Here is a 288,358-nt window from a genome sequence, read left to right as displayed (position 1 = left end):
TTCAAGATGTCCCTTATACATGTAGTATATTCCACATAGCACTGTGACTACCAGGTATGTCAGTGGCAGAGCAGTGGGTGCCACTGACATACATAACAGTTGACACTGCAGTTATCTGCACATGGCCCTGTCAAAGACAGCATTGTACCTACGGCACTACAAGACAACTGCCAGAAGAACATGCTGGCCAGATCCTGACACTATTAACCACACATAGCTCATTGACCCCTGCATATTGTGGACAGGCAAGAAGTTTTCATGTGTATCGGACAGCCCTGCCAATGTTTGCTATGCTGCTATTTCCTTGCAAACATACATGTTACTGCATTTGTGTGGGTATATGGGAGGGGACACCTGTCAACTGTATACATTTGCACAGACTGTGCTGATATTTGCTTTACATTTTGGTTCCCTTTACCATACTATTATGCCCTGTCTTGGGGACTAGAGGCATATCAGTAAAGAGCACAGGTCAGACTGTAAAGGCATACATTTGAGTTTCAGACTTCTTAACCTTCATAGCCTTACTGCAACTGTGGGTCCTGCTGTGCTATCACTGTGTGAGTCTGTAGGGGGTAATTCAACATTGCCACCATTTGTGTGCCTTTATAAGACATTTCTCTGTGGTTTCTTACAGCTGACTTGCTGTGTGGATTTGAGGGGTGGGTATGGTACCCCCACACTGACATCCATGACTGTGACCTATGATCACACCAGTTAGTTGTCCACACACATGTACTGCAGTGGTATTTGCCACCTTGGGTACTACTGCATAGTGTGTGGAGGCCAGTTTTGGCCAGATATATTCTGGTGTTCCACATAGCTGCCAATTGTGTGGTGCTATTCCAGTAAGCCACCCCATTCCCTTGCATGCATGCAGCATTACCATAGATATGCTAGAAAAACATACTAATCCATTCTTTTTTTGTTAAGAAGACTGACTTACCTTGTGCTTGTGGCAGTTTTGAGGACGGTGCTTGAGGGCCACCTATATTGGATGCACACAGTACACTGCCTATACATGTTAAGTTACAGGTAATGTGATGTGTGTCATTCATTTTATTGTGTGTGCCAGTCAGAGAGGTGTCAGTGACAGTCCCTGGAGTCCCTACAGTGTCAGTGTGTGGGCTATGCATTTCCTCTTTTCCAAGGCCTAAGCATACTGGGCACACCTCCATCTGCCTACAGGATCAGGCTCAGGGGTCTCCTCCTCTGAGTCCCTCTTTGCCTGTGGGGACCTTGAGAGACAAGAGGAGAAGGTAAACACTTACACCACACCACACTCATCACATAGTCCCACTAAACCTACACCACCAAAATCCACACATAGAAACATAAAAAACATTCTCAGAGGCTCTTGATAATAATCTTCTCAAGCAACAGAGACCTCCAAAGCAGAAACACAAGCAACCTCTACCCCCCAACACAACCCAAATGACACATAGCCCACAGACTCAGTGTGCTAATAAACCACAGCCCATAAGGCAAACCAATGTACCCAATACACTAGTCATAGGTGACTCTATAGTCAGGCACACTGATGTCCCACTCACCAGGCTAAACAAGTAGAAGGTTACTGTCAGCTGCCTGTCTGGTGCCAGGATCCACCAAATAACCCACGCACTCAGGTCACTCCACAACAAGTACAAATATGACTCTGTCATTGTCCATGTTGGTGTGAATGACCTGAGATGTACCTCCCTGGGCTACATGAAAAGAGACATGGAAGAGCTCTCCAATCTTGTAGCCCAGACAGTTATGACCCTAGCCCTGAGTAGCATCCTGCCATCGCCCAGAATGATACTGCAGTACAAGGACAAAATGATTGACTTCAACAATTGGTTAAGCTTCTTATGTCATTCTAAGGGGATCCAGAATATGTCTGCCTGGAATGACATGGTTGACTGACCACGATGCTTTGCCAAAGATGGCCTGCACCTGTCACCCCTGGGATTCTGGATACTGGCTAAGGCTCTTGCTGCCCCTATAGTGCCTTTTTGTGCAAGGTTCAAATGACAACTTCACCACCGTAACAGCAACAGGCAAGCAAAAACTGAGGGTAATGCTACTCAATGCTAGAAGTCTAAATCTCAAAATGCACTCACTCGAGGCACTCCTTAAAATGGAGGACATCGATATCTGTGCAGTGACTGAGACCTGGTTCAAAGCTCTAGAGAGCCCACCTGCATTACCAGACTATAACTCATACCACACTTTTTGGCCATCTAACCTGGACTAGAACACCAAAGGCAGAGGTGTGTCCATATTCATTAAGAATACCCACACCTCCAGGCTAGTTATGCAGAATAATGCATTCAAGGTTATCCACATGCAACTAACTCTGGGCAAAACTGCAATCCAAATTGTAGCTTGCTACAGATCCCCCACCATGCCTCAGGATTCCCACTCCTCTTTTCTTGATATAATGGAAAATATTAGGGTTCAACCAAACACCCTAATAATGGGTGATTTCAATTACCCCACCATTAACTGGGAAAACTACTCATGTACCGACTCCTTCACTCACCTCTTTTTGGAATTCATAAATTCCAATGCCATGGATCAACTCATCCACTCCCCCACCAGGGGCAACAATATCCTAGACCTAGTCATTACCAACATGAGTTACCGGTGTTCCACACCTGAAATCAACTCCTCATTGGTCAAATCCGACCATAAGCTAATCAACCTAGATATCTTCATCCCGCCCCCACCCACCATTAAGGAAGCCACAGTAAAAAATTTCTCCAAAGCCAACTTCATGCTTCTTACGATAGAAGTGGTGAACTTCATAACACCCACGAGGATGGACAATACAGTTACAACTGCCAAATCCTACACAAATAAACTCTATAAGCACTTACACGAATGCATGGATCGTGCTATTCCAAACAGAACCAAGATGCTATCTTCCAAAAAAAGGAAGCCAATCTGGTGGTCCCCTGCCATAAACAAACTCTACAACAGAAGGAAGAAACTATTGCAAAACAGAGTCAAATTCCATGAGTGGAGGAGCTCCCTGGTCAGCCTCAGTAAGAAGCTGAGATCCCTTATAAGAGCCTCCAAAGCTAGCTATGAAAACAAAATTGCCACTGATTCTAAGGGCAGCCACAAAGCATTCTATAGCTATGTTAAGAATCTTAATGGCAACACCAAGATCTGCTCTGAGTTACAGCACAATGACATGAAAATTACAGAACCAACTGATATTGCCAACATCCAGGCAGATAGGTTCAGTGCTAACTTTAGCCCCCTCTCACCCCCTAAAGGCTCCATATCTATACAGGAAGAATGCAGAGTCCCATAATCACATCTATGCAGATAAAAGGTGCACTCTCTAAAACCAATAACACAGCATCCATGGGACCGGACAACATCCCAGGCTGCATTTTACATGAACTTCAGAATGAACTGGCTCCCCACCTAAGCACCATGTTGAATCATAGTCTCATGTCAGGCTTTGTGCCCATTGAATGGTGCACAGCAACAGTTATCCCACTCCACAAAGGGAAGCCACCATTGATCCTGCAAACTATTGCCCTATTAGCCTGATGAGCCTGGTCTGCATGGCCATGGTATGTATCATCATGGAACTCATAAGTAAAGACATTGGTAACCTCCAAACTCTGCACCTCACCCAGTTCGGGTTTGTGAAAGGCACATCATGCCTTCTGAACCTGATTGACTTCTTTGAGGCAGTCAACAAAGCCGTACATGAGAGTAAGTTAGTTCCCACAGCCTATCTGGACCTCGCCAAGGCTTTCAACACCATCCCCCATTATAGAATTATAGCTAAACTCACTAAACTAGGTATAAATTTCTATGTCACAAGATGGGTTGCCAACTGGCTCACTGTCAGAACCTACACTGTAAAAGTTGCAGACTCCAAATCTGACGTCAAACCAGTGACAAGTGGAGTACCATAGGGTTCAGTCCTGGGACCTCTCATGTTTGGTATCTACTTCTCTGAAGTACAGACTAACACAGAAGGCCTCTGGCTAATGAAGTTCGCAAATGACTGCAAACTAGGAGCCATAGTCGAGTACCCAAATGATCTGGACATCCTACTGAAGGGCCTCACTGAGACAGATGCCTGGTGTCAGAGGCATGGCCTCACGCTCAATGCCAAAAAGTGCATTGTCATCCTCTTTGGTAAAAACTCTGTACCCATGAACTACCACATAAACGACAGTCTACTTAATTCCAGGTGTGTGATAAGAGACCTTGCGGCACAGATGGACAGTAGTCTCTCCTTTGATAATCACATTGCCACAGTTGTCAGGAAATCCTTCAATGTGGCACACCTCATCGCAAAAGGGTTCTCATCCAGGAAAAAAGAGGTCATTTTTCCCCTCTATTCGGCACTCATTAGACCCATTATAAAGTACAACAGCCCTTTTGGAATGAACCTCACAAGACATCTGCAGCCGCTGGAAAGGCCACAGAAGGACCTCACAAAGAGGATTACTGGCCTCAAACAGATGCCCTACACTAACCATCTCAAAAAAATCCAGCTTTACTCTGTAGCATATTACCTATTCTGAGGAGAACTCTGCCTAACATGTGAAGCTATGTTAAACCCAGAGCTGTTGGACATGCTGCACCTAAAGAAATCCCAATCCCTCCATGCTACACACTCTAGGGACCTAAACCTTCTCACTACAATAAACAGGACATGCTGGAGGTATATATTCCTGTCCCAGAGACTTCCTATCCTCTGGAACAAGCTACCCATCTATATCAAGCAAAGTTCCTCATTAGCACTTTTCAAGAAAAATCTTGAAAAGTGGAAGGGAAATACACCCCCGGGATCACTTCTGTAGCTCTGCTCAACAGGGGCACAGAAAATTAACTTCTTTGGGTGGCATAAGACAGGGATCCTTGTTGGCTAGGCTTACCTAGGCTTTTTACCCAATAGCCTAGTACCTACCTATGAACCTATGAACCTATGAATGGTGGTGGGCTGTGTGGGCCTTCCCCATGCTGTTCCTGCTGCAGCTGTTTCCGCAGGATCATATTGCGTAGCATGGCACATACTATAAACATGTGTGCACATGTGGATGGAGAGTACTGCTAGGCTCCACCAGATATGTCAAGGCAGCAGAACTGTGACTCGAGCATCCCAAACACATGCTGATAATGATCCTGGTTTGTGCATGTGCCTCATTATGGTGTTCTGGTGTGGGTGTGTGTGCATTTCTGATGGGTGTCATCATCCACGGCTTCAGTGTGTAGCTAGCATCCCCTACCAGATGGCCATACAGGATGCTCCCACTGGCAAACACCTGGTACAGCTGTGACAAATGCCAGATGTGGGAGTTGTGATAGCTTCCAGGGCTGCCAGCACACACATTCATGATAATGCCCTGGTTATTGCACACAACCTGGCAGTTGATGAAGGAGAATCCCTTGTGGTTTATCTAGACCCTACCTGTTCATCAGGTGGTGCTTTGATGTGGATGTAAGAGCAATCTATTGCACCCAGTACCTCTGGGTATTCTGCTACATGGTGGAAGAGATGCATATTGCTGGTCCTCTCCTCATGGGTGTAGGGAAGTAAATGTGATTACCTGCATGTGGTAGCATGGCATCCAGGAACTAGTGGAGTACCCTGGATGCAGATGCCTGTGAGAACCCCTTGATATCCTCAGTATGTCTTTGGAAAGTACCTGTAGCTAAAATTCTTAAGGCCACACATACCTTGGTATCCACTGGGATGGGTTCCCCTCTGTTGGCTCTAGGTCTGAGTTGAGGCTGGCACAACTTGGTAATTTGTTGAAGTATGTCTCTGTCCACCCAGTAGCCCTCTACTATTCCAGATCATGTAGCCCCTGGTAAGTTACCCTGGGTCTGAACACTCTTCTCCTCCTCTGTATGTGGCGGTTGTCAGCATTATCCTCCTCTCCACCCTCAGCCTCTAGCACATACTGATAGATCAAAGAAATGGCAGTCCCTAACATTTTTTCTGATAAAATTCCCCTGCATGTGTACACCAATGGTGCAGAGCTTGTGGGAAAAAACAGACTGTAAGGTGTTTCCATAGTTTATATTGTTGTGCTACAGATGCTGCCTGTATGATTGGCTGACTATAAGGCATTCCACCTGCTAGCTATGTAATTTATTCTTGGTTGCTTTTATTTTGCTATTTTCCTTTTTTATTTTTTCCCTTCCCATTTCCTCACCTTTTAAGCCCAGAGGTGCACCACACAATCCCGGAGCCCAAATGTAAACAGTCCTGCTATTTCTGGGGTTTTTTTTGTTTTTGATTTAGACTTGGTGCACACCATGCATACATGTTTTGCTAATGTAAACATGAAGAAATGGCCCTCCTTGGACACGAACACACTCTTCATTTAATGAAATAAGTCAATACAGCCACAGACACACACCCTTACTTAGCTGTGCTTTGCTAAGCTTATCTATGTGCCATAGGGCTCCAGTGTGCTTACAGCATGCCTGACATCCCCACCCCCCCTTCATGTCTGTTGCTCCTCCTAGTTACACAATCATGTTATAGCCCCTATACAGTTAGGTGCAGTTTGGCACTTAGAAGATTTTTGTGATTCAGTAAATTTCCCCTCATTTACATACCCCACTGCCTTAGTCCATAGTTACTGCACTAACACAGAGCCTTTCTCCTTGACAACCACTGTTCCCTGGCATTGTCATGCTTCTGCATGCCATAGACTATAATGGTAAAATGCAGATTTCCCTTGAAATTGAATTTTCACATTTTTTATATTTTTGACTTGATTCCGTTTGCGCGCCGCTGCCCTATGCTTAAACGGCCAAGATCGGCCAAAAAAAAAACCTTTGATTTTTATAAAAATGAAGCACTTTTCCATACCAATGACCATATATTTGGCCATTGGCATGCCTAAATACTATAATACATGCTTTTCTTGGAGCTGTCATGTCTCCGTTTTGTTATTTGCAGAAATGAATTTGGTTAGTAACCAAATACATTTCTGCAACTAACACTGTTCTTGCACAGATACCTGCCTCCTTGCTGAATCCCTAATTCACCTCATTTGCATGGGTTTTACCAGCAAATGAGGTAATTAGCATATTGCACTGGTTTCCATGCAAGAACAGTGTAGGCAGGCTTGTGCACGTCAAAACAGTAGTTTATTGGATCACTCAGTGGCCATATTCTGTAGAAGAGTGGCTACACTGTTCCTGCATGGAACATTTACTTTATTGAATCAAGGGGATGGTATGAGAACCTATACAATGTCATGCACATGCCCTAGATAGAAGAGCAAGCATACAGTAGTAAGACTAGGTAGTGGTTTATAAGTGTGACTAATTACTGACACTTCATGACTAATTAAGTGTTAACATTCCTGCTACTTTGATGTACACTTACAGTGGGTATGTCAGGGAGAATAGATTTACAGCAAAGTTTGTGATTACTTTGGCTGATTTAGGAGATAGCCTGTATACCACATTTATGAAAATATGCTTATGTGGTAAATATGCCTCTGAATAAAAAGTGTCTGCAAGTTATATCATGTACATAAAACTTGATCATACAGACATAGATGCTAAAAATTAAGACAAATTATAATGCAGTCATGTTGAAAATGCATACAAAACTAATTGTCACAAAAAAGGAAGAACATACACTTACATTGCATACATTTATAAATAATATTACATACTTTAGTAGCTTAATGTCTGCAATTGTTCCATTTAGCCAGACTTTTACTGTGAGTGGACAAAGGACAGCATGAGAACAGGGCTCTCTTGTTACCTAAATGTCACATTTTAGGACTAGAAATCTGGGTATATTACTGCATACTTTCTCTACCTCATAATGTATATGTTAATGTGGCAAAAACTGTTAACCTTGTCAATATCTTATGATAATGCTATTGTTTCATGGTTCAGTTCTAGAGATAATGATCTCTAGGTGAAAGTGCAGATTTTTAATGTCCTCACTGTAATGGTATACGACAATAGAGTTGAGTAATCATCACAAAGAGATATGCGTATTTTTATTTTTTTTTTCTTCATCCTTTGCAAGATGCTTGGTATTGCTTGTTGGTGACAGTTGGCAGTCAATAATAGTGAATGGCATGCACTTCCCAAGGCATAATCTCAAAAATGTAATTTGGAATGCCATCAGTAGCACAAATAAGCGTGGCACCAGTGCTCTTCAGGGATGTTACAAATATGCTGTGGACTGAAGTGTGAGGACGTAGAATCAAAAATAGAACAAATTATGAAATACAGATCCATAATCAAAAACATTGTAAATATACAGTCTTGAAAGTAAGACTTTTCCTTGAAACAGGTATAAATGTTACTCGTATATGCTGTGTACAAAATGACCTTACATAAGCTTCTGTGCGGACCCTTCTTCAACAAATCGTTACATAAAGACATCATGAGGTGTAACAATAATGCAAGTTATCATGTGGCAAACACTATTAAAGTAATGCCCCAACTGCTGGGTTCAATGGCCTCCACTTCGATAAATAAGCAGTCTGCTTAACGTTGTTCCATTTTGTTTATTTTTGTTAATTTTTTTTAGTCTATTATTTTTTTTTTTTCCTCTGCCTTTGCATGACATTTGCCATTATGTACTGTTGACTGCTGTCAGTCACTAACAGTGAACAGCAATTAACTTCTGAAGGCAAAACCTCAACATTTTATTTGGCATGTGGAAAGGCATAGCTGGTAGCAGTGCAACTAAGAATGGCACCAGTGAGCTTCAGTCAGCACTCTTGACAGTCATGAGTGCAGAGAATATACCAGTTGAATGTGTTAATAGAGTAAGTTCTGAATAACAGCAGAAGTAATTCAGGGCTTGAATCCATAATACAGGTTGTTAAACAATGGGAGTTCAGAAAAACTATTGTCACTGTGTTTTTATTAATTCAACCTAAAGTGCAACTGTCAAGTTGCAAACTGAAAGTTACAACACACCTCTGTGAAATTAATGCTGAATACATTAAATATACTCTTTGTGAAGTGTGTTCATAGTTAATTTAAGCTACATTTGCAGATGTATACTGTTACCAATATTTATTGGAATAAAGTATGACTCATCAGAAGTATCATTATTAGGTACGCAGGACAGTCTGCCATGTAAAGTAGGTATAGCCACACCATCAACATGTTTTCCTGAGATCACACAAAATAATGCAAATGCAATTGTGTTACAGCAATAAACATCTGCCTCTAAATGTATGTCCAATAACATACCAACTCCAACATATACAGGCTTGTCAGATTTAGAACTTCATCCATGTTAAAATTATTACATCTCAGGTTACAAGCCAAACATATCTGTTCTCCAGTGGTGTTAACAGTTAATAAACAGAATATTACAGGTCAGACTTCTTTTTCGCCATGGGTTCAGTTCCCAGGTACTATCAGCTGCAGTTTCTAAAATGCATGTCCCACCAACTCATTATGTTACAGAGTATGCAAATGTATGTATATATAACCAACATTATTGAAAATCTCATGTTATATCTGTCTCAAGACTATACATATATACATGTATATCTAGTTTCTCTCTCCCTCTCTCTCTCTCTCTCTGTACATATATATATATATATATATATATATATATATATATATATATATATATATATATATATAAAATGTATTTATTTATTTATTTTGTTTGTTTTACGGGGTAATGTCTGACTGGGCATGAGGCCCATTCTCTGTGACCATCCAGCGAGAAAAGCTCCATACATACAAATAGACATTATTAAACAATCAAATTGAACACATTTTAATCAACAATGTACAAAGCAAGTCAATAAATGAAATTAGTTATATTACAATAATTAGCGAATTATTAACAAATAAATTAACAAATTTAAGAAAAAATGGCACAGTTAGTGATAAAAACTGGCCGCATGAGTTAATAGTGAGAACAGTATAATACCGTAATTGCAAGATAGAGAAATGCAGTCTACATAACAGTTAAAGACAAAGCAGCATATGTGTATACATTGCTAACTGAAACTGAGTGTAGAATCAAGATAGCTTTCAGAAGTTAAAAGTTGTAGCTGTGAGAAGTTTAGAGTAATGTAAGGGAGTCATAGGTAGCTTAACCAGGAGTATGGCAGGTGCAGAGCCAGTGTTTTGCTAGATGTTTCTTAAGGAGGTTTTTAAACTCATGAATGCTGGGGTTTTTAGCCATAGATTGAGGAAGAGTGTTCCACAGTTTGGCAATTTTATGGGAAAAAAGGTCATTGCCCTGTGTGTTGTGGGCTTGGGTAATCTTTAACAATAGTTGGTTTGAGGATCTCAGAACTCTAGGATTGCTGTTGGGTTGGAGTAGATTGGTGAGTGCTGGGCAGTTGTTAGGTTTGTGAATTATATTGTGGGCTATGGACAGTTGGTTAAATGTTAGGATGGTTAGTAGTTCTAACCATTTAAGTTGGGAGAGTACAGAGCAGTGGTGGATTCTGTAGGGGTGGCCCGTGGCAAACTTGTTGATTTTGTTGTAGCATAATTCCAGATTATTTAGGTCAGATTTACGAATATTTGTAAATACTAGGGAGCCGTAGAGGAGGGTGGAGAGTAGATGTGTGTGGGCAGTGGTTAGTCTGGCATTGTCTGTAAGGTAAGGTTTAATTCTATAAATGGTGCCAAGTTTGGAGTGGACATTTTTGATGGTGAGGGAGATGTGGGTGTCAAACCATATCTTATCATTGACTGTGACACCTAGAAGTTTGGCTTAGCTGGTGGGATCTATTTTGGTTCCATTTGTGGAAAGGATAGAAAGTGGAGTCAGACATGTTTTGGGCTTATTGTAATTGAAGACAATTAACTTGGTTTTGTTGGGGTTAAGTATGAGTTGATGGCTAGTGAGGTAGTTTTTTCTGTCCTGGAAAGATTTTTGCATTTTTGTTTGTAGGTCCTGGGGGGTGGGGGCTGTGCAGATTAATGTAGAGTTGTTGATGTATTGGACTATGGGGGCTAGTTGGGTTGAAGTGCTGAGGTTGTTAGTTAAAATTGTAAAGAGAAGGGGGCCAAGTATGGATTCTTGGGGGTATAGATAGCCAGATAGATAGATAGATAGATGGATAGATAGATATTATATATATATATATATATATATATATATATATATATATATATATATATAAATATAACTACCCTCCACCATACCTGGGAGCATGGTGCAGCTGTCAGTATATAATTTCAAGTGCAAATAAGATATCATCAGCAAAAAGCATTTGATTATTTCTCAGTAGAACATGTGTAAATACTTTAAGCATAACACATGGACACATCTCACTGCCATGTTTCACACCTGCAGCATACATTGAAGCAATCATGCCCAATTTCTTGACAGACCATTTGCCCCATTCTGTTGCACAAGTGCAGTTGGCAAGATTGTCTGTTGTTGTGCACAGGCTAGTACATGTGATATCTCAAATGGGATATTTCCAGATATCTTTGAGTAAACATGGCAGGCGATGGGGAGGGTAATGATCCATTTAGAACAGAAAGGTGGTGTCTAGAGCAGTCCAGGATCTTTGTTGCACTCCTCATAAAGTGCTAAAGTTGTAGGCTTCTACAGGAGGAATCTACTGGGTCTCGTTCAAGGCTAATGTTTGGAAAAGCTTGGCCAAGGCTATCACCAGTGCAATTGACATTCCATGTACTGCAGAACAATATTGCCACTTTTATAGTGACATGAAATGGTGAAAACAGGACCTCCTAAATCAATGGGAGGGAGAATTTACAACTGCTAACACCCCTGAGTTGCGTAAGTGAAGTGACCCATCACCAACAAATAAAGTATGATGGATTATCAAGATATGCAGTATTTCATTATAATTTTTTTATATGTTCTGTACAGCTTCTGAAGAGACAGCCCAGAATACGGAATCACATCAGGAACAATTTGGATGCCTCAGGGAGACACTGGATGAGTATGGCTCAGACATGAATGACTGAAAACCATACATCAGAAATGTTTTTAAATTTACTGCATTTCAGGGCATCAGTCCATATGAACTTGAGACACACACAACTGAGTAGGCTTACATATATATATATATATATATTACATATATATCTAGCATACATGCCTGCTGCAGTAGTTCTTGCTTATTGCATTAGGCAATGCAGAAATCAGTTTATCTGTGCCAGTTCAATTCCAATCAGAAATTAACTATTATTACAGAATAATACATATAATCTATTTTCTGCAATCATTAAGTACCATTAACATTTCCATCATTGTGAACTTCCAAGATGGCTGCACACTGACCAGCTGCTTAACTTCTACATGCACGAAAAAAGAAAGCAAGAGATGGGTGCTAGTAATTCTGCCAGTTTTAGCAAAGTTCTGTTACTGTCTGATAAGTACATGGCCTGGATGCAGTAATGAAGAAACTTAGAGAGTCTGAAAGAAAATCAACTACAAAAGTGAAAGGAAAACACTGACTGTGAAGAATCCTGCAACTGTCTAGCAAAAAAAAAAAAAAAAAACAGCTAAAGCTCCAGCTTTGCTGCAAGAGATAACTTCCAGTACTTTAGAGTAAAAAAATAAATCAAATGTGCTCAGAACTGAGTAAAATAAATGAAACACTGAAGCAGTCTATAAACTGAAACAACAAAAGATTGGAAAAATGGATGAAGTTTTATATGGTTATTCAGATGAACAGATAAAAATTGGTAACAATCAGATGTCAAAATGAAGAAAAGGCCAGCTGAATATGAGACTGCTCAGAACAGCTGTTTTCAAAAAATATACAGTTAGAGGACAGAGCACATGGAGAAGACCTGAGATTTTCCACTGCACTTGAAGTAAGAAAATGTATTAATTTTATTAACACTCAGATTATCAACTGGACTGGTACTCCACAGCAGGATTTCGTAATGGAAAAGGCACAGCATGTGTATGCTCCAAATCTGACCATGAGAAACCATTCAAGTCCTATATTAGTAATGATGCAATCATACCAGCAGAACAAGTTAATCCTAGCAAAACTGTGACAGAAGAGCAAAGTATTAAACAGTGGAGACAGTAGACTATTTGTGGAAAATTATTATTCACTATATACCTGGCAAAGAGAAGGAAATTTATCCCAGGAAGTAGGCAATGTTGAGAAGTGGTATGATATTCAAGCTGCTGTATCCAGATGTCTTCCGAATATTTTTTCCTAGAGGATCAAAGTCATTAATTGATGCAGAATAGGCAAACAAAATGAGGAAATACACAAGTTTGAACAACCAAAATTGAGCCATCAAACAGAAGGGGGCACTGTTTCTCATTCTTCTTATAAAAAAGCTCATAGAGAGACATTGCCAGTGAATGCTTTTCCAATGTTACAAAGAAAAATCATTGAGAGACAGGAAAAAGCCCATAAGTTGACTAGAAAAATCTGGAGTACCTTACACTTGAATGAGTGTCAGGTGTTGGGAGATGGAGATGAAAAGGAAGAACACCAGCAACATGGAAATTTATGAATAAATGTAAGACTATAAAGCATCAATCATATTTGTTAAGTATTGATTTACAAGAAAGTGTCTGAGAAAGAATGGACTTTTATTGACTATGTTATCTTGTGGGCCAACTGAAAAGCATATACCCCACTTAATGTCATTAATGTTTGTAAAGAAACTAAAAAGGAAAAAAGAGGGAAGTAACTGAAAATAAAACAATTTCTGTTCTTAACAATATTTGTATAAAGCATTTAGTAATATAAATAGCATTGTGTATAGTAAAGCATTTTTAGTGATTGTTGCATATGATAACCTTACTAAAGTTAATAAGTACTTTTTTTCTTTTTTAATTTTAAGAAATGCAGGCATTACAATGTAAAAAAAGAGAATAAAGGCCAAACAAAAGCATGTTTAAGTTAATATGATGTAATCTTCGGCTATCTGAATGGGGGTTTGGGTGTAAAAGTGCACTGATATATTTATTTATTTGTCTTTTGTTAACTAGGCTAGTCCAACTGAGCCACATGACTCATTTTCAGTGAAGACCCGAAGAGAAAAGCTCCACAAAACAAATACAATATGATTAACTATACAAAAAATATTAACAAGATATAATAATGGACATACATGCAATATACAAATTAACAAATACAGTAGATAACATAGGGCATGAAGAGTTGTATATAACAGAATCAAACAAATAGTCCATTTTTTTATATTAACATAACAAGTAAACAAGAGATATACCAGTTTAAAAGAGAAAAAAAAAGAAGAAAAATCATTAATAATAGAAATGAGACAAATTTATATATATATATATATATATGTGTGTGTGTGTGTGTATATATATATATATATATATATATATATATATATATATATAAATATATATATATATATATATATATATATAAATATAAATAAATAAATATATATATATATATATATATATATATATATATATATATATATATCGGTCACCTTCATTTCATCGACAGTTCATTTCACTGACAACCAAGTCAGCAGGCCCAATTCACTGAAAGTTCATTTCACTGACAATTCATTTCACTGGCACTCATTTTGTCGACAATGAAATATGGTCTATTCCCCACTGTTGAGTGACTCTGGAGTTGGAATAGATAATAAGTGGGGTGTGGGGGGCAAAGCCCCACACATATCATAAACATTTCACAGTATACAGATGTATTCTTACAAGTGCAATGAATAATTGTTTCCAAAATAAATGATAGAACCTCAGTATGTGGGGGCCAAAGCCCCCCACACCCTCCATTGTGGGAGGCTGTGCCCCCCACCCCCCTGCTTACTATGTATTCTAACTCCAGGGTCAGTCAACAGTGGGGAATAGGCCATATATAATTGTTGACGAAATGAGTGTCAGTGAAATGAACTTTCAGTGAATTGGGCCTGCTGATTGAGTGTCATTGAAATGAACTGTTGACAAAATGAAGGTGATCCATACATACATGTATATATATATATATATATATATATATATATATATATATATATATATATATATATATATATCAAGAGAGAGTTAAGATGTGTTGTCTTACTTTTAGATAGGTGAATGTTTGGACTAGTGTACTTGGCTTAATCTAGTAAGTTTTTTTGTATGTGTATGTAAGCAAGTTTGCTTTAAAAATAAGAAAATGCTGTGAATGTAATGAAAAGTTGTATTTTAGTAAATAAATGTTCCGTGTGAGTTGAGAAGTCTGGGGGCAGCTGTTCATTATGTTCTTATGTTTCCATTGAGATAAGCTGAGTACAGCTGCTGGAAACACATCTTGAGTGTTCTAGGCATCATTTGTTGAGGGGAATCATAAAAATAAAAGGTACAAATGCAGGCAGCTTATCAAAAATAAAGTTTGAAATTATTGGAACTGAAAAAGAAATAGCATCTTTCCTGGTACCTAAATACTTCAGTGTATTTAGAACAACAGTATAAAATGTAGTTTTATTTAAACAAAGCCAAGAGTACTTTTTCTTATGGCTAAAATGTAATGTTTTCTGAAAGCATTCAAACTGTTTTTCACACCTGAGAAAAGAATAATGATAAGACAAGAGCAGACAGCAATCAGTGTAAGTAGGAGCATAGAATGCATGTATCATGCACATTTGCAAGAATAACCTTAATTTTAGATTAGGTAATGTATCTGGATGCAGCTGTTGATTTGGGAGAATTTTTACTATCAGGAGGGTTAAACTTAATTACGTCAAGATGTGCATACTTTTGTGTGTATGTTTTAAATTAATAGGTTATGGGGTGTTCTGGAGTGTTTTAGTTTTTTGAGGATTTTTAGTAAAGCAAAAAGTCTTGTAAAATGTGACATAGGTTTTAATATTGATAATAAGAAAAAGCTGCATAAAAGCTCAACATATCAAACATTAGTTGCTGCATGTAACACAAAAGCTGGAAATAGACATTTGAAAAAGCTGTCAGCTATAACAGGTGGGAATAATAACTTCTTATCATAATGACTACAGTGTCCATATTATTTTGGAACATAAATTGTGTTACAAGTATAGACAGAAAGGTAGAGTACTGATTTATGTAATAAATGCAGAGTGCTACTTGGAATGCTGCAGGAGGCACACTTAGAAGCAATCATGTGAATTTAATACAAAAGTAATTTCATGATGGATACTCAGGAGAATATCAGGGAAAAATGAAACAGGGAGAACTTATATTAATTAGTACAGACAGAAGCTCCAATAGTGACAGAAGAGGGAAAAAAGATTACAATGGTATAATTGTGGTAGTAAGGAGCTACTAGTAAGGAAGGAGTATTACACTGGCATTTATTTATATTCCAACTAAAACTGCTATAATGGAGTTTAAGGAATTTTTTGGGAAAACTAACCAGCCTTCAGCAGGGGAATATTATTTATAGGTGGGGACTGGATCTTGATTTGCAACAGTGGGAATATGTCTGGGGGACCTAGAAGGAAAATATAATAAAAAAGGATAGATTTCTGAAGAAATTTATGAAAGTATTTGGTATGGAGGAAGGGAATTTAGTAGTAGCAACTCAGATAGAATTTCCATACTATTCCCCAAGGTACAATAACCGGGTTAGACTAGACAGAATTATATTTCAGAGGAACATGAGCATTTAAAAAATTGCTTAACACCAGTCCTTCCAAATGCATGCATATTATCCAGATACTCCCTTATTTCTCTTTAAAACTCTGCTATTGTGCCTCTTCTTGTTCTGTGAGATTTCTCCTACTCTGCAATACTTTAACCTTTGTCAGTCACTCATAATAATTCCTAATACTTCTTAACCATATCTATTTTTCTTTTACTTCCAAACCTGTTTTTAAACTCACTTTCATGTTATTCCACTCACTAGATATAACTTCCAATAACTACTTCAGATCATGCACCAATAATTACTAAGATAAAATGCAGGGTAATTAAGTAAATATTGTGTGAGACATTGGCACTTCCCCACCTACTTGTTAAAAATAGAATAATTTAAGTCATGGGTAGTGGAAGTTATTCAAGAGTTATTAAGAAAGATATGCATTTCTTCAGAAGTTATATCTAGTGATATATTTTCTTAACTGATATATGATGTTCATATATTCTACAAGACAGTTTCCTCATAGTTTGACCTACATAGAACTGTCATCAAAGCCTAATTTAAGGATTATGAAAGCAGATAAAGTTAATGGTATTGTTATAATAGATGCATATGCCTATTAAAAAAAAAACTAAAATGTACGTTAAGTTTCACTTAATGTACTTTTTAATTTTCTTTGAGAGTTTTATACATTAAAACAATACCATTATTTAAGCAAATTTACAGATTCTACTAATGAATTGATCAACACACTGAATTTATTATTTCAATTCATAGGTTCATAGATTAGTACTAAGCTAACTGCCCTTGCAAGACTCAAACTCTGCACTTTATGATTGCAAGGCAAACACGTTAACCATTAAGCCACCCTCCCAATTAGTGTCAGATGATATATTTTTTGAATTTGATAATGTCATGTATAAAAAAACATTTATTTATTTTGCATTTGTTCACCAGAAATGTCTGATTGGGGCAGAGCCTACTTTCAGCTGAGGCCTGGGGAGAAACACTCCAGATGCATGTCATTATGCATAGATTCATTCCTAAGATACTATTTGATAACAATCAATACCACTTAACATAATTTGTATTTTCTTTAATAGTCATATGCATCCATTATAAATATCATTGCTCTTATCTGCTTTCATAACCTTTAAATTAGGGTTTGATGGCAGTTCTTTGTAGAATATCCGAACATCATAAAGCTATTTAAAAAAAATGAGTATAGCAACACATTACCTAAATACCTGAATGACTGTACTTCATTTAAAACGTTTTTTTTTTTGTGTCTGTGTGTGTGTGTGTGTGTGTGTGTGTGTGTGTGTGTGTGTGTGTGTGTGTGTGTGTGTTAGATCATGTTGCATTTATAGCTTTTGCAGGTAATTTTTACAATGAATTGGAATGCAAAGAAGTTAGATGGCAAATTATTTTAGCTGCAGATAAAAAGCCAGGCTTGAGTGAAACAATGTTAAATGATTATTGAATTCACAGAGGATTTAAGCAAGTAACTGATATTATGTGTTGAAAGGTTTAAATGCTGTTTTTATGTGTGTTTTTCCTGTTTATTTGTATGTGTTTTAAATTCTTTATGGAAACATAAAAATTATCCCTCTAAATGATTAATTAATTAAATAATTAATTGATTTTCTTTATTGCACTGATATTAAAAAATCAGAGGAATGTATTGTAGATTGTTTCTGATGTAGTTATTAAAGGTTCATAGGTTCATAGGTTGGTACTAGGCTATCGGTTCTAGAGCCTATACAAGCCTAGCCATAACAATTCTCTGGCTATTTCTTCCCACACTATTTACTTCCCTGGACCCCTGTCTAGCAGGTCGACTGACGTGATCCCCGGGGTGACTTTCCTTTCTCCCATCCAGTCATCAAGGTTCCTTTTTAAGATTGCCAAAGAGGCACTCTGCTTGACATGCATGGGCAATCTATTCCAGAGTCTGGGGAGTCTCTGGGTCAGGAACCTATCCCTCCAGCATGTTTTGTTTATTGTGATGACAAGGTTTAGATCCCTGGAGCGTGTGGCTCTGAGAGATTGGGATTTCTTTAAGTGTAGCATGTCCAACAGCTCTGAGTTTGACATGGACCTGTATGTTAAGCAGAGATCGCCTCTGAATAGACGATATGCGACAGAGTATAGCTGGAGTTTTTTAAGGTGGTCAGCATAGGGCATCTGCTTTAGGCCTGTGATTCTTTTAGTGAGGTATTTCTGTGACCTTTCCAGTTGTTGCAGATGTCTTGAGAGGTACATACCAAATGGGGCATTGTATTCTATAATAGGTTTAATGAGGGATGAGTACAGTGGGACAATGAACTCCTTTTTCTGGATTAAAACCCCTTAGTGATGAGGTGTGCCACATAGAAGGATTTCCTGACTGTTGTGGTGATGGGGTTATCGAAGGTGAGACCACTGTCCACCTGTGCCCCTAAGTCTCTTATCACACTTTTGGTGTTTAGTGTACTGCCACCTATATGGTAATTCAAGGGTACATGTTTTTCCCAAAGGGGATAACTATACATTTCTTGGCATTGAGCTTGAGCCCATGGCTCTGGCACCAAGCATCTGTTTCTGTAAGGCCCTTTTGTAGAGTATCCACATAATTTAGGGATTCAATAATGGCTCCCAGTTTGCAGTCATCTGCGAACTTTGTTAGCCAGAGTCCCTTAGTGTTGGCCTGTACTTCAGAGAAGTAGATGCCAAACAAGAGTGGTCCCAGGACTGAACCCTGAGGTACTCCACTTGTCACTTGTCTGGAGCTGGATTTGGAGTCGGCTACTTTTACAGTGTGGGTTCTATCAGTAAGCCAGTTAGCAACCCATTGGGTGATATAGGGATTAATGCCCTGCTTAGTAAGTTTATCTATGATTCCAGAGTGGGGGATGGTTTCAAAGGCCTTGGCAAGGTCTAGATAGGCTGTGTGGACCACCTTACCCTTATCCATGGCTCTGGAGACTGATTTGAAGAAGTCAATCAGGTTCAGGAGACAAGATCGGCCCTTCAAAAACCCAAACTGGGTGGGGTCCAGTGTTTGAAGGCTGCCAACGTCTTTGTTTATAAGCTCCATGATAATACGTTCCATGGCCTTTCAGATAAGGCTCGTCAGACTGATGGGACGGTAGTTTCCAGGATCCAAGGTGGATCCCCCTTGTGGAGTGGGATAACTGTAGCTCTGTACCACTCAGTGGCCATGAAATCTGAGGTGAGGCTATGATTAAACATGACACTTAGGTGAGGTACCAGTTCATATAGTAGTTCATGTAGTACACAGCCTTTGATGCCATCTGGTCCAATGGATGCTGTATTCTTAGCTTTGGAGAGTGCATTTTTTACCTGTGTGGCCATTATTACTGGAATTTGGCAATCTTCCGGTATTGAGATGGGCCATTTAGGGGGTGAGAGGGGAGTGAAGTTGGCTCTAAATCGATCTGCCAAGATATTGGCAATATCCTTGGGATCAGTATATTTAATGCCATTCTGTTTTAGCTCAGAGCAGATCTGATCATTGCCATTTAGATTCTTGACATAGTTATAGAATGCCTTGTTGTTGTCTTTGGAATCTTTGGCAATTTTATTTTCGTAACTAGGTTTGGAGGATTTTATGAGGGATCTCAGTTTCTTACTGAGGCTGGTAAAGGAATTTTTTGCATCCTGGGATTTTTCTCTTTTCTGGAACAGTTTTTTCCTTTTGTTGTAAAGTTTGTTTATGGCAGGGGCCCACCAGATCGGGTTCCTTTTTTTTGGATGAGAGCATCTTGGTTCTATTTGGGATGGCACGATTCATGCATGAGTGGATGTGGTCGTACAGTGCCTTAGTGTAGGATTCACCAGTTGAACCTTCAGTTCCCGTCTGCATGGGTGTCATGAAGTTTGTCACTTCTGACTTGAGTAGCATGAAGTTGGCTTTGGAGAAGTTTTTTTATGAAGGTTTCCTTACTGGGGGGGGGGTGGGGGTGGGATGTGGATGTTAAAGGTGATTAGCTTATGGTCAGACCTGACTAATGAGGGGGTGACCATAGGTGTGGAGCATCGATTTCCCAGGTAATGACCAGATCTAGGATATTGGAGCCCCTGGTGGGACTATGGATTTATTGATCCAGGGCGTTGGAATTTATGAATTCCAAGAACCGTTGGGCAAAGGTGTTGGTACATGAGTAGTTTTCCCAGTTAATGGCAGGGTAGTTAAAATCACCCAGTATTAGGGTGTTTGGTTCTATCTTAATATTCTCCAGTATGTTTAGAAAGGTGTAGCGAGAATCTTGGGGTATGGTGGGGGACCTGTAGCAAGCTACAATTTGGATTGCAGTCTTACCTAGTGTTAGTTGCACCTGGATAATTTCAGACGCATTGTGTTGGGTAACTACCCTGGTGGTGTGAATATCCTTGGTAAATATTGACACTCCTCCACCTTTAGTGCTTCAGTCCTGGTTTGGTGGACGAAAAGTGTGGTAAGAGTTGTAGCCTGGTATTGCAGGGGTACTCTCTAATGGACTTAGACTCTCTAATGGACTTGAACCAGGTTTCAGTTACTGCACAGATATTGATGTTCTCCATTTTTAGGCATGCCTCGAGAGAGTGCATTTTGAGGTTTAGACTTCTAGCACTGAGTAGCATTACCTTCAGATTTTGCATGCTTGTACCTGTTACTGTGGTGGTTTTGTCCTTTGAACTTTGCCTAAAAAAGGCACTATAGCGAGTAACCTGAATCCCAGGGGCGACAGATGCAGACCATCTCTGGCAAAGCATCGTGGTCTGCCGATCATGTCATCCCAGGCAGAGAGATACTGGATCCCCTTTGAATGACACCAGAAGCTTAGCTAATTGTTGAAGTCAATCATTTTGTCCTTATATTGTGGTATCATTCTGGGCGAAGGCAGGATGCTACTCAGGGCTAGGGACATACCTGCCTGGGCCACATGATCCGAGAGCTCTTCCATGTCTCTTTTCATGTAGTCCAGGGAGGTACGTCTCAAGTCATTCACTCCAACATGGACAATGACAGAGTCATATTTGTACTTGTTGTGGAGTGTCTTGAGTGCATGCGTTATGTAGTGGATCCTGGCACCCGATAGGCAGCTGACTGTAATTTTCTCCTTGTTCAACCTAGTGAGTGGGACATCAGTGTGCCGGACTATAGAGTCACCTATGACTAAAGTGTTAGGTACATTGCCTTGCCTTAGGCACTGTTGCTGGGTGGCACACTAGTGTTGTGAACTATGTGACACTTTGGTTGTGATTGGTGTTTGTTGGCTTTTCAGCTTCAGAGGTCCTTGTTGCTTGGGCAGGTTGCAGTTAAGGGCCTCTGCATATGTGGAGTTAGTGTTGCTATATGTGGGTGTTGGTGGTGTGGGTTTAGAAAGGCTATGTGTTGCTTGAGGTGTAGTGTGGGTGTTAACCTTCTCCTCTTGACTGTCTAGCACCATCTTGGGTGGAGAGAGCTTTGCTTCCATTTTGGCTATGTAAGTGCATCTCTCACAGGTTGTAGTGTTGGGTGGTAGGAGGAGAGGGTTGTCTGTGTACATGAGGCAATTGCTGCATTGAGCCAGTATGCCCAGATTCACCAGGTGGACAGGAGAAATCACCGGAAGCTGACCCTTGGACATGCCTGGTTTGGTGCTTTTTTTTTTGTTTGTTTTGGTAAAGTACAGGAGCTGTTTTCCCTTACCTTAGCAAGGTACTTTGCAATTATATGCTGTTTAGTGCCTACTATTAATTTCTCTTTATCAACAAGGAGAGTTGAGTGCTTGTATTAGTTTAAGGCTTCCTAGTGTTTTCCAGCAGGTATTAGAGCAAGTGCTAGTCACATGGATGCTTAAAGGTAAGATGAAAAAAATGCACACTGCAGTGTGCACTAGAGAAGTTAGATGTGAAAGTAAGTAAATTTCTTGATAATTAAAGGTAATGAAAGTGTTAAGCTAAAAAAAAATTCTGAGTGGGACTTTTTGCTTTTCAATGTGTTGAGATTTTTAATTCATCCAAGTCATGCTTAGATGTCTTACTCTTTCTCTGTAGTAATACTTCATCTAACATCTCATAATGAACAATTTTATCACTGCATTTTGAATAAAGAATACATGCCTGGTAATCTGTTTTTTTATCTATCTGCTTAGATCCCTAATCTATGTGCTATTGTATCTCATCAGAATATCAAAACACTGACAAATTAAGTAAGAAATAAATTATCCCACATAATGTTCAGTACCTTTTTAAATGTTTTTATTTAATTCACTTAATGAGGCTGACATCTTCATTAGGGCCATCTGTTCTTTCTTCCTACCATAATTGACCAGATTCTGATTGAGAGCCAGTTTGATATTCATCAAGTTAAATCTAAATTAACATTTAGCTGGGAGAGTTTATCAATAATACTGGAGTGTGGTGTGGTGAAGTGTCAGTTGCCTTTGTGAGGTCTAGATATGCCAAGTGCACTGTTTCCCCTCATACTTTGCATCTGTAACTATTTCAAAGAAGTTGGCTAGGTTAAGCAGGCAGGATCTTCCCTTGACAAAACTGAACTTGCTTGGGTCAAGATTTTAAGTTACTATACATGGCTGTCACAAAGTGATAACATGTAAGATAGCTTAGCAAGGCCGGGTATAATAATCTAGTCTATAGTGTAAGATTTGTACTCCTGCAGCACCATCATAATTAGCTTTCCAGATGAACAGACTTGTTCATTATTATGCAGGATTGGTGAGCCATCACTGACTCTCTAATGGTCAATTATCAGCTATTACAGTGGCAGGCTGTTAATCAAAAGTAGGTTATCTGGGCCTTTTTTTGTACTCAGGGAAAATATTAATTTCCTGAGGATTTATTGTTAAGTTCTAATCAGCTGGAAATCCCCTTTTATAGATTCTAGGAATTGTTGGAATACTCAACAGGTGTGAGCTAAGCACAAAACCAAATAATCTGCAAACCATGATGGCAGAAGCTGCATATCATCTCCAAGATGTTGATCATGGAATACTGAACGTAATGAAAATACCAGTAAGAAAAATAACACAGGAGATCAGGTGTGTCTAGAAAGCTTTATCTGTGTGAATAAAACAGTGTTACACAGATTTGAATAGACAAGATAGTATATAAAAATATATTTTCCAGTAAATGCCAAGGAGAAACCTTATACTTTAAGGAAGGCCCTTTTGCACTTCTACTCAGCAGATTCAAAGGCTTTTGCAAATCAGACAATACTTCTAAGTGGATATTTCATTTATGTTCTTGCCTTTGAATATTAAGTTATAGTCAGAGTAAGTCCACTCCCCCCCATCCTACCTTTAACAAAAATAAATTGCTGGCAAAGGCACATCCAAAATCTTAGATCTCTCATTATCAAATGTAATGCAACTTCCTCAGCACTAATATAACAACCTCTGATGGTTCAAGTAAATTAAGCTTCAGAGGATAGTTTCTATCCAAATAGCAAAAACTTTGCAAATGTTTTATCTTTTAATTGTTAACAGTGAAATCAGCCTGCAATTTCAGGTAGTGTTGAATTCTTCCAAGGCTTCAGAAGAAAAAAAATCACCTTGACTCTATCTGACTTTTATGTAAAAATGTCTGCTCTTTCTACTGCATGAAAAGTGCTGCAAAGGCTTCAAGCATTACTTCTTTATAATCTTTGTAAAATTTCATGTAAAGATTGTCCATTTAACTAAATATAGCAGCATAAGTCTCCATTGAGGAAATTGACTTATCTTATCCCCTTTTTGATAGTCATACAAAGAGGGCAATATACTTTTATTTATATAAACAAAACAGTATTTTAAATTAGGTAATATCTTGTCTCAAATTAATTTACTTGAATATTATTAATCATAGCGGAAACTGTAGTAACACTGCACTGCTTATCTTTACAATGTATTTATTTATTTATTTTACATGTTTTAACCGGGATAGTCCAACTGGATACATGTCCATTTTCAGTGGAGGCCCGAGGAGAAAAGCTCCAAGGAGACACATTTACAAGACATAAAGGCAATTAGTAGATACTAACATGGCATAAAGACAATTATTAGATACGTATTTCAACTAGGTCCACTAAGGGTAACTAGTTGAGAACACATATAAGACTTAAGCCATAGACAGATACAGTTATCAATAGGTTTATAAACAACAATAAATTGTGCAAACTAGCACAAAATTACCATCATTCTTTTGTTGTGGTGTACAATTTTCTGCAGATGAAACAAGAGACCATTGTTTAAGCCAAGAGTTGCATTAGTATAGGAGTGGTACTGGGGTTAGGCTGGTTTGGAGCAGGGATATAGCCATTTGTTGCTTAGGTGACTTTTGATAGATTCTTTAAATTTAGGTAGGGAGGTTTCCAGGGTTATAGATGCAGGCAGGGAGTTCCAGATTTTGGTGACATAAGAAGAGTAAAGGGAGTCACCAGCATGGTTGTGTGTTCTAGTAACTGTTAACAGTAGCTTGTCTGTGGAGCGGAGTTGTCCAGGGCAGGAGTATTGTTGGATTATGTTACTTAAGGAAGGTGATATATTTGGTTGGGAGAGTAGCTTGTGAGTGATGATCAGCTGATTATAGATTAGTAGATTTGGCAGTTCAAGCCAGCCCAATTGCTTTAGGTTATGACAGTGATGTGTTCTGAAGGAGCTGTTATTAGCAAATTTGGCTATCTGATTATAGTAGGTGATTGTTGATTTCTGTTTTGGATAGATAGGTCAAGACTGGCGATGTATACAGTAGTGTTGAGAGAAGGTGGGTACGAGCAATTGTGGATCTAACATTTTGGGTCAGGAAGGACTTGTGTTTGTAGAGACTACCTAGCTTTTTGTTTGCATTTTTAATAGCCAGATTTATGTGTATATCAAATTTTAGCTTGTTATCAATGGTAATACCTAGACGTTTTGTATGGGATTCAAGTAAGATAGGGGTACCATTATGAGAGTAAATAGTGAAGGAGGAGGTAGGAGCAGTATTTAGTGAGGGATGAAATATTAGGAGTTTGTTTTTTTGGGGGTTAAGTATCAAGCTATTGTCAGTAAGCCAGTTTTCGAGTGAGTGAAAATTATCCTGGGTTTTTTTGTGTAGATCTGCTAGGGTAGGGACACTGCATATTATAGTTGAATCATCTGCATATTGGATAAGGGTTGAACTATTTGCAGCTGAGTAGAGATTATTTGTAAAAATTGAGAACAGCAAGGGGCCCAGTATATCTATGTCTAAACCTAGGTTGACAAGTTGGTAGATGAGACAACCACAAATAACCAATTCTTGTGTTCTCTCTTGAAATCTGTAAGCTCATAGCTTAGTACTAAGCTAACTGCTCTTGTGAGCCATTTTAAGCTTAGCCAATTATCCCTTGTGAGACTCAAACCCTGCAGCTTGTGTTTGTAAGGCAAGCACCTTAACCATTAGGCCACCCTCCTAAGCAATCACTTTTATCATTTTAAGATCCTTAGCCCCACCAACCCAGCAAAAAAATACATAAATAAATAACATGCTACACTGCACTCACATCTCTTGAATATGAGTTATCTCCATCATTCAGTATCTTTTTTAATTGTTAAGCAATTGACTCAATGCAATCTTACCATAGCAGCTGGACCCTTTATTTAATCTTCTCAAGCTGTCTTCACTATACCCCAGACATGGTTGTGTATCCAGTGGTGCTTCAAACAACTATATATATATATATATATATATATATATATATATATATATATATATATAGGTCTAGGACTAGTGCGCGAAACTGCAATAGCCGAACCCAGCATCACCGAACACATTTTAACGAAAGCGCTTTTACCGAAAAAGCACTTTCGTTAAAATGTGTAAAAAAAAAAAAGTAAAAAGTGTGCCCCCCTACTTTAATTTTCTCACTCCGAGACTGCACTACAGTGGGGAAAAGGAAATCTTCCATTATCCGCACTGTAGTACAGCCTCCACAACAGCATACTTACGCAAAAATGCTGCTTCAGTGAACAGCATTTTTGAGTAAGTATGTTTGGCCATGAGTGCTTCAGGAAAAACTGCGTCGGGGCTTAGTACAGAACCTATATATCTATATCTATATATATATATATATATATATATATATATATATATATATATATATATATCTATATATATATATATTTTTTTTTCTTTTCTTTTTTTAATTAATTTTAAACTGCAGCCAAAACCAAAAATATCCTTAGAAGCAGGGTTATTTTGTTTTTAAAACTTCTTTAACTAACTATAAACAGATTAGGTCCTAGTCTGGTTCAGCAACAATAAGGGGCCAAATTTCCTCTAAAATATTGCAAGACATAAAAGAACCACCCATAATGATAATACAAAAAGATATTCAAAATATCCACAAGGATAAATCTGAACATCTGACACATTAGATAAGGATTTGTGGATTAGCCACATATTAATTCTAATAGCTAACCCCCCCTATAATTAAGGTAAACATAATCACATGTGTCAGGATTAAATTAACATCACTTCACCAATCCCATTTTTGGATGTCTGACAAAACCTGCTGGCTTATGATCCAGTTGTTTATCCAGAACCATATTATAATCTTCTGTCTCTAATCGCAAAATGTAAGCTTTACATTTAACTAACTCAGCTGCCAGACAATTTCACAATATTATTTATTTATTTATTTATTTATTCCAGTTTAATGACCAGGGAGGTCCACTGGGCTCGGGGAGCCCATTTTCAGTGGAGGCCCAGGGAGAAAAGCTCCACAATACATAGTTTAGTTACAAGAATAATTACAAAGAAACTTTGCATTACAAAAAAACAGTTAGCATTCAAAAAGAAAAGAGAACAACAATTGCAATTTTGTTTAGGTATGAAAGGCAGGCATATTGCCTGGTGGCTAGATTTTACAGTTCAGTTATTTATACAATGTACATATGTGAAATAAGTTAGCTAGGTGAGAAGGTTAGCCAGGTGTAAAAGAGGAGGAAAGCATAAGAGGTATGGGGTGAAGAGTACAGTTGTATTTTCTGTTTAAATAAAGGTAGGAATGAAGAAGAGTTTTAAAGTTTTCAAGGTTGTCACAGGTCCTTAGTGAGGGGGGGAGCACATTCCATTTTTTAGCTAAGGAGAAGGATAGCAGAAGCTGACCAGCTGGGTGCTTGGGTACTTGAATGATGATTAGGTATTGTTGGGTAGATCTAAGGGTTCTGTGTGGGATATATAGTTGTAGGATATTGGATAGTGCAGGACACTTAGTAGGTTGGAACAGTAATCTGTGGCTGGTGGTGATTTGGAAAAAGTCCAGTTGGTTGGGGAGTTCACGTCAATTTAATGAGTGAAGGGAGGAACAGGGATAAGAGGAGGAGTTGGCTTTGGTAACAAATCTGGAGATGTTATTGTAATATACATCCAGTTTGGAGGAGAGTGTGGTGGATAAATTAGTAAGCAGAGGGGTGCCATACAGTAGAGAGGGAAGGAGATAGGTTGTGGTGAGAGTTAGTCTGTTAGCAGGAGAGAGGAAGTAGTTGTTTCTATAAAGTAGGCCGAGTTTTATGTGGGTTTTTTTTATGTTCAGCTCGACATGAGTATTAAATTTTAGGTGTTCATCTATGATGATTCCAAGAAGTTTGGCAGAGGGAACGACCTCTATAATGGAGTTGGTAAGGCTGGTTATTTGGAATGAATTTTTATCAATAGGGGAGGATTTTGAATGAGAGAACAGAAGGATTTTAGTTTTATTAGCCTTTAGTGAGAGGCAATTTTGGAGCATCCAGTTTTTGGTGGTAGAGAAGGCTGTTTGTGTCAGTAATTGGAGATCTGTTAGGTTAAAGGCACAGCAGATCAAAGTAGAATCATCAGCATATTGCACAATATTGGTGTTAGGTATGGCTTTGTGAAAGTTGTTAATAAAGATATTGAATAGTACTGGGCCAAGTATCGAATCTTGGGGTACTCCAGTGGGGGTAGAAAGGAAGGTGGAGGTGCCCTGGCCCCATTTTACAGCCTGTGATCTATCTGAAAGATAGCTGGAGAACCAGGAAAGTGTTTTGTGGGAGAGACTGAGATTAGACAGATGATTTAGTAGATGGATATGGGAGGTGATATTGAAAGCTTTAGATAAGTCCAGCAGAACTGCGGATACTATTTTACCAGAGTCACGGGCTAAACTGACCATATGTAAGAAGGAGAGAAGGGAGGTGTTGGTACTGTGTCCTGGGTGGAAGCCATGTTTGGTAGGACAGAGTAGCTGTTGTTTGGTAAGGAATGGCAGGAGCTGAAGGTGGATGCATTTCTCAAGAAATTTGGAGATCGGGGAGAGGATGGCTATGGGGCAGAAATTAGAAACATTACAGTTTTTGCCACCCTTGTGAAGTGGAAGAATATAAGCAGCTTGCCATAGTTTGGGAAAATAGGATTCAAGTAGGGATCTATTGATCAGGATGCTAATAGGAAGAGCAATACAATCGGAGGCTATTTTTAACAAGGAGGAAGGAATGTTGTCAGGGGCATTGGAGCAAGGCTTTAGTTTAGAGAGAAGTTTCTTTATTAGGTAGGTGGAGACCGGTTTGAGTTTGAAAGTAAGGGGGGAGAGGAAGAGGAAGATTGAGTGGGGAGGGGTATAGGGTTATTGTTGGTAAAGGTCTTGGTTAGCTCAGCAATAGAAGTGGTAAAGAAGGTATTGAATAGAGAGGCAATTTCGAGGTCAGATCTGCTGGTGTTGGGGCAGAGGTTGTTTTTAGTCCCTGGCCTAAGGAGGGAATTTATTGAATTCCAAAATTGTTTGGGGTTTTTTGCATGGTTTATTTGGATTTTGATGTAGTAAGACATTTTATCTTTAATAACTTGTTTTTTTTTGGCTAGGTTTCTCAGCTGTTTATATTTAAGTAAGGTTTCTGGCTGTTTATATTGGTGGTATGTTTTCTAGGATTTATCTCTTTGTAGCATAATCTTTTTGGTGTCTTTGGTAAGCCATGGGGCAGTCTTAGTTTTTACTCTTATTGTCCTTATTGGAGCTAGGGAGTTAAGGACATTTAAGAATGTTATGCTGAAAAAGTCAACGACTGAGTCTAATGGGAGAGTTTTAAGGGGTTCCAGTTAGTATGCTTAAAGGAATCTGAGAAGGCAGTAGGATTAAAGTTAAGAGAGGTTACGAGTGTGAATGAAGTGGTGAGAGTGAGGGGAAGTGAGGGTAGCTCTATGGGTGAAGGCAGGGAGGTGGTCTCCTAATGGGGAAGGAATTACACCAGATTTTATGACTTTATTGGGATGAGATACTAAGATCCAGTCTAGTATGGAGCCTGTGGGGTTGGTTTTGTTAGGCCTAGTAATGGATTTCTTAAGTTGAGTGTAGTTTAATAGATTGATAGACATGGTGGGATTAGGGTTATTGATTTTGTTCCGGTCTATATTTACATCTCCCAATATGCAGGTCTCTAGCTTAATATTTGAGGAGGCCCAGGAGAGGATGTCTTCCAAGGTATTGGTGTTGTTTCCTGGATGAATATATAGTGAAATGAAGCAGATGCTTTTGTGGTTGTTTATTTTTAGTAGGCCAGTTACAAGTTCAGCATTATTGAAAGAAGGGATGGAATTAGGATACGGAGTAATGGACAGCTGGTTGGAGTAGATTAATGCTACACTTCCACCTCTTCTACTTAAGCGGTCGGATTGAAGTGATTGAAATCCAGGGGGAAGGAATTCAGAGTCACTTATATGAGGTTTTAGCCATGTTTCAGAGATGGCTACAATGTCAGGTGAGTTGTGGTTGAGCCAGGCATGAAAGAGTGTTCATTTGTTTCTTAAGCTTTGGGCATTGATAGTGAGGAATTTGAGGTATTTACCCGTGGATTTATTGTAAGGGCTAGGGTGGTTTGTTGGAGAGAAGTTTGGTCCTGGAATAGGGTGAATGTCACTGGCTAAGCAAAGGAAAGTGAGAAGAGGAATAAGTTGTTTTGGTTTGGACTTGGATAAAAGTGTCTGGTAGAGAATAGGTTTAGGTTTGTGGCATTTAGTAGAGATTGGGAAAAGTTTTACTTTTAAGAGGAGGATAGGGTGGGAGTGGACTAAAGAGGCAGAGATGTTATGGAAGTGTGTTGTGTGGGAGAGGTGGGGAGGAAGAGAAGAAGGGTGTAGATGTAAGTGGGTATAGGAGGTGGCATGACATAAAGGAAGTAGGAAAAGGATGTGGAGAGATGTGGTATTGAAGGTTTTTGGAGTAAGAGAGAGCATGATAGGTGGAACCAGTAAGATGTAATAGAGAGGAGGGTAATTGGACTTAGGAGGGAGGTGGGTCTGGTAGTGACAGTCAGGTGGACTGGAGGATGGGGCGGGGGAAAAGTGTTTGTGGATTGGTTGGTGGTGAGAGGGAGGGATATCAGGAGGAGAATGAATGTAGGAGCATTGGGGTTGGATGGAATTTGGGGGTAGGGTGGGGAGCGGAGTGAGCCTACAGGGTGAACGGAGCGGAATAGAGCAGCAGGACGAGAGAGACTAGCTGAAAAAAGTATCAGCCACTGTTGTTCCAGGTTGAGGTAAGTAGGATATTCTATGAAAGACTGTAGGGAAGACTAGAGTTACAGTTTGTAAGAAATGTTAGGGGGAGTTTTGTTCCTTAGATAGTTTAATGTAGGGGGGTAGTTATTATCAGGATTTGAAGAGTGTGGAGTGGGATTTGGGAAAGTTTGTTAGTTTGCAAGCATGTAGAGATAATATTGGGCAAAGGGGATTTAATATTATACAGGCTTTAGGCTGATAGGTGCTGCCACCTAGTAGAAATAGGAAGAATAGCAGGTAGAAAAAATGGCCAGATCAATTATAGGTTATACTAGATAGTGTTCAGGGACTAGAAATCAAGCCAAACAGGGCAGGGGGGGGGGGGGTTTAATGGTCTGCGGTAGGCTGCTGATTCACACATGGAAGGGCAGTCTAACAATTAAATGTAGTCTTAGGTAATTAAATCTAGTATAAGGCTTACATACATTCACAGAAGTTTAGTTTTGGGAGTCCACACAGAAGTTCTTTTCTTATTTGGCCCAGGCTAGCAGGCAGAAATATCCAGGAATAAAAAATGTCAGAGGTTTTGCAGACAGAATTCCTTATATTCTAGAGGCTGGGAGGGACCTTCAGGAGAGGAGTACTGTAAAGAGAGAGGACAAACATATTGGTTTAGGTATTTAATAGGAAAAGATACAGGTAGAGAGGAAGGAAATAGAGGAAGTAAAGGAGTAATAGTCAGTAGGAGAGAATTAAGTAAGTAAAACATAAGAAGTAGAAAGATGTAGGAAGTGGTCTTGAAAGGGGGTATATAATGAGGGAGAGGTGGAGTAAGAGGTAGAATGGAGAAGACATCAAGGTACAGCTATAGGAGAAAGCAGGAGTAGGCAACATATGCTACAGTTTCCAAGTGTCAAGTCACTCTACAATCATATCACACTAGACCACAGTAAATGCAGTAACCCAGCTCATTTGTTGAGTAGGGGGAATTAGACATTAGTAGAAACAAGTGAACAGCACTAAATCAGGCAGACATTACAAATAAAATGCATACAAAATTATATAGATTTAACCAAGTAGAGCCATAGACATAGCTTTCAATTATCAGGACATGTGGAAGTAATCAAGATGAGCCATAAGCACAGCTTTCAGGTAAAAACTGTGCAGAGATTTAAAAAACAGTAAACAGAAATACCAGGTAGTTATCCGACGCACTTTAGTTGGCGTTCTCACACTAGCCGCAGTATAAAACCCATTAGTGAGTCTAGTGCAAAACACTGAGTCCAAATCTATCTCACTATGTGGGTCAAAGAAAAAGCAGATTCTTGATTTATTACTATCAGCACCTGATGAATGGCATTCTCAGTAAGTCGAGTGCTGAACCTGCGTTAAGCACACAGAAGTGGATATCACTCAGCACTCATCGCAATGACTGACCCCACGGAAAAAAAATAAAATAAAGCTTGTTTTGGTTTAGTTTCTATCAATGCCTATTGCATGGCGCTCATAGCAAAGAATAAAAACTAAAGCAGGCTATGGTTTCATGTCAAGCAACACCTATTGGATGGCGTTCTTAATGAGGCGAGACATGAAACTGCGATAAGCACAGAGATGTAAAAGCCACTCAGCACTCACATTCTAAGTAAAAATACAAATAAAAATAAAAGCTGTCTGAGGTATAGTTTCTGACAATGCTTGTTGGATGGCGTTCTAAGTGAGGTGGGCATTGTAACTGCATTAAGCACAGAGATGTGAAAGCACTCAGCACTCACATTCTTAGTGAAAAAAATATATATAGCTGGCTTAGGATTAGTTTCTAACAACGCCTGTTGCATGGCATTCCTAGTAAGGCGAGTGAAGAAACTGCATTAAATGCAGGGATGTAGGAATCCTTCAGCACTCACCAAACAGATTGACCCCATGTGGCACATAATAGGAGCAGGTTGGTAAAGAATACAGCCACTGTTAAGGCGCCAAAAGAGTATTGGAAACCCAGAGCTGAAGCGAGGTTATGCAAGCCAGGAAACAGCCCTTTATCACAGTACGATATTGGAAAGACGTGAAGGCATTCTAAGTCACTCTAATACACATACAAAAGATGGGAAACTATCCTAAAACACATACATCATGAGTTTAGCAGAAGTAGCAGTTAGTACATATGTCTGTTCCAACAGCAGCTGTTATACAATAATTCACTGTTCAGAAACCTACCAGGAGGTGAGTCAAGCAGCACTAGCGCGTACCTGGCTCAGGGAAGAGAACGAAGTGGTCACTCCTAATCTGGGAAGGTTGAAAATGGTACCAAATAGATCTTGGCATCTAGAAGTAAACTCAGGGGAGGGGATTTGCTGAGGGGGAGGGGATAAAAATACAGAGGGGCGAGAATGGGATTTTAGAGGGGAGAAGTGGGAGGCAGGGGAGAATCCAGGAAGGGAAGAACAGCAGGACGAGAGAGACTAGCTGAAAAAAGTATCAGCCACTGTTGTTCAAGGTTGAGGTAAGTAGGTTATTCTATGAAAGACTGTAGGGAAGAATAGATTTACAGTTTGTAAGAAATGTTATTTGGAGTTTTGTTCCTTAGATAGTTTAATGTAGGGGGTGGTGGTTATTATCAGGATTTGGAGAGTGTGGCGTGGGATTTGGGAAAGTTTGTTAGTTTGCAAGCATGAAGAGATAATATTTGACAAAGGGGATTTAATATTATATAGGCTTTAGGCTGATAGGTGCTGCCACCTAGTGAAAATAGGAAGAATAGCAGGCCAAATAAAATGGCCAGGTCTCTTATAGGTTATACTAGATAGTGTTCAGGGACTAGAAATCAAGCCAAACAGGGCGGGGGAGGGTGTTTGATGCTCTGCGGTAGGCTGCTGATTCACACACATTGAAGGGCAGTCTAACAATTAAATGTAGTCTTAGGTAATTAAATCTAGTATAAGGCTACATACATTCACAGAAGTTTAGTTTGGGGAGTCCACACACAAGTTCTTTTCTTATTTGGCCCACGCTAGCAGACAGAAATATCTAGGAATAAAAAATGTCAGAGGTTTTGCAGTTAGAAATCCTTATATTTTAGAGGCTGGGAGGGACCTTCAGGAGAGGAGTAATTCACAGAAGTGTAGTTTTGAGAGTCCACACAAAAGTTCTTTTCTTATTTGTCCCAGGCTAGCAGGCAGAAATATCCAGGAATAAAAACCGTCAGAAGTTTTGCAGGTAGAAATCCTTACATTCTAGAGGCTGGGAGGGACCTTCAGGAGAGAAGTAATTCACAGAAGTTTAGTTTTGGGAGTCCACACAGAAGTTCTTTTCTTATTTGGCCCAGGCTAGCAGGCAGAAATATCGAGAATGAAAAATGTCAGAGGTTTTGCAGGTAGAAGTCCTTATATTCTAGAGGCTGGGAGGGACCTTCAAGAGTAGAATAATTCACAGAAGTTTAGTTTTGGGAGTCCACACAGAAGTTCATTTCTTATTTGGCCTAGGCTATCAGGCAGAAATATCCAGAAATAAAAAAAATCAGAGGTTTTGCAAGTAGAAGTCTTTATATTCTAGAGGGTGGGAGGGACCTTCAGGAGAGGAGTAATTCACAGAAGTTTAGTTTTGGGAGTCCACACAGAAGCTCTTTTCTTATTTGGCCTAGGCTATCAGGCAGAAATATCCAGAAATAAAAAAAACATCAGAGGTTTTGCAAGTAGAAGTCTTTATATTCTAGAGGGTGGGAGGGACCTTCAGGAGAGGAGTAATTCACAGAAGTTTAGATTTGGGAGTCCACACAGAAGCTCTTTTCTTATTTGGCCCAGACTAGCAGGCAGAAATATCCAGGAATAAAAAACATCAGAGGTTTTGCAGGTAGAAGTCCTTATATTCTATAGGCTGGGAGGGACCTTCAGGAGAGGAGTACAGGAGGCGAGTCGAGCAGCACTACCTCATAACCGGCTCAGGGAAGAGAATGAAGTGGTCACTCCTAATCTGGGAAGGTTGAAAAAATACAATACAATACACCAACATATTTTGCAAGACTGTAATAGCAGTAAAAATATTCAAGCCATTGGAGTACTCAGAAAATCCGTACTCCTCTCCTTGTCATTATGTGTGCATAACACCATTCAGCTAAGAGACTTACATAGCAAAACAGCTATTTTTCTCCTGGCTGATGAAGCATAACTGCAAATATCCCTCCACCAGTTATTGAAATATCTATTTGAAGTTTCATCAAGCTTAGTTTCCAGCATCCTAACTACCTGAACACTTTATTCTTCTTAATGGAAGCTGACACAGCTTTGGCTTTCACTGGGTCACTTATTAATTCTACATTTAAATATATCATAACAACAGGCCCAACTTGCCCATGAGGTTTTAACTTTCCCTTTCAAAGTTACCACATCACATCTACCTGATAAATAATGAATTATCTTCATTGTCCCAAAATTGCAATTCTGATTTCACTATATAAACTTCTACTCTTGTAGAATGCCACATAACCAAATATATATAACTGTTTATTAAACAATTACTAAATCTTTGTCAAAGTAAATATGCCAGGCATTGTGTGGTAATTACTACCCGGTGTAGTGCCTTGTGAAACCTGGATAGCAATAATTATCACCACAGAAACAAGGATTCAAAACCCAACATCCCATTGGATAGTATCCACCTCCCCTTTCCCAGTGGTCAACCAATACAAACCAGAATAGCATGCAGTGCAGATGTCCAGGGTAAGGTTTGATAACCACATTGGCTGACCTATTATACATAACCAACCCATTTTATTAAAAGTCTGATACATATTGTCAATTGCAGGAGGTGTAAGGGAAAGGGGAAAGCAAATAAGTCATAATAATTTCACATACACAAATCTACTATCCACTCTAATTCCTCTAAACACAGATAAGCAAAAGTAAAATATTATCTAGTTGTGTGGATATGAAGTGGATGGACAGCTGTATGAAAAAAAACAGATAAGAAGCATTAGGTTCTACTAGCAAGCCATTTATTACACTTTTATTACATTTCAGATTGTGAACAAACACATAAAAGACAATCCATATAATTTGCTATACCAGTAATATATGGGCTTGCGTGCACGCGCACACACACACACACACACACACTGGAAAAAGAAAATATATAGACCATGCTTTCACCAGATAACCTTCACCCTATCCAAGTATGATCATTATCCCTAATGACTTATGATACTTAATAACACCTATACGCTAAAGACAACCACTAGTCTAAATAATTCCAAAGAAAATAATATTAAGGTTCTAGAATGACTTCAAAGTTAATTAGTCATAGCAGAGCTTAATTACATGTCTCGGTGTTGAAGACAGCTGTCTTCAATTTCTTGTTAAGTCTTCCAGCATGATTAAAATTTCTAATACTCCTGGTTGAGATAACAGATGGCCAGCACATTGTGGGCAAGGGAAAAATAAAGAAAACTAAGCCTCCCCTTTGGTTCACTGGTTAATACAATTTTGTTTTTTCTCATTGGAGACTTAGACAGTGAAGATGAAAGAGGTTTATCCTTTTCTTGTCCACTGAAGGTGATATATGTTGTCTTTGTAACCTCAGCATATTACTTCTTAAAATTTTCCAAGTCTTTTAGAAAATATTCCACAACATGAGGAAATTGAAAGGAAAAGTTGGAAATGTTATGTGTGCACTTTTTAAGAACTAGTTTGGCAGGATTTCATAACATCATAATAAATGTCATCTCTCAGCCTAGACATAAGTAATGAGAAAGAGCTTTCCTCGTATTAGAAAAGGCAGCACTGTATCCAGGTACAGTTTTAATACACAGACAAGTCACTAATTTCAAGTTATATGTCAAGTCCCAGGTAGCGGCGGTGGTGGTGCTGTGGTAGCATTGTTGCCTCACAGTAAGACACTGTCTGGTTCGTTTCTCAGCTAGTGCGTCTTCTGCGTGGAGACATGCATGAATGGGCGCACCTTCGTTGAAGGTTGTGCATCAGGCCTGGCAAGCCAGTACGTAAAAATCAACTGCCAATCATTAGCGGACCGGAGTTCCGCTGTGGCGACCCCTAACCGCAAAAAGCCGAAAGACACAAACAAAATGTCAAGTCCCAGGTAGTCATTAAAAATGATGTTTTTTTCATTGTAATCTAGTTATCATAAAGTGAAATGACAAGGATAAAAATTATAATATTGTAAAACTAATATTTGCAACTGTACAATAACTGAGGAGGGGGTTAGTCAAATGCAATAGCATATAAAGTTGTTTTCTAATAAAACTTAATGGATATATGCATTCTACCTTCTACAGACATCCAAAATAACATATTTTTCCTAGCACAACTCTCAATATCCTGATATGTAAGGGCATGGTGATGGCTGCACTTTGCTCTTTCAGCTCCACCTGCTGATTGTTCAAAGTGGATTGTAGCTGCTCTAGATGATGCTTAAGCTTAGCTATAACAGTGTTAATCTGCCCCATATCAGCTACGTTGGACAGCAGAAGAATAATAAGTAGAAAGGGATTCCACAGATAATTTAATTGTTTTTATTACTTCTGACAGAGATTTAGGCACAGAAACCACATTGTTTATGTCAAGATCAAGAGAAAATGTAGACCTGACTGCGCTTTTTCACTTACTACAAAATCAGTAAGCAGCATGCAACCTACTAATAGGTAAAACAATTGAGCACTTTACAAGTCCACTCTTACCATAGTGTATGCACAGTTACATAAATATATTTCAAAAAGATTAATTCATGATCTATGTTTTGGGAGCTTAGATTCTAGCCTTGTGATTATGTGCATTTGCCATATGGTGTCTCCTCTATTTTCATATTATTGACCAGTGTATAAAAGCTGTAAAGATAGAAATATGAAATATAGTAGTAATAACCAAATAATATGATACCCTTCAATGGCTGAGGAATGGAACTGAAAAACTGGGTGAGACTTTTCTTATGTTTTTGTATGCATTCAGTATGGCGCAGGACTTATTTGAATCTTAGTAGGCAGGATGTGCTCATGGTTACTGAAAGGTTATCTGTCAATACTGGAAAAGAGATGGAACTCTTCAGTCTGATTGATGTTATATAACAATGTATTAGTATTTTACTTAAACTATTGTTCTTTTACATAGTGCTATTTAAATTCTTTTACTAGCTGGTAGACTATTTTCATACTATAATACTGCATTTTCTATATTTATTTGGTTTAATTTTCCATTGTACTCAGATTACAAGAAGTGCTTAGGAAGCAAAAAGTGTGATAAATTTGAATCTAAGCTTGGAAAATTTCATAAAAGAAAGTTTAATGGTCAGAAAATTCTGTTTTGTCATCATCAGGCAAAGCTAAAACACCTAAGAATTTATAGCCATAGGACAAAGTATCAATAATCAACACAGAAGGCATTTTTTTCTTTCTCCCAGCAGCTAATCATCAGTTCATTTTCTCTGTCTCTGAATCTACAGACCCACATTAGCCTCCACTGGTGTAAGCATGACCCCTATCCTTGGGTGGTAAGAGGAATGAGGAAGCTTGCACAGCATCATACTGGTACTGGAGAGTGTGCCTTAATTCCCCCTACTTCAAAACAGCTTTTTCAGCTCCGCAATCACTACCCTTGGGAATTGCATGCATGCTTTCTCACATCTACAACCTCCTACACACATTCCCTATATCTATCTGCTAAGTGGCTGAATATTTATGTAGCAAGGAGCTCGCTAGTCTCATATGCTTCGTATTGCAGAGAGCCTAAGCTGCCTCTGCTCTCAGGATGGACAAGCCAAAATTGGCCACTCACTCCTATTCTCCCTCTGTGCTCTCCCAATGCCCATGCTGCATTTTGAACATGGGTCATCTGGAGTGCAGTACTTGGTTTATTTCTCTTTTTCACAAGGAATGATCAGAAAGCATTATTTTCATGCAATGCACTTGGCATTGTAACAGCATTTATTTCCCCATATATTTTGTGACTTTATTCCTAGTTTCCTTAAGGCCAGTGTCATAGATCACTAGGAAGTGTGATTATAAATTTGATATTGGACATCATCCCAGTCCCATTGCTTCAGCTCATTCTATTGTGTACAGTGTGATCAGTTGTAAAGGCCCATCACGTTAGCTTCCTAACCTTGAATTATCTTCTGTCTCCTCACTTTCTACTTAAACAAAAAAAGAAAAAAATATTGTGCCTCTTCCTACTTCATTTTGCTGCTTGTGCTTAGGTGTTCAACTGCATTTAGTTTGCACATTTGATACTGCTTGTTGGTAGCCTGATTAAATTTGTAACAGTATTCTACTGAATTGCTGCTTTACTTGAGCTGTTTTTCCTGTTGTGATTGTGAGCTAATTTATCACATTTGCACTGTTTTAAAGAAATGTACTGATTAACCACATTATATTACTGTTTAGCTGTATTTCATTGCTATTTACTGCAATTCATTACTGCTTAACTGCATTTTACTGCAATCCATTACCAAAGAGGGTGGCTTAATGACTAAGGTGTTTGCCTTACAAACACAAGGTGCAGGGTTTGAGCCTTACAAGGGATAATTGGCTTGGCTTAAAATGGCTTGCAAGAATAGTTAGCATAGTACTTAATTATGAACCTATTTAACTGTATTTTTTAATACTGTCAGTTCTGTTTTGTCTGTGATTATTTGTGTATTTTGTGAGTTTTCAGTTTTCCATTAATTAATTTTTTTTTAATTACTTAATGTCTGTTGAACACACACTGGAGCTTCCAGTATTAAGAATTTCATTTAAACAGTTATTTTTTTTTATTTTTTATTATTTTCCAAATAAAATGATAGCTAGAATTACATTCATCTGTCTAGATAAGATATTATAACATTCTATATACAATATTTACAAAATGGCCTGAGCGAGAAAAAAAAAAGAGAATAGAGAGAAAAAAAACAATCTGTGAAGACATTTAGGTTACACATTAACTCTCTCAATAAGGGAAATAATTTTCTCCCAAGGATTGTTAATTCATGTTTTAGAAGTGATTCTCAGCTCTTTGACTTTAATTTCCAATAGCATTGCTTCTTCCATCAATTTCAGGAATTCTTCGATAGTGGGTTCATGTGATTACTTCTATTTTCTTGTTATACACTTTCTTGCTACTGCAAGTATAGTCCAAAGAAAATATAAATCTTTTTTTTTTCATTTCTGTGCTATCATTAACATTAAAAAATAGAGATCTAGTTAGTACAAAGGAATCTGTAAAAATAGCTTGAAGAAATTTAGTGATTTGTTACCATTTTTGTATGTTAATACATTCATACAGAATATGTATCCAGTCTGCTTTGCATCTTAATGAAAATCTCCAACAAATAACATCATTGGATGAATTGATTTTGGCTAATTTGTCAGGAGTAATAAATGCTCTATGCATAAATATCTTCCATACTTGTAATTTAGATGTTAATTTAATAGAATACAACAGATTGGTTTTACTTTCAGTTGATACATTTGTTGAATGTCCTTTTGTAATGACTTTCCAAATTTGTTGATTGGGTTTTGTTTTGTAATTCATTAAGATTTTATATATTTTTAATGTTTGATTTGTCCAATTGTAATTATTAGACATAATTTATAAGTTTAGGACTAGTTTTAAAGGAAGAACTATTAATTATTTTGCATAGATCTTATGCATGTGATATTTTGCTTTGGAACACTAACCAATCTGTGTTTAAGATATTATATATATTTTGTATCTGTTGGCTGTCTAGTACTCTTTGGTTCTCTATACAATGTTGTCAACAAGTGAAGTTTTTTGTTTCCCAATTAGTAAGAGTATTTTTATGAATCTTATTAAAGAAATCTTTTGTAGCTCTAAAAGGCACTAATAGTTTTATCCATAATTGCATGTCTGTGTTAGTGTGAATAAATCTTAATAGATTGTAAAAGTAATTTATATAGATAGATTAGTACTAAGCTAACTGCCCTTGTGAGCCATTTTAAGCCTAGCCAATTATCACTTGTGAGACTCAAACTCTGCAAGGCAAACATCTTAACCATTATGCCACCCTCCCAACCCTCAATAGGTTCATACTAAGCTAACTGCCCTTGCAAGCCATTTTAGGCCTAGCCAATTATCCCTTGTGAGGCTCAAACCCTGCACCTTGTGCTTGTAAGGCAAGCACCATAGCCATTAGGCCACCTTCCATTATTTAGTTTAAATTAGTTGGTTTAGTTACATTATATTGAAATTTGACACTTAATATATGCCAAAGCTTGTTATTTTGTTCATTTAACATGAGATTTTTTTTAGTTTATTTTCATTTAAAAAATAGCATGAAAAGTTTTCTAGGAAGAAGAATAATTGTGGTCTATCCAATTTATGAATGTTCTAAAAATTGAAGCTTTTATGTATGTCTCTATATCTGGAAAGTTAATTCCTCCCATTTCTCAAGGCCTAATGTGATGTGTGTAAGCTATCTTATTTCTTTTTGGAAACCAAAGACATTTTAAAAAGTTTTTATTTATTTCTTTTAGAATTTTTTTATTTGGTATCATAGGAATAGCCTGTGCTATGTAATTTATTTTTAGAAGAAGGATCATTTTTTTTATTAATTGCAGTTGATCTTCAAATTTCAGATATATTTTGTTCCATTTTACTGTTTGTGCTTTTATGCTATTTACAATATTATTATAATTTATGGTTAAAGTTGAATCCATATTTTCACATAGGATTATTCTTAGATATTTTATAGTGAGAACCTGTTTACCAATTATATGGTTTGTATTTGACAGAAAGTCTACCTTTCTGTCCAAGAACATGAAATTGGACTTTCTTTTGTTAAAACGAAGGTCAGAAATAAAATAGAACGTATCCACTAGCTCATGTATTTCTTGTAAAGGTTCTTCTGAAACAGATAGGGTGAGTACAACGTCATCAATGAATAACATATTTTTTTAATTAAATTGGCCATATATATATCAATACCTTTTATTTTAGAATCACAACGTATTAATGAAGCAAATAATTCCATCTCTAACGCAAACAAAATGGGAGACATTGGGCAACCTTGTTTTGCACCTTTAGTTATCTCAATGGCTTCTGAAGTAAATGACCCAAGTTTTACGTAAGCAAGTTTGTCTTTATATATTTTTTTATCAGTGTAATGAAGTAATGGGGAAATTCATATAGTTCTAATGCTTTGAAAAGATAATCCCATCTAAGTGCATTGAAAGCTTTTTCTACATCTAATTTAACTATAAGAGCTCCCTGATTATCTCTGTTTAAGAAGGCTATAAGAGATAAAATTCTTTGAATATTGTTCTGGGTATGTCTATTGTATATGAAACCTTTTTGATCTTCATTTATGATAAGTATCGAGGATTTTTTAATTCTGTTGACTTATATGGACATAAAGATTTTATAATCATTGTTAAGTAATGAAATTGGCCTATAGGAATTACATTGTTTAGGGTCCTTATTTTCCTTTACGATGGGTGTGATTAGAGAATAGATCCATGAGGGTGGTATTATGCTTTGTGATTGTATTTCATTCAATGTTCTATGAAATAATGATATTGCTGAATTTGGGAATATTTTATATATTTCATTTATTATTCCATCAATTCCTGGTGCCTTATTGCTTTTACTTTCCTTAATTTTTTCAATAACTTCATTTTGTGATATTTGTCTTTGAATATCTAATTTTATTTTTTCGGTATTGTTTTTATTTTGGCAAAATTTAAGTCCATATCTAAGAGATTAAATTGGGACTTATCATCTCTATACTGTTCAGTGTAATTACATTTAAAAGCATCAAGAATGTCACTTATGTCTGATACTTTTTGTTTTTTAATTTCCCTTCATGTATGATATTTGTGATATTGTTTTCAGTAGCTGGTCTTTTAATTCTTATTGCTAAATTATGCCTATGTTTAGATGATGTAGCATAAAATTAAGTTTTAATTTCTCTATTGCTAAGTTAGTTTTATGTGTTAGAATTTCATTATATTTTTTGTTTAGTTCCCCAATTGTTTTTTTTTTTTTTTTTTTTTTTTTTTTTTTTTTTGGTAGTTGAGATTCTAGATTCATTGCTATTAAGTTCTGTGATTTGTTTTTGGATGTTATGTAGTTCTGATTCCCATTCTTTTGTTTTAGTTTTAAACCATAAAAGGACTTTCCCATTCAAGTATGCTTTTAAAGTATCCCATAAGATTAATATGTTTGATTCCTCAATGTGATTTGTATCTAAAAAGAATTGTATTTCTGAATCTAGCCAAGGTTTGAATTGTTTTATTTTTGTGATATACGCAGATATTCTTCTCGTAAAGAGTAATTTCTTATAATCAATTTGTAATTTAAGAATTAATGAGTTGTGATCTGAAATAGGGCATGGAATTATGGAAAAATCTATTATTTTATATTTAGCTCCTGAGATATAAATATTTTGCCTATTCTTGTTTGAGTACCATATATATTGTCTTGATGAGAGAATAATAAAGAATTACTCTCTTTGAATTTGTATGAATCATTAGCAGACCAGAGTTCCGCTGTGGTGACCCCTAACCGGGAAAAGCCGAAAGAAGAAGAAGTTAGATTTAGATGTTCAGTCATTTCATAAGAGCTTTCCCTATAGGGCTAATACAAAGATTTATTTTATTTGTAGTCTCTGAATTATCCAAGATGCAATTGAAATCCCCACCTACTATTAGGTTTCCCTTATATACTTTGGTGATTAGATCTATAAGTTTTTTAACTGTCCCAACCCCTATTCCTGGAAACCAGTACACATTTGCTAGTGTCTAGATTCTATTGTTAAATTTCACTATTACAATTGCTATAAGTCCTTTCTTGTCTTCATAGTTGTATAAGGTTTGAGGGTTAGTAACATTTTTTCTCCATACGATTAATGCTCCTTTTATCTTTTTTTTTTTTTTTGTATGAATGTGATCATTTTATGCATTCATTAGGGTTCCATATATAATTATTGTTTGTTTTAAAGTTTCTTGAAGAAATACTACTTGTGCTTTATTTAATTTAAGGTATCTTAATAAAGTTGATCTTATCCTTGGGTTATTTAATCCATTGGTATTTAGAGAAAGTATGGTTAAGGCCATTCCTTTTGACTGTATTTATAAGGAGTTTATGATTTAATATGCGTTTCATGTTGTTTCTTGACATGGAAATTGTGTAACATCCCTGTTGATTGTATTTGTTGCAGAGAGACTGTCTTTTTCATTTAAAAAACATAGTTTATGTCAAAGATCAGGCCAATAAAAGAAAGAAAAAATAAACGATTCAAGATTAAATACATAAAACAACCAAGTAATCAAACATTTTGATAATCCCAACTGTAAACATGAAGTGATATACACTTCTAATCTGATAGACAAAAAATATTCTATCAGATTATCTTCATATCTACCAAGAAAAAAGAGAATTTGCCATTACCCGAGATCCAATTAAAATTTTCTGGAGATATGTTGGCTTCAAGTGAAAGTAGCAATGTTTAGTTTAGAGTAAAGTCACAAATGATCTAATGTTAAATATAACCAAAGTATGGAGTTTGCACATCTTCTCAAATGTAGTTATTAACTCTTTACAAGTTATGTACTTTTTTGTAATGTACCTTAAACATGGTTAAAACCAAGTTTTATCACGCATACAATCATTCTGTGAACAGATGATAATCCCTTAAGATACAATTACTAAAATGCATATTTGATAAAAGAATTGTGCAACAGTGTAATAACTCTATGAATTTATTTGAAATTTATTTTTTGCACTAATGTTTCTTATATACCTTATGCTTGAAACATCATCAGTCTTACTAATGATTGATATCATTTATATACAATATCATTTATATACAAGTATGATAATGCATTCCACTTATTTCTGTTTATAATACATGTGTGATGGTTGAGTTTTGTTTATAATATGGTAATAAACCATTTTTTTTTCAGTACAGCTTTAATGAAGTATACTTTAAGATATGGGTTTTCTTTTCCTTTTTTTGTCTGTTTTTCCCCTTTTCTCCTCTTACCAAGTGTGAGATCATAGCAACTGTTGTTCATTTTTGAGTATTGTTTTACTCAGTATGAATTCATATTATTAAAACATTTATTTGAGTAGTACCATTTTCTAGAATTATTTCTTCAATAGCAGAATTCACCAACATAAAGATTTATTAATTTACAGTGCTTACATCCATCTGGGGAATCTGTTCTCACTGCAGTTCTTTTGTCTAAGACCTTTTCCTACTATAGGCTATGTGTGCTGTTAAAAAATTATTATAACATCAATTTTATATTAGCGTGCTTTGACAAAGCATATATTGCGTTTTTATTAATATCATATGAGTGATATTCCTGGTCATTCATAATGTCTGGCTGCTGTTCTGAGTTCCAACTACTGAGTGTTAACATGTTCTGTACATAATTCTTGTTTACAGAAGTAACGTCTGACTTTCCCTCTTAATTAAAATATCCATTAAGATTTGTGCATTTTACAAGTCATGAAAGGCTCATTACTATTGTTGTAGATTAAAATTAAATACTTTACGGACTTGCACTATGTAACTTCCTTCGTATATCATCCTTATTTCCCAATTCACTTGATTATTGATCAATGTGTCTCCCTAGGTCATTCACAATGTATGTTTCTGTTATATGATTTCTTTATTTTTTATTTTGTGACATCCTGTATTTGTTGTTGCTATTTGCTTACAATCAATTCATGTTTAATGCAAGTAATTATTGTTTCCTCATCTGGTTTGTTAATGTATGTGTTTAATTACTTTTACGTATAGGGGTTTATGAAATAGTAAGCTTCCTGTACATCTGATTTTATTTAATAGTGATATATGCCACCTTAAAAAAACCTCCTCTATTGAAAAATTGAGGCCAAAGAGGGATTGCATGAGTGTGTAAGTACATGTTTCTTGCACTTGAGTGTAATTGTCTTTACTTTCCTTACAGTGATTTCATATTTGTTTGCTCTTATTTTATGAAGTTTTTAATAAATAAGCACAGTGCTATTTTCATTCATATCCCCTTTAAGCTGTCTGCTAGTAGTCTTCCATATGCCAGAACAACTAATGTCAAAGTATGGGATATTCATAGCTCATGCTTCCATCTCCTGACTCACTTCACTCCTTCTGGTAAGCAATCCACTCCATACCAGGCTAACCTGCGGGATTGCATGAGTGTGTAAGTACATGTTTCTTGCACTTGAGTGTAATTGTCTTTACTTTCCTTACAGTGATTTCATATTTGTTTGCTCTTATTTTATGAAGTTTTTAATAAATAAGCACATTGCTATTTTCATTCATATCCCCTTTAAGCTGTCTGCTAGTAGTCTTCCATATGCCAGAACAACTAATGTCAAAGTATGGGATATTCATAGCTCATGCTTCCATCTCCTGACTCACTTCACTCCTTCTGGTAAGCAATCCACTCCATACCAGGCTAACCTGCGGGATTGCATGAGTGTGTAAGTACATGTTTCTTGCACTTGAGTGTAATTGTCTTTACTTTCCTTACAGTGATTTCATATTTGTTTGCTCTTATTTTATGAAGTTTTTAATAAATAAGCACATTGCTATTTTCATTCATATCCCCTTTAAGCTGTCTGCTAGTAGTCTCCCATATGCCAGAACAACTAATGTCAAAGTATGGGATATTCATACCTCATGCTTCCATCTCCAGACTCACTTCACTCCTTCTGGTAAGCAATCCACTCCATACTAGGCGAACCTGCAAGAATATCAGTGGGAGTGCCCCTTCCTTCCTAGCTACAAGTGAGTCAGTGTCCACATAAACATGCATACACTCCCTTTCAAAAGTCATCAAAGCATGGATTTAACAAACCTCACAGTATCTACCATTTAAAACATTTTTTGAGCAGATAAGCCATGGGTCTCTATTGACTCAGGAATCTGTGTAATAATCCACTGTTACCAAGTAAAACTGTTTCTATAGGGTACCTTTTTGTAATGCTGTTCTTACTTCATATTAAAACTTTAAACATACAGACTCACCAAGTGAATGCAGTCAAGTATAAGTGTCTCTCGCATATTGTGAGAAAGAGAATTTTACAGTAGCTACTGACTTTCTGTAGTATGACTAATAATGATTCGCTGTTACTTTTACTATCTGTTCATCTAATTGTATTTGGAAGTGGTGTGTACCATCTTAAAAGCCCCTTCAAATACTGAGAAAGTGAGAAAAAGGAAGGGAGAAATATGTGAGTGTGCTAATACGTATTTCTTATGTTTATCTGCACTCTACCGGCTGGTGTCTTATTTGCTGTCTTTGCTTGATTAGAAAGACATAAACAGGTAGAGTTTTATAACAGAATATGTTTCAGTAGTATCGTGAGTTTAACAGTTTTCTATTTAATAAGATAGTTCAAGTGTTACATAGGTTATTCGTGACTTTCGCCTCTTATCCCAATATGAGCACTGCACTTCCTGAAATGCTATTTAATCAGCAGTGGAATATTTTGAATGAATGTGTGTGTGAAGTGATCTCTTCTTTTTAACTGCTGAGTAAGTAATGTTCGTGCAGGCTCGCAAATATTCACAGTAGAAAAGTTGTCAATTTACGGCTTCTCCGAACCCTTTAATGTTTAACTGTACACACATTTTTTTTTAATGGAGAAGCCATTACTTTTAACCAATTCAAATGCATTTAGTATGTCAATATTCCAAGTTAAGCCACATTCAAAGGAATCCTTACTACATTATACTATTCTGTTTGGTCAGGCATACTGATCAACCAGGGTTATTATATAAATGAATGCTGTTTCTAATTTATGTTTTATAGATATTACTAGATGATTTGCATTATAGCAGATAATGCTTTCTGTATTCTGCTTGTTATTAGTTTAATGTTATGTTAATTAACTAACATTTTACTTAAAGTAGCATGACCGTATTTCATTTAGCATAAATAGAATTGTCCTCTATTAAATGTTCATTTAAAAGAATCCGTGGAAAGAAAAAAATAATTCTGTGGTATGTTATAGACAATAAAAATAAGTTAATAATGCATACTTTTTGTTTGCCTGGATATGAAGATTATATCTTAGTTGAATCTTTGAGAGTTTTGAAGGTTTCTGTGGTTTTTAAGTTCAGTTCTTAGTTTCTTTTTCCTCAAATCAGTACAAGTATTTGTTTCAGAAAATGTTTTCAAAGTGGTGGTTGTTGACCAGTCCATTTCTTCTGGAATTGTAATTATATTGTTGTTTTTAATGAATGAAGATGCTTCCTCATAGTTGTTGAATGTCCCCATGACATTTGAGTAGAAAATTCTGATTTTTGCAGGATAGATAAGTTGGGCTTTTATTTTGTTTTGTTTGAGAAGTTTCACTAATGGCCAGGTTTTTTCCCCTTAATTCTAATACTCTTGCATTGTACTCATTGTCAAATCTTATTTGATTTTGTTTATATCAATGTGCGGACAAGGTGATCCGCTCTGGCAACCCCTAACCGGGAAAAGCCGAAAGAAGAAGAAGAAGATAAGGGACTTTTTCTCCAAGCTGATTTTAAAATAAGTTTGACCAGATATGACAAAAATGCTACCACAATTGGTCTTGGAAGAACTTTGGGCGAAGAAGGTATAGGTTTTCCTATAGCTCTGTGTGCTCTCTCTATACCATTTGATAGTCCCTCCTTTAGGTCTAGTACTTCAGGTAATCAGGAATTTAAGAAAGGTATAATGTCCTCACCTTCAGATTTCTCTGGGAGACCAAAAATTCTCATGTTTGTTCTTCTTTCCCTGTTCTCCAGATCATCCATTTTGTTGATTAAACAGTTATTTTAGTGTAGTAGAAATTCAGTCTGATTTTCTTTTTCCTTGAGTCTCCCATCTATATCATTCAATGCAGTTTCCATGTCCAGTATTTTAGTTTGCTGTTGCTGCAAAATTTCCTTGATAACATCAGTTTGTTTTTGACAGTTTTCTTTGAGGTTTTCTAAATTGTCTGTAAATCAATCCATTTTCAAAGATAGTTCCTGTAGTGTGGATGACATAAGTTGAATTTCCTTTTTCAGTGTAGTTTCAGAGTGAGAATTCTTTAAACTGGCCATTTCCAAACAGTTGAAATAATCTCCAGATTATTTTGACAGAAAAATCTCTTCAGAATTTCTACAACTTTGGTGAGATTGTAGTTTGGAAGTTCCTTTATAAAGTTCTATTTCTATTTGATAAAGCTGATTTTTTTCTGTCTTGTAGTACAATTTTGTGGAGCTGAAAAAAGATGCTGTTATCAGTTGTCCATCTAGGCTCCACCCCCATTTTTGTGAGTTGTACTGTGTTCTTACCCTTAAATTGAGTAGCATAGTCTGGATGCAAGGTTTACTGCATCCAGAGTTGTTTGTTTTTGCCTTCTGTGTTTCTGGCAACCATCTTGTGTTTGTGAGAGACGGAATTACATTAAGAACCTAGAATCTATGCTGTCTCTCTCACAATCCAGTGTATCCGGTATTGAGAAGGTTGTCAACACAAACACCACACCACAAATACCACCCTCACCTACACAACACACACCCACATATGTGGAGGTCCTTAACAAAAACATACTCAAACAAAAGAGATCTCCGAGGCAAAAACACACATGTACTCCACTGCCCACCATAACACACACCATGCATAAAAAAACTTCTCCAAAGCTGATTACAACCTCCTGAGGGAAGATATAAGCAGCTTCACAGCCCCCTCTTCCTCCATAGGAACTGGCACATATGTTAAAACCTACACCAAAGTACTATACAAGCATGTATATTGCTGTATGGAATCAGGAATACCAGACAGGACAAAATCATCCTCTGCAAGGAAGAGTAAACCTGTCTGGTGGACATCTGCAATAAATAAACTCTGTAATAAAAGGAAATAAATTGCTGTCCAGGATCAAGAAGGAGCAGGTGCCTAATTGTAAGCAATCTCTCCTTAGCCTGATCAAGTGAATAAGAACACTAGTGAAATCCTCCAAAGCAAATTTGAGTCCAAACTGGCCTCATCTACTAAAGACAATTATAAGGCCTTCGTCACATATGTCTGCAATCTCAAAGGAAGCACTCAGATCTGTTCAGAACTGGTGGTCAAGGACACCACATACACAAATGCCGTATATATAGCCAACCTGCTGGCAGACAGATTCAGTGAAAACTTCACCTCTCTGTGCCCCCATCAGTAAATCAGGACATCCCCAACACTTGCCCCCCCTCCCATTATCTCTAGGGAGCAAGTCATCACTTCCATCTCAAAGGAAAAAATACAGTCTCCATGGGACCCGATAACATCTCAGGCTGCATCCTACATTAACTCAGGCATGAACTTGAAGCACCATTAGGCACCCTGTTCAACCAAAGCTTGAGTACTGGATTCATCCCAGCCAAGTGGAGGACAACTACTGTCATTCCTTTGCACAAAGGTGGCACATCCATCGATCCAGAAAATTATAGACCCATCAGCCTAACTAGTCTGATCTGCAACATCATGGAATTATCATGGACCTCATTAACAAGGACACTGGCAACCTCCAAACACTCGATCCCACACAGTTTGGTTTCATCAGTGGGAGGTAATGCCTGTTAAATTCGATTGACTTCTTTGAGACAGTCACCAAAGCCATGGGTGAGGGGAAGACAGTGCACAATGCCTACCTTGACCTGGTCAAAGCCTTCAATACTATTCCCCACTTGGGTATAATAGATAAACTCTTTCAATTAGGCATCAATCCATATATTACCAGATCAGTAGTAAACTGGCTCACTGATAGAACCCACCTAGTCAAAATAGGGGAAGCCACCTCAAGCAGTACACCCGTAATGAGTAGTGTACCCCAGGGATCAGTCTTGGGGTCTCTGCTGTTTGGGATGTACTTTTCTGAGGTGCAGCAAAAACCAGTGGGCTATGGCTGACCACCTTTACAGATGACTGCAAGCTGAGCACAGTCACCAATTCCCCTAGTGATTTGGACATTCTCTAAGAGGGTCTCACCCAAACAAATGACTGGTGCCAGAAACATGGCCTCAAACTGAATGCCAAAAATGTGCCATCATCCCCTTTGGGGAGAGTGATGTCCCCACAAATTATCATATTAATAACAAGGTCCTAAGTGCACAATCATTTGTGATTGACTTGGGCACCCTGGTTGATAGCAAACTGACTTTTGACTACTATATTGCCTCCATTATATGTAAAGTTTTCTACATGGCCCACATCATTAGTAAGGGTATCTCATCCAGGAACAAGGAGGTCATAAAATCCCTTGTATTCTTCCCTTATAAGACTCTTTATTGAGTACAATGCCCCTTTTGGCATGTACCTTACAAATCACATGCAGCAGCTGGAGAGACCATAGAGGTTCCTCACTAGGAAAATCCAGGGCCTCAAACATCTACCCTACACAGATAGGCTAAAAGCCCTGTCCCTCTACTCAGTCTCATGCATACACCTCAGAGGTGACCTCTGTCTGGCATACAAATCAATCTCAGACCCAGCCTTGATGGCACTGCTGCATATCCGCAAGTCAAGCTACACTTGAGTAACCCGTACATGTGACCTCAACCTGGTCTGTGACATCAATAGGAACTGTTGGCAGGACAAATTTGCGTCACAGAGACTCCTCCTTCTGTGGAATAGAATTCCTCTTCATGTGAGGTAGAGTACCTCATTAACCCTTTCTAAGTGCAGCCTGGATAATTGGATGGGGAACAAAAAATACACCCCTGGGATTCCACCTGTGTCCCTCCTGGACATCCGGTGCTGACATATCGGAACATGAGCTAAATTCTTGGCTAGACTTGTAAGTGCCTCAGGGCCAATAGCCGAGTAAATTCCTATGATCATATGATCCTGTTATGTATGTACAGCAAGAATAGCTGCAGTACTTCTTAATAAGAATTTGAATTTAAAAAGTTTGCATTACATCAGCTGTATATGGAATTAAGACATCATACATTTAAAACTTTTGAGTGGACACAAAATGTCATTCAACACTGAGGGTCTTGGATAGTGCCCATCTGGAAAAAAATAACAAAACCTTAGGAATAATGATGCATTTTGGGAATTTTAGCATATCAGATGATGCCTCTCTTGCTCCCTGGTCTGTAGATCCAAGGAGTGAGAAAATTAACTGTAGTTGTAAGATTGGTTGCCAGCTGGCTCACAAACCAGAGGCACACTATCAAAGTGGGGCACTCCACATCGACAAGCAGACCTGTCACCAGTGGGGTGCCATAGTGGTCAGTGCTAGGCCCCCCACAATTTGGTATATACTTCTCAGAAGTTTAAGTCAAAACTAAGGGGTTGTGACTAACCAATTTTGCAGACGACTGCAAACTGGGTGCAATTACTGAATCCCCAAATGATGTTGGTATACTCTAGGAGGGTCTTACGTAGACCAACGACTGGTGTTTTAGTCACAGTCTCAAAATGAATGCAAAAAAAATCCATCATTATTCCCTTCAGCACAATGTCACTTCACACTGTCAAATCAACAACAATAACCTAAGTACCCACAAAATGGTAAGAGATCTGGGATCACAAGTTGATTGCGACCTTAACTTAGATCACCATGTGTCTACAGTAGTAAGGAAGGTTTTATATGTAGCACACGTAATTAGTAAAAGCATCATCTCGAGACCAAAGGAGGTTCTAACACCTCTATAATTGGCACTAATCCAGCCCATAATTGAGTATAACGCCGCATTTGGCATGTACTGTACAAAGCATCTGCAGTAACTGGAGGGACCTCAGAGGTTTTTAACAAAGAAGATCAAGGGACTCCAGCACGTGCCTTACACAGACCAAATAAAGTCCCTGTCACTATGCTCTGTATCGTATAGACTTCTTAGGGGTGACTTATGCCTGGCTTACAGAGCAGTCTCAGACCCAACCCTAATCAACTTTCTGCATATCTGTAAAGAAAATGGGACTAGAGATACCCCGTTCCAGGGACCTAAATATGGCCTGCAACTTAAATAAAATATGCTGGAGGGACAGATTTGTCTTCCGGCAAATGCTGCATCTTTAGAATAGGATACCAATTCATGAGAAACAGAGCACCTCTATGACACTGTTCAAAAAGAACATGGATGAGCGGATGGGGCTCCATAAATTCTAACCAGGATAGTGCTCACAACCCTCCTGAACATGGGCAGTCATTACTAAATTCATTCTTGGGTAATAACTAGTATTTCTGTGATATTAATTAAGATGAAATGGATAGGGTTGAAATGATCTCCGGGTCCATAGCCTAGTAATCTCCTATAATCCTATGCATTACCTAATTAAGTGAAAGAGTAAAGATGGTATTTTTGAGAAGATTGCCATCTGGTTCAAAATTGGAGTTGCCTCTCCATAGCTCAATCAACTGCATATATGAAGGTGGTTGCTTGCCAGTTTAACTCAGAGGTTTGAGTCTACAGGCTGTTAATGACTGTCTTTCTATGGTCTTAAGTTTGATTCCATCAATTCTCATGAACAAATTGCATGAGCCTGAGTCAGTCATTTAAACAAACAATGCTCCAGTATTATGCAGGAAAATGGACACATATATTCATTAGGCTTAGCAAATAAAAAATACATTAAAAAAGTTCTGTTCGTATATACTTTTACGTGCAGATGTAAGAAATGCAATCAAGTGTATGGTGACAGAGATATTTATCTTTGTAGTCAGCATGCTTTAAATGGACGTACTTAGTAAGAGTGTAGCACAAAAAGGAGAACCCCTGTTTCATTGACTCAGTAATCGTATAATGCCACCATTTTCAATAGATTTTGATATGAGTGTATCTAAGGACTGACAGCATGATTATAAGCAGGATCTGAATTTTACACATTCTAATGTAACAGAAAAACCTTAATGCTCAAGAAGGTGATTGGATTTGAGGAAATCAGAAGAGGAATGAAGGACAGCAGGACTAAGACAGAATATATGTGTGTGAGAATGAGAGGGAGGATAGAGGAATGGTGAGGATGCAAGGAGTAGAGGTGGCGAAGGTGGATGAGTTTAAATACTTGGGATCAACAGTTCAGAGTAATGGTGAGTGTGGAAGAGAGGTGAAGAAGAGAGTACAGGCAGGATGGAGTGGGTGAAGAAGAGTGTCAGGAGTGATTTGTGACAGATGGGTACCAGTAAGAGTGAAAGGGAATGTCCACAAGAGGGTAGTGAGACGAGCTATGTTATATGAGTTGGAGACAGTGGCATTGACAAAAAGGCAGGAGTTAGAGCTGGATGTGGCAGAGATGCTAAGATGCTAAGATTTGCACTCTGTGTGACGAAGGTGGACAGGATTAGGAATAAATATATTAGAGGGTCAGCCCAGGTTGGAAGGTTTGGAGATAAAGCCAGAGAGGCAAGATTACATAGGTTTGGACATGTGCTGAGGAGGGATGCAGAGTATATTGGGAAAAAGATGCTAAGGATGAAGCTACCAGGTAACAGGAAAAGAGGAAGGCCTAAGATAAGGTTTATGGATGCGGTGTGAGAGGGCATGCAGGTGGCTGGTGTGACAGAGCAAGATGCAGAGGACAGGAAGAAATGGAAATAGATGATCCACTATGGCGACCCCTAACGGGAACAGCCGAAAGAAGATGATGATGATAAGTCAGTGCAAAAACATGTCTCTGTGATATCTTGTCTGAGACTGCACCTGAAATTCTACCAGCACCAGTGTGCCTTAACATGCCTCTCTGTTAGCATAAAGAAAGGCATGCATGATATATATTTTCCTTCTTCTTTTTCACCACACCAGATCTAGCAGGTCAACAATTCTTCCAGTAGTCAAACCATTCACAACAGACAATTATCTCTGAAACTGGCAGCTAACATCATGAACTGATTACCAAGTCATGAACTGTAGAGACCAAATGCCTGAAAGCCTATCTTACAAATCTCAGATATATATATATATATATATATATATATATATATATATATATATATATATATATATATATATGTGTGTGTGTGTGTGTGTGTGTGTGTGTGTGTGTGTATATATATATATATATATATATATATATATATATATATATAGATATATATATGTTTGAGGGGGTATGGGCAGCTTGCCCTCACAATGGAAAGGGTGTAAAAGGCCTTGTTCTCTTGCAAAAAGAAGTTTAAAAAGAAGAGTGATGCCCAATATTGACATTCCCCCTGTAGCTGTTTTTTTTCTTTTACTATTTTGTGGCTCAGAAATCCAAGTCTCAATATTTCAATAGGGATCCTTTTGAAATACTGTTCCAATTCAGTGTAACAGGGTAAACATGTTGAATGCATGTTTGGGGAGATCCTTGAATTACAGAAGTAGAAATCACATAGTGCACCAGAGTACAGGTAAAAAAAAAATCAGCCTGATTTACAAATTGCAATTACCCCTTGGTGACTAGAGTTACTGACAATTGAATCTAGTTCAGAAGACTGTAAGAATAAGTCTTTCATGAGACACAGTAGCTTGTACAGGTAATCAATGCAGCACACATTACTGCTATGTATAAATATGATAATTCCAAGTTTGTGATTGGTCCAGTGCCCTGGTAAGGTTTGTTGTGAACAGCAGTTAAAGACGTGCCCATGACCCAGGTGACTTCAGTTTGAGTAGTGGCTCAGCCACTTGCTGGAGCTGGTGTGAGGAAGGAGAAGAATACAGCTTCTTTTCCTGCAAACCTCTCTTTCTGGGAGGGAGATGGTATGCTCACAAGGCATACTGCTGCTGGTAGAATTTCAGGTAGATTATATTATTTATGAGCCTACAGTTGCTACCTGTGGTGGTGGTGCTGCAGTAGCGTTGTCGCCTCACAGTAAGATGCTGTTCGGTTCGATTCTCAGCTAGAGCGTCTTCTGCGTGGAGACATGCGTGAATGGGTTTACCTTCGTTCAAGGTTGTGCGTCAGGCCTGCCAAGCCGGTACGTAAAAATCAACTGCCAATCATTAGCTGACTGGAGTTCCACTGTGGCAACTCCTAACCAGGAAAAGCTGACAAACATAAACAAGTTGCTACCAAATATCATCATATATGGCAAAGCTGTATTAACTTCATATGATAACTTAACATTAGTGCTACTGTCGCACAACAATTTAACATAAGACACAGCTATATATACATCTCTATTACTGATAATCACAGAGCATAAAGTCATTAAAAATCTGTTTCAGTAGTAGTCAACCATGAAAGCCTACATAACTGCTCCTTCAAATTAATGTTATACATATAGAGCAGAATTATCCATTCTAAAGACTGAAACCTTGCCTGTAATATAAAAAGGACCTGCTGGAGAGACAGATCCGTATCTCAGAGACTACCCAATCTCTGGAACAGGTTCCACCATCCATGTGAAGCAGAGTTTCTACCTATCCCAGTTCAAGTGTAACTTAGACAACTGGATGCGGAACAGGAAATTCATCCCTGGTTTGGCATCTATGTCTCTAATGGACACAGCAGTCTGTAAATGGTTAATCTCCCAGGCCCCTGCTTATAAATGTTTCAACTACTAAGCCCCTGTTTACACTTAGCAAGGGTACCAGAACTTGTCAGAGATTTAGGATGTATGGCTAGGATTAAAAAGGTCTTTGTGGTCTTAGTCTAGTAAACACCTATGAAAATATGAACCTATGATGACTGTTGATGAAGGTATTCATTTTTGATTAAAAGTATTTGGCATTACTTGCAACATGTTCATTGGTTCATAGGTAAGTACTAGGCTATCTGCCCAAGGGCATTTATAAGCCTAGCCCGAATGTGTTGGCTTTCGCCACCCCCTTAGATTAGTTCTCTGTGCCTCTGTCCAGCAGAGCCATTAGTTCCCTGCACCACTATCCAGCAGAGCCACTGCAGTGATCCTTGGGGTAAATTTTCTGTTTCCTATCCACCCATCAAGGTTCCTGTTGAAGAGTGTTAGTGAGGGGCTCTGCCTGATGTATATTGGAATCCTGTTCCAAAGCATGGGGAGTCGCTGGGACAGGAATCTATTCCTCCAGCATGTCCTATTTATCGTTGTGGTGAGGTTTATATCTGTAGAGTGTGTGGCTCTGCGGGATTTGTTTTTTTATAGATGGAGCATGTCCATCAATTCTTGGTTGGACATGGCCTTGTATGTCAGGCAGAGATCACCTCTGAGTAAGCGGTATGCAAGCGAGTACAGCTGGAGTTTCTTGAGTCAGGCTGCATAGGACATCTGTTTAAGACCAGTAATCCTCTTGGTGAGGTACTTCTGTGGTCTTTCCAGCTGTTGCAGGTGTCTTGTAAGGTACATCCCAAATGGGGCATTGTATTCTACAATGGGTCTAATGAGTGATGAGTAGAGAGGCACACTGGCACAATAACCTCTTTTGTTCTAGATGCAAACCCGTTTGTGATTAGGTGGGCCACATAGAAGGATTTTCTAACCACCTTGGCAATATGATTATCAAAGGAGAGATTATTATCTACTTGGGTCCCCAGATCCCTTATTACATCTTCTGTATTTAGGAGACTACTACCTTTGTGGTAGTTCATGGGTACTTTATTTTTTCCAAATGGGATGACTATGCGCTTTTTGGCATTTAGCTTGAGGCCATGATTTTGACACCAGGTATCCGTCTCAGTGAGACCCTTCTGGAGGGTGTCTGTATCAGCCGGAGAATTAGTTATGGCCCCTAGTTTGCAGTCATCTGCGAACTTAGTCAGCCATAGTCCTCCTATGCTTGCCTGTACCTCTGAGAAGTATATACCGAACAGGAGGGGTCCTAGGATTGAACCCTGGGGGACGCCACTTGTAACCGGTTTAGAGTTGGATGTAGAGCCTGCAACACTCACCATGTGGGTTCTATCCATGAGCCAGTTGGCATCCCATCTCGTGACATAGGGGTTTATGTTCAAGCTGGTGAGTGTGTCTATAATTCTAGAATGGGGAATGGTGTCAAAAGCCTTTGCGAGGTCTAGGTAGGCTGTGTGGACCTCCTTTCCCTCATCTAATTCCTTGGTAACTGTCTCAAAGAAGTCCACCAGGTTTAGGAGGCATGATCTGCCCTTAACAAAGCCATACTGGGTAGGGTCCAAGGTTTGGAGGTTCCCAATGTCTATGTTAATGAGTTCCATGATGATACGCTCCATAGCCTTGCAGACCAGGCTAGTCAGGCTTAAAGGGTGATAGTTCCCGGGGTCTGTTGTAGCTCCACCTTTGTGGAGTGGGATAACTGTTGCTGTGCGCCACTCTGTGGGTATGTAGCCTGTAGAGAGGCTGAGTTTGAACAGTGTATTTAGGTGAGGGGTTAGTTCATTTTGGAGCTCTTGTAAGACACAGCCTGGGACACCATCCGATCCCATTGAAGTTGTGTTTTTGGCTTTGGATAGGGCTGTTTTAGCCTGTGTGTTGATGATTGATGGGGTCCTACATTCTTCTGGTATGGTTATGGGCCCTTTAGGGGGTGAGAGGGGGGTGAAGTTTGCATTAAACCTGTCTGCCAGAATGTTGGCAATATCAGTCGGTTCAGTGTATTTTGTGCCATTCTGCGCTAACTCAGAGAGAGTAGATCTGAGAGTTTCCACTTAGGTTCTTGACATAGCTAAAGAACGCTTTGTGATCATCTTTGGAGTCATTGGCAATTTTTCTTTCAAAACTAACCTTGGATGATTTAATGAGGGATCATAGTTTCTTGCTGATACTGATCAGGAATGTCTTTCCTTCTTGGGATTTTACTCTTTTCTGTACTAGTTTCCTCCATCTGTTGTATAGCTTGATTATGGCAGGGGTCCATCAGTCTGGTTTCCTTTTCTTGGAGGAGTGAGTCTTGGTTTTACTTGGGATAGTATGATCCATGCATTCTTGCAGATGCCTTTGTAAAGGTTTCAGCAGCTTGGACAGCATTGTCCTTTAGCATGGGGTCTGTGAACCTTTCCACCTCTGTCTTAAGTAATGTGAAGTTTGCTTTTGAAAAGTTTTTCACGGTGGTTTCCTTGACTGGGCATGAGGGTGGAATGTGGATATTCAGAGTAATTAGTCTGTGGTCTGATCTAAACAGCAAGGGGTTGACCTCCGGTGTGGAACACCGGTCTCCCATGTTGGTGATGACCAGCTCCAATATGTTGTTCCCTCTGGGGGGGCGTGTTGACCAGTTGATCCAGGGCGTTGGGCAAGGGAGTTAGTACTTGAGTAGTTCTCCCAGTTTATGTTTGGGTAATTGAAATCACCCAGTATTAGGGTGTTTGGTAGGACTTTCATATTTCCCAGTGTCTCCAGAAATGCAGAATAGGGTTCTGGGTCATGGTGGGTGATCTGTAGCAAGCTACAATTTGGATTGCAGTTTTGCCCATTGTTAGTTGCACATGGATGATTTCTAATGCATTGTGCTGCGCCACTAACCTGGAGGTGTGGGTATCCTTGATGAATATGGATACACCCCCACCTTTTGTGTTTAGGTCCTGGTTCTGTGGCCAAAAGGTATGGTATGAGTTATAGCCTAGTAGTGCTGGGTGCTCTCAGGAGCCTTAAACCAGGTTTCTGTTACTGCACAGATGTCAATGTTCTCCATAGTGAGGAGTGCCTCTAGTGCATGCATTTTGAGGTTTAGACTTCTGGCGTTGAGCAGCATTACCCTCAGTTTTTGGTTACTTGTGCTATTTATGGTGGTAGATTTGTCTTTTGAGCCTTGCCTAAAAAAAGGCACTATGGGGGCGGCAAGAGCCTTGGCCAGTATTCAAAAGCCTAAGGGTGATAGGTGCAAGCCATCTCTTGCGAAGCAACGTGGCTTGTCGAGCATGTCATCCCAGGTGGACAGATACTGGATTCCCTTTGAATGACACCAGAAACTTAGCCAATTGTTGAAATTGATCATTTTTTCTTTATACTGTGGCATCATTCTTGGTGAGGGCAGGATGCTACTCAGGGTCAGGGTCATACCGGCCAGGGCTACATGATCAGAGAGCTCTTCCATGTCTCTTTTCATGTAGTTCAGGGAGGTACGTCTGAGGTCATCCACACCAACATGGACAATGACAGAGTCATATTTGTACTTGTTCTGGAGTGACCTGAGTACTTGTGTGGCAGATCCTGGCACACGACAGGCAGCTAACTGTAACCTTCTCCTTGTCCAGCCTAGTTAGTGGGACATCAGTGTGCCTGACTATAGAGTTGCCTATTACTAGTGTGTTGGGTATGTTATTTTGCCTTAAGGACTGTGATTGCGTGGCACACTGATTATGTGAAGTATGTGTTTCATGGTTGCTTGGATGTCTGCTCTGGAGGTCTCTGCTGCTTTTGCAGATTTTTATTTAGAGCCTTCGAGTCTGTTTCCATGTATCCATGTGTGTTATTTGCCGGTATTGGTTTATTAGGTCTATGTGAGACTGGTAGTGTGTCGCATGTATTACCCTTCTCCTTTTGACTGTCAATTCCAGTCTTGGGTTTAGAGAGCTTTGTCTCCAGTTTGGCTGTATAATTGCATCTCTCGCATATATTACTATTTGGTGGTAGGAGGAGGGGGTTGTCTGTGTATATGAGGCAGTTGTAACATTGCTTCAAAATGCCCAGATTCACCAGTTGGACTGGAGAGTACACTGGAAACTGCCCTTTGAACATACCTGAATAGGTAGAGTAAGCTGTTTTTCTGATTGGCTGGTGGGGACGAATAGAGAGCCTTGTCCTTCTGGTCAGTATAGGGGAGGTCTAGTGCTAGGGTTAATTAGTGCTTGCTATGATTTTTAAGAAAGTGCTTGACTGTAAAATGAATGGTTTGAGTGCTAAAGTTGAGGGTTTGTCTAGTTCCAAGGGAAAAATGGAAGAGTAGACTTCATGGAGCCGAGAATAGTTTAACTCTAGCAAATTGGCATTGCCCGGTGTGCAAAACCGCACACATGCGGTTTTTATAGCAGGGAAGTGAAAGAGATAGAAATTAGCCACAAATGGCCAATAAACTACTAACGTCTGGGCTGAAACCACTCCTCCAAGGACAGATAGGCTGCTCAAAGCTCTCTTCTTTCACAGGTGAACAGAGAAGCTTCCTTCTATTCAAGTAAGGTATGGGCAACACAGAAACTTGTAACACAGCCCTGGATTCAGCAATAACCTGAAAACTGGACTATACTAGTTCGGAAATGTGGGAAAATGTATATATGTTTTGTTTTTTTCTTTATTTTCAGAAAATAGAGCAGATACAATCAAAATTAGCCCAAAATGGTCAATAAACTACTAACTTCCGGGTTGAAACCATTCCTCCAGGGACAGATAGGTTGCTCAAAACTCCCCGCTCTCACAGGTGAACAGAGAAACTTCCTTCTATCCAAGTAAGGTATGGGCAACACAGAAACTTGTAACACAGCCTGGATTCAGCAATAACCTGAAAACTGGACTATACTAGTTCAGAAAGGCGGGAAACAATTATATTTTTTTTATAAAAAATAGAGCAGATACAATCAAAACAACACTTTAAATGCACAGAAAAGCTATCACACTTTAGTGGGTAACCTACAACAGTTAAACAGATTATTTCAACACAAAAATGACTTAATTCAAGTGCAGGCAGCAAATAAACACAATATGTAGCAATAACAAACTTTTTAAATCGCAGATTCGCTAAAAAAATCTGGCATTTTAGGTGGAATTAGTTAAGACAGCAAGAAAAGCAGATAAATGATACTTAATCACTCCAAAGTCTCTCTTTTGTCTCTCTGCTGCTGTAGACCATGCAGAAGACCTGGAAGGCACTTGCTGAGAGGAATACAAGCGCAAAAACTGCGCAAATGCGGTTTTTATAGCAGGGAAGTGAAAGAGATAAAAATTAGCCCAAAATGGCCAATAAACGACTAACTTCTGGGCTGAAACCACTCCTCCAGGGACAGATAGGCTGTTAAAGCTCCTCTCTCTCACAGGTGAACAGAGAAACTTCCTTATATCCAAGTAAGATATGGGCAACACAGAAACTTGTAACATACCCCTGGATTCAGCAATAACCTGAAAACTGGACTATACTAGTTCAGAAAGGTGGGAAACAAGTATATTTTTTTGTTTGTTTTTTTTTTGTTTTTTTTTCCGAAAATAGAGCAGATGCAATCAAAATTAGCCCAAAATGTCTAATAAACTAGTAACTTCTGGGCTGAAACCACTCCTTCAGGGACAGATAGGCTGCTCAAAGCTCCCCTCTCTCACAGGTGAACAGAGAAACTTCCTTCTATCCAAGTAAGGTATGGGCAACACAGAAACTTGCAACACAGCCCTGGATTCAGCAATAACCTGAAAACTGGACTATACTAGTTCAGAAAGATGGGAAACAAGTATTTTTTTTTTCAGAAATTGGAGCAGATACAATCAAAACAACACTTTAAATGCACAGAAAAGGCTATCACACTTTAGTGTGTAGCCTACAACAATTAAACAGATTATTTAAATATAAAAAATTACTTAATTCAAGTGCAGGCAGCAAATAAGTACACTATGTAGCAATAACAATCTTTTTAAATCACAGATTCGCTAAAAAATGGCGTTTTAGGTGGAATTAGTTAAGACAGCAAGAAAATCAGAAAAATGATACTTAATCACTCCAAAGTCTCTCTTTTGTCTATCTACTCCTGTAGACTCTGCAGAACACGTGAAGGCATTTGCTGAGTGGAATACAAGCGCACAAACTGTGCAAATGCAGTTTTTTATAGCAGGGAAGTGAAAGAGATAGAAATTAGCCCAAAATGGCCAATAAACTACTAACTTCTGGGCTGAAACCACTCCTCCAGGGACAGATAGGCTGCTCAAAGCTCCCCTCTCTCACAGGTGAACAGAGAAACTTCCTTCTATCCAAGTAAGGTATGGGCAACACAGAAACTTGTAACACAGCCCTGGATTCAGCAATAACCTGAAAACTGGACTATACTAGTTCAGAATGGTGGGAAACAAGTATATATATATATATATATATATATATATATATATATATATATATATATATATATATATATTGCAGAAAATAGAGCAGATACAATCAAAACAACACTTTACCCAATTAACCAGTTAAAAAGCTCAAAACTGAGCCCTGTTCCAGCAGTCTTCAATCAGACAAGTTCTAACTGCAGACTCCTGCCACTAGGGTACAAAGAAACCTTCTCCAAAAAAGATGGCCTGGATCAGTGCACAAGTTATACAAACAAAGCTAGTTCCAGCAGGCCTGACTCTAGTCCATGCTACAGCAAACAAGGTGTACCAATTTCATAAAGAAGCAGTTCAAGTAAGCATGCGCAATAAGCCTTTAATCAGAAATTCCCAGCTCAGAAGGGCAGAATCTAGCCTCTCCTCCCACAAGAGTCCAGACCACAAACCTTCTTAATATAAAATAACTGGCCTGAAGCCCAAGTGCTTAACCCAGAACTAATACACTTTTAGAATAACAGACACTGAGCATTCAATCAGCAGTTCCCAACTTAGAAGGATGTACACTACCTGTCCTGCCATAACAGTGCAAACCACAAACCTTTTTAATGTAAAACAATTGTTTGAAGCCCAAGTGCTTAAACCAAAGGCCTTAGAATAACAGTTACAATTTAATCAGGCTACTAACGAGCAATAATAAAGGCAGCAGAATAAATTAAATTGAGTACTTTTAAGAAGAGGCAAAGCAAAATAAGGTAATAAAGTAGGAAGAAACACAAATACAGTAAAGCAGATGAAGTGGATTTTTTTTTTTGTAGAGGGCGGAGATTAAGATACTATAGATGAATGTCCTTCCCAAGTGCTCTCTCTGTACACAGCAGAGGGGATGGGACTGGTAGGAGTATCTGAAATCAAAATATGATCTCACTGTACTCAGTTGAATGAGCAAATGAGATGGGTCAGGGTGAAATCTGCAAAAACAGATTTACAGCAGGGGTGGGCTATTCCAAAGCCATCAAGATTAACACCACAACAGGAAACAGGGAGGGGTAGTGGTGAAATAACTGCAGATAGACAGAGACACACAATATTTACTGAATCAAAGACACACAATATTTACTGAATCAAATCTTAAATAAGTGCAGAGAAAAGTATACTTAAATCAGCTTGTGCCCAGTTGTTATATGCAGACAAGTCTCAGTAGCCAGCAACTCCAATTAAAATGATTACTAGAAATGTAACCAACACAGATTTTAATGCAAGCAGAACCCCCCCTAGGCTAAGACTAACACAGGAATTTCAAAGCAGTCTAACAACTTTCAATGAGCCCAGATGGCTACACTTTTTCACATTTCAGGCAGCTAACTGCAGATAGACAGAGACACACAATATTTACTGAATCAAAGACATGCAATATTTACTGAATCAAATCTTAAATAAGTGCAGGGAAAAGTATACTTAAATCATCTTGCATCCAGTTGATATATGCAGACAAGTCTCAGTGGCAAGTAACTCTGATTAAAATGATGTAACTGTGGACACACATGACATGCAGTCTGCTTTCTAAGTTCATGATAATAGACAATTAGGGATGCTGTAGGTGGCAGTGTGTGTATTGCTAACAACTGGATGACCCTTTGGAAAGTCACTTCTATGAAACTCTGGAAGTGGCTCCACAAATGTCAGATGCAAGAATCATGGGAATTGCCTGGACTGCATACATATGAATTTCATATAATACTCTGCTCATTGCACATCACCTGTCAAAGTGTAGGGCTGAAGGCCTTCTGCATGATGTACCAGATGTCGAGTAGTAGGTGGAAGTTTGAAGATGCGGGTGTAATCAATGGCTTTAGGATCTCAGGGAAACTCAGTTATGTTATAGAAGGCCACATTGTGTTTTTCTCCCTTCTGCTCTTTTTTGCAGCAAAATATGCATTGTTGCAGCATCATATCAAGGAACATGTGTTAGGGATTCTTGCGGCTGTCATCCACAACTCTCTAAACATGCATCTTGTCAGATGGTGAGAGGCCCCAATAGCAAGGATGATCAACATTACACAGACCTTTGTATCCAATGTGATAGGTAATACTATCATCTTCCTTAATTCCATGTGACAGCAACACATGTCATTTTCAATGTCCTATTCATGAAGATGATGGTGTGTCAGCTGCCACACTTTCGGCACTGTGGAAGGTGAAGTACAGAGCAATAACGAGAATGGAGTGAATGAGAAGTCTCTTACAGAAGCAAGTTTTTGGGTGGCATAAGTAGGAGTTGGTGTGAATTTAATGCAGGCATTCATTTAAGGAGCCATTGATGATTTTCTCATAGAATATGTGCAGAAGTTTATTGTTTTGTAACTACAGCATGCAGTCCTTGTAAGAGTTCATTGGTAACACAAATAACACTAATCCAAACAAGAATTAGTGAAATAAATGAACTAGTAAAAAATGAAACACAGGCTCTACTGCTCTTAACTGTTAAAAAATCATAGACAATGAGTTGATAAAAGAAAACATTTATTAGTCCATATCATCCTACTTATAAGGACTTCTTTAGAAATAATGACTTGTAACAAGGAACTTGAATAAGCACTTTGCTACAGATCATCAGCAGCTGTAGCATGGGGCTTCCATAAATGTTTTGTCATTTAATTTTTAGGCAAAAATCACATTTCATTTAATTGTTTGTTGACTTTTCTAGGTCTCTTTGTCTCCAAATCACCTTGCAGAAGGGTGAATTAGCTAGTGACATAGTTATTTTTCAGTTATTTGTTGTTTAGTCTACCTTTGAGAGCTACTTTTGCTGTGCATTTAAATTATGTAGTTCCAGGATCATCCATCTTGTGGCAGAAGGTGTTTACCTAGTCTGTCTGAGTTGAGAAGCACTCCAGTGTGGTGGTTCACTGCCTAGAGGGTACAGGCGTCAGTTTTCAAGCTTTTTTCTGTGCTATAAATCAACCAAGTTCATTCAGTGCCATCCATCATGGGTTAGCAGTCCCCTGCATAGAGCACATACCTTTCAACCTGGAAACTTCAAAAATCTGGTCTTTACAATTGGCCAAAAATCTGGACAATGATTAACATAAAATGTATATACATAATGGTATAACCCCACCCACTCTGATGGATTTCTAGGATACCAACATTCAAATGCAAACTGAAAAACAGGCAAAGTAACACAAAATATAACCAGAATAATGGCATTTTATTTATATGATGCTAACAACCAGACCCCTTTTTTTCTTTACCTGGCTGTCAATCCCCTCCCTCCCCACAACGTCCTGTGTGAGTTGATTTAAACTACCTGGACAGAGGGTGCCATTTTTAAATCTCTTCCCTTGCTGTCCAGATCCATGGCATAAGTGTTTTCTTTGTCATTTAATTTTTATGTGATACATCTCTTAGCCAGAAAGTCCTGCACCCATCTATGTAGCCTAGGTTAAGGTTTGCTCAGATATTTCAGTTAGCTAAGAAGTTATTGTGGCCCATGTAATCAGCTATGTGTGAACATTCTTTGTTCACATTCTGTTATGTTAAGCTCATTACTTAAGATTCATTACCCTAAGAAGCAGGCATTGAGAAATTATACAGCTGTAATTAAATTTCACTAATATCTGTGGCAAACACTCCCCAATTGGATGTTAAGGGCAAAATGTGGAATAATTATTAGCAGCTTACTATTTCAGCTAGGAAACTCACAAGATAGTTAAAATGTGTCACTTTTTACTTACAAAAACATCTTTTGATGAATTAATATGCTTTATTAATATTTCCCATGGAGATTAGTTAAATAATCTTAACACTCTGTATGACACGCTTTCAATGAGGGGACAATGAGCAACATCATGCAGTTTTTATGACTCAAACTGAGGAACTTTCCTAGTAACCAGGTGCACTTGAGAGGTATGCATAGATCATAATGCATATTGATCTAACTAACATCATAAAAGCGTTGTTTTCTCACCAGCCAGGACATGGTCAAAATTTTTGTGCAAAGCCAAACATAATGTAAGGTAAAAACACAAACTCGGGGAACATTTTTTTTGAACTAATACTCTGACTTATTTAAAAATGGTAATAGAATTGGTTTTGCATCAGTATGTTACCTGAACAAGAGTTATAGCATGATTATTAACTGTAATTCCCAATGATTTACAAAAAAACGCAACATTATGTGTAACAGTGGTGTAGTGGTTCGCAGTCTGGCTTTGGACAAGTAAAATTTATGAAGGCAAAAATCATCAACACTGCAATATCATAGACTTGTCATGTATAATGCACTTTTACATTTGTTTTTTTTTTCTGAATTCCTGACACTGTGTAATTTCTTTTCTGAATTCCTGACACTGCTTACAAACAATAATTAATGTGCAAAAAAGAAAACAAATGCAAGTATTCTAAAAGTATTTGCTGTACTTAAAGGCTGCAATATATAATTTATGGTGGTGCCTGGGCAATAAAGCACTTGCCACTTGCAAACCTACCCTTACTGCTAACAATGTGTGTTACTGTCATTAGCAGGAGTGTATGGCATTAAAGAAGCAAGTTTCAAGTCCTGGAGCAGAACATGGAGCTGCTATAGCATAGCATAAAGTATGCTGAAGCTACCAACTATAACACACCAGAAATAAATATATCACCATCACAAAACATGACCATAGCACTGGTGTGTGCTTATTATATACTACACCACCAAATACTATTCCTTCACAGTTATTCACACAGTAATGAAATGACCACTGAAGTAATATTTGCACTCTTGTCTTAATGACTGATGCCTCAAAACATATGAAATAAAATAATGTAGAACAAAAGAGAAAAATTTTATAGCCCATTCAATTTCAATAACTGACTGCTTGGCTTTTTGTCAAATCTCTAAAAAAGCAGCAGAACACTGGATTGTCATGGCTCTGACATCATCATGTCCAGCACTGCATATTCATAATACTGCGAAGCATGATGGTGCTGCATGATGATGTCATCAAGCACATGGGAAACACAAGAAATGTAAAAAATGAAATTGGGATTTAAAGGAGACACTCAGGAATTTGTTTTGCACCCCAAAATGGTACTTTCCAAGGAATTTGATACAGTTGAGAGGTATGATAGAGCAAACACCTGGACAGTAACATTTACCTATAAAGTTAGGTTTAGGTCCAACACTTATGAAACAGCACGGTACTGCAAAGAATTAAGATTACCGCAGCTAGCTAGCTCATCAAATAACACTAACATATCCTAGCACTATATAACATTGTGCCCTTAAACTCAGAAACTACTCTAGGAGACCCCTGTTAAAACCCAATCCTTAATCCTAAACAGCACACACTATTACAGGACCAGGCAACTTGGGTATGCAATTTAATAATATCGCTGTGGATAGCTTGGTAGATTTGTGCATCTTAAGGCAATGTAGCAGCTATCTCATGTTCTCAGACAAGTTAATCATTAATGAAAACAATGCATTATGGGAGATATGTAAATACAAAACTTTCTTGGAGGCAAAACTCTTGATTACAAACAAAGTTGTCAAGAATATCCATGGTACATCCCTCACACACACCTCAACACATATAGATTGTCTTATGCTGATGTAGTTAAAAAACCCTCCCAAATCTGAAAGACCTCCAAAACCACCTAATGGCAATACTGCTCTTTGGCATTCACTAAAATACACACCAAGAGCAACATCAAGCATCTCAAATAAGCATACACCCAATGGTTCCCTATGAGAAAACAAATAAGGCAACATATACTTTACCTAATATTCATTGGGGATTGCATTGTGTGACACAGAGATGTCCTACCTATGAGGTTAGACATTCCAACCAAACACTATATTCATGGATGACTTTAACTACCCCTCTATAAACTGGGAAACATATACTGCCTACACTGCACTGCCTCAAACTCAAAGGAACAATGCTTCCTGGACATATTAACATAAACACCGTGGAATAGATAGTGCATGCTTCAATCAGGGGATCAAATATACTGGATCTTATCTGTACTCACCAACATGGAAGAGCATTGTACCCCCCCCCCCACCTTCCAAGTTATTTCATCACTATTGTGGTCAGATCACAAAGCTTTCTCCTTTGAAATAAAAATTAACCTAGAAAACCCAGCTAAACCAGACAGAACTATTCTATAGCAAACTACATCCTATTAAGTGACAGTTTTTTTCAAAATACAAGGCTCATCCCAACCCTAAGATTAAAGCTTCCTATGTGGAATTATTCACAGAGTCCTCGTAAAAATGGGACAATGTCTGCAAAGTTGCTGCCTTACCTACCAGAGGTGAACCCAAAGCCAATTCTAAAAAGAAACCACACGTGGACATGTGGAATCCTTATCTAAATACAGTATATAATAAAAAAAAAACTCATGGCCCAAAACAGGAAGGGCACCTCCCATAAAGACAAGCACACTCTTTTACAACTAAACAAGAAACCAAGACATCTAATTAACTCCAACAAAGCCAACTACAAGTTCAGGATAGCCTTGCAAGTTAAAAACTATCATAAGCCCTTCCTCAGCTATGTCTAGAACCTTAAAGGTAACACACAGCAGTGTGCTGAACTGGTGGTGAACAGTAACACCATTACCAGTGAAGGTGACACAGCAAATCTACTGGTTGATATATTCAGCTCAAACTTCACCCTCCCCCTCCCCAACAGCTGCTTCAGGTGAAATCCCCTTGAACATATTCCCCAACTACTAGCAGAGACCAGGTGCTGGTAGCACTTTCTAAAGCCAAGAACACCACGTCTATGGGTCCTGACAACATCGTTGGTTACCCCTTGAGCATCTAAAACATGACCTAACACGACCACTTGAGGCACTCTTCAATTACATCCTCATAAAAGACTATGTTCCAAGTGAATGGAGGACTGCAGCAGGCATTCTACTCCACAAGAGGGACCATCATCGACCCAGGGAACTATAGACCCATCACTCTAACAAGCCAAATAAGTAAACTCATGGAATTAATTATTATGGAAATGATAAATAAGGAAATTGGCAACTTACAGACACTAGACTCATCCCAATTTGGCTTTGTTAAGAGAAGTTTGTGCCTACTTAACCTGGTAGACTTCTTTGAGAGAGGCACCAGGGCAATGGATGAGGATAAAAGAGTGCATACTAAGTATACTAACCTGGTTAAGGCAATCAGTACAATACCCCATTCAGGCATTGTTGACAAGCTCTTTGAGGTATTCATAAATTACTATATAACTCACTGGATTGTGAACTAGCTCACACATCACACTCAAGAAGTCAGGATAGGTGCGACCACCTCCGCCAAGAGATCAGTCAAAAGTGGAGTACCCCAGGGCTCTGTGTTGGGCTTGCTCCTGTTTGTCATCTACTTCTCAGAAGACAAGGCTAACATTCAAGGCCTGTGGCTCACCAAGTTCACAGATGACTGTAAAGTGGGAACAATTATAGATTTTCCCCAAGATACCATTATCTTGCAAGAGGGTTTAACACAGACAATTGACTGGTGCCAAAGCCATGGCTTAAAGTTCAATGCCAAAAAATGTATTAAAGAGCCCTTTGAGAAACTGGTAACCCAAGCTAATTACTCTATTGATAAAAACCACTGAGAGTCAACCCAGTAGTAAGGGCTCTGGGAGCACATGTAGCAGAAAACTGGCCTTTGACCAACATATAACTAAGATAGGAAGAAAATTATTCTATGTTGCCCAGGATATAAGTAAGGATATGGCATCCAGGTCTAAGAAAGTTATAGTACCACTCTACTCAGTCCTTATTAGACCTGTCATTGAGTACAGTGCCCCCATTGGCATGTAAATAAACAGACTCTTGCAATAGTGATAACACCCACAAAGGTTTCTCAGCAGGAGAATTCAGGGCATGAATACCCTGTCCTACACTGGTTATCTAAAGGCTCTATCTCTGTATTCAGTCTCCTACAGGCTGCTAAGCATGGCTCTTTGATTGTCTTACAGGGCTTCCTCAGACTCAGTGCTGATGGATCTATTGCACATGTTTAAACAAAAAAAAAAAAAAAAACAGCACCAGAAACATTAGATCCAGGGATCTGAACTTTGTGTATGATATAATTAGAACATGCCAGAGAGACAGATATGTGTCCAAAAGGGTCCCTCTGCTATAGAGTAGGGCTACCATCCATGTAAAACAGAGTTAATCCTTGACCTTATTTAAGCAAAACCTTGACAACTGGATGGAAAATTGTAAATTTACCCTTGGTCTGGCCCCTACTTCCTTTATGGACAGTGGCTGTCAATAATAAAAGTATTATACTAACATCCTTTGCAAATCCCCTGTGCCCCTTCACCCTATAGATGCCCATAATACTTGGGATCCAAATGGGTTTAAGGTGCTCTGCTTGACTTGTAAGGGTCCTAGTGTTTGTTAGCCTAGTAACCACCTATATACCTATGCAGATATGTTCCACTCAGGGTATGCTCTATGTGCATCCGTTTCCCAACTTACATTGAACTTGGAGATCACATTTTTGCAATGAGAATAACATTTTTTGAAGACTTGAGGATGCATTGTGTAAAGACCTTTTTTATAATATGTTTGGGAAGGGGTTTATGGTCAGACAACAAAATAATTCTTTTGCCATAGATAGAGTCATAAGACTTTTATCAACCAGTAACTATGGCTAAATTTCTTGCTCTATTTTAGCATAAGATGGTTGTGCATTAGTGAAACATCTAGGCACATAATACAAGGGCACATAATACAAGAATATTGATTAAAAGCTTATTTTGACAAGTAGTAGACTGGCCACTTTTGTAAAAAAAGGCATTTATGATAGCAGCTTTCAATGAGGGGGGCTCAATCTTATTTACAAGTTTGTCAAATGGATAAGGTATTAAATTATGCAAATTCTCATTATACTAGTATAACCAAAACAAAAATTAGAATATTAAGAGAAAGACGGACTTTAACATTTGTATCCCAGTGTTATGATTTCAGTAAAAGATAATTGATGAATAATGGCATATATTTGAATTTTCAGACTTTGTATCCTTCAGAAAATGCATGCCAATGCAAAACCTCTTGTTTTATCAACTTTTTAAGTTTGTAAGAACAATATTTAAAAAGTGCCTCTATTTCTGGGCCTTTGACCCCTTCCCCCACCAATTTATTTGCGGCTTTTTCCAGATTTCTTGCTCTAAGAGAATGTGAGGTATGATGATGACACTTGATAATTCTTTCTTGTATAATAACAGATCTAATTTATTTTCCTCAAACAAGACCGGTTATTATTGATACAGTAGTATCCACTTGTTTCAAATATTCTTTGATCACTGTTTATGACATTTCTCCATGCCTCAGAGAACTTACACTGTGAAAGTGTCATACAAATAACTGAATGGTGAATATGATAAATTGTATTAATGGTATTAGTTTTAAGTGTGGGACCAATATACATGTGGATTTGTTGCTGTTATTTACATTACTATTTGTTTATACAATAAAGCATTTATATGCAAAATTAAGAGAAGCATGGGGATTCAATGTACTCCATGTAGGTTTAGCACGAAGTCTACATAGAATTTATGTTTTTGCAGGATAAATAGTAGTGCTAATTGTGTATGCATGAAAGTCATCATGGTTTCATGGATACAAGTGCAGTTTCATGCCCAGTGTTGCTGGCCAGGAAACAGTGTAAAGCAGCGTGAACTCCTTCAGACATGCAGACATGTTTACATATGGGCAAATTAGTTCTGCCAGATTGGGAGGACAGCCACAATGACTTACCCAGGTTCAATTTAAGGAAATTAATATAGTTCTAACACATTATAGGATAGTGTAGTTAGTGCAGAGTAGAGTACAAATCTGTTTTAGGCATAATGAAATAAAGGTTTGGTGCTGATTATCAAGGGTACATAGACGCATTATAACTACAACTATTCTGGGAAGTTTGTGTATTGAAAAGCACCACACACATGAACATGGGCATGAAGAACCGGGAATAAGACAAGTGAAACATGATAAAGTACACCAGATGTGGGCATGTTAATGGACGCACACCACAAAGACAAAAACAAGATAGTTGTTGCATGAGCAGCAGTCACACTTGTATATAATACAGTATGTGCTGCTATTTACACCGTCTGTGCAGGTATAGTCATATCATCACATAGTTATTTATGTGACTGTCACGCAAGGTCACATAACAATGGAGATGACTGGTTGTGATATAAGCACCATGACATGATCACTGGAGAGGACATTTATCAAGGATGGTATATACAGTAGGGGTATATACCATAGGGATTACATGTATATTGTGAAGATGTCCAAAATGAGTTGCTGGAATATGACTGTAATCTCAGCATGGGTCTCAACCAACTGGGGACACATAGCAATTGGCTCATAGACAACAGTAAACAGAAGCATGCATAATCATGGACAGTGTCATAATAATAATAATACCACGATTAATCTGTGGCATTGACTTAAAATATGTAATTTTGGGTTATTATACATGTTCCTCATAAAAACACACGTAGAACTGTCATGATTATACAGTTATCTATAACTGTAATCAAACACACCTCCCTCACAAATTTCTACTGTCTGGAGATATTAAGAGTGACAGTGTTACAGCTGTCGTTTACATTACGAACAATCCAGGTTAGTTGAAAGGTTTGCATGACACGTATATATATATATAAGCACTTTATATGCTCGAAATCCTGAAATCTCAAATTTCAAAATCTCTAGCCCATAAAGTGGAAAGATCAGAACATCGCAACCCCAGAAGCACGAAATTCAAAATCTTGAATGTGGGAGATTTTGAATTAGCAGTTCTGGGGTTATGCTGTGTTCATGGATTCAGCTAAGTGTTTATGTTTAAGGGTGTTGGGTAGGGGTTTTACTGTGTGTTAGTGTGTGTTGTTACTGTGATGTGTGTGTGTGCAAGAGGAATATAGTTTGATAGTTTGTGTGGTGGTGTTTTGTGTGTGTGTGTGTGTGTGTGTGTGTGTGTGTGTGTGTGTGTGTGTGTGTGTGTGTGTGTGTATGTAGTGTGACCTGGGGTGCTTGACCACCTGCATATAATAAGGATAAATGTGTGTGCTTGTTTAGTTGTGTGTGTATGTTGTATTGGTTTTGAACAGTGTCAGGAGATGTGTGTGTCTGTGTTTGTATGTGTTGTGTAATGTGTGCTGTGTGTTTTCGAGGTTTTGTGGTTTTGGGATTTAGGGTTTTGCGGTTTTGTGGTTTCGGGTATTTGGACTTTCCACTTTATGATTGATATATATATATATATATATATATATATATATATATATATATATATATATATATATATGCCACAAACCAAACTTGCAAGACAGTAACCCATGCCATCCAATGTTGTCAATGAGCTATGTATGTACTGGGTGCATCACAGGAACATGTATCATACATTCACCCTGTACAATACCTTGAACGGAGATCTGCAGTATCAACTTCTAATGGTTATGTATCACAACAGCTACTTAGGTATGGCCATTAGGATGCGTGGGAACTCACTGTGGCAAACGTGATACACACTTGAGTAAATCATCTCTGGAACATGTGTGGTGAGGTACATGCTGAAGTGTGCATGGTTCTCAATTATTGGTCTGACGAGGGATGAGAACAATGGGACTATAATATTCTTTGATGTCGATGTTCTGCCCATACTCAGGAGCTGTGCTGCATGCAAGGCATTTGTCACAACTGTGAGCACATGCTGATGGAAGTTCTATTTACTATCTACCTGAGTACCCAGGTCACGTACCACTTGGTTTGCTCAGAGGAGTGTGCTGTTTATATTGTAATTTGCTTGTATATTTCCTTTCATAAAGGAACTAATCATGGTTGTTGCTCATCTACTATGGCTCCATGGCTCTGCCAGCAATCCTTTGTGTGTATTAATGGTTTCTGTATTATACCAGTGCCATTCTTGGATTCAATGATTGTCCATAATTTGCAGTCATCCACAAACCTGGTTAGACAAAGGATGTGTAAGGTTGTCTTGACTTCTGAGTCTTAAGTACTGAACAAGAAAGGGGCAAGTACAGAATCCGGAGTTATGGACCTGGTCACTGGACACTACCTAGAGGTGACTTCACACACTTTGACATTATGTGCCCTGTATATGATCAATTTGTCTACCCACTTGGTGATGTAGTTCTTTATTCTCACTTGAGACAGTTTCTCCGTAATACCCAAGTGTGGATTTGTGTCAAATACCTTGGTCAGGTCAAGCAACACAGGACAATAGTCTTTTCCTCATGCATGCTCTTGATGACTGTTAAGAAAATAAATAACTGCAATGTGCAAGCTTAGATGCATTTAGGGTTAAAAAGAAATTAATACGTTTATTCTGCTTATTCTGTGTGAAATATGTGCAGCTGCAGGAGACCTTGATAAGAGAACAATTGATGCCTGAAAGTCTACCATAGTCAGCAGAATTTGTATTGAGGCCAGGGTTGTATCTTGACCCTAGGCAAATGTATCATATCAAGAACTGGACAGCTGAAGGAGTGTGAGAAACAAGGGAGGGCTGAAATAAGCCCAAGGCCAGGTTGTTTTTCTCAAACATGTTTATGCAAGACAGCAATTTTATGACCATGTCAGCAGTAAATCTAACAATGCCTTCTTGTGCACATGCAAAAAACTGTATAAGAACAGCATGCTGAACTATGGAAAATCAGACAAACCTTGTACTTACATGCTTTGTCTCCTTGCTGCAAGTAATAAAGGGTGCCTTACTTGAACCTTGCATGCTTTGATCTTTGTGTTTTCCTTTACAGATTGGTCCTTCAGACCAGAAATCCTCACTTCACCTCGGATCAGATGTCCAGGTGGCTAAAACCGTACGGGGAAGAAACCAAATTGGTTCTTCTTATGTAAAATTTTCTCCGACTGAATTGTCATCAAAAGAGGCCAGCCACTTTCTGATCTGCGACTGAAGGACGGGTTTTCCGCGAATCAGCGATCAATCATGTGGGCTCAGGTAAGGTGAATCTACTTTTTCCGTTTCAAGATCAGGGACTGGATGTGTATTGTTTCTATCAAATTGTGTTTTCTTACAGTCAGGGATAAAAAAGGTACAATCTTGTCATAGATCAGGTGAAACAGATCAGTAGGCTTTAGACAGTCATTCTGAAGAGACTTTAACAAAATCCGTGGTACACGTAAAAATCTGAAGGCATCAGGTAATATTTTTCTGAATAGTCTACATAGCAAACAAAATAGGGAAAAATGGGTAATAATTGTGCAAAGACACCCAGAAATCCACCGTTAACGGAAGATGCAAAATATATGCAGTCACAGCGCGCAGACAATTTTAAATACTTTTCAAAATGGGTTATTAAGTATGAATTTGACGGGAAATTAGAAAAATCCTCACTTATCAAACTTATCAAGCAACTCAAAACTGATTCTAAGGGTCAAGTTAAAAAACAACGACGGTTAGGAATTCCCCAGCCACACAGGTGGCTGAAGGAAACAAACAAAAGAGACCAAAAGAACAAAGATTCAAAGACAATGTTTTTAGATAAGAAAGACAATAACTTGGTAGTGACATCGGCACCTCCGCCTCCCCCTTCTTTACCAAAGTACAGAGCAAGTGGACAGATTGACCCACCCCCATTATATCCTATGCTCACTAGAGACAGGGACATTATAAAATTGAAACTAGCTAAAGTCAGAGATCCCATCGAAACTAGGTCCCGAACAAAGGGAAATAATCAAGAAGAAGGCCCTGAATTATGACAGGTAGTTAAGAATAAACAACCTGTAGAAGAAGAAATATGCCCACTCATAGAAGTTCCAAACCCTCAGGCAGGACAGGAAGATCAAAGTCCAACTATCTTACTGTATAAACCCTGGACTCCGGAAAATATCTGGAAAGCTACAGAAGGGATTCCCCATCCAAAACTTAATTTCAGAAAATTTTCAAAAGATTTACAAGGAATAAGGCTAAGTTATAACTTAAATGGGGAAGAAATAAAAAAAGTAGTTCGACAGATTGTAGGACCAAATTGGTAAATGATTTGTGGCAACTGGAATCCTTGTGACGCTGCACAAAAATCTCTTCTGCACAACAGTGCAAAATTAGACACTAAAGTGAAGGGACTTACAGACCGCATCTCTGAAAAATGGAAACCTAAGGCAAACTGGACTTGCATTAATCAATGTGTACAGCAGGAGGGTAAATCAGTTGACCAATACTTTGCTAGACTGTTAAAATGTTTTAACAACCACTGTGGAATGCAGGTTCCTGAAGATCAAAAACAAGATTCCCCATATAAACAGCAGTTAAAAAATGCATTTCTAAAAGGTAGTAGTACACCTATAAGCAGTTTCATTACAAAACACATGGTTGACCATCGAACGAGTAAATTACATTCACTACTCGAATATGTTAAACATGCTGAAAGACATTTTAATAGCAAAAAGAAGAAAAAGGGCTGAAATAAGCCCAAGGCCAGGTTGTTTTTCTCAAACATGTTTTTGCAAGACAGCAATTTTATGACCATGTCAGCAGCAAATCTAACAATGCCTTCTTATGCACATGCAAAAAACTGTATAAGAACAGCATGCTGAACTATGGAAAATCAGACAAACCTTGTACTTACATGCTTTGTCTCCTTGCTGCAAGCAATAAAGGGTGCCTTACTTGAACCTTACATGCTTTGATCTTTGTGTTTTCCTTTACAGATTGGTCCTTCGGACCGGAAATCCTCACTTCACCTCGGATCAGATGTCCAGGTGGCTAAAACCGTACGGGGAAGAAACCAAACTGGTTCTTCTTATGTAAAAAGTCCTCCGACTGAATTGTCATCAAAAGAGGCCAGCCAATTTCTGATCTGCGACTGAAGGACGGGTTTTCTGCGAATCAGCGATCAATCATGTGGGCTCAGGTAAGGTGAATCTACTTTTTCTGTTTCAAGATCAGGGACTGGATGTGTATTGTTTCTGTCAAATTGTGTTTTCTTACAGTCAGGGATAAAAAAGGTACAATCTTGTCATAGATCAGGTGAAACAGATCAGTAGGCTTTAGACAGTCATTCTGAAGAGACTTTAACAAAATCCGTGGTACACGTAAAAATCTGAAGGCATCAGGTAATATTTTTCTGAATAGTCTACATAGCAAACAAAATAGGGAAAAATGGGTAATAATTGTGCAAAGACACCGTTAACGGAAGATGCAAAATATATGCAGTCACAGCGCGCAGACAATATTAAATACTTTTCAAAATGGGTTATTAAGTATGAATTTGACGGAAAATTAGAAAAATCCTCACTTATCAAACTTATCAAGCAACTCAAAACTGATTCTAAGGGTCAAGTTAAAAAACAACGACGGTTAGGAATTCCCCAGCCACACAGTTGGCTGAAGGAAACAAACCACAGAGACCAAAAGAACAAAGATTCAAAGACAATGTTTTTAGATAAGAAAGACAATAACTTGGTAGTGGCATCGGCACCTCCGCCTCCCCCTTCTTTACCAAAGTATGGAGCAAGTGGACAGATTGACCCACCCCCATTATATCCTATGCTCACTAGAGACAGGGACATTATAAAATTGAAACTAGCTAAAGTCAGAGATCCCATCGAAACTAGGTCCCGAACAAAGGGAAATAATCAAGAAGAAGGCCCTGAATTTTGGCAGGTAGTTAAGAATACACAACCTGTAGAAGAAGAAATATGCCCACTCATAGAAGTTCCAAACCCTCAGGCAGGACAGGAAGATCCAAGTCCAACTATCTTAGTGTATAAACCCTGGACTCCTGAAAATATCTGGAAAGCTACAGAAGGGATTCCCCATCCGAAACTTAATTTCAGAAAATTTTCAAAAGATTTACAAGGAATAAGGCTAAATTATAACTTGAATGGGGAAGAAATAAAAAAAGTAGTTCGACAGATTGTAGGACCAAATTGGTACGTGATTTGTGGCAACTGGAATCCTCATGCCGCTGCACAAAAAACTCTTCTGCACAACAGCGCAAAATTAGACACTAAAGTGAAGGGACTTACAGACCGCATCTCTGAAAAATGGAAACCTAAGGCAAACTGGACTTGCATTAATCAATGTGTACAGCAGGAGGGTAAATCAGTTGACCAATACTTTGCTAGACTGTTAAAATGTTTTAACAACCACTGTGGAATGCAGGTTCCTGAAGATCAAAAACAAGATTCCCCATATAAACAGCAGTTAAAAAATGCATTTATAAAAGGTAGTAGTACACCTATAAGCAGTTTCATTACAAAACACATGGTTGACCATCGAATGAGTAAATTACATTCACTACTCGAATATACTAAACATGCTGAAAGACATTTTAATAGCAAAAAGAAGAAAAAGGCTCAAGTATTTTCTGTAAAAGACAGAGCAAAAGTTTATGTAGTGCACCCCGGGAAAAAGGGCAGGAAAAATGCACAGGGAGGTAGACAATCTGATCAGCGATCAGAAGACTTTGAAGGACGCAAGAAAAGGGGAGAATGTTTTAAATGTGGTAAAAAGGGACATTTAGCAAGGGACTGCAGGAAAAATAAGAAGACAACAACGAAAGATAAAGAAGGTGAGGACTGACTATATGATAGTCAAAAATCACAAGAAGAGACCAGTAGAAAAGGGACAAATGAGGATGTGAAAAGGGAAGTAAAGAAAGTACAGAAAATCAATGACGGTGCAGAAGAAGATGAAGTACTAGATTTAGCTTTATTGAGCCTGGAGCTCTATTTAGCAGATACAAAACCGGAAGTTACACTTTTAGTGAAAGGCAGTGAGGTTAAATTTTTGTGTAATTCAGGGGCATCATGAACCTTGATACACCCCTCCAAATTACCAGACAATTCGGAGTCACCTAATTACATATTGGTCAAAGCAGCAAATGGGCAGCTATACCGGGAGCTCCTCTCCCACAATATCACCATAAAAGATCCTGTTTCAGGATTGACACAAAGAAGTAAGATTGTAGTTTCTGCGAAATGCCCAGTAAATCTCTTGGGCAGGAATCTTATGCAGTTATTTGGTATAGCGGTGGTTCCAACTATGCAGGGCATGGAAGCGCAGCGATGAACCGGCACCTTTATGGTTCAATCGGGAGGTAAAATGTTTTATTGGTACAGTCAGGACCTGGTTACGACTGGTCTAGGGACTGTGACCAAAGAACTAATGAACATAGCCATTAATAAGTTTGCCTCCCTGGACATTGATAAACAGCACCTGCTGCATTGCACCCTGTATTTCTGTAGCACACCAGGGCCTGATAATGAGTATGAAAAATAATTATTTAAGCATCGTACAAACAGATTGGTACTGAAAAACTTATACAGGGACGCAGAAGGGAATAGTGTAGCCAGCTGTTCGTTGCCCCAGGAGTTTTTGACACTTTATAAGTCCAATCGACTACCACATGTAAGCCTGACCAAGAATAAAAACATACAGTGGGCAGACCTAGGGGAGAAAGTTACAAGATGGGAAAAACAAACAGAACTGGAGTTGTCAAGACAGTGAATACAAGTGCAAAAATTGAATTGGGTGGCTCAAGCTAACCCAGCTGTACATCTGCAGTCTCGTGGAGACAGCTGATGGATACTCCTGTTGACGGAAAAAGAAAATGCCTTGCAAGATATACCAGAGACCCTCTGGTCAGCAGGAAAATCAGATGTAGGACTTATCTGTACTGCAGGTCCAGTTAGTATTACGCCAAAATCAGCGTTTAGACCACAGAAGAGACAGTATCCCTTAAAAAAGGATGCAGAGGCAGGAATAAAACCTATCATAGCAGCATTACTTAAGGGAGGGGTGCTAGTAGAATCCCCTGATTCTCCATGTAATACACCTTTATTTCCAGTTAAAAAAGCCAATGGAGAATGGCGTATGGTTCAGGATTTGCAAGCTGTAAATGACGCAGTAATACCAAGGGCACCTATAGTGCCGGATCCACACAACTTGTTGAATGACTTAAAACCGCAACAAAAATATTTCTCTGTGGTGGACATTAATAATGCATTCTTTTCAACACCAATACACCCAGACAGCCAGTATTGGTTTGCATTCACATTTCAGGGAAAAAGATACACATATACGCGATTACCACAGGGATATTGTGAGAGCCCTACTATATTTTCAGAAGAAATGTCAAGTAACCTGGCAGGATTTAACCCTCCAAAGGGTAGTCAGGTCTTACTTTATGTCGATGACATTCTATTAGCAGCCCCCACCCTGCAGGATTTCAGAGAAGATACAGTAGCACTTCTACAATTTCTAGCTGCTGAGGGACACAAAGTGAATAAGAACAAACTGCAACTTTGGAAAAAAACAGGTAAAGTACTTGGGATATGTAATATCCAAGGGAGGTAGAACTTTAGATGAGGACAAAAAAGTGGCAATTTTGCAGGCACCGAAGCCCACCACCAAGAAGGAAATGATGTCCTTTTTGGGAACGACTAATTTTTGTCGGAGCTGGATTCCAAACTATGCCTTGGAATCTGCACCTTTAACTGACCTTATTTACAAGACACCTATGGCAGCGCAGGACTTGTTACAATGGACAAAGGAGGCAGAATCTGCTTTCTGTAAACTGAAACAGTTAATAGCCTCCTCTCTAGTTCTGGGTTTGCCTAATTACCATAAGCGTTTTTTCCAGACTGTAGATTGCAAGCAGGGTTATATGACATCAGTACTAACACAACAACATGGGGATAAGCAACGTCCCATTGCTTACTATTCATCACAATCAGACCCAGTGGCATGATCTTTGCCACACTGTGTGCAGGCAGTAGTCGCGGCAGCAATGGCAGTGCAGGCTTCGGCTTCAGTAGTCTTGTTTCACCCACTCACTCTAAGGGTACCTCATGCAGTCGAGATTATTTTATTGCAAGAAAAAGTAGCATACCTCTCTCCTGCTAGGCATCTCTCCTGCATGACCATGTTGTTGATCCAACCTCATATGACAATTGAATGATGTATGACCTTAAACCCTTCTACTCTGCTCCCAACTCCTGCAGACGGCACACCACATTGCTGCCTACAAATAATCGAGCAGAAGACATTACCTAGGAAAAACCTCACAGATGTCCCCTTGGATAATGCCGAGGTGACATACTACGTGAATGGCTCTTGCAAAAGGGGCCCTGCAGGACAGAACATAGTAGGATATGCAGTAGTCTCTAATACTGAGGTTATAAAAGCAAAATCTTTATCGCATCATTTATCTGCACAGGCAGCAGAATTGATTGCTCTAACACGAGCATGTACCTTAGCAAAGGATAAATGTGTAAACATCTTCACTGATAGCCAATACGCTTTTTCCACTGTACATGTGTTTGCACAACAGTGGAAAAACTGAGAAATAATGACATCTACTGGCAAACCTATAAATCATGCACAACTTATTTTAAATCTTTTAGAATCTATTCAATTGCCTCGAAGGGTAGCTATTTGCAAATGCACAGCTCATACTAAACAACAGGACATAATTTCAAAAGGTAATGCGAGAGCTGATGCAGCTGCAAAACAGGCAGCTACAGAGGTATTCCTTCTAGATAAGGAATTACAACCCTCTGAAACCTTGAATTTAGATATGTTAAAAATAATGCAGACACTCACTACGCAAGCAGAAAAACAGCAATGGATGAAACAAGGAGCAATACTCGATAAAGGGCTTTACATCTCTAAGAAGGGAAAACCAATACTACCCTCTAACTTGTTCCGCTATGCGGCATTGTTGAGCTATGGGCAATGCCATGTCTCAACAGGGGGGGTGGTACAGCTGGTGAACCAGGTGGTCACAACGTATGGATTTACAAACTATTATAAAAAATTTTGTTTAATGTGTCAAATCTGTAACAACCACCATGCACAGGGGGTGATAAAGCCTAAACAAGGGAGTTTTCCCACACCACCATAACCGTTTCACACTATTTGTATGAATTTTATAGAACTAAACAAATGTGAAAACAAGAATTACTGCCTTGTCATTATAGATATGTTCTCCAGGTGGGTGGAAGCTTTTCCAACCAAAAATCCAGATGCAGCTACAGTAGCAAAGGTACTTGTTAAGGACATTATTCCTAGGTTTGGTATTCCGGAAAGAATCTATAGTGACAACGGTACACACTTTGTAAATCAAACCATACAGCAGCTAAGTAAGTTTTTTGGTATTTCTCTTAAAAATCATTGTGCATATCATCTGCAGTCTGCAGGGCTGGTTGAAAGGCATAATGGCATACTAAAAAGCAAACTAAGGAAATTGATAGGTGAAGCAGGAAAAACCTGGCTGCACTGTTTACCTCTGGCACTGTTAAGCATGACAACTGTCCCTACAGCAAAAGGACTAACTCCTTTTGAAAAGCTGTATGGAAGGGCTTATTACACACCCCAGTGGAAACCTCTCATGTCATCAGACCAGGAAGCTGATTTTACACTAGCTGAATATATGAAAAAGTTGTTGAGTTCTAAACATCTGTTGCAGTTTAATTCTGTTTCAGGTCAGAAGCAAGTCGAAACATCGGAAGTGACAGTGACGCCAGGAGACTAGGTGTGAATTAAAATCGTGAAGCGAAAGAACTGGGCATCGCCAAAGTGGGAAGATCCCTACCAGGTGCTTCTTTCAACACCTACTGCAGTCAAGATAGCAGAACGGGCTTCATGGATACACCTGACGCACTGCAAGTTAATGAGAAACTTCGAACTGGACAAAGACCTTACCTCTCCATCGGGACCCTAAGCACAAAAATCTGGCTACAAAGGGGGGTCAGATCAATAGGAACTAATCCGTCTCAAACCCAGAGAAGCAGTCATTGGTGCTAAGGTCCTATAAGACAGAGAGTAAGATCACGTGTAAAAATAAAATGACTGAATCAAGAAAATATCTTTATGAAAGAACCGGAAAAGACAGAGACAATACGGAACAATCATTTCCACAGAAATATTGCATGACCATCCTACTGATCATCATGGTAACAATAATCTTTTTGTTATGGCCATTTCTCTTCTCTGTTACACAAGTAGAATTTAGTAAGCGTGAGTGGCACCCGAATTTCAATACTTACCAGGCAATCAAATATGTGTATGCTGAAACCTTCAATGTTTCAAATTGCTGGGGGATTACTGCTAACTTCAGTTCCCCTAGGGGCTAATAAGACCTGGGAAAACCTAATTCATGACATATCGAATGTCACATCAGAAGATAAAGTAGCATTACACTTGTCTATTCGTCAAAAGGGAACTGTGTGTTTTCATAAGAATAACACAGTCAGGGTAGGATGGAGCCATTGCAATGCAACAGTTCCCTATAGATGCTACACTAAACCTAATAACACCGGATCTTATTGCAATACAAACTATGATTCATTTTTTGAATTGATACATAGAACAATTGAGGTAGTAAAACGTGATTCTGTTCTCTACAAACAACTGTCCATAACTGACAAAAAAATGTTTCATGCAGGACAAGGGTATGTTTATAGTAAAGTTACCACTGAAGAAGAAGATTGTTACTTTATATGCAAAAAAAAGCATATAAATGGCTACCTGAAAACTGGTCCGGTAGCTGTTTTTTGGGATACCTGGTTCCGGCCATACGACACACGACAGTCTTACCTCAAGGGAAAATTCGGAATGTCTGAGAAATCAAGAAGCCTGCTAATTCAGTGGGACAAATCAATGCACCCTGCAAATACCATCATGTCTTAGGCCCTGGGAATAGCAAAGGACTGCCGCACATGGATCTGGGTGATGACGTCATATCGTGGGCAGGCATAATACCAGCATATGGAGCAACGAAATCGATCTGGGAGCTGAAAAAACTATCTAAACTTCTTGAAATAATGAGTAATGCAACCTTTTCTGCCCTATAATTGGTAACCAATAAACTAACTGCCATGAGAACAGTGGTACTTCAAAATCGCATGGCTCTTGACTTCACCCTAGCGGCAAAAGAAGGTATGTGCGCTTTAATCCAGGAGGAGTGCTGTTCATTTATTCCTGACAACAAACACGAAATAGACAACCATCTTGAAGTAATTCAGCAGGTGTCGGCCATGACCAAACAAGGACCAAATCCATTGATGGACATTTTCCAGAAATGGTTCAGGGGTTGGGGCAGCATCCTGATGAACATTCTGATTGCCATCTGTGTAGGAATAGCCTTACTAATGGTGTGTGGATGCTGCCTCATCTCCTGTATGAAAGGACTAGTTAAGAATATCATAAATGCTTCAGTTTCAGAAACTTCATATCAGGATGCTGAATTCAAAGAATTACTCAGAACTGAAAAAATGCCTTCACAGGCTTAAACTGAAAGACTCTCTAACTGCAAATCCTAAGTAGAAAATGGTTATGAAAAGAAAAACTGTTTATGCTTGGTTTGACGGTAAAATAAAGTATTAAAAGGGGGGAAATGTTAAGAAAATGTATAACTGCAATGTGCAAGCTTAGATGCATTTAGGGTTAAAAGGAAATTAATACATTTATTCTGCTTATTCTGTGTGAAATATGTGCAGCTGCAGAAGACCTTAATAAGAGAACAATTGATGCCTGAAAGTTTACCATAGTCAGCAGAATGTGTATTGAGGCCAGGGTTGTATCTTGACCCTAGGCAAATGTATCATATCAAGAACTGGACAGCTGAAGGAGTGTGAGAAACAAGGGAGGGCTAAAATAAGCCCAAGGCCAGGTTGTTTTTCTCAAACATGTTTTTGCAAGACAGCAATTTTCTGACCATTTCAGCAGTAAATCTAACAATACCTTCTTGTGCACATGCAGAAAACTGTATAAGAACAGCATGCTGAACTATGGAAAATCAGACAAACCTTGTACTTACATGCTTTGTCTCCTTGCTGCAAGTAATAAAGGGTGCCTTACTTGAACCTTACATGCATTGATCTTTGTGTTTTCCTTTACAATGACCTTCTTGAAGATGTCAAACAGATTTAACAGACATGATGTAGTCTTAACAAATCAAAACTGGGTTTGGTACACATTTGCAACATTACCTGTGTCCTTTTTGATAAGGTCCATAATGAGTTGTTGGTCTGCCTCACAGATAAGGAGAGCCAGAAGTATGAGTCTATAGTTCTCTGCATCAGGTGATGGTTTCCCCCCTGTTCAGACAGATAACTGCTGGTGTACACCATTCCGCAAGGACATAGGGTCTCTGGAAGCTGTGTTTGGGTAGGGATCCGCTCTGTGTCTGCTAGGTCATGTTTGAAGTCACTGTAAGGGCAACCTTGGATGTTGTCAGGGCCCACTGATTCTATGTTTTTAGCCTTAGAAAACACACATATGGCTGCTATCCTGAGTAATGTTTGCATGTATACTTTGGTTGATGGCCAGTGGCTACAGGGGGGTGAAGTGTGAGACAAACTGTCAGCTAGCAGATTGTCTATTTTCTCCAGTTGAATATAGCTGGTGGCATCCACAGACAACCCTGTGATTAGTTGTGTATTCTCTTTAACATTTCACACTTATTTAGTTAAATGATTTGTGACAACACTTCGAAATACAACCTTGGTTATGCATCACATGCCACACAATTGTACTGTTCACACAGTCATATAACTGTATCAGTGTCATGTAATTGCATCAATTAGACAACATACGTCTATATGTGTTTCATGTGAAAACTATGTTTGAATAGCCTGATGCCATATAAGGACACATTACAAATGAGCTGGTTGTGACTCCTGCAAAACATTTTCTAACATAAATGCTGGTAATAACACAATAGTGCTTCTGACCTCCTCAGTAATCCTTCAGAATAGCAGAACAATTGCACATACAATGAATTCCACAAGGTTACAATTGAATCATAACATGCTATTTTGGTGTATATTACAGCATTACAACATGTGGATGAAACAAGACTTATGTGTCCATGTAATCAGTATGAATTTATAGTGATGTATGTCATAGACCATTTAATTATGGTAGGTATACACATGCACATCTGTGCTGTACTGCAAGTGTCAATGTGATAATTGCATATGAACTGCATAGAATGTTGATCTGCACCACTACAAAAACACATGCCTTAATAAGCCAACAATATAAATAGTACCATCCCATGTCAACAGCTCTCAGGAGGCATAATATCAAATGAAATGGCAACAGTGGCCATTAATACATTTCCTCATATCATAGATTGTAATACACTCTTGTAGGCTTACTGTACATATGCACCTCAACATAGCACATGTTGATTATAGCGACATTGACATGTGAAATATTCATAGGGTCATATCTCATTACTATGCTAATGGCCAATATCACATAAAACCCTAGACATTATTATAACATTTAAAGCAGACTCCATATATATATATATGATAGAAGATAGTGAGGCTATGTGTGTATGTGTGTATTTGTTTGATTGCATTACATAGTGCTTCTCTCCATATTTGACATGTGCACCACCCCATGACAGAATTAACATTCACAAATCCAGTGGTCTGGAAATGGCTTTCAGAGGCATGTGAAAGGACTCTGCTTCATGATGTGTGTATGCAACTTTGTCATGAGGTCATCTTCCATTCCTCTGCACGAAGGATGTCATGTGGGCAGAGCAGAAAAGGGGATGTGGGATGCATGGGGCTACATTAAAGGAACTCGTAAGTGGTAGTGAAATAATATGTGATTCAAAAGATCATAGAATGACCATACTATACTGCCAAACACACACACACACACACACACACACACACACACACACACACACACACACACACACACACACACAGACACATGCACACAACAGTAGACTGGGTCTAATTTGAACATTACACCAGTGTAGTTATAGAAACTGAATTCCATGCAGTATAACAGCAGCACCACCATATATGTCTGACTTTAACACTGTCACATTGTACTTTATGGAGCATGATAGAATTATTGTATGCTGAGAAGTAAGTGTTGGGATGAGTGCCTGAAATGGATGTGGAGTCACATCTCGGTGTAAAATTGTTTCAAGATTATTTGGATGGATACACACTCAAGTTGCCTGTTGTTAGATTAGAACTTCTAAACATCTAGTTACAGAAACTGGAAAGCACAGTACTTTATGCAAGTGCCACAGCACAAGTCTGGCTGTTATAATGTCAGACAATACTTAGTTGAAGACATCAGCAGTGTATGTTTGTGAGGAAAAGATGGCAGTATCAGTGTCATACATGCTGTTCTAAAATGATCTATCCACTGTGAAGTAGATAATCACAAACACATACATGCAAGTTGACCTGAGTGAGACTAGAACCCCTACCTATCAACAGAATGCAACACTTAAACCAAGCACCATAGAACAAGTCTAACTTTTATAATGTCAAACATGCTTTATAGCTGATGATATTAGCAGGGTATGCAGGAGTGTCACATGTACTGTTCTAAAATGGCCTCCTTATTGTCAAGTAACTGAATGCAAGCACACACACTCACGAATTGACTGCAGTGAGACTAGAACCCCTACCTGACTATCTACAGAACACATTACTTAACACAAGCATCACAGCACAAGCCTGGATTTTAAAGTGTCAGCCAACACTTTATAGTTGATGACATCACAATGTATGCTTGTGAGAAAAAGTTGGGAGGCTTTTTTGAAATGGATGTGCAGGCATGTATGACTGTCAACATGGAACTGAACTGCTGACAATAGGTTACAGATTCATGCTCTTTTGACTATAAACACATTAGGTGACTGCAGTAAGATTAGAACCCCTACCTAGGCAGATACACAAGCTAGAGAACTCAGTACTTAACACAAGCACCACAGCACAAGTCTTACTTTTTTAAATGCTGCCGGTCAAGTTATAGTGGATGACATCATCACTGGATGTTTGAGAGAAGATTTTGGAAGGTTCAAGAAATGGATGTGTAGGCATGTACGACTATCAAAATACCTGTTCTCCATGGTACTGGATTGCTGCCAGTAGGACACAGACTTTGCTATTCTGACCACACACACACACACACACACACACACACACACACACACACACACACACGCGCGCACACGCGCACACACACACACACACACACACACACACACTGAATGCAGTCAATGCAAGCACAACACAGATTTGTGCACTGCTGCTGGACAACTTATAGTGAACAACATCATCACTGGATGCTTGTGAGAAGATGTTAGAAGGTCTGTATGAAATGGCTGGGTAGGCATGCATGACTGTCAAGATAGTTCGGGATGGGACTAGATTGATGATAATAGGATATAGACTGATGTCCATCTGACTATGCACGCACACTTACATATACATAGAGATGCACACATAATGTGTGCAATTTAACACACGTAAGTATTTTGTTCCCATCTGCAGAAACTGTAGTTAATGATTGCACCATCTCTGAAGTATGGTTTTGCCTTGTCATGATGGTCTTTATAGTTGATGCGATCATTATTATATGATGTGGCTAACATGTCCTCTTATAAGAGTGGTGTGCAAAGTCTGGATTTTGCATTTCCTATTGTGTTTCTTTTGTACAGGTATACTTTGAAAGACAGCTTCCTAAACTAGATGCAAAAAGTTGTCAGGAATGCATATAGCAGAACTGAGACATATGTAGCTGTTTCTCGGTACATTGTGTACACTACACACTTATTGTCACATAAAGACACACACATGTTTAGTGATCAGAATGAATGCAATTGTGTATGTATGTGTGCTCATATTTGTAAAGACTTGATGCCCACATTAATATGTGTATAAGACAACCTGAATGGCTATTGGTTATATAATGATTTAGATGATGAACAATGCAGTTGTGCTATTTATTTCTGTAGTGTAGTTGACATTTGGGAACTAGTACTGACATACACATTTTAAAGTGCATGCATGCAGGGCATGCAACTCTGTAAATACTTGTGCCTTCCCTTTGGTTGTGTTTTTACATGGACTTTAATGGGATGAAGACTAACTAGGTAATAAACATACTAATACATGCTAATCAACACTTTCCATAACACACCACCAAGCAGCTGGCTTGTAGGATTGATAGCAAAGTGTTTGGGCATGTGAGATACATATATAATGACTACTACTTGAAATTGAGAAGTACTTATCCATACAGGCTATGGTATAAATAGATATTAGGTACTATGGTATTTATAATGTAGTTTATATCGCACAGCTGTGTCATATATTTTATGGCATTAACAACTATTAGTTCTGTTTTCCCCATTTGCATGTAGTTAAGCAGTGAGCAAACACAGGTCTCTGCTTCACTGAGAAAATTATAATAGTTGTATTTGTTTGCCTTCCTCTGTGTAAACACGCTAAGTGGAGAGACGAGGGAATCAGCACTTTGGACAGTACAGAGTAGAAGAAAAACACCTGCTGCCAAGGTATCTCTGTGGCAGCAGATGTTACAGCAATGTGCTCTTAGTTTGAGCTTAATCTAATTCATTTACATATGCATTAATGACGTCATTACATAATTACATGTGATATTTTTTGCAAATGTGAGAGGTAATGACTACAGTGAAGTACTGTATAAAACAAATACTACTCGATTTATGTTAACAGTACACATATGGATTTGCATATTTATACATTCATTAGTCTAAATAAATGTTACAGGAAATATTTAAAATGAGTGCCTTTATTCTGTTTTAACTGTGTGTTTCCTTAGTGCAGCAAGTTTAAGCAGCATTGAATGGAGGTAGCCACACCATGCCATAAGATGTTAAGAGGCATTCACCCTCACTCAGCATTAGTGCGCAATGCCAAACTCCATGCAAACACAAAGGCCAAAACATGAATGGCTTCATTAGGGATTTACTATTTATGTGTGTGGTGTGTGATTCTGTTTTTTGACCAGATTAAAGGTGTGAAAATGGGGTAGATTGGAAAGTGGTGAAAAGGGGGGCAAACATGGAGAAGAACAAAGGGAAAGAAATATAGGAATATGCAGGAGGGAATTAGGAAAGAACCATAGCTATCCACTTCTTCAACAATGTAATATGATCATAGATAGAATATTGGATGAATTTGGACTGTCGCCTTCAAGAAAATGGGTGACAACACAGTCATGTTGTATAGCCAATTGGACCAAAAGTGTGTAAAGAAAACATGTGCAAAGTGGAGAGCTATGGATGGGATGATTTTTTTGTAAAAAATACCAATTTTTGTGATTTAATTTCAGTAAGAGAGGAATGTTGGGTAAGGGACGTAGGTATGTCAGAGTCAGATAAGTAGGGTAGGTAAGGAGGGTCTGCAGACAAACAGGACAAACAAGACAGAGACAGAGACAGGGATGTTGAGGGATACAAAAGATTGATGGACACCATAATTGAGGATAGGGAATGGAGATCAGATACCCATGCCTCTCAAGCATGGGGACAGTGAGAATCAAGTCCTCATCCTTAGAACTGTCATCCCCGTTCCCTTCCTGAGCTTGCTGTTGGAGAGCTTCATGTTTTCTTTTGCCTAACATTCTAGCAAGCATCTTCTTCATCCAGCTGAGGAATGCACCAATGGTGCTTTCCACAACCTCATGCTCCATGCCTGGCATCTCCTGGTGGGTGTCAAAATCACCACCTCTACCAATACTCCCAGGGGGTACCACTGCATCAGCTGCCAGAGCAATGCTACCTGATACTCAGGGATTATGTAGTGCAGGAGCTGTAGAGGCAGTACTGACAGGTGGGTTCAAGATGTGCTGGCCATCAGTGTGGCATCTGTGGGAGTGGTGGCAGGCTGAACCACACTGGTTGGCTTACCTCCCTGTGCTAGAAATGATTTTATGACTTGTCAGAAATTGATGATATCAGGATGTTGTGACAATACATATAAAAATAAAAGAGAGAGATAAGGGGTGGGGTAAGAGAGAAAAAAAGAAATAATTAGAACCATCATATTTCTCATACAATAGATCAGTATGATATAAATATAATTTTACTTTCACATTAATTATACTTTTTAACTATTGCAAATTATGACTGATAATTGTTCCAAGTAATCCTTACATATGCATTTTTCAGATAATAAAGATTAAGTTAACAGCATGGCATTTGTGCCAGTTTTGTTGAAATTATTATGTAATATTTTTAAACTATTTTATGATATGTTTGTTACCTGTGGGATATTAGCCCACAACATCTGAATGCACTATTACAACTGAATTGTACAATGGTCTTGTGCTACAGAATGAAGCATGCATGCTTGATTTTACTGTTAAGATATGCATGCTTAATTTGTTATGAATGTATAGTAGAAGAATACTTTTGATTAAATAATAATTATTTTGTGCTGCATACACACTTACCCCCAGATTCTGCAAGCACTGCACGGCATGCAGGATTAGTTCAGGAGCTCCAGCAGGCAAAATGTCTGCCATGCGATCCAGGAATAACCTGTAAGGGCGTGCAAGAGCGTCCCTGCACTAGTCCTGCATGGATTCAGCCCCTGTATGCAAATTACCCCATTTGCAGGAGAAATCCATTCAAATTTTTCTTGATCCAGGAAGCTGGAAACTGGCTGTGCAGGACTATTGTAAGCTGCAGAAATGTACTCCACCAGTAACGGAGTACATTTCTGCAATTTACAAAATGGAGCCATGACAGCTTCAAATAAAGGGTGGATATCATGTATAAAGCATGCCAATGACCAACTATAAGGCCATTTGGTATGGAAAACACTTGCAAAAAAAATCACCTTTTATTTTTTTTTGCCAATCTCAGCTGTTTAAGCGTAGGGCAGCGACGTGCAAATGGGATTTGGAGAAAATAAGAAAAAATTCTAACCAAAATCACGATTCTGCCATTATACTCAATGGCAGGCAGAAGACAACATGGCCAGTGAATAGTGGTTGCTATGGGGGGAGGCTCAGTGTGGGACATGTAACTATGCATTATCAGGCAATCCTATGCAAATGAGTGAAATGATAGTGAATCCCAGATTTCCCCTGACTGCTAGGCAGCTCCTAACAGTGTAAGATCAGGGAAACCTTGGTGCAAGCCTAGGAATTAGCTGACATCATAGGGGGTGTGTCAGGCATACTGTAAGCGGATTGGAGCCCCATGGCTCGGGTTTGCTCCTAGCTTAAAACAGCTAAGCAAGTGGGTGTGTCTAAGGCTGCCTAGCACTCTTTACATTGCCTAAGCGTGTGTGGTTTTAAAGGAAAACAATAAAAGCAAACCAGGAAATAGCAGCTATGTGCACATTTGAGCACTGTGTTTGCGTGGCGCACCCCTGGCTTAAACAGGAAGGCAATGGGAAGGGAAAACAGCAGTAGGAAGGTAATCTAGGAGAACTAGCATAGCTGGCAGGTGAAATGTATCAGAATCAGCCAATTACACAGGCAGCAGATCAGCCCAGCCCAGAACACTATTATAAATAATGCAAACACCTTTCCCTCTGGTTTTTCCTATACTCTACACCACCGATGTATACATGCGGGGAAGTTATAACAAACAAAACAACAAAATGATAGGAGCTGCAATAGCTATCATACAACATGTGGAAGAGGCTGAGGGTGGTGAGGATGTGAATGCTTGTCAACCAACCCACAGTGAGGAGACAGAGAAGAGTGTACAGACCCAGGGTAACCTACCAGGGGCTACATGAGCTGGAGATAGTGGAGTGCTATAGGGTGGACAGGGACCTTTTATAGCAAATTGTTGAGATGTGCTGGCCACACCTGACACACAGAACTAACAGTGGATACCAAGGTATGTGTAGGCCTAAGAATACTAGCTACAGGTACCTTCCAAAGGCCAACTGGCGATATGATGGGGATCTTACAGGCATCAGCATCCAGTGTACTCCACCAGTTCCTGGATGCCATGTCAGCACATGCCGGTGAGCACGTATATTTCCCCAACACCCATGAGGCATTGGCCAGCAATATACAACTCTTCCACCAAATAGCAGAATACCCTGAGGTAGTGGGTTTCTATAGACGGCATGCACATATGCATCAAAGTATCACCTGGTGAGTGGGGTAGGCTCTACATCAACCACAAGGGCTTTCCCTCCATCAACTACCAAGTTGCGAGCGATGCCCAGGATATAATAATGAATGTGTGTGCTGGCTGCCCTGGAAGCTATCATGATTCCCACATCTGGCATCTGATGCAGCTGTACCAAAGATTTGCCAATGGGGACATCCCTTACAGTCACCTAGTGGGGGATGTTGGTTAGCACTGGAGCCATGGCTGATGACACCCATCAGAAATGCACACACACCCGAGCAAAAACTCCATAATGAGGCACATGCACAGATCAGAATTATAATAGAGCATGTGTTTGGGATGGTCAAGTCACGGTTCTGGTGCCTGGATACATCCTGTGGAGTCTTGCAATACTCACCAGCTACATGTACCCAAATTGTCTTCACCATATGTCTTGAACATGGAGTGGAGCCCTACCTTAGCCTCAATAGTCCCAGCCTCTTAGTGCAAGGGAATGTCAGGTATGTACTTCAGGTATATTTGTAGACTATTGCTACTGTAATAGGGATTGTCTTCACAGACATAGTGTGTGTGGGAGGTCACATCTGGCTTTTAACATGTGCACTATTGGCTACTGACAGACATCCTAAGGGCATCATAGTACAGTACCACTGCTAGCACAGTAATGCTGCTGTGGACTACAGCAGAGATATGGCTAAGTGGACAGTCTGACACACTCTGGACAGTCCAGAGGTATACACAGAACCCCTTAATGCAAGACATGTGGACCAAGCCTGACAATGTGGATGTTAACAGCCATGTAGATGGGTATATCATATATCTACTGGTATACATTTGCCTCCATATGTTATGCATTCACACACCCCTGTCTGTTCTGACACATAATAACTGCTGGTACAGAGATGCTATGGCCACATACTACCCACTAGTTAGTGACATACATCTGTACAGCTTCCCACTGCTTTGCCTGACATACATTACTGTTATGGTGGCCTGGCAGCAGTACATCTTGCAATATCTGGACATGCCATCTCATTGGGTAAGTACACTAAGCTGCTAGGCATGTAACAAAGAACTGTGCAGGCTACAGGCAGACGGGTTCAACACTGGCCTACATTTCCTAAAGGGGAATACACATGTACCTGCATATATAGCAGGCTCTACAGGCATGTCACAGCACAGAGTAACAGACACCTGTGTGAAAGTGCATAACCACAACCAATTTGAACATAGCCACAGCCACATATGGCAAGCTAGCATAATATTACAGTATATGGACTATCTGTTCAACACCATCCTCATATGTGCCACTCACACACTAACCCTACTTATTCTGGACCGCTACACAGTGTGGTCAGATGCCTGTCTGTGGTATGGGACACGTGTGTGTTTGGCCCTACAAACATGTAAGCCAATAGGGTAACATACAGTGGAGCAGCATTTAACATCAGATAGAACAGTACCAAGAACAATGACATCTACCACAGTCTGTACACAGGCCAAGGTACATATTAACCATGCACACATTGTCAACAATCACCATAAGTACACAGACCTCAATACTGTACACACAGCCACAGAATGTTCAGGTTATGTCATCAAATATAACTCCTACTATACATAACATCTGTAGCAATCTGATATCTCACTGGCTTTTTATCAGATATGTCAATAAATATGGTGTACAGCACATATGCACCTCTTACTGCATGACATAGGTACAAAGGTTGACAGAGTTGTGGCTGGAGGCACAAACAAAGGGCCACTATTGACATGTTGCTGTGATAAACTCATACATTTACTGTTGTAACCGGGTTTGTTGCAACATATGTTCTATGAGGGATATGAAGTCAGTAACACTCACGGCTGTCACTATCTACTGACTGCAATCATCACACTACCTTCTGCAGTTCACAGATAGGTCTTCTGTGGGTAACACAAGAAACAAAATGCACCCCGCACTGCCCAGTCTGCAGATGACCATACAAATGGGGGTTTCCTCATAAACATAGCACTGACATGACAGGTATTAAAACATGTAGGACAGCCATATCCATACACACCCTGTTAAACCAATATTACTCCAAATGCAGTATAACAGCACTTACAGTCTGTAGTCAAGTCAGGCACATCCCCCTCCTGCATGTTGGCCTGTTTCCACAGTGTATGTTGTTAGAGATAAATCCCAAATCCATCTGTGATGCTCTTTGCCAAACAACAGATCTAGTTCCTGCTCACAGTGAATGAAAAGGCTCAACACCAATATGATGTTCCTAGATATTGGAGTTCAAGGCTCCAGAAAGCACCCCTGCAATACCAGGCTACAACTCTTACCACACTTTTCTGCCACCAAACCAGGATCAAAACACTAAAGGTGGAGGAGTGTCTATATTCACCAAGGATAGTCACACCACCAGGTTAGTTGCCCAACACAATGCGTCTGAAATTCTCCAGGTGCAACTAACACTAGGTAAGACTGCAATCTAAATTGTAGCTTGCTACAGACCTCCCACCATGCCCCAAGATTCTCACTACACCTTTCTAAACATACTGGAAAATATTAATATACAACCAAACACCCTAATACTGGGTGATTTCAACTACCCTGCAATTAACTGGGAAAACTACTCGTGTACCAACACCTTTGCCCAATGGTTCTTGGAATTCATAAATTCCAATACACTGGATAAACTAATCCATAGTCCCACCAGGGGCTCCAATATCCTAGACCTGGTCATTACCAACATGGGAAATCAATGCTCCGCACCTATGGTCACCCACTCGTTGGTCAGGTCTGACTATAAGCTAATCACCCTTAGCATCCACATCCCAACCCCATACCCCAATAAGGAAACCTCAATAGAAAACTTCTCCAAACCCAACTTCATGCTACTCAAGTCAGAAGTGACAAACTTCATGACACCCATGCAGACGGGAATTGAAAGTTCGACTGCTAAATCCTACACTAAGGCACTATACAAGCACATCCACTCATGCATGAATCGTGCCACCCCAAATAGAACCAAGATGCTCTCCTCCGAAAAATGGAAGCTGATCTGGTGGTCCCCTGCCATAAACAAATTTTACAACAAAAGGAAGAAACTGTTGCAGAAAAGAGGAAAATCCCAGGATGCAAAAAACTCCCTTACCAGCCTCATTAAGAAGCTAAGATCCCTCATAAAATCCTCCAAAGCTAGTTACAAAAAAAAAATTGCCAAAAATTCTAAAGACAACCACAAGGCATTCTATAACTATGTCAAGAATCTAAATGGCAATGCTCAGATCTGCTCTGAGCTACAACAGAATGGCATTAAATATACTGATCCCAAGGATATTGCCAATATCCTGGCAGATCAATTCGGTGCCAACTTCACCCCCCTTCCACCCCCTAAACGGCCCAGCTCAATATCGGAAGATTGCCAAATTGCGGTATTAATGGCCACACATGTAAAAATGCACTCTCCAAAGCTAAGAATACAGCATCCATCGGACCAGATGACATCCCGGGCTATGTACTACATGAACTACAAAATGAAATGGCACCTCAACTAAGTGTCATGTTTAATCATAGCCTCACCTCAGGCTTCATGCTCACTAAGTGGTGCACAGCTACAGTTATCCCACTCCACAAGGGGGTATCCATCTTGGATCCCGGGAACTACTGCCCCATCAGTCTGACGAGCCTGATCTGCAAGGCCATGGAACATATTATCATGGAACTTATAAACAAAGACATTGGCAAACTTAAAACACTGGACCCCACCCAGTTTGGGTTCGTGAAGGGCCAATCTTGTCTCCTGAACCTGAATGACTTCTTTGAATCAGTCTCCACAGCTGTGGACGAGGGTAAGGCAGTCCACACAGCCAATCTGGACCTCGCCAAGGCCTTTGACACCATCTCCCACTCTGGACTCATAGATAAACTTACTAAGCTGGGCATTAATCCCAACATCACTCGATGGGTTGCCAACTGGCTTACTGACAGAACCCACACTGTAAAAGTAGCTGACTCCAAATCCAGCTCCAGACAAGTGACAAGTGGAGTACCTCAGTGTTCAGTCCTGGGACCGCTCTTGTTTGGCATCTACTTCTCTGAAGTACAGGCCAGCACTAAGGGACTCTGGCTCATAAAGTTTGCAGATGACTGCAAACTGGGAGCCATTATTGAATCCTCAGATGATGTTGATACTCTACAAAAGGGCCTTACAGAAACAGATGCTTGGTGCCAGAGCAATGGGCTCAAGCTCAATGCCAAGAAATGTATAGTTATCCCCTTTGGAAAAAAAAAAAAACATGTACCTGTGAATTACCATATAGGTGGCAGTACACTAAACACTGAAAGTGTGATAAGAGACTTAGGGACACAGGTAGACAGTGGTCTCACCTTCAATAACCACATCACCACAACAGTCAGGAAATCCTTCTACGTGGCACACCTCATCACTAAGGGCTTTTCATCCAGAAAAAAGGAGGTCATTGTCCCACTGTACTCATCACTCATTAGACCCATTATAGAATACAATGCCCCATTTGGTATATACCTCTCAAGACATCTGCAACAACTGGAAAAGCTGCAGAAATACCTCGCTAAAAGAGTCACAGGCCTAAAGCAGATGCCCTATGCTGACTGCCTTAAAAAACTCCATCTATACTCTGTTGCATATTGTCTACTCCGTGGTGATCTCTGCTTAACATACAAGACCATGTCAAACCCAGAGCTTTTGGACATGCTACACTTAAATAAATCCCAATCCCTCAGAACCACACGCTCCAGGGATCTAAACCTTGTTATCACAATAAACAAAACATGCTGGAGGGATAAGTTCCTGACCCAGAGACTCCCCAGACTCTGGAATAGACTGCCCATACATGTCAAGCAGAGTACCTCTTTGGCCCTCTTCAAAAGGAACCTTGATGATTGGATGGGAGAAGAAAATTCACCCCAGGGATAACGTCAGTCACCCTGCTAGACAGGTGTCCAGGGAAGTAAATAGTTTGGGAAGAAATAGCCAGGGAGTTATTATGGCTACATTTCTATAGGCCCTAGGGCCGATAGCTTAGTACCAACCTATGAACCTATGTGTTTCTATGCAATTGGCTATAGGAATGTTACCACAGCTGTTCTACATGCAATCAGCTAGAGGAGGGTTGTAATTCATGCAGAGGGCATCAGCTGATCATGAGCATCAATTACAATACATATGCTGCTGCTAAGAAAAGCAAGTATAAGTCTTCACATCCACCAGAGAGGGAGTGAGAGAGGCAGACAGAGGCAAAGATAAGTCAGGGAGGGGTGAGAGAGTAAAAATTAAGTATGTTTGTGTCACACACCTTCTAGTACAGGGTATCAAACCCTGGACTGACTGTGCATTGTGACTGCATGTCTATGCAGTTATTGGATCTGCCACATAGGTTACATGTTGAGGAGCCCTCCAAACGTATATGTGATAGTGAGTGACATCTGCAACAGTGATATGGTAGCTATATGGTAGGTGTAGTACATGTGCCTGTCCGCATGAACAGCTGTCAGCGTCAACACAGCCACAATCTCACAAGAACTCACACACATTGACACACTTGGCAGGGTCAAGAATACAACTCATCACTAGTTAGATTGCCACAACACAGTACTGTGCAGGTATCACATGCACCACATGAGTTATACGGAAGGTATATGGGCAAAAGTTATGTGGAGGTATCTGACATCAGACAGCATGCTTCAGTATGCCAATGGGGGTTGTAGTGAGTGTGAATGTGGTCATAGGCATCATACACCACACATGCAGACACAGGGTGCCAGTACTGACATGCATGGGTGCATTGCTTCATGGGTGTGTAGTGGTCGACTGTGCCAGACGTCTATACAAGGCTAGGTGATGGGTATAACTTGGCATCAGGCCACATGACAATTGTCTGCAGTGTGGCTCAGGGGTGTAGTGTCTGGATTTGCCTACACAGGTGGGTATTTTATTCACCATCCAGTCACATGTGTAACTATTGCGTGTGGCCATTGCTATGCATTGCTTGCCATGTATGTGTTAATTAGTCCATGACATGGATGGTGTCTGGGATATGCACACCTCCCACATGCATGTGCAGTGACATGTGGAACTGTACCTGAGGTGTCTGGCCCGTGTTGTGTGCACAGATTGTTATCATCAGATGTGCTAGTCCTGGCCTCATGTGGTGGTAATTGTTAATGGACAGCAGTTTGACCCTGCACCTACATTGATAGCATAATACAGGTATTCCCTGGTGTCAGTGGCATCTGTACATACAGGGCATGTGTTTCAGGCATGGTATGTCCTTTGTGGGTCACATTTGATGGCACCACAGGTGTTACAGTTGTCCAGTGGGGAACATAGGGAAGGTGCACTGTCTGTATGTACATGCCTATTGGACTGATGGACAGGGTCCCATGCCCTCTGTAGCCCACTGCAATGACACCATGGTTGCTATCAGTTGGCAATTTGCAGGGCACTACCAACATAGCGGTTGTTGCCTAGGCAAGTGTGTGTGTGTGTGTGTGTGTGTGTGTGTGTGTGTGTGTGTGTGTGTGTGTGTGCGTGTGTGTGTGTATGAAACATGGGTTGAGAGTGTTCTCTGGGTAATACATGGATTGCTAATGTTTTTTGCCTGGCCTTTGATGTCACATGTAGTGGTATGGATTTGCACCCCAGCCTCTCAGCTATTTCACATCTGTTATCGCTGTACGGTGGACATTGTGACATATACTAGGGCCACCATATAAGAAATTTGCAAAACCTGATCCACAATGAGTCCAGTTGGTACACACTCACAGCCACCTCCACACAGGATACGAATGACAAACACAGACACACACAGAAACACACATCTGCCATGTCAGAGGTTAGAGCTCCTACTTAACTAGTTTATTACACTACAGCACTACGCATATAGGACGTTATAGGATGCACCATGGAGATTATTGGAGTACTCCTTCCCCAAAGTTGTATTTCACAGTGAATGACATCAGCAGGATTGCCAAAGTATGGTATTTGAATTGTAGTGCGTGTAACTAGCCTAAAAAGCATTGCTCCCTACACAGACATAGAAACACGCATAAATACATCCAAAACTGCCATGTGTGAGAATAGAACTCCTACCAGAGTTCTATATCACACTATAGCATTATGCTGTTATAGGACATGCCATGGAGATTACTGGAGTACTCCATCCCCAAAGGTGTATTTCACAGTGAATGACATCAGCAGGATTGCCAAGGTAGGGCATTTGAATTGTAGTGAGTGTGACTAGCCTAAAAAGCATTGCTCCCTACACAGACATAGAAACACACACAAATGCATCCAAAACTGCCATGTGTGGGAAAAGAACCCTTACCAAAGTTCTATATCACACTACAGCATTACACTCTTATAGGACACACCACAGCGATTACTGGAGTACTCCTTCCCAAAAGGTGTATTTCACAGTGAATGACATCAGCAAGATTGCCAAGGTAGGGCATTTGAATTGTAGTGAGTGTGACTAGCCTAAAAAGCATTGCTTCCTACACAGACATAGAAACATACACAAATACATCCAAAACTGCCATGTGGGGGAATAGAACCCCTAACAGAGTTCTATATCACACTACAGCATTACACTGTTATAGGACACACCACAGAGATTACGGGAGTACTTTTGCCCAAAGGTGTATTTCACAGTGAATGACATCAGCAGGATTGCCAAAGTAGGGCATTTGAATTGTAGTGAGCGTGAGTAGCCTAAAATGCATTGCTCTCTACACAGACACACACACACACACACACACACACACACACACACACACACACACACACACACACACACACACACACACACACACACACACACACACACACACACACACACACACACACACACACACACACACACACTCACTCACATGCACACACACATTTGCCATGTCTGGGAATACAACTCCTAACTAACTAGTTTATTACACTACAGCAGTACGCAGTTCTATGATGTGCCATGGAGATTTTTGGGGTATACCTTTTCCAAATGTGTATTTCACAGTGAATGACATCAGCAACCTTGCCAAAGTAGGGCATTTGAATTGTAGTGAGCGTGAGTAGCCTAAAATGCATTGCTCTCTACACAGACACACACACACACACACACACACACACACACACACACACACACACACACACACACACACACACACACACACACACACACACACACACACACACACACACACACACACACTCACATGCACACACACATTTGCCATGTCTGGGATTACAACTCCTAACTAACTAGTTTATTACACTACAGCAGTATGCAGTTCTATGATGTGCCATGGAGATTTTTGGGGTATACCTTTTCCAAATGTGTATTTCACAGTGAATGACATCAGCAACCTTGCCAAAGTAGGGCATTTGAATTGTAGTGAGTGTGACTAGCCTAAAAAGCACTGCTCTCTACACAGACAGAGACACACACAGCTGCCATGTTTGGGATTAGAACTCTTACCTATCTAGTTTATTACACTACAGCAGTACGCAGTTATCAGATGCACCGCAGAGATTACTGGGCTACAACTTTCCCAAAGGTGAAATTCAAAGTGGATGACCTCAGCAGGCTTGTCATAGTAGGGCTATGGGGAGGGCAGTGTGTGTGTGTGTGTGTGTGTGTGTGCATGGGCCATAACCCATTCATCTAGAGGTTGACACACCACATGCAGAACATGCAGGGTTATATTCCACAGGTATGTGTATACAGCCGCTAGATGACTACTTCCTTGTACAGTCATGTTGCACAGCTAGCACTTGCACCACATAGTCTGTAATGCTGATGGATACTGGTGGCTAATGTCTACAGTGAGTGAAATTAACCCCTCATGTGGTTGTAGCCATTTGGCTGTGTACTGGGTGGGAAAGGCCTCATAATGGATGGCTCCTTGTCACAATCAATCTCTTCCACATATCTATGTATGTCTAATTGTGGCTTATTATAGTGTGTTGTCCTTGGATATATGTCTGTGTTCCTATCCACTGTGTGTGCAAAGCATGACTGGTGCATACTGAGGAGTGTATGCACTAAGATCTGCAACTCCCAGATATGTATGGTCCACTGTTGTTTGCAGACACGGGCTTCATTTGTTTGTTTGCAGACATGGGCTTCATTTGTTTAAGTGTGTGAGCATGCCCAGTATGACCTTTCAGTGTGTTATTGTATGACATTACCTGTGTGAACATGCCCAGTATGACCTTTCAGTATGTTATTGTATGACATTGCCTTCATTTCTCTAAGTGTGTGAGCATGCCCAGTATGCCCTTCTGTATTGGATTTGTGGATCAATTCCAGGTAGTTTCTACTCCAGTGCAGACCTTTGTGTTGTACACCTACAGGTAACAAACTCTTTCTGCAGGGTATCCATCGATCATTTGACAATATGGGGACAAACTGTGCAAGGGATAGTGTGTACTGTAGGTGATTGTGTCTGTGCTGCTTCAGCTGCATAGTGCTACTTTTAGCAGAGATATTCAAACATTTGTACTGTTATACACTGTGAAGTTTTCTGTCCTCATGTAGTGCCAAGTGGGCATTCTTACTCACAGTGATGTATTGGGGACAAGGGTGACTGCAGCTGTCTCTGGTATTGTGGGAAGATGCCTACATATTCATGGTAAGTTATGCCATTCTGGAGGGGAAGCTGCAGACACTTACTGCTGGATCTGTGTATCCGGTTCAGCACCTTGGTACAATGCTGGCAGAGGATCCCATATGTGTGCATCCATCGACATGACAGTATGGCCTTATCTTGCTGTGGCAATACCTCACAGCTGTACAAATCTGCACAGGTTACCCGTTAGGCAGGGGTCAGGACTCAGGACATTACCCCTATTGTGGTGTATGGGCAGGTGTGTATCCACCCATTTATGTGTTTGCAGCCAGGGATTTTGCATGCACACAGCTTTGTGTCGGACCTTGCACATTCCATGCTGCCCATGCTCCCACCCCCCTCTGTTATTCTATCCTCTTCCATACATTATTCATACATTCTCTGATACTTTCCCTAAGGTTATCACCTCATCACAGCTGTGTGTTAGTGTTGGTCCACAGTTCATGCAGTGGGACATGGTGCACATGTTACTGTGGTTTGTCCACATGGCCTTGCATATGGCTTATGTGGAGTGTGTTATGTTGTTATTTGGGTGCTCATGACATAACATGCATTGGCAGTACATGTGAGACACAGGCCTTTGGTAGAGGCCTGTGGACCATTACTTGTTGCTGCAGCCAGATGTGGCAGGCCGTTGCATTCTGTCAGTCCTACAGTCTCAAACCACCATACAGTATATTCCCCAGGGGTGACAGGGTAGGTGTGCTAGGTGTTCGTGCCAATACCTTCTATCAGTCTTGAAAATGTGATGTGGATGCTGAAAGGGTGCTACCTATGGTTAGGGACACGCCTGCATGGGACACCTGCACTGCATGCTGCATTCCTTTGCTATTGCCATATACAGGTGGGGTCATGTTGTACCCATTCCCCACATCAGGGAAATTACCAGAGTGGTACCTGTGGGTGGTGTTTGCGTGAGCTGGGTGCATGTGTGCTATGGACACTACTTACATCTGACACACAGATATGCATGGGGCATTCCAGCTATGCTGGCATGTTCAGGTACATCAGCTGTTTCTCAATACATCAGTCCTACCTCCTTTGTGATCTGCACGTGTTCGGGCAGACAACACTAGTATCCCCTACTACAGGACCAGATAATGTGATGCATACTTGTATGTACAATTCCAAGGGTGTCTCCATTTCACAGTGAAACAATATATACTGTATGTCTGGGGTCCTTTCCCTTGTGTACTGCTTGTATATCTAGCCTAACAGCCATGCCATGTCAGTCTTTCAGATGGTGACACATATTACCACCATACATTTACAATGGCTTACTGCTAGCATGTGTTATACTGGTGAGAATTGTCTTTGGCACTGCAGTTGTGAGGACTTGTCCCTGTCATCAGCAGTAGTGGGCAATGGCCACCAGGTCTTACCTCGACATGCATACATACTGATCACTCTCACACAATATGAAACACATACCAACCCAACACACACATACCTGCATATTGTGCAAGTGCTACAACCTATCCTGCTATCTTGGCCACCTCTGGGCATCTGTGCTCCACTGTTATTATACCTACATATACACGTTACTACATTGCTACATAGGGTTGTAGGGGGCACACCTGACTGTTAAAATGTGTGTACATCGGATTGGGGGGGCACAATAGACTGTTACTACATTTCTAAATAGGTTTGGGGGGGCACACCTGACTGTTCTTTACATTCCTACACAGGATTGGGGGAGGAGGGCACACCTGAGTGTTACTATATTTCTATGCAGGACTGGGGGAGGGGGCACACCTGTCTGCTTCTACATTTCTACAGAGTGGTTGGGAAAGGCCACACCTGACTGTTACTACATTTTAACACAGGATTAGGGGGCACACCTGACTATTTTGACATTTCATCACAGGATTGAGTAGGCACTCCTGACTGTTTCTACATTTCTACACAGGATTGGGGGCACACTTGACTGTTTCTACATTTCTACATAGGATGGGGGGGGCACTTGACAGTTGTACACATTTGCTATGACTATACTGGTATGTCAGGTACTCCATTTAATTCTGTGTTTTAACCTATCATGATGACTAGAGACATATCAGTGCACTACAGGTCTTAGCTTTGCTTGACCTACATTTTAGTTTCTGACTTCCTACCCTTCAGAACTAACATCCCACTGCCTGACCTGCTGTTGTCTGTCTGTGTAGGCCTGGGGGGAGGTTACCCAAAGGGATCATTCAGAGGCCATAGCACAGCCTTTGTTTGTGTTTGTCTACACCTGTCCTGCTAGCTGAGACTGTTGTACAGTAGTGAATCTCCCTGACTGGCATGTGTGAGTCATATGGACACACATGTGGCCCAGCACATTTCCTGTAGTGGGTTTTGTCACCCTGTGCAGTACTGGCTACTATGGTGACACCAGTATTTGTTACAGATCTCATGGTGCCACTATAGGTGTCTACTATCAGCTGGCATACAATTCAGCATGCAAGATTCCCTTGCATGCTCACATCCATACCATAGATGCAGGTAACAACACATTCTACTCCATTCGGCAATTGGTAAGTTGAGTCACTTACCTTGTGGGTGGCCCAGTATTGAGGGTGGTGCTGCAGTGCTGCCTATGTCAGATGAACATAGTTCACTCCCTACACATGGCTGAGCATAGTTAGTGTCATGTTTGGCATCCCTTTTACTGTATGCCTGAAGCAGAGAGAGGTGTCATTTCCTGAGTCCCTCCTGTGTCAGTGTATGTGCTATGTGTTGCCTCTTTGCCAAGGCCAGGGCATACTGGGCATGCCTCCTTCTGCCTACTGGGGCAGGCTCAGGTTGTTCCTGTTCCACGTCAATCTGTTCCTGTGCAGGCCTTGGCAATGGTGGGGGGCTGTGTGGCCCTGCCCCATGCTGTTCCTGCCGCAGCTGTTTCTGCAGGATCATATTGTGTATATATCTATATAGCTATAGACACTTATCGACATATATAGATGGATATGTATATGTACAAACACACACACACACACACACACACACACACATATATATATATATATATATCTATATAAAGATATAGATATAAACACTCAGATATATACATATACAGAGCAATATATGTCTACACAGATTCACTTTATATCCTCGAAATACTGAAATATTGAAATTCAGTATTTCGAGGCTATAAAGTCGAAACCTTAAAACAACAAAAACTCAGAAGCTCGAAATTCAAAATCTTGCACACTGGAGATTTTGAATTAGCGCTTCTACTCCACACACACACACCTTCCTCCCCACACACAAACACAAGCTTTCTACTACATAAAAGCTGCACCCCCCCCCACTTTAATATTCTAACTCCAAGGTCGCACTACATACAAACACACACAAAACACCACCACACAAGCTACATTCTCTTTGCACACACACATCACAGCAACAAAATGCACAAACACACACCACAGCCCCTACCCAAAACCCTTAACAAATAAACGTTTACCTGAATCCACAACCACAGCAAAACACCAGAAGTGCTAATTCAAAATCGCTAGTGTGTGAGATTTTGAATTTCACTCTTCTGAGGTTTCGTTCTTTTCAGGATTCCTCTTTATGGGCTCAAAATACTGAATTCTGATAATTCAGTATTTCAAGCTTCTAAAGTGAATCCATCTACATATGTACAGATAGAGATACATATGCACATATATGTATGGATATCTGCATATATATTGACTGTAGTAGGTATATCAGAATAGATATATTATGTTATAGATATCTACATATATACCAGCATAACTAGGCATATCTGTACACACAGGAAGTGCATACATATATAGCTATATATACATATAGCTATATATACATATATGTGTGTGTATATATATATATATATATATATATATATATATATATATATATATATATATATATATATACACACACATAGGAAGAGATGTACACATAGCCATATATATGTTGCACTATACAGATGTGTATACAGACATATGTATGAGTATACATGTGTATGTACATGTAGAAGTATATCAATCTATTATACGTATATAACCATATTCCTGTCATGTGTAAACCTCATGGTTGTGTATGCCCTCACAGATGTATCTCACTGTATGTATCTGCTATGTGTACATTATGATAAAACAGCATATTAATAACAAGGACTACACAACTTGGGAAGTAAAGGCAATTCTTCAATACTACTCAATATGTGTATTGACAGCTATATTGGTAAAACAACATCTGTCTTCACAGTGGTCATGGCATAGTGGTTAGGTGTTGTGACTGTAGTGTATAGGGTCTTGGGTTCAAGTCCTGCAAGGGCTGCTCATTTTGTTGCTGGGCAGAACAAGGGCTGTTGTATACAGAGTGGTTAAGGCAGTTTTGAGCAGCTTTAATGGGGTTTGTGTAGTAACCTGTGACATGTGTTCAACTGTACCCCAGATATGTCACAGCCATGGTGTCACCACAGGGCCATACCCCATTGTGGAACATGACTGCAGACCATTGTCATGCTGACACATGTACACCTACAACACAAATGGATAACATTATAGCTAGTGCAATCAACCAGTGTTACTAACAGCTATAATGCATCATTGCTGGATGGCTACACTTCCTGACATATATGCATTACACTTCACTCCTTATAGCATGTTACACTGCAGTACTGTGGTACACTGAAGTACAGTCACAGTGTGCATCAGCACCATATTAGCCTGTCCCTACATTGATGGTATGGATGATAGTGATGTGGCACAGGTATCATCATATGCACAGGGCATCCTTGTTCTGACATATGTACACCTACAACACAAATGGATAACATTATACAGACCACAATCAACCAGTGTTACTAACAGCTATAATGCATCATTGCTGGATGGCAACACTATCTGACATATATGCATTACATTTTACTCCTTACAATGTGTTTCACTGCAGTACTATGGTACACTGTAGTACAGTCACTGTGTGTATCAGAACCATATTAGCCTGTCCCTGCATTAATGGTATGGATGACAGGGATGTGCCACAGGTATCATCATATGCACATGGCATGATGGTTTGTCAGAGGCCGAGGGTGGGCCATACATTTGACGCCATGTGTGAGTGAGGGGTGTACTCCGCTGAGCTGGGCATGGTGATGTTGTCTGTGTAGGTATGGTGTTGCCCTAGGTGTGTTTGTATAGTGTGTGGGTATGCATGCACACAGTTCTGCAATGTGGCTGCCCTACACAGGTATTCATGGACAGCTGCAGACCATACCTGGCAGGGTGTGCAGTTCACTGCTTCTGGCCATGGATACATGGACTGTGCTTGCCAGGGGCTCCATGGGCATGTCTAGGTACAGGCCTCAATGTGCTACTCTCACCTGATGATGACAAATGTCTGCTGGTACCAGGCCCCTCCTGGGACTGGCCAGGACCATGTGCACATGGCCTGCTGAGGTGTGGTGTGGACAGCACCCCCCCTCGCACTGCCAGGGCTGGTACTGCCACTGTGGGAGCATCTTGGTATCCTAGCACATCCATGTTGACTGCCAGCTGTTGGTGCTGCTGGCCTACATCCACGCGGTCATCGTCACACCCCCACCACATGTTCAAGCATGGACACACTATGGCCAATGAGGGCCATCATCTCACCATTCCGTCTATCCATCAGCTCGGTATAAGCATGGATGGCACCATACAGTTCACGGATGTTGTCACTTACAGATGTGGCAGCAGCCCTCTGCAGCCTCAGGCCCTGTCTGGTGTAACATTCCATATGTGCCTGCACCACCATGACAGCCTGAAAAATGCATCTGTTGGTACCAGCTATGTTGCCTCTGCCACAAGCACCCTGAGACATCTGCCTATGTGGTGCCCTGCCGGACATCCGGCTATGCCTGCTGCGACGGGACACAGTAGGCATGGTTAACACACTTTCCTGTGCACTGCCATCAAACGCCATCTGTCCCTCTGCTATGGCCACCAGTGATGGGGTATGTTTAGGCACTGAAACTGTGTGTGGGGTTGGGGTGGCTAAAAGGGGGATGTCAAATGATGGTGCAGTGTCGGCCCCTGACAACCCCACCTGTGCCTCAACAGTACTATCATCATCTTTGGTGTCTGTATGGACACCAACATCAGATTGCATGCAGGAGGGACCCTGACCCACCTCGCCACCTGTGGGGGAAAACAATAAACGCACTTTAAAACCTGTACAGCATTGCCTAACAGTACACACACACACACACACACACACACACACACACACACACACACATACACACCTCCATAATACCTACCTGTCCATGACTTTACAGACAGTCCCACGTATATGTCCATGTGGTACACCATCCTGCATCACACTTGTTAACATACACACATTGATACCACTCATTAACATATCAGTCCTCTAAATGCCTACACAAGCAGTTACAACACAAGACCTGTTACTACATTACCTGCCTGACCTGTGTGTAGTGGTTTTAGATGGCCTCATTGCTGTCATTCGGTATTCACCCTGTGTATGTCCACATATCATGAGCATGGCCCCTGTATGTGTGGGCTGCTATATTCTATCCATAATATCATGCACTGGTGTGTCATGTGTATGCAATGCTCAGTACATGCCAGATATGCTGCTCATTCAGCCTATCATGTGACAACTGTAATATTTGGATACACACCCTGGTGTTGACTAGTACTTCCCCAATGCATCTGTAATGCTGCATGTGTGGGTTGTAGGTGACCTCTCTACTGAATGCAATATTAAGGGTGTATCTGGTGTCTACCTTCCCTCTCAATACCTGTTCCATGCTACTGACCATATTACACTATCAGCTGTCCTGTGATTACACACATGACAAGTATTTCTGGTGTGTAATGTGGCAGTCCATGTACATGTACTGCATGATCCAAGAGGGAGGTACTGCTGTATGAACACCCCACAATCACACATGTGCATACATGGCCAGCCACACAAACACACACATATGCAAGCAAGCATCCTACATGCATCAACCACCCTCCACTTCACCAGAGTGACCCTGCAAAATAACTACCTACCAGAATGTACACACACACACTCACACACACACACACACACACACACACACACACACACACACACACACACACACACACACACACACATACAGGTGAGGTTGCACAATGATAGTACACACAGTCGTCCTATTAACCCTCTGTCAACATGCATAACATATAGTACCCGACAGCATGCAGTGGAGCTATAGTCAATCCATGCTAGCATACGTGTGTGTGATGCATGTGCTATGTCACTAGGTGAAGCCCCTTCTCCTGGTTACCACTGCACCCATGAACATGGTATTTCTGTGCACCTGTTCTTCACCCTGCCATGTACTGTGCACCACACATCACAGATGTACAGCCCATTGCTGAATGTGTACTACTGTGTCAGTTATGCCAGCTTTAATGCTCAAAGCTCCTAATTTTTCCTGCAACACATACCTGGTATGATATGTGGACATATGTAATTTGTGAATGCCTGATGTCTGATGCACAGCTCTCAACATCAGCAGACCATGTATGACCAATCCAATACTCTTACACTGACAACCATCAGAGCATACTGTGGCTATGGGGGGTCTACACACCCTCATTGATATGATGCACCCATCCTTGATCTGCCATGGGACCACATCACCGCATATCTTAGCAGTACATGAGCCCAATATGTGACAAATGTCCTGTACTTTCACATGCAGTGTCTACGGAATGTGTTAGGTGAGCGGATGCAGACCACAATGCATACACCGTGTGGGCATATGTGTGCACACCCTTTTCTTGACGGTTCTTCACACCTCTTGTGTGTACTACAGCAGTCACTACTCCTGGCAGGGGTATACCAGCATGTGTCATCTGGATTTGCCAGTGTATGCTCAGACTGACCTACACATGACCCCCTATTCTGCATGATTGCAATGTCTACTCATGTGCACATCCCTTGGTGTTCACACACTGCTGTCACTATTGATGTGGGGGTAGGGTTACAGCTGCCACAGGTCCTGAACCTGACTATGTGCAAATACAGTCATTCCTAGCATCCTTAGGATCCCTGCTGCAGTGCACTGGTGTGTCATGCTGACACCTCTCCCCCCCTCCTTCAGCCTATTTGCAGATGCATGACAAATAAGCCCTACACATGTGTGTCACTTTGCAGTGTCCCATACACTGAACACCACATGTTACAGCCTAGTCCCAGCTGATAATGTGGACCACTGTAATGCCTTATGCCATAGTGTATCTCTGCAGCAGTTGCCATTGTCCTACAGGTATATACACTGGTGTTGCACTGTATATGGGTGTTGTTCCAAACATGTCCCTACTGTAGACCATGTCTCCCACCATTATGTTACTTACTGTGGACACATTCCCCAATGACAGGATGTTAGTTATCATGCAGGTGTCTGACATACCCTTCCAATACCCCATCATGGTCACCCCTGTGATGCCGTGCATTTCACAGCAACAATACGTGCACATGTACAGCATGCATTCTGGATAGGTGTGTTAGATGTGTGCATGACATATACCATAGCCATTACATGCCCAATTTACTAGCAAGCATCTACATGAACCATACTCACCAGCTACAGGCTTCTGCCTTGGTGGTATCCCAGAGGGACCTACATAAGAGGGTGAGAAATGCAAAGTCAGTGGCCACAACTGTGGTAGTGCTACAGGGTGGTGCAGTATTACAATACATCAACAGTAGATTTCCACAATACTACCACATATGGACATCTGTTTATCACTACTATGCAGCAACAAAATATATCTATGACATGTCAGATATGCATGCTCTACCTGTAACCGATGTGGATGTATGTGCAACAGTGGTCTACAGATGTGCTCTGTGGCCTTACCTGCACGCACCTCGGCTGGTGTGTAGGTGGCACCCACCTGCACAAAGGTGTCTTGCGGTTGGTGTGTGGCCGGATGGACAGGTGCCATGAGGCTGGCCAGGAGCTCCTCCACATGTGTCAAGGGCGGATGGATGGCATGCCTCCCCCCATGGCAAGGTGATCCCCTGGACTGCAGCAGCATGCTGACGGGCATTGCGAAGCAGGTGAGAACAATGATGCCAAACCTGCTCATAACTGCAGTTGTGCAGTCCATCATTGACCCTATGGACTAGGTCTTTCTACAGGGTAGTCTACTCTTGCTGACCATGGGCAGCCCGGCCAAACAAGGTTGCATAGTGATGAATTAGTCCATCCAGCAGTATGTCATTTTCTGCTGCTGAGTAGGCTGGCAGCCATGCATGAGCCATCATGCCTGAAAGATATAAAGATGGACACAGGTGTGAGCAGGTCATGCTGCAAGGTTACCACAGTTCTTAATACACATCTCTGTCACTCCCACCATATCAGTGACAACAAACAGCACACACATCTCAATAGGTATGGCTACAGCATACCTACCAGTGGGGTAGATATTGTACTGTATCACGCTTTGTGCAATGTGTTTGTAGCCATGTTCCCTGTGTGGACACTGTCATTGCTGGCCTGTTACAGACTATTCACCTGAATGCCATTGACAGGGCCACAATGGTTCCATATATGCCTGTGGTATGCCTGCTATGTGTGTGCTGCACATCTGGCATACTGTGTTATTGCAGTTATATATGCATGCTGTTGGACATGTTCTGGGATTGTGTAGACTATTACTATCAACATATGTTCTATAACAGTGACACAATAGCATGTATATAGGTTCATAGATTCATAGGTTGGTACTAGGCTATCAGCCCTAGGGCCTATACAAGCCTAGCCATAATAATTCCCTGGATATTTCTTCCCACAGTATTTACTTCCCTGGACCCCTGTCTAGCAGGGTGACAGACGTGATCCCTGGGGTGAATTTCCTATCTTCCATCCAATCATCAAGGTTCCTTTTGAAGAGGGCCAAGGAGGCACTCTGCTTGACATGTATGGACAGTATATTCCAGAGTATGGGGAGTCTCTGGGTCAGGAACCTATCCCTCCAGTATGTTTTGTTCATTGTGATGATAAGGTTTAGATCCCTGGAGCATGTGGCTCTGAGGGATTGGGATTTCTTTAAGTGTAGCATGTCCAACAGCTCAGGGTTTGACATGACCTTGTATGTTAAGCAGAGATTGCCTCTGAATAGACAATATTCCACAGAGTACAGCTGCATATATGTACTATTGGCCAGCAGAACTACCTCGCCAAACTCATCTGCCCATGTTACCCGGCCACATCACATGTGTGTGTCCCACCCTGGGGCCTCCTTATGTACTGGTCCAGCAATACCATCAGGTGAAACCATCCCAGGGGATGTTGCCCCCCCCCCTGGGGGCACACACAGACATGTTCCTGTCCCCTGTGGTCAGGTCCAGGGTCTGTTCCATAACAGCCTCCACAGACACATGTGGGATGTGCTACGTCACTCTGAGGCACCCAGTACACATTCACAGGGCCAACATGCTCCTCCTGCTCAGCCTCTAGGCAGACACCTTCAGGACATGGACAGCTGTTGAGAGTATATTTTAGTGCATTTATTAAAACTGTATTTGCCTTAATATTGCTACAACTCGAGTGTTCTAGGCTGCACTGCATATGAATTGTTTTAGTGTGTTTTAGCTGCTTTTCTGTATATATAGACTTTTCTGTATATGTAGACTAGCTACTTATTCTACTGTATTACTGCCTCTTAAATCATTTTTCAGTTGTGCACTTGCCTTGCTTCATTCAAAAAGTTTTAAATTGCTAATTTTGTAGAGTTGTAATTGCATTTACTGTTTAGGGCTACACACTCAAGTGTGTTAGCCCTTTTCTGTGATTATTTACTGTATTATTGCATTGTTTAGCCTGTTTTAAACAAAAAAAAAAATATTAGCTTGTTTGCTTGTTTCCCACCTTTCCTAGTTGTATAGTCCAGATCCCAAGTTTGCTGATTTCAGGACTTTATTTTCTGTGTTCAGAGCTTTCCAGACCTTGCTGTGGTAAAAGGAAGTCCTACTGCTTACCAGTGGGAGTGGTGAGCATTGTACTGCCTATCTAAAACTAATGGAGTGGTTTCCAGCTCTGAAAATGTAATTTTATTAGCCATTTTGGGCTGATTTCTATCCCCTTCAACTTTCTGGCTTAAAAATGTGTGTGTTGGTGCATTTTTTGCATCGTGCAGCACTGCAGGGCTACGGTTAAACAATTCCAGGTGCCAGAAAGTCTGCTCTTCAAATTTTCTCTTAGAACTAGCTGGTTTCTCAGTAGTAGCACTAAAATCTGAACACCTGTGACTAGCACTTGCTCTAGAACCTGCTGGAAAGCACTAGGAAGCCTTAAACTGATACAATAACTAAACTCTCCTTGTTAATAAGGAGAAATTAATTGTAGGCACTAAACAGCCTATAATTGCAAATTACCTTTCAAAGGTAAGGGAAAACAGCCCTTGTACTTTACAAAAAAAGCACCTAAGCAGGCATGTCCAAGGGTCAGCTTCCAGTGATTTCTCCTGTCCACCTGGTGAACCAGGGCATACTGGGGCAATGCAGCAACTGCCTCATGTACACAGACAAACCTCTCCTCCTCCCACCTAACACTACAACCTGTGAGAGATGCACTTACATAGCCAAACTGGAAGCAAAGCTCTCTCCAGCCAAGATTGTGCTAGACAGTCAAGAGGAGAAGGTTAACACATGCACTACACCTCAAGTAACACATAGCCCTTCAAAACCCACACCATCAACACCCACACATAGCAACACTAATCCCACATATGCGGAGGCCTATAACATTAACCTGCCCAAGCAACAAAGACCTCCGAAGCTGAAACGCAAACAAACACTAGTCACAACCAAAGTGACACATAGCTCACAACACCAGTGTGCCACCCAACAACAGCCTCTTAGGCAATACAACATACCCTACACTTTAGTCATAGGAGACTCTATAGTCAGGTGCACTGATGTCCCACTCACCAGGCTGAGCAAAGAGAAAATTACAGTCAGCTGCCTGTCGGGTGCACTCAAGTCACTCCACAACAAGTACAAATACAACTCTGACATTGTCCATGTTGGAGTGAATGACTTGAGACATACCTCCCTGGACTAAATGAAAAGAGACATGGAAGATCTCTCAGATCATGTGGCCCAAGCAGGTATGACCTTAGCCCTGAGTAGCATCCTGCCTTTGCCTAGCATGATACCACAGTATAAGGACAAAATGATTGACTTCAATAATTGGCTAAGCTTCTGGTGTTATTCAAAGAGGATTCAGTATCTGTTGGCCTGGGACGACATGATCAACAAACCACGATGCTTTGCCAGAGATGGTCTGCACCTGTCACCCCTGGGATTCAGGTTACTGGCTAAAGCTCTTGCCACCCCTATAGTGCCTTTTTTAGGCAAGGTTCAAAAGACAAAACCACCACTGTAACAGATGCAAGCATGCAAAATTTAAAGGTAATGCTACTCAATGCTAGAAGTCTAAACCTCAAAATGCACTCTCTCAAGTCACTCCTATAATGGAGAGCATCAATATCTGTGCAAAAATGGAGACCTGGGTCAAGACTCCAGAGAGCACTCCTACAATACCAGGCTACAACTCTTACCACACTTTTCGGCCACCAAACCAATACAGAAACACTAAAGGTGGAGGAGTGTCCATATTCACCAAGAATATTCACACCTCCAGGAGAGTTGCCCAACACAATGCATCTGAAATTCGCCAGGTGCAACTAACACTAGGTAGGACTGCAATCCAAATTGTAGCTTGCTACAGATCCCCTACATGCCCCAAGATTCTCACTACACCTTTCTAAACATACTGGAAAATATTAAGATACCACCAAACACCCTACTACTGGGTGACTTCAACTACCCTGCCATTAACTGGGAAAACTACTTGGGTACCAACACCTTTCCCAACGGTTCTTGGAATTCATAAACTCCAATGCCCTGGATCATCTACTCCATTGTCCCACCAGGGGCTCCAATATCCATGACCTGGTCATTACCAACATGGGAGATAGATGCTCCACACCAGTGGTCAGCTCCTCATTGGTCAGGTCTGACCATAAGCAAATCACCCTTGACATCCACATCCCACCTCCACCTCCCAGTAAGGAAACCTCTGTAAAAAGCTTCTCCAAAGCCAACTTCATGCTACTTAAGTCAGAAGTGACAAACTTCATGGCACCCATGCAGACAGGAGCTGAAAGTTTGACTGCTGAATCCTACACTAAGGCACTGTATGAGCTCATCCACTCATGCATGAATCATGCCATCCCAAATTATTTATTTATTTATTTCCAGTTTGATTACTGGGGAGGTCCACTGGGCTCAGAGAGCTCATTTTCAGTGGAGGCCCGGGGGGGGGGGGGGGGCTCCATGTTATATATAAATAAACAAAAATAAAATTATACAAAGTAATGTGAAAAAGTACAAATGCATAATGGCAAGACAATTCTTAAACATATTTACAAAGGTGTTTAGAGAATCATTTGTACAATATTTAAGTTGGTAAAGGAAAAAGAATAGTGTTTACTTAGTTATAAGAGTTCACAATTGTAGAGAAACAGTTAATAGTTGTAGACTAAATATTTGAAGGTTGTAGTAAATATAAGTTTAGAAGAAATGTGAGATATAAAGGTGGAAAGTACACTGTTAGTTGAGCATACATTATTGTTTTTGGAGTATTCATAGAGAGATAGTTGAACAAGTAGTAAAAGTATAGTTTGAACATGGCAGGTGTGATTGCCGTAATTAAACAGCATCAGCTAATAAAGGTAATCAGTAAATATTATTGTTCTCAGTTAGAGGGGATGAGATCTAGGACTATACACAGTATTTACATTATATGCATTTAAAGTATAAATGCAATAATAATAGTGTAATATTACATTAGAATCAGAGGGAGGCAGTTGTTTAGGAGGTCATTAGATTTAGAGTGAGGCAGATGTTTAGGAGAACAGCCTAGACTGGGGGACTATGTAGAGAAGTTCCATGAGGAAGTCTATATAGAAGTGTCTTAGCAGGCTAAGTAGGGAGAATACAGTTACATTTCCAATGCTGGGAGAGGTAGGAATGAAGCTGGGTTTTAAAGTATTCATAGTTTTCTGCGAGTCAAAGGGAAGAAGGGAGGGAGTTCCATTTTTTGGCTAAGGAAGAAGATAGGAGAAGGTGACCAGCAGGATGTTTAGGTTTGTATACAGAGAGGAGATTCTGGTGGGCAGATCTTAGGGCTCTGTGAGAGGTGTAAAAATGTAAGATATTTGCTAAAGCAGGGCATGACGTTGGTTTGAAAATTAATTTGTGGGCAGTAATGAGTTGAAGGTAGTCAAGGTGATTGTTCTAGCCACTTTAGCAGATGGAGAGATATACAGTGGTGGGAGGAGTAGTTAGCTTTAGTTGCGAATTTATAGATTTTGTTGTAACATGTTTCTACTTTTGAAGAGATGGAAGAGGATATGTTGGTAAGTAGGGGAGCACTATAGAGAAGAGAAGGTAGTAAGTAGGTAGTGGCAAGAGTTTGTCTGGTAGATGAAGAGAGAAAATGGGATTGTCAATATAGCATGCCAAGTTTCTGATGTGTTTTTTTAATGTTTACCTGAATATGTGTATCAAATGTTAGGTGTTCATCTATAGTTACCCCAAGAAGTTTAGCAGAAGAGACAATTTCTATAGAGGAGTTAGCATGGCTGATGATACTGAAAGAATGTTTGTCAAGGTGGAGAGTTTTTGCGAGAGAGAAAAGTAGAATCTTGAATTTCTCTGCATTTAGGGAGAGATGATTTTGAAGCATCCAGTTTTCAGTAGTTGAAAAGGCCAATTGAGTTTTTGCTTGGAGGTCGGGAAGATTAGGAGCAGAGCATACTAATGTTGAGTCGTCTGCGTATTGCACTGTTTTAGTGTTAGGAATGGTAGCATGGAAATCATTAATAAATACATTGAAGAGCATTGGGCCAAGTATAGATCGCTGGGGTACTCCAGTAGGGGTGGATAGAAAGGTTGAGGTGCCAGTCTGCCATTTCACAGCTTGAGTTCTATTAGAAAGGTAGCTGTTGAACTATATTAGGGTGTTCTTAGAGAGATTAAGATTAGAAAGATGATTTAGAAAGTGGGTATGGGAAACAGTGTTGAATGCTTTGTAAAGATCTGGAAGGATTGTGGATACAATTTCTCCAGATTCTCGGGCATGATTTATTAAGTCTAATAAAGAGAGAAGAGCAGTTATTGTACTATGTCCAGGACAAAAAGGTGATTATTGGTAAAGTAAGGCATGAGCTGGAGGTGGATGCATTTCTCAAGTATTTTTGAGATTGGGGAGAAAATAGCTATTGGATGGAAGTTTGAGACAGTATTATTTTTACCTCCTTTATGGAGGGGAAGGAGAAAGGCTGCATGCCACAATTTGGGAACAAAAGACTCCTGTATGGATCTATTCATGAGAATGCTGATGGGGATGGCAATGCCATCTGTGGCAAGTTTTAGATAGAGAGAGGGGATATTATCTGGGGCGGGGGAGCATGGCTTAAGTCTAAAGAGAAGTTTTTTTTTTTATGTAGGATGTGGAGATGGGCTTTAGCTGAAATGTGGGGGGGTGTTGGGACTGGGAGGTTGGGAAGAGGTGGGGGATGTGGGTTTGAGGAGAGAGGAGGAGTTGTGATTGGGGAAGGTCTTGGTGAGTTCAGCTATGGCGTTGGTAAAGAAGGATTTGAATAGGGTGACTAATTTTGTATCAGTTTTACTGGTGTCAGGACAAGGGTTACTTTTTGTTCCAGGATTCAGTAGAGATTTGATAGAGGTCCAGAATTGTTTAGGGTTTTTGGAGTGATTGGTCTGGAGTTTAGTGTAGTAACACTTTTTATCTCTTATGATATGTTTTTTGGTTAGGTTACGGAGTTGCTTATATTTAAGAAGCATTTCAGGGTGTTTATATTGGTGATATAGTTTCCAGGTCTTGTCTCTTTGTTGGATAAGAGTTTTAGTATCTTTAGATAGCCAGGGGACAGGGTTAGATTTTATTCATTTAGTTCTGGATGGGGCATGGGGGTTAAGCATATCTAAGAAGGTTGTATTGAAGAAGTCTACAGCGTTATCTAGGGAAAGGGTTTTTAGATTATCCCATTTTGTTAGTTTGAGTGTGTTAGAGAAACTTGAAGGGTTAAAGTTTCTGAGGTTGTGAGTATGGATATATTGGTGAGGGTGAGGTATGGAGTGGGTTGCTCGATGGATAAAGGCAAGGTATTGGTCACTCATGGTGTCTGGTAATGTACCTGAGTGTAAGATCTTATTTGGGTGGGAGGCTAGAATCCAGTCCAGAGTGGAACCTGGGGGTTGTTTTTATTGGATCTAGTAATGCTATTAGTTATTTGGGTGAAATTAAATAGATTAATAGATATAGATGGACTGATGCCATTGATTTTTTTGAGTCGATGTTCACATCACCTAATATATATGTCTCGAGCTTAATATTAGTTGAGGCCCATAGAAGAATGTCTTCTAGGGTGGTAGTGTTGCTACCAGGGGAGATATAAAGGGCCATAAGACAGATGCCTTTATAGTTATTCATTTTGAGTATCCCTATGACTAATTCTGCATTATTGAATTGAGGAATGGGGCTTTGGTAGGGAGTGATGGAGTGTAGGTTTGAGTAAGTTAAGGCTACTCCTCCCCCTTTTTTATTTGGGCAGTCACATCTAAGACCCTGAAAGTCTGGGAGTAGGATATCTGAGTTGGTAATCTGGGGTTTTAGCCATGTTTCAGAGACTGCTACTATGTCTGGCAGGGTATGGTATAGCCAAGAATGGAAGAGGGCTGTTTTGTTTTTTAGACTCTGGGCGTTTATGGTAAGTAGTTTGAGGAATTTATGGTTAGTAATATTGGTTGAGATAGGGGTAGTGGGATTGGTAGTATTGGTTGTGATAGGGGGAGAGGGACTGGTACTAGTGTTAGGTCCAGGGTTAGGGTGAATATTTTCTGCTAGGGAAAGGCAGTAAAAGGAGGTAAATAGTACCTGTAATTTGGGCTTAGTTGATTGTGGGAGGTACGATAGTGATTTGGATGAGTGACACTTGAATGAAGAGGATATAAGTTTTAGTTTGATGTAGTGGAGAGAGTTTGGTTGAACTAGAGAGGATGATATATAGTGAAAGTGAGATATGAATGGGTGTAGATAGAGATGAGAGGTGGAATGGCGGGATAGGAAGGAGGATGGGAGTTTGCAGAATTAATATGTGGTAGCATGGAATAAAGGAATTAGGAACAATATAGTTAAACAGGGGGTGAGAAGGATTTGTGATAGATGTGGGGACATAGTTGATTGGTGTAAGCTAGGTGAGTGGGAAAAAGCAGGAAATGAGAGAGTGGGAGAGTGAGAGAGGGAGGGATATATCTGGAAGAACAGGATGCTATGGGATAGGTTAAGGAGGAGTTAGTAAATTGGTGGAAGGGATGTGTTGTGATTGGATTAGGTGAGATAGAAGGGTAGTAAATGTAGGAGTAGTGGGATGAGTGAGATTTGGGGGCAGGGCATGGGAGCGGAGTGAGCCCACAGTGTGAACAGAGCAGGTAGAACCAAGAAAGCAAAAGGCACAGCCTCCAGAACAAATCACTGACACAGTAGCTCACTTTCCCTCTGAGTTACTGGGATAGCAGGTGAAGTTCAGCTAGGTGAGTGGTAGCAAACTGAACATTTATAACAATCATTAATGGAGGCTTAATTAGTATGTAGGAAACCAAGGACTAGCTTTACCAGAGCTCAAAAGCTGTTTGGGAGAAATATGGGGAGATACGTGGGAAAATATGAGCTTATACCACCACCTAGTGGGGTTCCTGAGGAAAAGCAGTTACTTGGTAAAGTAGATGGCAGGGAACGGGGTTTAAAAGTAAGGTGGGAAGGGCCAGCTGGTGTGCACACTGTGAGAAAATGCTATAATACTGTTTAGCTCTAACAATTCTGTTCAAGGAACACAACAATTGAAAAAATCACTTACACTCTGATAGAAGCAGCTGTACACTAGCAGGTTTAGGGGTCTGTCCAGGTAATTTCTCTACAAGGGACAGTGAATGCTGAACCAGCAAATACTGTCTCCACAAGGTTGGGGGGAGCACCCAAGAGTGATGGGGCTTAGTAGGACACTGATAGAAGCAGCTGTACACTAGTAGGTTTAGGGATCCGTCCAGGCGATTCCTCTACAAGGGACTGTGAATGCTGAACCAGCAAATACAGTCTCCATGAGGTTGGGGGGGAGCACCCGACAGTGATGGGGCTTAGTAGGACACTGATAGAAGCAGCTGTACACTAGTAGGTTCAGGGGTCCATCCAGGCGATTCCTCTACAAGGGACAGTGAACGCTGAACCAGCAAATGCAGTCTCCACGAGGTTGGGGGGAGCACACGAGAGTGATGGGGCTTAGTAGTACACTGATAGAAGCAGCTGTACACTAGGTGGTTTAGGGGTTCATCTAGGTGATTCCTCTACAAGGGACAGTGAATGCTGAACCAGCAAATACAGTCTCCATGAGGTTGGGGGAACAGCCGAGAGTGATGGAGCTTAGTAGGACACTGACAGAATCAGCTGTACACTAGTAGGTTTAGGGGTCTAAATAGAACCAAAACACTCTCCTCCAAAAAAAGGAAGCCAATCTGGTGGTCCCCTGCCATAAACAAATTATACAACAGAAGGAAGAAAGTGTTGCAGAAAAGAGGAAAATCCCAAAATGCAAAAAACTCCCTTACCAGCCTCAGTAAAATGCTGAGATCCCTCATAAAATGCTCCAAAGCTAGTTACGAAAATAAAATTGCCAAAGATTCCAAAGACAACCACAAGGTATTCTATAGTTATGTAAAGACTCTAAATGGCAATGCTCAGATCTGCTCTGAGCTACAACAGAATGGCATTAAATATACTGATCCCAAGGATATTGCCAATATCCAGGCAGATCAATTTAGTGCCAACTTCACCCCCCTCTCACCCCCTAAAGGGCTCATCTCAATACCAAAAGATTGCCAAATTCCGCTAATCATGGCCACACAGGTAAAAAATGCACTCTCTAAAGCTAAGAATACAGCATCCATGTGACCAGATGACCTCCCAGGCTGTATACTACATGAACTATAAAATGAAATGGCACCTCACCTAATTCTCATGTTTAATCATAGCCTCACCTCAGGCTTTGTGTCCACTGAATGGCACACAGCTACAGTTATCCCACTCCAAAAGGGGGGATACACTTTGGATCCCAGGAACTACCATCACATCAGTCTGACGAGCCTGATCTGCAAGAGCATGGAACGCATTATCATGGAACTTATAAACAAAGACATTGGCAACCTTCAAACACAGGACCCCACCCAGTTCGGGTTCGTGAAGGGCCGATCTTGTCTCCTGAACTTGATTGACTTCTTTGAATCAGTCCCCAGAGCTGTGGATGAGGGTAAGGATGTCCACACAGCCTATCTGGACCTTGGTAAGGCCTTCAACACCATCCCCCACTCTGGAATCATAGATAAACTTACTAAGCTTGGCATAAATCCCTATACCACTCGATGGGTTGCCAACTGGCTTACTGACAGAACCCAGACTGTAAAAGTAGCAGACTCCAAATCCATCTCCAGACAAGTGACAAGTGGAGTACCTCAGGGTTTAGTCCTGGGACTGCTCTTGTTTGGCTATATATGTATTGCTATGTGTGCTGTTTCCTCACACATAGAATGCAGCACTGTGGTAGTAATATAGGGGACATGTATTTACATACATATATGTTTGTGTGTTTGTATATATGTAGACGTGTATAAAAGTATATATCTATATATGTGTAGATATATGTGATGTATATTTGTGCTCATATATATGTCTACACATGGGTATCTGTATATTTGTGGCCATACATGTATGTATATATATATATATATATATATATATATATATATATATATATATACATACATACATACTTTTTTTATATTATATATGTGTACATATGTACACATATGCACACCTATATGTGGGGTACATTCAGACATCAGGTCCACAATCTCAAAACACCTTCCCGCACAGCTGCACTGTTCTGCCTTGCTACAACATAGACAGGAGCCACATATGGACACAGCCTGACATTAGGGGGGGTATATATATATATATATATATATATATATATATATATATATATATATATATATATATATATATACATATATGGCCAGATTGCAGGTAACTCTATTACACACCTATGGCATTCTTGCATGCTACAACACAGATTAACCTGAGTATCCTGCAAGGGGTGGGTTGTGGATCCTACGTGTCCATCATAATGGCATTACTTCCACCAGCAGCTATTGGCCACGTAATATACATGCTTCCCATTACACAACACACACTATGATGGCTTACATCTTATCAGTCAGTGCTGCTCTACACGGTTGTGGGGTATGGCCCACTACCCACAGGGACGGACTCTATTGTCCTTAGCAGTTGTTCAGCTGAACATCATTACAATAACAACACCTGAAGGTACATATAAAGCATTCCACATCATCTATCTCATTATTATGGACCAAGTACTATGGTCAGTTACATACATATATACTTCACATACCTGTTCTGGGACTGCAGAGTCTTCCAGAGTGTTTGGTATTTTTCTTTTTTTTTTTCCTTATACGCACTCTCTCTCTCTCACACTCTCAGTCTTTCTCCAATAGATGGAATGAGATGCTTTGCATAGATTGCAGCATGGAATTTGTAGGTGATGCACATAATCAGGTGATGGCCGCTCCACCAATCAGTGTCCTCCACAGCTACCTGCATGCAGCATGCTGTGTAGTATTTCCAATTACTACTGTCATGGCAACCAATTACTATAAATCCTTACATCATGTGGGCTTGGTCCCTTTACCTTTTCTGTAGGATGGACATCCTTCCTGTGTGTGTGGGCATCAGTGTTGCAGACAAAAGGTAGCAATACCTCTTACAGGAGAACCTGCACACTCAGGCCAGCTACATATTTGTAGGAGGTTCCAGAACTACAGACAGAGTGTGAGTAGTGTTGTTGTATGCATTGTATAGCACTGGTGTTACAGGGTTTGTGTATACATACTAGTTTAACTTGGAATGCAGTCTGTCTGCATAGCTCTCAACTGTGGGCCTATCCTCTTGATGGCCAGAGGTGTGCCTATTATGTTTTGTCTGTCCACCACATAGGTCTTGTGTCAGATATATAACTGGCAGTGTGTGTGTTGAGTGCTGTCAGTACATGGCTACATTCATTTCTGTTTCTAACTTCATATTCCTGACTAATGGTATTTTGCAGACTATCCTGTAACACCAGCAACTTGCTTAGTGTATGACAACAGTTTTCCACATATGGACCTGTGTTCCAGCCTCTGTCCTCCACCTATATACCAGGCTTTGCACATATGACATGCTGTCAGGGGTTGTTCTGTAGTGGGCTGTGAGTATGTCATGCTGCCATTCCTGCCATCAGTCCACTGCTGTTGTGTCCCCCACACACACTGTTGGGTTGGGGGCATATATGTGTGGGCTTCACCTACACAATACATGTGTACCATTATGAACTCCAGAAGCTAGTCTATGTAACAGTGGTATATGGCCCTGTATTATTCAGTTTAGGGGGGTACACCATAACTAACCTAGCCTGTTACAACATGTGGGGGAATCAGGGATAAGCTGCCTTAAGGTATCTGGATGTACATTACCATACAATCCACCTTGGATAAATGCAAACCTACTGCCTCCTGCCATACAGACTGTTCTGTTTGTCAGTGTGATTGTGATGGTGTCAGTTATGCCTTGTTATGTAAAAGATACATCCCATTGTGTCATCTGAGGTCTTTACCCCCTAGGGATTGTGTACAGAGTGTAGATAGAGGCTGCTGGACTATACATCTGCATTACTTAATGTTGATTGTTTGGTATCCTGTGGCTGTCTGTCTTTACTATTGTACTACTTGAAGGACTCGGCCTGGACAGCAACATATGTAAACTTTTCCAGAATACTGTATTAGTATAACCGTTTCACAGTTACATTACTCTGTTTATATGGATGTCAGTGTCTAAACAGCTATATGACATGGCATATGCAACTGTAAATAAAGCTTTCCATGTATGCAAACCTGTGTGTGGTGTTATATCCTTTGACCTCTCTGTGGGTATATGTTGCAGGCAATGATTGTCATTTGTATGGGTGGCTCATATGGTGTCCATTTGGTAAGGTGGTAACTTTAGGCATAGTGGCTGTCCCATATTGTGTGCACCTTCTACATATGTATCTTCCTATACATATCTCTGTGTGTGTATGTGTAGTTTTATATACATATATATATATATATATATATATATATATATATATATATATATGTATATATATTCTCTCTCTCTCTATATATATATATATATATATATATATATATATATATATATATATATATGTATATATATATATATATATATATATATATATATATATATATATATATATATATATATCTGTAAATATGTGTCTGTGTATATGTATCCTAGGGATGTTGATTGCTTCCACATTGTGCATTCCCTATGGGAGCCAGACTGTACTATATGATATGTTACTGATACCAGCCTGACATCATACAGGTGGGATTGAGTACTGTTAACATCTTGTGCCCATGTCATGTCAGGTCCTGGTTATGGGATCTGCAACAGTTGCTAGTGTATTGCAGGGCAGATGTGTTTGGCTGTGGGGGGGGGGGTACCTATTCGTACAAGGCGTATGTTGTTTGTTGCCTCTCAACCCCATTAACAGTGCATGTAGACATATATATTTTTGTTATCTTCACATTTTTATCTACAGATGTATGTCTGTATATACCTATATCTATCTATCTATATTTCTATATATATATATATATATATATATATATATATATATATATATATATATATATGTATATATGTGTATATATATATATGGATCTATCTTACAACGTCGACAAGTCAAAACGCCGAAAACGAAATCACCGACACCACATAACCGACATTTCACAAACACGAAACCTCACATGCCCGACACACCATAATCCCGACAAGCAACAAACAAAACAAATCCCCAGTCCAACAAGCACACACACAACACAAGCACACCAAAATCCTTACAAACCAACACTAAACCTCACATACACAACTACCTACAACCTTAACCCAAACCCTAACCCTAAGGTCCGCCACTATCGCACACTCACCTAACCCGCCTCTAACCCTAACTCACTTAACCGCCCTAACCCACAAACTATCACAGTCGACACTTACCTAGCCACGCCCTAACCCTAACTCACTTAACCGCCCTAACCCACAAACTATCACAGTCGCACTTACCTAGCCAGCCTAACCCTAACTCACTTAACCCGCCCTAACCCACAAACTATCACAGTCGCACACTTACCTAGCCGCCTAACCCTAACTCACTTAACCCGCCCTAACCCACAAACTATCACAGTCGCACACTTACCTTACCGCACCCTAACGTCCGTCACTACCGCATACATACACAGCCTTTTCCCATGTCGATGTTCTCAGCGTCGGGGTTTTGATCCGTCGGTCTTCTCCGTTTTCGATCTTCTGGCGTCGGTGTTCTCGCTGTCGGCGTTCTGACTTGTCGACGTAGTCAGATAGACCCATATATATATATATATATATATATGTGTATATATATATATATATATATATATATATATATATATATACATATATATAGATATTTATATATCTATTTAGATAGGAATATATGCACACACACACACATACATCTACATGTTTAACTACATTTCTTGTACTGCTGAATGACTGGGATGGATGATATGTTTGTGAAAACGTCAGGGTTATGTATGTCTGACATGGCTTAGTGGTAAATAACTTTGGGTATGGTGTGCAGGTTCCTGGGTTCAAACCTTGCAGAGGCTGGTTATTTTGTTGCTGGGCAGAAGGGCCATTGAATACAGAGTGATTAAGACACTTTTAAGCAGTTGTAAGTAGGTTTGCACGGGTTTGCTTGGAGGTAAGCACTGCTAACTTCCAGTTACAGTTTCTTACACTTAGTTAGCTTCTAAATTGCATAACCTGTGTAGGCATTGCTTACCCCCATGCAAACAAGCTTAAACGCACTTACTGCTGCTTAAAAGTGCTTACTCCCACTTACCCCCAATGCTAATTTGTTTAAAAGAAAAGGAAACAGGGTTGATAGGAAAGTGGTGAAAAAGGGGCACAAACAGGGAAAGACAGTAGGGTAAATAGCTAAGGATGTGCAGGAGGGTGTAGGGAAGGTCCATACCTGCCCATTTCTTCAACAACAACAGCTATGCATATACACTGACTTTGGAGATAGATTTGGACACTCAAACCCATGAGAGAGGTATAAGGACAACATCAATATGCTGTGATGCCAAATAGACCAGATTACATGTGTCCAGTGGACACGTGCAAAATGGACTTCAATGTATGGGGCGATATTTGTTTTTGGGAACAGATTGCCCTTTTTTTTCAGGTGAGAGTGGGATGTTGGGGATGGATAGTAGGTATATTTGGGGAGGTAGGTCGGGCCGGTTAACAGACAAGACAAACAAGATGCATACAGGGGAGTTATATGACACGTGGGGGGTAAACACCTTGCTTTGGAGGGGTGTTGGGAAATCGGAAGCCCATGAGCCCCCTAGTGGAAACAGTGGGACTGAGATCCACACCCGTGGGCAGTCAGCACTGCACCTTCACAGCCCCAAAGGTGGCTGTGCTGGGGGCTGAGTCGGAGAGCCAGGCCAACCCTCTAATCATGAAACACAGCCCTCAAGCTGGCGTAGAAGATCTCCGAACTGCTGTTGGAGCTCTCTACGCACCACGATCTGGACCTGGCGATGGGTGACAGGTTCTTGTCCGCACCCACACCCGGGGGGGGTGAGCCCCATCCTCTGAGGTGGTTCCACCAGAAGGTGGTGCAGGACCAACAGACGAGAAGGTCCCTAGTTGGGCCCCAGACGTTCTGGTGCCTGGTGCCACAGCCAGCTAAGGTGGGACAGGTGGGTCCGCTGTGACCCACATTTCCATACATGCTATGGAGTTTATGGTGTATCAACATATGTGGGTTAGTGATAGTCAACACATTCCAGGGTTAGGTATAACAGCATGCATAGCTACACCAGATATGGAACACTTGCATAGCAAATGGAACACATGCATATATGGGACCACAGTGGTAATAACAACAGCATGCAGGTACATTGATGGGACCATACCACCATTGTTGGAGTATTTCAATATAGCACATGCATGGAAGCAGATTTAAATAATTATCAACCAATAGGACTTATGTTCCAACAGAACAGTGAAGTCATTACATACCAGTTGAGGTGGGTATGTAGTTTTTTGTTGAAGATATGGTGGGGGGGGGAAGATGTCAATTAACAACTAGTATATTCCTGTAGTCCACATTACTTTCCTAGTCAGTGCTGTTATCTGTACCTTACAAGTATTACTACACTATCCTATAGCCTTAGTTTGGACAGTGATATGGCTGTCATCTTTATACATGAACTGGTTTTACCTGCAGTATACACCTCTTACCTGGTATACCTGTGGGGGAAATGTTTGCTAATACTAACTGTTTCTACACATACTCCCAGATTCCAGGTTGATGTTGTGCACATAGCTATCCATCTCTTTCTGCGCAGACTCTGGCCATGTCTTGACCACATGCAGCTGAACAGGGACATATCTAGACTATTGCCCAATTCAACCTTTAGTGAATTACCACACTCTTATACAAGCTTTCCTACACAGTTATATTATGTAGCACAGTGTGGGTGACAGTGATCAGTGATATCGTATTATTCAGAGCAACTGCAACACTCACAATTCCATACAATACCAGAGTAAACAGTACCAATACAGTGTATCAAGCTTTTTATTTCTTGGCGCAGTGTTCATCTCCGACGTACCTGTGGGATCAATGTTTGTTAGCACTACTTGAATGTTACCACACAAAGTACCAGATTACACATTAGTATTATGCACATACATCTCACACTGTTACTGCACATAGTCTGGTCACAGCTTGACAACATGGGGGTGTAGATAGGACATACTTGGCTTATTACTCTCATAACAGTTTCTGTAGTTGCTAGAGTGACAGGTTTGTCCTCACAGATGTGTGACAATCAGTTGCATTCCCTGTTTGCTGCCTAAACATCTGTGATTATCCCAAAGAATTCCCAGGGGGACAGGCAACAGATATGGGCCCATATACTGGACATTCTGGTCTTATCTGTACAGTTGTGGGATATGATACTGTATGCAGAATACTTCCACTCCCAGGATTCAGGCCATGGCTGTGTCTGCTTAACTTAAACATTGTCCAGAGTTGTGCGTGCTATATAGATATTGCTGTATATCTCCTATCTGCTTTCTGTCTTATAATTCTCCTGTGGTTTTGCATTCTGACCTTGTATTACAACACTCTTATACAGGATTTCCTAGACAGTTATATTTTGTAGGACAGTGTGGGAAACAGTGATGAGTAATACCTTATTATTCAGAGCAACTGCATCAGTCACAATGCCATACAATACCAAAGTAAACAGTACCAGTGCAGAGTATCATTCTTGTATTCTGGCACAGTGTTGGTATCTGACAGGCATGTGGGAGAAATGTCTGTTAGCACTACCTGAATGTTGCCACACACAGTACCAGATTTCACATTACTGTTATGCACATACATCTCACTCTGTTACTTTACACACTCTAGCCACAGCTTGACAACATGGGGATATAAATGGGAGATATGTGGCTTCTTGCTCTCATAAGGTTTTGAGGAGTTGCTAGTGTGCCACCTTTGTTCTCATAGATGTGTGACAATCAGTTGTATTTCCTGTTTGCTGCCTATATGTCTGGAATCATCCCACTGATTTCCCAGGGGGACAGGTTGACAGGCAACAGATATGAGCCACTTTAATGGATATTCTGGACATATCTGTACAGTTGTGGGGTATGATTCTGTATGCAGACTACTAGCACTAACAGGATTCGAACTATGGCTGTGTGTGCTAAAGATACAACAGTTGACGTCTCAGTTGCATGTGCTATTCAGATTTTGTTGTTTGCCTTTTCACGTTCTTTGTCTATGTGTCTCTCAGTTATACTAAATGGCCTCTGGGGATTACACCAGTCATATAAAAGGCATTCCTACACACTATATTTATGCTGCACAGTGTGGGTAACAGTGCTTAATACAACAGTACTATTACGTGATTGCAAATCTACATTACCATATGATACCAGAGTATACACATGCAGTCCAGCAGTTAGACCTTCATTGTCAGGCTATTACGCTTTTATTTACATACAAACTATATGAGACTCTTTCTGCCATATTTTCTGGTGTATGCAGTACTTGCCTTAAACAATACAGGTTTTATACAGGCAATTAATTTTCTAATACTTTTAGATTTATTTCCTGTGACAGTACATGCAAGAGTATTACTGACCTGCCTCACATCACAACCTCTCCAGGTGACTTCCATGGGCCTCCTGGTTCACAGCCCACTCATTTGCAGCTGTGGAGGATGTAAGAGGAATATTTAGCCATACCTATCCATGATATACATGAGCTGGCAATTATTACACACATAGTGGAGTGATACTTACACACAGCTGGGACAGCCCCTGCCGTTCTAGCCTCTTGAATCCACTGCTCCCAGAGGTCCCCCTTACACTGCTTTAGGATGGCATAATGATGCCTGACCTGCTCACCAGTCCGTGGTATGCCAGTGGCACTGGTGAGGTCATGGGCGAGATGGTCCCAGGCTTCTGCCTTATATTGGGAACCCTGGTATGGCCCAGAAGCAGTCTCTGCTCATTGTCTTTGACAAGGAGTCCTGCCATGACTATGGACTCCTGGATGCACCAGCACTGCTCCCAGGAGTGCACACCTTCTCCCCTTTCTTCCATAGTGCCTGCAAGGGAAAGCTACAACCAGTTATGAGATATATTCCCACCTGCTGGGTTTAAGTAGAGCTGATTTCCCACACTTTTCTGTGATTGGCTAGGTTTGAAAAGGCTAAGCTATAGGCAAACCTGCTTTCCTAAGGTTGGCATTGTCTAAAGGGGTATACCACTGGGCACATTGAGTTAGCTGGTCTACACATTGCTTTAACCGCCTAAGCTGGCATCTGCAATGCTTAGCATTGCTTACCTTAGACTTTGCATTATATTTTCTTTTTGGCATTGATTTGTTATTCATTGCATCTTATATATATGCCTGGTATCCATGTTTCATGTGTATGTACACTGTATGGGGTCCTTGTGTTTCATTGGGGACTTCAACACTCTATTACAATTACACCTCACATCTGGGCTTACTGCTGTTCTCCAGTTCACATATTTATGTTATGTAGCGGGTTATAGAACATATGACTGTATACTGATTCCTTTCACAGGTTCAGTTTGATTTTACTATAGTGAGGACTTGTTTGCTGATACCTCATTCATTTGTATTGCTGTGATGGCTTGGTGGTTAACTACTGTGACTATAGGGTCCCGGGTTCAAGACCTGCAGCAATGTTTATTTTGTTGCTGGGTAGAACATGGGCTGTTGGATATAGAGTGATTAAGGCACTTTTGAACAGTTGTAAGCGGGTTTGCATGGGTTTGCATGAGGGTAAGCAATGCTAATCTCCGGTTAAATATGCTTACAGAGAGTTAGCTTCAATATTGCTTAACCTGTGTGCGCATTGCTTACACCTGTGCAAATGGGCTTAAACTTGCTTACCAGTGCTTAAATATGCTTACTACTGCTTATTGGTGCTTACACTTGCTTACTAGTGCTTACTTCTGCTTACAATTGCACTGATTTAGACAGTAATATCTAATGGTTCTTGGGAAGGTGGGGGATTTGGAAGCTGTATGGAGTTGTCTTTCATTACATATTTTACCTTCCATTTGTATCCATGATTCCTGTGTACATATACTGTATGGGGCACATGTGCTTATCTGTGGACTTTGCAACATTATGGCACTGACACCTCACATCTGCATTTAATGCAGTACTCCAGTTCTCAAATATATGTTATTTTGTAGGTTATGAAACTAAAATATTGGTCATAATGTGATTTGCCTTGGAAAAAGGAATACATTGCAGTGGGACTCGAATGGGGAATGCCTGCTTATAAGGCGCATGCTCTGCCCACTACACTATTGCTATACTGCTTCATTTGCATATATCTTCCTTGTTATCCTCTTCAGCCATTTAAGCTGCATTAACAGTAGCTTAGCGATGGGCAAACCCACACACCTACAGTTAGCTTTAATCGGATTCATAATTAACAAAAAGGTTTGTTTATTTGATTTGTATTTACTATTGCTGTTGTACACATGGGGGATGTTGTTGGGGATATGCGGACACCTACGAGTGGTCTCACTCATTCCTTTTGCCTTTCTGCTGTTCTTCATTGTGGGGGGTGTATATTCTGAAAGCTCTGCTCTCAGGCATGCCCCCTGCACTCTTAAATGATCTGTGTAAGATTAGGAGCTCAGGCAGTGCACCTTTATTAATATGCATGGCGCGCTGCCGTCCTGCCCCTGAACGGAAGATTATTAAATCCTGGAGATAGTCTTTCCAAATGTGGCATCCATGTTCAAAACAATATCCTGAGTAGCTGTAAGAGAAAAAGGGGTGAAAAAGAGAAGAGCATTATGCTTACCAGTCTTGGCTATATCCAGCTTTCAATATAATTTAAACTATCTTTAACTGTATGCTTACACAACTGTGGGATGTCAGTAGTCCTAATCTTTTCCAGCCACTGGTTGAGTTGTTCCTGCTTGCATCTTTTCAGGTCTTTGTAGTGGTGCCTGCATTTCTCTCCTGTGTGTGGAATGCCAGTTGCACTGAAGACAGCCTTGGCAAGACTACTCCAAGCCTCTGATTCATACTGACACTCGATATAGTCCCCTTGAAATAGTTCACAGCTGTGGCACTTTCCAAGGAGCCCAGTGAATATTCTGGACTCTTCTACACCCCATCTTTGAACCTTAAATTGAGCACTGTACCATCTTGCTCTTGCCATGTCCACACAAGTCAAACATCAACAGTTAAAGTGTTTTCCTGCCAATTTGTGTTATCACATTTTACAGCTAGTGTGCATACCCAAGCAACCATACCAACCATGCTTGAACAATGTTAACCAGAGATCAACAGTGTCAAACAGAGATGAAGGCAGTTTATGAAATAGGAAGGGTAATGGGGCAGCTGCCATTAGTTTATGGGGTGGTTGCTGCTGTGCCTGCTAGTTAATTTAACTTTGCATACATGTCTTGGGGCATAAAATTTATGACCTGGCACATTGTTTTTGTGTGGGTTTACACACTGACAAAAGTAATTTGTGCTATGTGGGATTCAAACCTACGTAAAATAGACAAAACATATTTTTCCTCATAGATTTTTTTTATTCTTGCCACAGAAGTGCTTGTCAGGAATGATCATTAATTATATAGACACATGAAAGAGTGAGTGGTTAATCATGTATGTGTGTGACCTGAGAAGGCCCTATTTTATACATTAATATATGGGTATCATTGAAATATGAATTCCATCCCAGGGCAGAAAAGGCACTTTTAAGTACAGAAACATAATGGTCACTATACCCTCTGTCACATGTAATTTATAGACTCTCCATTGCTATACATAGTTATTGTTATTTATAATCATCTTTAGATTGTCTTTTTAATTTTTAAAATTGAGTGCACAAGCACTAATAAAATTGAAAACATGCTAGATTTGAACCCTGGGTCTCCTGTATTAGGGGAATGAACTTATATCAGTTGCCAAAGGGAAAACTATGCAACAAGTGTATTTTTATACAGTCATTACTGTGCAGAGTGCTCATTGCAAATGGCAACTTGTTTGTCAGACATGTTTATTAACTGCATATATACATTAAAGGGTTGAGTGGTTAACTATGTATATGTGTGTCATGAAAGTTCAGAAATAAATGTTTAATTGTAGAACCATAATTTTACTTATACCCACTGTTTTATATTTACTATATATGATATCATGCATATGCTCATTGCACCTGCAATACATAGTTATTTTTATGTTTAATTATTTTTATATTGTGATTTTTTATATAAATTAAAGTGGAAGAACTTTAATAACACTTGAGTTTGCTGGATTAGAACTCTAGCTCACCCATATTGTAGTCCTTAACTTACACCTGCTGCCACAGGAAGAGCTAGTAAGCAGCTGTCTATTTTCACATTCTTTACTGTCTGTGTTTGCTGACAGCTAAGCAATGCGACTTAGCATGTTTGCACAGTGGAAAACCACACATCACAATGTTTCTTTTTAAGAAATTGACAAGTCTGTAGGTGTTGTGGAAGCTTGCTGGCCACCTCTCAATGCTGCTTAGTGTGTTTGTGTGATGGAAAGCAGAAGAAGCAACAATGTATCATCATCATCTTCTTTCGGCTGATCCCGTTAGAGGTCACCACAGCAGATCATCTGTTTCCATTTCTTCCTGTCCTCTGCATCATGCTATTTCACACCAACCACCTGCATGTCCTCTCTCACCACATCCATAAACCTCATCTTAGGCCTTCCTCTTTTCCTCTTACCTGGCAGCTCCCTCCTTAGCATCCTTTTCCCAATATACCCAGCATCCCTCCTGAGCACATGTCCAAACCAACACAATCTCGCCTCTCTTGCTTTGTCTCCAAACTGTCCAACCTGAGCTGACCCTCTAATATACTGATTCCTAACCCTGTCCATACTAGTCACACCCAGTGCAAATCTTAACATCTTTAACTCTGCCACATCCAGCTCTGACTCCTGCCTTTTCAAAAATGCTACCGTCTCCAACCCATATAACATAGCTGGTCTCACTACCCTCTTGTAGACCTTCCCTTTCACTCTTATTGGTACCCGTCTGTCACAAACCACTCGACACTTTTCTCCACCCATTCCACCCTGCCTTTACTCTCTTCTTCACCTCTCTTCCACACTCACCATTACTCTGAACTGTTGATCCCAAGTACTTAAACTCATCCACCTTTACCAACTTTCTCCCTGCATCCTCACCATTCCTCTACCCTCCCTCTCATTTACATGCATATATTCTTTTTTAGCCCTGCTGACCTTCATTCCTCTCCTCTCTAAAGCATATCTCCATCTCTCCAGGGTCTCCTCAACCTGGTCCCTACTCTCACTACATATCACAATGTCATCTGCAAACATCATAGTCCACGGGGCCTCCTGTCTAATCTCATCTGTCAATCTGTCCATCACCACTGCAAATAAGAAAGGGCTCAGAGCTGATCCTTGATGTAATCCCACCTCCAACTTAAACGTATCTGTCACTCCCACCACAGTCCTCACCAATGTCACACTACCCTTGTACATATCCTGTACCACTCTTACATACTTCTCTGCCACTCCCGACTTCCTCATACAATACCACAACTCCTGTCTAGGCACCCTGTCATATGCTTTCTCTAAATCCACAAAGACACAATGCAAATCCTTCTGACCTTCTCTGTATTTCTCCAACAACACTCTCAGAGCAAATATCGCATCTGTAGTGCTCTTTCCTGGCATGAAACCATACTGCTGATCACTAATCATCACCTCCCTTCTTAACCTAGCTTCCACTACTCTTTCCCATAACTTCAAGATGTGACTGATCAGTTTTATCCCTCTGTAGTTACTGTAGCTCTGCACATCACCCTTATTCTTAAAGATAGGTACCAAAACACTTTTTCTCCACTCCTCAGGCATCCTCTGACTTTCCAAAATTTCATTAAACAATCTGGTTAAAAATTCCACTGCCATTTCTTCTAAGCACCTCCATGCTTCCACTGGTATGTCATCTGGGCCAACAGTCTTTCCATTCTTCATCCTCTTCATAGCTGCCCTTACTTCCTCCTTGCTAATTTGCTTCACTTCCTGATTCTTTAGTGTCCAATCTCTCATACAGCTCTCTATATGCCTTATCCTTAGCCTTCGCCACCTCTCTCTTTGCCATGCGTCTCATCTCCTTATACTCATGTCTACTTTCTTCATCTCTTTGACAATCCCACTTCTTCTTCGCCAGCCTCTTCCTCTGTATACTCTCCTGTACTTTCTCATTCCACCACCATGTCTCCTTGTCCTCCTTCCTCTGTCCAGATGTCTCACCAAGCACCTTCCTAGCAGTCTCCCTTACTAGCTCTGCTGTAGTTACCCAGCTATTCGGTAACTTTTCATTGCCTCCCAGTGTCTGTCTTAACTCTACCCTGAACTCCACCTCACAATCACCCTTTTTTAACTTCCGCCATTTAATCCTTGGCGCTGCTTTCACACTCCTCCTCTGCTTCTTGATCACCAACATCATCCTGCAGACCACCATTCTATGCTGCTTAACTACACTTTCCCCAGTCACCACTTTACAGTCTCCAATCTCCTTCAGACTGGCCCTCCTACATAGGATATAATCCACCTGTGTGCATCTTCCTCCACTCTTGTATGTCACCCTATGCTCCTCCCTCTTCTTAAAATACATATTCACCACAGCCATGTCCATCCTTTTTGCAAAATCCATGATCATCTGACCTTCTGCATTCTTCTCCTTAACACCATACCTACCCATCACTTCCTCATCCCCTCTGTTCACTTCACCAACATGCCCATTGAAGTCCGCTCCAATCACTAGTCTCTCACCCTTGGGTACACTCACCACTTCATCCAACTCACTCCAAACATTTTCTTTCTCATCCATTGCATACCCAACTTGTGGAGCATATGCACTAACAACATTCATCATTACACCATCAATTTCAAGCTTCATAAATATCACTCTATCAGACACTCTCTTCACCTCCAAAATACTCTTGGCATACTGTTCTGTTAGGATAACCCCTACCCCATTTCTTCTGCCATCCACACCATGATAGAACAATTTGAACCCGCCTAATATACACTTGGCCTTACTTCCCTTCCATCTGGTCTCTTGCATGCACAATATGTCAACCTTCCTTCTCTCCATCATATCAGCTAGCTCTCTCCCTATACCAGTCATACTGCCAACAAAGTTCCTACCCTCAGTACTACACTCCTAACCTTCCTCCTCTCTTCCTGCCTTCGGGCATGCCTTCCCCCTCCTCTTGTTGTATCTTTTGTGAAATTGACAATGCCTGCTTATTGCCTGCAGGTGTTCTGGACCTGCAAGAGTTGTGGAAGCTGGCTGACCACCACACAATGCTGCTTAGCTTTTTTGCACAATGGAAGGCAGAAGCTGTAACAATGTATCTTTGATGAAAGGCAGACGCTGTAACAATGTATCCTTTATGAAACTGACAATGTCTGCTTGTTGTCTGGGTCATTACACCATGTTTATGCAGAGGTGAGCAACATGCAAATGAAATTAACAAAGCTCAACGTGTATTATTATTGTTAAAAGTGCTTATTAGTTTTCATCACTAAAAGATAAATGTTGGACTTGAAACTTGATCTACATATACTATGTGTTGTGTGACTCATCATGTGTAACAGCTGTACTATCCACACACACTTTATTCACAGCTTTAATTTATACTGTCTTTATCATAGAAGCATCTTCCATCAAGTTTAACTTAACTTATTTCGCTTTTTCACCACATTTGCACTAAGCCCCACAGCACAAATATTAATATTTAAATAAAAAAAAAGGAAACATGAACAACATTATGAAATACATTTTAACACACCTTACAGATTTTAAACAGCTCAGGATTTGAACTATCAGACTAATGAACCTACAAAACACACTAGGGGTGTCTTATCTCTCTTTGCCATATAACTAACTTTGAGCAGGAATGCAAATCATTGTGCATACAAGCAAGTCTCATTTCCTTCACAGTATTAACAATACATACACACTTGTACACTCTCAGTTGTTTGTACATGTGTTGCATTTCATGCAATGAGTGATCACACAACCATTTACAACTATTATTTGCAACAATGCAGCTCTTTCTTCTCTTTGCATTGTGTTCATTCCTCTCTTATCTGTGCTGTACTCTGAGAGATGCAGTCTATAGGGCATATTGTCTCATTGTCCTTAAAATTACATGAGAGTATAAAACAGTTTTCAGCAAAGGCAGGAGAGTTTTTTCTATTAGTGAACAAAAATGAGGAATGTGTGCTGTTCACTTCCATTTAAAAACTTGCTACAATTACTTCTACATTTCATAAGTATATCCTTGGTGACACACCCACTGCAGGTAAACTAGTCTAAATTAATCATTCACAGTTGCAATCCATTAGCACAAACACAGAGGTAATGCCTACACTATGTTTGCACCTGCTACACAAATTCAAAAGTTTAGGATTCATCAATTCTAATGAGTTCATACCTCATTTATATCGTCACCATGCTCAGAGGCCTGAATCTATACCATAAAAAGATAACCGTGTAGCAAGGGATCTTTAAAGTGAGGAGACTTGTGTATTGGGAGAACACAGAAGATTTCTATTCATTTTGATTTATCTGCACAGAAGGATTCTGATCTTGTTAAGGTATGATTGTATTTTTCAAGTACATGCTAGCAGGCTAGATGTTTAACATGTTACAAAGGAAAAAAAAAATAAATAAATATATATATATATATATATATATATATATATATATATATAAATGGAACTTTTATCTGTATGCACGTCTTATAGTTCACTGTTGGCATAAGCATTTTTGGCAAGCATTTATTTTCTCAGACAGCCTTTATTATCATTCATCACAAGTGTTATTGTTAAAACTGGTTATCTTATACTCTTGTGTTATTATTTCACAGAAATGTAATATGCTGGGTCCACTATGTAATCCTGGAATACTGAAATCCCAAATTGCAGTATTTTGAAATTACATAGCCGAAAACACCAAATACTGAAACCCGCAGAAGCACAAAATTCTAAATCCCGAAGATTGGAGATGTTTAATTAGTGCTTCTGGTGGTGTGGTGTGTGAACGGATGGGTGGAAGTTTAGATAAGTATGTATGTGCAAGTGTGTTGGTTAGGGGCTTTAGTGTGTGTCATTGTGTGTTGTGACTGTGACGTGTGTGTGTGAGGAACTGTAAAATGTGTGGGTGTGAGTTTCCTTTGTGTGTCTGCTTGTGTGATCTCGGAGTTAGAATATTTAAGTAGGGGGGGTGTGGGGGGTGCAGCCCCCTACATGGGGGGTGCATGCGGGCTTGCCCCCTGCTTATCTGTAGTGTAGGATTATATATTTGATTGTGGGAGGAAGTTGTGTGTATGTGTGCGCTGTATGTGTAGTGTACGTTCGGGATTTTAAATTTCGCAGTTATGGGTTTTCGGGATTTAGTGCTTTTGTAGTATTTTCGGCTATATAATTTTGAAATACTGCAATTTGGGATTTCAGTATTTTAGGATTACACAGTGGACCCAATGTGCTATATTGTCAATGACACAGGGGTGCTATTCTTGTATGATGGCCCATAAACACCTCCAGGGGAGTTCTGAGCACATTGATAGGTGAGCAGCAATCATATGAAATTAAATTCTCTGCTGTAAATGTGTAAACATTTTGTGAGAATAGTGTTGAAAGCATTTATAACAATTGAATTATGTGATATTCTTGGCTTGTACAAACTGTTATTTGCCTATTGCTTTGGGGTGGGGGAGCCAAGTACCATTTTTGTGTTGCCACAACAGAAGTTGTGATTTGAGGGTTTGCTCTTGAAATTGTATAGTCATCCTGTTATATGTGTTTGTGATGTTCATTTTAAAATTGTACTGCTTTCTTACAGGTTTCTGTTATGTGTGTATATTTGATGCATGAGGCTTGTTACTTGATAGAGGAAATATCTATTGACATAAGTCAATGTTGTCACATATTGATTTAATTGCTGTAAAAATCGCTAGCCTTCTACTTAGTTACATTAGCAAGTAACAGAATGCAAGGATCTGCAATTCATTTGTATTCTTAGACATTTATTTTCCTATTCCAAGTTCAACACCTGCTTTGATAATCTGACCATTACAAGAGTTTTAATTCAGGGCTGACTCTGTGTGATGCTAGCAGTACACAACCATTACATGGGTAAGTAAAGGGTTGTAAGCGTTGCCTAGTGTCAGTGTTACTGTATGTATATATATCCATAGGATGAAGGTTTTACCCCCTTAGGTGGTGAACATGTGTGCTATCCATTGCATCTCAACCAGGGCAAGGTCATATTGTGCATGTTTACATCTACTTATACCCACAGTGGCTGGAGGTTACCCTTCTGACTCCTCACTTGCATGCAACTGTGGTGACCTTGCCAGTCATGGTGAAACGTGTAGCCCTTCCCCCTGGTGTTCCTGCTGAAGCTGTTTTCTCAGTATAATATTGTGCAGGATAGCACAGACATTGAAAATTTTAGCACAAGTACGGGGATTGTACTGCAGGGCTCCCTCTGATGTATTTAGGCACCGGAACTGTAACTTCACTAGCCTAAACACACAATCTATGATATTTTTTGTTTGAGAGTGTGCCACATTATAGCATTCTTCAGTGGGTGAGTGTGTATTTTTGATGGGCATCATTAGCCATGACTTGAGTGAATAACCTGCATCCTCCAGTAAATGACCCTGTGGGATATCCCCCATAGAAAACTTCTGCTAGAGTTGAGAATTGTGCCAGATATAGAAATGAACCACAAAAATGTGCAAGGTGTAGCAAAAAAAAAAATGATAAAAAACAAAAAAAACCAAGGCCACAAACTGAGATACCACTAGAAATGCAAAAAGTTAGCGTAATCCTCCTTTAATCACTGCTTTCTTCCACAAGACTTCTTCAGAACAACATAAAACCACTGGAATACAAATTCATTTAAATATCACAGTTGAAATCAATTACTAATTCAATTGATTAATTAACTAGCTAAATTAACAATTAAAATGCACAGCTACATTTAAAAAAACAAGCAAAGAAAAACAAAAAAATGAGAAAAAAACATATAATAGCCATGAAATGTTATAATAAACCATTTTTCTTTATGCATAGCCTAAGATTTTTAAAAAAAAACATTTGATGTTAATCACATCATTGAGGCCAGGTTTGCTATCTAGCTGTAACTTAATCTGCGATCTGGCGTCTCTCTGTTCCAAATAATTTTTAAATTTCCCCCCTCTAATATAAAATTTACCCTGCTCCAAAATAGAAAATAAAAACTTGTTAAAACTGGAGCAGTCAAGGCAATCCCCCAGATTCTCAAAAGCTTGCACGGTGTGCATGATTAGTGTAGGATTAAATGTTTCCAATATGGTGGCCGAGCGATCCACGTAAGTGCACGTCTGATGGGCACGAGCGCTGTAGCCCTAGTGCTGCACGTCCCCAGCCCCAGTATGCAAATCACCCCATTTGCAGGTGAAAATCATGCAAATGAGGTAAATCTGCAATCCAGGAAGCAGGAATCAAGGCATGCAGGACTAGTGTAATATGCAGAAATGTACTCGGTTAGTAACCGAGTACGGTACTGCAAACTCCAAAATGAAGCTATGACAGCTCCAAATAAAGGTTGCATATCATGGAGGAAGAATGCCAATGGCCAAGTAGAAGGCCATTGGGAATGCAAACAATGCCAAATGTACAAAATACAACTTTTATGATATGTCCTCTGATCACGGCCATTGAAGCATAGTGCAGCGGCGCGCAAATGGGACCAACGGGGAAATAAAATAAACTTAAAACAAACAGTCTAACTAAAATAATTATTCCACCATGCAAGTCAATAGCAGGCAAAAGACAACCTGGCTAGTGAGTAGTGGTTCCTAAGGGGGGAAGCACAGTGTGACACATGTAAAAAAAAAAAAAAAAAAAAAACTATGAACAATGAACTATGCATTAGCAGGCAATTCTATGCAAATGAGGGAAAGGGTAGTGAATCCCGGTTTTCCCCAGCATGTGAGGCAGGTCCCAAAAGAGTAAAACTGTCTTTCGGCTTTTCCCGGTTAGGGGTCGCCACAGCAGAACTCCGGTCCGCTAATGATTGGCAGTAAATTTCTACGTGCTGGCTTGCCGGGCCTAACGCACAACCTTCAATGAAGGAATGCCCATTCATGCATGTCGACACACAGAAGACGCTCTAACTGAGAATCTAATGTGCAACGTCTAACTGAGGCAACAACACTACCGCAGCACAACCACCGCAGTAGGTCCCAAAAGTGTATGAGTATGAATAGCTGAGTGCAAGACTAGGAGGTTAGTGACATCATGTGTGGGAATGTCAGGCATACTGTCAGTGGATTGGAGCCCTGTGACTCGGGGGTGCATCCAGTGTAGCACAGCAAAGCCAGGAGGTGTGTATAAACCTACCCAGCATGTACGACAAAGTGTAAGCGGATGTGCGCACCACGCAACAGGATCTACAGGAAGATAAAGGAAGTGAACCCAGGAAATAGTAGCAGTGTGCACATTGCAGTACACCGATTGCGCGGCATGCCCCCGGGATGAATCAGAAAGGCAATGGGAAGGGAAAGCAGCAGTAGGAAGTTAATAGAGGGGTACTAGGTTTGCTGCAAGGTGAAATGGATCAGAACCAGCCAATTACACAGGCAGCAGAACAGCCCAGCCTAAAATGCCACTATAAACTATGCAAACACCTACCCCTCCGGTGTTTCCCACAACCTACACCACCGGTGTAAACAAGCAGGGAACTTTTAACACTCACAATAGCATATTGTTAGGGGCTGCAATAGCTATCATACAACTTGTGGAAGAGGCTGAGGGTGGCAAGGATGGGAATGCTGCCGACCAACCTACAGTGAGGAGACAGCAAAGAGTGTAAAGACTCAGTGTGACCTAGCAAGAGCTTCATGAGCTGGAGATAGTGGAGCACTATAGGGTGAACATGGACCTCCTACAGCAGATTGCTGAGCTGTGCCGGCCACACCTGACACACAGAACTAACAGTGGGGAACCCATCCCAGTGAAAATGAAGGTATGTGTAGGCCTAAGAATACTAGCTACAGGTACCTTCCAAAGGCCAACTGAGGATATGATGGTGATCTCACAGTTATCAGTATCCAGGGTACTCCACCAGTTCCTGGATGCCATGACAGCACATGTCGGTGAGCATGTATATTTCCCCCTCACCTGTGAGGTGTTGGCCAGCAGTATGCATCTCTTCCACCAAATAGCAGAATACCCTGAGATAGTGGGTGCAATAGACTGCATGTACATATGCACCAAAGCACCACCCAGTGAGCAGGTAGGGTCTACATCAACCGTAAGAGCTTCCCCACTATCAACTGCCAGGTCATGTGCAATGCCCAGGGCATAACACTGAACATGTGTGCTGGCTGTCTTGGAAGTTATCACGATTCCCACATCTGGCATCTGACATGGCTGTACCAGAAATTTGCCAATGGGGACATCCCACATGGTCACCTAGTGGGGGATGCTGGATATGCACTGGAGCCATGGCTGATGGCACCCATCAGAAATGCACACACACCCGAACAAGAACTCCATAATGAGGCACACACACCAACAAGAATCATAATAGAGCGTGTGCTTGGGATGCTCAAGTCATGGTTCTGGTGCCTGGACACATCTGGCGGAGCCTTGCAATACTCACCAACTACATGTACCCAAATTGACCTTGTATGTGCCATGTTACACAATATGATCCTGAGGAAACAGCTACAGTGGGAGCAGCAAGGGGCAGGGCCATATTGCCCTCCACCAATGCCAAGGCCAGCACAGGCACAGAGTGATTCAGAGGAGGAACAAGCTGAGCCTGCCCCAGTAGGCAGAAGGAGGTATGTCCAGTATGCTCTGGCCCTGACAAAGAGGCAACGCATAGCACATACACTGACATGGAGGGACCCAGGGAAGAGCACCTCTATCTGATTCTCACATACAGTAAAAGGGATGCCAAACATTACACTACCTGTGCCTAACCATGCGTAGGCAGTGTACTATGTGCATCCAACATAGGCAGCCCTGCAGCACCACCCACAATACTGGGACACCCACAGGATAAGTGACTCACACATGCCAGTCAGGAGGGGGTCACATACCCAAAAACAGTCACAGCCAGCAGGACAGGTGTAGACAAACACAAACAAATGCCGTACTATGGCCTCTGAATGATGAGAATGGATGACCCCAGCCAGGCCTACACGGACAGACCACAGCAGGCCAAGTAGTGGGATGTCAGTTGTGACAGCTAGGAAGTCAGAAACGAATGTGTATGCAATCAAAAGATAAGAACAGAAGTACACCAGTATGGCGTAGCCAGCATGATGGGTAAGACTACTGACAGAATCTGACTACAGGACATAGCAGTACAGTCATAGCAAATGTGTACCACTGTCAGGTGTGCCCCCCACCTCACTTAGAAATACAGTAACAGTCAGGTGCGCCCCCCCAATCCTGTGTAGAAACATAGAAATAGTCAGGTGTACCCCCCCGTTATGCAGACATGTTGCAACGGTCAATGCCAAATGATCGGTTGATACTCTGCAGACACAGTATGCTACCTGTCGGTGTACAACACAAAGGTCAGCTGTGCAGTACAATCCACCGGACATGCTCCACACATACATAACAGATGGCCTTACTAGGCATGCTCACACACTTAGAGAAATGAAGGCAATGTCAGTCATCAATATAGTGAAAGGTCATACTGGGCATGCTAACACACTTAAACACATGAAGGCCATGTATGCAAACACCAGTGGACCAGACATCCAACAGTTTCAATAGTTACTGCAGACACATGTCAGTATGCACCACTCATGCCTTGCACACACAGTGGATAGGAATACAGACATATATGTAAGGACAACACACCATAATACTCCATAGGTAGATGGATATAGATGTGTGGAAGAGGGTGACCATGACAAGGAGCCATCTATGCCTGTCCTACCAAGCACACAGCCAAAGGGCCCCAAACACATCAGTTGCAGATGTCACACACTGCAGTTACTAGCAACCAGTACCTGTCAGCACCACAGACTATATGGTACAAGTACCAGTTGTGCAACATGGCTGTACAAGGACATAGTCAGCTAGTTGCCCTAGATACGCACCTGTGACATATGACCCCATGTGTGGCCACCTGTGACGTGTCACCCCCACATGAACGGTGTATGGGCCATGCACACACTGGCCACCCCATAGTGATACCCTGACAAGCCTGCTGAGGTTATCCAATGTGAAATACACCTTTGGGAGAGTTGTAGGCCAGTAATCTCTGTGGCGCGTCCCATAACTGCGTACTGCTGTAGTGTGATAGACTAGTTAGGTAGGAGTTATAACCCCAGACATGGCAACTGTGTGTGTGAGTGTGTGTCACTGTTCATGTGCGTGTGTCTGTCTCTCACTGACTGTGTAGAGAGCAATGCTTTTAGGTTATTCACACCCTGTACACTTCACATACCCAACTTTGACAAGGCTGCTGATGTCACCCACCTAGAAATACTCCCTTGGGAAAGCTGTAGCCCAGTAATCTCCGTAGCGCATAATGTAATTGCATACTGCTGTATTGTGAATTAGACGCGTGGTCGGGTTCCTTCCCCACACATGGAAGTTCCGGATGTATTGCATGTGCCACTGTCTGTGTAGGGAGGAATGCAGTTTAGGCTAGTCTCTTGCAGTAATTTCAAAGCCCTACTTTTGCAATCCTGATGATGTCAGTCAGTGTGAAATACACTTTTGGGCAAGTACTACTCCAGTCACATCCGTGGCGCGTACTCTAACTGCGTAGTGCTGTAGTGTCATACACTAGTTAAGTAGGGGTTCTACTCCTAAACAAGACAGGTGTGTGTATGTAGGTGTGTGTGTGTAAGTGTGTGAGTGTGTGTTTGTAACCCGTATCCTGTGTAGAGGTGGTTGTGACTGTGTGACACCTGTGCCCAATGTGGAGCAGGTTTTGCATTTTTCTTATATGGTGGCCATACTATATATCACAATGTCCACTGTACAGGGATAACACATGTGATATGACTGAGAGGCCAGGGTGCAGAGCCATACCCAGCCATGTGACATCAAGGCCAGGCAATCACAGTTAGCAACCCCAGTATTACCCAGAACACACTCTCACCCCATGTGTCATACACACACACATGCCTAGGTAACAGCCAATATGTGAGTAGTACTCTGCACATTGGCCACTGATAGTAACTATGGAGTGACAGCGGTGGGCCACAGAGGGCATGAAACCCAGTCCAGCTGTCCAATATGCACATATGTGCAGACAGTGCACCTCCCCCTTGTTCACTAATGGACAACTGCACCACCTGTGGTGCCATCTCATGTGACCCACAATGGACATACCATGCCTGACAACATGCCTGTATGGACAGATGCCACTGACACCAAAGAATGCTGATAGCATGCACACCATGTAGGTTCAAGGCAAAGCTGCTGGCCATTACCAGCTCCTGCCACAGGTGGGCAGGGCTGGCACATCTGATGGTAATCTGTGTTCACAACATGGGCTGAACATCCTGGTACAGTTCCACATGTCACTGTACATGCATGTGGGAGGTGTGCACATCCCAGATGCAGTCCATGTCATGGATGAGGGAAGAAACACATGGCAAGTGGTGCACAGCATTGCCCACACACAGTAGTCACCCAGGTGACCGGATGGGGGATACAATACCTACCTGTGTGGGCAAATGCAGACACTACATCTCTGAGCCACAATGCAGACCATCATGACGTGGCCTGATGCCAAGGTACACCCATTGCCTAGCCATGGACAGCTGTCTGGCGCAGTCGAACACCACACACCTGTGCAGACAGGCACACATGCATGTCAATAGTGGCACCCTATGTGTTTGTGTGTGTGTTGCATGCTGCAGATGTTCACATCCACACTCCCTACAACCCCCATGGGCATACTGCAGCATGCTGTCTGATGACAGACACCTTCCCATACCCTTCACCCGTATAACCCCGTATGACCTGTGTGGTGCATGGGATACCTGCACAGTAATGTGATAAGGCAATCCCACAACTGATGAATTGTACACCTGGCCCTGCCATGTGTGTCATTGTGTGTGTGTCCTTGTGAGAGTGTGGCTGTGTTGACACTGGCACCTGTTCATGCCGACAGGCACGTGTATGTCACCTACTATACAGCTACTGTATCACTGTTGCAGATGTCACTCACCATCACATATATGTTCTGAGTGCTCCACAGCAGGTAACCCCATGTGGCGCATCCAATAATTGCTGTGCTAACACTACATAGTCATCAGGGGTTTGATACCCTGTGCTGCTAGGTGTGTGACACAACCATGCCTCAGTTTTACCCTCCCACTCCTTCCTGACATGTATTAGCCTCTGTCTGCATCCCTCACACCCTCTCAGGTGGAAGTGAAGACCAATACCTGCTTTGCTTAGGCAGCAGCAAGTGTAATGTAAGTAATGCTCATGATCAGCTGATGGCCTCTGCACGAATCACAGCTGTCCCCTAGCTGACTGCATGTGAAACAGCTGTGGTAACATCCCTATCGCCAATTTTATGGAAACACACTCCAATAGCCAGGAACATCATGGTGGTGTTTGCCCTTGTCACCCACTATGAGCAGGAACTAGATCTGTTATGTGCCAAACAGCATCCCAGATGGATTGCGGTGTACCTCTAACAACATACACTACGGAAGCAGTGCAACAAATGGGAGGGGGGTGTGCCTAATCTGACTACAGCCTAAAAGTGCCGCTATACTGCATTTGGAGTAATGTTGCTTTCACAGTGTTTGTGTGGATATGGCTGATGTACATGTCTCAATACCTCCCATGTCAGTTCCACGTTGATGAGGAATCTCCATTTGCAGGGTCATCTGCGGCCTGGGCAGTGTTGTGTCCATGGTTGCATGTGTCACCCATGGAGCATATAGCTGTCGACTGCTGAAGTAGTGTGAGGATTGCAGTCAATAGATGGAGAAAGCTGTGGTAGTCACAGACGCCATATCCCTCAAAGGACATATGTTGCAACAACCCTGTAACAACAGTTAATGTATATGGTCATCACAGCAACATGTCAGTATTGGCACTGTGTATGGTTCCCAGCCACACATCTGTCAATCTTTGTACATATGTCGTGCATGAAGTGGTACATATGTGCTGTACACCATACTTTGTGGCATCATATCTGAGAACAGGCCACTGATATATCTGACTGCTACACATGTTATGTACAGTAGGGGTTACATTACATTACATTACCTGCACATTCCGAGGATGTTCATAGAGTACTGAGGTCTGTGTATCTATGGTGAATGTTGACAGTGTGTGTAGTGTTTATATGTACCTTAGCCTGTGTACAGACTGTGGTAGATGAAATTGTTTTAGTTCCCCTACTTTCAGATGTTGCATGCTGCCACACTGTATGGTACTGTAGTGGCATACATGTTTGTAGGGCCATAAACACACATGTCTCATACCACAGACAGCCACCAGACCAAACTGTGTAGCAGGCCAGTATATGTAGGGTAGTCCATGAGTGGCATATATGAGGATGGTGTCAAACATATAGTCCATATACTGTCATACCATAGCTAACCATATGTGGCTGTGGCTGTGTTCACATTGGTTGTGGATATGCACTGTCACACAGGTGTATCCTACCCTGTGCTGTGACATGCCTGTAGAGACTGCTGTATATGCAGGTACATGTGCATTCCCCCTTGGGAGGTGTAGGCCAGTGTTGAGGCAGTCTGCCTGCATTGTGACATGCCTAGCAACTACCCAGTTGGATGTCATGTCCAGATACTAGCCAGATGTCCCACTGCCAGACCTCCCCTAGCAGTCATGTATGGCAGACAAGGCAGTGCAGATGTATGTCATTACCTATTGTGTAGTATTTGGCCATGGCACCCCTGTACCAGTTGTCATACCATTACAGGCCAGGCATGGGTGTGTGAATGCATGACCTATGGTGGACATTATATACCTGTCGTCATGTGTTATAGCCATCTGCATGGCCATCCACATCCATATTGTCAGGCATGATACACATGTGTAGCACTAAGGGCATATGTGTATACCTCTGGAATGTACAGACTGTGTCAGACTCCCACATATATTGGCCATTGTCATGTTGTTGATCTATAGTGGGCTGGGCGTATAACACACTACCATGTCTGCCATCAGTCCACTGCTGTTGTAACCCCCACACATATGGTGGGGCTGGGGCCATATATGTGTGGGCGCCACCTGCACAATACATGTGTGCCCTCATGCACTGCAGAGCCCAGTGTATGTAACAGTGGTATATGGCCCTGTATAACTGAGTCTAGGGTGGAGCACCAGAAAAGACCTAGGCTGCTACAAAATGTGGGGTTATTAGGGCTGAGCTGCCATAAGGTATCTGGATGTACAGTACCATATACCTCACCTGTATACACATTACTGTCATGGATCTGGGTACTGTAGGATTACTGCCCCCTGCCATACAAACTGTTCTGTGTGTTGGTGCACACGTGATGGTGTCAGTTATGCCAAGTTATGCAGCAGTTACAACCCATGTGGTCATAAGACATCTATACCACCTACAATGTTTGTACAGTGTGTAGATTAAGGCTGCTGAACTACACACCTGGAGTACATACTGTCGATTGTTAGGTATCATGTGGCCCAGTATGTCTTTCCTATTGTACAATGTGAATAGCTTGGCCTGGACAGCAACAGCTGTGAATCTTTCCAGCCTGCTGCATGAGTGTAATTGGTCCACTGTAGCATCACTCCATTGATATAGTTGCCAGTGTCTGAACAGCTATATGGCATGGCATGTAAAACTGTAATAGTACACAATGACAGGTTACCATGCCAGCAAACCTGTGGGTGTTGTTTTGCCTATGACCTCTCTGAGGGTGTATGTTACAGGCAACGATTGCCATTTGTATGGCTGGCACATACAGTGTCCAGTCATTCAGGGGTCAACTGTAGGCATAGTGGCTGTTCCATATTGTGTGCACCTACCACTTATGTTTCGTACTGTACATATAACTGCAAGTGTATGTGTAGTCACATGTATATGCATATATATATCTATATATATATATATATATATATATATATATATATATATATATATATATGTATGTATGTATATGTATACCTGTATCTGCATATCTGTGTCTGTGTATTTGAAGCCTGGTAATGTTGATGGCATCTATATAATACATTATCCATGGGAGACAGAACATACTGCATGATACGTTACCAATAACAGCCTGACATCATACATGTGGGATGAAGTACAGGTAACATTGTGTACCCATGTTGCCACTGGCCCTGGTTATGGGTTCACCAACACTTGGTAGTGTATTGCAGGGCGGACATGTTTGGCTGGGTGGATGCCTATACGTATGACTCGTATAGTGTGTGGTGCCTCTCAACCCCATTAACGTAACATGTAGCCTGTTGCACTCCACTCCCTAACAGCTAAATGTGCCTTGCAGTGCCAGCACAACAGTGTTGCACCAATGGGTTGGTAGGCATGGGAATCCCATTGAGGTCTGCCATGTGTGTGTATATGTGCATGTGTGCATATCTGAAGGGTACACCAGTCCAAGTCCACATGCTCCTATTACAATACACATTGCCACACAGTAGTACAGATATTGTTGTTGTTGCCCATAGGTGTGGTATCACAATGCAACACCCTACTATGCCTGTGGTGTGTGCATCACATGCATAACCCTGTTGTACCACTGTTGTGATATGCAATGGGTTGTTTATGCGTCGTGGCCACTGTGTGATAGTGGGTATGTCAGAGTATCTAGATGGGTTCTAGTGTGCACAATATCCAGTGTGGGATGTGGATGCTGTGTACACTGTCTTTACACCATGGTACACCTGGTATATGGCCCACGTACCACTCTCAGGTGGCCAATGTCACCATCACCCATACAGATAACAGGATACAGCTCAGTTGCACATGTGCTGTGTGCAGCCTACCTGTAACACATTGGACACATGGACTAGTCAGTTAGCAACTATACAACCAGGTCTCTAAGATGTGTGTCTACTCGTTATGTGTCTGTCAATGTGTATATGATGGTATGACACACTATGTATTCACCATATACAAACATTACATCCCCCTTTACCATATTGTACATGTCTGTGGATGGTCTGCATGTAGCACGTGACCTGGTACACACCTCACCCTACAGATGGTGTTGTGTGTGCAATAACAGCCACACAGTTCAGTAGCACTACATACCCAGGTTGGGGTCTAGATACAGTGTCACCAAGTCAGGATGTGTATGTATATAGATGGGTTGACATAAGGGTGCAGATTATACTTGTACCAGCAGGCCACCAGTCACGTTTGCACAGCCAATAACTGTTATACATACCTGTGGCATGTGTGCAACAGTACACCACATATGTCACAGCCATGGTGTCACCACACTGACATACCCCTGTGAAATATGACTGCAGACAATCCTCCTGCTGACACATGCATGCCTACAGCACAAATGGATGACAGTATGGGAATATCAATTGGTGTTACCAACAGCTGAGATGCATCCTAGCTGCATGGCTACACTACCTGACATGTATGCAATACACATTACCCCTGACTACAATCTACACTGCAGTACATTGCAGCATTCTACCACAGTCACCGTGTGCATCAGAACCACGTTAGCCTGTCCCTGCATCGATGTTATAGATGGCAGGGATGTGGCACAGGTATCATCATATGCACAGGGTGTGTGAATGACATCCTAGCTGCATGGCTACACTACCTGAAATGTATGCCGTATACATTAACCCTGACTACATTCTACACTGGTACATTGCGGCACCCCTTTACAGTCACCGTGTGCATCAGAACCATGTTAGCATGTCCATGCATTGATGTTATGGATGACAGGGATGTGGCACAGGTATCATCATATGCACAGAGTGTGTTGCAGGTGTGCCAGAGGCCGAGGGTGGTCCAAACATGTGTCACCATGTGTGTGAGTGAGGGGTTGGTTCCTTGATTGGGGTGTGGTGATATGGTGTGTGCCGGTATGGGGTCATCCTAGGTGTGGTTGCATAGTGTGTGGGTATGTATGCACACAGTTCTGCCATGTGGCTGCCCCACACAGGTATTGTTGGACAGCTGTAGACCATACCTGGCAGGGTGTGCAGTTCAGTGCCTCCGGCCACTGACACGCTGACTGTGCCTGCCAGGGGTTCCATGGGCACATGCAGGTATAGACCTTGTGGTGCCACTCTCCCCTGAGGATAACATATGTCCGCTGGAACAATGTCCCACCTGGGCCTGGCCATGGCATTGTGCATGTGGTCTGCTGTGGTGTGGAGAGCAGCCCCTGTGGTGTGCTGTGGCTGGTACTGCCACTACAGGAGAGGCTGTGTATCCTGGCACGTCCAAGGTGACTGCCAGCTGCTGGTGTCTCTGGCCTACATCCACGTGGACGTCGCACCCCTCCCACCACATGTTCTAGCACCAACATACCACGGTCAAGGAGGCCAACCATCTCACCCCACCATGTATCCATGACCTCAAGGCAACAGCGAGTTCATGGAGGTTGCCACTTACAGATGTGAAAGCAGACCTCTGCAGCCTAAGGACCTGTCTGGAGTGCATTTCTATACGTACCTGTGCCTCCATTACACCCTGAAACATGCTCCTGGTTATACCAGTTGTGGCACCTCTGCCAGGGGCAGAATGACCTGCGGTCCTCCCAAGAGCACCAATGTACATCTGCCGATGTGATGGCCTTCCAGACATCTGGCTATGCTGACTGTGACCCAATACATTTGGCATGGACACCACACTTTCCTGGCCATTGCCACCAAGCGTCAACTGTCCCTCTGCTATGACCACATGTGATGGGGTTTGTAGGGGCAATGTAACTGTGTGTGGGCTTGGGGTGGCTAGGATGGTGATGACACATGTTGGTTCAGTGTCTGCCTCTGACAACCCCACCTGTGCCTCACCTGTACCTTCATCATCATCAGTAACTGTAGGGACACCTACCTCACTATGCATGCAGGAGGGACTTTGACCCACCTAGCCACCTGTGGGGGAAACAAATACACACACTAAGACCTGTACAGCAGTGCATAACAGTACACACACTCACAAACACTCACACTGACAGCCACCTTACTACCTCACCTTCCCTGGGTTTGCAGACAGTCCCACAGTCAGTTACATATGTTCCCCTTCCTGTATGGCACTTGCTAATATACACACATCACTACAGCCCATTAACACATCATACTTCTCCATGCCTACACGTGTGATACCACACCTGACCTGTTACTCCATTGCCTCCCTGACCTAGGTGGAGTAGGTTGTACATGGCCTCACTGCTGGCACCCTGTATTACCCTGTGTATGGGCAGTAATGGTGTACACGGCCCTATATGGTTGGGGCTGCACTACATATGTCACACACCAGAGCCTCATACTACAGTCTTGTTCAGTCCATGCCACATCTGCTGCACAAGTGACCCATCATGCGGACAACAGTACTACCTGGATACACTCACTGATGTGCTGTGGTGATTCCCCATTGCATTTGTAGTGCTGCATATGTGGGTAGTTGGTTACCTATCTGCTGCTGGCAATATGATGTGTATACCTGGTATGTACTGCACCTCCCAATGCATACTCCATGCTCCATACCTTGTTATGCTATCAGCTGTCCTATGTTCACATACCTTACAGGTTGTCCTGGTGTCCCATGTCTCACTCCATGTATAGCAGAATCCCAAGAGGAAGTACCACCATGTGGTCAATCCCACTGTCGCTTGTGCATACATGGATACACAGGCACACACATCTGACATGCATCGTCCACACTCCACTAGATTGCACTTATGAACACAACCGAGTCACACACACACACACACACACACACACACACACACACACACACACACACACACACACACACACACACACACACCCTACAATTCTACATGTTGAGTTGCACAACATTTTTTTTTTTTTTTAATTCCTTTTTATTGGGGTTATATCAAAACCAAATGAAGACAAGAAAATGATATAACAGAGAATAAAACAATAACATACAATATACAGACCTACAAACATAAAACCTATATACATTAGATAACCTATATACAGTTCTCATCTATATCAAGCTATGCAGCATACAGAAATATGCATTACAATCATGTCAGAATGAGTTCAAATATCATTTTCCAAGTATCCTTCTGGGTCCTTTTTTTCCTCATGGAATACCATAAATATTTATGAGCCAGGAGTTGTTTACTAGCTGTTTGCTTGAATCCATCCCATGTTATTTTGGACCTGTCTTTCCAATTTAATGTGATATAGTATTTTATTAGAATAAATGTTGTAACTAGAATGTGCGTGTGATTATTCTTCATTCCTATAGGAATGCGTGTAAGAGGGCAAATTTCCAGGATAAGGTTGATTTTTCATAGCCCATTTTCTCTAATTTGACTCTTAAGGCACACCAAAGTTTGTATGTACATTTACAACTCCAAAATATATGAATAATATCAGCTTCTTTGGAGGGGCAGAATTGGCAAAAAGGTGGGAGTTCTTTGTACATTTTATTTAATATTGTGGGCGTAAAATATGCGTTGTTTAGGATCATAAGTTGAGTATATCTGAACTTCTGAAGGAGAATGTCTTTGGAAAATTTCTGAATTGCCTGTGCAATTATATTGGAGGTAATTGTAGGGTCTTGTTTTGTCCAGTAATTGGAGTGGATAGCTTCTTTCGTGTGTCTAAGTGAGATAATGAATTTATAGGTATTTGAGATCATTTTTTTTCCGTGTCATCATATCCCAAAGTGTTCTGCATGTATTTATATGTTGGTCTGGGATGTCAGTATCCTTCCAAAATCTGTAACATACTTCTTTCAGTTGTCTTATCATAATTGTATATTTAAACGGGAGATTAAGTTTGCTTCTAATATTAGTTATAGATTCCTGCCTAAGTAGATAAATGTCTAAAACTGTCTTTTCTTTCAGTAGTGGGTATGAATTCAGGTCAATCATCTTTTCATTTAGTTGAATATTGGGGTTAAGGTGTAATGGTTGGAAAGTATAAAAAGCAGTTAACAGATTTAGCGATTGGAAGAGGTTTTGTGTTATTTTAATTTGTTCCCATATGTCTTTTTGTATTTTGTATCTTCTTCTGGATATTCCCTTTAGAAATGGGAGGGCCTTGGGATTAAATTGTAATGTTTTAACATAGTTATGATATAATTTCAACCAGGTTGGGCACCATCTATTGATTTGTTCCCTGTAATTTGCAATATTAATTAGTCTACTACCTTTGGTAATTTTGTAATACAGTTTAAAGTAAGGCAAGCCCACCCCACCTTTGTCCTTTGGATATATAAGTTTTTGATAACTTATCCTGCTGGGTCTTGGATGCCAAACGAATTTTGAGAGGGTTGATTGGATGTTATTGAATACTTTATTGTGGATCAGTGTATTGGTTGCGTTAAATATAAAAAGTATTCTGGGACGGATATTCATTTTAATGATGGCTACTCTAGAGAGAAGGGGGAGTTTCAATTGTGTCCATCTTACCAAGTCTTTTTGTATGGTGTTCCATGTTTTAATCACATTGTCCTGATAGTAATTATGTGCATCGGTATAGAATGCTATTCCTAGGTATTGTATGTGGTCACTGACTTTAATATTAGGTATAGTACCTGCAGTTGGGAATTGAGCGTAGTTATTAATCGGGAATATTGTTGTCTTATCCAAGTTTACCTTATAGTTCGTGAACTTTGAAAATAATTCTATTGAATTATTGATTTTGTAAAGATCCGTGCTGGGAAGAGAATAATATATATTTAAGTCATCTGCGTATGCTGATAGAGAAATTTCAGTGTTAAAAAGGAGGGGTATACTATGAAATGTTCTTTGTTTTATTAGTAAGAATAAGGGCTCAATATATAGGTTGAATAGGAAAGGTGATAGGGGGCATCCTTGTCTAATCCCATTGTTAATATTTATTTTTTTGGAGCTAAGTTTATTAATTTGTAAAGTGGTATATGCTCTGTTGTGTAAAGTGTTTATATAGTGAATAAACTGTTTAGGAAAGTTAAATTTTTGTAGAATCAGGAAATGACTTATTGATTCTATCAAATGCTTTGGAAGCGTCTATAGCTAAGGTGTAGATAGGTGTTTGTTTCTTTAGGGATAAAGATATCATTGCTTCAAGAGTTAGAGTTTGATCAACTGTTTGTCTCTGATTGATAAACCCGGATTGTTCTGTGGAAATAATTTTTGTAATTATAGTCTTAGTTCTATTAGCCAAAATTGCTGCCATAATTCTCATATCCAAATTAATAATAGAAATGGGCCTGTAATTATTAGGGTTGGTCATGTCCTTGTTTGGTTAAGGTATTAATATGGTTCTGGATGCATTTAGGTGTGGGTCAGAGATACCCTCTTGTATTATGTGATTATATAGGTGGTGTAGTATGATCGACATCTTAGAACTAAAGCATTTGTAGAACTCGGCTGAGAAACCATCAGGACCCGGCGCCTTATTATTTTTGAGGTTATTAATTATAGTTTTGATGTCCACTTGTGTAAGTTCAGCTGATAGAGAAGTTTGTTGCTGTACCTCTAGCCTGGGGAAGTTTAGTTCATTAATAAATAAAAGTAGTTCCTGTTCATTGAATGTTTTGGGGGTAGGGTTGTACACATCTTCATATATTCTCTCAAAGACCTTAACTATATCTTGTGAGTTAGAGTAACTGTTTTGCTGAAAAATAAGTTCCAAGATATGTGGATTAGGTTACACAACATTTTTACACACAGTCCTCCCATTAGCCTTCTGTCAACATGCATTACACATGGAGCTCAACAGCATGCAGTGCAAGTATAGTGACATCATGCTAGTGGCAGTATACATGTGTGTGAGGCATGGTCTTTGTTGGCAGGTGATGGCCTCTCCCTGTGTTAACACTACACCCATGTACAAAGTGTTACTGTGGTCTGTTCCGCATCCTGCCTTGTACTGTGCACCATACTTCGCAGGTGTAGAAACCACTGATGCATCTGTAGTACTGTGTCGGTTATGTCAGCTCCATGCTCACAGCCCCTGTGTGTTGTAGCAGCACATACCTGGGATGATATGTAAACAGCTATCAGTTGTGGATGCCTGATGTCTGCGTTACAGATCACAACATCAGCAGTGCATGTATGACCAGTACATAACTATTACACTGACAACCAGAGGACCTTACCATGGCTGTGAGTGGTGCCGTACACATGTCCCAGACCTCAGCATGGTTGCAAGGTCTACTCATGTGCACATCCCTTGGAGTGCACACACTGCTGTCACGAGTGCTGTAGGGTCAGGGTTACATCTGCAATGTTTACTTAACCTGCTTGTGTGCAGGTACAGCTCCGGTGGTGTTAAGCCACACATGTCCTTACTGTAGGCCATGTGTCCTGCCACATGTCACATCCCTGTGGACGCATTGCACATTGACGGGATGTTAGTTATCTTGCATATGTCTGTTGTACCCTTCCGATGCCCCAGCATGGTCTCTACTGTGATGCAGTGCATTTCTCAGCAACAAAATGTGAATGTGTAGAGCATGCAGTATGGGTAGGTGTGTTAGACGTGTGCATGGGAGATAGCCCATAGCTATTACATACCCAGTTTATCATCATGTATGAACACAAACCATACTCAACGGCTATGGGCTGCTGCCCTGGTTGTATCCTGGTTGTATCCTGGAGGGACCTACATAGGAGTGCGAGAAAGCTGATGTCGGTGGCCACAGCTGTGGCATTCATAACAGGTGAGTGCAGAATTACGTTACGTCAACAGTAGAATTACACAATATTACAGCTTATACACAACAGTTTATTACTAATACACAGCAGCAGACAAAATATATGACATCTCAGTTTTGCATGATGTACCTGTACAGAGGCAGATGCATACACACAAGTGGTGTACCAATGTGCCTTGGGGGCTTATCTGCATGCTCCTTAGCTGGTGTGTCATTGGCACCCACCTCCAATATGTTCCCTACCAGGTGTTGATGCTGCCGACAGACATGTGCCACTAGGCTGCTGAGAAGCTCCTCCACACAGTTGAGGGGTGGATGGGCGGGTTGCCCCCCCCTGTTGCGAGGTGGTCCCCCCTTACGGCAGCTGCACACCGACGTACATGGCGAAGCAGGTCAGTGCAATGATGCTGGACCTGCTCATAGCTGCGGTTATGCAGTTCGACATCATTGACCCTGTGGACTAGCTCGTTCCACAGGTTGGTCCTCTCCTGCTGGTCGTGGACTGTCCAGCCAAAAAGAAGTATGTAGTGCTGTACCAGGTGGTCGATGATGATAGCCATTTCAGCAGCACTGTAAGCAGGAAGGCAACTATGCGACATGATTCCTGGAAGACATAAGGATAGAAACAGGTCTCAGCCACCCATACAGCAGGGTTACCATAGTTCTTAATGCACATATATGTCTCCCTCCACCATATCAGCTACAACAACACATTCACAGACTGCAACTGGTATGTCAGCTGCTTACCTACCATTGGGAGATATGTTGTATTGTACCAAGCTTTGTGCTATGTGCATGTACCATGCTTTATGCTACATGTTTGTAGCCATGCTCCCCTGTGGGGAAACTTATCTTTGCTGGCCTGTTACAGACCATTTCACCTGCATGCCATTAATAGTGCCACTATATATATATATATATATATATATATATAATGTGTGTGTGTGTATAAATATACATCTATGTACATATATGTGTAGATATATGTTGTACGTTGTGGATATACCTATGTCTATATGAGTGTTTGTATCTGTACACATACATGTCACATTCCATATCACACAGATATGTGGAGTGTATGCAGACATCCGGTCCCCATTCTGTCACCATCTTTCATTCACAGCTACACTGTCCTGCCCTGCTGCAACACAGACGGGTGCCATATGTGAACACAGCCTAACATTAGGATGGCAGCTATGGTGTCAGAGTGCTGGTACACCTATTACACACCTATGACATTTATGCATGCTACATTACACATTCACATGCCTGTCTTGCAAGTGGTGTGCTCTGACACCCATGTGTCTATCATGACAGCAGTACATGATAGACACATGGGTGGGGTGGTAGGTTGGCCTAATGGTTAAGGTGTTTACCTTACAGACACAAGATGCAGGGTTTGATTCTCACATGCGGTAATTGGTTAGGCTTAAAATGGCCCACAAGGACTGTTAGCTTAGTACTAATCTATTAATCTATTACATCTACCAACAGCTATTGTCCACACTAACATAACATACACAGATATTCTGGCTGACATCTTTGTCATTCATTGTGATCTGCACAGTTGGCGAGTATGTCCCACTGCTTACAGGGATAGACAGTATTGTCCAGAGCAGTTGCTCAGTGGGACATCATTACAGGGACAACTACAGATGGCACATATCAAACACTTTACAGCATAAATCATATTAATTTATACCTCATACTACATTAAACTACATACAGTTATGTTTTACATATATTTTAGTGTTTTGATGGGTATGACACCTTCCCGGTTGTAACCTGTTGTAATTTGCTCCCCACTCCGTTTTATAGGTATGTTTTAGTTTTCCTTTTCTGTTTTTTCTCTCTCTCTCTCTCTCTCTCTCTCTCTCTCTCTCCCTCTCCAATGGAGCGAATGAGTTGGTTTGATTGGATTTCAGCATGGCTTTTGTAGATGATGCACATGATCAGGTGATGGGGTCTACACCAATCAGTGTGCAACAGTTGCTGACTGCGTGCAACCTGCTGTGTAGTGATTCTTTTAACCATCGTCATGGCAACCTAGTACTATAAATTGCTTACTCATGTGGGCATTGTCCCTTCACCTTCCCAGTATGGAGGACATCCTTCTTGTATGTGGGCAGCAGTGTTACAGATGGCAGGTTGCAGTACCTATTACAGTGGGGCTTGCAGACACAGGACAACTACACAATCTTAAGAAGTTCCAGACCTACAGACAGAGTTAGTAGTGTTGTTATGTGCTTTGTATATTGCTGGTCTTGCAGTGTTTGTGTGTACATAGTATTTTAGGATGGAATACAGTCTGTCTGCATAGCTCTCAACAGTGGGCCTATCCACATGATGGCCAGTGGACTGTCTCTTTGCTTTTGCCTGTGCAACACACAGGACTTGTCCTAGATATATCCCCGGCAATCTGTCTGTAGCATGCTCTCAGTACATGGCTACTTCCAGTTGTGTTTCTGATGTGTTATTGTTGCATAAGGGTATGTTGCAATGAATCCTGTAACACCAGCAATGTGCAGGGTGTGTAACAGCAATATTACTAGTATGGCCCTGTGTTCCCACCTCTGTCTTCTACATATATGGCTGACTTTGTTATGCTGTGATACAGTTAGGGGTTGTTTGGTATTGGCCTAGCATAATATACTGCTAGCATTCCTGCTATAATCCCAGTCATATCATGGACTCACATGGCATTTGTTGGTCAGGGTCCATACATGTGACAGATACATAGACAGGTAAAAAATGTCCCCCTAGGCCTTGACTATGGGTTGTGACTGGCGTCTGCTGAACTACATCTGTTATTGTTTATTCTTACCTATCTTGATGGCATATCCTTTGTCCACAGTTGTACAAATTGATGGGCCTGGCCTGGACAGCATTGTATGCTGTATATCTGCACTATCTGCATCTACTTCTCTGTGCAGGCCTTGCATTCCTCACTGATTAAATAAGTGCAGATCTATGTGCTGTCGGTAATGGCATACATTACTGTAAAATACACCATTAAAGGTTGTCTATGTATACATATCTGTGTGTCGTCTCATGTCTGTTAAATAGTGAGTGGGCTATGTGTAATTCCATACTCCTGTGCAAATTTAAATGTAATTTAGTAGATTATACAGCAAAACAATGATGCTGCGGTAGCGTTGTCGCCTCACAGTAAGACACTGTCCAGTTCGATTCTCAGCTAGAGCATCTTCTGCGTGGAGACATGCGTGAATGGGTGTACCCCCGTTGAAGGTTGTGTGTCAGGCCTGGCAAGCCAGTATGTAAAAATCAACTGCCAATCATTAGCGGACCGGAGTTCCGCTGTGGCGACCCCTAACCGGGAAAAGCCAAAAGACACAAACATACAGCAAAACAATGTTGTTATACTGATTTCACAAAGAAAATATAATGTGCTGCAGTGGGACTCGAACCGATAATGCATGCATGGTAGGCAGATGCTCTGACCACTACACTGTTGCAGTTCTGCATAATTTGCATATTTCTACCTTAATGTCATACCCAAGCTCCTTTTCCCAGGCCTCTAAGCTCCACGTACACAGCATCCATCCTTTCTGCAGTTGCTAGCCCTGCCACACCACACCTACACATATTTCCCTCTCTGCACATCTCAGTACTCCTCCATATTACTGTCTTGATGCTACCTTCTGCAGGCTCTTCATCTGTTTAGTCCACATATGTTCGAGCCCTCCCTTCATCCACCTCTGATACTGGTGGGAACATCATTGTGACCCATAAAGTCTGGTGCGTCCCGGCTGGGACGGACCTGTTGTTGTGTCACAAGTACTTTTTGCTAGTCTACACTGTTTCTCCCACTAGTAACATCCTGCCAGGGTTTTGAGAAGCAGCAGTTTGCGCACACACCAGACCAGCCTCATCTCCCACTTCCATGGATGAAACATGCCCCCATGCTGTGCTCCGTTTTCCATTTCTCTCTTCAGTATTATACGAGACTACTGTTCACACAGTATGCATGGACAGGCACTGTTCATTGATACTCATAGACTGCTCGGAATACTGTGACTGAGAACTGTGCACATGTTTGCAAGTATTAATGTACATACTTACATACATTTCCTATACTGTTGACTGACTGTGCCGGATGATATGTTTGTGATAACAGCAGCTGACTGTATATCTGCCATGCCTTCATGGTAACTCACTTGGACTAGAGTGTGCAGGGGGGGGGAACTGGGAATGCTGATTATGTTGTTACTGGCCACGATGAGGGCTATGGGCTGCGGCATGCCTAAGGCACTGCAGGGGTAGTGTGGGCGGGTATGCACTGGTGTGCGCTAGGCTCAGACTTACTGCACTCCATTTACGGTGTCGTACACTGGGTTGGCCTCCACATTGGTTAACCAGTGTGGCCATTGCTTACCACTGCCCAAACAGGCGTACTCCTGCTTGCTGCCGCATACCCCCGCGCTACTTCATGTACATGTCGGTATTATACATGCTTAAGTCAGGTGTACATGTCAGGTATGACTGTTCACGAAGGTCAGAGTAAGGTTATGTGGGATTCCAGTTTAGCATTTCTGGATAGGTTACACTCAGTTATTTGGGTTATGTTTAGTTATGCCATACCTGTGCTTTAGAGTAGATGTGAGTAGTGGAGGTGTAGGCGGGTAGGTGGAGGGGGGACATCTTAACTGTATAGTAGGCCATTCGACTGAATGGTGTGGGAGCAGTAGTGCAGGTTTCCAGGGTGTTGGGATATGTATGCGAGGCAGGAAAGGAGATGTCAGTAGTTGGTGTAGGGTTATGGAGTGTTAGGGGGTGGTGGACTTCACCAGGTGGTGAGCAGGTGGTGATCCATTTGTGTTTGGGTTTTTACTTCATGTGTTATTTACATGTGTAGTCTGGGACAGCTGTAGTAATACAGCTGGGTTGGGGGGTTCCAGATTCTGCCAATATAGTTGTGTGGAGGGTATCACCTACTTGTGACTGTGAACAGTACTATGAATGCACCAGGGGTTGATAGATAAGTGGTGTTATTGGGCCACACAGAGGGGCTGATAGAAGGGGACATGTCCAGGGATGTGCAGGATGGCTGACGGGAAGGTCCACAGCTGGCCATTTCTTCTACAGCGACAGCTGTGTATATACCCTGCATTTCGGAGTAGGTCTGGACACTCACACCCCTGGGTGGTGTGGGGACAGCAACAATACCTTGTGATGCCAATTAGTTTGGCTTACATGCCTACTCTGGGGTGTTGTGACCATGTGTTCTTTGGTGTCATTTAGTGGGTTTGCAATGGCACATCTGGTTATTCCGCCCATTGCCCTATAAGCTTGACATTGCTGCTGTGAGACTTGTACCGGGCATGGCTGCTCGTTAAGTGTTGGGTCTGCCCAATGTACACTATTGCTTACATCCCTGGGGTGGTCCACATAGAACCGCTCCAGGGAACACCTGCACATCTAGGCCCATACTTACATACCCATAGTTCTCCACCCGCACCTCCTCTTCGGCACTCTTCCTTACTCTGGGTGCAGGTCGGGTCTGCCGACACCAGTACACAATACCCACTCCCCACTTCTCGGGACCCATCACGTATGTTTGTCTCGCCCCATGGATCATCAGGCTTCCCCAACCTTGTAGTCCAAGAACATGCATGCCCTGTCATCCGATGTCCATTTAATGGCTGGAAACTCTAAAAGCTTTGAATTTTTGGGTTGTCCCACAAGGGACATTCTTGTCTTTGTTTCAAGATTAGACTTGGTGGGTCTCTCCCACTGTTTGTATCCTGCCTGTAGTCTGTGAAGCAGTGGTTTGTTTACTTTTATTGTGTGCTTGTATGTTTCACTTGTCTAGCGGGGGGGGGGGCAGTTGATGCTACATGTTACACATTTGTTGATTGGACCCTCACCCCCACTGGTACTGCCTGTGAACATATGTAATTCTTAACTTCCATATCATATCCTAGCTATATATATGTGTATATTTACACACACACACACACACACACACACACACACACACACACACACATATATATATATATATATATATATATATATATATATATATATATAGCAACATATGGATGTATGGGTGTCTGGATACGTATATATCTATATGTGGGTATTTGTATATATGTCTGTCTATGTATATATACATTTGTAGTACAGAGAGGGAGAGGTATATCTGCATGTAGTTATGGGTATATTTACACACACATACCTCTACATATTTACATCTACATCTTGTTATTACCGTACTTTGCCATATAAAATAGACTGTGCTGCAGTGGGACTCGTAGCATGCCCTGCCATTAGACATCTGTGTAATGGCAGGAAACCTGAATATGTATAGAATTTTTGGGTTGTCCCACAAGGGACTTTCTTGTCTTTGTTTCAAGGTTAGACTTGGCGGGTCACTCCCACTGGTTGTATCCTGCCTGTAGTCTGGGTACCAGTGGTTTGTATACTTTTATTGTGTGTTTGTATGTTTCATCTGTCTAGCTAGGGGGGTGTTGATGCTATGTGTTACACGTTTGTTGATTGGACCCTCACCCCCATTGGCACAGCCTGTGAACATACGTAATTCTTAATTGTTGTATCATATCCTAGCTATATATATATATATATATATATATATATATATATATATATATATATATATATATATATATATATGTGTGTATATTTACGCACACACACATAGATATATAAATATTTACACACATATATATATATATATATATATATATATATATATATATATATATATATCTGTATATGCATGTATACATATATATACATGTACTGCTGTATATATATATATATATACCACTACGCTCTGCCCAATGAACACTATTGCTTACATCCCTGGGGCAGTCTGAATAGACCCACTCCAGCAAACACCTGCATGCCTAGACCTATAATTACATATCCATAGTTCCCCCGCCCGCACCTCCTCTACAGCACTCATCCTTACTCTGGGTGCAGGTCGGGCCTAAACACACCACTACACACTGCCCACTCTCCACTTCACGGGACCCATCTTGTACATTGTCTCAACCCATGGGTCATCAGGCTTTCCCATCCTTTTTGTATGTACATGCCCTGCCTTGATAGGTCATTGCACGTGCTTCCTCCTATCACAAGACAATTTTTGGGGTGTCCCACACGGGACGCTCCTGTCTCTGTTCCAAGATTAGACTTCTCGGGTCTGCTGTGTCCCCCCCTCCCCCTGGTTGTATCCTGCCTGTGGTCTGGGGAATGGTGGATTGTTTACATTGTCTGTGGGTTCATTTGTATGTTTGCCCTGTCCGGGTGGGGGGGGTCATGCTACGTGTTACACGTTTGTTGCTTGGGTCCCTCACCTCCATGGCCTGTGAACATATGTCATTCTTACATGCTGTGTATCTTATCATAGCTATATATCTGTGTATATCTACACACACATATATATAATACATATATATATATATATATATATATATATATATATATATATATATATATATATATATATATATATATATATATATATATATATATATATATATATATATATATATATATATATATATCTGTATATATATCTAATGACATGTGGTTGTATGGGTGTCTGCATATGTATATATGAATATGTGTATATTTATTTATATGTCTATCTATGTATGTATACATTTGTACTACAGAGGTGGAGGTATATATCTATATAGTTATGGGCATTTATACAAACACATATAGCTCTAAATATGTAGCTACATATCCTGTAATGCTGACTGGTATTGCTGGATACTGTGTTTCGTGCGCATACCAGCCAACCTTGTGTGCCACGTATGCTTTGCGATACCTACAACTAAATCCGTTAGTGTAAACAGAGTCACACATGACATCTATTGTTAGTACCAGGAATACATTCATCCCATGCAGGACAACCCACACATTGGGTGTTCGACCTTCGTCTCCACCCAGGGTTACATAAGAACCCCTGGCTATGTGCATGGTCTACAGCGTGTGCTACACCTAGGATACTTGGGAAGGAACATCAAGCAAGATGAGTCCCTAGGGGGTTGGGGGGTAATGTGTGGTGGTGTGGTAGCTACAGGCCAGTAACCAGGGTAGGGATGGTGGCTGTGTGTGTGCTGTGGGTGAGTGGAAGCAGAACTGTCGGTTTTGCATGTATGGGCTGGAGATGGCCTGGTTTGCATGGACCTGTACTGCTCGGCCCACCTAGTGGGTGTGGGACAGGGGAATGTGATGTTGACATGTGACACATGACAGAGGGCTAATTTAATTCCCTAGTTCAATGACAGACATACAATATTATGGGCATGGTAGTGTCTTGCAGGGCGGATGTGTTTGGTTGGGTGGGGAGGTATGCAAATTCGTATGTAACGTATATTGTTTGGGGCCTCTGTGGCCCATTGATGGTGCATGTGAACTGTTCATCTACCATTGGTATCTACATATTTCTGGCCATATATACTTCTGTGAGCATATGTATTTGCTTACATATTTCTAACTATGTTGGAATATAACTATGGAGACATATATCTGCATACATATGTCACTTGATGTGTATATGGGGTCATATAGATTTTGACATATATATGTTTTGTTGTCAGCATTTGCATGTATATCTGTTCATATATTTGTGTGTGTATATATATATATATATATATATATATATATATATATATATATATATATATATATAAATAACAGGATATTTATATATGTATATATATATGTGACTACATCTATAGATATGTGGTACCCGTTTAGATAGTGATATATTTGCACACACATGCCCATCATGCTATTAGTATAAATTCTCTGTACTGTTGCATGACTAGGCTGGGGTTATGTTTCTGACAACATACAATTTCTGCATGTCTGGCATGGTTTAGTGGTAGATCGTTCCGTGTATGGTGTGCATGGTCCTGGGTTCCGGATTTGCAGAAGCTGTTTGTTTTGTTGCTGGGCAGAACACCGGCCATTGGATATGGTGTGCTTAAGGCACTTTCAAGCGGTTGTAAGCAGGTTTGCGCAGAGGTAAGCACTGCTGGCTTCTGGTCATAGTGTCTTACACCCAGTTAGCTTCACCTTTGCTTAATCTGTGTCGGCGGTGCTTCACCCCACGCAAACGCGCTTGCACATGTGTACTGGTGCTTACATATGCTTACTACTGCTCATCTGTGCTTATGCCTGCTTACTGCTGTCTTTTTCATTATGGTACTGACTCTTCAGATGTGCATTTAATGCAGTACTCCATTTCACATTTAAATCTTATTTAGTAGGTTGTACAGCAATAAAATGTAAATAAATGTTCGTATACAGGTTTCACATGGAAAATTGTGTGTGCTGCAGTGGGACTCAAACTGGGAATGTCTGCTCATTAGGCAGACCCCCTGACCACTACACTATTGCTGTGTTGCTTCATTTGCATATATCATCCTTTTTATCCTCTTCAGCCTTTTAAGCTGCTTTAACCCTTAGCTAAGCTATGGGCACACCCGCGCACCTATGGTTAACTGTACTCAAGGTTTTAAAAATGAATAAGGGGTTACTTCTTTTTATTTTTATGTCCTGTTGCTGTTGTACACATGAGAGACTGTTGGTGGGGATATGCAGACACCTATGAGCAGTCTCACTCATTTATGTACACTTTCTGCTGTCTTACTTTGCAGGGGCATGTTTATTGTGAGAGCTCTGCTCTCAGACATGCCCCCTGCACTCGTACACGCTCTGTGTAGGATTAGGGGTTCAGGCAGTGTGCCTTCATTAATATGCATGGTGCATTGCCGTCCTCCTCCTAAATGTCCGCTTCTGTGCAGGACTAGATTAGTCCTGCATGGAAGATTAGTAAATCTGGGAAAATGTTTATACAAAGCATGATTTCTGTCTTTCCTTTATGAATGTGCCATGTGCAGGTACATCTTGGAGGGTCCTTATATTGAACTTCCGCACATTGCTCATACAATTAGTGTGCCAGGTGTTTTTATTGTAAGAACAAGGGGGTAGTTTATGTGGCAATATGTGACAAATGCCAAGAATGTTACATAGGGATGACCACTAGGAATTTAAACAAGAGGATTAGGGAACACATGTGCAGTATGAGAAAGAAAGACAGAACTCATGCTTTATATTATCAGTTTTTTGCTACACCTTGCACGTTTTTTGTGGTTCATTGTTGGTTTGTTTGTGCTGCCATGTCTGAGACCCAGGTGGATCCATTGGTGGAATTAAGTGTTTACAGCATTCCTTGACACTGGAGCAGAGAGCAGAGTTCAACACATGTTTTGTTGAGAACTTTGGGTGATATACAAAAGTCTTTACAGCTTTTGGCAAAGGGGAATTCCAAAGAAGAACTTGTGTGCATTGGTTTGGATGATGATACAGAGACAGCTGTTGAGGTTAAAACCAGAGGACAAGAAATTACTATGTTGAAGAAGCCATTTACTAGTTATGCCAACATTGCAGCAGTTCTAAATGACTGTGTGGATCCTTTTACAAATACCAAACGGTTGGTTGACCCTGTTGAAATGTCTCTGTATAGGGAACAATGTGAAATTTTAAATAAATTACTCAAAAAGTAAAAGAGTTTGGACATTGAAAATAAGTACTTTCACAAGTGTATTGAACTTGGTATAGTACCTAAAGGTTTGCGTTTTTTTCAAATGCCCAAATGGAGTTATGGAGAAAGACCCATTTTTGCTAGATTACTGCAGTTTTTCAATTCAGCCTGCATTGACTTTCTTGGTCTTCTTATTGAACGTAACGGTAGTATCATGAAAGAATTAAAGGAAGAAATTGTAAAGGTAGAATGCGCCACTGAATTTAGATTTAAGTTTGTGTTTAGTGAAACAGCAGAAATTGCCATGTTGATGAATGACATCGAACAACATGAGAAACTTTTGATCCAAAGGAAAAACAAAAAATTGGATTGTGATGTGGTAGCATATAATATGGGTTCTGCTATACTGTATTTCTTGGCTATGATAAAATGAGTAATTCCATGTTTGGTAAGAAAAAAATGGTCTTTTGAGTCAATCCACCTTAAGCAAGGTAAGTGAAAGAGCCCTGATGAAAAACGGAAGTGACATATTCGACAGGAAGAGGTCCAAGAGGAATTAGTGATGGTGATTCCAGCAACGTCTCTGAGCCTGAGGACAGGAGCACTACTGAGATTGCATCCAACAGTGGATTGTCTAATTTCCATTCTAATAAATCTGATAAAGAGCTGGGAGCAAAACTGAAGGTTTTTTTTGGTTCCAGAGAAAGAACAGAGGCTCCCGAAATCAAAAGCCATAATGACCAGGAAAAAGGGAAGAGTGATTTCAGAGTCATTGATGGACAACAATTGAGATACAACAGGTTTGGTAGTGACATTATCAACTTGTCCAATGTTGAACTGACTGATGTTCATTTAAAAGTGTTGAGACTAGGTATTAATTTTGTCCCTACAAGAAGGGAAAATGTTACTGACTCGGTCTTGGACTTAAAAAATACAAGAGAAATCTTAATTTGAAATATATTTTAAAAGATTTCAAAAGCATTGATTCATTATTTTTTAAACCTTCCTGCTATAATCCCTTATAGTCATATACATTACAAGTGTTTGAAGCTTCTTGTAAGAAAGATTTGAGGCAATTGTTAGATTGTAAAAATAAGACCTATTTCAACAATTTAAGCACAGAAATGAGGTCGGCCATGAACGATTTGTCCAACAATAGGGACATAAGAGTAATGAAGAGTGACAAGGGTGGCATGTTAGTTGTCATGAATCAAAGTGTTTATATAAGTAAAATGGAAAGCATGTTAAATAATGAGCATGGATACTTGAAAGTTAAAGTTAATGACATTTTCAAATGCCATAAATAAGTTTCTATTTTTTTGTATGTGTGGGGATTTAGATTCAACAGCTTATATTTTTTGCAATGTGGAGAATCCAAAAATTGGCATTCTATTTGGTATTCCCAAAACTCATAAGAGTTTAATTGATCTGCCATTTTGCCCTATTATTTCAGCTCAAAATTATATTACTGAGGGAATATCATTGATTTAGATGCTCTGTTGAATCCTTTAGTGCAAAGAATAGATTCCTTTCTGAAAGATTCTTGGGACTTTTCAGACAGTATAAGATGGTTTTGTGAAACACGTTTTTTTGATCCGAAGCAACACATTATATTTACATTAGGTGTGGTCTCTTTATATACTTCCATCACAATACAGGTGCTGGTTATGTGAGAACTTATTTAACCAAATATACTGATATGGGCAGTACTGAATTCAACATCTGTTGTGATTTACTGGAAGTTCTTTTGGAAAATAATTATTTTGTGTTGAATCATCAGTATTACAAACAAATTAGAGGGGTGGCCATGGGTTCCCCAGTGACCCCCTCTTTTACCAACATTGTGATGGGGTGGTGGGAACATCAAGTATTAGAATTGTTTAAGAAAGACTTTCAGATATTATATTATAAACGGTTTATTGATTATTTGTTTTTTATATCTACTGGAGGGTACAATGATGTTAAATTGTTTGTAAACAAGTTAAATGAAGTCTTTGACTTTTTACAATTTGTCCTGGGAGACACAGGTACTTGCATTAACTATCTGGATGTCATCTTAATTTGGGATGACACTGGGAATATGTTTGCAAGTAAGATTTACAAGAAGAAGACATTCATGAACAGTTACTTACATTTTTCCAGTCAACATCCCAAATTTATCAATAACATACCGAAGGGACAATTGATTTGAGCCAGTAGGGTGACCAGTGAGGATCACCTACTGGCTAATGAATTTGAGCATATCATTCAATTATTCAGTGACAGCGACTATAAAGGGAGTTATTTAATAGAATTGGCCAAGAACATATGGGACAAAAGGGACACTTGGTACCCTCCTATTTTGAAGAAGGCTATAACCCCTAAATATAAAAGGAAAGAAGGGGAGGATAGTCATTTTTGTTTTAATATGGAAATTACTGTGGTTGGAATTAGTATTCATAATATAATTGAACAAAATTGGAAAATCATAGAAGGGAATCAGGATTTATTAAAAGCTGTAGGAGTAAAACCTAATTTCTGTATAGAAACAACTACAGTTTGAATGTATTGTTAGAAAAAGGAAGGGACATGGGGGCTTCAGATGTACCCATTACAAGTCACGTGGCATGCATAAGTGTTATGAATGTGCCATGTGCGGGTACATCTTGGAGGGTCCGTATATTGAACTTTCGCACATTGCTCATACAATTAGTGTGCCAGGTGTTTTTTGTTGTAAGACCAAGGGGGTAGTTTACGTGGCTGTATGTGACAAATGCCAAGGATTTTACATTGGGATGATCACTAGGAATTTAAACAAGAGGATTAGGGAACACATGTACAGTATGAGAAAGAAAGACAGAGATCATGCTTTATATAAACACAGTCTTGATTGCTCTGGTTTTAACAAGTTTTTATTTTCTAGTTTGGAGCAGGCTAAACGTGATATTAGAGGGGGAGATTTTAAAACTTATTTGGAACAGAGAGAGGCCAGATGGCAGATTAAGTTACAGGTGGCTAGAAAACCTGGCCTCAATGATGTGCTTAACATCAAATGTTTCTTTTTTTTAAATCATAGGCTATGCATAAAGAAAAATGGTTTATTATAATATTTTATGTCTATTATATATGTTTTTTTCATTTTTTTGTTTTTCTTTGTTTTTTAAATGTAGCTGTGCATTTTGTTAATTTAGCTAGTTAATTAATCAATTGAATTAATAATTGATTTCAACTGTGATATTTACATAGATTTGTATTCCAGTGGTTTTGTGTTGTTCTGATAAAGTCATGTGGATGAAAGTGGTGATTAAAGGAGGAGTACGCTAACTTTTTGCATTTCTTGTGGTATCTCAGTTCATGGCCCACATATAGAAATCATGATAACTGGCTGTGGGTGCCAGTACACACATTCCCTTAGCCTTACACACACCCTGGCAATTAATGGACTGGAAGCCCTTTCATAGGTTCATAGGTTCATACTAGGCTATCTGCCCTAGGGCATTTATAAGCCTAGCCAGAGTGTGTTTGGCTTTCGCCACCCATTTTAAATGAATTTTGCTATGCCCTTTTTTGCTGTTTACATACACCCTTCCCTGATCCACAGGTGGTGCTTTGATTTCAATATGTGTGCAGTCTATGTGAACTATGAATTTAGGGAAGTGTGCTACAGGGTAGAAATCCTTCATAGTTGTAGCTCTGTCCTCGGGTGTATAGAGAAACTGTATGTAGTAATTGGCATGTTAAAGCATAGCAATCAGGAATTTATGTAGGATTCTGAATGCTGTTGCATATCCGCTGCTGGTCTTGGGAAGGTTCATGTAGGTAAAATTCTAAGTGCTACACATACCTTAGTTTCCACAGGTACTGGTTCCCCTCAGTTTACCCTTGCTGTCAGTTGAGGATGTCAGAGGTTGCAGAGTTCCTGTAGTGTGTCTCTCTCCGCTATGTAGCACTCTACAATTTCCATGTCATGCAGACCATGGAAAGTTAAACAGGGTCTAAATACCCTTCTCCTTCTTGGCCAAGGTCTAATAGCAGCAGCAGCTGCAAAGACTTGGGCCTGTCACACATATACATGTATAAGAGCAGCAGCAGCTACTAACATTGCGTCTGTGTAGTTTCTGTGGCTGTTTTCCAATAGGTTTTGGAATTCACAGGGAAAATCTACACTGAATCTACATGATTGCTTTATAGCTTGTGGAATAGCTCTCCATACTGGATTGGTTGATTAACATATAATTCAGCTACTTATGCTATAATTAGCTAGCCATGATGTTTACAATGTTTGCGCAGTTTCATATACCATATAGAGCTGTTTAATGAATGCAAAATGGTGCACTACCATGCAGGCTTTATTGAATCCAGCCCAAGGTATAAAACAAGGATACATGAAACTTTTGGGGTATTCGGAGCAAATGCCATAGGAAGACTAAAGCTGAGCATGTTGACAAGATACATAATTATGATTTAAGAATAATTAAAACTTGTATTTTGGAACAAGTGATGATGGGAGGTGCAGGATGTAGATCGAGTGATAGTCTGTTACTAAGAAAAGAAGGGGAACTAATATTGAAATTTTATATATTTTGCCTGCTTTCTTTTGTTAGACTATATAATTGTTTTACTGTTTAGTTGTTTAGTTGATTTGTGAAATAAAGGTAATTATATTTTTGTTATTATATGTGATTTAAGTCCTTTGAAGACAATATTTTCCAAACTGCTAGACTTTAATTTATAAGACTGAAGGTACTAAACTTTTATGTAGTTGAATGAATGGTTATGCATTTATTTATTTTATTTGCATTTTGTTAACCGGGAAAGTCCATTGGGCTGAGATGAGCCCTTTTTCAATGGAGGCCCGGGGAGAAAAGCTCCGTGTACATAAATTCAAATAAAAAATTAACAGGAATTACAACAGAATTAATCCAAAAAATTATTAAAATAGCATAAAATCAGCAGGAGTTAATACAAAGTATTGTGCAATACAAATTATACACAGTTTAAGGAAATGATGAAGATATGTTGGTGAAGTGGTAGAAGTAGCAAAAAGGATTTGCATAGTATTTTTATTTATGTATGGTATACAGTCTTCTTCCATAGCACCAGCTATTGTATTTTCCCCTCCTGTGTTAAAATACAATTTCCTAAACATTTTTGCAATGTTCTTGCCTGTTTTGCCTCCACTCAACTCCACTGTAATATCTTCCTTCCTTTCTTTGACCATCTCTTTTATTTGTATCCATCTCAGGCCCTACAACTTCAAGCCAAACAGCTTCTGATGCATGTTAATTACTGTTGCTTACATTCTAAAATCAGTCATCCCTCATTCTCACATTTCTTATACGGCCATAACAAATTCTTCCCAGTCCTACTTCTCTTCTTCCCAAAAATAAAAAGTTTGTACACTTCAGAGGGCTTCACCTCTTAATGACACACTCAACTTAGGAACTGCGTTTACACTATTACCTGCAATGCAAGACTCTGGCTCCTAACGTCAAAGCCCTATGTGACCATCTATCTAACATGTTCTGATTTTTTCCCAAAGTCCCTTCCAATTTCCACCTTGATCTGCCTCCCATTGGCTAAGCCTGTGATAACAAATATTTATCTCCCCACCAAACTTTAACCCACATTCTGCCTGTCTCCTTCCCCACTCATCAACCATATGTAGAACTAATATCTTCAGGTGGTAAGAGAGCCTTGTCTCAGATGACAACAACCTCTCAAAGATCTCCAGACCATCCTGAAATATTAAATCAGCTTCCTCCAATAACAGCATGTAGTTGTGAGTAAAAACATGCATGCTACTTTGGATAGTCATGTCCATCTTTACTGTCAAGAAACTTCTAAGTCTCTCTGACTGTTTTTCAGTAACTAATAAGAACAGCACCTAGAAAAGATAACACTTCTACCATGCCCCTCTTTGGTGCTGGGCTTCCTCTTACTCATCATCACACAAAACTAACTTAAACATGGGCTTATAATAGAGTGCCTCCACCTTTCTCAGGAAAGTCCACTTCTCCTCTCTTTACCCCATCATATACAGCATAAGCCTACCCACCAAATGACCATGCCAAAGTGCTATCCTTGCTGTGCATCCCATGCTCTCCTTCCTAGTACACACCATACATGATGTTCCTCTAGTGGTTAGTGGAAAATCTTTGCTTAACAAATGTTGCATGATCCTTCCCCATTAATTTAGGCAACAGCCTCTCCAAATAAGTAGTTAATATCTTTACAAAGACTTTTCATCTGCATTATTCAGTGATTCTGAGCTAACATTTCTCAGACCTTTCTTGTTTTTGTTACATTTATAATGTATAACCATGGCCAGTTTCCAAATAGTGTTTGGCTTTGCATCCTATTCTTTAGTTTAATTGAACATCCCCACCAGCTTTTCTCCACCTCTGTTCCCATACCTAACAAATGTAATGGGAAAACCATTGATTCCCTATGCTTTCTATTTTAGCATGTGACTTACAGCTGAAGTCAATTCACTGTCCCCAGTTCTCTTTTTGGGATCCTTTATCTCCTCCATACCTCTCAACCTTTTTGAGCAAGAAATCTGGACAAAGCTATAAATAATGGGGGGACAAAGGCTCAAAAATGGGAACATGTTTTAAATATCGCTCTTACAAACATGGAAGGTTGATAGAAAAACAGGTTTTGTATTAGCACAGATTTTCCGAAGGATATGAAGTCTGAAACTCAAATGTCTGTCATTATTTTCTGACTTAAACCCTGAGTGATTTGCCAATGATTTGCTAGAAAACGACAATCATAACAAATGAGCCAAAAATATAAGGCAAAAATCTGGACATTCTGCAAAAATCTGTACAGTTGAGAGTTATGATCTCCTCCCTTGTTAACTTCATAGGTTCATAGGTTCATACTAGGCTATCTGCCCTGGGGCAATTATAAGCCTAGGCCGATTCTGTATGGCTTACGCCACCCCTTGATTTGAGTATACTGTGCCCTTTTTTAAGGTTTAGTTTACTGTGCCTCTGTCTAATAGTGACACGGGAGTAATCCCTGGGACAAACCTATGATCCCCCATCCACTTATCGAGATTCTTCTTGAAGAGATTCAGTGAGGTGCTCTGCCTCACATGAACTGGAATTCTATTCCAGAGCGAAGGGAGCCTCTGGGTTATGAACCTGTCCCTCCAGCAAGTTCTATTTATTTCTGTGCTGAGGTTCAAGTCCCTCGAGCGTGTGGCTCTAAGGGATTTAGATTTACTGAGGTGGAGCATGTCCATTAATTCTGGATTTGACATAGCTTTGTATGTCAGGCATAGATCGCCTCAAAGTAGGCGGTATGCAACTGAGTAGAGCTGGAGTTTTTTTAACCGAGCAGTATATGGCATCTGTTTGAGACCCTTGATCCTCTTGGTGATATACTTTTGGGGTCTTTCTAATTGCTGCAGGTGTCGGGTAAGGTACATCCCAAAAGGGGCATTGTATTCTATGATGGGCCTGATGAGGGATGAATAAAGGGGCACGATTACCTCTCTTGATCTAGATGTGAAACCCTTCGTGATGAGGTGGGCTATGTAGAAGGTCTTTCTAACCACTTTGGCAATGTGGTTTTCAAAGGAGAGATTGCTATCAACTTGGGTCCCCAGGTCCCTAATAACTTTCTCTGTACTTAATGGGTTTCCGCCTATGTGGTAATTTGTGGGCACATTGTTTTTGCCAAAGAGTATGACTATACATTTTTTGGCATTTAGCTTTAAACCATGGTGCTGGCACCAGTTATCTGTCTCTGTGAGACCTTTTTGAGGGATGTTTGTGTCAGCTGGAGAGTTGATTATGGCGCCCAGTTTGCAGTCATCTGCGAACTTGGTGAGCCATAGTCCTCCCACATTTGCCTGTACCTCGGAAAAGTATATACCGAACAAGAGTGGTCCCAGGACAGAACCCTGTGGGATGCCACTTGTGACCGGTTTCGAGTCTGACATGGCTCCAGCAACTCTCACTCTGTGGGTTCTGTCTTTGAGCCAGTTTGCGACCCATCTTGTGACATAGGGGTTTATATTTAAGCTGGATAGCTTATCTATGATGCCCGAGTGGGGTATTGTGTCAAATGCCTTTGCAAGGTCCAGATAGGCTGTGTGGACTAGCTTCCCTTCATCTATGGCTTTGGTGACTGTTTCAAAGAAGTCAACCAGGTTCAAAAGGCAGGATCTGCCCTTGACAAAGCCGAACTGGGTAGGATCTAGTGTCTGTAGGTCCCCAATGTCTTTGTTTATGAGCTCCATGATGATCCTCTCCATAGCCTTGCAGACTAAGCTAGTCAGGCTTATGGGGCGATAGTTTCCAGGGTCTGTAGATGCTCCACCTTTGTGGAGTGGGACCACTGTTGCTGTACGCCATTCTGTGGGCACATATCCTGTAGTGAGGCTGAGATTGTATAGCTGTTTTATTTGAGGGATTAGATCCTCTTGTAGTTCATGTAGGACGCAACCTGGGATGCCATCTGGTCCCATGGAAGCAGTGTTTTTTGCTTTGGAGAGGGCAGCCTTCACCTGAACATCTGAGATGTTTGGAAGGCAGCCCTCTGCTGGGATAGATATTTGCTCTTTTGGGGGGGAGGGGGTGGAGAAGTTTGCACTGAACCTGTCTGCCAGGATATTGGCGATGTCTGTGGGTTCAGTGTATTTTTTGTCATTTAGAATCAACTCAGAACAAGTCTGGGAGTTGCATCCCAGGTTTCTAACATAATTGAAAAAAGCCTTATGATTGTCTTTGGTGTCCTGTGCAATTTTTCTCTAGAAGCTGGCCTTGGAGGATTTTATGAGGGATCGTAATTTTTTGCTAGTACTGATCAGAGATGCCTTCCTATTAGGGATTTTGCTCTATCATGTAGTAGCTTCCTCCTTCTGTTGTACAGTTTATTTATGGCAGGGGTCCACCAGACTGGATGCCTGCCTTTGGATGATTGGGTCTTGGTTTTGTTTGGGATAGCATGATCCATGCATTCCTGGAGATGTCCGTAGAATGCATTTATATAGGATTCTGCAGTGTGGGCTGTAGTTTCCACTGGCCCTGGGGCCTTGAAGGATTCCACTTCGGTTTTGAGAAGTGAGAAGTTCGCTTTTGAGAAGTTTTTCACTGTGGTTTTCTGGGCTGGGGGTGGGGTCGGGATGTGGACATCCAGTGAAATTAATTTATAGTCTGATCTTACCAATGAGGGATATACTTATGGTGTGGAGCATAGAGTCCCCATGTTGATAATGATCAGGTCTAGTATGTTGTCCCCTCTTGTGGGAGTGGTGACTAGTTGTTCCATAGCATTTGAGTTTATAATTTCCAGGAATCTTTGGGCTAAGGTGCTGGGGCTTGAGTAGTGCTTCCAGTCAATGTTTGGGTAGTTGAAGTCGCCCAATATAATGGTGTTCGGAGAGATCTTCATGTTCTCCAATGTTTTCAGGAAAGCCGAATGGGATTCCTGACTTTGAGAGGGTGGTCTGTATGATGCTATAAACTGAAAAGCAGTCTTGCCCACTGTTAGTTGCACATGGATGGTCTCCGATACTTCATGCAATGCCACTAACCTGGAGGTGTGGATATCCTTGATAAATATGGAAACTCCCCCTCCTTTTGTGGTTCGGTCCGGGTTTTGGGGCCGAAAAGCATGATATGAGGTATAGCCTGGTAGTGCTGGGGTGCTCTCTGGAGCCTTGAATCAGGTTTCTGTCACTGCACAGATATCGATGGTCTCCATACTGAGGAGAGCTTCGAGTGCGTGCATCTTGAGGTTAAGACTTCTGGCGTTTAGCAGCATTACCCTTAGTTTCTTGTTCCTTGTGCTGTCTATGGGGGTGGGTTTGACTTTTGAGCCTTGTCTAAAAAAGGCACTATGGGGGTGGCAAGAGCCTTTGCCAATATCCGAAAGCCCAGTGGTGACAGGTGCAAGCCGTCCCTAGCGAAGCAACGTGGCTTGTCGAGCATGTCATCCCAGGCTGACAGACACTGGATCCCCTTTGAATGACACCAAAATTTTAGCCAATTGTTAAAATCGATCATTTTGTCTTTGTACTGTGGCATCATTCTAGGTGAGGGTAAGATGCTGCTCAAGGTAAGGGTCATACCAGCCTGGGCTACATGATCAGAGAGCTCCTCTATGTCTCTTTTCATGTAGTCCAGGGAGGTACGTCTCAGGTCATTCACACCAGCATGTACAATGACTGAGTCATATTTGTATTTGCTTTGGATGTGAAAACATTGTCTATATATATAATATAATATATATATATATATATATATATATATATATATATATATATATATATATATATACATATATATATATAAAGAGAGAGAGAGTATTTTCCTATAAACATTTCCTATAAGGATTGCTATATCTTCTATATTCCTAACAACATGTTTGGAACCTACATCCCTGATAATTCCCACATACCTATTAATACTCTTTAAACATTATAGTAACAATTTCACTTCTGCTTCCCTTTTAACCCATCAAAGCTCTTTACTTCTACCATGCTCACTCTTTACCTGTAATTCCTCTACTTATTCAAGTTCTCTATAATCTTCCTTATTCAAACCTCCATTTCTCCCACAGATTCTTCTGTTTACTGCTGAAACTGCAACAGCAATCTTTTCATGACCCAAACTGTCATTCGCTCTCATCTTATTTTTCTTCTCATCCTCAAAATTATCCTCCCCATCACACCACCTTTATTGTGCCCCATTATAGCCTTTCCCTCACCACAACTTGCCTGTATTATTTCCTTCCAAATGCATCACTATTCCATTTAACCAGCATGCTTAGACATTATCATTTTACTTTATGGGATTCTGCATCCTTTCCTCTTACCATTTCCAGTCTGAATCTAAAATCACAACAGTAGGTTCCAATAAGATTTTATTCTTAAATTTTGCCACCTGGATTTCATCCACTGTCTCCATGCCTACAAGAAACCAATGCAGCTGACTATTCTGTCTTTTTTTTTTTTTTGGCTCATGTGAAATTTCATACTGTTCTCATGTTCTCATAGTTATTTCTCCAGATACCCATTAGATTTTATTGTCCATCTCCTATCTCAGAACCTGCTGTAACGTAGAGTGTAACTCTACATTACACTGCAAGTTACTCTTGCTCTGACTATATTACAAAGATAAGTTAAGATTTGCACCAATCACCACTCCTCCTTTCTGTTTAGCCACACAAACACTTCTAACACCAACTCATTAGATCAATAATAGACTCCTAATACCAATCCCTGCTCTTCTATTTCACATCTCACCACTATCCATCTCACATTCCCACCAATAGCCCCTTTTACCCACTCATACTGCCTCTAGTGGAAATGATTGTCCTCCTTCCCTCACTCTTCATGCGCTCATATTTCAACCACTAAAATACCTGACTTTGCAGTGCTACAGTTTCCTACCTTCTTAACTTTAATTTCTGCAAAAAGACTAACAAGCAGATTCAATAAACCATATGTGATCTGCTAAGACCATGTGCACATTGTGGCAGCACACTGTTTTGTATTCAGTAAATGACTCTACATGGTGTGTAGAGACAAGCAACCACAGTAAACACTGTGGCATGCTAATTACAGCATATGCAACTGAATCGTATGCTAATCAATCAATCCAAGATGGAGGAGCTATTTTGCAAGCTATTCAACAACAGTGTAGGCCCAGTGCTGGTTTTCCTTGTGAATTACAAAACCTATTGGAATACAGCCACAGGAATGAGTCTACACAGAAAGAATGTTAGGGGATGTTGTTATTTAATTCATGTGTATGTGCAACAAGCTGAAGTCCATGTTGCTGCTGCTGCTGATAATAGAACGTGGCTAAGAAGGGGAAGACTTCTTAGACCCCGGTTAACTTAACAAAATCTGCATGAGGTGGAAAATGTAGAGTGCTACATTACAGAAATTCTGCACCCTCTATCGTCCTCAACTCAGACAGAGGGCAAACTAAGGGGAACCAATACCAGTGGAGATAAAGGTATGTGTAGCACTTGTAATTTTAGCTACAGGTACCTTTCAGAGACCAACAGAGGACATGGGGGTGTCACAGGTATCAGCATCCATTATCCACCATCAAGTCCTGAATGCTATGTTACACCATGACAGTGACCACATATATTGTCCCCATACTCCTCAGGAAAAGAGAACAGATGTGCAGGAGTTCTACCCTGTAGCACACTACCCTGAAGTATTGGGTGCCATAGATTGTACATATATATAAATCAAGACACCACCCAAGGAACAGGGAAGGGTCTACATAAATAGAAATGGCTTCCACTCCATTAACTGCCAAATCATGTGTAATGCTAAGGTAATCATCTTGTGTATGTGAGCTGGCAATCCAGGCAGTTACCATGACTCACATATCTGGCACACCTCCCAACTGTATCAGATGTTCACTAGGGTTGCTATCTCACGGGATCATTTACAGGGGGATATAGGTTATGCAGTGGAACTGTAGCTGATGCCCATCAGAAATGTACACACACCTGCTGAAGAATGCCATAATGAGGCACATGCTCAAACAAGAATATCACAGAGCATGCATTTGGGATGCTGAAGTCATGGTTCTGGTACCTAGATACAGCTGGGGGAGTCCTGCAAGTACAATCCACGTATATGTACTGAAATGGTCACCATCTTTGCCATGGTTCACAACATCATCCTGAGAAAACACTTTTAGCAGGATCAACAAGGGGAAGGGGCACACATCCCACCACTGATGGCACGGTCAATACAGCTACATGCAGGCGAGGAGACCAGGAGCTCCTGTGGATGTAGGCAGGCTCAATATGCCCTTGGTTTGGCTAAGAGGCAACACAAAGAACATTCACTTACCACCTAAGGGGCTAAAACCTTCATCTTGCACACATATAGTAACATTCAGTCTTTACCTACCCATGTAATGGCTGTGTACTGTTACCATCAGACACATTCAGCCCTGAACTAAAACTATAGCAACTGCTGATTTACAAGGTAAGTGCTGAACCTGGACTGTTAAAACAAAATTGTGAAATAATATAAATGAATGAGATATCTTTGCATGTTGTTCCTTGGTAAGTACGTAAAAGGCAGGTTATTTGTACATCAATGACTCTAACATGTAACAGCAGAGATGTATGTCAATACATGTGTCCTTTATCAAGTAATAGGCCTCAGGCATCAAAGATTCAAACATTCATACCTCTCAAAACTACTGATGTTCACCAAATGTCCTCAATTTGGCCTCATACTTTTGTATTAGAAAATCATTAAAAATAAAGGTTAGAAAGTAATGAGACACATTTCAGTTGCAGAATTCATAACCCTCAAAAGATTCATAGGTTCATAGGTTCATAGGTTGGTACTAGGCTATCAGCCCTAGGGCCTATACAAGCCTAGCCATAACAATTCCCTGGCTATTTCTTCCCACACTATTTACTTCCCTGGACCTATGTCTAGCAGGGCAACTGACGTGATCCCTGGGGTGAATTTCCTTTCTCCCATCCAATCATCAAGGTTCCTTTTGAAGAGTGCCAAAGAGGCACTCTGCTTGACATGTATGGGCAATGTATTCCAGAGTCTGGGGAGTCTCTGGGTCAGGAACCTATCCCTCCAGCATGTTTTATTTATTGTGATGACAAGGTTTAGATCCCTGGAGCATGTGGCTCTGAGGGATTGGGATTTCTTTAAGTGTAGCATGTCCAACAGCTTTGGGTTTGACATGGCCTTGTATGTTAAGCAGAGATCGCCTCTGAGTAGACGATATGCGACAGAGTATAGCTGGAGTTTTTTAAGGCGGTCAGCGTAGGGCATCTGCATTAAGCCTGTGATTCTTTTAGTGAGGTATTTCTGCAGCCTTTCCAGTTGTTGCAGATGTCTTGAGAGGTACATACCAAACGGGGCGTTGTATTTTACAATGGGTCTAATGAGGGATGAGTACAGTGGGACAATGACCTCCTTTTTTCTGGATGAAAAGCCCTTAGTGATGAGGTGTGCTACATAGAAGGATTTTCTGACTGTTGTGGCAATGTGGTTATCGAAGGTGAGACCACTGTCCACCTGTGTCCCTAAGTCTCTTATCACACTTTCGGTGTTTAGTGTACTGCCACCTATATGATAATTCACGGATACATGTTTTTTCTCAAAGGGGATAACTATACATTTCTTGGTATTGAGCTTGAGCCCATGGCTCTGGCACCAAGCATCTGTTTCTGTAAGGCCCTTTTGTAGAGTATCCACATCATTTGGGGATTCAATAATGGCTCCCAGTTTGCAGTCATCTGTGAACTTTGTTAGCCAGAGTCCCTTAGTGTTGGCCTATACTTAAGAGAAGCAGATGCCAAACAAGAGCGGTCCCAGGACTGAAACCTGAGGTACTCCACTTGTCACTTGTCTGGAGCTGGATTTGGAGTCGGTTACTTTTACAGTGTGGGTTCTATCAGTAAGCCAGTTAGCAACCCATTGGGTGATGTAGGGATTAATGCCCAGCTTAGTAAGTTTATCTATGATTCCAGAGTGGGGGATGGTGTCAAAGGCCTTGGCAAGGTCTAGATAGGCTATGTGGACCACCTTACCCTTGTCCATGGCTCTGGAGACTGATTCGAAGAAGTCAATCAGGTTCAGGAGACAAGATCGGCCCTTCACGAACCCAAACTGGGTGGAGTCCAGTGTTTGAAGGTTGCCAATGTCTTTGTTTATAAGTTCCAGGATAATACGCTCCATGGCCTTGCAGATAAGGCTTGTCAGACTGGTGGGATGGTAGTTTCTGCGATCCAAGGTGGATCCCCCTTGTGGATTGGGATAACTGTAGCTCTGCGCCACTCGGTGGGCACGAAACCTGAGGTGAGGCTATGATTAAACATGACACTTAGGTGAGGTGCCAGTTCATATTGTAGTTCATGTAGTACACAGCACAGGATGTCATCTGGTCCATTGGATGTTGTATTCTCAGCTTTGGAGAGTGCATTTTTTTACCTGTGTGGCCGTTATTACCAGAATTTGGCAATCTTCCGGTATTGAGATGGGCCATTTAGGGGGTGAGAGGGGGGGTGAAGTTGGCACTGAACTGATCTGCCAGAATATTGGCAATATCCTTGGGATCAGTATATTTAATGCCATTCTGTTTTAGCTCAGAGCAGTTCTGAGCATTGCCATTTAGATTCTTGACATAGTTTTTATTTTATTTATTTTATTTTTATTTTACATTTGTTGACCGGGCTAGTCCAACTGGATACATATCCATTTTCAGTGGAGGCCCGGGGAGAAAAGCTCCAAAGAACAGAGGTACATAAACAAATACAGTGACAAAACTAGAGTAGGTTAGTAAACTGGCATTTATATGCAAAATAAAACAATAAGTAATTATATATATAATTCAAAAGAGATACAAGTTAGAAAAGATGGATTGTCAGGGCTACATAGTGGACCCTTAAGGTTTTGGGTTGGGTGGAGGCTTGGGTAGGCCTGGTTGAGCCGGGGACATGAGCTGTTAGTCTGGATTAGAGCATGGGCATAGCCATTAGTTATAGAATGCCTTGTGGTTGTCTTTGGAATCTTTGGCAATTTTATTTTCATAACTAGCTTTGGAGGATTTTATGAGGGATCTCAGTTTCTTACTGAGACTGGTAAGGGAGTTTTTTGCATCCTGGGATTTTCCTCTTTTCTGCAACAGTTTCTTCCTTTTGTTGTAAAGTTTGTTTATGGCAGGGGACCACCAGATTGGCTTCCTTTTTTTGGATGAGAGCATCTTGGTTCTATTTGGGATGGCATGATTCATGCATGAGTGGATGTGCTCATACAGTGCCTTAGTGTAGGATAATAACAACTTCCAGGATTAGAACCCACAGCCATGTACACTATCCTCAGAGTAACCTACCACTAAGCTACCTGACATGCATTAGTATTCTGAAAATACTAATGCAAAAATTGTTTTGATTCTATCAACTAACTTTGTAAGACCAAAATATGTCAAAAATAAAATTAGCAAAGCAATATCAGAAACACAGATATACAATGTGATACAGTTATCATCACTTGCACAAGGGTGTTGCATATGTGTGTGATGTGTGTGTGTGTGTGTGTGTGTGTGTGTGTGTGCGTGTGGAGGGGGGGGGGCAGGAAGCCTAGGATGACACCAAAGGAATGTGAGTGCATGTGAGTATGAAAGAGAAACAGACAGTCATTTTGGATAAGTAACAAATGGAAACTGAGAGAGAATGAGCTTTAAGCCTTATGGTTGAACAATGTTACTTTTGTGTGTGTGTCTGCATGTGCCTTCCAGGTGAAATTGGTATGTAAGTGTCTGCATGAACACAGCCAAGCTCTGTGCTAGCTCTATGTCTTGGTATGTCAGACAAGTATGAGCCATGCATGGTAGGTGTGGCAGTTCATTGTTTTCATACCCAACCAGGAGAACTATCTCTGCCAGGAGTTTCACTAGGTCATCCAAGCCCATGGTCAGATGCAATACTGCTACCTGAATGTGACTGATGTCTTCTGAATGAGCTCTCCTCAAGAGAATGCCCAGGACCATGAGCTCATGGCCTGCCATGTCTGGGAGAGGAATCTTCAACCACTGATGGAGTGGAGGAAATACTGCCATTATGGGAGCATGATTGGGCATGACCACATTGGCTAACATCAGATGATGTGGCTGACCTACACCCACATGGATGCCATCCCACTTCCAGCAGACACTCCATCACAGACATCACCTTTTTCAATGTGTCATTCATCCAATCTATTGAATCAGCAACATGGTGGAAGCAATCACAAATGTCAGCCTATGCCACATCTGCAACCCTAAGCATTTCTGTGGAGGACCTATAGGAATGTGCATGTGCCTCCATGATGGCCCTAAACAAATGTTGAGTGGCACAGGAAGACACACCTGGATCAGGTGGAGGATGGACAGCAGGCCTCCTCCATGTACCCCTAATGACCCTCCTCTGTGCACCTTCACAATACTCTGACTGTGGCCAGAGTCAATAGGCACTAAAACTGCAGTAACCACATTACCCCGTTTGACTGTTTCAGCCTCCACCTGTCCAATATATGAGGGCTTACTGGAATGGGTTGACATAGGCCTACTGGTTCTATCAAATGGAATTACAGAGGATGACTGAATGTCAATCTCAGTGTCAGATTCAACCTCTACACCCCTCGACTGTGCCTCTGTTTGGCCACCGTCATCATCAGAGTCTGTTGATACTCTGACATCAGGTGGTAAGTGTCCTACAATTCCACTGTCAGGATCACCTTTGATAATAAGCAACAAACACAGGAAATAAATTAATACCTACTCTACTATAATCCAATGAATGCTAACAAACTAACAGTGATGCCACTACTACAGACAAAACAGCAATACACACAACAGTCCTGACACCACATGACATATGGATAAAATACATATTTCTTTGAATTGTTCATCAGTACTGACATAAAAATGTTTGGCTTACCATGTGCAGATGATTGTAGGGTCCCTTGGAGAATGGCTCTGGATGAAATTAAGCAAAAGGTAAGGAAACCATCATCACAATTAACAGTAACACAGGGTGTTAAAAGTCATTGCCCTTTATATGTCCATTAATGATACTTTTAACAAGAACTTGAATGATACATCCTCCCCAAGCCCATGTGTAATCAACCAAAATGTGTTATTAACTGTGTCAATCTGTAACTATCCCCTTCAAAAAATGTATGTTAAACAGAACTTAAGTATTGCTGTCAATATTTTACAATACGAGAATTATTTAACAATTGAGATAGGTAAGCCTACTCTGAAGCTTGTCCTCTGACATACTTGTCCTCACTGAAAGAGCAGCATCAATATTAATGATGTGCTGTTGTGCACTTTCCACTGAGCTGTCTGGATCCCTGACATTAGATAAGAATTCTTCATTTGGTGTCAGCGGTAGCTCTATAGCAGCCGCCCCCCTCCCAGGTAGCCATCCATTCATGAGTCACTGCATCTGCTCTCCTCTGGGCTGATGAAATCATGTCAGTGGCCCTATGGCACACCTGATCATATGTCCTGCTCTGGCCACCTACTGTATTTACATCAGCCACTATCTGCTGCCAAGTTTACATTCTGCCAGACATATCCCCATATCCCCTCTCAAGCATAAAATTACCATGTCATTTAAATGCTTCTAGAATGACTTCATTCTCAGGGTCACAGAGTTGGGTTGCAGGGATTTGGACACTTAGGTGACATAGTCCTAGGTGACATAAAATGCAAAAGATGGATATTATACATAAGTATCACATAAATTAAAGTCCTGCTTAGGAATAACAAATAAAATGTAGTATTTCAATATCACCCACTGGAGAAACAAACAAAAAAAAAATAACAGTCAAGATATTCAAATATAAAACAGAATTATGTGATTCTAACATATTACAATAACAAACAGAAAGGTTAGATCCAAAACAATAGCAAATTTTGAACAAAGAAATAGAACTTGGCTCCCCCTGCACCAAAACAGGCAAATGACATGAATTGCTAACAAGCTATCAGTGAACTTCTAAAAGTGCTATCAAATAAACTTACCCAAAAACATGTGTATACATTTACCACAGCATATAACATTTTATGCAATTGCCAGTCATGTCTACCAGTGGCCATCACTCCCCTAGATGTGTCTATGGTCCATCCTAGAAGGCTAACACCCCTGTGTCACTGACAATATAGGACATTTACATTTCACTGAAATAACAATAGAAGAGTGTAAAGAGAAAAACAGTTGTAACATTAGCACTTGTGATGACAGTTAATAAGGCTGTGCATCTGAGAAAGTGAAATACCCTGACAAACATGCCTATGCCATCAATAAACTTCTAAGAAGTACATACAGATAAAAGCAGCATTTGCTATATATACATACACACATACAGTGTATATATATATATATATATATATATATATATATATATATATATATATATATATATATATATATACATATACATATACATAAATATATGGGTCAACTTCACAAAACTGAAATCCCAAAACACTGAGATGAGACTCACGAAACTTAAAATGCAAACTCGCATAATTTTTCCCAGGGCAAGTAAACACTTGCCCAACCTGGGGAATCATGCCATCTTCCTCACTGTAGTGTGATGCTGGAGTTAGTATGTATATACATATATATATATATATATATATATATATATATATATATATATATATATATATATATACACACACACACACACACACACACACACACACACACACACACACACACACACACACACACACACACACACACACACACACATATATATATATAGAGAGAGAGAGAGAGATAGATAGATAGATAGATAGATAGATAGATAGATAGATAGATAGATAGATAGATAGATAGATAAAATATTTTTCTTAGTGACATTTGAGTATATCCAGTATATAACTGAAAAATGCAAGCATACTTTATCAATGTCAGTCATCTTATGTGCAGATAAATCCCAAAGTAATATCTTCTGTGTTATCCACATAAACAAGTCTCCTCACCTTCAGGTTCCCTGGCTACATGGCTCCCTTTTTATAGTGTAGATTATTGGCTGTGAGCACAGTGAAGATGCAAATGAGTTATGAGCTCATTGGAATTGCTGAATCCGAAATACTTGGCTCCATGTAAACATAGTGCAGGCACTACCTTGGTTTTTGTTGCTAATGGATTGCAACTGTGAATGATTACTGGTAGGGAGAAGGAAAACACAATAACAATTCAGACTCCCTTACATCCAGTGTCAGCCATGTTAGACTTACAAAGTATAAATGTAATTGTATCAGGGTTTTAAATGTAAGTAAACAGGACACATTTCACAGTTTCTGTTCAGTAGCATCCAACATTCCCTTCATTTCTTGGCAACTGTATGTTATTGACATTTAATATCCTTACACATTTTAAGAACAATGATGCAGAATGCCTTCCAGATTGCATGTCTCAGTTTACTGGTGAGGTAAGACAAGAATGAGCAAGAAAGACAGAGAGATAAGACAGAGCTGCATTTATGCAAGCAATACTCATATGTTTGCATAGTGTGTGGCTTAACACAAATGGGGGAAATGGAGAAATACAATAAATGTCATGTTTCAGGTTGCTTATCTCATTTGAGCAACCCTTAGCAGTGTGCAAACCTAGACTAATGGCCCACACAGATAGCAGACAGAACACCTGCAGACAGGGCATAGACATTGTAAATATCAAAAAGGATACATTGTTGCAGGTTTTGCTTTCTACCACACAACTCCGCTAAGCGGCATTGCATGCTGGTAAACACACAGAAATTAATAATGAATATGGAAATATCCAACTCTTATTTAACTATTTCTTTGGCAGCAGGTGTATGTGTAGAGCTGTAATGCAGATGGTCTTGGGTTCTAATAGAAGAAGTGCAAACAGTTCAGTTTATAGTAATTTTATGTATTTATTTTACATTTGTTTACTGAGAAAGTCTGGACAAAAGTCCATTTTCAGCAGAGACGCTGGAAGAAAAGCTCCACATATACAACAAGGAAGTACTGTACAGATACATAAATCTTACAACAGACATATATACATCGATGCAATTCAAGATATACAGAAGTGTTTTACATATTGGCACAAAGTTTCTATACCAATCAATAGCTAACAAAGCATGATTATATTTTTTATGTTTAATCAATAGATTTGTAATAATTTTTTTCTCTGGAGAATCATTGAGAAAATATAATTTATCTCCAAAAGTAGCATTATAGATCAATTTTTGTTTAAAAATTATGGAAGATGTGTCACAAATTACTGTGCAGATAGGGGTGTATAATGAAGAGGAAAATATCAAGTATTATATTAATGTTTCTGTGGCAACAGTTGTAAGTGTAGGGCTGCCATACACATGGTACTGGGTTCTAATACAGGGAATTCCGAACATTTTTACTTTCATTACATTTCACATTATATTAAATATCATCTATAACTGTTTATACATAATTATAAATAGTGGAGCTGATATGAATTATATGTATGTTGGATAAAACACCTATACTGTGTTTTGAAGGTTCAGATGTACGACTAAGGGTATACTGTTTACTATGTTTCTATAAGTATAATTCAGCTATCTGGACTTGGGTGGCATTCACATTTAAATAAGACACATACACAAATGAATGTAGTATATACAAGGACCTTGTCATATCACACACATACATGGTTAACACCACAATCTGGCATCTGTATTTATAAATGATTCATGACTATGTCTGAGAAGCACTTCTTCTGTGGTAAAGATGGGAAATCACTGCCATGGAAGAAAATGGTTTGTCCCTTAAACATAGGTTTGAATTCCACACTTTAAGTCAATTTTATCAATGCATAAAGCCAAATAAACATGTGTCAGGTCATTAAATTTATGTCCCCAGTACATGATCACCTAATAGTTACAGCAGCTGACACCCCTCAGACTAATGTCAAGTGTCAGATTAACCTTCCAATTTCAAAAATTGCTTTTCTTTCTGTTTAGCACTGTTGCTCTATGCTCAACATCACCCAAAAGCAGTTCGCATTGTTGCTCTGGTTTGCACACTGCCAGTAAACATGATAGCAATAATTGGCAGGAAATCATTATTTGCTATTGCACTGTTTTGGGATTAGACATGTCTGATGTTAGAGGCGAAGGTGCCCAATTCAGGGCACAGAAGTGGGGTGTTCCGCAGTCCAGAATATTTATTGGACTACTGGTAAAGTGCCACAGCCAAATGCTTCTGCAGGGGGGAATATTCTGGCTCCCAGTACAAGTCTGAGGCTTCAAATAGTATGGCTAAGGCTGTATTAAGTGCAACTGGCATCCTACACACTGGAGAGCAGTGTAGACACTACTTCAACAACTTAAAAAAGGCACAAGAGGGATCCACTCATCTAGTGGTTGGATGAGTTCTGAACTAGCAACATCCCACAGTTGTGTAAGTATGCTAATAAAGAGAATTTATAATACCTATAAAGCTAAATATAGGCAAGACTTGTATACATAATGATCTTCTTTCTTTTCTTTTCACAGCTAATTCTGAAATAGATGTGAACAGGCAGGCCCTTGCTGAGCATCTAGAGAGACTGAGGGAAGCAAGTGGTGTGTATGCAGCACTAGACAAGTGCTATTGTAGCTTTAACATTTAAAGGTATTTTTTTCTACACAGTAGTAGCAAAGTAACCATACATATCTAACAGTAAAAGCAAGTATGCATGTATCAGTCTGTAGCACAAACCAACTGTAGGAGTCAAGTGTAAGACTGTAGTCAGAGGTTGTAGGTTCAAAGACCATGAGTAGCAAGAATAAAATACTGCAATTCTTTAATAATGTCACAGAAATTTAATTCTACCTAAGTGACAAATACATTGCTGTTAACTTTAATCTGTATAATTGGACCAAGCATAAGTGCAATATCTTCACATTGCAAGGATTGTTTTGAGCAATCTGCAATTATAGTTTGTAGCTGTTAGGAAGTATAGTTACATATATAATTTTAGATCAGATAGTTATATTACTGTCATAAAAATGTACTGTATGTCACATATGGTGACACTAATTTTGCCTCTTTGTTTTCTCGCACCCTGACCCTTATCTCTTCTTTTTTATTTTCTATTGCATGTTATCAAAATGTTTCCATGTCATCCATCTGTAACTTATCACAAAATGCTTCACAACATGGGGAAGTAGGCCAACACAGTGGCTCAGTGTGCCCCTGCTCCACTGGCTCCAGCACATCTGGGACCCAAACTTGCAGTACTGCCCTACTGCTGCTACACTACCTGCACCCTCAGGTAGCTCTACCCCAGCAGTTGGTGCTGTGGAGTACTGGCAGAGGCAGGGATTTCTTCACCTGCCAGGATATGACAGGGTTGGTGCATAGAGTTGTGCACCTCACCATTGGTGTAATCCCACACCAGATGGAGAGACTGCTCTCCCTCGTGGTCTGTAGGAGGAGGTGATGGCAAACACTCCAGTAGTCAGCAGAGTAGAGGACAGTGATGACAGTCCTGCAGGTAAGAACTAGATTCTTACTGTCCCTATGTTTGATGGGCATGGGATTCTGTTGTATCGACTCCTCACCCCAGTCATGGTGTCCTCCAAACCTTTGTGCCTCTCACCATCCCTGTGTCTTGCCTTGTTTGCCCTGTTTGTTTGCTTTTGTTTCCTCATGTACCCAACTTACCTGACTCAAAAATGCCAGTGTCACTTACCCAGCATTCCACTCTTACTGATGTAAAAAAAGGGCAGCTGTTACACAAAAAATATCATCCCATACATAGCTCCCCATTTCAGACATGTGTTTTCTTCACACACTTGATTTGGTCCAATTGGCTATGCAACATGATTTTGTTCTTGTCAACCTTCTTTGTGGAGGTGACAGTCCAAATTCAGCTAATATTCTGTACATAATTTCATTTTTCACTGTTGAAGAAATAGATAGCTATGGTTCTTTCCTACCTCCACCCTGCACATTCCTTCCTATATTGCTTTCCCTTTGCTCTTACCCTGCTTGCCCCCCATTTCACCACTTTTCTATCTGCCCTATTCTAACTCCTATAATCTGATCAAAAAATAAAATCAGACACAAAACACATAAGTACAAAAAAAAAAAAAAAAAAAAACAGAGCCCTTCACTTTTTGGCCTATGTGTTTGAGTGGAATTTGGCATCATGGATCAATGCCAAGTGACAGTGATCGGCTCTTCTGTGGTGTGGTTACCTCTGTGTAATGTCACTTAATCACACTGTACTATGTCATCACACAGCAATACACGGTGAATGTAGTATAAAGAATAATTTCATTCCGTTATCACTACTTATTTAAAAGTATTACATACACTTGAATTCAAACTGTATATCATCTGGGCTCAAAATAAAATGTGTTAATACATTCACACCTGCCGACACAGAGTTATCTAAGCAGCAGGTGTGTTTCACACCTTCAACACTGAGAACTATCAGAATTTTAGCAGTGAGGATCACCTTTGTACACTGCGTAACTATGTGCAAACAGGAAAAGCGGTAGAAATGTGTATCTCACATGCACAAACACTTTTCCAACCATTTCGGAAACCAGCTGCTCAAAGGTGCACTATGCAATGTGGAGAATAGTGTGTATTATTATTGTTTACTGTCCATTTAGTATTTATGCCATGAAACCATATGTGGAAACACAAACAAAATGAAGTCACTATCTAAGAAAAAGAGACATATTTATAATGCAGTGATCTGTTACCTCCTTCATGCACTGCAACCTTGGTCTGTCAGTATTTGTTCATAAATATATCAACTACATTGCATACATAAAAAAACAATGTTGTATTTTATATACCATGCACATCTTTTTAATGACAATACACATTCAGATTTTCTAGTACTTGTAGTAATGTGTACAACTGTTTGCATTTAGTTTGTAGAACTGTCTCTTAAAGTATATCTGCACAATGGTAACATAACCACCAAAAATTATACATCAGTAACATGACAAACTTTAATATCTTGACAGTTGGACATGACTAACTATCCATTTCATGCTGGCCTTTCAACATCTTCACTCCAACATCCACTGCTGATGCCATCCACCCTAAGCTGCTCAGCAGCCTTGTAAAAGTCAGACTTGTGTTATGGCACTTGTGTATGTGTACTTAAATAGGTGGAGTTATACTCTCACTGCAATCAACTGGTGTGTGTGTGTGTGTGTGTGTGTGTGTGTGTGTGTGTGTGTGTGTGTGTGTGTGTGTACTTGCTTGACATTAAAGACAGCAATTTGCACCAACATGTGGGATTCTCCTCACTAGATTCTTGACATTAGAGAGAGCATTTTGCATGTGAGACACTTCTCACCAGACACTACTAATGTAATCACCTATAATGTGTTGTCTAGCACTCTCCAAGTTAGACTTGTGCTGTGGTGCTTGCATTAAATACAGAGTCTCTAGTCAGTGTAATTAGGTAGGGGGGTTATATTTCACTGCAGTCAGTTGGTGGGTGTGTGTATGTGTGTGTGTGTGTGTGTGTGTGTGTGTGTGTGTGTGTGTGTGTGTGTGTGTGTGTGTATGCACTTGCTTGACATTAGAGACAGTATTTCTCACCAGCATGTGGGACACTGCTATTACCATCCTCCTCTTGCCAGACCCTGCTGATATCATCAGCTATAGCTAATTTGTGGATGTGCAGTATTTACATCAGAGCAGGGTCAGAGGCTGGCCTGTATGCCAGGCACAAGTCACCTCATCTTAAACATTACAGGTTACTGTGACAGGGCTTTCAGTCTATCCACATATGTCATGTCTTTGCATGGTTTGTAGGCCCTTTATTTTCTTGGTGAAAAACCCTTGTCGTCTGTCCAGCTGCTGCAGGTATCTGGTGACATACATGCAAAAGGGAGCATTATACTCTATTAGTGTTGAGGATTGAGAACAGTGCTGTTTTTTAACATCCTCAGATCTGGATATAATAGCCTGACTTTTGAGGTGCATGATGTAGCTTTTCCATGCCATTGTAGGAAATCGGTGGTCGAAGTTCAGAATGTTACCTGCCTGTGTTCCTAGGTCTTGCACCACTGAGTTTGAGAACAGGGTGAATGCTATCAGAACTGTAATTAGTGGTGAATTCCACTATGCAGAAGGCACAAATAATGACACATCTCATCTTTCCATTTATTTGTAGACTGTGTGGCTTTGGCACCAATCATGTGTCTGTGTAGCCCCTCCTGTAATATGTTAACATTATTGGTATACTTAGTAATTGCACCCATATGCAATAATGATCAAACTTCATAAGCCAAAGGTCATATACTTTTGCCTGGACTGTCAAGAAATAGATTCCAAACACTAAAAAGCCCAGCACAGATCCTTGGGATATGCTAATGGTGAAAGCTCTACTGATGGAGGCTGATTCACCACTTTCACAGTATGCGTTCTGTCGGTGAGCCAATTGGTTAAACATTTAATGACATAAGGGTTAATCATCAGCTGGGAGAGTATCACAATGATACCTCAGTAGGGAATTGTGTTCAAACCCTAGGCCAGATCAAGATAGGCAGTTTGCACTGTCTAACCTTCATTCAGGCCTATCACACAGAATCCACGAGCTGTGACGACATTACAGATTGCCTATAGAGTGACTCAGAACATCCACCTACCTGACACGGTTGGATACATACAGTACGTCAATACACCCTCCAGATGGAATATGTTCCTATAAAAGGGTGTACATTATCAATCATCCATCTGAGTGGGGGGGCAGTATTCAGGGTCTACTTTATTCCCGCGAAAGCCAAATTGGTTGAATACAATTCGCGCAACACATAACGAGCGAAACTTGAGTACGTCAAATTCACTAAACTGCGAAAGTGGAAATATCGAATTTGCATAGTTGGCCTGTCTGCGGAATAGCGCCATAAGGTAAGTGAGCGATAGTTATGTACCTTAGGGTTAGGATGCAGGTAAAGGTAAGTGCATAGATAGGTAATGTATGTAAGGTTTAGTGTAAGGTTTTGTTAAGTGTATGTGTGTGGAATATTTAGTTTGTTTGGGTATAGCTCAGTAGGATAAGTGTGCGGTAGTTACAGACTATAGGGTTAGGGAGGGGTTAAAGATAGTGGATAGATAGTTGTGTATGTAAGGTTTAGTGTAGGGTTAGAAGTAGGGTTTTGGTGCTTTACTTCAAGGTTAGAAGTAGGGTTTTGGTTAGTGTGTGTATGTGTTGTTTTTTACTGTGTTTCAGTAGGTAGCATGTTGCAGGTGGTGGGGTTGGCCAACTATGAGAGATTAAGATTTCGAATTTCACGGTTTAGTGCGTTTGACGTATTCGCGTTTTGCTTGTTATGGTTTGTGCAGATTGTATTCGACTGATTCGGCTTTCGGAGGAATAAAGTAGACCCGTCCTTGATACATGCATGCATAGACACATCCTGATTCTCCTCATCTGTGAGGTAGACCAATGTGTAATGATGGGTCTTTTCTAAATGGACACTAATAATATCCTGGTAGTGTGCAGCAGACATATGTGAGTTGTTAATGCTATATCCATGTCTGTTACATCTGTTAGATGCCCTCATAGATGTTGTCAAGAGCATGTAGGATGACAGCACCATCATCTTGTGGAATTTGACCAAACCAAGACATTTGACACAAATCCACACAGATGTCTTCACACAACACTATCAGATGTGGTCATAAACACCTATATAACCAAGTGGGTAGACCACTGGATCACATACATGGCATTTAAATATGTTGAAATGTGTAAAGTGACCTATATCTTGAGTCCAGTGTTTAGGTCCATACATTAGGGCTATTTGCTAGGTACTTTCCTGTCCATTAAGTCACAGATGTCAAGAATGGCATGCACATCCTGTGTCCAAAGAGCTGTCTGGAGGACTACATATTGTGGGCAATCATTGACTCCAACTGTGACATTAGCATAATACAGACCATATCAACACACACCAAAGATTGTTGCCACAGACACGACAACATATGAGATGAAACAAAAACATGGGGGTTTGTTATGTTATGAAAACAAATGCAAAGCCCAGTCATAATTTAGGCATCACAACCTATAAGCAGACCATGTGTTATATGACCTGTGTCCTGGGGTACATGGTATCTGAAACATCCACCAGCATAATGCCCACAGTGTTGACTACTCCCTTGAATGTAGCACAACTACTGAGTATGCGAAGGACATCCACATCAAAGGCCATAATACTTCATTGTTCACAGCCTTCATCACACCAGTAACTGAGTACAATGCACACTCCTTCATGTACCTCACTACACATCGTCCAGTGAAGTTTAACTGAAGTGTACCACCTTTACCATAGTGAGCTCCCACACATCTTATTGGCCATACCTAGGTTTTCTTTTTGTTGCATAAACATTACTGCCTGATGGTCCAGAACCCCCATCAATATGTTATACCAGATGCATATGTGATATCTGTTCCAGTGATGCACACAGTACATACATAACTGTTTGACAACATTGATGGTATGGGTTACATTTGTGACAGTGTGGATTGTGCTATCTATATATATATATATATATATATATATATATATATATATATATATATATATATATATACACACACACATATATGTGTGTGTGTGTGTGTGTGTGTGTGTGTGTGTGTGTGTGTGTGCGCCATGCACACCAGTCAACTAGCCTGGATTGATCATAATGTCACATACAGGTATAGCAGTGTCCCTCTTAATACCTCCAGCAGATGTTACAGTATGCTTCATTACCCTCATAGATTGCTGACATGTGTGTTCATGCAGCTTCATCTATGATCACTCAGAGTTACATATGTTATGTCAGAGACATGGGATTACTGGTGGTATTATTCTGATATTGTCCGTGATTGTGCATGGTTCTCTTTAAAGTCATCCATGAGCCTGTAAATATGTCCCACTTGTTGGAGACGTCTGTTGGTATTACTGTTATATTCAGGGAAATCAGTTTACACAGCTTCACAATATGCACCCAACCCAATTGTATATAAAAGCCTAATAGATGTCATCTCCATTGTTCATGTCAGGGTGCTTATATCACAAAGACATCTTTCCATCGTTATGCCACCTTGTCTGACAGGCACATACTATACATTGTCACTGTGCAGTCCATACTGTACCATACTGATACAAGATTAGTGCTCTTGCTACAACTATCTTCCATTTACATGCCCTCATCTGCTGTACATTACGATGTTTCACCTGTCCTCTTTCCCTGTCTTCATTTCTACAATTCATCTGTGTGTCTCTATTCATTAAGCACACTACCCCTAACTATTTATTTTAAATGACAGTCCATGTATTGTAACAGATTATTTACACAACTTTTGTACAGAATGTCTGGAAAGGGATTCCACAATACTCTGCACTGTATGCACTGTCCTGTAATGTGTTTGGAAAACCCTGGTAATCATTGTGACATTATGCACAATCCCACTAAACTAGTTTATTCATAGGTAAACAGGTCTGCTATCTGTGTTGCTTTACACAGTTTCCTGGCTAGCAACACTGCTGCCAACCCCAAAACTGTGTTTATGTGTAAATGTGGTTTGTGGCATGAATGTGCAATTAGCACTGCTGCTCACTGTGCAAACATGTAAGCTCTCTGTAGGTATTGCATGAAGCCTACATGGAGTTTATTGAATCTTGCTGCAAATTTAGATTTTCTCTTCTCAGTTTTGCTAGTATCTTCTCCTGCTATATTTCCAAATGTATCCTCCTAAATGCTATTATAAGACACCCTTTCAGCTCTAACCCACTTCTTCACTTCAGGCCTCTGAAGTTGAACCATATCAATGTGTTGGTGCAACTGACAGGCCCATCTCTGATTTCTCCCATCATAAGGGACTACAAGGCTCTAGTGGTAAAATTTTTAGATGTGAAAAACAAAGCAAACTCCCCCCGGCTACCTTTGCAAACAAGACCCTCCCAAATATACTGTTCTCCTGTTCATTCTGGCTTACTGAACTCATTCTCTTACTCAGAAACTTAGCTTCCCAATACCAGCACCTGATTCCTTTTTTCTCTACAGAGCATGTTCTATCCTGTATGCCACAGCCAGTTTCCTCTTCCCTGTTAAGTCTGCCAAGCATACAGAAACCTTACAGACAGCCATTGCTACAATTCAAAGCTGACCTGCACAAAAAGTCTCATATCAGCCCCTACTCAAATATATCTGCTACTAAGGCAACCTCATAAAAGAGCAAAAACCCTTCCCAGATATGTAGAAAGTTCACAAATAGCACCTTATCCCTAGGGAATCACTTGCTAGGAGAATATTTAGTCCTTCATCCAACCTTAGTGGAATCACAAACAGCAGATTCTGCTTACAAATTTGTCTGCAACCTATGTGTATAATTATTAGGATCCTTCCCAAGTATGATCTTCTCAAATGAGTAAAAAATTCACTGCAACTCCAGTTATTAATGGAAATCATGTTAAATTTATGGAAATCCATATAGTCCCCAGAGACCATAATGAGCATCAGTAACTCCCTTCCAGTCCCTTCTAGCTTACACCCTTAAACGCATATCAGCTAGAGGGTAACATAATGTTCATTCTGTTATCAGTGCTCTACTCCTGTAAATAAGTGCAAATAAATAAACAGATAAATAAATAAACAAACAAATAAATACATTGCATGTTATGTATACTGAGCATCATACCATTCCATCTCAAATATGTGTCAGCAACATCTAACAAATAACTCAAAAAGTAAAGCAAACATTAATTTCATATAGTTATAGCAAAATGTTTCAATGTACATATTAATTCTGTACTTACCACATTTTCTCATCCCTTATAGAAGACAAAATGCTCTCAGAGTAATGGTAGTATTAGCACTGCAAGCTATTTGCATACAATGAAGCATGATTAACACGAGAAAAAAACATATATTATGAAAACTGCACACAGATGTGGAGCAGCTTATGTAACTTTCCAACACCACACCACCATAAGGCATTGCTTCATATAAGTTCAAAGATGAGTCATCCCTTGCAGAAAACACCCTTTACACTCCACAGAAGATAGCTGCCTCCGCTTTAACCCTTTTCTTCAACTACCAGGCATAGCTGCTTTCATCCCACTATGCATGTGATGCATTCTCAATCCTCAGATTCTTACCTGAGTAGCTGTTATAACCTGGGATTGCCGTCCTCTAGCTTTACATGCCATTCTAGTACTCCACAGCTCACATCATAGATTTATTTATTTATTTATTTATTTAGTTAGTTATTGATTGAGATTTGATTACTGGGAAAGTCTGACTGGGTAGAAGCCCATTTTCAGTAGAGGCTTGGGAAGAAAAGCTCCAAATTATTACAAAACATTTAAGAAGAATAATTTTACAATCTTCAAAAATAAAACAAAAACATAGATGATCATGGAAAGAGCCTTAGTCCTCTGTAAAAGTAACTTTTTATGATAAAATGGTGTGGAGTCCTACTATATTTACTGGGCCTTTCAATGGTTCTACCTGTTATTATCGAAAATCCACTTCATCGAATTTTTAAACACCGGGAGAACTTCAACAAACACTTACTTGCATGAACTCTCAGATCACTGGAGTTTTACTCTAGGAAAGTAAGCACTTGGCCACCATGACTAAATAACCAAACCAAAGCAAATCAAATCCACCCAAGTGGGTGGGGGGTTGCCTCCACACCCCCCTAACTAAATATACCAAGTCTGAAATTGCACTACAGTGAGGAAAAGGCAAAGTTCACCATGATGGCCAAGTGGTTACTTTCCCAGACTAAAATTCTGGTGATCAGAGAGTTTGTGCAAGTAAGTGTTCAATGAAGTTGTCCTGGTTTTTAGAAGTTCGGTGAAGTGGATTTTCAGTAATAACAGGTAGACTCTTTTCAACATGATGTGACAATCTAAATGAGGGCAAAGATCAAAATCTTTAAGTGAAAAAATAATTTTTCTGTGAACAGCTCTGTAGCAGCACCCTCTGTTCATACAAGTACCCTCACAGGAAAAATGTTTGACACTGCATCAATTTCAAATCATCTAGCTTTTCTGTCAAAATCAATACTTTTTTTTATAATATAGAAATACCCCATTTTTGGCAGATTAACTGCCTTTCAATATCCTTGCTATATGTATCCATGTGTGCTGTCATTGTTTTAATTTCTCCAAATATATCTATACCTGCTGCACCTGTAGCCACATGACCAGTATGAGGTCAGTGAAAATTTCCAGTCTGGCTAATATTTTACCAAATTTTCCATGCAGTATATAAAAAAACAGAAAACAAAGTCATAGGAAAGAAATATATACTCTTTATATACTTGTACATACCATGATCTTTCTTTCAGCTAAATAATTCCAACAATTAGGAGCACATAAAGGCTGACCCAGAGCAGAGCAAAACAATAATGATACATGGATACATGCTGCTCATGTTCACACTGTCCTCAGCCCATTTTATTCTATTTTTCATTACAGCCACCATAAATATCATCTATTTATATATTATGCATACGTTTTGTTAATTAAGCCCCAAAGATTTCTTGACTTTGCATATTCAAATTCCTGGAGCAGCTAGTCTGCTCTCCCACTAGGGAAACAGATATCCTAGCTCTAGTACTCACAAATATGGGAGGGTGCTGCATCCCCCCTAGTATAATGTCCTCACTGGTAAGATCATATCACAAAGCGTTCTCCCCTGAAATAAAGGTAAAAGTAGTCCCCCCCCCACAACTAACCCCAGAAAGGTAAAGAACTTCTCTAAGGTAAATTAACACGTACTAAGGGGTGGCATGGCTAGTTTCCAAGCTATCCTAAATCTAGAAAACACATAAACCTATGTGCCTGTTTACATAAAAGCCCTGTATGATCATATAAACAGCTCCCATAGAAATGGCAGCACCAGAATGATATAAACCCAGGTCAAACCACAAAAACAAGCCACCCTGGTTGACCCCTAGTATTAATAGGTTGCGCAACAAAAGAAAGAAAATCCTGTTAAGATTAAGAGGGAATGTGCACAACAGAACAAACAGTTCCTCATTAGTCTAAACAAGTGAATCAGAGAACTAGTCAAGTATCTGAAAGCTGACTTAGAGGTAAAAATAGCCTCCAAATCTGAGGATAACCGCAAGGCACTTTCACTTATGACCACAGTCTTAAGGGCAACACATAACAATGTGCAGAATTAATGGTAGATAGCATTACTTATACCGAGATGGAAGAAATAACGAATCTGCTGGCTGACAAATTCAGGTCAAATTTAACCTCCCCATCACCACAAGTTCTTCCCCAAGAAATACCCTCCAACACTGCATCGTCAATTATTATCAAAGAAGAGGTCACACTGTGCTGTCTAAAGCTAAATATATGACTGATGATATAGCAAGTGGCTTATCAGGCCCATTATGACCTCTGTTTAACCAAAGCCTCTGGACTGGCTTTTTCCCGATAGAGTGCAACACAGCAACAGCCATCCCTCTGCATAAAGGGGGACCATCTACTGACCCAGGAAATTACAGACCCATATGTTTGAGTAGTCTTATATGTAAGGCCATGTAAAGAATACTTCCAAACAGTGTACCAGACCCAATTCAGCTTTATTAAGGGCAGGTCATGCCTATCAAATCTGGTGGATTTTTTTGAGAAAGTCACTAAGGCCATGGATGAGAGTAAAACACTACATATTGCCTGCTTCAACCTGTCCAAGGCATTTGACACAATTCCCCACTCAGGTATTATAAATAAGCTCACAAAACCAGGCATAAATCCCTATATCAACAGATGGACAGCAAACTGGCTCATGGGCAGTATCCACATGGTTAAAGTGTATAAATCCGGATCCAGCAAGAGGATATTTATTAGTGGTGTGCCACAGGGCTCAGTGCTGAGACCACTCCTGTTCAGAAAATGCATCTCTGAAGTCAGGGCTAATGTGGAAGGCCTCTGGATGACAATGTTTGACAAAGACTGCAAGCTGTTGGCAATCAATGAATCCCCCAAGGATGGAGATATCCTTCAGGAGGGTCTAGATCAAACAAATGATTGGCGTTAGAATCATGGCCAAAAACTAAGTGTGAAAAAAATTCATTATCATACCCTTTGGGAAGTCAAATGCCCCTGCAAATTACAACATCAATGACACACCCGCTAAGAGTAGACTCAGTGGTTACAGATCTAGGTACACAGATAGATAGTAGCCTGAACGACTGCCATAAGTCCACAGTGGTGAGGAAGCCCTTCTATGTGGCACAACTTATAAGTAAAAGTATGGCATCCATATCCAAGAATTTATAGTCCTGCTGTACTCAGCCCTCATTAGACTAATAATCAAGTACAGTGCGCCTTTGCCATGTACTTGACTATACACATACAGCAGCTTGAGTGACCTCAGAAGTTCCTCACAAAGAAAATACAGGGCGTAAACAACACGTCCTTAGCAGATAGACTAAAAGCCCTAGCCCTTTACCATCCCCTACTGACTATTAAGTGGTGACCTGCTGACCTATAAGGCACACAAAAATCCAGTCCTGATGGAGCTGCTACCCATCCACAAGTCAAGCAGCATGAGGGTCACTTAGTCTAGGGATCTAAACTTAATCAGCGACTCAAACAAAACATGCTGGAGAGACAGATATGTGACTTACAGATTGTCCTTTCTTTGGAACAGGCTTTCTATTCACATTAAGTAGAGCCTTTTCCTGTTCCTCATCAAATGTAGTTTGGATCAATGGATTGGGAATCACAAATTCACACCTGAGTTAGTGCCTATTTCCCTTATGGACAGGGGCAGTCTGTAAAATACTCAAGACATATGCAAAAATTCATATCATCTTATTGCCCTGGGGCCATATATTGGGTAAAATTGGATTATATTGGCTAGTCTTGTAAGCCATTAGCCTAGCAATCTCCTATGAACCCATGAACCTACAAATAAATATTTTATTTCTCATTGGAGTCCTGTTCCTAGCCCACAACTTAGCCTCCCACTATCAAGCTTACCGTGTTCAGATTATTCTGCTACAACCTTACATTATTGAAGTGATTTTTTTTTAATTGTTCAGAATTTCTTTACTTTTGATGAAATATTCTCCATTTTCAGAAAACCTAATTGTTTGCTTATATGGTTGTTTATAACTGATGATAATCTGTCCATATAAGCTAGAATCTCATAAATTACTTCTCCTTGCTACCTGGAACATAATTTTTGCAAATATCTATATTGTTGTCTGGGTGTAAAAAAAAATAAAATATGCTATCATACATTTCTGCTTTATTCTATGTGATGTTTCAATGTTATTGGGAAGGTTTTCTCCCTGACCTCCACTAAAATTGTATCTCATCTCAGTTAGGCACCCCAATAATCAAAGTATAAATAACCAATGAGTAAAATAAATAAAACTAACACAAAGCACAATCACATCTTAAGAAAATGCATATAAGCGCTTACTGTATTATATTAACGCAGTGTAGTTCATATGCTCAATTAATCTTCTGCAAGCTCTTTTGCTAGTAAAAATGCATTGTTTCCTAAAATACTTCATTATATCCCACTGTTCTGAAAAGCTGACTATTAACTGCATTGTTTAATCAGCTCATATCCTGTGACTAATAAGATGAAAATAAAACTGAAAGGGCAGTGCTTCCAAAGCAAAACACTTTCTTTCAGCCCTTAAGAATTTTGTGCTTGTAAGGCGATATTAAATGCTGTTTTATTAACCACAACATGCTGCCTCAGAGATATTATTATTAAAAAGAGCAGACTATACATACATTCTGTTTGCATACCATGACTTTTAATTAATATAAAAACATATTTTTGAGAAGTTGTGTTATCTCATTTCATAAGCACAGGAACAAAAATGCATACCTTCAATAATGTGGAATTACTACCAAGATCCAAATAGCAAAATTAAACAGATGCACATATTAAATGAAATTAGAAGAATAACACATCTAACAAATTAAAATAATCTGAGCTAAAATGCCTAATGCAAAATGTTTACATCAAGGAAGAATGAAGGCAGCATTCCGCTCCGGTTACGCATGGATTTTAAACAGTTCTAACTACAAATATAAAAAAAAACATAAAAAATTAGGTATGCTTTACTGCCACAGTTACTTTATCTCTCCCACCACCAGGATTACATTAGCTAATACATAACTCATCCCATCCCTTTTATATGGTGCATCTATCCTAACCAGCCTACAATCTTCCCTCAAAACAAAACTCTCATCTTGTTATAACAAACTATCCAAATTTGTGGCTGGTCATAGAGCCTCTTCTCACCACTGTAATTCCCTTCACCAACTAACTTGGCTAGAATTACCAAACTTTCTCACATATACCCAGCTCATCCAAGCACACAAACTCATTCATAACCCGTCTCTCTGGCCCTCCCTAGCAAATATCTTTGAAATGCATAAACCAGACAGACTCCTAAGATCCAATTCCCAAAACCTAATTAAATTGCATAAACCAACACATCCTGCTGGGAATCAATTGATGTCCTTCTCTCCTGCATCCCTCTGGAACTCTCTCCCTTCTCCCATCCGCACCACCAGCAGTCTCTCCTTGTTTAAAACCTCACTGCACTTGAACCTTACTTCACAATGGAAATGCTCTTGCTCTCATCCAACCTAATACTACCACACTTTCTTCCTAACTTTCCAAACTTTGTTGCCTGTCACTACCTCCTACAGTTCTACATCCTTACCTCATTGTAATTCCCTAAAAAAAATGTAACCTGATGTAATTTTCCTAATGAAAATCTTTTATTTCTGTATTATGTAACATCTATTTGAATTGTGCAATATGGGTTTGTACTATACAAAATATGTATTTAACATTTAACTGAAATGTATATTATGGATTTGAGCTCTTTCTGTACTATGTATTTGTATTTCTCTGGACTTTTTCTCCCCAGGACTCCATTGAAAATGGGCTCCTTTTAGCCCAATGGACTATCCAGGAAAACAAACTGAAAATAAATAAATAAATAACTATTTCTGAAAAAATAAGGTGCAACATGTAATTATGAAAAAAGTCATGGAATAACACAGCAGGGAATCAAAGAAAATCTACTTTGTATCATCATAGTAGACTTAGCTTCAAGTTATGGAAGCTCTTTGGCTCTTGCTTTATGTAATTCATTCTTTAGGGTGTCCTTGTGCAGAAAATTCCAGAATTATATGTTATTATCACATTAAAATGTTGTGTTGATGAAGCAAAAATCTCATCCCCGAACTGTTGCTAACTAACCAATACAAAATTAATCAAGGGGATAGATAAGGGGAAATGGACATATATTTAGACAAAGGAAATGAGTTACTAATTCAAAGAAATTGGAGGAGAAAGACAGTAGACAGGATTTATTCCAAATAAAATGCCAGATCAAGAAAAAGTGTAAAATAAAGATGCAGAATAGATCAGATGTCAATAAAGATGCCCATGACTCTTCAAATTGGATGAGCAAATGAAGAGGAAACGTAGAGAAGCTCATTACAAATGGAAAGAAAAGGAGAAGGCAGGTATAATATTTAGGTCAGCAAGGTAAGGATGACAATATGATAGATAGACAATTGGTAAGTATGTAATGTTGGGATGCCATAGAGACTGCACACTAGGCCAGACTAATAACAGCAGAAGAAGAAGAAGAGGAAGTGAAAGAAGAAATATAGAGCAAACTAGGTCAGCAATTGTGGCAGTATGAAACAGAAGCTACATTAGATGATAGGAATATGCTGTCATCATTGTCAAATGGTAAGAGATGCTTTATTGACAGCATTTTTGTTGCTACTGTAACATCTGATTTCTGTGAGACTGACTGCAAAGCAACTTACCATAGCTTTTCTCTTGATTATAATAACAATGGCATAAAGACTAATAAAGTGCCAATTTCAGTTATACTATTAAGCCTTCAGTGGTATGCTTGGGAATTAAAATAAAGCTCTATTTGATTTTGGGGAAATAATGTACATCACTAAAAGATAGATTCAATGTTTTTACTTTACTTTTGAGAGGAGGAAGAGAGCTTCTTTTTTCATAAAAGTAGGAGTGACTGTTTTAACATAAAATATGTGGTAATCTTTCCTTTCTCCAGCAAGCCATAAAACAAATATGACTGAGTTTTTTTTTTTATTACAAAAAGAATGAATCGCCATACTGTTGTTAGAGTTGTGCACTGTTTGCCAGATTTTCACATCTACGAGATGCAAAATTTCACCTAAACCTATTCCAGGGTATAGAAAAGTGACTATCAAGAAGGAGTGGTAGATGCACATTTTGGTTCATGTGGGCAAGAAGGATCTCTCAGTGGAGATACATGCTGTGACACCAATTTGGAACAGAGTGATGGCTGACAGAGATGCTTGGACAAGTGATTGGAGATAGCTTTTTCAGAAGTGTTATGTATACTAATAGCCAGTACTCAAAGAGAAGAAAAGATTGCAAAATAGGATGCCAAACTATTGTAGAAAACCAAGGAGAGAAAGGCTTTGGAATGGTAGGATGAGGGCGGCACCTGACAGACAAACATAATATTTATATGCAAGGAACAGGTTGCATCTCTGCTCAGAAAGTACAGCAGTTCTTAGTGCTGTGTCGCAAATGCCTATTTTTATGATTGTTTAAACTATAATAGCAGGGGGCAAATGTGGTGAAGGCATTTAGTCAGGTTATGCAGAAAAACAGGTTCTCTAATATACTTAGATCTTTCCTATTGATTCATAACAGACTTCTTCAGAATTAAAAGTACTTGGCCTAATTGAGACATTTAAATGCTCTAATTCATCATTTTTTTTAATAATTTGGTATAAAAAATCAGTGATGCTGAATAAGTACAACATAAAACATGAACAAACGTTTAATAAATGCAAAACTATTAGATAATGTGGTAAAAGAAAACTGCACATTGGTATGACTTAATTTGTTTTAGTGCTCTCAGCAGAAGAACGTTTGATCATCCAAAGATGTTGGCCTGTGAACCCTCTGACAATAAAGTTCTAGGGCTTCTTTTAATACCTACATCAGGCTGTTCTATAACATACAACTGAATCTACATACCGTTTGAATAAATTAGTTGATCGCTGTACAATGCATTGGTACAAGCACCAGGTAATGTGTGAGCATAGCAAACACAATTAAGTTGTAGCTTGTATCTGCTTCCTTTTAGTGATAAAGATATTCCCCCGGATTTACTATTCTTCTGTGCAGGACTAGCTTAGTCCTGCACAGAGGCAGCCATCTAGGAACAGGACAGCAGTGCGCCATGCATAATAATGAGGCGCGCTGCCTGAGCTCCTAGGCTTACACGGAGCATGTAAGAGTGCAGGGGGTGTGTCTGAGAGCAGAGCTCTCAGAATATACATGCCCTTGCAATGAAGAACAGCAGAAAGGGGGTAAGAAATTAGCGAGACTGCTCATAGGTGTCTGCATAACCCCACCAACAGCCCCCCTTGTGTACAATAGCAACAGTATACATAAATAAAATTAACAAACCCTTTATTTTTTCTTAAATCCCATGAAAGCTAACTGTAGGTGCATGAGTGTGCCCATCGCTTAGCTATGGTTAATGCAGCTTAAATGGCTGAAGAGGATAACAAGGAAGATATATGCAACTGGAGCAGCATAGCAATAGTGTAGTGGGCAGAGCATGTGTCTTATGAGCAGGCATTACCGGTTCAAGTCCCACTGCAGCAAACTCTGTTTTCCATGGGAAAGCATGTTATGAGTAATATTTATATTGCATAACCCACTAAATAACATATTTTTATAAACTGGAGTACTGCAGTAAATGCACATGTAAGGTGTCAGTGTCATAATGAATAAGGCACCAGTAAGCAGGTTTAAGCATAAATAAGCAGTAGTAAGCATATTTAAGCACTAGTAAGTGGGCTTAAGCCCGTTTGCATGGCAGTAAGCAATGCCTACACTGGATAAGCAGTTCTAAAGCTAAATCTCTGTAAGCAGATGTAATGGCAGGTTAGCATTGCTTACCATCAAGCAAACCTGCTTACAAATGGTCAAAAGTGCCTTAATCACTCTATATCCAACAGTCCTTGTTCTTCCCATCAACAAAACAGCCATGCAGGTCTCAGTACCAGGAATCTATACGCCATAATACAATAGTTAACAACCAAGCCATCACAGATGTACAGAAGAATGAGGCATCAGCAAACAAGTCTTCACCATAGTAAAACCAAACTAAACCTGTGAAATCAGTTTGCAGTCATATGTTCCATAACCCACTACATAACATAAATATGTGAAATGGAGTACAGCAGTAAGCCCAGAAGTGAGGTGTAATTGTAAAAGAGTGTTGAAGTCCCCAATAAAACACAAAGACCCCATAGAGTGTACGTATACATTAATCATGGATACCAGGCAGATATATAAGATGTAATGAATAAGAAATCAATGCCAAAAAGGAAATATGATGCAAAGTGTAATGTAAGCAATGCTAAGCATTGCACAGGCCAGCATAAAAGGTGTGAGCAATGTGTGCACCAGCTAACTCATTGTGCCTAGTGGTATACCCCTTTAAACAAAGCCAACCTTAGGTAAGCAGGTTTACCCATAGCTTAGCCTTTTCAAAACCGGCCAATCATGGAAAAGTGCAGGAAATCAGCCCTACTTAAACCCAAGAAGCAGGAATACATCTCATAACTGGTTGTAGCTTCCCCTTGCAGGCACTATTGCAATAAGGGGAGAAGGTGTTCACTTTCGGGTGCGGCACTTGTGCATCCAGGAGTCCAAGGTCATGGCAGAACTCCTTGTCAAAGACCATGATCAGAGACTGCTGCAGGGCCAGTACCAGGGCTCCCAATATAAGGCAGAGGCCTGAGACCATCTCACTCATGACCTCACCAGTGCCACTGGCTACCCTGAACCAGTGAGCAGGTCAGGCACCACTATGCCAACTTGAAGCAGCATAAGGGGGACTTCTTGGAGGAGTGGCTCCAAGACGCTAGAGCGGCAGGGGATGTTCCAGTCATGTGTATCACCCCAGTATGTGTGTAATAATTGCCAGCTCAGGTATATCATGGATAGGTATGGCTAAATATTCCTCTTATGTCCCCCACAGCTGCAATGGAGCAGGCTGCGAACCAGGAGGCCAACATCAGTCACCTGGCGAGGTTGCAATGCGAGGCAGGTCAGTAATACTCATGCATTTATTGTCATAGGAAATAAAACTAAAAGTAGTAGTGAATTAATTGCCGGTATAAAACCTGTATTGTTCAAGGCAAGTACTGCATACACTAGAGAATATGGCAAGAACAGTCTAATATTGTTTGTATGTCAATAAAATTGTAATAGCCTGAAAAAACAGGTCTAACTGCTGGACTGCATGTGTATATTCTGGTATCTTATGGTAATGTAGATTTGCAATCATGTAATAGTACTGTTGTATTAAGCACTGTTACCCAAACCATGCACCATAAATCGAATGTGTAGGAATGGCTGTATATGACAGGTGTAATCCCCAGAGGCCATTTAGTACAACTGAGAGACACATAGACAGTAAAAAGGAAAAATGCAGATCACAAAAACCAAATAGCACATGCAACTGAGATGTGAACTGTTGTTTTTTTAGCACACACAGCCACGGTTTGAATCCTGCCAGTGGTAGTAGTCTGCATACAGAATCACACTCTGCAACTGTACAGATATGTCCAGAATGTCTATTAAAGTGGCCCATATCTGTTGCCTATCGACCTGTCCCCCTGGGAAATCAGTGGGATGATCCCAGACATATAGGCAGCAAACAAGAAATATAACTGATTGACACACATCTATGAGTGCAAAGTTGGCACACTAGCAACTCCCCAATACCTTATGTGACTAAGAAGCCACATATGTCTCATTTTCACCCCAACTAGTCAAGCTGTGGTCAGAGTGTGTACAGTAACAGAGTGAGATGTATATGCATAATAGTAATGTGGAATCTGGTACTGTGTGTGGGAACATTCAGGAAGTGCTAATAAACATTCCTCCCACAGTTCTGTCATATACCAACACTGTGCCCAGAAATACAAGAATGATACCCAGTACTGGTACTGTTCACTGTGGTATTGTATGGCATTGTGACTGATGTAGTTGGTCTGAAAAATGAGGTATTACACATCACTGTCACCCACACTGTCCTACAACATATAACTGTCTATGAAATCTGTATAAGAGTGTTGCAATACAAGGTCAGAATGCAAAAGCACAGGGGATTAATAAGACAGAAAGCAGATAGGAGATATACAGCAATATCTATATAGCAGACTCAACTGTGATGGACAGTGTTTAAGTTGTAGCAGACACAGCCATGGTCTGAATCCTGGGAGTAGAATTAAGCTGCATAGAGAATCATACCCCACAACTGTACAGATGAGGCCAGAATGTCCAATATATGTGGCCATACCTGCTGCCTATCCCCCTGTCCCCCTGGTAAGTCTGTGGGATGATCCCAGATGTTTAGCCAGCAAACAGGGAATACAAGTGATTGTCAAACATCTATGAGAACACACCTGTCACTGTAGCTCTCCCCGAAACTGTTAGGAGAGTAATATGTCAAGTATGTCCTATCTACACTTCCATGTTGTCAAGCTATGACCAGAGTGTGAACAGTAGCAGAGTGAGATATATGTGCATAATACGAATGTGTAATCCGGATCATTGTGTGGCAGCAGTCAGGTAGTGCTAACAAACATTGCTCCCACAGGTACGTCGGATACGAACACTGTGCTGAGAAATACAGACCATTATAACCTGTACTGGTACTGTTCACTCTGTTATTGTAGGGAATTGTGAGTTTTGCAGTTCCTCTGAATAATAAAGTATCACTGGTCAGTGTCACCCACACTGTGCTACATAGTATAACTGTGTAGGAAAGCATGTATATGTATGTGTCAGGTCACAAAAGGTGGAAGAGGACAATATTCTAGATATGTCCCGGCACACCAGCATGTGGTCAACACATGGCCAGAGTCTGTGCAGAAAGAGTTGAATAGCTATGTGTACAACATCAACCAGGAATGTGGAAGTATGTGTAGAAACAGTTAGTGTTAACAAACATTCCCACTACAGGTACACCAGGTAAGAGGTGTATACTGCAGGTAAAACTGGTTTATGCATAATGATGATGACAGCAATATCACTGTCCAAACTAAGGCTATAGGGCAGTGTAGTAAGACTTGTAAGGTACAGATAACAGCACTGGCTAGGAAAGTAATGCGACTACAGGAATATACTAGTTGTTAATTGACATCTTCACCCCCCCACCATATCTCCAACAATAATTAACATACCCACCCCAACTGGTATGTAATGACACCTATGTTCTGATAATGTCCAGTTGTTCGATAAATATTGTAATGGTTCCCATGCATGTGCTATATTGAATTATTCCAACATTGGTGGCATGGTACCATCAATGTGCCTGCATGCTGTTCTTATTACCACTGTGGTCCCATATATGCATGTGTTTTGTTTGCTATGCAACTGTTCCGTATCTGGTGTCTGGGTTAATGGGAATATCTATGCATGCTGTTATACCTAACTCTAGAATGTGTTGACTATGACTAACCCACATATGATTAAATCTAAACACTATAGCATGCTTGGAAAGGCCGGTCCCAGTGGACCCACCTGTCCCACCTCAGCTGGCAGTGGCACCGGGCACTAGCATGTCTGGGGCCCAACCTGGGACCTCCCTTTCCATTGGTCCTGCACCACCTTCAGGTGAAACTGCCTCAGGGGATGGGGCTCACCCCCCCAGGAGTGGGCGTGGACAGGCACCTGTCACCCGTCGCCAGGTCGTGGTCATGGTGCGTAGAGAGATCAACCAGAAGTTTGGTGATCTCCTATGCCAGCTTGAGGGCCACATGCTGCAATTAGAGAGTCAGCCTGGCTGTGCAACTCAGCCCCCAGCACAGCCACCTTCAGGGCTGTGAAGGTGCAGTGGTGACTGCCCATCGGTGGGGACCTCAGTCCCACTGTTACCACTAGGTGGCTTGTGGGCTTCCAATTTCCCAACACCCCTCCCAGTCAAGGTGTTTACCCCCACATGTGTCATATACTGCCCCTGTATGCATCTTGTTTGTCTTGCCTGTTAACCTACCACACCTACCTCCCCAAATATACCTACTACCCCTCCCCAACATCCCACTCTCACTTGAAAAAAAGGGCAATCTGTTCCCACAAAAAAATCTTGCCCCATTCATAGCTGTCCATTTAACACACATGTCCACTGGACACATGTAACCTAGTCTAATTGGCATCACAATGCATTATTGTTGTCCTCACTCCCTCCCAAGAGTCTGAGTGTCCAAATCTACCTCCAAATTCAGTGTATATGCATAGCTGTTGCTGTAGAAGAAATGGGCAGCTATGGTCCTTCTCTACACCCTTCCTGCACATCCCTGGCTATTTTCCCTACTGTCTTTCCCTATCTGTGTCCCTTTTTTCACCACTTTCCTATCAACCCTTTTTTCCTTTCTTTTAAAGAAATTAGTATGGATGTAAGTGGGAGTTAGCACTTTTAATCAGCAGTAAGTGGGTTTAAGTCTATTTGTGTGGGAGTAAGCAATGCCTACACAGGTTAAGCAATTTAGAAGCTAACTGAGTATAAGAAACTGTAACCAGAAGTTAGCAGTGTTTACCTCCATGCAAACCAGTGCAAACCTGCTTACAACTGCTCAAAAGTGCCTTAATCACTCTGAATTCAATGGCCCTTGTTCTGCCCAGCAACAAAATAAATGGACTCTGCATGTTTTGAACCCAGGACCCTGCACAACACAGCCAAAGGGATTTACCACTAAGCCATCTCAGATATACATAAGCCTGATGTTTTCACAAACACATCCAGCCCAGTCATTCAACAGTAAACATGTATGTGTGTGTGTGTGTGTGTGTGTGTGTGTGTGTATATATATAAATATTATTATCTAAATAGATATAGCTATATATCTAGATATAGATATAATATAGAAATATATATATATATATATATATATATATATATATATATATATATATATATATATATATATATAAATGTAAACATATATACATACAAATGCATACATCTATAGATATATATGTCTACATCTATATGTCTACACATATAGAGCAAGTTATATATATATATATATATAAGCAGATATATGTATCTACATAGGTATATATGGACATACATCTTTAGATAACAATGGGAATATAACATAAACATATATGTCCACATGAACCATTACTGGGGTTGAGAGGCCCCAAACAACATATGTCTTGTATGATTAGGTACCCCCCCCACAATCAAACACATCTGCCCTGCAATACACTGCCAACTGTTGCAGCCCCAATACCTAGGACCTGACACGACATGGGCACAAGATGTTAACAGTACTCCATCCCACCTGTATGATGTCAGGCTGGTATCAGTAACATATCATGCAGTACAGTCTGGCTCCCATAGGGAATGTACAATGTGGTAGCAATCAACATCCCTAGGATACATATACACAGACACATATATGCGGATACAGGTATACACACACACACACACACACACACACATATATATATATATATATATATATATATATATGTGTGTGTGTGTGTGTGTAACTACACATACACATGCAGAGATATGTATAGTAAGATACATATTCAGAAGGTGCACACAATATGGAACAGCCACTATTCCTACAGTTACCACCTTACCAACTGAAGACTGTATGAGCCACCCATACAAATGACAATCATTGCCTGCAACATATACCCACAGAGAGATCAAACACAGGTTTGCAAAAATGGGAAAGCTGTATGTGTGTACTATTACAGTTGTATATGCCATGTCATATAGCTATTTAGATACAGACATCCATATAAACTGAGTAATGCAACTGTGAAACAGTTATACTAATACAGTAGTCTGAAAATGTTAACAAATGTTGGTGTCCAGGTCAAGGCCATCAATAGTACAATAGTAAAGACAGACTGGGCCATAGGATACCAAACAATCAACAGTAAGTCATGCAGATGTTTAGTTCAGTAGCCTCTATCTACACTCTGTAGACAATCCCTAGGGAGGAAAGACCTCAGTTGACACAATGAGATGTAACTGTTACATAACAAGGCATAACTGACACCATCACAAGCACATTGACAAACAGTGCAGTCAGTATGGCAGGTGGCAGTAGGCCTGCATTTACCCAAGGTGGATTGTACGGTAATGTACATCCATATAACTTAAGGCAGCTCACCCCTGATGTTCATCAGGATTTTGGGCTTTCAGGATTCTGTAGCGCTCCCATATACATATATGTATAAATAGATATATGTATATATATATATATATATAGATATACGTACATGTATATATAGATATTTGTATATATAGCTATATATTTATGCACATCATATGTGGACAGATATGCCTAGTTATGTTGCTATATATGTAGATATCAATAACTATACATGCATACATATCTATTCTGAAATACCTACTACTGTCAATATATATGTAGATATCCATACATATATGTGCATATGTATCAAAATCTGTATATGTGTAGACATATTGCTCTGTATATGTATATATCTGGGTGTTTATATGTATATCTATGTACATATACATATCCATCTATGTATGTCGATATGTATATGTATATGCCTATATAGATATCTGGATAATTATATGTACATATATCTTCACCATATGTCCTAAACATGGAGTGTAGCCCTACCTCAGCCCCTATAGTCCCAACTCCATAGTGCAAGGGGATGCCAGGTATGTATAGCAGGTATATTTGTAGACTATTGCTACTGTAATAGGGAGTGTCTTCACAGACATGTTATGTGTGGGAGGTAACATCTGCATTTAATATGTGCACCATTGGCTACTGACAGACATTCTAAGGACATCATAGTACAGTACCACTACTAGCATATAATGCTCCTGTGGACTACAGCAGAGATAATGGCCAATATATGTGGACAGTCTGACACACTCTGGACAGTCCAGAGGTATACACATAACCCCTTAGTGCAAGACATGTGGACCAATCCTGACAATGTGGATGTTAACAGCCATGTAGATGGGTATAACACGTAACTACAGATAAACATGTGCCCCCATAGGTTATGCATTCATACATCCCTGTCTGTCCTGCCACATAATAACCGCTGGTATAGAGGTGCCATGGCCACATACTACCCACTAGATATTGACATACATCTGTACAGCACCCCACTGCTCTGTCTGACATAGATGACTGTTATGGTGGCCTGGCAGCAGTACATCTGGCAAGTGTCTGGACATTACATCTCACTGGGTAAGTACACTAAGCTGCTAGGCATGTAACAAAGCACTGAGCAGGCAACAGGCAGACCGGCTCAACACTGGCCTACATTTCCTATGGGGGAATGCGCATGCACCTGCATATATAGCAGGCTCTACAGGCATGCCACAGCACACAGTAACATACACCTGTGTGAGAGTGCATAACCACAACCAACGTGAACACAGCCACGTATGGTATGCTAGTGTAGTATTACAGTATATGGACTATCTGTTCAACACCGACCTCATATGTGCCACTCACACATTAATCCTACATATACTGGGCTGCTACATAGTGTGGACCAATGCCTATTTGTGGTATGGGACATGTATGTGTATGGCCCTACAAACATATAAGCTGATAGGGTAACATACAGTAGAGCAGCATGTAACATCATATAGAACCGGACCAAGAACAAGGGCATCTACCACAGTCTGTACACAGCCATAGGTACATATTATCAATACACACACACTGCTGACAGTCACCTTAAGTACACAGACCTCAGTACTGTACACACAACAAAGAATGTTCAGGTTATGTCATCAAATATAACCCCTACTATACATAACGTGTGTATCAGTCTGATATCTCACTGGCTTGTTATCATATATGATGTCACTAATTATGGTGTACAGCACATATGCACCCCTTACAGCATGACATAAGTACAAAGGTTGACAGGGTTGTGGCTGGAGTCACATACACAGGGCCAATATTGACATGTTGCTGTGATAACCTCATACATCTACTGTGTAACAGGGTTTGTTGCAACATATGTCCTATGAGGGATATGAAGTCAGTAGCTCTCATGGCTGTCACTGCAATCCTCACACTACCTTCTGTAGTTCACAAATAAGTGTTCTGTAGGTAACACCTGAAACAAAAGGCACCACACACTGGCCAGTCTGCTGATGACCCTACAGATGGGTGTTTCCTCATAAACATAGCACTGACATGGCAGGTATCAAAACATGTAGGATAGCCATATCCACACACACCCTGTTAAACCAACATTACTCCAAATGCAGTATAGCAGTACTTACAGTCTGTAGTCGGGTCAGGCACATCCCCCTCCTGTGTGTTGGCCTGTTTCCACAGTGTATGTTGTTAGAGGTAAATCCCCAAGCCATCTGAGATGCTGTTTGCCAAACAACAGATCGAGTTCCTGCTCATAGTGAATGAAAGGCCCAACACCAACATGATGTTCCTAGATATTGGAGTGTGTTTCCATGCAATGGCTATGGGAATGTTATCACAGCTGTTCCACATGCAATCAGCTAGAGGAGGGCTGCAATTTGTGCAGAGGCCATCAGCTGATCCTGAGGATCACTTAAAATACACATGCTGCTGCCTAGGCAAAGCAAGTGTAAGTCTCCACATCCACCAGAGAGGGAGTGAGAGGCATACAGAGGCAAAGAAAATCCAGGGAGGGGTGGGAGAGTAAAACTTAAGCATGTTTGTGTCACACACCTACCAGTATAGGGTATCAAATCCCTGATGACTATGTAGTGCTATCACATGTCCATGCAGTTATTGGATGCACCACATAGGTTACATGTTGAGGAGCCCTCAGAATGTATATGTGATGGTGAGTGACATCTGCAACAGGGATATGGTAGCTATGTGGTAGGTGTAGCACACATGCCTGTCCACATGAGTAGGTATCCGCATCAACACAACCACACTCTCACAGGGACGCCCACACATTGACACACTTGGCAGGGCCAGGAATACAACTCATCACTAGTGGGATTGCCACAACACAGTACTATGCAGGTATCACATGCACCACAGCGGTCATACGGAGTTTATATGTGGAGGTGTCTGATATCAGACAGCATGCTTCAGTATGCCAACGGGGTTGTAGTGAACGTGAATGTGGTCATATGCATCATACAACAGACACAAAGACAAGGGTGCCAGTATTGACATGCATGGGTGCCCTGCTTCATGGGTGTGTTGTGGTTGATGGTACCAGATGTATATACAAGGCTAGGTGATGGATATACCTTGGCATCAGGACACATGACAATGGTATGCAGGCTCAGAGGTGTAGTGTCTGGAGTTGCCCACACAGGTGGGTATTGTATTCACCATCCAGTCAGCTGGGTGATTATTGCATGTGGCCAATGCTGTGCAGTGCTTGCCATGTATGTGTTCCTTAGTCCATGATATGGACAGTGTCAGGGATGTGCACACCTCCCACATACATGTGCAGTGACATGTGGAAGTGTACCTAGGGTGCCTGGCCCATGTTGTATACAGAGATTGTTGTCATCAGATGTGCCAGTCCTGGCCTCATGTGGTAGGAACTGTTAATGGACAGCAGGATGACCCTGCACCTACACTGATAGCATGATACTGGTATTCCCTGGTGTCAGTGGCATCTTTCCATACAGGGCTTGTGTTTCTGGCATGGTATGCCCTTTGTGGGTCACATTTGATGGCACCACAGGTGTTGCAGGTGTCCAGTGGGGAACATGGGGGAGGTGCACTGTCAGCATCTACATGTCTATTGGACTGATGGATAGGACAGAGTACCATGCCCTCTGTAGCCCACTGCAATGACACCATGGTTACTATCAGTGGGCAATATGCAGGGTACTATCAACATAGCGGCTATTGCCTAGGCAAGTGTGTCTGTGTATGAGACATGGTTTGAGAATGTTCCTTGGGTAATACAAGGGTTGCTATATGGATCTGCACCCCAGCCTCTTGGCTATTTCACATCTGTTATCCCTGTATGTTGGACATTGTGATATATACCTGATCCACCATATAAAAAGTTTGCAAAACCCACCACACATGCACACACACACACACACACACACACACACACACACACACACACACACACACACACACACACACAAACACTCATTCACAGTGAATGACATCAGCAGGATTGCCAAAGTAGGGCATTTGAATTGTACTGGGTGTGACTAGCCTGAAATGCATTGCTCCCTACATATACATAGAATCACACACAAGACATCCACAACTGCCATGTGTGGGAATAGAACCCCTACCAGAGTTCTATATCACACTGCAGCATGATGCTGTTATATTTATTTATTTATTTATTTATTTATTTATTGCATTTGTTAACCGGGAAAGTCCACTGGGCCTAAGAAGAGCCCATTTTCGGTGGAGGCCCGGGGAGAAAAGCTCCACAATATACAAAGCAAAGCAAAACAAAATTGTGTAGAATAGACAATAAAATACAAATGAACATTGCTGATGCATAGAAAATATTTACAAAGCCAGTGTCAACAGCATATCTATAAGAGAGATTATGCACATGAACTATAAGCATGTTAACTACAAACAAAGGTCTTAATGTGTTAGAGAGAAAGGAAGTAGATAGAATGAATGTAATGTTGGAAGTATATATGTGCGAAGGTATATATGTGGGAAGGGGCATTCCAGCAATCCCTGTGGTGTATCCTATAACAGCATCATGCAGTCGTGTGGTGTAGAACTCTGGTAGGGGTTTTATTCCCACATATGGCAGTTGTGGATGTTTTGTGTGTATTTCTATGTCTGTGTAGGGAGCAATGCATTTCAGGCTAGTCACATTCAGTACAATTCAAATGCCCTACTTTGGCAATCCTGCTGATGTTATAGGATGCACCATGGGGATTGCTGGAATTCCCCTTACCCAAAGGTGTATTTCACAGTGATTGACATCAGCAGGATTGACAAAGTAGGGCATTTCAATTGTACTGAGTGTAACTAGCCTAAAATGCATTGCTCCCTACACAAACATAGAAACACACACAAAACATCCACAACTGCCATGTGTGGGAATAGACCCCTACCAGAGTTCAACATCACACTACAGCATAGGACGCACCATGGGGTTTGCCAGAATGCCCCTTCCCCAAAGGATTATTTCACAGTGAATAACATCAGCAGGATTGCCAAAGTAGGGCATTTGAATTGTACTGAGTGTAGCCTAAAATGCATTGCTCCCTACACAGACAGAGACATATACAAACGCTGCTGCCATGTCTGCGATCAGAACTCCTACCTAACTATTTTATCACACAACAGCAGTACACAGTTATAGTACGTGCCACAGAGATTACTAGGCTACACTTTTCCCAAAGGTGTATTTCAAGGTGATTGACATCAGCAGCCTTGCCAAAGTACAGCATTTGAATTGTAGGGAGTGTGACTAGCCTAAAAAGCATTGCTCTCTACACAGACAGGGATAGACATACATACACACAGTTGCCAAGTTTCGGATTAGAACTCTTACCTAACTATTTTATCACACTACAGCACTACGCATTTATGGGACACGCTAGAGAGATTACTGGGCTACAACCTTCCCAGAGGTATATTTCAAGATGGATGACAACAGCAGCCTTGCCAAAGTAGGGCATTTGAAATGTAACGTGTGTGACTAGCATAAAAAGCATTGCTGTCTACACAGACAGAGACAGACAGACACACACACACACACACACACACACACACACACACACACACACACACACACACACACACACACACACACTTGCCATGTCTGGGATTAGAACTCCTACTTAATTAATTTATCACACTATAGCAGTATGCAATTATGGGACTCGCTATGGAGATTAGTGGGTTACAACCTTCCGAGAGATGTATTTCAAGGTGGATGACATCAGCAGCCTTGCCAAAGTAGGGCATTTGAATTGTTATGCATGTGACTAGCCTGAAAATCATTGCTCGCTACACAGACAGGGACAGGCACACACAGAGTTGCCATGTCTGGGATTAGAACTCCTACCTAACTAGTTTATCACACTACAGCAGTACGCAGTTATAGGAAGCACCACAGAGATTACTGGCCTACACCATTCACAAGGGTGTATTTCAAAGTGGATGACTTCAGCAGGCCTGTTACAGTACAGCTATGGGGAGGGCAGTGTGTGTGCATGGGCCATAAACCATTCATCTAGAGGTTGACAGACCACATGCGGGAACACGCAGGGTATATTCCACAGGTACATGTATACAGCTGCTAGATGACTACTTCCTTTTACAGTCATGTTGCACAGCTAGTACTTGCACCACATAGTCCGTCATGCTGACAGATATCAGTGGCTAAGGTCAAAAGTGAGTGACATCCGAACCTCATGTGGTTGTAGCCATTTGGCTGTGTGCTGGGTGGGACAGGCCTCATAATGGATGGCCCCTTGTGACAGTCATTCTGTTCCACACATCTGTGTATGTCTACTTTTGGCTTATTATATTGTGTTATCCTTGGATATATGCCTGCATTCCTATCCAGTGTGTGTGTGCAAAGCACGAGTGCTGCATACTGAGGAGTGTCTGCACTAACATCTGCAAATGCCAGATATGTCTGTCCCACTGTTGTTTTCAGACATGGCCTTCATTTGTTTAAGTGTGTGAGCATGCCTAGTATGTCCTTTCGGTATGTTGTTGGCTGACATTGCCCTCATTTCTCTGTGGGTAAGCATGCCCAGAATGCCCTTCTGTATTGAATGCGTGGATCAGTTTCAGGTAGTTTGTATTGCAGTGCAGATATTTGTGCTGTACACCTACTGGTAGCATACCGTTTCTGCAGGGTATCCGTCAATCATTTGGCAATATGGGGACAAACTGTGCAGGGGATAGTGTGTACTGTAGGTGATTGTGTCTGTGCTGCTTCAGCTGCTTGGTACTGCTGTTAGCAGAGATATTCAGACATGTGTACTTTTAGACACTGTGATGTTTTCCATCCTCATGTACTGTCAGATGGACATTCTTGCTAACAGTGATGACTTGTGGGACAAGAGTGACTGCATCTGTGTCTGGTATTTTGGGCAGATACCTATGTATTCATGGTAAGTTATGCCATTCTGGAGGGGGAGCTGCAGACACTTGGTGCTGGGTTTGTGTATCCAGTTCAGCACCTTGGTACAATGCTGGCAGGGGATCCCATACTTGTCCACCCATCAACATGGCAGTATGACATTATCTTGCTGTGGCAATGCCTCACAGCTTTATAGATTTGCACATGTTAGCCAGAGGCAGGGGCCATGGTCCAGGGCATTTACTCTTTTGTGGTGTACAGGCAGGTGTGTAGCCACCGATTTATGTGCTTTCAGCCAAGGATAGTGTGCACACAGCTTGGTGTCGGACACTGCACATCCCATGCTGCCCATGCTCCCACACCACCCTCTGTTATTCTAACCTCTTTCATACACTATGTATACATTCTGTGATACTTTCCCTACGGGTATCACCACATCACAGGTGTGTGTTAGTGTAGGCCCACAGTTCATGCAGTGGGACATGGTGGACATGTTACTGTGGTTTGTCCACATGGCCTTGCATATGGCTTAAATGGAGGGTGTTATGTTGTTATTTTGGTGTCCATGACATAACATGCATTGGCAGTACATGTGAAACACGGGCCTTTGGCAGGTGCCTGTGGGGCACTAGGCAGGCCAGATGTAGCAGGCCATTGCATTCTGTCAGTCCTACAGACCCAGACCACCATACAGTATATTCCCCTGGGGTGGCAGGGTAGATGTGATAGTTGTTCATGCCAATACCTTCTATCCATCTTGATCAGGTGGTGTGGATGCTCGCAGGGTGCTACCTACAGCTAAGGATGCACCTGCATGGGACACCTGCACTGCATGCTGCAGTCTTCCATTATTGCCATATACAGGTGGGGTCGTACTGTACCCATTCCCCACAGCAATGATATTGCCAGAGAGGTGCCTGTGGGTGGTGTTTGCATGGCTGGGTGCATGTGTGCTATGGACACTACTTGCATCTGACACACAAATATGCATGGGGCATTACAGTTAAGCTGGCATGTGTGGGTACATCAGCTGATTCCTAATACATCAGTCCTACCTCCTTTGTGATCTGCAGGTGTTCAGGCAGACCTCACCGGTATCCCCTACTACAGGTCCTGTTACTGTGATGCATACCTATATGTACAAATCCAAGGTTGTCACCATTTCACAGTGACAAAATATATACTGTATGTCTGGGGTACTTTCTCCTGTGTATTGCTTGTATATCTAGCCCAACAGCCATGTCCAGTCTTTCAGATGGTGACACATATTACCACTATACATTTACAATGGCTTACTGCTTGCATGTGTTATACTGGAGTACCTCAGGGTTCAGTCCTAGGACCGCTCTTGTTTGGCATCTATTTCTCTGAAGTACAGGCCAACAGTAAGGGACTCTGGCTAACAAAGTTCGCAGATGACTGCTAAATGGGAGCCATTATTGAATCCCTAAATGATGTGGATACTCTACAAAAGGGCCTTGCAGAAACAGATGCTTGGTGCAAGCTCAATGCCAAGAAATGTATAGTTATCCCCTTTGGGAAGAAACATGTACCCATGAATTACCACATAGGTGGCAGTGCACTAAACACCAAAAGTGTAATAAGAGACTTAGGGACAAAGGTGGACAGTGGTCTCACCTTCAATAATCACATCACCACAACAGTCAGGAAATCCTTGTATGTGGCACACCTCATCACTAAGAGCTTTTCATCCAGACAAAAGGAGGTCATTGTCCTACTGTACCCATACCTCATTAGACCCATTATAGAATACAACGCCCCATTTGGTATGTACCACTCAAGACATCTGCAACAACTGGAAAGGCCGCAGAAATATCTCACTAAAAGTATCACAGGCCTAAAGCAGATGCCCTAAGCTGACCGCCTTAAAAACTCCAGCCATACTCTGTCACATATCGTCTACTCAGAGGCAATCTCTGCTTAACATACTAGGCTATGTCATACCCAGAGCTGTTGGACATGCTACACTTAAAGAAATCCCAATCCCTCAGAGCCACATGCTCCAGGGATCTAAACCTTGTCATCACAATAAACAAAACATCCTGGAGGGATAGGTTCCTGACCCAGAGACTCCCCAGACTCTGGAATAGACTGCCCATACATGTCAAGCAGAGTGCCTTTTTGGCCCTCTTCAAAAGTAACCTTGACGATTGGATAGGAGAAAGGAAATTCACCCCGGGGATCACGTCAGTTGCCCTGTTTGACAGGGGTCCAGGGATGTAAATAGTGTGGGAAGAAATAGCCAGGGAATTATTATGGCTAGGCTTGTATTGGCCATAGGGCTGATAGCCCAGTACCAACTTATGAATTTATGAAAATTTATGAACCTATGGTGGGGATTGTCTTTAGCACTGCAGTCATGAGGGCTTATCCCTGTTATCAGCAGTAGTGGGCAGTGGCCACCAGGTCTTACCTCAACATGCATGCATACTGACCACTCTCAGACATTATGAAACACACACCATCCTAACACACTCAGACCTGCATATTGTGCAAATGCTACAAACTATCCTGCTACCTTGGCCACTTCTGGCCAGCTGTGCTCCACTCGTATTATACCTATTTATACATGTTACTACATTTCTACACAGGATTGGGGGGGGGGGTGCAGACCTGACTGTTACTACATTTCTACACAGGATTGGGAGGGGTACACTTGATTGTTTTACATATCTACATGGGAGTGGGGGGGGGGTGCACACCTGACTGCTACTAAATTTCTACATAGGGTGTGGGGGGGGGGGCACACCAGACTGTTTTTACATTTCTACACTGGATTGGGGGGGGGGCACACCTGACTGTTACTACATTTCTACACATGATTGGTGGGAACACACCTGACTGTATCTACATGTCTATATGGGCATGGGGGGCACACCTTACTGTTTCTACATATCTACATAGGATGGGGGGGCACACCTGGCACATGCACACATTTGCTATGACTGTACCGGTATGTCAGGTACTCCATTTCTTTCTGTATTCTAACCTGTCATACTGACTAGTGGCATATCAGTGTACTACAGGTCTTAGCTTTGGTTTCCCTACATATTAGTGTCTGACTTCCTACCCTTCAGAAGTAACATCCCACTTCCTGACCTGTTGTAGTCTGTCTGTGTAGACCTGGGGGGGAGGTTACCCATAAGCATCATTCAGAGGCCATAACACAGGGTCTGTTTGGGTTTGTCTACACCTGTCTTGCTGGCTGAAACTGTTGTTGGGTATGTGAACCTCCCAGACTGGCATGTGTGAGTCATATGGACACACATGTCACCCAGCACATTTCCTGCAGTGGGTTTTGTCACCCTGTGTAGTACTGGCCACTATGGCAACTCCAGTATGTGTTACAGATGTCATGGTGCCACTATGGGTCTCGACTATCTGCGGCCATAACATTCAGCTACCTAATTCCCTTGCATGCTCGCATCTATACTATAGATACAGGTAATGACACATTCTACTCCATTTGGCAATTGGTAGGTTGATTGACTTACTTTGTGGTGTGCCAGGATTGAGGATGGTGCTGGAGGGTTGCCTATGGCAGATGCACATAGTACACTCCCTATACATGGTTGACCACAGGTAGTGTTATGTTTGGCATCCCTTTTACTGTATGTGTGAGTCAAAGAGAGGTGTCATTCCCTGGGTCCCTACTGTGTCAGTGTATGTGCTATGCGTTGTCTATTTGCTGCGGCTTCAGCATACTTGGCACACCTCCATCTGCCTCCTGGTGCAGGCTAAGGTTGTTCCTCCTCTGAGTCACTCTGTGCCTGTGCAGGCCTTGGCATTGGTGGGGGGCTGTGTAGCCCTGTCCTGTGCTGTTCCTGCTGCAGCTGTTTCTGCAGGATCATATTGTGTAGCATGGCACATACCATAACAATTTGGGTACATGTAGCTGGTGAGTACTGCAAAGCTCCACCGAATGTGTCCGGACACTGGAACCATGACTTGAGCATCCCAAACACACACTCTATTATAAGTCTGGTCTGTGCATGTGCCTCATTATGGCGTTCTTGTTCAGGTGTGTGTGCATTTCTGATGGGTGTCATCAGCCACGGCTCCAGTGTGTAACCAGCATCCCCCACTAGGTGACCATACAGGATGTTCCCATTGGCAAATCTCTGGTACAGCTGCGTCAGATGCCAAATGTGGGAATCATGAAGGCTTCCTGGGCAGCCAGCACACACATTCATTATAATGCCCTGGGCATCGCAGATGACCTGGCAGTTGATGGAGGGGATGCCCCTGCTGTTGATGTAGGCCCTATCCTGATCACCGGGTGGTTCTTTGATGCATATGTGCGTGCAGTCTATAGCACCCACTACCTCAGGGTATTCTGCTGTTTGGTGGAAGAGATGCATACTGCTGGCCAGCACCTCACAGGTGTTGAGGAAATATACGTGCTCACCGGCATGTGCTGACATGGCATCCAGGAACTGGTGGAATACTCTAGATGCTGATGCCTGTGAGATCCCCATGATATCCCCAGTTGTGCTTTGGGAGGTACCTGTGGCTATTATACCTATGCCTACACATACCTTGGTATCCACTGGGATGGGTTCCCTTGGTCAGTTTGGTGTGGCTGGCACAGCTCAACAATTTGCTGTACGAGGTCCCTGTCCACCCTATAGCACTCCACTATCTCCAGCTCATGTAGCCCCTGGTAGGTTACCCTGGGTCTGTACACTCTTCTCCATCGCCTCTCTGTGGGTTGATTGGCAGCATTCACATCCTCACCACCCTCAGCATCTTGCACATGTTGTTCTATGTTGCCTGCTGCAGCCCCTCTCATTTTGTAGGTTTGTTTGTTAAAAGTTCCCCGCTTGTATATAGCGGTGGTGTAGAGTATGGGAAAAACCAGAGGGGAAGGTGTTTGCTTAGTTTATAGTAGTGTTCTGGGCTGGGCTGGTCTGCTACCTGTGTAATTGGTTGATTCTGATACATTTCACCTGCCAGCTATGCTAGTTCACCTTGATTACCTTCCTACTGCTGTTTTCCCTTCCCATTGCCTTCCTGTTTAAGCTTGGGGTGCACCATGAAAATAGAGTGCTCAAATGTGCACAGTGCTGCTATTTCCTGGTTTAATTGTTTTTTTTTTCTTCATTTAAAACCCAGGGCACAGCGCACACACCCGCTTAGACAATGTAAAGAGTGCTAGGCAGATTCAGACACACCCCCTAGCTTAGCTGTGCTAAGCTAGGAGCAAACCTGAGCCAAAGGGCTCCAATCCGCTTTCAGTATGCCTGACACACACCCCCCATGATGTCAGCTAACTCCTAGGCTTGCACCAAGCTATTCCTACTCTTACACTGTTGGAACCTGACTAGCATGCTGGTAAAACTGGGATTCACTATCATTCCACACTACTTCCCCATCCACATATAGTGCAACCCTATAATTCCTATTCAGACCCCCTACCTAGAAACAACTTAAACTTTATAACCATGACTATCACACAACTAAGTCTAGTCTGTCTTCTCATAATTCTTTATAACACCACAAGCTATCACTCTAGCAATATCCCTAAACTTAGTAGCACAACACTACATTATGCACTCTCATATACAGGCACCACAAATTATAATAATATCTGTCCACAGTTATTCAAGAACTACATAACGGACCAATTCAGAACTAAACACATATGCTCTCATTCCTACTCCAAAAAAACAATACTTTCTCACACTCCTCACCAAACTCCAACATCTGTATAACCATTTTAACTCCAGGCTCACCATAAGTGGGGATATCCACCCCAACCCAGGCCCAAATCCATCCTGTCCAACACAAGATGCTCCAGCACAAATGTCAGAACATAACACCCCCACCTTCTTAATCCCTGGGCAAATCAACAACAGTAGCAAAACCAACCATCATTTAATGCTAAATATTAATATTAGAAGTAGCAAAAATAAAATACCTGAACTCCAGGCCACAATAGCACACTACTCCCCAGACATAGTTGCTGTAACAGAAACCTGGCTAAATAAAAACATAGCTAACTCAGAAGTCCTCCCTACTGGCTACAATATCATTAGACAAGACAGACCACTTCGTAAAGGGGGTGAAACTGCCTTACTGTACAAGTCCAACTTAACTGTCCATCAGTTACCAAACTCCAACCCCTCCCCCAATAATTGGGACATACTTATCTCACAACTTCAACTTCACCCTAAAAAGGTCATCACCACAATTGTGATCTATATTCCACCTGGTAATACACCTGCTAGCCTTGAAGACTTCTTATCCTGGTGTTCTTCCACATACTCACAAGAAACCCTTATTATGGGAGACTTCAAACTAGATTGGTTCACCTGTATATCAGAACCACCAAGTAATCTAATAAAAATCCATGGCTACCAGCAGATAGTCCAAATTCCAACTAGATGTGATAAAAAATCTAAACGGGAATCCATCCTTGACTGGGTCCTAACTAACAACCCCACATTGTACCCTCACACAGGCAGTCTCCCAGACACCTTAAGTGACCACAACATAATATACTTTATACGTAGTAGAACAAGCATATGCAAAACCACTAACAATATATCCACTAGAAACACAAAAAAATTCTCTCCTAAGGTCCTCAACACTTTACTCTGTAACTGTGACTGGACCCCCCTAAAAACCCTCCCACTTGACCAGGCTGTAGCATATTTCAACAAAACATTTCGACAACACCTAGACATTGTCGCTCCATTGTACAAAATCAAGGTTAGAATCTTTACAAACCCTTGGCTGGCTTTACTATAAAAAAAAAATAAAGAAACATAAAACCTAACTAAGTACCAAGAACTGTGCAACCGTGCAAAAAAAAATGCATTAGGCTGGACAAAAAATCATACTACACTACATTACAAACTAAATACCAACACAATCAGCAAAAAATTTGGATAAATGTAAATCAGCTACTAAAATCCACCCAAAAGGCTACCCCCAAACCAACCACCCCTAACACTAAAGTTCCAATCGAAACACAATTCAATCCCCACTTTGTGAACTCAATTATATCCTTAGTATCACAGGACAGTTCCTTCCTCACTATCCCCCCAACACAAATAACACTAATACAAGCTTTACCCTCAAAACAGTTTCCACCACTTCAATCAAAAGCATGCTCTTCAAACTAAAAACCTCATCAACAGCAGCCGACCTACTCCCCAGCTATTTCTTGAAACTCACAGCAGATGCTATTGCTATCCCAGTCTCCACTCTCATAAACAGATCAATTGTTGAAAACTATGTGCCCAAACTCTGGAAAATATCCTATGTTGCACCCATACATAAAGGTGGGACCTCCACTGAACTGAATAACTACAGACCCATTGCTTTACTCTCCCCCCTGGCCAAAATCCTAGAAGAATGCATCCATACCCAGATGCTAAACTATCTCCTAGACAGCAACATCCTGTCACCTACTCAGTATGGTTTCAGACCTGCCCATAGTACCACTACAGCCCTCCTCTTCTTCACAGACACAGTAAACCATCTCAAAAATGAAGGCCTACAAGTGTCAACTCTTTTTTTCGGATATGTCCAAAGCATTTGACACAGTCTTACACCAAATCCTGCTAAACATACTAAACCAATATCATCTGTCAAATTCCACTCTTACCTGGTTCAAAAGCTACTTAACTGACAGGTACCAAGCTGTGAAATGGGAAAATTCTCTCTCTCCTCAGCTGCCCATAACTATAGGAGTCCCACAGGGTTATCTTAGGACCACTACTATTCACAGTCTTCACAAATTACCTCCATACCTCCACACAGCATGCATCTATAATTCAGTATGCAGATGACACTACCTTAATCTGTGCTGCACAAAACATTCCCACCATCCTGCAAATAACTCAACTAGCATTCTCTGATGTTGAAAACTACCTTACCAAAGCCCAACTTATCCTCAATCCAAAGAAAACTCAGCTTATGATTATAACCAGTTCTAACAAAAACACTAACAGTCAATTCACTATCTACTCCACAAATGCTACTCCAATTGCTCCAGTGGCACAGGCTAAGCTATTGGGAATAACCATAGACTCCCACCTAAAATTTGATAGTCATCTCATCTTAACTATTAAAAAAGTATATGCCAAACTGGGGTCACTCTACCGTATCAAACCATTTCTTACCAACAATACAATATCAGCCATTGCTCGCTCCCAACTTCTATCCACCCTACTCTATGTATCTCCCATTCTGACTAATCTCAACAAAACTGAACTAAGCAAAATGGAAGCCTGCTATAACAGAATTGCTCGCTTTGCTGCAAATTGCTCATATAGAACTCATCACTGTACTGCTTTGAGACAGCTCCACTGGCTTGAACTGCCCAACCTCTTAACCTACAATCAGCTCTGCCTCTGTCATTATATCTATTACCTCCCCAATAAGTGTCCTGCCCTCAAAAACCTAGTACAACATCACTCAGCCAAAAGGCCTCTTAGATCATCAAGCAAACTACTACTAGAAGTCACCAACAGCTACAATAGCTTTGGAGATGCACTATATAATAGTTCAGTGGCTAAAAAATGGAACTCTGTCCCTACTAGCATTCAAAACACATAATCCAAAGCCTCCTTTAAAGACCTCATCAGGCAACATCTCAAGCAAAGTTGGCAGTGCCATGATTGCTCCCCAGGCTAGTGTAAGCGGATATCATATACATACTAAATTTAGAGCACATGATAATAGTTTTCAATCTTACTCACAAACACTGGCTAATCAACAATGTATGTACTGTACCTGTGTACTATGTATGTATTCTACCTATGTTCCAAATTTCAGTTGTACACCACAAATATATTAATTACCTTTATTTTTAAAATTAATATGTTTTTGTTTGTTCTCTCCACTGTAACTGTTTATGTGCCACATACCACTGTAAAAACATGTCTCTTGTAATTTGTGTGTATACTGATCATGTCTAAATAACTAAATGTGTCTGTAATTTTTCTTTGTGGAGCTTTTCTCCCCGGGCCTCTGCTGAAAAAGGGCCTTTTCAGCTCAGTCAGACACCCCCAATTAATAAATGTAAAATAAAATAAAATAAATAATAATAAATTCCCCTCATTTGAATAGGATTGCCTGCTAATGCATAGTTCCATGTCTCACACTGAGCCACCCCCCCCCCCTTAGCAACTACTACTCACTGGCCATGTTGTCTTCTGTCTGCCATTGACTTGCATGGCACTATATTGATTTTAGTTAGAATGCTTAATTTAGGTTTATTTTGTTATTTTCCCCCGATCCCATTTGCTCTCCGCTGCCCTATGCTTAAACAGCTGAGATCGGCTAAAAAAAAAATTTAAAGTTGATTTTTTTAATTTTTTGGCTGTTTGCAATGCCAGTGGCCTTATACTTGGCCATTGGCATGCTTCCTAACTGATATGCAGCCTTTATTTGGAGCTGTCACAGCTCTGTTTTGGATTTTGCAGAAATGTATATTTGGTTACTAACCGAGTACATTTCTGCAGATTGCACTAGTCCTGCACGGCCGGTTGCAAGCTTCCTGGATCACAAATTCACCTCATTTACATGGATTTCTCCTACAAATGGGGTGATTTGCATACATGGGCTGAGTCCGTGCAGGACTAGTGCTGGAGCGCTTGTGCACACCCCTGCAGGCTGTTCCTGGATCGCACGGCAGACATATTGCCTGCTGGAGCTCCTGCATTAATCCTGCATGCCGTGCAAGGCATAGAAAATCCGAGGGATTGTTCTGAAATGGTAAAATTTCAAACTTTTTAAAGTCTTTTGCTGTTTATGTATATCAGATGTGCATTTTGTTTTCTAGTTTGGGCTATTGTACACTTTAATGGCATGAAATTGATTTACTGTTATCTTGGTAGAAGACAAAAGGTAAAAAAGAGATGCAGAACATAGGTGATAAATAAGCAGGTTGACTTAGTGTATCACCAGATAGTCTTACAGTACTGTAAAAAAAGACAAGGTATTAAGATGGAGGAGCTACAAGCAGAGGTACAGGAGCTTGTGAGGAGGAGATGGCACATGGAGATGCTGGTTATGTTATTCAGGAATAAAGACATGGACTGAAGCAGTGATCTACTTAAAGGAGACTATCTGACTTGAGGACAGGCAGAAGGAAAAACAGGGCATGAATATAGCTAGAGTTAAAAGCTAAGTACCCTGGTAATTAAGGTTGAGGATAGCTGTTGGATTCATACGGTGTTTTACACTCGTTAAACAAAAAACGAAGATGTTAATTTACCAAGAGAAAAGGGAATGGGGCAAAGAAAATAATGTTATAGTTGTGTTGGGTCTGAATCTGCTAAGATCAGACTGGGAGGATCCTTTGTAGAGAGGGAGTAGGAAATGAACTAAGATCTTGAAACATGAAGAGATCATCAACTTGTGCTCAACTGTATTAGAAAGGACAGAATTCTGGGTGTGGTCCTAACCAGTGTAAAGGAGACTGAGGATGTCCAAAATGACAATATTAGCCATGAGTGATCATTCACTGCATTGCTTAGAATAGGATGTATTGTAATGTCAAACTCAATGAATAAGGATTCATACTAGGCATACTAGATAACTGTTATGTGGTTTTTAACATTTTATTTTTTAAATGGTGAAAATAGTTTTTATTCTTAAAGCTATAAATTTGGTTTGTTTCATAATAGCGACATTAGTCTTATAGAATAGCTTTTCAGTGAGTCATGAGCTGTAAGATGGCCACATGTCCATGCTAGTTTATGGTTTACCTATTTCTTGTTAAAGCACATTAATCTCATTAATGTTGTTTCTGCAAGATATAGTCCAAAAACTGGCAAATTAATTTTTTTTTTTCAGGGGAGCAAGCCCTGCCGCCAATCTCCTCATGTGAGGGGCTCTGTCTCCACACCCATTAAATGAAATATACCAACACTTCAGTCGCACCAAAGTGGAGCAAAGTGTAAAAATCCTTGAAAAGTGCACCACCAGCTTACATTATTCAGCACGTTCCAGTAAAACTCGCCGTGGCATTATATCCTTGAACTAAAGAATACAAACAGAGCAGCCAGCAAGTAAGCTCAGCTAGAAGTGGCCACAGGTGTTGGAGGTGCATGTGGTGAGCTAAGTGCACCCTTTTTATTTTTTTTTTAAATTAGAAACATACATAGATGGGATATTGACATTAGAGAATGCTGCAGTCCAAAGTAATGAGTCTGACTGCAAGCACTTTAAGCACCGAAAAGCTATGGAGTATTATTGTTGCATTGTTTGTCTGGTTACTGGTTTCTGTCATGTGGCTGTGCCTCTGATATCTGTTGGGACCCATGTCTTTGCTGGGAAAGAATAAGAGGATTGATAAAACATTTCCATTTAGTGCATAGGCATTTGGCACAAAGCAAACTGAGACAGCATCAAAAGCACTCAGGGGAGCACAACAATTTATTTTTCTCAATAATAAATCTATATTTTTTGAATGGTCATGTACACAAAAGGTTCTCACAGAGTCCATGACATGAAGACAGGTAACTATTCACACCTCCACTGGGACTAAGATAATGGTCAAGGGAATATAGGCATTAAAACAGCCATTACAGGCCTTGCTGAGTAAGTTGGATTTTCTGATTAAGAAATTGTCAGCAGCAAATTGTACAGCTGTGTAATAACTTGTATAATTTCACAATGGACTACATAGGGCTGGAAATATTTTATTTATGTTTTTCAACAATACCATTATTATAGTTTACTAAAAGTTCTTAGCAGGACCGAAACTTCTATATCACACATATTGTAGATATCATGGACATTTTTAAACAAAGACTTATTTTTATTGTTCAATTTTATATTAATAAAATGTCAATATATACCAACAGGTTATGCTGCACAAGTGCTAATGGAAGTTATACATGAATTGTGGACTGTATGCACAACTTTTATTATTTCATGTTGCAGAAGAATCATTTGCAAGTAAAACTATTAATGCTGGCATTTTTAGAAGGGATTATAATCCTGTTTATAATCTCTGACTGGCTCATCATAATTTATTTGGGAAAAATTAGAATGTGCACACATTTTTGATATCTAAAATTTTAGCTGATAGACTGCCTGAGTTTGTGACAATCACTAGAGAACTATCCTCTTTAAGTTTTCATAAGTATGAAAGCTAACTTTGTATAAATACAATAATATGCATACTCAAAAGACAGTTAAATGCTGTGTAATTCATGCTTGTTTAAAATAGTATAGCAAAGCTTTATTATAAGCACATTATAAGTAATTTAAATACTTAATATGACTACAGAAAAGTAATAAATGAAATCAAAAGTTTTCAACACAGCAGATATATCTGTCTTTGTTTATGTATAGTTAGAGTTACTCTGCATGCGTATGTATTAAAGGTACTTATCACAAAAGTAATACAATAGATACACTCAAATTTAAAGTTAATAAGGTATGATATAATAGTGTGGTGATATCCTGCAGGTGCAATTTAAAACACTTAAGCATTAAAAGTATCCAATGCAGCACTGACTAGTACTTTTACTATGTTAGTATTGATGTGGAGAATTTGCCAATGCAAAATCTTTTAAATTCATTGTACTAAAGTTATAAAGGATCTAAAATGAGCTTAGAGTAAGTTGTTGGTGTGATTTCCTGGCAGAATAAAATGAAGACAAAAGCAGAAAAAGTATCCAGATGAAATAGGGGAAGGGACTTGGGGAAACTCTTTAACATTTGAAGATATAAGAGGAACAGAATGAGACTATTATATTACAAAATAAGGCTGCTATAAGAAGTATTGCAATAGAGGAGAAAGAGACATATAAGTTGGAATACATGGAAAGTCCTGTGGAGGTGTCAAGTTTTTGCTGTAGTGAGGGTAAAAAGATTACCCATACAGAAGATGGAATGAATAAGAAAAAGAAGAAAACAGGGAATAATGAAAACAACTGATGCTAAGTAGATCGTTGACATGGAAAAAAAGGATCATTAGAAGGGGAAGGGTTATAAAACAAATTGCATTTGCTGATGTATCCCCTGCAAACAGAACTGGCATATTAAATCTGTTAGATATAAGCCTGAGTGTGGATAAAGTATATGTGATATATATCTTATAAGGAGGCAGAAATATATTAAGTATTCCCTTGAAACAAAGTTTGATATTACAGGATGGAAATGATAATTTAATGAAAAGGGATTTAAGCTATAGTTTGTGCAGATTTTAAAAAAGACAGATAAACAGATACACAGAGTTATAAATTATGAAATATATTTTAAAGGAGTATTGCCAAAGGTTAAAACAACTTTAAGGAAAACACAAGAAGCAATAATCTCCCAATGTAGTAGAATGTTATAGGTCCAAACATCATGGAGAATAAACATTGAAATAATTACGCTGAATGAAAGAAATATGTGAAAAATAAATATTGAACATGTACCAGGATATGTGAATATGTGAAAGTCATAGCAGCATGAAGAATAATAGGCAAAATAATTAGCAGTTGTGAAACAGAAGAGCAGAGGAAAGTGTGAATGCAGAGAATGTGATATTTAAACAAAGCCAGCTTTCTAAAGAAGCTTTGTCAGGTAGATAAATGGATAGAAATGAAATGCAAATGGAAGGTAGGAGACAGCTAGAGGAAAAAAGGTTTTTAATAAAAGAAAAACAATGATAGTTAATAAGTAAAGAAAATAGTATTGAAATGATAGAAGAAAAGGAAATGCAAGCAATAATTGAGATGACAGAGGGAAAAGGGAAGAAAGAAGAAAGAAAATAAATCTGAATCACAATTATTTATTTATTATTTATTGATTTACATTTGTTTACTGGGAAAGTCCAACTGAGCCAGAAGCCCATTTTCAGCGGAGGCCCGTGGAGAAAAGCTCCACAGAAATAAAAACAAAATACAATAATTAAATAGTGCAATAGTATATATACAGTAAAATGGAGAATACACATCATCTAGTTATTCTATACAAAGCACTATTCAATACAGTTTTCCAGTAGATACAGGTTCAAAAAAGAAAAACACAAGCATTTCAGTGAAGATCACTGTGAGAAAAATAAAATTAGTACTGTGTACATATTAAATAATAGTTATGAACAAATGGGATTTCCTTTATATACACACACACACACACACACACACACACACATATATATATATATATATATATATATATATATATATATATATATATATATATATATCCATATATGGGTCCCTATCAAATGATAGAAAGCTCATTTCATAGAAACTCATTTCACTGACACCATAAGACAGAAAGCTCAAAACACTGAAAACTCATTTAACTGAAACTCAAAACACTGACAATGCTATATGCCCTTTTCCCCACGGTAGTGCGATCCTGGAGTTCGTATATATAGTTAAGGGGGGATGTGGGGGGTACAGCCCCCCACAATGGGGGGGCATAGCCCCCCACATAGTTTATGTAAATATTGTTTTCTCCAAACAGTTATTCATTGTAGTTATAGGTATCCATGTGTAGGGTTTAAAATGCATGAAGTATGTGGGGGGCTATGCCCCCCACACCCCCCATTGTGGGGGGCTGTGCTCCCCACCCCCCTAACTATATATACTAACTCCATGATCGCACTACCGTGGGGAAAAGGGCATATAGCATTTTCAGTGTTTTGAGTTTCAGTCAAATGAGTTTTCAGTGTTTTGAGCTTTTTATGTTTTGGTTTCAGCTAAATGATTTTCCATCAAATGAGTTTTCTATAATTTGATAGGGACCTATATATATATATATATATATATATATATATATATATATATATATATATATATATATATATCTATATAGCTATATAGCTATATATATATATATATATATATATATATATATATATACACACACACACTGAAGAGAGGGAGAAAATTAGGTAAGGAGTGGACAGTGTGTTGCGGGAGATATAGATATCTTGTCAGTCAGATTTGTTGCAGGAGTACTGCCAGTTCTTAGATTGATGTTTAACCACTAGTTGTTTGAAACTGGTAGATTCAGGTGTGTTTTGGAGGGTGTGTGGTAGAGAATTCCATAATTTGGCTATTTGATTTGAGAACAGGGGCTTTACCATGAGTGTTGTTAGCTTTGTTTACTGTGATAAATTTCTGTCTGCATATCTTAGACTTCTTCGGCATGAGTAGGGAACAACAAGTTCCTTGAGAGATGGGCAGTTGTCAGGATGAAAGATGATATTGTGTGTGAATTTAAGTTGTTAGGGATGGAGAAGTTTAGGTAGCTCAAGCCAATTTAATTTATGTAGGCAATGCAATGGTGGGTTTGGTGGGGAAGGTGTGCTGTGAAGCATGCTATTTTGCTTGTAGCAAGTTTCCAATTTGGTTAAGTCTGATTTTTATGAGTTGGCAAAGAGGGGGAAACCATATAGGAGAGTAGAGATGAGGAAGGTTCTGGATATGGCTAGTTTGGTATTGTCAGTGAGGAATGGCTTGCTTCTGTGCAGTGAGCCAAGTTTGATGTGAACTTTCTTAATTGTGGTGGCTATGTGTTGGTCAAGTCTGAATTTACTGTTGATTGTCTTGCCAAGGAGTTTAGTATACTCAACTGGTTGGCTGACTGTGTTTTTTACCGAGAAAATGGTGAAAGGAGGTGTGGTCGCTGAATGTCTGCTACTGGTAAATGGCATTAACTGTGTATTTTTGGGGTTGAGGATTAGTTGTGATTTACTTAGATATGTTTCTATATCATTAAAAGCTTGTTGGATTACTATTTGGAGGTATGGTAAGGTATCTATTGAGCAGATTAAAGTTGAATCGTCCACATATTGAACTACTTTAGCATGTGTTGTGGATGAGGCTTGATCATTGGAGAAGATGGTGAAAATAAGGGGTCCTAGTATGGACCGAGAAAGGCAGAAGTGGTGAGAGTTTGGATTTCCATCGTACAGTTTGTTGTCTGTCAGAAAGATAGCTTAGGAACCAGAAGAGTCTTTGACAGGTATAGTGAGGCAAGAGTACCTATTAGTTTCTAATGGGAGACAGTGTTGAATGCTTTTGACATGTCTAGGAAGATTGATGCTACTTGCTTGGTTTAAATTTCTCAGCTGGTTGATGGTGTTAGAGAAACTAATTAGGGCTGTGGTGGTGCTGTGTTTTTGGTCTGAAACCATGTTGGGAGGGAGAGATAAGATTGTGAGATAACAGGTATTGTAGTAACTGAGTGTGGATACATTTTTCCAGAGTTTTGACACAGGGGAAAAGGATGGTTATGGGTCTGTAATTGTTTAATTTTGTTGATGTTCCTCCTTTATGTAGAGGGGTGATATAGGACATTTTCCATAACTTTGGGACATATCGTTCTGCTATAGACTTATTTACCAGAATGGAGATAGGCAGAACTATGGCATCAGCTGAACATTTGAGGTACCCATTGGGGAGTTGGTCAGCTGCTTAGGAGGAAGGTTTTAGTTTCTCCAGCATTGTCCTTATGGTATTAGTTGGGACAGGTTTGAGGTCAAAAGGGTTGTTGTTAGTCTCTACATTAGGTGGAAGAGACGGTGGGATGGAATTGTTCCCTGTAACTAAGGAGAGGAAGGTGTTTTTAAAGTAGGTGTTGATTTGTGAGGCAATATTCACACTTTGGTTATTGGTTGTTGGTTCTGGGGTTGTAGCTTTACCTGGGTGGAGATGCGAGTTATTTGCTTGCCAGAACGTATTGGGATTGTTTTTATATATCTTTTGCATAGATGTATAATATGTTTTTTGTCTAGTTTGAGTTGGTTTTTCTTTGACTGCGGAGCTGCTGGTATGCTAGCAGAGTTTTATTGTCTTTTATTTTCTGGTTTTGAAACCAGGTTCTGTCCCTTAGTTTTTGAAGTCTAATAGTTTCTTTTGATACCGAGGGCAATCTCTTATTTTCAACACATGTACAAGTTGGTGCTAAGCTATTTAGAATAGCTAGAAATGTGTAATTGAAGTATGTTACGACCTGGTCAAGTTGCAGATGATGGAGTATTGTTCAGCTGCATTTATTGAGTATGTCTAAGAATGCTCCATTGGAGCAGTTGTTGGTATTTATTATGACTTTGTAAACTATGATTGTGGGAGGGTTGAGCTGATAACAGATTTAGTAGGAAATTTATGGTCACTTAAAATATTTGGAAGTCATCCGGAGAGATAGTTGTGGGTGGTACTGTTAATAAGTGACCAGTCTAAGATAGATTACCTTTTGCTACATTTATCTTTTCGAGTGAGAAACAGGATTGTTTGGGAGAAACCATGTAGATTTATAAATGTGGAGGGGTTATCACCAGACCAGTACAAGTGTTCCTGTCTAAGTTGAAGTCCCCTGTGATAATGGTTTCATGGGTGCAGGTTAAAACTGTCCAGCCTATGAGTTCCTCAGTGGCAGTGGGAGTATTGTTGGGAGGTATGTAAGTGGCTATTATGGCAATATTTTTCTTTGGGTTGATTCTGAGCTGTCATACTAGGACTTCAAAGTTGTTATCATAAGGGTATTTGATGGGTAGTTAGTCCATGCTTAGGTTATCTTTGTAGAAGATTGCAACCCTGCAACCCTTCATCCTAATCCTGTTTAACCTGTGTACGCTATAACCTTGGAGGAGTATGTCTGGGTCTCTTATATGCGGTTTTAGCCAAGTTTCTGTTGCTATAATATAACTTACATCATTAGACACAAATCAAACCTAGCCTTACCCCCCACCTACAAAACACTAAGATCTAAAAAACGATTAAATTCTGATCAGTTTCTCACTGAACTAAAACAATGTAATTGGTCCCAACTAAAACTTCTTCCACTAAATGATGCTGTCGAATACTTTAATTCTATATTCCTCTCCATACTAGACAACCATGCCCCAAGCCGCACTATTAGAACCAAAGCTAAAAGAGCTCCCTGGCTATCCAACAATACTAAGCAGAAAATTATTCTTAGAAACAAAGCATGGGATAAATGGCGCTCCACTAAGAATCTAACTGACAACCACAAATTCAGAGAGCTTAGAAATAGTACAAAAAAAGCCATCCTGGCAGACAAAAAGAACTATTACTTTCAACTACAACAAACCACCAAAAAAGAACCCAAAAAATTCTGGGCTAGTATTAATAATCTTCTATCCCCAGGTCAGTAACGTACTCCAAATCCCCAGGACTCTAATCCAGACAATCCCAAACAAATAGCTAATGACTTCAATTCTTTCTTCACCAATACCATCCAAACTCTAGCAAATCACTTACCTCCGGACATCTCTAAATTACCCTCTCCTGATCCACATAATTTTCTTCCCCTTTCACTGCAACCTGTACCTACCTCATTTATCCTATCCCTACTCCAGAAACTTAGACCCACCACACCCTCTGCAGACAAACTTCCTGCAGAATTTCTGCAGATAGCAGCTAAAGCTATTGCTTACCCCATCTCAATCCTGATTAATAGATCTATAAAGGAAGGAATCTTCCCTTCCATCTGGAAAATATCTCACATCATCCCACTACACAAAGGGGGCAATTCTAATGACTTCTCTAATTTTCGTCCCATAGCATTGCTATCACCTATAGCCAAAATTATGGAAAAGTGCATCCATAAACAACTCCTTAACCACCTTCTCCATAACAACCTACTTGCTAACAGTCAACATGGTTTCAGACCTTCTCACAGTACCACTACTGCATTACTCTCCTTTACCAACACAATCAATCATAACCGTAACAACACTAACCCATCATCTTCCATCTTCATTGATCTTTCAAAAGCTTTCGACATGGTAAATCACAAGCTCCTTCTGCACATACTACAATCTCTCTCAATTCATCCATCTTCCTTATCCTGGTTTACATCTTACCTAGAACATCGTCAGCAGGCAGTACTTTGGAAAGATTCACTATCGACTCTCCTTCCTATCTCCTTAGGAGTACCCCAAGGGTCTATACTTGGCCCACTCCTATTTTCTATATTTATTAACGACCTACAGTCAGCTATTCCAAACACTACTTGCATACAATATGCAGACGATTCCACGATAATCTGCACTGCTTCCTCTCAGACTGAACTCCAGTCACTTACCCAAAAGCTTTCTCCACTGTTGAACACTGGTTCTCTGACCGTTGCCTTCTCCTTAACCCAAAGAAAACAAAGTTGCTATTGTTCTCTCCTACACACAAATCAAGCTCTCTTAACTTCTCTATTACTTCCTCTGATAACACCCTGATTTCTCCTGATGCTACTACAAAACTACTAGGAGTAACTATAGACAACAATCTCAATTTTGATTCTCATATAAACAACACAATAAAAACAATAAACAAAAAGATTGGTTCCCTCTATAGAATCAAATCATTCCTTACACCTGAAGCTCAGACCACCTTAGCCAGTTCTCACCTTATCTCTACCCTTCTATATGCTTCCACTATTTATACCAATCTCTCGAAATATAACCTCAAGAAACTTAGCACATCCTACCATAATATTGCCCGATTTGCCACAGGATCTCTCTTCAGAACCCATCACTGTCATAACCTAAAACAACTAGGCTGGCTGGAACTTCCTAACAGGCTGACTTATCAACAGCTCTTAACTGCTCACAAAATTCTTTATCAGCCTGCTAAAACACCTGTTCTCTCCAACCTCATTACACCATATAATAACTTGAAACAGCTACACTCTGCAAACAAACTACTGGTTAATACTACCATACCCAATAACTCTGCTGGCAATAGCCTTTTTTCTAACTCTGTTGGACATATATGGAACAAACTACCATCTGATATCTCATCTTTGTCTAGTCCTCTACTCTTTAAAAAACAACTAAAGACACATCTTAACAAGCACTGGCTTTGCTCCTGTAACAACCCAGACTAACCTGTCTTGTATCCTTCCCGCCTAAACTACTCCTCACATAACACACTAGAGAGATAAAAAAAAAAAAAAAAAAAAACTTTTACTACTCTTTTCTAATTTTTCCATATTAGAAATTTATATCTTAGAATCTGTATAGCAAATATATGTTATAACTTTGTTTTAACCTGCCTCTCTCCAAAGATTTTATGTCCTGTCTTAATGTTTTAAGAATTTTAAACTTGTTTAGACCATTACTGTGTATTATTTGTAAATTTCATTGGAGCTTTTCTCCCCGGGCCTCCACTGAAAATGGACATATATCCAGCTGGACTAGCCCGGTCAACAAATGTAAAATAAAAAAAAAAAAATAAATATAAGAATGTCTGGTGAGTATTGGGCAATGACTGCATGAAAGTCCGTGATTATGTTAAATAGGCTTCTAAGGTTCATGTTAAGAATGAGAAGATCTGTAGTTTTAATGTGATGAAGGGGTAGAATGGTAGCCATGATGGTATGTTGTACAGTATGTGGCCCGGGATTGGGATGTAGGAGAATCTGTGATAATATACATGCATGTTTTGTGACAATTTGGAGAGTATGTGAAGGTGTTTGCAGAACTGGTTAGTGGTATTGCTGACAACTACATATCTGAAGTGGAAGTATGCAATAGGTGTGTGATTGTAGAGTTGGGAGGAGATGGCAAGGTAGAGTGAGGAGTGGATGTTATGAGTATAATATAGTGTGGGGCTATGGACATGTATCTGTAGGTGAGTATAAGATGTTAGATGGTATGCTGATAGCAGTAGGGTATAAAGTGTGGGCAGGAGAAAAAGCATGGTGTGTATTATTTTTGAATGTTAGGTTATCTGGATGGTGTGACTAAGATTTATGGACAGAGGGGTGTTGGTGTAGTGTGGTGGGGGTAGAGTGATTAAGGACAGATGCAATTAAGTTGTGGTGAGAGAGGGAGGAGTGTTACAAATAGTGTATTGGTTAATTGAGGTGTGATTGGTGGACAGAGGGTGATTCTTGATTGGGGGAAGTTAGGGGAGTGGTTCGTGTTGGTATAAGTCTAGGTGATGCAGGGGTGGGTAGGAATGGGGGTAGGGTAGAGGAGAAGAGTGAGCCCTAGCGTAGTGATGGCGAAAAAAGCAGGCTGGCCCCCCATCACAGAAGAGTGCAACGAAAAACGATCAGTATGAGAAATGGAAGCCTTGGAGCTATAAGGTAAGTGAAAGCAAGGAAGAGGTAGCGGCAGAAAGGTAGGAGTGTAAGCAGATAGTTGCAGAAACACTACTTTTATGGCCTTGGTGTGTAAGTAAAACAAAGGAAGTCAAATGTATTTGGGGACAAAATACACCAAGTAAATGGTACTATCCTTACTTTACAAGTATTCAGTCTGAAGGCAGATTTATTTGGGACAAAGTACAGCAAGTGTATTGTTAGTTGCATCACCCAGTGGTGAGAGATGAAGCTATAGTTGGCCAAGGGTGGGGGTTGGGTCCTTGCGGGTGTGCACTCTGGCCAAAACAATGTTTAAAAAATTTCAAGTAAAACTAGCAAATTTGCTATAAAAAGAAATGTAAATAACCAGTCACAATGTTTAAAACATAATTATTAAGGACCAAATCTGCTAACAAGAATTTTAAAACATCCAGTCACCTACACAGACTTGGCTGGTAGGAATTCTTATTAAAAAGTGTTATTCTTGGCTTGCAATAATGGTATGGAGAAATTGGACCATAGCAGTGGTTTTATTTGGCAATGTTGCAGTTGCTGGGGGGGGGAACCTGAGCTGCAATGATACAGGCAGACCAAGTTTTCTTTAAAATGAGATAATAAGTGATGTTTGGAAATAGTTCTTACAAAGTGCACAACACCTCAGTGAGGAGTAAAGTAAGAGGAGTGAGGGTGAACTGAATGAGTGTGGATGTGTGTTGTTAGGAGAGGTAAAAAGGAACCTAGCGAGGCTGTAAGGGGATCTGTGGTGTCCGTGGAGTGAGCGTGCAATGACTGAGACAGATAGAAGTTCAACAGGCTATAACGTACAGACCTCTGACCTCAGGGCTTGTAGTGGATTAGATAGGCAGTAAAACACATACGTATGCAGTCAACTTTTCTCAAAATAACAGTGCAGTAGGCAATAATTGGATTGAGCATATTTGAGGATAACACAGACACACTTATGCAGGACTGTAATATTAAGTAATAAAGAATAGCACTGATCAGTAGAGGCTGAAGGAGCTTGCCAGTTGCCAACAGGGAACAAGCATTTCTGTCTATGGCAACTTAGAACACTGCTTTAGTAAATGGACTATGTACAGTTGCAGTTTCTAAAAATAACTAGGGAAAGGATACTGTAGGCAAGTACACAAAACAGAGAAAACCAGTTAAGGAGCTTTAAATTACACAAGTCCCCAGCCAAAATCCATTGTAAGCATAATAGCATATTTAACAGCAAACAGTTTATTTAGTAAAAGCAGTCACTGCTTCAGTTAGTCCCTTGACAAAACAGTCAAAACCAGTTAAGGAGCATTATATTACACAAGTCTCCAGCAAAAAGTCTTGTAAGCATAACAGCATATTTAACAGCAAACACTTTATGTAGTAAAAGCAGTCAGTGCTTCAGTTAGTCTCAAGATACAGAAGGGGAACAAGAACTTAGGAAAATAGGATAATAAAATGTCTCATGATGAGAAAGGTAATTTAACAGAGATGACAGTGAGTGAAGATAAAGAGAAGGTGTATAACTACTTAACTGTTTTATACACACACATATATATATATATATATATATATATATATATATATATATATATATATATATATATACAGAAGGCTGTAGAATGGGCAGCATAAAACAGAGAGATACAAAAATCTTAGATGGTTCTTTCTCAAAGAGTAAGAATGGCACAAAGGAAATATAAGACAGGGTGCAACTGAATGATCAGCTGGTACATAGATAAATAATTTTTGTAATGACAGGGAATGGGTATGAAGGAACAGTACAAGATAGTAGATTTTCCTGGTTTGTAAATTAAGTGAATTTGCTATTAGGAGGTACATTGTTGGTTCAGATATTATGAAAATAAAGAAATGTAGAATTCCATAAGGCAGCATTTTACTTTGAATGTCTCCATCACAAGAGACACAAGAATGTGACAAAGGGAGTGAAGGCAATGGGCTTGTACAAGTGGAGAGCGTAGACCTGGATTATAGGGAAGCAACACCTCAATATGTGTGAGTATACTCTATTTTCAATGTGCCAGTAATGGCAACTGAAATGCTACTTAGGATGTCTCACATTTTTTTTTTATAATTTAGGAAGAAACGTCATGGAAAAGAGTAGATATGAACACATAGAGAGAATTATACTACACCACTGTAGTTGTGTTTTTACATGAAAGTACAAGAAGGTCAAATAGCAAATTGGACATGTAGCATATCTTTTGGTTTGAGAGCTATGAGGATGAAGAATACAGGAACCTATGGTGGCTAAGATTATATGTTAAAAAGATAAAAGGCCTAAACATTCAAAGTAGACAAAGACTTTATAAAAACTAAAAGTACTATTATGAAAAGTGCTGGTTTATCAAATAAGTATGTAGATACAGATGTTTGGAAATTAATATTATTAATTTACTGGAGGCATGGGTAGAGGATACAGAAAGTATAAAACTCCAAAGCTTTGAAATACTGGAATACCAAAAAGAAATAATTAGAAACAGGGTAAACAAAGTAGATACATGAACTTGTACAAACTAATCAAAGGTTTGTTGAGAAAAACAGTTTATTATGAACACATTCCCATGCTAGAGATAAGAGGTAAACTATAAACATTTGCATTATTGACTGTTTACAATTCCATAAAAAAGATAAGATGGGAAGATGGAGACATGCTTTGAGAAAGACTATGATAACATTTGGAATGAGGAGGTGTTATATATAGTTATATAATAATATGGTTATGTCTATGCTTGAACAGTTACTTTTAGGAAATTTTATGAATTACTGAAAGTAAGGAGTTGATGAAGGAAGAGTGTCATGAGACCATCCATAGGGAGATATATTTTTTTCTAACATTCTAACACAAAGTATGGTCTATTAACAAAAATAGAACTGACTGACATATTGGAAAGACAGCTATACTTTAATTATAAAGTCAGGGGATTCATTGGCTGACCACTTTATAACCTCTAGAGGTGTGTGTGAAATAATTTGTCTAAATGCCATGCTTTAAATGATGTAATAATATACCACTTGACATGACTAGTAAAAATGAATTGAATTAAATTAATTTAAATTAAAATTTAGACGAGATGGGAAAGGCAGGAACAAAAAGGCATGATGATATGTGATTTTGGAAGAGCATTTTTTGATATTTTGTGGGGGATGGCCCAAGCAGTATTTAGGAAACTGGAAGCAAATTGAGGGAGTAGAAAGCATGGTAATAGCTCAGTTAGCTCTGCTATGGCATACACAGGGCAACTGAGAAGGAAGTGAGCAGTAAATAAAAACATAAAAAAGAACCCAACGTGCGTGTGTGCATATATAATGTGAGACAATTAAACAAGGCAAAAAGTGGGGCATAGGGAGTAGGGAGATGCCGAAGGAACAAAAGAAGGAGGATAGTAGTAGGGTAGTAGAGGTGGTGAGGGCAGTAATTGTGCAAGTTGAAAAGGAATTAACCAAGGAGTCAAGAAAGGCATTTTCAGGTACACTGTAAAAAAGTGGAAGGAATGCAGAGCTAGCCAGTGTGAACAACAATGAAAACTTGATCGGAAAAAAATGTGAAATAACAGAAATACTAAATGTCTTGATTTAGTCTTCACAAAGGAAAGCAAACAGAGTTGACCATGCTGGAATAGAGGCAGGGAAGAATGTTTAACATTTGTTAACCAGGAAAGTCTGACTTGGAACAAAGCCAATTTTTAGTGGAGGCCCAGAGAGACACTCTCTAGATGCATGCCTTTGTAATGTGGGAGGAAACCAGAGCACCCAGAGGAAACCCACATGAATGCAAGAAGGACATGCAGACTCCACAGGAACCCTAGCCGAGAATCAAACCAGAGAACGTTTTGCTGTGAGGCGACAATGCTACCGCTGCACCACTGCGCTGTCCTTGTGGACAGACATCTGGATAGTGAGAGAGCTGAAGAGAAAGAAAGTGAGAGTGGACAGGCTGACTTGAAGAAAGATAAGACAGAAGGACCACATAGCTATCTACCAGCATCCTTTGAAACCTGGACAATGTGTTGTCAGCCACCAGAGACAGCAATCTAATTTATCCATTGATAGCACAGAACTGCTCTAGGACTGGAACATACCTAGTCTAATAACCCTTGTGCAAGGGAAGTAGTATATATGTGAGCCACTAAAGGCTAGTTACATTAACAGCAATGGCAGAGTAAGTCATGGAAAGAATTCTGAATGAAGGCTGATAGCATTTGTAGGGGGAAACAGTCTCCAGAATAGCAATCAACATGGGATGATGGCCAGAAAGTAATGGCAAACAAACCTTATAAAGTTGCATGACTGGGTTAAAACTGAACTTAATTCAGCAATAGGTGTTACTGCAACTGCTTGAATAAAACAACAAAATATACACCAGGATCTTTATTAAATAAAGCTTTTGGGTCTACACCCTTCATCAGTATAACTTAACATATAAAAAAATCACCATTTAAATAGGAGAACATAAAGTCACATGCTTCAACCCAACCCACCTAACAATAAAAATTTAACGCTACAATGAATCAATAAATATATGCAAAGTAGCGCATAAAAAGTCACATCTATAAAGCATATATATTTTTATAAATAAAAAAATTTATACTGTTTCATATGAAATCTCATGCACCATACTTAAAAATTAATAATTAATAATTAAAACTTAAACTTATAAAACTTCTCTCTGTCTTTTAGCCAGAACGGGCTTTAGACTAACTAAATTATTTAGGCCTGGAGCTACATCAGCTTGAAGTCTAATAATCCATTCTAGTTCTTTCAATTCCAATAAATTATTAATATCACCTTTCCTCAGACCTACCTCTACCTTACAAAGGACCCTAAATCTAAAAGTATGTCCCACACCTTCATCCAATATATGCTTACTTAAGGCATTGGTGGGCAACTTCCTCCTGATTTCAGACCTGTGTTCCACCATTCTCTCCCTCAATTTTCTTATAGTTTTGCCTACATAGAATGAGGTGCAACACACACAAGTAGCCAAATATACTACTCTCTCCTCATTACAAGCAGTAATTGTTCTCGTGGTAAATGTCTCATTAGTTATAGGATGTGTAAATGTAGCATCACCCGTATAGATGTCATTGCAGCAAGTACAATTATAGCATTTCACTGTTTTAGCCACCCTTCTGTCATCTCCATTTTTATTCTGAAAATCCTTGTAGCACAATTTCTGCTTCAAAGCTTCAGAGCTCCTATAGGCGAACCTAGGTTTATCACCTACTATAGACCTAATCTCAGGCATAGCCATTAAAATTGCCCAATTCTTCTCAATTATGCTACAAACACTATGATAATTTAGGTTATAAGTTGTCAAGTACCTAACAGCAATATTATTACCCAACATCACCTGTCTAGTAGCACTATTCTCACTACAGCCTTGTAATATAGGTTTATACCTGGACTCTCTCTCAATAATTACATCTTTAATTACTTTATTTATAAATTCCTTCGAATAACCAGTCTTCTCAAACTCCATTGCCATAGCATTTACCTGCTCTTGAAACACTTCATCCTTTGTATTTAATCTACTCAGCCTAATGAACTGTGCTTTCAACATTCCTTTGAAAATATGAGGGGCATGCATACTATTTTTATTAACATACCTAAGGGAATTTATACAGTAATTAAAGATGTAATTATTGAGAGAGAGTCCAGGTATAAACCTATATTATGAGGCTGTAGTGAGAATAGTGCTACTAGACAGGTGATGTTGGGTAATAATATTGCTGTTAGGTACTTGACAACTTATAACCTAAATTCTCATAGTGTTTGTAGCATAATTGAGAAGAATTGGGCAATTTTAATGGCTATGCCTGAGATTAGGTCTATAGTAGGTGATAAACCTAGGTTCGCCTATAGGAGCTCTGAAGCTTTGAAGCAGAAATTGTGCTACAAGGATTTTCAGAATGAAAATGGAGATGACAGAAGGGTGGCTAAAACAGTGAAATGCTATAATTGTACTTGCTGCAATGACATCTATACAGGTGATGCTACATTTACACATCCTATAACTAATGAGACATTTACCATGAGAAAAATTACTGCTTGTAATGAGGAGAGAGTAGTATATTTGGCTACTTGTGTGTGTTGCACCTCATTCTATGTAGTCAAAACTATAAGAAAATTGAGGGAGAGAATGGTGGAACACAGGTCTGAAATCAGGAGGAAGTTCATAGGTTCATAGGTTCATAGGTTCATACTAGGCTATCTGCCCTATGGCATTTATAAGCCTAGCCCAGAGTTTTGTGGCTTTCACCACCCCTTTAGTTTGAAGGATACTATGCCCATTATTTTGCTGTGCCTCTGTCAAGCAGTGACACTGAGGTTATCCCTGGGGTATACCTGCGATCTGCCATCCATTGGTCAAGATTTCTCTTGAACAAAGCCAGCGAGGTGCTCTGCCTCACATGTACCGGGATTTTGTTCCACAGCATAGGGAGTCTCTGGGTGATGAATCTGTCCCTCCAGCACGTCCTATTAATAGCCATGTTGAGGTTTAAGTCTCTTACCCTTGTAGTTCTGATGGATTTAGATCTTTTGAGGTGAAGCATGTTCATTAATTCCGGGTTGGACATGGCCTTGTATGTCAGGCATAGGTCACCTCTGAGCAGACGGTAAGCGACTGAATAGAGCTGGAGTTCCTTCAGTCAGGCAGCATAAGACATATTTTTGAGACCCTTTATCCTTTTGGTGAGGAACTTTTGGGGCCTTTCCAATTGCTGCAGGTGTCGGGTCAGATACATTCCGAATGGGGCATTGTACTCAATCATTGGTCTGATGAGTGATGAGTACAGGGGAACGATGACCTCCCTTGATCTAGATGTGAATCCCTTCATGATCAGGTGGGCAATGTAGAAGATCTTCCTAACTACTTTGGCAACGTGAGTGTCAAACAAAAGGTTACTGTCAACCTGGGTCCCCAGATCCCTGATAACCTCTTCTGTGCTTAGTGGATTGCCACCTATATGGTAACTAGGGGTAACCTTGTTTTTCCCGAAGGGTATGACTATGCATTTTTTGGCGTTTAACTTTAGGCCATAGCTCTGGCACCAGTTATCCATTTCTATGAGACCCTTCTGAAGGATGTCTGTGCCAGATGGATTTTCAACTATGGTGCCCAGTTTGCAGTCATCTGCAAACTTTGTCAGCCATAATCCTCCTGTGTTTGCTTGTACTTCTGAAAAGTAGATGCTGAACAAAAGTGGGCCTAGGACTGAGCTCTGTGGGACACCACTTGTGACAGGCTTGGAGTCTGACATGGTGCCAGCAACTCTGACCCTGTGGGTTCTGTTGCTTAGCCAGTTTGCAACCCATCTTGTGACGTATGGGTTTACATTTAAGCTGGTGAGTTTTTCAATGAAACCCGAGTGGGGTATTGTGTCGAAAGCCTTTGCCAGGTCAAGGTAGGCTGTGTGGACTGCCTTGCCCTCGTCAATGGCCTTGGTGACTGTTTCGAAAAAGTCAACCAAGTTTAAAAGGCATGATCTGCCCTTGACAAAGCCAAACTGGGTTGGATCCGAAGTCTGCAAGTCCCCTCTGTCTTTATTTATGAGTTCCATTATGATCCTCTCCATAGCTTTGCAGACCAGGCTTGTCAAGCTGATGGGACGGTAGTTTCCGGGGTCGGTGGAGGCACCTCCCTTGTGAAATGGGACCACCATTGCTGTATACCACTCCTTGGGTATGTATCCTGAGGTGAGGCTAAGATTAAACAGCTGCCCTAACTGCGGGTTTAATTCCTCATTGAGTTCATGGAGCACACAACCGGGGACACCATCTGGTCCCATGGATGCTGTGTTTTTCGCCTTGGAGAGAGCAGTTCTCACCTGAGCATTTGAGATGTTTGGGGGGCTACAATCCTCTGGTATAGATATCTCTCCTTTTGGTGAAGAGTTTGCACTGAACCTGTCAGCCAGTATGTTGGCAATGTCTGTAGGTTCAGTGATTTTTACATCATTTTGAACTAATTCTGAGCATATCTGGGAGTTTCCTCCCAGGTTTCTAACATAGCTAAAAAAGGCCTTATGATTGTCTTTTGAGGCCTTAGTGATTTTTCTCTCAAAATTTGCCTTGGATGATTTTATGAGAGATCTCAGTTTTTTACTTATGATGATCAAGGGTGTCTTCCCTTTTACGGATTTTGCTCTATCTTGTAGTAGCTTCCTCCTTTTGTTGTAGAGCTTGTTTATGGCTGGTGTCCACCAGACTGGACGCTTGCCTTTGGTACAAAGAGTCTTTGTTTTGTTTGGGATTGCCTGATCCATGCAGTCCTGGAGGTGCTGGTAGAAGGCATTTGTAAGTGATTCAGCGGTTTGAGTAATGGTTTCCGCTGGCTCGGGGGCCTTGAAAGAGACCACACCAGTCTTTAGAAGTGTGAAGTCGGCTTTTGAGAAGTTCTTCACTGTGGTATTTTTTAACTGGGGTGGGGGCGGGATGTGGACTTCCAGAGAGATTAGTTTATGATCTGATCTCACCAATGATGGGTATACTTCTGGTGTTGAACATTGTGACCCCATGTTCGTGATGATGAGATCTAGTATGTTTTCTCCTCTTGTGGGGATGGTGACTAGTTGTTCCATGGCATTTGAGTTTATGAACTCTAGGAACCTTTGGGCTAGAGTGTTGGGGCTTGAGTAGTGATCCCAGTCTAAATTTGGATAGTTGAAATCACCCAGTATGATGGTGTTTGGAGATACATTTATCCCCTCCAGTGTTTTCAGGAAAGCTGTGTGAGGTTCCTGAGTTTGAGAGAGTGGCCTGTAACATGCTACAAACTGCAGAGCAGTCTTGCCTATGGTTAACTGCACCTGGATGGTCTCCGATGCATCATGCATTGCCACCAACCTTGAGGTGAGGGTGTCCTTGATGAATATGGACACCCCCCCTTTCTTGGTGTTGTCCGGATTTTGGGGCCGGAACGCATGATATGAGGTAAAACCTGATAGTGCCGGGGTGCTCTCAGGAGCCTTGAACCAGGTTTCAGTCACAGCACAGACATCGATGTTCTCCATACTGAGAAGGGCTTTGAGTGCATGCATCTTGAGGTTGAGACTTCTGGCATTGAGCAGCATTACCCTTAGTTTTTTTTCCTTTTTTGTGTTCTAGGGTGGTAGGTTTAGAATTTGAGCCTTGCCTAAAAAAGGCACAATGGGGGTGGCAAGAGCCTTTGCCAAAATCCGGAATCCCAGGGGTGACAGGTGCAAGCCGTCCCTTGCGAAGCAGCGTGGCTTGTCCAGCATGTCATCCCAGGCAGACAGACATTGGATCCCCTTTGAATGACACCATAGTTTAAGCCAATTATTAAAGCTGATCATCTTGTCTCTGTATTGTGGCATCATTCTTGGTGAAGGTAGGATACTGCTCAAGGTCAGGGTCATACCTGCTTGGGCTACATAATCAGAGAGCTCCTCTATGTCTCTTTTCATGTAGTCCAGGGAGGTACGTCTCAGGTTGTTCACACCAGCATGGACAATGACTGAGTCATATTTGTACCTGCAGTTGAGTGACCTGAGAGCTTGCGTTATGTGGCGGATTCTAGCGCCCGATAGGCAGCTTACTGTGACCTTCTCCTTACTCAATCTGGTGAGTGGGACGTCAGTGTGTCTGACTATGGAGTCACCTATGACGAGTGTGTCTGGCATTGTGTTTGGCCTTAAGGGCTGTGACTGTTTGGCACACTGACTCTGTGGTCTATGTGTTGCATGTGCTGTGCCCTGTGGAGGCAGTTGTTTGGGTGTCTGCTTTGGTGGCCTCTGCTGTTTTGGTAGATTTTTGATCAGAGCCTCCGAGTATGTCTTTGTGTGTTTATGTGTATGATTTGAAGTTGTGATAGTGCTATGTGAGACTGGGTTTGTGGTAAGGAGGAAGTTATTAACAGAAAAGCTGATGCCTTAAGTAAGCATATATTGGATGAAGGTGTGGGACATACTTTTAGATTTAGGGTCCTTTGTAAGGTAGAGGTAGATCTGAGGAAAGGTGACATTAATAATTTATTGGAATTGAAAGAACTAGAATGGATTATTAGACTTCAAGCTGATGTAGCTCCAGGCCTAAATAATTCAGTTAGTCTAAAGCCCATTCTGGCTAAAAGACAGAGAGAAGTTTTATAAGTTTAAGTTTTAATTATTAATTATTAATTTAAGTATGGTGCATGTGATTTCATATGAAACAGTATAAAATTGTTTATTTATAAAAATATATATGCTTTATAGATGTGATTTTTTTATGTGCTACTTTGCCTATATTTATTGATTCATTGTAGCTTTAAATTTTTATTGTTAGGTGGGTTGGGTTGAAGCATGTGACTTTATGTTCTCCTATTTAAATGGTGATTTTTTTATATGTTAAGTTATACTGATGAAGGGTGCAGACCCGAAAGCTTTATTTAATAAAGATCCTGGTGTATATTTCGTTGTTTTAAAACTGAACTTGACAAAGGTGTATCTATAAATGTAGGTCACCTAGACTTCATCAAAGCCTTTAAAATGATTTTCCACAGAACTCTAAAAAGAAATCTAGAGGGGTCAGGGATAAAACTGTTACTGAAGAACTTGATAATGGCATGGCAAAATAGAAGGTCATAGACATTTGTGGGAAAGATAATATCAGGAATTTGAAAAATGAGTAGTCGAATACCACAGTGATCTGTCCTGTGACCAACATGTTTCAGTATGTTTCAGAAAATAGAGAAAAGGATCAAGCAATGACACAAAGAGAGATGCAGCTGTGGAAGAAGCAGGAAGAGTCGATGGAAGGTTGTGATAAAGTTGTATACATAGAATTATGGAAGTTAACATTCAATACAAACAGATGCAGTAATTGTGAATTAGGCTATATCAATTTTTGTATGAAGTATCAGTGAGGTGAGTGGAACTCATGGCAAAATAGCAAAAAAATATCAAGGACATTGTTCACACCTGAACTGGACTACTGGGCTTCGAGTGAAAGAATAGTGACATCATTTATAAAAACGTTGGACTTGTCCCTGGAGGGGTTATTGGAGAAGGAAAGATTTAATGCTTTGTTAAACTGTACCATGAGTATTGCATGCAGTTATATAGTTCATATCAAGTAAAGGAGATCAAGCTGTTGAAACAAATCCAGTAAAAAGCCACCAGAGCATGGTTAATGGCATGGAGAAGAAAGGATATGCCTGGAATGTAGAGTACGAAAGCTTGTATCACATAAAGCCAGGAGAGACAAAGGGAAGGGGACGTGATATTTATTCATAAGATAATATCTGGGAGAGGATGACAGAGCCTGAGGGAGTACTTATATCAGTCTGATTCTTTTGCTTTGTTTTCTGGAAAGTACTTTAAATACATCTTGAATGCATCATGTTGCTGCATGGTACAATTTCAGATGGATCATATTTAACCATTCAGCTGCAGAAGTGCAGGAAACTCAACCAACTACACAGAATGGTTGTCTCTTAGATTGCTAGCCACAAACTGCTTCCAGGCTGAGCTTAACAAGTGTCTAATCTTGTTTACTAAATAAATTATCACTTTGCTAAAGACACAGAAGAAATTTACAATCTAAAAGCTATATCAGCTTTTCTGTTAATAACTTCCTCCTTACCTATGGTCAGAGTACAGTGATTTGCTACCCTCTCTTCTGACACACCTGTCCCAACCTCCTTACAGCTATAGCAATGCAGAGAGTTTGCCTAAAGAAGTTAGGAATCGAGACACACTCCCTAGAATGGAAATCAAAAGGAAGTTATTCACCCTGTTAACTTACAATAGATTTTATGACCTGCAGCTGCCTGATGATAAGGCCAATTACATGGATAAGTAGGATTTAGTAAATATGGTAAGAAACATGGAGTCAGTGTTTGGATCTATCCTTCAGAAGTCAATGCACCAGATTTTTCAAGGGACTAATTTTAAGAAGGATTACTTCAAATCTGCACCATAAAATCAAAAAGAGAAGATAAACTATAAAGGAAGTATGACTTACTGTAACAGTTATTTTGCTGTTTCCTTCCATTGAGGTGAAACAATTTCTTAACACCTATATAGGAGATATGTTGGTTAATAATTAGTATAATCACACTAGTTATTATTGCTGTTGGGGTCAGGCTAAGACGTAACTGTAAACAAAAAGTGATGATTACAGTCAGTAGGAGTGTAAGGTGCATTCATTCCAATTGTTTGTTGAAGCTCATCACAAATGATATTCATTTACATTTGAGATTCCTAACAGTGACAGACAGATTTTGAACAATATTTCAGTGTCCTGGTGTGATACTAAGTTTAGAGTTGTCTTCAATTTTTAGAGTTCTATAGCTGTGTTTTGCATTATGTGTTGACTCATTGATTAGTTTGCGAGTGTTTGAATGCTAGCGGTTTGAATTTGGATGTGAAATGAAGTCTGTCTCAGAATTATCTCAAACATATAATTATGATTTTATATTGTTGAAAGGAGTGAAAGTAGTCTTTATATGTCATAGGTGGAATTTAGGCAACTTTATGACGACTTGGCAGTTTCAAGAATTTGCGGCGTCATCAGAGAGGGGTATTCTCTAATCAATAGCCATCAACTGAATTGGTCCATGCTAGGCACACGTTTAGATAAAGAAGGTAGAGGCCCACTATTATAGACTAAAATATAATGCTAAACCCTACCTAACTAACCTATCATGAGTCTGTACAGCTCAGGTTCTCCTACTTCCACCTCCATAGTTTATATTGCTATTTATTGCTGCATTCCATTTAAGCAGCCTTCATTGCTCAAAAGAGCAGTAAAAGTGTTTTAAAACCTTTTTCTGGGGTCATGACATTCTTCTATGTTTAGGGACAGTAGACATCTCCTGCTCTGTTGTAAAGTTGCTATGTGAGACAGAACACCTTTATGGCATGGTTCAAGAAGAACCTGGAAGAGTGGATGGAATACCATAAATTCTTAGTGGAGATAGTGCCCACAACCCTCCTGGACATGGGCAGTCATTGCTAAATGCAATCTTGGGTACTGACTAGCATTTCTTTGGTATTACATTGGGATGAAACAGGCTTGAAATGACCTCCGGGTCAATAGCCTAATAATCTCCTAAGATCCTATGATCCTATGTAAGTATTGGCATACATACTGAGGAAACGTGACCTCCTTCATAGCTGGAAATGTTTGTGGTAGGAAATTAGAATGCTTTTATTTACCGATATCTGTTTACATATTTTATAATGATCACAAAACGATATTCCACATTTGGCATATTGTAAAGCAGTTCTATTTATATTCCTTGCTGTAAGTCAGTTTGTCTAAAACAGAGTTATTCACAGTGAATCAGTAAGAGCAAGAATTGAAGTATGGTCATTGGGACCTTAAATATATATTATGTTCTTCCATACCAATGCAATTAGGAATAAGACTGCATCATGACCCAACAATCAGGCTGACCTTGAACTTAAATCCCTTATGGGATGTATTTTGTATTCAGACCCATGCAATTATGAGTTTCATGGTGAAGTAAGCTTTCAGCTGTGATAAAGATGCTGTAATGTTAACTATATTATAATTTTGCCACACTCCTATACTCTTCTGGGTGTAAATTGCTTGAGAAATTGATACAAGTATTTGGGCAATCTGTATGAATGAAAGGAAATGTATGATCTCCAAGTAGGTTCTGTATCTATGATGGAAATGCAGGGTGGTAAGCTAAAATTATATCAGTGGACTTCAGCTTACAGATATATCACAGGTTTTTTGAGTACTATGCAATACCTCATTTTTACCCTCACCAGCTAAGGCTTGTATTCACAGGGTACATGACTCATGTAGACTTAGAAAACAAGGGCTTATCTGTCTCCTGGGCTTGTGATATCCTACTGATGAGAAGCACAGATCTGGTTAATATAAATATGTGAAGTATGAAACATGGTCAGACATTGGACTGAGAAGGTGACTCACATGTTATTGTCAATGTCCACTGATCTGTGATTTTTGCAACATGCATTCTAGTATAAGGGGTTATCTGTGCTTCAGAAACACTGGTTGTTACACTTCACAGTTTTGGCTAGGTTATATAATACCACACAATGGATGTTTCCAGCCAGCATCACTCTTCCTAAACTATCATGATATTCACAACTATGAAAACCATTACTGTCTTTATTGCATGAGTACAGAATTTGAGTCTGAGAGACAAATCATTGTGTCATAATTGGAATTGAGATAGTCAAAAGAGACATTTATTTAACTTTAAATAATGGAGACACCAGTCACATCAAAAGGAAAGGGCATATGGTTTTAGGTCACCACTGCCGTGATCAGGACCTAGCAATATATGTTTTTCCTTGTTCTTTCTTATTTTCTATTTATTTATTTTTTGTCAGAATAGATCACGTCAGTAAATTAATTTTACAAAATGAGAAACCCTTTACTTGCCAGTAATATGAAAAATGGCATTTACATTGAGTTATATGCATCCCTTCTAAGCTTCCTGAATGGTAGAAATTTTCAAATTCACTTTAAAACTTAATTTCCTGTCCCTGCAACACTAAACACAATAGTCCCCTAAGGCTCAGTAATAGTCCCCTACTCCTCTCTCTCTCTCTCTCTTTATGAATGCATAATCGTCAACTTGAAATGCCATGTACACAGATAATATTCTTATTGAATATAGCAAAACACACCCTTTTCTACAGGCTAAATTATAAGACATTTTCACTGATGTCTGTAGGGGGTCTCTTAATAATAACTCAGATTTCAATTTTTGGGAAGATTTCTGCTCATCTCATTTCCTTTGATGGCACCAAAACATCTGCCACCACTGAAGCTGTAGTGAAAGTTATGTGAGAACTGGAAGTTATGGATCTAAATATTTGAGCTATATCCTACTGTGACTGGCATCATTAGCAAACCAGAGGTAGTCAAGTGTGTCATGTTTCTTCATTTCACAGGTAAGGAAGCCATAAAGGCATATAATGCTTTCTTTTAAGAGAAACAAAGAAACAGCAGAATGAAAAAAATGAATTCCTGGCATACTATAAGCCAAATTAGACTCTTCTCTATGGAAGACGTATTATTTATCAGTAATCAATGTGTATAAGAAACTAGTGATTCATACATTTGAATTCCTATGAACAAATTCAACTAAATAAATAAATAAATACATAAAGGACCATCAACAGACCCAGGAAACTACAGTTCCACACATTTGACTAGTCTTATATGCAAGAACAAGAAAAGAGTTATTGTGGACCTGATAAACAAAGACATAGGACATTTTGAAATACTGGACCCATCCCATTTCAGTTTTGTCAAGGGCAGATCATGCCTACTAAACTTAGTGGATTTCTTTGAGAATGGATGAGAGCAAAATGGTACATACTGCCTACCTTAACTTGGCAAAGGCGCTTAAAACAATACCTCACTCAGGTAGTATACACAAACTCACAAATGTAGGCATACGTTTGTATGTCACCCTATAGATAGCCAATGGCTCATAGATAGTACACATGATGCCACTTTATAGATAGCCAAATGGCTCAAAGATAGGACATATGAAGTTAAGGTGGGGAAATCCACCACCACCAAGAGACCTGTTACTAGTGGTGTCCCACAGTGCTCAGTGCTGGGACCTTTCCTGTTTGGAATATTCTTTTTTGAAGTCAAAGCAAATATAGAGGGCCTTTGGCTGACCAAATTTGCTAATGACTGCAAGGTGGGTGCAATCACTGAATCCTCTAAAGATGTAGATATTCTGCAGTGGGGTCTAACACAAACAAATAACTGGCTCCAAAATCATGGCCTAAAGCTCAGTGAAGAAATGCATAATTATACCTTTTGGAAAGATGACCACCCCAATAAATACAATGTGGATAACACTTCCCTAAGAATAGACCCAGTGGTAAGGGACTTAGTAACTCAGATAGACATTAACCTGAACTTTAATAACCGTGTGTCCATGGTAGTGAAAATTCCTTCTGTGTGGCACAACTTGCAAATAAGGGCATGACATCTAGATCTAAGGAGATCATAGTTCCACTGTACTCAGCCCTCATTAGACCAATAGTCAAGTACAATGCACCCTCTGTCATGTATCTGGCCAGGCATTTGCAACCACTGGAGCAGTCAAAGAGGTTTCTCACTAAAAGAATACAGGATATAAATAATATGTCCTATGCAGATTGCCTCAGATCTCTGTCCCTGTACTCCAACTCTTACACACTACTGAGAGGTGGTCTATGCCTAATCTACAAGGCATTTTCTGCTCCAGACCTGAAGGACCTGCTACACATTTACAAAACAAACAGCACTAGAATTATCTTATCTAAGGATCTAAACCTCATCTTTGACATGAACAAACCATATTGGAAGGACAAATATATGTATCAGAGATTACCCCTTCTCTGAAACAGACTTCCCATTCATGTGAAAAAAAGCTCTTCTCTAAGCCTATTTGAACACAACCTGGACCAATGAATGGGAAAATCACAAATTTACCCAGGCTTGTCACCTGTGTCCCTTAAGGACAGGGACAGTCTGTAGATGCCCATATGCACAGATATATGACATAGTGATTAAAACTGTAGATTCATTTAAAGACCTGAGTATATGGGTAGATCAGGTGGCTGCAGTGGTGCAGCAGTTAGCGTTGCTGCTTCACAGCAAGAGGTTCTCTGGTTCGACCCTCAGCTGGGTGCCTTCTGTGCAGAGTCTGAATGTCCTCCCTGTGGTCACGTGGGTTTGCTCCGGTTTCCTTCCACATCCCAAAGACGTGCTGTAGGTGGATTGGACACTCTAAATTGCCCTTAGGTGTGTGTGTGTGTGCATGTGTGTTCCTTCCGTGGAAGGCTGGGTGCCAGGCTGGCAACTCAACACTGTAAAACTCCACTGTCAATCATGACCAGACAGGTGATCCACTGTGGTGACCCCTAACCAGAAAAAGCTGAAAGAAGAAGTATATGGGTAGATCCAGCTTTGAGTTTTTATATTCATATCAAACAATTGCATAATGATAGTTATAGAACAATAGGTTCTATAAAAAGGTTTATAGAGTCCAAGAAATCAGAAATGATGAAGTAATTGTTTGTTAGTTACATTAGACCCAAACCTGAGTATGGAATAACAATACAGAAACCTTATAAGACAAGCATGAGTTAACTTGAAAGAGTATAGCAGAAATATACCAAGGATATCCATGGGTGTGAACATTTAAGTTATAAAACACTAAAGCATCTGAACTTGTACAGTATATCTTATAGAAATCTAAGAGGAGATTTAATTCAGGTATATATGGAATTTAGAAACAACTACCTCTGGAAGTGTTTACGGCTATCAAAAAGTACTAGAGAATCATCAGACAGCCTATGTAGAAGATTCTATAGGAATGAGAAGTGTACTATTTGCTTCTCTTACAGAGTAGCTGATGCATAGAACAGACAACTAAATTACATTAAAGCAATTACTACTTTAGATATTTTTTTAAGAACAGCCTGGACACTTTTTATGGGTACAAGTGTTTTGTTGTATTGGCAGCTAGAAGGGCATTAATCCTCATGCATGAAATGTTTTCATGTATGTATATACAAAAGCTGATCTAGCCTATGGACATTGATAATGGGAAATTTGGGGAATGAATAGCTAGGCTTAAAAAGGCTCTAGGGCAATTAGCCTAGTAACCTCCTCTAGTCCTAAATACAAATTGTATGTTAAATTGCAGGGCGTATGACAGTGAATGTAAGCAGTTATGAAATTGTTTAGTCAAAGACAAAATATCTTTTGACATATAAATAAAACAATAATATGAGGCACAGAAAATGTAAAGAAACAAGTCCGATATTAGAAAAAAGTCACAGATGTCTGTTATACTAGTATACTACTGAATGTTTTTCTAAAATATTTAATGAATAATTAAAATAATTAATAAGAGAAAAATAAAATTTGGAGCTAAAAAATAATAGAAATAAAAACAAAAAGGAAATGCTTGCTTACCCAACAAGTTGTTCAAGATGGTACCTGGCAATAAAACTGATTAGCAAAGAACTATATGTTATATACTGCTTATAGTTACAAGCAATAAACATCATGAATGCTTCGTGCAAAGCCTACACAGAGTTTACATATCTGTGCAGTGATACGTGGTGAGCAGCAGTGAGCAATGCATATTCATGCCACGCACCATGTTTAAGCAAGGTTTCTGGCAACAGTATTGCCGGCCAAGAAAACATGTAAGTGAACATGGATAGCACTCCCGTTTAAATCAGAGCACTGATGGTTTGCTGTTTTGCATATAATGCCACAATGATCACCCGGTCTTCAAAGACAACTCTCAATCAGTGCAAGTGCAAGACATCTGGACAAAAGTTAACATAATGGGAGGACAATGACCCAGAAACAGGGACATATTTGACATATTTGCCCTATAGAAATGTGTTAGAATAACCAGGGGTTTGTGTTAAGATATATGTTCTGAAGGAACTTCATGAAGTTTATTGCCAGGATATGCCACATAATGCATGCACTCAAGTCACTCTACAACAAGTACAAATATGACACTGTCGTTGTCCATGTTGGAGTGAATAACTTGAGATGTACCTCCCTGGACTACATGAAAAAAGACAAGGAAGAGTTCTCGGATCATGTGGCCCAGGCAAGTAAGACCCTAGCCATGACTAGCATCCTGCCTTTGCCCAGAATTATACCACAGTATAAGGACAAAATGATTGACTTTAACAACTGGCTAAGCTTCTGGTGTCATTAAGAGGGGATCCAGTATTTGTCTGCCTGGGACGACATGATAGACAAACCATGATGCTTTGCCAGAGATGGTCTGCACCTGTCGCCCCTGGGATTCAGGTTACTGGCTAAAGCTCTTGGCACCCCTATAGTGCCTTTTTTAGGCAAGGATCACAGGACAAAACCACCACCATAACAGATACAAGCATGCAAAATCTGAAGGTAATGCTACTCAATGCTAGAAGTCTAAACCTCAAAATGCACTCTCTCGAAGCACTCCTAAAAATAGAGAACATCAATATCTGTGCAGTAACTGAAACCTGGTTCAAGGCTCCAGAGATCACCGCTGCAATACCAGGCTACAACTCTTACCACACTTTTTGACCACCAAACCAAGACCAAAGCACTAAAGGTGGATGAGTGTCCATATTCACCAAGGATATTCACAACTCCAGGCTAGATGTCCAACACAATGCATCTAAAATTCTCCAGGTGCAACTAACACTAGGTAAGACTGCAATCCAAATTGTAGTTTGCTACAGATCCTCCACCATGCCCCAAGATTTTCACTACACATTTCTAAACATATGGGAAAATATTAAGATACAACCAAACACCCTAATACTGGGTGACTTCAACTACCTTGCCATTAACTGGGAAAACTACTCAGGTACCAACACCTTTTCCCAACAATTCTTGGAATTCATAAATTCCAACGCCCTGGATTAACTAATCCATTGTCTCACCAGGGGCTCCAATATCCTAGACCTGGTCATTACCAACATGGGAGATAGATGCTCCACACCAGTGGTCATTCCCACATTGGTCAGGTCTGACCATAAGCTAATCATCCTTGACATCCACATCCCACCCCTGAGTAAGGAAACATCCGTAAAAAACTTCTCCAAAGCCAACTTCATGCTACTCAAGTCAGAAGTGACAAACTTCATGACAGCCATGCAGGCTGGAGCTGAAAGTTTGACTGCTGAATCCTACACTAAGGCACTGTATGAGAACATCCACTCGTGCATGAATCGTGCCATCCCAAATAGAACCAAGATGCTCTCCTACAAAAAAATGGTAGCCAGTCTGGTGGTCCCCTGCCTAAACAAACTATACAACAGAAGAAAAAAAATGTTGCGGAAAAGAGGAAAATCCCAGGATGCAAAAAACTCCCTTAACTGCCTCAGTAAGAAGCTGAGATCCCTCATAAAATCCTCCAAAGTTAGTTACGAAAATAAAATTGTCAAAGATTCCAAAGAGAACCACACAACATTCTATAGTTATGTCAAGAATCTAAATGGCAATGCTCAGATCTGCTCTGAGCTACAATAGAATGGCATTAAATATAATGATCCCAAGGATATTGCCAATATCCTGGCAGATCAATTTAGTGCCAACTTCACCCACCTCTCACCCCCTAAAGAGCCCATCTCAAAATCAAAATATTGCCAAATTCCAGTAATCACTGCCACACAGGTAGAAACCGCACTCTCCAAAGATAAGAATACAGCATCCATGGGAGCAGATGTAATACATGAACTACAAAATGAACTGGCACCTCACCTAAGTGTCATGTTTAATCATAGCCTCACCTCAGGCTTCATGCCCACTGAGTGGTGCACAGCTACAGTTATCCCACTCCACAAGGGGAGATCCATCTTGGATCCCGGGAATTACCGTTCCATCAGTCTGATGAGCCTGTTCTGCAAGGGCATGGAACGCATTATCATGGAACTGATAAACAAAGACATTGGCAACCTTCAAGCACTGGACCCCACCCAGTTTGGGTTCATGAAGGGCTGATCTTGTCTCCTAAACCTAATTGACTTCTTCAAATTAGTCTCCAGAGCTGTGGACAAGGGTAAGGTGGTCCACACAGCCTATCTGGACCTCGCCAATGCCTTCGACATCATCCCCCACTCTGGAATCATAGATAAACCTAATACACTGGGCATCACTCAATGGGTTGCCAACTGGCTTACTGACAGAACCCAGACTGTAAAAGTAGCTGACTCCAAATCCAGCTCCAGACAAGTGACAAGTGGAGTACCTCAGGGTTCAGTCCTAGGACTGCTCTTGTTTGGCATCTACTTCCCTGAAGTACAGGCCATCACTAAGGGACTCTGGCTAACAAAGTTCACAGATGACTGCAAACTGGGAGCCATTATTGAATCCTCAGATGATGTGGATATTCTACAAAAGGGCCTTACAGAAAGAGATGCTTGGTGCCAGAGCTATGGGCTCAAGCTTAATACCAAGAAATGTATAGTTATCCCCTTTGGGAAAAAAACATGTACCCATGAATTACCACATAGGTGGCAGTACACTAAACATCGAAAGTGTAATGAGAGACTTAGGGACACAGGTGGACAGTGGTCTCACCTTCGATAACCACATCGCCGCAACAGTCAGAAAATCCTTCTATGTGGCACACCTCATCACTAAGGGCTTTTCATCCAGAAAATAGGAGGTCATTGTCCCACTGTACTCATCCCTCTTTAGACCCACTATTGAGTACAATGCCCTGTTTGGTATGTACCTCACAAGACATCTGCAACAGGTGGAAAGGCCGCAGAAATACCTCACTAAAAGAATCACAGGCCTAAAGCAGATGCCCTATGCTGACATTCTAAAAACACTCTTGCTATACTCAGATGCGATCTCTGCTTAACATACAAGGCCATGCCAAACCCTGAGCTGTTGGACATGTTCCACTTAAAGAAATCCCAATCCCTCAGAGCCACAAGCTCCAGGGATCTAAACCTTGTCTTCACAATGAACAAAACAAGCTGGAGGGATAGGTTCCTGACCCAGAGACTCCCCATACTCTGGGATAGACTGCCCATACATGTCAAGTGGAGCGCCTCCTTGGCCCTCTTCAAAAGGAACCTTGACGTTTGGATGGGAGATAGGAAATTCACCCCAGGGATCACATCAGTCACCCTGCTAGACAGGGGTCCAGGGAAGTAAATATCGTGTGAAGAAATATCCGGGGAATTGTTATGACTAGGCTTGTATAGGCCCTAGGGCCGATAGCCTAATACCAACCTATGAACCTATGAACCTATGATTTGAAGTGTAAAACTCAAATCTATGTAATATTGAGTCACATCAGTCCTGAGATCATTCCAGTGAAATGGCAGAAAGCCACAAATTTGATAAGGAACACGTCTGGGCATTCTGTGAAAATCTGGACATTTTTGAGATTTGAATGTTAAGTATATGGTCCAAACACAATACAGGACAATGTAACTATGGTGCAGAGCATTGTGAAATCCCATTCCTGGCATTCTGTACTGAAGCTGTGCTAATGATCTGTAACAGGGCATGGTACTGTCATGTAAAATAAACAGTCAGGGGATGTGTGTGTATTGAATAGGGGCACACAAATGAAATTTAGGAATTTATTGTAAGAATGAACACAGGGAAAGAGGACAGGTGAAACAACCTAATTTACAGCAGATGCGTGCATGTTAATGGAAGATGGTTGTAGCAGCAATACCAATCACATATCTATATGTTACAGCAGGGGCTGAAAAGTGAAAATGTGTAGTATGTGACTGTCACACAAGGTGACATAACAATGTGAGAATATCTGTGTGACATAAGCATCCTTAAATGAATAATGCAGAGGACACCTATCAGGAATCCAACATACAATTTGGGTATGGTGTATATTGTGAAGCTGGGCAAACTGATTTGCCAGAAAATTAGTGTAATTGTAGCATAGGTCTCCAGCAAATGAGACACAGGTAGTGGCTCATGGACCACATTTAAAGAACCAACAATAATCATGGAAAATATCAGAATACTACCACCAGTAATCCCATGCCTCTGACATAACATATGAGATTTATAGTGATAAGAGATGATTCTGCACAAACACATTTGCACAACTATTGTAATATGTACACACTCTATGAGGGTAATCATGCATACTGTCCTGGGACTGTAACATCTACTGGAGGTGTTAGGGGGGCACTGCTAACATTCCTCTCAACTGACAGTTTTGTGCAGAATGTCCAGATCTTTGCCTCATATTTTTGATCTATTTTTCATAAAATTGTGGTTTTCTGGCAAATTAATGTCAACTCATTAAAGATTGAATTCAGAAAATAAAGGCAGACAACTGAGTTTCAGATTTCATAAACTTCAGAATATTCAGGCTAATGTAAAACCTGTTATTCTAGCAACTTTCTAAGTTTGTAAGAGCAATATTTAAAAATTGTCCCTATTTTTGGGCCTTTGTCCCACTTCTACTTATGGCTTTGTCCAGATTTCTTGCTCTAAGAGGTATCATATACCTGTATGTGACATATATGACACTATGAGCAATACAGGCTAGTTGATGTGTGTATATGGCATGCGTATAAATAAATTAAACAAAAAAAAAATTATATATATATATATATATATATATATATATATATATATATATATATATATATATAAATAACGCAATCCACGCTGTCACTAATGACATCCATGACGTTAATGTTGTCAAACACCTATATATGTAGTGTGTACATCACCAGAACAGGTAGCACACATGCATCTGGTGTAACAACTTAATTGGTGTTCTGCACCATCAGACAGTCATGTTTATGCCACAAAAAGAATACCTAAGTATGGCCAGTAAGCTGTGAGACAGCTCACTGTGACAAAGGTGGTACACTTCAGTTGCACATCAGTTGAAGAGGTGTAGGGAGGTACACGAAGAAAGGTGCATTGTACTTGGCTATTGGTGTGATGAAGGCTGAGAACTATGGAGGTATTATGGCCTCTAATGTGGATGTCCTTCACATACTCAGTAGTTGTGTTACATATAAGGGAGTAGTCAGCACTGTGACCACATGCTGGTGGATGTTCCACTTACCATCTACCCCAGGATACAGGTCACATACCTATTGGTCTAATTGTAGGGTGTGATGGCCACATTATAGTTGGGTCGTGTGTTTGTTTTTCTGACTTAACAAATCGCCCCGTGTTTTTGATGTATTGGCAGGTGTTGTCATGGCTGTGGCAGCAATCTTTGGTATCTGTTGATACTGTTTGCATTATATTAATATCAGAGCTAGAGTCGATAATTGCCCAAAGATTGACTGTAGTCCTTCAGGCAGCTGTTTGGACACAGGATGTGTATGTCATCTGTGATGTCCATCACTTACATAATGGACAGGAAAAGGCCTAGTAGCCAGCCTTGATCTACGGACCTTATCACTGGACCTGAGATATATGTCACTTCACACATTCTAACATAATGAGATGCCACATATGTGATATACTGGTCTACTCACTCAGTGATATAGATGTTTATGGCCACATCTGACATTGTTGATTGAATACCTCACTGTGGATTTGTGTCAAATGCCTTGGTCTGGTCAAGGTCCACAAGATGATAGTGTTGTCATCATGCATGCTCTTGATGACCTCTTTGAGGATATATTTCAGATGTAATCGACATGATGTAGCATTAATAGCTCACACAGATCAGTTGCACACAGCTGGGATATTACTAGTGGTCATTTAGAAAAGGTCCATAATGACATCTGTTGGTCTACCTCACAGTTGAGGAGAGTCAGGATGTGTCTATACATTCATGCATCAGGGTGTTGTCCCCCCCAACTCAGATGGATGTATTTTGATGTACACCATTGTATGGGAACACAGCCCATGTGGAGGGTGTTTTGAAGTGTGTAGTCAACCTTATCAGGACGGTGTATGTTCTGAGTCACACCATAAGTGTCAGGTAGGTGGATGTTTTGAGTCACTCAATAGGTGATTTGTGATGTTGTCAAAGCCCATTGATTCTATGTGATAGGTCTGGAGGAAGGTTAAACAATTCATACTGCCTATCGTGATCTGGCCTAGGGTTTTGACACAATCCCCCATGCAGGTATCATTGCAAAACTCTCCCAGCTGGGGATTAACCCTTATATCACTAGATGAGTAACCAACTGGCTCACTGATAGGTTCATAAGTTCATAGGTTTATACTAGGCTATCTGCCCTAAGGCATTTATAAGCCTAGCCCAAATTTTTGTGGCTTATGCCACCCCTTATATGAAAAAATACTGTGCCCATTAGTTTGTTGTGCCTCTGTCCAGCAGTGACACAGAGATGATTCCCGGGGTAAACCTATGATCTCCCATCCACAGGTCTAGATTTCTCTTGAACAGAGTCAGCGAGGTGATCTGCCTCACATGGACCGGGATTTTATTCCACAGCATAGGGAGTCTCTGAGTGATAAATCTATCCCTCCAGCACGTCCTATTTATATCCGTGCTAAGGTTTAAGTCGCTTGCTCTAGTGGTTTTGGTGGATTTGGATTTTTTGAGGTGGAGCATGTCCATTAATTCCGGGTTGGACATGGCCTTGTATGTCAGGCACATGTCACCTCTAAGCAGACGGTATGCGACTGAATAGAGCTGGAGTTTCTTCAATCTGGCAGCATATGACAGATTTTGGAGTCCCTTTATCCTTTTGGTGAGGAACTTTGGGGTCTCTCCAATTGCTGCAGATGTCGGGTGAGATACATCCCGAATGGGGCATTGTACTCGATCATTGGTCTGATAAGTGAAGAGTACAGGGGAACAATAACCTCACTAGATCTGGATGTGAATCCCTTCATGATCAGGTGGGCAATGTAGAAGGTCTTTCTAACCACTTTAGCAATGTGAGTGTCAAAAGAAAGGCCACTGTCAACCTGGGTCCCCAGGTCCCTGATAACCTCTTCTGTGCTTAGTGGATTGCCACCTATATGGTAGCTTGGGGTTACCTTGTTTTTCCTGAAGGGTATGACTATACATTTTTGGCGTTAACTTCAGGCCATGGCTCTGGCACCAGCTATCTGTTTCCGTGAGTCCCTTCTGAAGGATATCCGTGTCGATGCACTTTCCACTATGGCACCCAGTTTGCTGTCGGCTGCAAACTTTGTCAGCCAAAGTCCTCCTATGTTGGCCTGTACTTCTGAGTAGTAGATGCCAAACAATAGGGGCCAAGGACCGAGCCCTGTGGGACACCACTTGTGACCGGCTTGGAGTCTGACACAGCCAGCAACTCTAACCCTGTGGGTTCTGTCCTTAAGCCAGTTTGCAACCCGTCTTGTGACATATGGGTTTACATTTAAGCTGGTAAGTTTTTCTACAATACCCGAGTGGGGTATTGTGTCGAAAGCCTTTGCAAGGTCAAGGTAGGCTGTATGGACTGCCTTTCCCTCATCAATGGCCTTGGTGACTGTTTCGAAGAAGTCGACCAAGTTCAAAAGGCATGATCTTCCCTTGACAAAGCCAAACTGGGTCAGGTCCAATGTCTGCAAGTCCCCTATATCTTTGTTTATGAGCTCCATTATGATCCTTTCCATAGCTTTGCAGACTAGACTTATTAAGCTTATGGGGCGGTAATTACCAGGGTCCGTAGAGGCACCGCCTTTGTGGAGTGGGACAACAGTTGCCGTACACCACTCCTTGGGCACGTATCCTGTGGTAAGGCTGAGATTAAACAGCTGCCTTATGTGCGGGTTTAATTCCTCATTTAGCTCGTGTAGCACACAGCCGGGACACCATCCGTCCCATTGATGCTGTGTTTTTAGCTTTAGAGAGCAGCTTTCACCTGCGCATTTGAGATGTCTGGGAGGCTACACTCGGCTGGGATAGTTATCTCTCCTTTAGGGGAGAGGGTGAAGTTTGCACTGAACCTGTCTGCCAGTATGTTGGCAATGTCTGTGGGTTCAGTGATTTTTGTATCATTTTGGACTAATTCTGAGCATATCTGGGAGTTTCCATCCAGGTTCCTAACATAGCTGAAAAAGGCCTTATGATTGTCCTTTGAATCCATGGCAATTTTTCTCTCAAAATTGGCCTTAGTTGATTTTATGAGTGCTCGTATTTTTTAACTAATAATGATCTGGGGTGACTTCCTTTTATGGATTTTGTTCTATCATGTAATAGCTTTCTCCTCTTATTGTAAAGTTTGTTAATGGCTGGGGTCCACCAGACTGGACGTTTGCCCTTTATGGAAAGAGTCTTGGTTTTATTTGGGATTGCCTGATCCATGCAGTCCTGGAGGTGTTCATAGAAGGCATTTGTAAGGGCTTCCGCAGCTTGGGTTGTGGTTTCCACTGGCTCAGGGGCCTTGAAGGATACCACACCAGTCTTGAGTAGTGTGAAGTTTGCTTTAGAGAAGTTCTTCACTATGGTCTTTTTTGTTTGGGGTGGGAGCGGGATGTGGATTTCCAGTGAGATTAGTTTATGATCAGATCTCACCAATGAGGGATATACTTCCGGTGTGGAGCATTTTGTCCCCATGTTTGTGACAATGAGATCTAGTATATTTTCTCCTCTCATGGGAACAGTGACTAGCTGTTCCATGGCATTTGAATTTATGAACTCCAGGAACCGTTGGGCTAGAAAGTTAGGGCTTGAGTAATGTTCCCAGTCTATATTCGGGTAGTTGAAGTCACCCAATATGATGGTGTTTGGAGATACATTTATACCCTCCAGTGTCTTCAGGAAGGCTGTGTGGGGTTCCTGAGTTTGAGAGGGTGGCCTGTAGCATGCTACAATTTGTAGAGCAATTTTGCCTATGGTTAGTTGCACCTGGATGGTTTCCGTTGCCACCAACCTGGTGGTGTCGGTTTCCTTGCTGAATATGGATTCACCCCTCCTTTTGTGGTGTGGTCCGGGTTTTGGGGCCGAACGCATGATATGAGGTAAAACCTAATAGTGCCGGGTGCTCTCAGGAGCCTTGAACCAGGTTTCAGTTACAGCACAGACATCGATGTTCTCCATACTGAGAAGGGCCTCGAGCGTGCATTTTGAGATTTAGACTTCTGGCATTGAGCAGCATTACCCTCAGTTTCTTCCCATTTTTGTTTTCTAGGGTGGTAGGTTTAGAATTTGAGCCTTGCCTAAAAAGGCACTATAGGGGTGGCAAGAGCCTTAGCCAATATCCGGAATCCCAGGGTGACAGGTGCAAGCCGCCCTGCAGCGTGGCTTGTCAAGCATGTCATCCCAGGCAGACAGACACTGGATCCCCTTTGAATGACACCAGACATTAAGCCAATTGTTAAAGCTGATCATCTTGTCTCTATATTGTGGCATCATTCTTGGTGAAGGAAGGATACTGCTCAGGGTTAGGGTCATACCTGCCTGGGCTACATAATCAGAGAGCTCCTCTATGTCTCTTTTCATGTAGTCCAGGGAGGTACGTCTCAGGTCGTTCACACCAGCATGGACAATGACTGTGTCATATTTGTACTTGCAGTGGAGTGACCCGAGTGCTTGTGTTATGTGGCGGATAGAACACATCCAAGGATCTGTGCTTGACCCTTACTGTTTGGAATCAATTTCTCAAAAGTTTAGGCTAAAGTATATGGCCTTTGGCTTGTCAGCTTTGTTGATTCTTGCATATTGGGTGCAATCATTGAGTACACCAATGATGATATACTACAGGAGGAGCTAACACAGACAAATGACAGGTGACAATCTACAAATAAATTAAGAAATGTGTATTTATGATGTCCTTTTGAAAAGTGGAATTCCTTGCTAATGATAGATTTGACAACAGTCCTGCTATGCTGAAACTCAGTGATGCAAGCACTGAGAACACATGTAGGTGGCAATCTGAACTTTGACCACAAAGTGTCCACACTGGTATTGAAAGCCTAAGTTGTGCTCATCATAAGTCATGCCATCATATAGGAGTCTGTGTCAGCACTGCACTCAAACCTCATCAGAACACTAAAAGAGTATAATGCTCTGCTTTCCATGTACCTCACCAAGACGCATGCTGGAGTGACCACAATGGTTTCTCATTTAGAAAAGGCAAGGTCTACAAACCATACCATGATGTATGTTGATAGACTGAAAGTCATGTCACTGTAATCCATATAGTATAGGCTGAGGTGACTTCAGCCTGGCCTCCAGGCCAGTCTCTGACCCTGCCCTGGTGGGAATAGTGCATATCAACAAATCCGATATAGCTGATTATAACAACAGTGTCTGTTTGGGAGAATATAACAATAAAAGTGTACCACATACTAGTGTAAAAGGCTTTTTAGAATGTCAAACAAGAGCACAGACACACACACATGCACACACACACACACACACACACACACACACACACACACACACACACTTGACTGCAATGAGAATAGAACCCCTATCTATGTAAGTGCATTGAATACAGATGTCTGTATTTATAGCAAGCACCTCAGCTCAAGTCTGACTTGGAGTGTCTCAGATAACACTGCATAGCTGATGACAGCAGCAATGGTTGTTGAGGAATATGGCATTAGCAGTGTCCCACATGCTGGTGTAAAAGGCTCTCTATAATGTCAGCAACAGCACAAACACACACACACACACACACACACACACACACACACACACACACACACACACACACACACATTTGATTGCACTGAAAATAGAACCACTACCTAAGTACACAGACTACAGAAGCCAGTACTTTATGCAAGTGGCATGCCACAAGTCTGACATTTACAAGACTGCAAGTCAGCATATAATGGATAACATCAGCGAGCCATGTTGGAGACAAGATGTTGGGAGACCTGCATGAAATGGATGTGTAGGCATGGACAAGTATCCAAATACTGTCAATCCATGGCATTGGAGCAGTAAATGTAGGATACACCCTTCTGCTCTTCTGTCTAGACACACACACACACACACACACACACACACACACACACACACACACTTGACTCCAGTGAGAACAGATCCCCTACCTAACTACATAGACTACAGAACTCAGTACTTTACACAAGCGCCATGCCACAAGTCTGACTTTTGTAAGACTGCAGGTCAACTTTGTAGTGAATGACATCAGCAGGTGATGTTGGGAGGCCTGCATAGATTCATACGATCATAGGAGTTTACTAGTCTAATGGACCTAGGGTGTTTACAAGCCTATCTGTGTAAAAACACACTAGCCATATTGAGCATAGTTAGATGGTCATTGTTAACAGAGTGATTTTGTGATCAGCACTGACTGGCCCTGTCCATGAGAGATATAGGTGCCACCCCAGGTTTGAATTTACAATCACTCATCCAGTCATCAATGGTGCACTTGAATATGATTACTGAGGTGCACTGCTTCACATGCAGTGGGATCCTATTACAGAGGAGTGGCAATCACTGGGAGATATTTCTGTCTCCCCAGCATGTTCTGTTTATATTACAGGCTAGGTTGATATCCTGGGAGCAAGTTATTCTTGTCCCATTGGATCTGCAGATGTCCAAAATGTCCAGTAAGACAGGGTCTGAGACTGCTCTGTAGGCCACATATACATCACCTCTCAGCAGCCTGCATGATACTGAGTACAGTGACAGGTCTTTCAGTTTTCCATGTATATCATGTTTTGAAGGCCTTGGATTCTCTCAGTTGCAAACCTCCATGTTTTCTTTAGGTGATGCAGGTGTCTGGTGAGGAACAGACAGAAAGGAGCACTGTACTTAGTGGTCTGATAAATGTAGAGTAAAGCACAGCAATGACCTCCCTGGTCTTGGATGTTATGGCCTTAATTATGAGATGCACGATGGAGAATGTGTGTTTGACCACTATGGACACATTGTGATTAAAGTGTAGATTACTATCAACATGTGTTCGCAAGTCACATAAAACTGTGTTTGAGCTTAGAGGGTTGCTATGTATATCATAGTTAGCAGGAGTATTTCATTGCCAAAGGGAGAAATGAAGAATTGTTTATTTAAATCTTCAGTCCATGACTTTGGCATCAATCATTTGTGTCAGCCCCTTCTGTAATGTGTTACCATCACTGGAGGACTCTATATGACTGCATCAAGTTGACAGTCATCTGCAAACGTGGCAAACCACAGGCCATCTACCTTTGCCTGGGCTTCTGAGAAATAATTTCCAATCAGTTGAGACCCCAACACATATCCTTGTGCTATTCCACTGGTAAGTGATCTAGTGGTGGAGGTGCAGTCCCCAGCTTTGATAGTTTGTCAATGAGGCAGTTGGCTATCCATCTAGTAATGTATGAGTTAATTTTGAGATGGGAGATTTTCCTCTATGATACATGAACGTAGGATAGTGTCAAAGGCCTTGGATTACTCACCATTGTTGATATGTCCCTTATCCAGGTCTTTGGGGTCGGTATCAAAAACATCCACTAGGTTTAATAAGCAAGAGCTACCCTTACCAAAACCAAAATGGGTCATGTCTGTTGAAAGTCACCTATGTAACTGTGGATAAAGTCCATGCTGGTTCCTTCCATAGACTTGCAGATAAGGCCTTTAAGGCTTATGGATCAATAGTTCTAGTTCTGCATGTTACCAGATTGATGTGCACTGCATATCACACAACATTTGATTTTAATTTATGTAGTGTAGGGGATATATGTGTGGAAAAATTACTGAGCTACCAGGGTTGCAATGCTTGGGGGAGGCAATACATGGCTGTATTGTAAATTAGTGATATATTGTTAAATAAGACATTCACGTTGTTATGCTTACACATGTAATTTCATGGCATAGACAGGAAAGGGACAGTAAACAGCAGAAATACATAATATTTACTTTTTCATAGTGCAGCAAGCAGCAGATTTGCGCAATGGCTGGCAAAGTGTTTGGGTATGTGAGATACACATTTCCAATATTATTCATATTTGCGCATAGCTAAGCAGTGAGCAAACATGAGCTGCATTGTTAAAGTCTGATGTTAGCACTGAGTCTATGAAATACATCAGATGCTTAAGTGACTTTGTGGTAGCAGGTGTAAATGCATTGACACATTTCATTTTGAGCCCAGATGATACTGGATACAAATCCAGGTGCATCTAATATTTTTAAATACTTTTAAAGAAATTGATAATGCAATGACATGAATTCCTTAGAGTACATATGTTGCTGTGTATTGGCATAGCACAGCAGGTTAAGCAGCATTGCAAGTAGGTTACCTCAGCATTTTGCCACTGCTCACCATCACAGTGCATTGGCATGTGATGTGCACCCCTGTGCAAACATAGACCCCAAAAGACATCTTTATGTAAGATTTCACATCAATTTTTATATTGACACCAGTTATTGCTGTTTCAAGACATTTGGATTTTTTATTGCATTTATTGTTGTACAGATTCATACATATTATGTTTTATTTTTTCTATCAGTAGTTTTTAATATTGTATGATATTCATCAGCTGGCATTTTTTGTAATTTAGTGTCAGGGTGTATATTCGCCATACATATCTTCTACAGTGGTACTATGAATTGGTTATTTTATTAAGAGAGAAATAATCTACAAATTAAGGGAGTCTATTTCTTTAAGCATATCAATGCCTAATTATTTACTTATTTAATTTTATAATGATTTAATTGTTTGAGGTAAAAAATGATGGTCTTTGTGACTGTCTGGTATTCTGAAGAAGTCAATCCTAATATTTGACGAAAGCGCTTAATAAATTTTATTTTTCCTATATCCTGCTCCATTTTCATGCTTTTTGTTACTTGGTGTTTCTCTGGATTTGCCGGTATAGACCCCAAAAGGTGAAGTAATCCATTGCTCTTTCTGCTACTTATGTGTGTTGTGTATCAGTCTATTTTCTGACCAGATTAAGATGTTAAAATCGGGTAGATAGGAAAGCAGTGAAATGGGGAGCAAGAAGCAAGAAGAACAAAGGGAAATCAATACAGGAATGTGCATGTGGGAGGTAGGAAAGAACTATAGCTATCCATTTCTTTAACAGTGTAAACTGAAAATATGTGCAGAATATTAACTGAATTTGGACTGCAAACTTCACAAAGGTGGGTGATCACAAAGCAATCATTTCTTATAGCCAATTGCACTAAATCAAGTGTGTCAAGAAGACACACTTGCGAAATGGAGTGCTATGTATGGGATGATTTGTTTTTTTCAGTAAAGGATGTAAATATATCTGGGCCAGGAAAGCTGGGTATGTGAGGAAGCAATTGCAAATGTACAAGACATGCAAGACAAGAGACAGAGACAGTGATGGACACAAAAGGTTGGGGGATACTATGATTGGAGTGAGGGAGGGGATAATGCAGGCCCATGCCCATCAAACTTGGAGACAGTGAGAATCGAGTCATCAGCCACTGGACTGTCATCACTGTCACCCTACTATACTGGTGCCTTAAGTGCTTGACATCTCCTCCTCCTCTTCTTATGGAACATAAGGGAGAGCAGCATCTCAATCAAGCATAGGCATACACCAATGGTGTGGTGCACAAACCTATGCACCATCCCTGGCAACTCAATGTGGATGATGAAATCATTGCCTCTGCCACTGTTCCAGAAGGGTACCAAAGCACCAGCTTCCACGGCAGGATTACCTGAAGGTGCAGGTAGTTCAGGAACAGTAGAGGCAGTGCTGCAAGGTTGCCTTCCAAACATGCTGGTCATCAGTGCTGGAGCCGGTAGACCAGTGACAGGCTGATCCACTGGGTCTAGCCTACCTTGTTGTGCTGTGGAACATTTAGTGATGTGGTACACATGGATGACATGGAGACATTTTGATGATACATAACAGAAAATATAAAAAGAGAAAAAAGGGTTGGGGTGTGTGACACTGCCAGCCCAGCTATCTGGAATTTTGTAGATAGTTGTGTTTGATTTGTGAATATTATTATGATTCATAAGCTTGTCTTGCAAATGTAAGAGAACTATATTTTATGTGTATATTAAACTACTGGTGCAGAAGTGTGTGCTGAACTGTATGTTATGTACTGAGTTTCAAGAATGTAACGACAGTCTACCCTACTGGAAAAGAACAGAAATGTATAAAACTATATACCTGTGCAAATGTATGTTTTAATAGTAGAAACTGGAACATATAGCGTTAACTTGCAAAACTTCAAGGAAGTAAGTGAATTGTTTTATGGTTGCATTTATCTCCCAGTTTCACTGAAGGACACAGGATGGGTAGAGATCAACATTTCATTCTATTGTCTTGAAACAGAAATAATTACTAGGTTTAAAATTTAAAGTGTTTTTATTGCTCTGTGACTTCCTAGTAGCTGCACATCTGAGAGATAAGAATTTTTCACAGAGAAATGCTAAATTTTGTTAAGTTTCCATTAGCCTGGGAACTGAAGGCAGATGACAAAGAGTGATGTCATCTAGGCTAACCCAGCAGTAATGCTTTGATATAAATTTGGGAACTCTCTTAGAGACTGTGGGTTTTATATTTCTCTATGGACCTAGAAAATCCCACTCATCAGCACTTCTGCCTGCGTCTTGCTAATAGTAAGTAAGCAGGGTATAGTAATTTCCCTTAGATATAGATAGGAATATAGTAAAGATTAGTTTAGATGTTTTCTGTATTTATTTGAGACTGTCATGCAATGTTGTATTAAAATATTTCCTGTGATTCTGAACTCTGTAGTTACTGAATTGTTGAGAATGTTTTTTTCTTTTATTATTTATTATTAAATATATTTAACTCTTTTAATTGTGTCTTGTTTGTTTAGAGATATTTATGCTTTTAGAGAACTTGCATATGTATCTGGTGACACTGTATAGGCCACTCCTAAATAGCCTTGGCCTTGGTCACACTTACCACTTGGATAGTAGTAGTAACATTACACAGTAGGATTGGTCACCCTTGGTAAGGGCCTTATAGTATCTGATAAAGAGCTGGTTGGTGACAGTAATAACTACCTTTTAGTCTGGGCAGAGGGGGGCATAGCTAGTAAACCTGTGCCAGCCTTTGTCAGGAGTGTGTGTGTGTGTGTGTGTGTGTGTGTGTGTGTGTGTGTGTGTGTGTGTGTGTGTGTGTGTGTGTGTGTGTGTGTGTGTTTGTATATAAATCAGTTCTCAAAGTGTTTGCGTCAGCTACTTAGGCAGGGACACAAAGCACTGGTTGGACAGAGAGGATGCTGGAGGTTTTGGCTTGACCTCTTAGCTGAGATATTAACCTTATAGCTGTGCCAGTGGGGAGCCTTTTTTGGGATCTGGAGAAAGAGGGAGAAACTGGCTCCAGACTGACTGTGATCTCTGTGTGCTCTTAAGGGAAATTGTACTTTACTGTGTCTGTACTTATCATCCTCCCAATGTGTATGTCTCTCACTGGTGCTAGTGGTGAGGACTGAGGCTCCTTGATTACTGAGGTAGTGCAGGGTAGAGCAGGGATGTCACATATTAATTGGTTAGCAGTGGAAGGATAACCACATCACATATTAATTGACTTACAGTGGTGAGTTAGCCACATCACATATTAATTGTCCTGTAGTGGTGTGGATATTGAATTCCTGTAGCCTGTGTACAGTGGTCATTGAAGGTATTTGTACTCTCAATCAGCCATGCAGTGAACATTCAGAGTTCATATCACAATTGTTTTATTTTTTTGTTAGCTTAGTTGTCAGGGAGAGCCTGGCAAACATGTCAGCAGAGGAGTATGGCAAGCTGACAAGGAGCCGATTGCCTGAGATGTGCCAGGCTAAAGGACTGGTGCATGCCAACCTGATTAAATCAGACATGATTGAAGCTTTAGTCACAGCTGCATCACAGAATAGCAACCAGGAAGACAACAAGACTGGCTGTGGGGATGTACAACACTCAGAAAATGGACAACTCAACCTTTCCACAGAGGGTTTAAACATCTGTCTGGAGTTAAAGAGACTTGAGTTGGAGACCAAGCGTTTGGAAATAGAAGCAGCAGAGAGACTAAGACTTCTCTAGGCTGAGGAGAATGAAAGGCAGAGGCAACATGTAAAGGAAATGCTGACTCTTCGGCAGAGACATGGAGGTAATGGGGAAGGGAGTAACTGAACCCCAGAAGCAACAAAGGTCAGTAAATTTCTTCCACAATTTACAAAGGGTGATAATTTTGATAGTTTCATTCATATGTTTGAAAGGGTATGTAAACAGTATAATGTTGACCAAGGGCTCTAGTTATGGTTCCTGACCCCCTTACTCAATAGTAAAGCTGTAACTGTTCTTCCCAAACTGTCTGATACTGATTGTTTAAATTATAATGTTGTAAAGAACTGTTTGCTAGAATTTTTTAAGTTAACACCTGAAGCTTTAGGAAAAGGTTTCGTGAGCATAGCCACAAAGGAGATGAGAGTGTGTGTGAATATGTTGCTGAACTAAGAACGTATTTTAATAGGTGAGTGAGTGAATGTCAGATCACCACTTTTGAAAAGCTGGCAGACCTTTTGTTGAGGGAAGAAGCCCTTAGCACTTTGCCTGAGGACATGGAGGATCTAGTTAGCTGATAGACAATGCAATACTGCAGATGAGTTGGGGAAGGAGGGAGACCTATACCTAGCAATCAGGGCATCACTGCACAGGAAAGGGACACCCAGTACTGCTCATGGGTCTAAGGGAACCCATGGTGGGCAGCCCAGACTGCCCCAGCAGAGTCTGCCTGCAGCATGGGAAGGCACTAGTCCAGGTACATGCTCAGGACCAAGGGTTCAAAGTTTTAAATGCAAACAGTGGGGCCATGTAGCATATATATGTCCACAGAGGAAAGTGGGGAACAAAAGGTGGGTGAACCAGTAAGTGGGAATGACAAAATGGCAATAGTAGGTTGTCTTGGGACAACAAGGGTACCAAACTACCACAATAGGTTATAGCCTATCTTAGTGAATGGAAAAGAGGCCATGGCTAAGAGAGACACAGCCTCTGACATAACCATTGTGAAGCCTGCAATGGGTACAGAGGAGCAAAACTTGCTTGGGCAATCTACTCCAGTCAGAGCATTAGGAGGGACCCCATTCCAAATACCTTTGGCTAGGGTCCACCTTGACTGGGAGGGTGGAAAAGGCAGCAAGGAAGTAGGTGTGTTTGAGGATATCCCTGCAGATGCCCTGATAGGGAACAATTTTGATAATGCAGTACCATGTGTGCATGCAGTTGCATGCAATCAGGCTTGGAGCCAAGCATGTGTGTCTGGTAGCCTGGGGGAGACCCAGATAGACTGCACACATGCAGCCAGGACTGGTGAGGTGGTTACTTCAGGGAGGCAGCTAGCCTGTAGCAGTGAGACTGAAGGTGGGCCACAGCTGCTTGTGGGTAATGATGTTGCCTTGGACAGAGTGGCTGCAAGGGCAGAGGTGAGTAGTAGTACCCAGGCTGACATTGAGGTACTGTTGCCAAAGGATATCAGACTTTCTGTGGAAGGGAAGATGGGAAGGGTTACAAAGAGAGAGAATTGAGACAAGCTCAGCTCTCACACTCTACATTACAAGGCCTGGGGGAGGTAGCTAGTGAGGCAGCTGATTCTCAAGGGAAAGGGGAATCTGTATACTGGGACAAAGGGTTACTGTATAGAGAGTGGACCACTGAGGGAGGGCTAGAGGGTGAGAGAATACAGCAGTTGGTAGTGCTCAGAGCCTACCATATGGCACCATGGTATTCCTTTTGCAGGTCATATGAGCATAAAACATGCAAATAGATATAATATGCAGAACTTCTATTAGCCTGAGATTTCCAGAGATGTAACAAGATACTGTAGGACCTGTGAGGAGTGCTACAATGTAGGCAAGACAGGAGACAAGGTTAAAGCTCTTTTGGTGCCTTTGCCTGTGAATGAGGAACCATTTCAGATGTAGCTATGGATATTGTGGGGCCTCTGAGTGCCCAAAGTTCCACAGGGAAAAAGTATATCTTAGTTGTAGTAGACTATGCTTCCAGATACCCTGAGACAGTGGCTCTGTCCTCCATTGAGGGAGAAAGGGTGGCAAATGCTTTGTTAGAAATTTTCAGCAGGGTAGGTTTTCTAAAGGAAATACTGACTGACAAAGGTGCCAGTTTCATAACAGACCTGCTGGCTTGTCTGTGGAAGTACTATGGGGTGAAGAACTTAAAGACCACCCCTACCATCCCCAGACTAATGGTCTTGTTGAGATGTTAAACTCTACACTCAAGATGATGCTATGGGCATTTGCAGATGAGTTTAACTGGGACAGATATCTGCCACATCTGTTGTTTTCTCACAGAGAGGTGATCCAGGAATCCACATGTTTTTTCACCCTTTGAGCCACTGTATGGGCATAGGGTGAGGGAACCTCTAGATTTGATTTGAGTTGAGTGGGAGGGGCAAGGAGTCTGTTGTGGCATATGTCCTAAACCTCAGGACAAGGCTCACAGAACTCATGGGCTTGGTCCAGGAGAACCTGGCTGAAGCCCAACAGCAGACAAACGTCTGGTATGACAGAAATGATTGAGCTAGAGAGTATGTTCTAGGGCAGCAGGAAACGGTCCTCATTCCTGTCAGACACAAGATGCAGACAGTTTGGGAAGGACCCTACAAGGTGGTAAGGAAGGTCAGTGATGTTAGCTACATGGTAAAACTGCCAGGCAGGAGGCAGGGGCACAAATTGTACCATGTTAACATGAAGAAATCTTACCATGACAGGGAGGCCATTGTGCTAAGTATTTGCAGTACAAGGCAGGAGGAGTCTGAGGGGAATATATGGCTACAGGGACACAGCCAGGAAAATCCCAAATTACTATGTTGGAGCCTAGGGTTGCAAGCATATGATATGACAGTGCAGCACCGCAGTGGGGTTAGCAATGCCAATGCAGATGCAAGACAGGTAATGGGGTAAGGCATTCCCGGACAGGTTCACCCTCTCATGCAATGTTTCTCAAGGGTCACTTGAAAAACTAGCTTGAGTTTTTGGGGAGGGAAGAAATGTGACACTGCCAGCCCAGCTATCTGGAATTGTGTGGCTAGTCATGTGTCATTTGTGAATATTAATATGATTCATATGCTTGTCTTACAAATGTAAGAAAACTATGTTACGTATATATTAAACTGCTGGTGCAGAAGTGTGTGTTGAACTGTATGTTATTTACAGCACTTCAAGAATGTAACCACAGTGTACCCTACTGGATAAGAACAGAAATGTATATAAACTATATACCTATGCAATTGTATGTTTTAATAGTAGAAGATGGAAAATACAAAGTTAACTTACAAAACTTCATGAAAATACATAAATTGTTTTATGATTGTGTTTATCTCCCAGTTTTACTGAAGGAGACAGGATGTCTAGAGATAGAGGTTTCTTTCTATTGTCTTGAAACAGAAATAATTACTAGGTTTAAAATGTAAAGTGTTTTGTTGCTCTGTGGCTTTCTAGTAGCTACACATCTGAGAGATAAGTATTTTTTCACAGAGAAATATTATTTTTTGTTAAGTTTCCATTAGCCTGGGAACTGAAGGCGGGTGACAAAGAGTGATGTCATATAGGCTAACCCAGCAGTAATGTTTTGATATTAATTTGGGAACTCTCTCAAAGACTATGCATTTTGTATTTGTCTTTGGACCTAGAAACATCCCCCTCATCAGCACTTTTGCCTGCATCTTTCTAATAGTAAGTAACTATAGAGTACAGTAATTTATCTTAGATATAGCTAGGCATATAGTAAAGATTAGTTTAGATGTTTTCTGTATTTATTTGAGAACGTCCTGCAATATTGTATTAAAATATTTCTTGTGGTTCTGAACTCTAGTTACTGTATTGATTGAGTATTGTTTTGTTCTTTTATTATTTATTATTAAATATATTTAACACTTTTAATTGTGGCTGGTTTGTTTAGAGATACTTAAGCTCTGAGAGTACTTGCATATGTAGCTGGTGACACTGTATAGGCCACTCCTAAATAGCCTTGGCCTTGGTTACCATTTGGATAGTAGTAACATTACACAGTAGGATTGGTCACCCCTGGTAAGGGCCTTATAGTATCTGATAAAGAGCTGGTTGGTGGCAGTGATAACTACCTTTTAGTCTGGGCAGAAGGGGGCATAGCAAGTTAACCTGTGCCAGCCTTTCCCAGGAGTGTGTGTGTGTGTTTGTATATAAATCAGATCTCAAAGTGTGTGTGTGTCAGCTGCTTGAGCAGGGACACAAAACACTGGTTGGACAGAGAGGGTGCTGAAGGTTTTGGCTTGACCACTTGGCTGAGATCTTAACTCTATAGCTGTGCCAGTGAGGTGTCTTATTAGGGATCTGGAAAAAGAGGAAGAAACCAGCCCCAGACTTACTGTGATATTTGTGTGCTATTATGGGAAATTGTACTTTACTGTGTGTGTACTTCTCATCCTCCCAATGCGTACGTCCCTCACTGGTGCTAGTTGTGAGGATTGAGGGTCCTTGATTACTGGGCCAGTGCAAGGGTGTCACAGGGTGATAGAAAAAAAGAGATAAAAATAATACCATCAAATGTGACATACAACGCATTAATACAATTATACAACTTTTTTATCTTAAGCATTCATCTTAAGTATTACATTTAAGTATACCTCCTAACAAATACACACTATACTGCAAATTGCTGAAAGCAATCCTTGAAATGTGCATACATTGCACATATGTGTGTTCCAATTATACAGATTACAATTTGCAGCAGGGCATTTGTGCCACTGGTATATAGTTTTTTTTTAATGAATGCAAATATTATTGAAGAAATGATACTTATAGTTGTAAATTGTGGTATTTGAATCCACGGACTCTGACTACAGTCTAATACTGGACTCTTACAATTAGTCTGTGGTACAGACTAAGGCATGCATACATGTTTTTACAGTTGCGATAGGCATGCTCGATTTGATACAATTCTATAAAACACCAAAACACTATCTTTAACTTTTAATGCTACAATAACACTTCTCTTCTGCTGCTTACATACCAATTGCTTCCCTCAGTCTCTCCAATTGAGCCACATCGGCCTGCACATTGAACTCATTTTCCCTGGCAGCTGAGAAAAGAACAAAAAAGAACAAAACAGCATTATGCATATGTGTCTTGCCTATATTAAGCTTTCTAAGTCTTATAAGTACCCCCGTCATTTCATATTAACACAGCTGTGGGATGGCCTCAGTCTCAAATTCCATCAACCGATAGTTGAGAGTATCCCTTTTTCTCCTGTGTAGGTCATTAAAATGATTCTTACATTGCTTTACAGTGAGCAGGATACCAGTGGCAATGGATACAGCCTGGGACAACTATTCCATACTTCAGACTTGTACTGGGAGCCAGAACAGTCCCTCTTCAGAAGCCTTTGGCTGTGGTGCTTTACCATGAGTTTAATAAATATCCTGGACTCCTGGACACCACACCTCTGTGTCATAATCCTGGCACCTTCCCGTCTTATGCCAATCATGTCTACCACAGAATTAGAGCAACAGAGACTAATGCTTTCCCACCAATTCCAGTTATTGTGTTTACTGGTAGTGCCCAAACCTGAGAAATGTGAGATGTTAAGCAAACAGCAGCAGTGCTAAACAATGAGAAATTAAATAACTGCAATTGGAAGGTTAATTTGACTGTTGGCCTTAGTTTGAGGGATGTCTATTGAGGTAGTCTTGAAATATATATTGGAAATTGGAAGGTAATTGTTCACTGAGTTAGGGTTGCAGACATGCAATGGGACATAAATGTAATGACCTGACACATTTGTTTTTACCTTGATACACTGAAAAAATTGATTTTACACTGTGGGATTAAACATAAGCAAAAGGAACAAAACATTTTCTTCCACAGCGTTGATTTTTCATCTTTGCCACAGCAAAAGTACTGCACAGACTTAGGGCAGGATTCACGAAGGCTTGCACGGAGTGTAAGAGACGTGTAACACTCCATGCAAGCCTCGAGATACAGGAACAGCCCTAAACTCCGTGTAAGAGACCTGCTAAAACGTCTCTTACACGGACTGGGCGTGGACATTCTAAATACCTCACTTGCAACCGAAAGGTATGCAAATGAGGTATATTAGCGATCCACGAAGCAGAAACCAGCCCGTGTAAGAGACGTTTTAGCTGCAGAAATGTACTCAGTTGACAACTGAGTACGTTTCTGCAAATTTCACAACGGAGCCATGTCAGCTCCAAATAAAGGGTGCATATGTGTCAGGCAGCATGCCAATGGCCAAATATGTGGCCATTGGCAAGGTAACCCGATGCAAAAATAATAAAAATATAATTTTTTTTTTCGGCGATCTTAAACCCAGCGCAGCCCCGCGCAAACGGGCTGCGCTGTATAAAACATAAAAATAAAGGTTATAAACCCACAAATGTGGGTTTTATGCAATACATGGAATGACAATGCAGGGACCAGCAGACCAAAAACAACATGGCCACCGTGTAGTAGTTGCTAAGGGGGGAAGCTGAGTGTAAGAAATGTAACTTAGCATTAGTAGGCAATCTCATGTAAATGAGGGTTAGGATACTGAATCTCACAGTCACATAGCAAATGAGTACAGTCTGAATAGTGTAAGAGTTACATAAGGGGGAGGAATAGAGTAGGAGATAGGTGACATCACAGGGGGGAATGGTAGAAAGAAATGCAGTTCATTGGAGGTCAGTGTAACATGACAGATGACAGACACAGATCAGGGAAAGAGGAGTGCCACAAGATAAGTCTGGGAAAGTCAAGAAATGGAAGGTGCACACTGTTACTTACACTAAAGTTTCTTGCTGGGCGTGCATGTGCATGTGTGAGCACCATGAAGCACGAGTAGGGCAGTGTGCATGCGTGTAAGGCAGACTGAGCATGTGGGAGCGTGTTGGTAGATGTTTACCACTGTTTGCGCTGGTGTGTGCACGTGTAGGGCAGGCTGAGCATGTAGGAGGCTGTTGGCAGACTTGTAACTCTGTTTGCACGGGTGTGCGTGCGTTTTAACACGAATAAGTAGATTCTGAACCGTGTAAGCACGTGTGCGCACTTGTAAGCCACTGTGAGCGTGTTTCTGCTGGTATGCACGTTGCTCCCCCCTGAGGAAACAGAAAGGAAAAAGGAAGCAACAGAATTAGTAGGAAGCTAGCAGGGAATACTGTTGAAGCTAGCAGGTGAAAACAATTAGAAGCAGGCAATTACACAGGCAGAATAGTAGCCCAGCCCAGCACTTAAAACTCTGCAAACAGCAGTGCAGGATGTTTCTCTCAAGAGACACTGCAAGACAGGAGTAAGCTAATAGAAGTGAAAACTGAAAAAGCTTCACTCAGAGCAGAAATGTTAGGGGCTGCCATAGCTGTCATAATGAGACATAGGCGACTTGCTGAGGGTGGTGACAATGCAGATGGTGCCAGACAACCCACAGTGAGGAGATGGAGAAGAGTGTACAGGCCCAGGGTCACCTACCATGGGTTACATGAGCTGGAGATAGTAGAGCTATAGAGTGGACAGAGAGCTCCTGCAGCAAATAGTTGAGCTGTGCAGGCCACGCCTCACACACAGAACCAACAGAGGGAACCCATCCCAGTGGAAACCAAGGTATGTGTTGGCCTAAGAATACTAGCAACAGGTACCTTCCAGAGACCAACTGGTGATATGATGGGGATATCACAGGCATCAGCCTCCAGGGTACTGCACCAGTTCCTGGATGCCATGTCAGCACATGTCGGTGATCATGTATATTTCCCCAATGCCCGTTAGGTATTGGCCAGCAATATGCGTCTCTTCCAGCAAATAGCGGAATACCCTGAGGTAGTGGGTGCAATAGACTGCATGCACATACGCATCAAAGCACCAGCCGGTGAGTGGTGTAGGGCCTACATTAATCGCAAGGGCTTCCCCTCCATCAACTGCCAGGTCATGTGTGATGCCCAGGGCATAATAATGAATGTATGTGCTGGCTGCCCTAGGAGTTACCATGATTCCCACATCTGGCATTTGACGCAGCTGTACCAGACATTTGCCAGTGGGGACATCCCACACGGACACCTAGTGGGGGATGCAGGTTATGCACTGGAGCCGTGGCTGATGACACCCATCAGAAACGCACTCACACCTGAACAGGAACGCCATAATGAGGCACATGCACAAACACGTAATGTAATAGAGCGTGTGTTTGGGCTGCTGAAGTCACGGTTCCGGTGTCTGGACACATCTGGTGGAGCCTTGCAGTACACACCAACTACATGTACCCAAATTGTCATGGTATGTGCTATGCTACATAATATGATCTTGCGAAAACAGCTGCAGCAAGACCAGCATAGGGCTGGGCCAAACAGCCCCCCACCATTGCCAAGGCCATCACAGTCAGACCGTGACTCGGAGGAGGAACAACCTGAGCCTGCCCCAGTAGGCAGAAGGAGGCGTGCCCAGTATGCCCTGGCCTTGGCAAAGAGGCAACGCATAGCACATACACTGGCTCAGTAGGAACCCTGGGAATGATACCCCCTCTGACTCACTCAAATAATAACAGGGATGCCTAAAATGACATGACCTGCTCACAAACATGTACAGGGAGTGTAATATGTGCATCCGACAGAGGCAGCCCTGCAGCACCACCTGAGGCATGAATGCCATGTGTTAAGTAATGTAACACCATGTACTATATGCACACCTGAGCACCCTGACTAACATCCACCCTCACCAAGCATGAAGCCACAAAATGACGATGGGATGATCAAGTGCAATAACTGGCTGAAGTAATGCAGTTAGTCAAAGGGGAGCCAATGTGTTTCAGGCTGGGAAGACATGCGGAGCATGACAAGATGCACCACCTGCTGGGGGTGGCATGCACCTATCAGTCCATGCCCCATGGATACTGGCAAAGGCTGTCAGTACCCACAGCATGCCCTGAATAGGTAAGTCTCAAAACACAAACCCACCTTCATAGGTACCACAAGGGATAGGAACCTAGATGTAATGCTACCCAATGCCAGAAGTCTAAACAGCAAGATGTGTGCAGTGTAAACGCACACAGTATGGAGAATGTAGATATCAGTCCTGTAATAGAGAACTGGGTCAAGGCTCACATCAGCACCCTAACACTACCAGGTCACACCTCATACTGTGCTGTACAGCCACAAAACATGGAACAAGCTACAAACGGAGGGTGACTAGCAATAAATGTCAAGGATAACCACACCCCCATGTTGGTACCACAACAAGAAGCAGCATGGATTAGCCATGGTCAAATACCAATGGCTAAAACCGCCTCCCAGTATATAGCCTGCTGCAGACTACTGTCCTAATACCAGGAACTGCACCTGGCCTATGTTGGAATACATGAATATATCAAGCCCCCCAAACCACATTATATTGCTTGACTGAAAATACCCAGACATACACCGGGAGCATTATACTAGCACCAACACAGTCGAAGAAAAGTTCCCAGAATCCATAAACCAAAATGCCCAGGAACAACATACCACTCCCACAAGAGGGGTAAGCATACTGGATGTGATAATCAGCAACATGTGTACTGGATGGCAAGATGAGAAGTGTATCCTTCACTGGTAAGACCAGACCATAGAGTAATCACACTGGATATACACATCCCGACCCCAGTCCCTGGCCAGAATACCACAGTGAAAAACATATGTAAAGCATAGGTTGCACCCCTCCAAACCAATGTGGAATCCACGAAAGGCCCTGTGCAAGTGCAGAATATGGGACACACCGCAGAACATGTTATACAGGCATTCCATGAACACAGCCAGGAATGCTTGGAGTATGCAGTCACAAATAACAACAAGACACAATGCCATACACGCAGGCATCTGGCATGCTGGACTCCAGCCATTACCAAACCATGCAAGAGAATGAGGAAGCTACCACATGATAGAGCAAACATAAAAAGGTAAGTAATCACTGATCAGTAGTATGGCAATAACATATGTCCACACATACAATCCACTAAGGCCAGCCACAACAAGTAGAATCTGTGAATCCAGAGGCAATGTGACACCTGTCCCAAGTACACAGACAACCACAACTCCCCCCAATAAATACAAATATATGTGATAGATGCAACCATGTATCCAAACCGGAGGTTGAGCTCCCCCAACTCAGTACTGTCAAAACTAGTCAGGAGGAGAAGGTAACCACATACACCACAAACCCAGTCCCACATAGACCTACCGCAACTGTAAACCAAACACATAAACACAGAAAAACATTCCCGGAGGCCCTAATTACAAACACACCACACCAACAGAAGCCTCCAAAGCAGATCACAAGCAACCACAACCTCCAAACATAGCACATGCAACACATAGTACACAAAGCTGGTGTGCCAAACAGTCACAGGCCAGAAGGAGAAACAACATGCCTGATATAGTTGTAATAGGTGTCTGTATAGGCAGACACACTGCTGTCCCACTCACCAGACTGAACAAGGGAAAGGGTAGAGTAAGCTGCCTATAGGCTGCCACAATATGCCACATAACACAAGTACGCAGGTCTCCCCAAAGCAAGCAGAAATATGATGCACTCAATGTCCATGCTGGTGTGAATGACCTGAGATGTACCTCCCTGGTCTACATGAAAAGAGACATGGATGAGCTCTCTGAGTATGTACCCCAGGCTGGTATGACACTGGCCGTGTGCAGCATCCAACCCTCACCAAGAAT

This window comes from Protopterus annectens, chromosome 1.part1 (assembly GCF_019279795.1).
Source record: "Protopterus annectens isolate FY-2018-M chromosome 1.part1, PAN1.0, whole genome shotgun sequence".
In the NCBI taxonomy this organism is placed as follows: Eukaryota; Metazoa; Chordata; order Ceratodontiformes; family Protopteridae; genus Protopterus; species Protopterus annectens.
This window is presented reverse-complemented; position numbering follows the sequence as displayed.